General features: G+C 41.5%; 5 protein-coding genes and 1 long non-coding RNA gene across 18 annotated transcripts in view; 3 read left to right on the plus strand and 3 right to left on the minus strand.

The window, feature by feature from the left end:
* Positions 1-33,446: 33,446 nt before the first annotated feature.
* On the minus strand, positions 33,447-35,886 carry LOC113009662 (uncharacterized). The gene is made up of 2 exons (XR_003270231.1): positions 35,746-35,886; positions 33,447-34,135 (listed from the first exon to the last, which is right to left on the minus strand). It is a non-coding gene; the product is annotated as an uncharacterized LOC113009662 (long non-coding RNA).
* A 25,529-nt stretch (positions 35,887-61,415) lies between these two features.
* Positions 61,416-116,458, minus strand: mdfic (MyoD family inhibitor domain containing). Of its 4 annotated transcripts, none has more exons than XM_026147416.1 (7): positions 116,169-116,458; positions 92,114-92,340; positions 89,757-90,127; positions 89,290-89,394; positions 87,226-87,336; positions 67,896-68,276; positions 61,416-63,482 (listed from the first exon to the last, which is right to left on the minus strand). In XM_026147416.1, the coding sequence occupies exons 4-7, from the start codon at positions 89,381-89,383 to the stop codon at positions 63,232-63,234; spliced, it is 837 nt and encodes a 278-aa protein (XP_026003201.1). In that variant the 5' UTR covers positions 89,384-89,394; positions 89,757-90,127; positions 92,114-92,340; positions 116,169-116,458; the 3' UTR covers positions 61,416-63,231. The 4 variants fall into 4 exon arrangements, with proteins under 4 accessions (XP_026003201.1, XP_026003198.1, XP_026003200.1 ...); XM_026147413.1 differs by having other exon boundaries at positions 89,290-89,484; positions 116,169-116,457; XM_026147415.1 differs by having other exon boundaries at positions 89,290-89,451; positions 116,169-116,456.
* Positions 116,459-121,463: 5,005 nt separating this feature from the next.
* Positions 121,464-223,570, minus strand: foxp2 (forkhead box P2). Of its 7 annotated transcripts, none has more exons than XM_026147620.1 (20): positions 223,030-223,570; positions 219,577-219,728; positions 213,530-213,596; positions 210,640-210,706; positions 178,810-178,996; positions 160,488-160,577; positions 151,575-151,712; positions 150,253-150,342; positions 148,152-148,332; positions 146,609-146,894; positions 144,817-144,921; positions 138,827-138,914; positions 137,170-137,253; positions 132,758-132,968; positions 131,792-131,868; positions 131,534-131,635; positions 129,032-129,153; positions 128,793-128,862; positions 127,641-127,948; positions 121,464-123,018 (listed from the first exon to the last, which is right to left on the minus strand). In XM_026147620.1, the coding sequence occupies exons 5-20, from the start codon at positions 178,984-178,986 to the stop codon at positions 122,874-122,876; spliced, it is 2,274 nt and encodes a 757-aa protein (XP_026003405.1). In that variant the 5' UTR covers positions 178,987-178,996; positions 210,640-210,706; positions 213,530-213,596; positions 219,577-219,728; positions 223,030-223,570; the 3' UTR covers positions 121,464-122,873. The 7 variants fall into 7 exon arrangements, with proteins under 7 accessions (XP_026003405.1, XP_026003400.1, XP_026003401.1 ...); XM_026147615.1 differs by having other exon boundaries at positions 131,792-131,895; XM_026147616.1 differs by having other exon boundaries at positions 131,792-131,895; positions 219,577-219,740.
* On the plus strand, positions 221,771-233,399 carry ppp1r3aa (protein phosphatase 1, regulatory subunit 3Aa). The gene is made up of 5 exons (XM_026147614.1): positions 221,771-222,100; positions 226,934-227,790; positions 228,635-228,693; positions 228,789-228,886; positions 229,553-233,399. The coding sequence occupies exons 1-5, from the start codon at positions 222,083-222,085 to the stop codon at positions 232,706-232,708; spliced, it is 4,188 nt and encodes a 1,395-aa protein (XP_026003399.1). The 5' UTR covers positions 221,771-222,082; the 3' UTR covers positions 232,709-233,399.
* Positions 233,400-282,875: 49,476 nt separating this feature from the next.
* Positions 282,876-283,676, plus strand: LOC113009791 (small integral membrane protein 30). The gene has a single exon (XM_026148337.1). It carries the CDS (start codon positions 282,993-282,995, stop codon positions 283,179-283,181), a length of 189 nt encoding a protein of 62 aa, XP_026004122.1. The 5' UTR covers positions 282,876-282,992; the 3' UTR covers positions 283,182-283,676.
* Positions 283,677-285,181: 1,505 nt separating this feature from the next.
* gpr85 (G protein-coupled receptor 85) overlaps positions 285,182-288,358 on the plus strand; it is a 3,811-nt gene continuing 634 nt past the window's right edge. Inside the window, exons 1-2 of one of the 4 annotated variants that reach the window (XM_026148126.1) lie at positions 285,182-285,743; positions 286,761-288,358. The exon at positions 286,761-288,358 is cut by the window's right edge and continues 634 nt beyond it. In XM_026148126.1, the coding sequence (XP_026003911.1) occupies positions 286,928-288,061 (1,134 nt within the window). In that variant the 5' untranslated portion in view covers positions 285,182-285,743; positions 286,761-286,927 and the 3' untranslated portion in view covers positions 288,062-288,358. The remainder of the gene's footprint in view (positions 285,744-286,760) is intronic. The other 3 variants (XM_026148127.1, XM_026148125.1, XM_026148128.1) reach the window with 3 other exon arrangements.

Here is a 288,358-nt window from a genome sequence, read left to right on the forward strand (position 1 = left end):
TTTAACCATTTACCAAGCACATGACATGACAAGGCTACAGTGAATAATCTGAAAGGAAGTTCAGTCAGAGTCACTATTATCAAAAGATTGGAGCCATTTATTCCTAAAAACATGACTCTGTCTCTGTTCCTGCAGCTCCTTGTTCATAGGAGGAAAGCTAGAGAAGAAGAGAAGGAACCCTAAAAAGGCACTAGGACTGTGGGACTGTGGCTGACTTTGACATTGTTGCCTGCTTGAACTAATACAATGACTCTTCCCTCATCATAGGAGTGACTGAGTAGCATTATGTCAGATGCCACTGCAAATGCCTCGACACAGTATACTTAGTGTGACGCCTAGGGCTCCTTCACAGAGTTAGGCCTCAGTCCAAACACGCTTAGAGATCAGTCGGCAATTCCCTGAAAAAACCTTGGATTGCTGGGTAAAAAGTGTATTCCCTGACTGTTTGGCAAGTGGTTGCTGAAGGTTACTGGCTGGCACTGAGTGAAATCAGTTTTACTTTGAAGGTAAATGGTCTGTTCAGTTTATGTCCACTGGTTTCTCCATTACATGAAGATTAATTGGCGAGCGTTTGCAGATAACCGAGACAGCCGGCGTGGCAGCAGTTGCACTGTCTTGTGTCTGTATCGTCCTGTTCTATCTAGTGTTGCACTGTTTTGTCTTGTTTATTTTTGCAATTTTTTTGCACATTGGACTTTATGTAGTCCTGTGTTTGTCCGTTATATGTCATATGTAGCACCAGGGAACGCTGTCTCATTTCACTCTGTACTGTACCACTGTACACGGTTGAAATGACAATGAAGCCACTTGACTTGAAACTAGTGGCAACCACAGCAATCTAGCTAGTGACTAAATCATCCCAAATAGGCTTTTGGTGCAGGAACCCTTTTTTGCATTTGATTTCACCTATTTACAACCAGCAACCTCCAGCAACTGCTCACCGGCCAGTTTATGACCGACTGTTGCCAGATGGTTACGGTCTCTAGGCCGGTGAGACTGGAGACTTGGGATAGAAATACTCAACTCACTATTGCCTACAATGGCAAAAACAAAGAACAAACCAGTATTTGAAGACGATAACAGACAGAAGGTTGTAAGAAATATGTCATTATTTTCCTTATATTTTATGACCAACTACTTAAAGAAAGGCTGTAAAAATTATTATAGACAGCGATTTCGGTTTATTTCTCAATTGTGAAATGGCCCACTTATTTGGCTCACATACATCCACATTTAATCCAAAAAGAAGAATCAGCATATAGTAACTAAATTGATGTTATCTGTTTGTGGTGGTCCTCCCGTTCTATGTGCATATTAGTACAAATGCAGGTCCTTGTGCATGCCTAAGTGGTTTGACCAAACCAAGATGTGCGCCAACCAGGAGGGGGTGTTCTGCTGTGAACAAAAGGCTGCTGGATGGAGGATTTGGAGGGAAATCTTGACTGGAGATCCTCATAAATCACTGGCCTAGCTGCTGGATTCTGACAAGCCTGTATAGCTTTACCTGCTGCTGCTGTTCGCTCTCGTGCCCGCCTGCCTGTTCATCTCCTGTTTATGCATATCCAGTGAATATCCCACCTCTCCTCTCCTCTCTTTGAATAGCCCTCCCTCTTCTTCGCTCCCTTTCCTCCCCTCCCTCTTCTCTTCTGTTGTCCACCATCCATATTTGTGTAGCCACCTCTTTCTTCTCCTCCCATCTTTCTCACTCCCTCCGACTGCCCTCCTGTAGGCCTGGTTTTCTCAAGGCCTGGCCAAGCCCGGAGCCTCCCAAAGACCCCTCTTTTCCTTGCTTGGCTGCTTAATTGATTCTGCTGGGGCAAAAAAAAGAAGCGATATATACCTCATCACTTATTTATGCTGCCCTTTGATATGTGTGATATTTAGGAAGGGTTAATATGTATAGGGTTAATCCTTGCGGGGTGAGGTTTTTGAAATTTTCATGAAGGACTGACCAATGAGATGAAATAAAATGAAAGAAAATGAAAGTTGGAAGTTGCGGCGCAGGCATCTCTCTGTGCGATGTTGTTACATCCGCATACTGAAAACCAAATTGGGGAGTGAAACCAACTTTTGAGGAATTTATTTTTGCAATAAAATCTTAAATCCAACTTTTCACATATCGCCTGGGAGCACTTGCATATCTTATTTTATTTTCTGATGTTTTTTTATGAAGGGCCACTGAAAGTTTAGGTGAGGGGGAAGAGTGATGGTTAGGTCTCTTGTTCTGGCAATTTTTTCACCATATATTTTCATCTACATATGCCGTTTGCTTTCGGGCAGATGCGTCGGCACAATATGCGAGTAAGCACCCACGCACATGCATGTACAGTCTGTGGGTGCTGACAGAGGTAAGAGAGACCATGCTCAGAGGCTGGTGCGTGGAGGCTTGTGGGGCTGCGGTCCCAGCATATTCATAAATCAGGCCTTTCAGGGAGCTGTCAGAGGCTCCATAATGAGGGTCATTACTCAGGCAGGGTGTCAAAGCTACTATCACAGGGACCCGTCCCTGGAAATCACACTCACTCTGCTCCTTGTTAAATAAACAGTGCAGTATACAAAATGGCAAACAAGCTGAGGGTCAATCTGATGCAGTGCGAGGCCAGGCAGGCCTCCAGAGTAATTTATCCTCGGGGAATACCTCTCGGCTGGGGAGATGGATTACAGCAGGCCCTCAGAAAAGATTAATGGAAATAAAATCACAAAAAAAGGAAAAGAGGGAAAGAAATGTGAAAGATTGAAATAGAGAACAGAGGAAGATGGACAGACAGAGGGTTAAAAGTGTATTTTAATGTAGGAATCTAAATATTTTCACAACCTAATCCTACTGTGTGTGGAACTTCATTTCTACTTCATACAAAGCAGAATTCTGAGTTCAAGGCAAAATCTAATATTGTCAGAGCCTGGTTTTTTTTTTGCTGACATGAGGAAGTGGCACCTATCCTCAGTCTGAGCTCACAGTGCTGATGTAATGGCCTAGTAATAACAGTGTCTGAATCTCTGTTATCAAATATTCATCCTTATATTGCCTTGCTAATATCGAACACACAGCTTTATTAATTTGGGGTGCTGGAGGTGGTGCGGCTTGGCGGCTAATGGCAGATCAGAGAGTTAAGATAAAGGAGATGGACATCTGAATTGTCTCTTCAGTGTGGAAGCGCTATCACGTGGAACACAACTACTTGGGCGCCTCCTACAAAACCTGCTCTTTATTTTCAGTTAATTACTGTTAATTATTCACTTTTTTATTGCAGATGTCAACTTGGGCATATCTTTTTTTTTCTTTTTCACTCTGGGTAACCACTATGCAGTAATTTTCCTCATGTCAAAACACACTCATCTAAATACACCAGTAAAAGAGCAATGAGCAGTTGTTAATATTTATACCTTTAATCTTCGTTTTTAATATATTACATCATATCTCTGTGTGAGAGGGCATGGCCTTCACACACAGACGCACACTGACAGACTCGCGCGCCAGTGTGCTGTGCGAAAACATTTAACGCAAGCGGTAGCTGAACATCTTCCTTTAAAATAACCATTTACAGACTTTAAAAAAAAATCTGTGAAGAAAATGTAAATTATCAATAACGTTTCATATTCAAGTCATTCCCTTGTTCCTTGTTCTGTTGCAAGGACAGTGCAATTATCATATAGGGTCTGTTCAAGGACAAAATACTGAAGACTTCCTTCATAGTGAGGATGTGCCCTCTTCTCTGCTCTCCCCGCTAACCAAACAGCTAGAAGTGCTGCTTTTTTTTCCTCCCTCTTTCACCCACTGATTTTCAGCTCACCTACCTGAAGGCAAAAAGATTAATCTTTTACATCTGTGAGTTTTAGACAGGCACTCATGCTGTGCAAGACACTGCTAAAGCAGCCAGCCCTTACGCAATGCCAATTAATGATTTTGTCATTTTAGTGACAAAGGGGGTGGGGTAGGGGCGCTGCTGTGAGTTTGTCGTAGTACTTTTAAGGCACAACTGCCGTTGTAATTTGGGGCCATCTGTTTCAGCGGCGGGGATGAGAGGGGGGAGTAGAGAGAAGAAGAAGAGGAGGAGAAGGGAGCAAAACCTGTGAGGAAGACAGTAGGAGTGTGATGATGCGTCTGTGCAGCTAGCTACCGTAGAGTGCACGCCGGCTGCCATGTCTTGGGGACATGCGGGGAACATATGTTGTCTTGGAGCCCCAGGGCTGACATTGAAGATGAGGAAAGACGGTACTTCAAGGCAAATGTTTTCCCTGAAGTGAGGCTGCCACCGCCTATACCTCTCAGAGTGTTGACAAGTCTCCCGTGGACTACCAAACATTTAGATTTACACACAAAATGTAAAGGGCGGCTAAGGAAAAAAAGGAAAAGAAAAAAGTGCTCGCCGGCAACAGAGATTCCCCGGACTGTGAACAGAGAGGGACGTGTGGCTTCCCAAAACTGGAGCATTTCATCAGATTAGCCTGGAGGAGATGCATAATCACACATGTACTCTACATGCACCTGCGGCTTTGCTTGTAGCTGTAACTGTACTCCATGGTAGCTTAGCTGAGCTGAGCTTGTGAGGCCAAGGGAACGCTAAAGTAAGGGGATGCACCGATTGTGAAACTCTACGGTCATAAACGGTGTTTAAATATAGAATGTGGCTGACAGCTGTGCTGATACGGTCTTTTGTTTTTGTTTTTTCTTATTTAAAAAAAAATGTTTTAAGCCTTTGAGCTTTCTATCAGACGACCTTTAAACACTTAGCTGGAACAGAGTTTGATGCAACCAAGCAGATAAACATCAGCCACAGCTATCAACAAAAGTTATCTTATTAGCTGAAACACTAAAGGCAGTTAGTAGAGTCAATATCAGCTGATATATTCTTGTGTTTCTACTGAAAAATATACATTTTATTGCAGAAAACACGCTGCAATTAATGCAGATGTTTCCAATTTAATAATATGCACATCTGTCATTTAAAAGACTTCATTCTTTTCGCTGTCTCTCACTCTTTAAAGCTGCAAGTGTGCTTTATAATGACCTTACCTTAGAAAGGGTACGTAGCTTCTTATGTTTAATAAAACTGTCCATGTTTCATACACAAGTTCTTAGCGAATACGCTGATGTTAGCTTTAAAAAGTCACTACACTGTATTGTAAGTGTAGTAAAAAGCGCTCAGCTTCTTTTCCTTGCTCTTTAATGTCCTTCACCAGAGGGCTCCAGTCTGCTCTGATTGGTCAGATGGCTGTGCAAAGTTGGAGCAATTGTTACCTAACATAACCAAAGAGCCAATATATTGGTGGTAGCCCTGCAGCCATTTTGGACAGAACAGCGAACAGTCATAATACAGAAGCAGCTGGATGAGAACCAAAATTCAAAGTACCTCCCTACTGGAAACGTTAACCCTGTTTAGCCACGCTATATGCTACGACTAAGGGATTTGTCTTCTGTTGCAGGGACATTCCTATCAAAAATAAATGAAATCCAATGGGTCTTTAGTTAGAGGCGCCCCAAAATAGCTGCTAGGTGGACATTATGCAAATGTGTTACAGAGTGACAAAGATAAACCTGAGGAAAAAAAGCCCGAACTCCAAAACCAGGCAGTTTATCAGCCTGCTTGAAATGCATCTTTAGGAGATAACTTTTGTGTTGACATTAAGCATTTGCAGATCTGTAATAAAGGGGATGGGAAGCAGGAAAACACTAAAGGGAAGCATAATTTGGGCCCTTTATGGGTCAGGAAACATGGTGCAGTCTGACGTAACACTTCCTAATCCTTAACCAGATGTAAAAGAAAGACAAAGTTCAGCGCTGCCTTTTAAAAGTACTGGAGGAATATGTTTAAAGCAGTGGTGTTTGAGTTCAGTTTAATGCATCTACTATTGCTCAGTGAGTTTGACTTAAAACACTTTATACTCAAATGCAGCGCTGCACCCTGATGGCTGGCTGAGAGCGACACAATAATTGACCCAGCTTAGTATCGCTGAGGTGTTTGCACGAGAGGAGAGCGAGGGCCTTCATTAGGGCCTCGCTAGCAGAGACCCTAAGTGTCTCGCTCTTCTCTCCCTCTCAGCTACATTCAGACCTATGATGAATGGCTGTAGAGATGGACTGCTGCCGAGGGAGAGTGCCTGACGGGCCCAAGCAAAGCCTTGGATGATGAATAATGACTCTGTAGCCATTTCCCCACAGGAAGTGCTCAGACTCCGGTCCGCTCTTCTACAAAGGAAATCTGGTTGACAAGCTCTCCTTAACCAGGGACCGAACCGTATCACGGATAGGTGTAGCTGGGGGGATTGCTCTGAGAAAGTACGAAACATCACTTCCTCGAGACAGGATTCATCATCTCATCAAAGCTCGCGCAGCATGTGAACCTTTGGCTTTGCCAGTTAAAGAAGGTGCAAGTGTAAGAAAGTCCTTTCTTTCTCGAATGAGAAAGAAGAACTCGCAGCAGAGGAGTCAAACTGTCGATGAGAATTTCTAAAAAAAGGCAGTGGGCAAAAGAAAAACAAGCAAAAAGGAAAAATAAACGGAAGAGGCAGCGGAAGGAAGTGAGGAAGAGCGCGCCTGCAAATTAACTCTGACTGCTCAACAAGGAGCGTGTGTTGACAGGGGAGAGAGATGATCTGATTTACTGACACAGGCAAAGGATAGAAAGAGAGCAAGCGGAGAGGCATGCGAGACAAAACAAATTCAATCATCTTTTCCATCAAGAGGAAAACCTTAGCCTTTCCTCCACAAAAAGACCCCCCTGGCTTAAATCAATTGCAAACAAACCTGATTCTGCGACGAGACACGGGGGGAATAAACAGTAGCTTTCAATTTAATTCAGCCGCGCGCCCTGGGAGACGAAAACTTTCATCCATCACTTTCATGTGCCTCGCAAGGCAGTTGTAACTCTGAGTGCATGGTGGAACTGGTGACAGCGAGGAACGGTAAATATGTGTCAACAAGCAGCTCCGCTGACAGACTCAACGTGTTTACAGCAGTATACACTTGACAGACAGAGGCAGCGAGAGGCAATGCATGCGAGCGACGATCAAGCCTCTCTCTGCTTCCTTTGTAAAGTGCAGTCAGGAGGTGCAGGCTAGCAGGTTAAGTATTTACATGGTGCATCTTTAAAGTGTTTAGTACAGCTTATATGCACTTTTTTCAGAGTAAGAAGAGGTAACAGCTGATATTAACAGCTGCTTAAAGGAATAACTTAATATATTAGTAATTGATTAATGGCATCAAGCAATGCTCTCTTGTTCCTTTTTTCTTTGTTAAATATGCTCATGTATACAGTTATTTTGAATTGAGTTGTTCCACCTAACAGACCCTCACAAAATATTTCTATAGGGCTCCTGAGCTGAGGAGGTATCTCCTGCAGAGGCTTATCCAGAATCGCGTCTCTGTGCATTTTGTCTGTAGGTGGTCTGTGCAGCACCTGGATCTGCCTAGCCCTGCATAGCTGAAAGCTGGAGTATTAATCCGTCCTGACTGATGATGAACATTAGCATACAGCACGTAGCTGGAGGAATGCGTGCGCCCGTTGGAGAGTGAGGGAAAGGTGAACTTAAGTGTGTTTAAATGGGCTACCCGTTGCTAAAGCGCACGGGGTTGTGAATATTTGCACAACCAAGTTGTGTCTGTATGTGCCTGAAATGTGCGTGGGGGACAACCTAACCCACCAACCCCACTTTTTTTTTTTTGAATCACTTCCCTATCCACTTCCTGTCATTAAGGCACACTCATCCCTTCCTTCCTTCCTTCCTTCAAAACTATTCTCAGCAGTTTTTTGTCAATCTAGTAATAATTCAATTTAGCAGGACCGGCTGGGTTGGGACTGCCATTAGTTTGGAGGAGGTGATTTAAGATTGATGACTTGTGTCTCCTGGGAGTCTATTCCTCATCTTTTGGGAGGGTGGGAGGCCCACCGGTGGCCGGGGCTCTTCGGCTGCACCGGGCGTGGGAGTCGTTGAGCGAATTAAGGTTCAGAATTGATTTCCTCCAAATTTAAGCTGACTAATGTGACAAGTGGCAGCTGTGAGCGCCTCACCGCCGCGGCCTCGAATGTCTCCTCCGGGCTCTTCACTGTGACACTGTGCCAGTGCAGGCAATGGAAGGAAATAGCTGCACCGTTGTTCATCCTTGCAGGTGCACACACATGCAGGCACACGCACACACAGATGGCGACACACACTTTAGCAGGTTCACATGGCCACATCTCAAGATGGAGACAGACAAAGTCACGCAGACACAGCACGAAAATATGCACACATACACACATGCGCGCGCCGCCACTCCACCCTTGTGACACAGTGTTGTGCGAAGCTGCTCACCCATCAAACTCAAGTCAGTGACACAAATTACAGCCGAGGACTGGATGAGGAGAGCGTTGCTTGGCCCTGACACAGGCACACACAGAGATGCACCCACACAGCTGCAGCGCTGTCTTACACACACACACACACACACACACACGCTTTGCTACAGCAGTGACAAGGAACAGGTCAACATGATGACACTAGTGAATAATTCAAGAGAAAGCTGAGAGTGAAAGAGAGAGCGCTGTGAACAGAAAGAATTGAGAGAAATGGTTTACATATATATATATACAATAAATAAATAGTGGAGACAATGCAATGCTCCTCCAAACGCGTACCCAGACATAGTGTATTCCTTTGTAAATTATGCACGTTGTCACAGATCTGTACACCATCACGTCAATGTTTGTTTCAGTAGTTTAACAGAAAATAAAGGCACATTAATCCCCAACTCTGTTCCCCCCCGAATTAGGACAACTTTTAGGTTACAAATGTGTTTTACCTAGAAAAGCGTGAACATATTTACCAAAGGCAATTTGTTCACCTGCAACAAAGTAATGTGCTGCTGCTGTCAACACCTTTCTTGTCTCACTGCACTGAAAGCCCCCCCAATGGCAGCCTGTGTGTGGCAGGTTATAGGCGGCTTACAGGTACGGTAAGCAAACAGTGTCTTTTTTCTTTTCTTTTCTTTTCTTTTAGGAAACAAAAAAAAGGGGGGGGAAGCCTTTGACGAGTCAATGTTAGAATTGGTTTCACGCATGAATGCAGCCTTTAAGACAAAAGCACCTCAGGAGATAATTACAGTGTCAAGCATACCCTGCCAAGTGCCTGACGATTGCCCAATATTTAGCTTTAATTAAATCAAAGCAGAAATGTAATTTCTCTGGAGTGAACACAAAGTGGATTGCCAGAAACACACAACATGGCTGACGAATGCGTTTGCTTTTGTCCCCCGTCGCATTGCCTATTGCTTGTTGTGACCCCAAAGCCTCCTTGTCCTGGAGGTAAACCAACTTGCTGCTTCCTCTCGGGTGGCGAGGGGAAAAAAAGAAAAGGAAGAAAATTGCAAAAAAAAGACGGCTCATGTGTTTACATGTGTAGGAAAACAGCTGCAAATTAGCCGTAAACAATTGGAAAATGAGTCCAGGAGCGTTTCAGTGTGTTTCTGTGAGAAACAGTGTGAAGGTGGGCCACTCACTGCGATGTGCGATGTCAAATTAAATTGCTTTGTTCTACGCCTTAAATCTCTGAACATCTGCTTTGTAAAATGTACATTAACATATTTGAATGATTTGCTCCGTAACCGTTGGTTTGCTATTTGTGAATTAAGTAGTGATTTCATGCTGAGGTGAGAACAATTACACCTTAATAGTAACAATAAATCATTATATACAAAATACATGTGGGGGTCAACAATTGAGTCTCCACCCTAAAAACATGCTAACAAATCAGAAATTTATACTGAAGGAAGTTCCTGTCTACCTGCTATGATTGTGATACATCACTGAGTTTTTTAATAGCTATAAAAATCTATTTTTCCCATTAATGAGTGGATGCAAGTGTATGTGATCTCTTCTCAAAACCAGGGAATAAAAAACCCCCCAGCCTATTTCTGTTTGGACTGCAGTGCAGAGCTGCACGGATGGCAAAAGGTCAACATGAAATTAATATGGGCGTTAATATTCCTAATGCAAACTCACGGTGTCAAAGTTTTGACGGAGCTCTGCACAAAGTTTAATAAGACATCTTTGTGAGTGTGATCTGCGCTCGGCAAAGTTCAACACATGAGCGCGAGCACAGGCGCGAGCTGAGCGTGCAAACAGCGACGTGTGCACACACGCACACATTGTGAAATTTAAAAATGTGCAGTATACGTAAGTATTATGAACATTTTCGAAGCTACCGATCAGCAGAGGATGTGCTGAAGGAGAGGGGGAGGGGGTTGCTGTGGGGTCTAATTGATTGTAAAACAGTTTAAAAAGTGCCTGAAGTGCAAAAAAAAAGAGAGAGAGAGACTGAAAGGTTGTGCCGAGTGCTAAGGGATGTAATTACAGTTATGATGTGAGGAAGGATTTGACTACAAATTCCTTTAAACTGTCGAATAGTGTATGTAAACACAGCGGCACCGATGCTGAAAATATCAAAAGCAAAGAGAGTCACGCTGTGCAAAAAGTGTTACTCCATAAGGCACTAAATTTGGGGCTCGCTTGTACTGTATATAATAAGTTGTGCTAGAGTACTAGAGAAGCATTTCATTGATTACCATATGAAAAACACTTAAAAAATTAAAAAGTGAGCATATAAATATATTTCTTTGGCAGAAAAAGCAATTCATTTTTTTCCCGTTAATTCATGCTGAACTGACACAGATGCCCCGAGTATTCCCATCTGCTGAGCTCTACCTGGAGTTTATTTATGTGGGCCCTTATTTAGGAATGCACAACTGCACATGTGCCTAATTAATCTAGCCGACAATTAGATATTGTTTCAATTTGCAGCTGAGCGCAATTAACACGTGACGGTCTGCATATGCTGGCGACGAGTGCAGATTAGGCAGAGACGCGAGCGCTTATTAAAATCTCTTACCTAAGGCCACTTGTGCAGAACTCTTCCTAATGATCGCTTAAATGTTGATGGAGGAATCATTTCCTTTTTTTTGTGCTAGCGAGTGGCATCGGAGTTTGTAAACCTGGTTAAATCAATAGTAAACACTTCATTAGCATGTCCTGATGGCGCTGTTCCTGCCACAGTTTTTAATGGCATCAAAAAGAAAAAGAGGCCATGTGTTAAGAACAAACACCTTCTAATCCGAATATCATTAATGTCAGCAAAAGCTGAATTGACTTTCTCGGGGTGATGCCAGCCACCTCAAAGTTGAATGCAGAAATTTTGTTCTGAGTGTGATCGGAAACTTTTTATGGTGAAACAGTCGTATCCAGTATGACGGTTACAGACTCTAATAACATTCAGTGAGCAAAAAACCAAAAAAACACATCCTATTATTTTATCCTCACCAAGAGGATTCTTCCATCGACCTGTGACACATGTTGGAGGCCCCATTTGTGAGGCCTCAGTAAGAGAGAGAAAAAGTAAAGCAGAAGAAGACAGAAAATGGAGCTAAGCAGCGAAGCCTCACACCCACTGATCAGGCTTGGCTGGACTGTGTGTTTCTTTTTTTTTTGCCACAGCAGTTGCCCGGGTGACGCTTCACAGACCGCGTTGACCTTCCACAATTTCCAACCGTCAATCTAAATGGAAGCCCCTTATCTCATCTTCTCCCCCACTCACACCCCTTCCTTTGTAGATGTGCACATCTTTTTATTCTAAATCCAGTCATTATTGTTCCTCTCCACTGGCCAGCAGGAAAAGCCCTGCTGAAGTTGGAGAGTTAATTGAGCATGTCTCTCTCTCACTGCTGGCTCTGAGGGCTGTAGCGACTGGCTCCACTGTCTGGCTGCTTGGCTTGCCGGCTAGCCTCTTTCTGCTCGACGTATTTGCCTAGATTGCCAATGCAGGGCCTGGCTGAGGATGTCTTGTCTACCGGACTTCACTTGAGCATTCATGTCTCGGCTGCGGCAGCATCAGCTCATTACGGAGAGAGAAGTGTCAGAACCGGAGAGACCAGACGGCTAAGACTCCTCTAATGTAATCTGGACATATAACTTTTTCCTCCTTAATGATATGATAGCCTGACTTTATTTGAACTAGTGCCTTGTCAGGCCTAACAGCTTGAAGTCAGAAAAGACCACAGAGCTGGAAGACAGAACGTATCCTAAACTGCTTTCCTATGCAAGTCTTTTGTGCTTTCATGATGTAAAATTCACATCACCTAAGCACAGAATATCTTAGATCTGTTACATTGTTACCAAGGCAACAATTAAACACACACACTGAATGGACTGATATATCTCCGAAAGATTTAAAGCGTAATCTGAAATGTTTCTCGCTCCTTGGGGGAACTAAAGGTGAAGTCAGTTATCTGCCATTATTTGGTTTAAAACATTCCCAGCAGTATCCAACATCTCTGCCTATTTGATTCACTTTGAGCATGTCTCTCTCCTGGATGCATTCATCCTCCCTAAACTCCTGAGTTGGAGTGGTTCGCCTCAGGCAGAGGAAGCAATAATGTGAACCCTGGAGAGCTATTCAGAGTGAAGAGGAGAGTGGAGAGGAGCCTCCTCCACTGTTCTCCTCCAGCGGGCCGTTTGGGAGGCTAAACGGCGCCGATATCCCTTATTAAACCATCTGGCTGATGCTAATTAGATTATCAGAGATAAAGAGAAGGAGTTTTCTTTGTACATTTTAATGAGATAATGTGTCAGGCAATTGCGAGGAGAAGCGTTATTTTCCAAGTGCAAAGACTTCTCAGGTGAAAGTGTCCGAGAATGAGCAGATGCAGGTGAATGATTAATCGTGCTTATCTGGAAACATCTTGCCTACATAAGGGGAAATAAAGATTGGGAGAGTAAAAGTATACCTTCCTTTTTGTCTACCTCATTATATAAACATTAAAAAGTGCCTCCCTCGACTTCAAAGGGCCCGTTTGAAGAACACCTTCCTCGTGGTTCTTTCTGTGGCATCTGGTCCTAGGGCATGTAAGCAGATAGATTTCCAGGCTAAAGATAGTCTTGGAAGCTCTCGCTTCTAATGAGAGGGAGGAGGGAGGAGACTATTGATTAGGCGTGTCACCAGAGAAGAACATAAAAGTACACATTCAATAAGGGACTTCATACCCCGTTTGGCTAGTGTAAAGGTTAAGTGCTGAAGAATATCGCAAAGATCAATAATTGTCTGCAACTTCACGTATGGTCCACCATCGGCCTACTCCTGCTGCCGCGACTCAGCCTTCATGACAGGAAGTCATATAAGAAATGCCACAGGAGGCTTCTGGGAGTTTTTAGCATCTATTTGAAGGACATGTTTAAAATAAACAGACATTTTGCGTGGTGTAGCCCCTCCATTCCCACTCAGAGGAACTGTAATGGAGATAATATGGTTGAAAGCCATAAACACATTGTAACAGAAGAAGAAATCGGAGCTTATTAAGATTTAATAGGCTAAGTGTAACTGCTGCATATTCTCCTCTTACAATAAATAACAAACTCAATTTCCCCCTGGTAATGGAAAGAGAGAGGCTCCTTAAGCAAGACAAATGAAGGGTTTGCGGTACAGAGTAACAACATTAGCTGGCTAATTAAACAACAATGGAGGATGCCACTGACTCCTGCTATAATTATGCAATGCGGTTTAATGAAAAAGGGTAACTGCGCAGAAGAAATATCACCTTAAGAGCGCTGCCTTGCCAGCCAGGGACAGCTCCCAACAAACAATTTCCACCCATTTGTCTGCCTCTTATCAAGGCCAAGTGATGTGTATTTCTGCAACTGCATTGTCTCTTCCTAATGGTGACTCTATCCAAGTCACAGATGAATGCACAATGAAATGGGGAGAACAGCAGCATTATGTGGCCCACAGTACTGCTGAGAGGACTGCAGTGTTCACAGCAAACTGTCAGTCGGAAAGAGGGGAGAAAGGCACGTCTACAAGTTCTTGAAAGTACCGTTCAGTCATCAAGGGCAGCGTTCAGAGGGTATTGTATATGGTTGCCTTGGTTCTTCCAGTCGATTGTGTTCTTTCTTTTTGTGTTTTTCTACGTATCTGAAATGCCATATATATATATATAGGAAAATTAAACAATAACCAAAAGAAAAGCCAAGCTACTGAACCTCTTTTTCTTAAATAGCTGAAGAGATAAGAAATAAGGGGTGTTTGGTAGGGATTTGCATGCTGATCGAGCATGCAGGACTTCAACTACATTGAAGTCTGGCACATAGAGAAGAAAACAGGCTGTTTGTGGATTTCAGTTCAACTTTTAACACCATTATTCCACAGCACTCGGAATAAACAAACTTGTTGTCCTGGACCTTAGCACAGTTACCGATAGACCCCAGTTTGTTCGGGTGGGGAACAGTGTCTGGAGAATCATCTCCCTGAGCACCAGCTCTCCTCAGACCTGCGTCCCCAGCCCGTTGCTGTTCACTCTGATGACTCCTGTGCCAGGGCCACTACTGCTCACATTGTGAAGTATGCTGACAACAGTAGCGATTTTATCCTCACCAAGAGGATAAACAGTAGCGAGAAGACGATGATTGGGCCAAAAGACAAGAGGTGAACCAACTGGTGAATAACACTGAATATTGAAAAAGCTTCAAAGAGATCATCATCGACATCAGGAGAATCCAGCACAGTCACATACAAGTCCTTATTAATAACACAGCTATGAGGTGGCCAGCACCAAGTTCCTGTGGGTACAGATAATGTAGTTAACAGACACTCTGTCCTGGTCATGGCACACTGGAGCTCTTCTTAATACACATCAGCAGCATCTGCACTACTTGCACTGGTTGAGGAGAGCTCAACTATCTCTTCCCATCCTCACCACTTTCCCACTTTCTAAAGCATTATAGAGAGCTTACTGACCACATGACTGGACGTCCCCACAGAGGGTGGTGAGGATAGCCGAGAAGCTCGCACTTTTCTGCTCGCACTGCACAAAAACCCTGCCTGCCCAGAGTTCCCCTATCGATCCCATCCCCCCGTCAGGCTGTTGAACTCTCAAACCTGGACTATTCTATATGGTCGACAATAAACTTTAAAATACAGAAATCGAATCTCCAATATGTATTTATATTTATAAGTAAATACTAACTATATATTTCTTTTTACACTGGCTCTTATTTGTACTTTTCATGTATATATCATTTAGACTCCTTCATATGCAGTTTCCTCCGGTTTTCCTGCTTGAAGTCAAGTCAAGTCATCTTTATTTATATAGCACATTTAAAAGACATCAAGTGTCGGCCAAAGTGCTGAACAGAGGGATAATATAAGAATTAAATAAAAGAATATAGAATATAATAAAAGAATTAACATAGAAAGAAAACATTTAAAAAAAAGAATTGTAAGACATGTAAGAGTATATACCATATAATGTACATGCAAATATGCACATACATATATAAAACTGTACACATTCAACACACAAGCACACATATGTGAACATAACGTACAGTATATACACATACAACATCATCCAATAAGATAAGAGACCAAATAGACAGAATAAAAAGGATATCAAAGAGATCCGAAAGCCTTGGAAAATAAGTAGGTCTTGAGATTCGATTTAAAGACTTCCAAGGATGAAGAGGATTTTATGAAGGGGGGAAGACTATTCCAGAGTCTCGGGGCAGCAATGGAGAAAGCCCTGTCACCTCTAGATTTGAGCTGGGAGCGTGGAACTGATAAAACCATCTGACTGGAGGAGCGCAGAGATCGAGTGGGTAAGTGCAGGCTAAGAAGATCTAAAATGTAACCTGGAGCCAAACCATGGAGAGCTTTAAAAACAAATAGTAAAACCTTAAAATTGATTCTATGTTTAACTGGTAGCCAATGTAGAGATGCGAGTACTGGGGTAATATTCTCTCTCTTTCTAGTACCCGTCAGGAGCCTTGCGGCTACTTTTTGAACAAGTTGCAGGCGGGTCAGGCTTGAGTGACAAATGCCTAAATAAAGAGAGTTACAATAGTCAAGACGTGACGATATGAAAGCATGGATAACAGTTTCCAGGTCTTTAGATGACAGGATATTTTTGAGTTTAGAAATGCTCCCGAGTTGGAAAAAACTGCCACGAACAACTGAATTTATTTGATTGTCCAGCTTGAGAGTGGAATCAAAAATGAAACCAAGATTTTTTACATGGGGATGTACATTAGCTGATAATGGGCCCAAATTTAACACTTTAACAGTGTTGGGATGAAGAAAGGCAGGGTTTCCTCTAAGCAGTGTCCTTTCCTGCTTCCTCTCAAATTATAATTAATTGTGGTTCCCTGCTGTGAGGTTTGCATGTCTATTCCATGCGGGCCAATATTCTTACAGACACTTGAATATTCAATCAATTGATAATGTTTAGGTTCAGTGTTTCTCAGACAGAGATTCCAGTTGAAGATTCCTGCAATTGGTGACTTAAAAGTTTGAATATAAAAACAGTTACACAGCTCAAAAAGCAACGCCTGCTTTGCTGACTTAATCTGGATGGCATGAAAATAGTTTTCTTCACTGTGGGCCTTGTGTCCATTAGACATGTGAATCTATTATTATTATTGGGATGGCAGCTATACTTCTTTGGCTAAATTAATGTGCTCATGAACTCCTAACAGAAAGTTAAACACATGCTGAAAAAGAGGTGAGGTGTGAACAGAGCCCCCCTCAGAAGTCAGTTCATTGGGCAGATAATATGTCAAAACCAGTACTGTCGGGCCTCAGACACACCAACCTCCTGGTAACCACTGGTCACTAGGGACTAGCTGGTGACCGTCGCTGCAAACACTTTCTAGAGAGACTTGAAACATCTTCCAAAAGGTGAAAGTTTCACCTTGAAGGAGAACAGTCTTTGTTTCTCACTTTTTTGCTGTTTCACTACCACTCCGCAAGTAGTTGGCAAGTGTTTGCAAACAGGTTTCCGTCTTCCATGCAAACTATGGCCACAAGGACCCTTTTGGTACAGAAGTTTGACTAGTGGCTGGCAGGAAACTCCAGCAAAAAGTCACCAGCCGGGGAATGTTTTTTCCCCTAATGACCACTGGTTGCCAAAGGTTTAATTACCAGTGTTTATGCTTGTATGACTTGGGCCTTTAACAGGAAGGAAACTTTGATAATGTGGTTTTTATTCATAACAATCCTAGGACTGATGACAATGTGTCACCTAAAAGCTGAGGAAATCATGTTTTGATTTACTGTGTTTATCACTTCTCTCATATCATCGCTTAGGGACGGCACTGGTGAGGAATGGCTACCACTGCCTTCACTCTATTAAAATATAATCAGTTTGCAGAGGGACACAGGAAAGATTGAAATCACTCTATGCGAGTAATTAGATAACGAGAGAAAAACTAAATCACCGAGTGCAGACATTTAAATATGAGGTGTCTGAGAAAGTGTTGCCTCCTCAGTTGGAAATTTTCTGAGAAATTCCCACAAAGGCTGAGGACACAGTGTCAGGGAAGTTACACATTTAGGACTTTAGACATCCAAGACATTCTGTGAATATTTAGGATGCTTGCTCCAGGTCTCTACACTACATGCCCATAATGTTTGCAGATCCTTGTAAGCCTTACAGTCCCGGCTCCTGGACAATATAATATAATATAATATAAAACATTTTCTGAGCAGGATCTGATAATTTGAATGCTTATCATGTTAAATTTCATAAATGTAGACTCTTTATGGGTGCTCCTCAGACTTCAATTCACTTTATTTGTTTTAGTGTTAATGCCCAGCGTTTTGATTCTATGTCAAAACTATTCACATCGCAAATTTAAAAAAAACTTTATCAAGTTATTTGGTCTATCAAGGGTATAATGCAGCAGATATTTATGTAGGTAAATCACATGCTTAAAAAGCCAAATGAAAAGCAACTATTCAGCTCATGTCTTAAATAAGTACATCGAGTTGCATCCTGTGCATATTGACAGCTCTAAAAGCGCTTGCTAAATGAAGCTACTGCACTGCACGGTGCGCAAGCTGAGGCAGCCTGTTATGTATTCACAACAGGCTGATGCCAAGGAAGACTTGAAAAACAACTATAATGATCAATAATAGATTTTTCCCCACTGTACATATTGTATAAGTCTTAATTATTCACTCAACAAAGTGACATAAAAGTCGATTAGTGATGCTCTGCAACAAGTAATTACTCCAAGCATAAGTCTGATCTTAGGAATGATGTTTTATTGGTGTGGTGTTTAAAAAATGCATGATACAAAATATTTATCTTGATTTTTTTTTTCAAAGGCTTGGGATGCAAATCTCTGATGGTGAGCTCTAAATGGATGTGTCTTTTTAAAAAATGTATGCGCCACACAAAGCCTTTTCCCAGCATGCAATTTGAGAGGCTTTTTTCATGAATTTGTTATGAAATGTTGGTTGACAAATACGCAAACATGAATATTGAAAACATTTGCAGCATTTTACTTTATGAGTTGACACATTTAATATGCTGACTAAAAGCCTACAGTTCGAAATTACGTGCATGCCAGTGAACGCGTGTCTGCGTTAGCGTGCGTGTGCTGTACGTGTCAGGCACTTAGGATGCGCTCTGTGGAGAAGGGTTGGTTAGAAAACATTCTTGCACCTCAAGGCTTCATAAACACACTTGCATTTCAAAGATAAGATGCCGCCGTGCGTATTGTACAATTTCAAAACATGCACTGATTGCATTCATCAAAATCCCCATGTCTTATTAGAATGGAAGTGCATTAAGCTTTAATGCAGAAGCCTGAGCCGCCTAAACACAAGTGAACAGCTGAGTCTACCGCACAGAGATGCAGCGCGGACACAAAAGGCAGTCGAAGATTACCATTTAAATCATTTAATAAAACCGCACTCGTTCTGATTCTCGAAAATTACAACAAAGCAACGAAACAGATGTTGAAAGAACGTACTGATAAGCAAATTTGCAGTGATCTTTTGTATTTGTGATAGAAATGAAACGCACACAGTGCAAGCTGCAGTTTGACTATTTGACAGAGAAATCCAGAACAAAAGATGCTAACGGATACGGCGAGCTGCAGATGACATTTCATGGGGAAAAAAAATATATGAAAGAACTTTTTTCTTTTTCTTTCTTTTTTAATAGAGCACATCTACAGTAATTTAGAATTCTCACTCCCCCTCATTCTTTTGCGGGTAACACACCTCACTGCAGGGAATTCCACTTTCTTACTTTTGACTCTTTTAATATTCAGTGTTTGAAAAAGAAAAAAAAAAAAAGACCTCCACTTTGCTCTGACAATCTACCAGTTTTCTGGTAGATTGTCAGAGCAGAAAACGATAAATAGCACTACAACTAGTGTGACTGAACCTTGCTGTGCGAAGATCAGAGTCCCAAAATCGCACCTGACAATTCAAACACCTAAAGTTTAGACGCGCACACACACATTGAATGCACTCTCCCATACACGCATACTTTACGACTCCCCTGTCTCACTCTCTGGGGTGCTGCTTTATTAATGAGTTGGAAACATAAAAAGTATCCGGAGGACGGGAAGTGTCACTCATCAAAAAAGGCTGGTTTTGAACAGTCTTGGATCCTTGTTAAAGAATTATTCTCTTTCATAAGGACAAGAGACAATCAGTGATTGCCAGGTTTTTTACAGATGACCAGACCATGAATCCTCTTTCTCAGACACAGCATGAATATTGTATGTAAAGTGTGCAAAGTTGGCTTGTCTGGTGGGAGAGTGGGAGGACTGAAGGCTGTAGACATTTGGTGGTATTCATTATGACTGTTTGCAATGGGAAAGAGTGTGTGATTTATCTGTGTGCGTGTGTCTGGTTGGGTGAGGCAGAGACAACACAAGACTGTGATTAATTTCATTGATTAAATGCAATGTTTTGGGTAAATACTGATAGTAACCCACATATGAATTGAATGGATCAATGAAATTGACTTTTTTTCCTCTTCTATCTTTTGAATAAACTTTCAGCAAAGCTCAATAAAAACAGCTTTCTCAAAAATAAGCTGCCATGGCCGGTAAAAACAAACCAAGACATGACAGTGAAGAGTAAAGGCCTTACCGCACACAATCTACATCATAAAGTCAACTCCTCACCTAACAAGGATATGCAGACAAATACACATGCTATGCCTCAACTTGGAAAATAAACGAATGCCAGCTTATGCAAAGTTCCCACATATATACACAAGCTCTACGTATATCCCAAACCCACACACAGACACTACAGTACAAATCCCATGACAGACACACACACACACAGACACACACTACTCCTGTGTGATCTTACCTGTGCCTTCCTGGACTGGAACAAATAATAGGGGGGGAGTCAACTGTGGGATTTTGAAGCTCACCCTGTCAGTGACACTGTGTCAGCTCTGCATCTCCCTGTACCAAACACACACCTTTGCTCCCTCCTTACTAAAACAGCATAGGGAACAAGGCCTTTGAATAATAAATACTCGAAAGGTTCCACACAACTCCATCCACAGATGCCCATCCGGCAAACAATGTTGATGTGTAGAGCAGGAGAGCCATGGAAGGAGTCCGGGTGAATACAAGATACATGTTCAGACACAAACCAGGACTGAACTGGCTGACTTCTAGGAGGCAAGATGGGCCTGCAGAGCAGGAGAGCTAGTGGCCTGAAAACTTCAAAATCCCTGTGTACACACTGACCACTCACACTCCTCCTGAAGGTGGTACAACTGCAACATAAGCAAAAAAAAAAAAAAAAGTTAGGAATACTCTTCTTGTGAAATTCGATGGGAAATTGTAAGAAGGGAATATTCTTTACAAACGAGTGAATGCAGAAAGAGTAACCAAACCTGCACATTATTAAGGTGGTGTATATAGAGTAAGCTTAGAGCAGGGTTTCTTCTAATTTAGCCAGCTGGTAGATGCTGACTTTCAACATTTTGTCCAAATAAGACAAATATCTTTCTCACAATCAAGATTAAGATCTTAGAGAGACTGACAAAATGTCCCAAAGGTTATGAAGCATACAGTATTAACTTGACAGCAGGCAGAAGGAGGATAACAAAGTGGCCCTCGATGAACAGCACAAGGTGGCCCCATACTTCACTTTCCTTCAGAGTTATAACAGGGGAGCGTGAGGTTTGGCTGATGAACAGGGCCCATTGTAGAAGCTGATGTGTCCATCGTCAGCCGATATTTAATCCTCCAGTTCCGCAGCGTGGCCGGAACATGACAGAAAATCATTAGCCACTGTGGGCCGTTAACTGTCACATGAGTGATTGAATAAGCAGTGAGCCATGGAGTTTTGTATGGCAGTTAAACGTCTGTCCTGAAGACTCGTGGTGACGAACCATTGAGGTCAATGATGAGGCAGACAGCCACTCCCACTATCTGAGAGATGGGGTTCCTTGAAGTGTCATAACTGGGAGGAGGAGGGCCAGTGGGGGGGCAAGTACAGGTCAAGCCAGCATAGTGTACATCCATGGTGTTGTGTGATATTTGAGTAACACAGTATATGCACCCAAAACATTTTATTTAACACTTTTGAGGTAACTGAGGGGGTTTTGTTCTGCTTTATACTTATTTTTTTACTGGATAAATGTTATAAATTCCTTTGCAGATTCATAATAAATCTGCAGACAAGCTTTGATGTAGTGCTAGATAACAATTAATGGACTTCCAAGTTAAATTCACGAACTCTACAGCACATATACGGTAGTTAAATTTACCTTCATATAGTGTAAAGCATGAGGAATAAATGAACAAAACAATGAAATGAAACTCATTCTGAAGCACGTCCATGTGCATGACGAGTATATTGTGGTGCTTAGAGTTCTATATATCTAGTTGTGAGTTTTGCTTTTTTTTGTAAGGGGTAAAAGAATTAATATATTCACTGAGGTATTTTTGCCAGTATTGACACACACTGAGTGTTATCTGGTAAATGTTCCAATATTCACTTTAAAAAACAAAACAAAACAGAATATAATGCAGAAAAATGTTAGTTATTTAGAAATGGTTCAATCAAATCAGCTTAAGTAACTATGAATGTAACTGATTCTTACGATGCCTTTCAATACCAAAATTGTTTTAAATTTTATTTTATTTTTTTAAGTACAGTAGATACTGTGGACTGGAAACGTACAGAGGCTGCGATTCTTCTGAAATAGGGGGCAGCATACACATAAAATTGTTCTTGCGTTATTCGAGAGAAAGGAAAGGAAACGCCCACAACCATGGGAAAAGCTACACATGCAAGATGTCGACCAGTTTAGTTGCCACTATAGCGCCGCCTAACTTGTGGGTAACAAAGGCAATAAGAGTCAGGTATGGAAGGAGGCTACTTTGCGTTGTTATCCTGTAAAACACCTTACCGTTTTTCCATGACAGCTGGCATTGCAGTTACGAGATCAGCTATGTTCCATAGAATAAAATGTTTGCTAACATAAAATAAACGCATAACCTGACATAATGTAACTAACGTTATCCCTCGTAATAATATTAGCAGGCTTTTAGGCAAAGATCTTAACATTTCACTCTGTGTCCTGTCAGCAAAATAGAATATTAACATTTGAAATAAACCTTGTGCTACCATATCAGTGATTTACAGTCACTTTTTAATAAAATAATTCATGTTTCAGTATATGAGATAATAATCTGGTATTTGTATTTTTTTCCCGTGACATCAAATTAGATGGAATCAAGTAATTCTACTAGCATTGCTACCGACAAGTAGATTTTCGGGTATTGCGACACTCTAGCCAGTAACCCCGAAAACACTGACAGATAGTGTTTGGTAAAAATAAAAATTAAAAAAATATTCAATAGTCAAATGTTTGTATAGTAAAACTTGTTCTAAAGTTTTAAAAATCTGGTCCCCGAAAAATAACCGTTGCAGTAATAAGAAAATGTTAGCGATAACCCTGAAACTAGTAAAGACAAAACTCAGACTAAACATTTTTTAAACAAGAAAACTTTAACTGAAATAAGGCAACCTAACTAACTAATAAGAGTCTAGTATTGGTTGGACTCCAAATGACAGCTTCGAATGAACGTCATCGCCTGCATCTAACCTGCATGGATAAGGCACTACATAAGCTAGCGCTACACATAGGACATTAAACGTGGGCAACAATGTTGTCTCCATGGACTGGCTAAAAATACTGTTCCATGGAGGGTTTTTCATCTATCTTGCAGCCTTTCTCTGCACACATATCCACCATGCATCCTTTCCTCTCTTTTCTTCAGCTGAGCCTTGACATCCAGACCTAGCCGTTCCACGTAACCTATACATAAGGTTGGCTGTGTGTGTGTGTGTGTGTGTCTTGGGGGGTGATCTCCATACTATTCCCTGGTGACTACTGTCTGTGTCTTGGAAGAAGTAAGAGCCCTTGCTCCACACTCCCTCTCCTTGATGGAGTAAGGGGTGGGGAGAGGTGGGGGCGCTCTGTGGAATCACTCAGTCCAGTTTACCAGGACAGACAGCGGATGCCATTAACACGAGCTAATTCGGCCTCTCCTTTTCACCACGTTCATTAAAGTCTTTTTAATGCGTCTCTCCATTTCCTCTTTTTGCATTAAAGGAACACATGAAAGAGGACGGAAAAAAAGAAGACGCAGGAAATTGTCAAATTATAAATTAAGCTGCTGCTTCAATTATTTGCTTGGTTTGATAATAACATGTGGTTAATTTTTGAACGAGGTTAATTACAAGAGGGTTAATGATATTCTTATAAAAACGAAGAACTCATCACATTTTCCTCTCTAAATTATACTGGCATATATGAACCAAATATTTTCTTCAATTAATTCATAACTGTTAATAAATATCTTACAATTCAGGGGGCACGCGGGCTGGGGCCATGTTTTGGAATGACATATTTGAACAGTTTCTCGACACATTCTGTAACAATAATTGCGATAGCTGACTTCTCACCGGAGGTAATCTGACTCTTGCTGTCTTTGGTAGGTGGCCAATTTATTTCGTGAAGTGGGTAGATATTGCACTTGCTGCACATGGTGTTATTTGGCGTGTGTGCAAGAGAGAGAAAAAGCGAGTGAGAGAGGAACAAACAGGGGGCAGGTAGGTGCGATCGCTCATTCACACTCGAGCTGCTTGACGTAAAGCCCTACGGGGCATGATTACTAGGCCCTGGGTGATCCTTCAACTCTCCGCCTGACACTTGCTGCCTGTCCCCCCTTCCCATCCACTCTCCTTGCATCCCACCACTTTCAAACCTCTCTCCTCATTCATCTCTCTATATCGTCTGTCTTTAACCCCACATTGTAAGTTTCTTTTATGATGCCACTGTGTTTTATTTACTCCCGTAGCCCTGCGTCTGTCTTGATAATGTGTTTCTGCCAGTCTGATAAATAAAGCAGTTTGTCTTTTTACAGTGCCCAGGACGCTTACAGTTAATGTGTCTTCATCCGCCTCTGCTATTTATCAGACTTCAGACATGCATTCGCTGTGTATCTGAGTCCCCCGTGGCACATTTCAACAAGGCTATTAAATTTCATGTGTTGTGAAATAAGTGGAATCTACAAAACAAGCTTCAGGGGGAAAATGTTTCTTCTGGTTTTTAGAGCAGGATTAACACGTTTTCATTGATATTTTCGGAATTTCATGGAAGACTTTATCCAGATCGACTTATGGCAGAGGAAAGAGATGTGGCTTTCTTGCTTAAAATCATCTCGCTGTATGTGCCTTATTTCTATTAGACTATTTTAGCAATATATATATATATATATATATATATATATATATATATATATATATATATATATATATCTATATATATATATATATATTGTTTTGTTTTGTTTTTATGTTTCAACTGTGTTGCAAAAACTAAAATATATGGAACATGGGGGGGGGGGGGGGGGGGGGGGGGGGAGAGAGAGAACATGTTTTTGCCATCCATTAATCAAAATTTCAAGTTAGACATCTCAAAATTACAGCTTACTAACTGAAATTTCTGTGGTTATTATTAATGAAGTTTTGAGATTCCTAACTTTGTTTTTGTTTGTGGAAACAAACTTCCATAAAAACAGTCCCTAGATGTAACCTTACACTATGTTTCCCTTACTGTTTGACACTTTCTTCTTTGCCACCATGGGTTCAGTTCGTCCTGGCATTACCATGAGAAGTAACCAGGTAGCAACACTGTGGTCAACCAAAAATGTAGTAAAATAGGAGATATATATTAGTCCTTGCATACACAGACCTGCCACACCATAAAAAAACTGCTTAATGTCATGTGGGTTTCCCTTGTTCCACCAAAATACCCCAAACCCTTTGAGGTAGGGACATGGGACCTCCTTGAGGGTGCTTTTGTATCTGGATCTGGAACATAGAAGGAAAAATCCCTAGGTTTGCTGTGCACAAGAACTTTGGGGGCTAGATCATCACCGTGCATTTTCTATAATGGTCCCTTATCTTGCTGGGGGTGGTTGCAGCCATGTGTTAGTCTGAAAAAGTGTTTGTAACATCCATATAATGGACTGCGACACAAGACGCAAGATGATCATTTGACCTGTCAGTGGTTTTAATGTTGGGGCTGATTGGTGTTTACTACACACATCTCACTGATGTATGTTTTTGCCACCCAAACAGGTTGTAGATTACACCCATCTCTCTTGCTGTTATTGCATTACAGGAGCTGAACGGCCAGGATTTGTTTTAACATGTTTGTTTTAAATGTCGCTTTGCAAGTGACCTTTGACCCTTTACGCTTAAAGTCTCACTACTTTATCACCTATTCCTAAATAGTCACTGTGATATTTTGCCATATTTAGTGTAGACATGACCAAAGCTTCTTTTGTAAGGTAACTGTGACTTCTGGTAATCATCATCAAATGACATCATCCCTGAGTCCCGGTGAACATTTGCGCTAAATCTTAAAAACTTCCCTTAAGGTGTTACAGAGAATTATTTCTAGACGATCCCCTTTATACCTTCCATCCACAAATTCCAGAAAAACAGGTTTAGTTGAGTTTTGGTTTTTTGTTTTTGTTTTTAACAAATTAAAGATCCTTGCTTTGATTTTTTTTTTTTGCCAAACAATACAAAGCCATGCCAGTTGTCAGTTTCAAGCTAAGTGCAAACATATATATAGAAACCCATTTGGAAATTCATCATTAAACCCCCTGAGACCCTGTGTCTGGAAACAGAGGACATTACATTTTGGCTTTTCTCCACCTTATGCTTCATTCTGCTCAATGAAGTGTTTTATAGTTTGTTAAGCAATAGTGATTTTATTGTGTCATACTGTAAAATAAACCCATTGTCCCCATACAAGGACAATTAAAGGATCATTTAAAAACAGTATTTGAAATTGCTTTCTGTTCAAAGATAAAGCTTAGTTTTTATAGATTTCATACTTACAGGTCCAAGTAATCCCACATAGCTTGGAGTAATTAGACACGCATCACAGTTTCAAGTCATTGAAAATCAGGGAATTGAAACTTTGGACTTTGGAATTTCCTGCGGAAGTTTAAAAAAAAAAGCAGCCCAAGTTCTTCTATGATAATATATGAGAACAAAGAACAGAACAAATCAAAAACTTTGTAAAGTAGAAACTGTGATCAAATCTGGAAAATAAAGATCAAGACTGTTTGAGCCCTGGTGGCTGAAAGTTAGACGGTGAGTGAGCTTATATAATTGTTCGAATTTGAGCTCATAGTGTATGGGTTTAATCTGCTCTTGTTAGATGGGCTCAAGGGACTTGTGGCGACTTTTTAGGGGGCTAAAATATTACCATGATGGGCTAGCAGCATCCTTTCATGCTCTATCCAACAGAGTTCGTATAGACATGCTTGGCTTAAAACCACCTTGTTAACAAAAAGAGAATGAACAAAAAAAAAAAAAAAAAGAAAAGAAAAGAAACTGCACTCTGTAAAAATCCTGACACTTCTGCCATGTGAGTACTTGAAAATTTCAAACACTTGTCTTTTCTTTACCATAATAGATGTCAGTTTGCTCTGATGTAGCTCAAAAAGGGGGAGCAGCACGTAGGGTCTCACTCTTTCTGCATTTGAAGCTATCACTCAATAGTGGATCTGTGTTGTTCGACATCAAACAAAGGAGACATTCGCAGCATCACCTGCAGAGCGCTCCAAAGGGATGAAGCAAAATATCTTCAAATCACTTGTCCAAGACATTTCCCCCCATTAAGGCTGCCTCCGCGCAGGCTTTAAGGCGGAGACAGGCCCTTTAGATAAGCTAACCAAACCCGAGTGCTACAGCTGGGAGATCAGACACGCAGCCTGTGTTCTATTACAGAGCCCACTTACAATAGCGTGGCATTAAAAAACAAAAAAGGCTCGCCGTTTAACCGTGTTAAACGCGAATAATGATCTATTTAGCTGCGAAAAGCAAAGAGCAAACAAGAAGAAAGGCGGGATCTAAAATAGCTGCGGAACAGTGTGACTGATACAGGTAGAGGGACAGGACGCACAGCTGTAATTGCCACATTTATTTCTTTGCACGCGTAGATTGATTGACAGCCGTGCGGTTAAAGCGACTGTACAAATTCAAACCGAAAGCTAATCTTTTTTGTTTTGTCTGGCTTTTCTTGTTTTAAGGCGTAACAATTATGAAGTTCTAGTTACAGAGATATCTATTATCATTTTGTGTCAATGTTGGGAAAAAAAGTGAGCTGCTGTGTGTGCCTATTGTATCTGTATGAATGTGTATGACTCCCAACAGTGAATATGTGGTACCAGCACTTCAGTGCTAGGTGCTTTTGGGTGCGTGTGTGTGTGTGTGTGTGTGTGTGTGTGTGTGTGTGTGTGTGTGTGTGTGTGTGTGTGTGTGTGTGTGTGTGTGTGTGTTGTAATCTCAGCAGCAGATCATGTTTTCCAGGCCTCAGATGAGGCAAAGCAGCTTTGGCAGCGGGCCGTTTCATCTCAGGCACTGGGGCCCAAAACAAAGAGAAAATGATTGATTGGATGATGAATTATTTAGAGGTGGAGAGCAGAGGAACGAGCCAGCCGTGGTGGAGAGAGAGAGAGGGAGAGCGGGGTAGAGAGACCAAGGAAACGAGCAGGAGTAAGCGAGTTCAGCTCCCCTTCATCGCACCCTCTCCCCTTGTAGAAGATGGGAATTCAAGTAAAAACTTGCCCCTAATTGTACTAATGCATGTCACCGCAAATTTGCCAAAATAAAATATTGATGCGGATGCAGTGGCAGGGCTGCAAAGTCCCAAGCGCTGATTGGACAGGAGAGGTGTTTGCTCAGGGATCTATAGGACGTTTGAACCTACATGTAGCACTACACTGAAAGACAGAGAGGGCAAATAAAGAGAACAATTCTATATCTGCCTGCGTTTAAAGTAAAAACAAGTATGACTGGATACTTACTTGTACCTGTAAACAAGTCTGTATTACCTGAACTGCGGCATGAAAACAACACATATCCATAAATATAAGTGACAGGGGCTGTGCGAGCGGGTCCAGAGCCTTATGCGATGCCCAGTTGGACCACAGGGGGCACTGATGTGATATGTGAGAGGGAGAAACAGACAAGAGTGGAGAGAGAGTGTGTAAAAGACAGAAGGAAAAAAAAAAAGAAACACAGAGTGAGGCGGGAAAGGCAAAAGGGAAAGAGAGAGAGAAAGAGTGGGATGGAGAGGAAGAGAGATGCAATGAGGCAAGGCTACGGGGATGAACGCAAAGCGTCTCTCTCCCTTCATTTTTTCAATATCCCCTCCTCATGAAATTTCATTTGGATTGTAAATGTTCAGTAATTTACCATCATAAATGTGTAATGGGCCCCTGAATCCAATGACATTGTGCTGGCTAATCAACTCATTTGAAAATGAATATAGATCTATTAAAGGGAACTCAGCATTTCCCCTTTGTTAAGACTGGCATGCTGTCAAACATGGGAACACTTCCTGAAAGAGGGTTTCTAGAAAGAGAGATCCTCTTCAAGCTGTGGTGGTGCGAGGAGGGGGGGGTACACAAAAATAATCTTCTCATCAGCTGTTTTGATCTTGAATAGAGACGATAATTTGAGATTAAGTGCTTGTGCTAAATCCTGATTTGTTTTGTCATTAGGAAAAAAAACGGCGTGCAATCGACATAAGAGAAAAAGGGACTCGTTTAAAACCTCGTTCACGGAAATAAAGAGCGGGGACAGGGACTTAATGATGCTTCATTTTCAGCTGGGAAAAGATGGCAAAATTAAATTCTTGAATTTTAAACTGTTTCTTGGTCCCTCAGCATGCAGCCAACAAATTCCTCCAGACAACACACAATAACACACACACACTGTGATTACCACTTCTTATCTATGAGAGACGGGGCCCGAGGCACTACCTGCAAACACTTAATCAAAAACCAAGTTCAACTCGTGGCAGCCAGTGACTCTTAGAAATAGAGAGTGATGGGGAGAGTATGGAATGCAAATTGTAGACATTAGGAATCTATGAAGGTGTGAGTGCACGCGTGCAGGATTGACGCTCGAAGCCAGTAAATTATCCTGTGGTTAAAAACTGAAGAAGTTATAGCAGGAAGGCCAATCTGACTATTTTATATTATGGACAATCTTAGTTTTAAATGTAATCTGCTGCTTTCCTCCTCCACAGAAACTGAGCATACGAGTAAATGGATGCACTAGAAATGTTCAAGGTGCAACTTATCTGGTAAACAGAAGACAGCAGGGTGGATGAGGAGAGCTTGGTGAGAGCTCTAGCGCCACGAATGAAGCGTCAAAACATATACGAATCACCATTCTGTGAAATATCTTGACATGATCATATGATTACCCATCCTCTCATCTAAAGGGAAGAGAATTTTGACTAAGAAGGGCAACTCGTGGACCAATTGATTGCATGTCAGGGGATATTTCAATGTGTGGGTAAAAGCAGAGGTATTATGAGATATGTTGCACTTAAAAAATAGAAATGATCAGAAACTGCGAGAAGGGGAATAACATACCGTAATACTAAAGATGGCACACAGCAGAGAACAGTTTCAACTTTGTGGCAGCAGACACACGTTAGGTACCTTTGGCCTTCAGATCTGCTTTAATTCTTCATGTCACAGATTCAACAAGGTGATGGAAACATTCCTCAGAGGTTCAGGTCCATACTGGCATGATAGCATCACACATTGCTGTAGATTTGTTTAGTTCCACATCTGTGATGTGAATCTCCCTTTCCATCATATTCCAAAGGCGCTCAGTTGGACTGAGATCTGCTGACTGTAGAGTCACCAGAAAAGACAAGCGTTTGAACCAGTTTGAGATGATTGAGCTTTGGTGTGAAAGATGTGGTCATCGTGCTCTTCTGCTACTGTAAACCATGCTGTCTGTTTCAAGGTTTGTGTGTCATGTTGTGCATTCAGAGATGCTCTTCTGCATATCTTGCTTGTAAGAAGTGGTATTTGAGATACTATTGCCTTCCTGTCAGCATGAAGCCACCTGAGCATTGTGTTCTTGCATCAGAGAACTGTCACTCGGTGGATATTTTCTTTCTTTTGGGGGTGATGCAACAGTGTGGTGGTGCACTACCACCTCACAGCAAGAAGGTTCCTGGTTCAGCTTCCCCCCAGAAACCAAAGACATGCATGTGAGGTTAACTGGTGATTCTAAATTGAGAAGCTCTGGATTATTCTCTCAATAAAGCTTCAGTGTTGCAAAACCTGTAGTCATACAACTCGTGCAGTGAAAAAACATGAAAACTAAACATTATTTGAGTTATATCAGCATTTCTTTTTTTAATTAAAATGTGATTGGTGATATTTTAGTGTCTCTAAAAATGGGCAATGTTTCTACAAAGGTACTCTGTAGATGTTTTTTACAGTAAAATCTTAATTGTGACTAAAATGTCAAAGTTGGACCATATAGACAGTTTCTTAGCCCACTTCCAATGGCCTCACAGACACCCTTAACTTTAAAAATGCAAACTAATACATAAAAAAAGATTTATAAGGAAATGGATTCGATTTAAAGAATGCTTCCACTAGGAGCTACATTTATCCATTCTGACAGGGCTTTACTCTATGAATGATACATCAAGAGTAATTTTGGAGGTTCAGTATCTTGCGAGAGAGTAGTTCAGCATGTGGACTGCAGGAGCTGGGGATTGAATCACAGAACCTTTTAAGAAATGCCTCATGAACCACAGCTGCAGCACATTTAACCTTCCATTCTTACACAGTATGTGCTAACACTAGTTGTTGAAGTGCTGCAAGCGCCCCTTCCAGCATTGAACAAAAAAAATACTGTAGATATTACATCCGCTTTTACATTAATTAATACAATCCATTTTACCTTCCATTTTATTATCACTGCTCTGCACGTCGTATTCACTTTCTCCTCGATCTCCTTCTCTTAGTTTCTTTCCTCTTTCTTTCTCCTCTCCGCCTATTTCGCAGTCTTGGTTCTGATGCAGCAATCAAGGAAAGGAACTCATTTATCAGGTCTGATGGCAGCAGGGGGTGTATTGTGCACTGTTGGAAGGGACTGCGTGTTAGACTGAATGCATAGCTTTAGGCTATTGCCCTGTTGTAAGGTCATTGTAATTAAGTTTTGGCTCACAGTGGTGGACTGTGCCTTTGAGGTTCAAATGTCTTTTCCCTCCATCTCAAAAGGTCCTTTTCTGCACGATTTGATTATGCGATCATACAAAACAGTCTTATCCCACACCAAATATTAGACTCTGTCTGTGAATATTGATTTATCTGTGGACTCAGTTCAGTTGGAATGAGTTAGATTCCCCTAACTTCCTCAGTGATTACTTTGTGGAAATAGAATATTAGAGTGTCAGTGATTGCTGCAGATGGGAAAGCTCAGGGCTTGACCGAACACTTGAGATTGCTAATCTAGGATCCTAAACTTGCTCTAACTTCAATTATAGAATTGAGGAGTGAGATGGGGGAAAAAAGAGGTGCAGACCTATTGATAAATTCCTCATCTATCTATCTATATCATCTTTCTCTTGCTCCACATTTTCCTTCTGACGTTTCTTGTATTCTTTTTTTTTTCTCTCCTTGCAGGCTGAGAAGCAGAGAATAGCTGCTTTCGTCAGCCTTGCCCGTGTGTCCAGCTCGTCTTCCCAACCCAAAGTCGCACACCACATCAAGTCAAGCGCAGTCCAATAAAAGCAGTCAGCCCCTCCCTGATGGCAAACTGGTCCAGATGTGGCTGCTCTTTGCCAGGCCCCACAGTCTTCTCGTGTGTGCGTCACTGTGCTGAGTGGCCCCAGGTGTTACGGTCAGTTTTGCTCCCTTTTACACTCTGCTTTTTCCTCCCTGTGTTTTCGCTTGTTTACATGAGTAAACAAGTTTTTCCTTTCAGCAGGGAAGAACTTGGGAATGCAGAACCTCACAGGAATCTTTCTAAAGCTCCACCGTTTTGACTTGAACCTTAAGAAAGGTCTTGTAGTGGTTTCCTAACAGCTGTGACTTAAAAACATCCAAAAGCACACTGAAAGCACATGAATGAGCCACAGCAGACAGAATTAGCTGCCCCTGTTACAGCATACTAGTGAAGGATTTCTGGATTTAAAAAAAAAAAAGAAGAAGAAATCATTAAAAAATCAATAAGTCATCAATAACCTTCCTGCGGAGTTCAATAGAGATAATGACCTGTGGGACACGCTGATATTGTATCCAAAGTACAGCTCATAGCAAAAGCACAGAAGGCCAGTGGGATCCCAAAACAATTAAATACCACAGCAAAGGATTCATATAGTTTGTTCAGGCTGGATCGCATGTTCGGAAAAACCCTCATTGTTATATAATAGCAGAGGCCCGGTTGAAGGGCAACAGACTGGTAAAGCTTCCCTGTTTCTTAAACACATGCACATCAGTGCACACACACACAAAAAGGGTTTTAAATGACAGAGAAAATGAATATTTCTGAATACTAGCCTAACCAAAAACACTGTTTACCTAAAACTAACCCAAACCTTCTTTATTTCACTGTGACTTTGTAAAGTGTGCCCATAACATAAGTGATATAATTCGAGTGCACACATAAAAACACATAATCATACACTGAAGAGAATTAAATCCACGTGTAAGAAATTCTTCTGTGACAGCAACAGTCATGAGGAAGTTGGTGTCAGATGACGCAGAAGCCCTGCTCAAACACTAAAGGGAAGTAAGTATAAAAATGAGTTTTTATTGTGGTCTTTTTATATAATAAAATAAAATAAAATAAAATCAGCAAGCGTCACTAAAGTAGCCAAAAGAACAACAGTTAGATCCCTTTCTGGGTTGCAAAGTGGCCTGCAGCTGCACAGCAGCTGAGGGCAGACTAAAACAGCTAAACAGTGCTCCTTATGTGAGATCTGCCAACTGGATGCATAGAGGGAGTTATCGGCTAAGCCATCCACTGATGTGGGCTGGCACTGAGAATGGCTGATCTGCTGGGACTGCTGCTGAGCTTGACTTTGTGGCCTGCCCCCAATTAATGCCATGCTCCAAAGAGATGTTGAATCCGCACGCAAACCTTGCTTTTGGTTTTTCTGAGGCAACAATTTTCAGAAAATTTCACAAATAAAAATCCAGTTGAGTGCTATAATAACACAAACAAACTGAACCGGACTGCATCACCCAGTCAAACTATTATTGTTTTTCTTTGTGAAAAAACAGTTGAGCCAAATATCGATAGAGAATGCGCCTCAAAACTTTTTACTTTTTTTGATTTTTGCTTTGAATATCAAAGAGAAGCTTTACAGTCATTTGCGCCATGTTTGATCTTTGTGACACAAGGAACACAAGCACTCTACAATATATGAAGCTCTTATTCCACTTACGTAACATAGCAGGATTAGAGCTTCTTCTTTTTTTTTTTCTTCAGTTTGCCTTAAAATGCTCCTCACACGTCTGACAGTGGGCTGAGCTGCATTTCAACTAGCGGTGTACTGTGGCGTATCTTTGAACAACCAAACAACTCAAGTGAAGTGCCTGCAGTCCTTTAAGCACTTTATCCTCAGAGCTTCGTTGGGCAACAGACAGGCAAAAAAAAATAAGAGAAAATAAAACAAGAGAAAAAAATGCAAATGAACGCTACGACACTTCTACATACAATTGACAACCACAACAAAAAGGCAGAGTACATTAAAAATATTTCAGAAGGCCAGACTCATAACTTTTAAACAATAGGAAGAGGGGAAAAAGATGGGGGAAGAGTGAGTGTGAAAGATATGAGTTTTTTCTTTTTAGAAGCTCCTTGGTGTCGCGTTGGGGATTCCATGTGTCTCATCGTCTTGTTTAGGAGTGCATTAGCAGCCAATGACACAGCCTCCCTCCCTCCTCATCGCTCTATTTTTCTTGTTGTCGGGGAGAGTGTCCTGAGGCGATAAAAGCAACCATCAGTACTCCTCCTCCTCCTACACCTCCTTTTCATGCAGAGATACGCAAGGGCCTAATTTTCCATCAGCAAAGCATGAAATCAAGAGAGAATGCCACACAACAAGCACTCTTATGAGGGGACACTTTGCCAGTTCACCCACCCACAGAAGTGTATACACACACACACACACACACACACATCTGCACTCACATGTAACACACCGACGCAGAGTCACATCCCTTCTGCATAAATTATGAAATCAAGTGGATGCTAAGCTAAAGTGACAATCACAAGCTTGCTGATGAGAGCATAAATGTGACTTTGGGAGATTGTTTGACAAATTACATAAAATTATGTGATGCTTGTTAAGTTTTCAGACTGTGTTTTTCTTTGACATGAAGATGATGCAATATTTTCTGAGCATTTTAAGTGGGAACTGCATTCAAATGCGGGCTATAAAATGTTGCAACAGAGCCAGACATGTCCAGTGAGCCTTGTCTAGGCACTTCTGCCGCATATGTCACTGGTATGCTAATTCCAAGGACTCAATTAATGTACTGTCATATGCATTAGAATGCCACTACTCCATCATCATACACTGTTAAACTTGCAGCCGTAGCCATTCGAAGTGTGCATACTAAAATAAATATGGCTGCCACACACAGTACTGCACATATCGAGTGTCAAAAGAGTCAAACAGTCAACACCCACTGCATTCGCATTTGTATCTGCTGTGACTAAAATATATGCCTACCTATACACAAGGCTAGATACCGCTCAAACTGTTAGTGTGATGATCTGTACATATGTGATTACACGTACCGGAGGTTGTATCACTGAGTAACAGTATACAGTATTTGAAACATGTATTTAAATGGTGTTTCTACAATATGAGTCAGATCTTAGACCTTAGGTGCTCCTGTTATTTGTATTGTTTGAGGCCTCATATTACACGCACTAGGTAGAGAGCAGTCTGCAGCATGTTAATATATAAACTGGTGCAAAAATAAGTAGGTGAAATTTCCCTTTTAATAACACTTCAGTAATTTGGCACACCTGAACATGCATCTTAAAGTGCCACGATGTCCAAACATTACATTTGTGTAAACTAAAATTATGCAGATGTGTGTTATTTTCCATACAACATTAAGACTATATATAAAAGATGGAGATGGCAAGCGTTAGCTTTTTCGCTTACATCATTTTGTCTAGAGCCGTAAGTGACCATATTTACCGGAGTGTGAAGTCTTAAGTCATCATCTAAAACTAGTGAGCTTGGTTATCTCCACAGGTGCAATCCAAAGGCACAAATACTTGCTAATTAGTATCATGTAACAGGCTAGAACAATGTTAAACCCTCACCCAAAACTGAGGCACAGACATTCTGGATGGGCTGTAACACAAAACACTATAAAAAGTTCAAAAAAAGCTGCTAAAAATGCTCCAAAAAGGTATCAAAACCGCAACCAATTGGTAAAATTTGCAGCAATGAGGCCTAGCAGCCAGTGAGTGGCTACAGTGACCTGTGTCATTAATTAGTGACAGAGATCAGAGATCAAAAAAGCTGTAGACATGTTATATTCGCAGCTAAATCTGGAATAGACTCACTTTTGGACCAGCTTCAAGCAGCCATAGAGGTACTGCAGCTCTCTTCATTGGCTTCATTTTCATTGCTGCCACTCTATGTCTGTCGGTTAATCCTGCTTACCTCCGTCAAGAAGTGGGCGTGGCCACCTGGCATTCATTTGGCACATTTGCCCTCCATTACTCTCTTCTGTACCTCTCCTCGTCATTCTTTGCCAAATCGTTGTACTACTGAATCAGTGTCACTCAGGCCACTTCTGTTACCACGGTTTTACTTAGATTTTATTTCAGATCACCTATCGTCTACTTACCTATCCTCTTAATCGTAGATACCTTCTTTTGGTGTGCTTACTGCCATTCTTGACTCAGAATAGAAAACCTGTGAGCAGAGTCAACTGGTCCATAAGTCAAATCAGTATAAAAAACCTGTGTTTAAAAATATGAAAACACAGAGGGCTGAACTGTGAGTAACAGCCTTGGAATCCAAAAGAAACTTACCTGAGAGTTGAACCTGTGGAACTATAAAGCCTACCTACTGAACTGGAATGAGAAAGTGCCAGTTAAAAACACAGTTTGTGTGAATTAAATCTGTAAGAATTTTATTTGGGACCTCGTGACTAAGTGAAGCTCACAAGATCAATATTCTTGTTTGTTATACCTGCAAAGCTTTCATTAAAACTGGTCGACCGTTCATGTACGCCCACTAGGTTTATGTGACTGAGGCCTTAGGTAAAAATGTCACAGAGTGAAAGAAAATCCATGAATCTGGGCATGTTATTAATATATTAGAATGAAGATGGGCTTTTTTTGTCTCCATGGAAGACTAGAGGAGTTATCCTGGGATCTTGTAAAGAGTATAGTGGGCTCATAGAAACTCAGTATTTAGTGTGAAAAGGCCATTTTCCATTCACTACATTGTATTTAGCTTTCAGTGACTGTAAATGCATTATAAAGTACACCAAAATCACACAATTAAACCAAACTAGTTTATACAGCATGCAGCCCTTTCTCTATGTAATTTTTTTTCTTTCTAGGATCCTAATTTGGCAGACATGTAAATTAAATGTAATTTTCTGTTTTTTACAGTTTGTATACATCAACAGCAGGGACATGATGATTTTATTTGCAATATCAGCCTGTGGTCAAATAGATATCCACACAACGTGATCAGAAAATTCACACTGGCTGACTGCCAGTTATTGCAAGTTTCTATGGCCGGATGCATTAGATCACAGAAATAACCATGGCCAGCCAGTCTAATTATTCCTGGGAATAAAGGGAAGAAAAATAAGATCATAGCAGAAGAGCAGAAAAAAACCTCCAGCTCCAGTGGCGAATGAGACCCAGCGTTGCTTTATTCAGAAACCATGTCAGAGACCAACTGCTAGGCTAAACTGAATAGTACTGTATCTAAGTTTTTTATCGACTTGAAAAAAAAAAAAAAGGCAGTTAGTTATTAGGACAGTAACACTGACAAACACTACAGAGGATGGAAAGCTTTTTCTCTGCTACGCACACAAACACAGAGAGAAGAAAAAGATCTCACAGTGCTGACTGACAAAGATGCCCTGCAATATAGATGACGAGAACAAAGCTTCCCATAACAAACTCCAGTCATATTGAGACGATTTCCTTTTCAATAATGAATCGCCATCAGCATCACGCGTCAATACTGCCTCTGTGTTTTGTGTGTGCCAGCATGCGTGTGTGAGTGAAGAGAAAAGAGGGAGAGAAAAAAAAAAACATCTATCCTCAACGAGAACAAAACTTCTATATTTAATCTGCACTGAGAACAAGCAGGCATGCAAAGTCAAAAACAAAACAGGGATAGCAAGCTGAGGCTTTCTGTGGCATGCAAATCACATCCGGACCAACCAGCTGCTGTGAGCTTATCCCCCACATCTTTGTGATTGACAGGATTTTTAAAATGTGTAGATTATAAATATTTATAATTGACTTAATATTGACTGTATTCTCTCTGTTTGGTTGAACTTGTATGGAGAGAAGAAAAAAATAAGAAGGAAAAAAAAACTTTAATTTCTCAAAAAGAAAAAAAGAAAAAAAACGAGCACAATACCACAATCCAGTTCCGACTTCACATAAATAACCCTCCCTGCGAGCCCCAAAGTGTTTTTGTATGAATGTTCAGTAGCCTGCTTTCCTCGCAGAGGGTAATTAGGATTATACTGAACTTTCTGCTTTTGTTAAGTCTTCTTGAGAGTTCAAAAGTTCTCAAAGAGGTCAACATGGTCACGTTCACCTTAAAAAAAAAAAAGAGGTGACAGTTGGAAGCACGGGCCAGATCTCTGAAAATTACCCCTATAAAAGCTCTCCGAGTCAGGCTAATAATGCCTGTGGAAAGGTGCGTATTCTTGAATATTTAGAGAAGCAGGCAGAGCTCGCTTGTTGTAACTTGTAGTAACTTTATCTGCTTAAGAGATATGAATGATAAGAATGCAAACACAAGTGGCCACATTCAAGATGCGCACATCTTCTCGTGCACCTCTGGTCAGCTGCCTCGACACACCCTACAGGCCACTGGCTGGCGATGACTGCTGAATTTTGAGGTACAGCAGAGCAGCGCTCTGTGACTTTTAGTTTGAGTGGTGTCAATGTTATGTCATGTGAGACTGCCAATATCAGGGGGACAACAAAGTGAACTGTGTGGGCCTGTGTGTAATAATAAGCCAGCACACAATGCCATGCCAACACAATTTTCACCCACCATCCATTTTTCCAAAATAAAGTAAATAGACAATTGACACATTGGAAGACCTCCAGTGTGCATCAGAGGTGCAGGTACAGGGTTGACTACAGCTGAGCTAAAAGCTGCAGCGGTACTGCCTGAGAATGTTACAATGGCAATTGATTTCCACTGTGCCAGCCAGTGATGACAGAGCCCACTAGAGGACATCGGACACACAGGGCGCTAAGGCCATCCTCATGAAGTCCGTTTCTGATTGTTTGGTCAGAGACATTTACACCAGTGATCTACTGGAGGTCATTTTGTAGCTCTGGCAGTGTTCATCCTGCTCCTCCTTGTACAAAGGAGCAAATTCTGGTCCTGTTGATGAGTTAAGGGCCTTCTACTGCCCTGTTCAGCTCTCCTAGGGTAGCCGCCTGTCTCCTGGAGTCTCCTCCATGCTCTTGAGACTGTGCTGGGAGACACAGCAAATCTTCTGGCAAAGACATACTCATGGGCCCTCCTGGAGACATCCTGGAGACGTTGGACTACATGTGCAACCTCTGTAGGGTCTAGGTATCACCTCATGTGACACTGACCCAAATGGAAAACTAGTGGAAAAAACCATCAGAGAAGATGAGGAGTGACCTTAGACCTTAAACCTTAAAGTGAGAGAAAACTTTCAATCCAGAATTGATGTCTCTATTGATTACAATAACAAATAGCAAGACACTGTAGTGATTGTTATATTATTTTTTTATTTGATCATTATCAGTGAAGAGGGGACAGGAAAGATGGACAGGAAGGGTCTCATGGTTGAACCCAGGGTGCTGCCTTCTTAGTTCCTGAGCTAACCCAGAGAAGCAAGCTTTAACTTTTTGATCACATTATGTATATTGACTGGACTCTATTTTCAAGAAGCTGTAACCTGAAGCTGCACGGTAGCTAACAACAAAAGTGGCTTCATTGTGCCTTGATTCTGTAGACAAAGATAAAACTGAGAGGCACTGAAAAGGTGTCCTTGTACAGTCCAGCTCCAACACAAAAGCTATGGCTGGCTGGAAGACGAGTGGAGGAAACACTGTGCTAGCACAGAAATGGGATGGGCCTAACCTCTAAGAAATTGAAATAGCTTTTGGCCTTTGATTGAATTGCACTATGTGAGCTCACTACACTGTATAAATCCTCTCTGTTTCTTTCTGTCTAACTCTCTTTCAGCTCCACATCAAAAAGGCCATCTGCAGTATAAAAAAAAAAATGGCCAGCCAACACACCATGCGCTCCCATCTCATCCACAAGTTTCCTCTGCCCAGCATCCAGACACGGCGCTGCCCATCGTCTCATCAATTTTCCTCTTTGATTTCATCACCAAGTAAAACTAAAGTGGCATAATAAAGTTTTATTTTGTAACAGAACAAGTTTTACAACCGAAACTACCTGAAAATCAGAAAGTCCAAGTTGTGACCAGATATTAAAAGTTTCTGATTTAAAAAAAATAATAAAAAAATCATCTTGGTGCAAACAAATACACAACCTTTTATTTTACAGTCTCAATAATGAAAACTGCTTTAGATCCCACAGAGTATTAGGATTTAAAGTGAGCATGAAACACAAACCCTTCAAGCAGATTAAATTTCAAATCAAGCAGGCCATGTAAATGATGTGGTGACAGGGGGCCCAGTGCAATTAGCATGCCGGGCTAGTGTTAAAGCAATTAGGCAAAACAGACGGCAAGAGCACCGGGGCTAAGCATGGGAAGGGAGAAGGACGAATATTTCCATATTATTCTTCAGGACATGAAGAAAATGTGTGTCTGTGTGCGTGCATGGATGTGCGTGCGCATGTACAGTTTGTTTGAGGTCGTTTGGCACTCGACTTGTTTGTGGATTCTCAGAGGGAATCAGAGGTTAATGGGAGCTAGACTTTGTTTACTGACAGCCTATCCAGCCATTTTTGTGAGAGTAAAGGGAGGGGTTGGGGCTAAATAACAAATGCTGTGTTCCTTGAAACAAAAACGGAAGAAAAAAATAATAAAAGGGAAATAGAAAACACTGACTCTCGTGTTGCTTTGGGGAATCACAAAAACATTTACTGGTAAACAACCCCAGAGCGGAAACTCTGGAAACCACTTTGGGGAAAAAGCAGACACATTTGGGCAAATCTCTCAGGTGGAGCCATCAAAAGCACTGTCGGCTTGTACACAGAGACATGGCAGAAAGGACCACCTGGAGACGAGGAGCGACATTCGTTTGAGCGTAAATTACTCAAACAAGCATGCCGGGAATGGCATTTATTACTTGATGTTTCCCAGTGGGAACCGTGTTAGATGACTCTAATTCAAACAAGGAGTTATGATACACAAGACTGTACAAAAACAAACATGCAGTACAGTGCATAGGAAGTTGTGTACGGTGAAATGAGGGCCTTTTGGGATGCAAAGTAGAGGAGTGACTCATATCTGTCTCTTTCAGTGTTGGAAGAAATACGAAGATATTGATGAGTTTTGTATGAAAATTTGGTGTTTCTCATGCTTTGGTTGTAAAACAGTGGAAACAATGGTTGAAAGAGTAAACACAATTAAAGTTGGAGAAACAAATTAAGACAAAAAAGAGACATTAACACAAACAGACCTCTTAATACTGTGCTCTGATAAAATGTCTGAAAACTTTTCAGAAGGAGCAGAACGCCCTGGCGCAACAGGATTCCTGGTTAAACCTACAGTATGCAGCTAAAATAGATTACAGACTGTATAGACTGTATATGAAAGATGGACACAACCACTGTGAGGTCATCCATGAATGTGTAGGCTCCCATTTTGATGCCTCACCTTTAGATTTATGGATTACCCCTTTCTCCCTCCAAAGCCAGAATTGGAAGCATACGTACACAAGAACAGACTGGTCTATTGACAGCAAATGCTAACAAGTGTGAATAGACTGCATGGGTGCAGATACACACTGCTAATTATTGCAAAAAAACAAAAAACAAAAACAAAACAGTCCACAGACTTCTTGGATGGTCCATTAATACATTTAATCACACGTCAGTTCATATTAATTGTCAGACAATGGTATTAAAGATGTAGCAAAAGGCACCAACACCGTGACAGCATCCTGTGGGGATTTACTATGTGAGAAACTGCATTATTGACACATATTCAGATTTTGCATGTATAAGTATTTTTCCATCAGCAAATAGACCAGTTCTGTTTTTTAGTTGTTGTTATTGGTTTTAGGTGCATGGTTTTATCCCATTTTTAGCCGCACAGTTTGGCTAAATTTTAGCTGCTCGGTTTATCTGCTGAATTTGGTTATTTCATTTTACCTGTTTAATCGTTTGAGGGTTGGTTGTAGTTTTAAGTTGTGTTATCTAAGCTGCATGTCCCAACACTTAATTAATTTTAGACTAGGCTGTCTCTGGGCATTAACTAGATTCATTTTACTCAGGCGGCTGTTTTTATTGATTTTTTTGTGTGTTTTTGTTTATATTATTGCTTATTTTATTAAACATTTACAATTTGTATTTTTTAATGAAGATTTTATTTTACTATTTTATTCTTCATTTTGAACTGATAAAATCAATTTAAATGCAGTATTTGGATTGGAAGCAACGTCTACCTTTGTAGGGAATTAACGGAAAGTATTGTGAAAAAGTCTTGAACACGTCATTTCTTTATATTTTGCTAGGAAAATTGGAAATAAGTGCAGCAATTTATTGAAATGTGTGAAAATATGTATGGGAATATGTTATATAAGGCAAAAACAGATTTTGTGCAATTCTAAGGAGCTTAAAAGTCAATATTTGGTATTTTTCAGTAAATGTGTGGTATTCTTATTGCTAGTGCAGAAAGAATAAAGGTGTCGAAGAATAACTTCAACAACTTTATTCTTACTACACTGACAGTGTGTTTGGGATCATTGTCATGCTGAAAAATTAAGCTGTTGCCAGATAGAAAACATTGTATTGTGGATTAAAATTTGACAAGACTTTCATGCGTTTATAATTCCATCAGTTTTGACAAGCTCCCCTACCAAACTGACTGAAATACAGCCCTTAACCATGACAGAGCCTCAAAATGTTTAAATATGAATTTACTCCATCAGACCTGTTGCCCCTGATTTTCAGTCCAGTTCTTGTGTAATTTGACATGCCTTTTCTCCCTCTTTCCTTTCCTTACAACTGGCTTCTAGACAGCCACCCTTTCACTGAGACCACTTCTGATGAGGTTTCAGTGAACAGTAGGTAGATCAGCTAAAGGGCCAGATGCATCTCTCAGTTCCTGTATCAGGCTTTTGTTGGATTTTGGCCTATTTCTTAAGGACATGACTTTACTGATTGCTTACTTATTTGCAGCAAATTTTCAGAGCTGTCACTTCTGCTTCTGTCTACTTTCCTCAAATGTTTTAAGGACACACTGCACACCATGCCAAGGTATGACAAGCTTTTGGCTAGAACTACACTCAACAAAAATATAAACGCAACACCTTTGTTACTGCTCCCATTCCCCATGGGATGGACGTAGAGACCTAAAATTCATTCCAGATACACAATATAACCATCCCTCCCAAACAGTGGTCACAAATCAGTCCAAATGTGTGGTAGTGGGCACATCTGCTATATTGAGATAATCCATCACACCTCACAGGTGTGCCACATCAGGATGCTGATCTGACATCATGAGTAGTGCACAGGTGTACCTCAGACTGCCCACAACAAAAGGCCACCCTGGAATGTGCAGTTTTTTGCGCTATTGGGGGTCTGGGGACCCAGAACCGGTCAGTATCTGGTGTGACCACCATTTGCCTCATGCAGTGCAACACATCGTCGCATGGAGTCTATCAGATTGTCAATTGTGGCCTGTGGAATGTTGGTCCACTCCACTTCAATGGCTGTGCGAGGTTGTTGGATATTCGTGGGAACTGGTACACGCTGTCGTATATGCCGGTCAAGCACATCCCGAACATGCTCAATGGGTGACATGTCCGGTGAGTATGCTGGCCATGCAAGAACTGGGACATTCTCAGCTGCCATCTGCCCTGAACAATGTGAACCATGATTCATCCGTGAAGCGTACACCTCTCCAACGTGCCAGACGCCATCGAATGTGACCATTTGCCCACACAAGTCTGTTACGGCGACGAGCTGGAGTCAGGTCAAGACCCCGATGAGGACGACGGGCATGCAGTTGAGCGTCCCTGAGACGGTTTCTGACAGTTTGTGCAGAAATTGTTTGGTTGTGCAAACCAATTGTTCCAGCAGCTGTCTGGGTGGCTGGTCTCAGACGATCTTGGAGGTGAACCTGCTGGATGTGGAGGTCCTGGGCTGGCGTGGTTACACGAGGTCTGCGGTTGTGAGGCCGGTTGGATGTGCTGCCATATTCTCTGAAACGCTTGTGGAGACGGCTTATGGTTGAGAAATGAACATTCAATGCACGGGCGACAGATCTGGTTGACATTCCTGCTGTCAGCATGCCAATTGCACGCTCCCTCATTGCTTGTGGCATCTGTGGCATTTTGCTGTGAGACAAAACTGCACATTCCAGGGTGGCCTTTTGTTGTGGGCAGTCTGAGGTACACCTGTGCACTACTCATGATGTCTGATCAGCATCCTGATGTGGCACACCTGTGAGGTGGGATGGATTATCTCAATATAGCAGATGTGCCCACTACCACACATTTGGACTGATTTGTGACCACTGTTTGGGAGGGATGGTTATATTGTGTATCTGGAATGAATTTTAGGTCTCTACGTCCATCCCATGGGGAATGGGAGCAGTAACAAAGGTGTTGCGTTTATATTTTTGTTGAGTGTAGATTTGGGAATCTTTTTTGGAGGGGGGGATAAAATTTTATTCCTATCGACTTGTGTTTTTCAATGATTCAACTAAAGACATGCAAGCAAATTATATGTACAAATACATTCCTCTGAAAATGGTCAGGTACAAAGACTGGACTGAAAGGGAGCAAAAAACAGCCCATGTCCAAAGAAAAACTTTGAAAGACCTTCAGAAAGATTGGAGAACTATTGCCCAAGATCTCCAGAAATAAGGTACTGGGTAAAGACTTATTTGTGTGTTCCTAATAATAAAAATGTAGTACATGCAGACGAAGTCATTCAATAACTTATATTTGTTACACAGGCAGCACAAAACAGCCCAGTGAAACCAACAGCTTGAACCAATTTAAATCTTATTTCGCCATCATTGGTTTTCTGTGCACATAATGAAACAAGAGAAGGGTAAATGATGAGGTTAAAAAGGAACTGACACATTTTGTAAAACTAATATTTGCTGACTGACAGAGTTTTGCTTTGAGTCAAGTTTCTGAAAATATTCTGGCAAAAATCCTCGGGTGCGTGTTTTGCTTTCACATTTACTTGCCATTAAAGTGTATGACCTGAGAAAACAGCCTGAGAGAAAACACAAGAATTACAAGTACAGTATTTACTGTGTGTTTGTGTCATGGGTTGCTTAGATACCACATCCCTAGCGTGCGGTGAGGTGACACCTAATTACAGCACAGAGTCTGTATTAAAGGAAGGTAAATAATAGACTTTAATTCAGGAGAACGCAACAAGCACACAGCAGCTGTTTGTGTTAAAGCACAGTGCAGACAAACAAAATGATCCAATGCAAAGACAAAAGGCGTGGCTCTTGTCAATGTGATTGCTTCAGTTTACTTTTTCATATAGGGAAAATTAACATTTTATTTCTTCATGGGTTTTAAAAACATAGCGTGTAACCATAAAAGGAAGGCAATCACAACTGTTGGAAAAGCCATAACTGTAATATCCTGTTTTTGCTATCACATGATTAATGTGCTCCAAAAACAGCTAATGATATAACCCTTTCCGAGGAATTCCTTTAAAACAGCACTTATACACCCAGCTCAATTATCTGAAATTTAGCCTAAATTGAAATTCCACAGACTGTAGTAATTAGTTTCTGTTCAAGTCACTGCCATGAATGCATACTATGTAGAACAACCTATCACAATATGTACCACCATATGGTCGACATGGCCTATGGGCTCTGTGAGAATCACTTCATGGAATGAACAGATCTCAAGCAAGGTGAAGCAGTGTTTTGTTTAAGGTGTACGCTTTATAGACAGATGAGGAGACAGAAAGAAACGAAGAAGTATTTCAGAATCAGATGAAAAGAAACCAAATCACTAAGTCTTCAAACTTAAGGTCAAGCCCAATGGACAGAGGGGATAACACTATGAGGAAAAAAATGGCCCAAACCGGACAAGACATTGAAGTATATCTTGTAGCCAAGAGAAACAAGTGACATGATGTAGCCTACTACTGTATCCTAGTAACACAATGCCAGGAGGGGGAAAAAGGGAAGAAAAAAAACAATGGATGAATACATTTATTCCCAGACTTCAGCAACATTTTCCTGCAAAACAGGAAAGATGACAGTGGAGAGGGATATTCCACAGTTGTTAATCTGTTTCATAATAACTGGTTCACAGCAATTTAAGAAGCACTCAAGCTGAATCAAGGGGAATTTTAGATGTTTGCTTTGAATCACTGGTTTGTTCATCAGTTATGGTTTGTATGCAAGACAGGATGCATACCTGGTTTTGTGTTGTGTCTGCTAGATTCTTACCCTACCATCAAGATCCAGACAACTTTGTGTGAATCTTCTATTTCCCAGTTTAGGTGAGCCTGTTGAGCCTTTCAGCTCAAAGCATGGTGGCCATTCTCCTCTGATCTCTGACATCAAGAAGGCCTTTTCACCCAGATCACCGGATATTTTTTCCCCTTTTTTCGGACCATTGTCTGTAAACACTGTTGATTACTGGATGTTTCTGAAATACACGGATATGCCGATCTGGATCTAACCAACAGCCACAACACATTTAAAAATCACTTACCGTATGTTTCGGACGTGCACTTAAAATCCTTTAAGTTTCTCAAAAATTGACAGAGTGCCTTATAATCCAGTGCGCTTATGTATGAATTCTGGTTGTGCTTACTGACCTCAAACCTATTTAATGTGGTACACGGTGCTCAAAAATCGTTTGATGGATTGTTGGAGCATTGCGGCTATTGTAGTCAGGAGCCTCAAGGAGTAATCTGGGTACAAAACTCCGTCTGCTTCAGGTCCCAAAGTCAAACAAACACTGCGGCATCACTGAGAGTTAAAAACTGTCTAAATTCTTTACCTTTCTCTACCTTTGATAAAATGATCAGCGTTGCTGCTTTACCGGGTGTAACAATTAAGTTTAACATCCATGAAAACAGAATTTATTACATTTAATGGGGTTAGAAGTTAGCAGGAAGCTAGCTTGCTAGTTTCCACCTAAACATGACATACCATATTGAAAGATTTGTAAAAAAAAAAATTAAATTAAAACGTACAACGCTGCTATCACTTCCAACATAAATGAAGACAGAAAACTAAACAGCAGTAACTTTTGTAGGGTTACTGAAGTTGGACTAGCTGGTATATAATGATGTGCTACGTGATTACTAGCGACACAGCTATGTTAGCATAACATAAACACAGTGAAGCTCGATAAAAGTTAACATGAGGGTTCCCGATGGTTAGGGACAAATGCGATCGCATGGCAGGACACTGTAAATGGACCAAACTTCAGTCAGGAGAACAACTGAGATAATCCATCCACAATACGAGGTTAGTCATTAATATACTGCAGCAACATGCGAATAGAACAGCTGCAAGAGAATTCATCATTAACGAATAAATGGTACGGAAGTGGAGGAAGCAAGAAGAATGAGTTAAGTAAAGTTTGACTTATCTGACTGTTTTGTTTCACTTAATGCTCCTCATAATCCGGTGCGCCTTATGTATGAAAACAGACCCGTTCATCAACAGTGCACCTTATTGTCCGGTGCGCCTTATGGTCCAAAAAATACGGTAAATTACATTACTTCCCCCTTTTGATGCTCAGGTTGAACTTTAGCAGGTGACCACTGCACGCCTACATGCACTGACTTGCTGCCATATGACTGGCTGATCAGACATTTGCAGATAGTCAAACAGGTATACCTACTGTCAGCGAGTGTTTCTGCTGTCAAATTCTACTAAAACAATGTTCCTGTCACTGTGAACACATTCACAGCTAGATTTACCAGCTTTTCAATGCTATTTTACGGTCTACCTCTTGTAATCTTTTGCAACAATGCCTTCTTTACCGTAATGTTTTTACAGTGAACTGTGACTTTGCATCATTAAACACTGCCATATTCAACATGTTAACACCCTGAACATATATGTTGACCAAACCTGATAAATCAGTAAGATGATTTGACATCATGGTTGCCTGGTGGTAGGTACTGCTAGCTAAAAGTTGTTCCTAGACAACCAGCTATTGTAAATACATCACACATCCACGTGATTTACATTCCAATGAATGTTGGCAATTGCCAAAGGGAAAAGTACGGAATTACACTGTAAAATTAAACTGTTAAACTTTGGCATATTCAGTATGTGAGTGAACTTTCCCTCTATTTTTACAATGTACTTAATGATTATTTGAAATATAGCCAAAGAAAAAGTTTATTACTAAAAAATTATAAAGTATTAAGAAAATTGACAACAGTCAGGCTGTGTAAAACTTCTATTTTGAGGCCTTTGTTTTGCTTATTAGTACTGTACTAAGAACTGTGTTTCTGTACTTTGGTATAAACTACATCTAAGTTGTTTATGAGGTATGAAAAAACCCTTCTTAAAATTCTACTCAGTTCTCCATAACTACGAAATTGCAGGGTACCGTGCACACACACATGTTCAAGTCTGTAACAGCTCCCTCTGATTACACATTTCAAAATTTATGTCTGTTTACACATGTGACCCTTCCACAAAGTCCAAAACCATCAAATCATTACTGTGGGTAACACTGTGTATTTTATCAGCATGACTGGATATTTTGGAAGATCAGAGCCCCATTTGTGGGCAACAATATTTTGGTGGTGACTGCACTTAAGCTGTCTCCTGCTTTCAGAAGGTTTTGGAGCCTAAAAGACCAAGAAATCGAGCATTATACCTTGGGCATGGAAAAGAACATGAATGGATGGAAACAAAAAAATCAATAAAGGCTTTGGTGGGATTCATGTGATTCTTCCATCACTGTTTAATGTCAAGTTCCCTTTTTTTAAAGAAGAATTTTTGTATTTCAAAACTGAATATGGCCCCCACACCGTGGAAGCACTAGTGAGCACTCCAATCTCTGGTTTTTTTTTTTTGTTATTGTTTTTGTTTTTGCCAGCAAAGATTAAAAGATTAACCATGAAAAGTTAAAGATAAGCATGATTTGCGGAACCAAGGCAAAATTCTGAAGGATCCATCTAATCTGAGGAACAGTCAGGGAGAAGGAGTCCAGGTTTGCTTTCACCTGTCACATGAAGCCATTTCCTAATTTCTGACCTATGATGAACAAGTCTCTGGCTTAGAACAAAGGGCCCGCTAACAAAGCTTCCCACTGAGAATTGACTACGGACTTGGTTGCTATTTACATACAGATGCACAGGCAGGAATTTGCATAATGTTTTTTGTAGCTTGGTGCTCAAGGGAGCAGCATTGTAACATATTGGTGCCTAATGAACTCTGAAAAAAATTGATTTTCCACAGAGTAAATTAAGAAATGCATTATAGCTGTTAAAGCAATCTTGGGGGAAATCGGAGCCTTCCTCTGCTAAACTACGCTTGATAAGTAATAAATTACATGTTACACTTATTTGCTTTAATTCATGCTAATTTTGCCCAATTAATGTATCACTGTAGTTCTGAGGGCAGCCACTGGAGATTTAATTATTTATTGGATTTCGATGTGTGTGTGTGTACATATGTGCCTGTGTTTTATCGTTGGCATATGATGAGTGTCTGAAACATTTGTGGCTATTGTGGGGTACTTCATGCGACATTATTTGTTTTTTGCATGGTTTTTCCTATAATTATAAGCGTTTGTGTAAGAGCGCAAGCATATGTGAATGTCAGAGCTTAGATTTAAATCCAGTCTGCCGGGAGTTCCTAACAGAGGCTTGATTGTCAGTAGACTCTGAAGGCTCTCTCTGCCTTTCTCTAACACACACACACACACACACACACACACACACACACTTGAACTAGTTTTGGCTGCCTTCCCATCCTTCCTTCCTCCTTCCACCCCCCTTTGCTAGCTAGCAGGGTGACTCATTGTTTACAAGCTTTTCACTCTGGTGTCCTATCACCCTGCCCTGACACTACTTTTCCATTTAATCACAGCGATTGCTTGTGGTGGCCACCGGGCCTCAGCACTTGCACTTCCCTCCATGAGCCGTCTCCTGTGTTGACTGTTTTTGTCCATATCTGGCTGCAGCTTTTTGCCACTTATCTTTACAGATGAGTTTGTTTGTTTTTTATCCTCAGTGGCCACTAGCAGCATAATTAAAACGGGAAATAATAACATGAATCAGATTTGAATGTATGAAAATCAAAACAGAACTGAAAATGTGACCCTTTGCCCTTTTAAAGAATCAACTACCAGCCGACTTAAGGATGAATGCACATGTGTCTACACATATACTGGACGAGTCAATGGAATCAGCAGGCCACCGGTGAAACCTTCCTTTGCGAGCATTTGGCAAAATAGCTGGAAAAATTTACTGATGAATTAGACTTTTGTTTCACCAGGCTGCGCCTGAGATTAAGCCTCTGCTTCCCTCCTCATAACCTGCCCCTGAAGACGCTCCTCCCAAAACTGAAATGCAAGTAAGCAGGCAACTTAATCCAACTATGTGCAGTTACATACTTTATGCAAATTCAGGCTTTACCTATAAAAAAAAATGCTTGAAAAAGAATGACATGATGGCCTAGTTAGCTATCAGCCTGCTGTCAAACCTCATAAAAACTAAAAAGAAGTTAACGCTACTTTGTTTCTCTCCCATTCAAGTATTCCTTCTACCCCTCCACTCACTTCTGAGGCATCCACTAAGTATCTACCCCCATCAGACCAATATTAAAAAGCTTAGCTGCCAATGGTTTTTCAAGTAAATTAGAGAAAACAAAATCTCTCAGATTAGTCAATTAAGTGGCACATTAGCCCGAGACTTAATTAAAAGATAGCGGGGCATACAGTCTTTAAGGATATAGAGAGGCGACGGGAGTGTTTAAACAGCAGATTGAACAAATGGCACTTATTAAAAACTTGACTGTGAGTCACTTGACACCTCGCATATCCCCTGCACCTTGAGCTACATAAACAGAGTGTCAGCTCCCCGGGTTCCTGCTATGCAAATCTCGGGGACGAGGAGAAGAGAGGAAGCGCACTCGGTAGACAACATCCCTGCCTGAAACGTCAAGACGCCCTCCTAAAATCAGCGGCTTAGCATCTCACACTCTCTCCACGCCACACGTGAATAGTGATTATTAATGTTTTTCAAGGCGAAAGGGAATTAAACTCCCCTTGAAAAAGGAAGTTTAGGTCGCCTAAAGATGCAGTTTGTAACACAGAAAGTCAGTTGATGGGTTTGGCTCCCCCTAGAAATGCATCTGTTTGAACCCAAACCCCTTCTGAGATAATATGTGTGTGTGCCTGCTTGGTGTCAACCCCTCTTTGAAAAGCATCCTTAATTAAACCTTTTGTTCTTCCGAAATGACAAAAAAGCCGAGCGAGGCGAGCAAAAGGTAGTTACTCTGTCAGAGTGCTAAGACTGAAGGTACACTAAAACATCACAGTTCACTGCTCATGTTGCCATTTCAGCGTCACTTTCTATCTGGAACAATGCGACAGCTGACAGCTCGCACCCAAGAATTATCACGCTAAACTGAATTATTTCTGCCACGTGTTAATTTATTAACAACCTGTGCATGCTCTAATGTAGACTGCATTTGCATATACATTTTTAACCTCAATCGTCTTGAATATTCTTTCTGGTGGGAGGTGGGGGGGGGGGGACCTGGGAATATTTCAAACTGCCTTTTGTTGCTCCATATTTGAATTTTGAAGAATGAGGTGGGGAAGACAAAAAAAAAAAAAAGGGAGAAAGACACATAAATCTCAAACATGTCCGCAGGGCACATATCCTTTAAGGGCAGATATCTGCACTTCATCACCTGGCAACATATGAGATGTGGCATCGCCGATCCAAAGCCTCCTCCTCCTCCTCACTTCTTCTGTGCTTGCTCGCACTCTCTCTCCTTCTCAAAGAGTGACTTCAGCTTTCAGTTATGTTCAAAAACTCCTGGCTTGTTTAGGTGGCTCCCCATCACTATTCGTTTTAAAGAAGAGCAAACATACAGTATTAATAACAGCCAATGAAATATTCGGATTTGGGTTCAAACGCTAGATTGAAAACGTAACTAAAAACATTCTAAGACATGTCATATGAGATGCGTTGTGAACACTTTAATCTGCAAAACTGAGCCACGCTGTTATAGTTTGCTGTTTTTCAGGTATGGCATGCACACGAAATAAAGGAAACATAGCAAAAGACAGGCACAATCTAACAAAGCATCGTAATGATGACAAATATGCTTAGCTGACAATGAAAATTAAGAAAATAGGTATCAAAGACAATGTCCCATGGACAGCCTGAGAACCTCCTTTGTTCTCACCAGACATATTAAGCATGAAAAGAAAATTACATTTTTTTTTATCCAGCTGAACTACTCCAACCCACAGCACAATAAGTTTCAACACAATGTACACAAAAAGTTGTTTCTCAGTGTAGATGAGCAAACTGAAAAGATGAAGCCCAATTGCAGTTCCTCAAATGTCCACTTGAGGCTGGCTCCAAAAGTGAGGTTGCTGATGGCTTCAGTTATTTAAAACACACCCTTTTTAAAATGCTTACAGTCAAGCAGCTATGACTCAGAGGTGTATGTCAATGCAGGCAGTAAGCAGCAGCTGTCTGCTGCACTCCACCTCCGCTGAGTCAAGTCACTCAAGAGGGCCTCTCAACCATGTTTGTGGTGTTGATACATTTTGGAGCATTTTAAATGCAATTATCTGACATATATACAGTAGCCCAGAAAAGTCAAATGCAATGCAACTTAAGGAAACACCAGAAGAAAGAATATTTCTATGTGTTTTCTTAAGGGCCACTCCAGAATTAACATGGATTGGAACAGACTGACGAATTTAGATGAGTGAAATTATAGGAATTTTATTATGTTGCTTAAAGCTCCGTTTATTCTGCTGAACAGTAGGAGGGCTTCCCTTTGGAAAAAAAGTCAGTCGTATAGAAGTCTGAGGAAATTATCCTTCTTCTCACATTTAACATATCAGTGAAAACTTTAGGAATGAGTTAATGGCCTCAGTTGCTAGTTTAGCATCTTACTGAATACAGTATGATCTTAATTTTGGTAAAACATAAAGCAAGGTGTGACAAAAGTCATGGTTCAGTAGTTTACTGTCCCCTATTCCTCAGTCAGATCACTGATGAGATCATCGCCACGTCAGGCTAAAAGAATCAAATAGAAAGAAAAATTTATAGCGGTGAGCAAAATGCTTTAAACAGGACTTCACAAATTAGTGGCCAATATTATGCTTCCCACTTCCATCTATTATATACAGTTTCTGTTGAATACACATATAGTGACACCTGTAGGGACATCTGAAAATCTGATTAAATAAATAAAACACTCCTCTTTCACTTTGTTAGTTTCACCTGTTAGTGTTCATCAATCTAAATATCTAATCAGCCAAACACATGGCAGCAACTTAGTAAATTAGAGCACGACAACCTGCTGAAGACAACAAAGCATCAGAATGAGGAAAAAATGTGATTTAGGTTGGTGTGAATGTGGCATGGATGTTGGTGAGTCAGTTACTTCTTACAAAAAAAGGTATGCAGAAGTATGGAAGCCTGTTTCTGCCACTAAAAAAAAAAAAGTATCCATAACTCAAAATTTCGAGTTATCTTTCTCAAAATTTTGACTTACTTTTCTCAAAATGTTAAGTTAATAACTCGAAATTTCGAGTTATGGATACTTTTTTTTTTTAAGTGGTGGAAACGGGCTTCCATACGGAAGAGCACCTCTGAACGCACAAGTCAAACCTTGAACCAGATGAGCTACAGGAGCAGAAGGCCACATCAGATCCCATAATTATCAGCTAAGAACGGGAAACTGAGGCTACAAGTTGTAAGGGCTCAGCAAAATCAGACAGTGGAAGATTGGAAAAATCTCACCTGATTTGATGAGTCTCAACTTTCAAATGGTTGGGTCAGAATTTGGTATAATCAACACGAAGCATCCATCCTTCCTTGTATCAAGAGTTTCGGCTGATGGTGGTATGACGATGTCTTCTTGGCTCACTTTGAGCTTCTTAGTAACGTCGTTTAAACACCACAGCCTACCTGAGTAGTGTTGCTGACCATTCTTATAACTTTATGACCAAAATGTACTGATATTCTTATGGCTGCTTCAAGGAGAACAACATGCCATCACACAGTTCAGATCATCTGAGTCTGGTGATTGTAAATCGTATATTGTTTCTGAGTGCGTGTGGGGTGCCAAGCCTTTAGAGATTCAGTTAAGGGCACAAAAATCCTGCGATATGCATTCCTGGGTACTGGAATTCATTATATAGTGCAGCAGTTAAGCTGACATTGAGCACATGTTAATTTACAGCATAAGAAGTTACGTTCCACACGGGGATCCATGCAGGTGTTACCAGTGCACACCTGTAAACTTTCCCCTGCGGCGTGTAAAAAAAAAAAAAAAAAAAAATGCACCGGCGCCTGGTTACCTTTCTCTTAATGTGCAGCGCGCACTACAAATCATCACAAACAAACTGTCAGCGTGTAAACAAAGATGCAACAAGTGATGTGTTTATTTGTAGCAGATGAAACAATTAAGGACACCCGACAAGCAAACAAACATGCCGCGGCAAAACATCTGGGGTTTAAGCACCCGCCGCATTGTTGCTGTTTGTTTGGGGAGGGGGGGGCTTGCAGAGACACGACTAACAATAGAGTCACTGGGAAACAGTTTAACAGATCTGAGAAATGATTAATGTTGTTTGCTTCTTTGGGAATAGAGAAGGGAAAAAACAAAAGCTCTGACACAGCCTGAGTAAATTATACAAAAAGAAGGAAAAAAAACCTCATCTGAACATGTTTGTTTGATCTGGTTTTTCCTCCTGTTTTATAGAAAGCATCTCAGATCCAAAATGCCGGTGTGTGTGTGTGTGTGTGTGTGTGTGTGTGTGTGTGTGTGTGTGTGTGTGTGTGTGTGTGTGTACGCATGTTTGAGAGGTTTTGGCTGTCAGTCATGTTAACTCAATGTGAAGAGGCTGCTCCAAGCAGAAAGTTGAGTCCTATACATTTGCCATAAAGGCTGGTGTTATTAAGACCTTGATTTATGTTTGTTTTTCCTGCATATTAAGCTAGTGGGGTCTGGGTGGGGTGGTTTGGTTGAGCCGGGTTAAGAGAAGACAGAAACATATATTAGCTCCATAAACATCCTTATTCAGGGAGAACATTTCCCTTTATTCTCATATGTGCAATTTAAAGCATTTCTGGTGGAAAAATACACAAGGGTTTGATGTACAATAAGGACTCTATGTCATTTGGAGTTTTTATGATGAACTGTTCCAACAGGCAGTGCTGGAAAATCCACAAAAACCAAACATCATAAAAAAAAAAAAGCATCTTGATTTCTGTAAATCAGCCAAAGACCAGCTCGGGCACCTGCTTTTATCATAAACAAATCCTGCTTTGTGCGCGGTTGTAAACGCTCTCATAAACGATAATAGAACAAGCAGGCCTGCCAAACAATCTGCCAATCACTCGCCAGATCCAGATGACCGGAGGCCAAACGCGAGTCCTCGCTCATTTAAGTGATGTTAAGAACAAACAATCAAAAGTGCTGCCTGGGAAACCGCAACGGCAAATGACATATAACAATGGTGACATCTAATTTATAGCTCAAGAAGTGTGTACAAGCAAATAAACAGCCATCCCCGATCCGCACGTCCCTCTCAATTTGCCTCTCCCACGGTCTGGTGCCTTCAGACAGAGAGGTATAAAGGAAAATAGAAAAGTTGAAAGTGTTAAGCCGATGTCTTATTTACAGGTCCGTGGAAGTGGAGTTTTTTTTACCCTCTCGGAAAGCCTGCTCAGGCATCCATGAAACACAGACTGCCTTTAAAACAAGCACACAAACACAACAGACACCAAAGCCTGAAAAAGGAGGAAAAATCCCTTTTGTTTTGCATGTAACACTAAAAGATGCCACAACATCTTGAGGGGATGTGAGGAAGGGGAGAGGGGTTTTTTTCTGCAATATTGAGGAAGAAAAAAAATTATTGATGTCATTGTGGTTTTTGTTTTCCTCTCCATCCCTTCCTGTCTGAGTCTTCTGTTCTCCCAGGCAGATGTTGCTGTCGCATCTTCTCAGGGCACAGAAACTTTGAACCTCACCGTGCCCCATCCTGGTTTTTTTTTTTTTTTTTTTTGGGGGGGGGGGGGGGGGGGGTTATTTTGTTTCAAATCTCATGATCTCACTGCCACATGTGATCTTTGCATCACCACGGTGACGCCTCCAGGTAACAAGGAGATTAGAAGCAGTCAGAGGCCCGTGTATCACAGGAAAGCTTTAGCAAAAGGGGGTCTTTAAATATTTAAGGTATGAGTGCGATCACACGTTGTTGCTCCAAGACGAGACGGGAACAAAGAATACTAATCTTTCACTTGGAAATCATTCACATCGCAGTGCTGAAACTCTGCTCGCTGTCATTTCTCAGGGTTGAATTTAAGTTTTTGATAGTAAAGAAAAGTTAACTGGTGTGCAGCGTTTTCAGTTCAATGAGCATTTAAAAAAATATATTTTTCATTATTTTGTTACTTTTGCTGTTGGCAGCCACACGAAAAACAAATTTGTGTGCGGGAAGTACCAAGCAAACAAATAACATATGGCATGTGAACACAGGCGTCTTCGGCCTCTTGTCAAAGTCAATTAAAGTCCTCAGGTAATGACCCTATTTGCATTGTAAACCAGGCCCATGTGTGAGAGGGCTAATGGGGCCACTACCTGAGGAGATTAATTGAAAGTGACATTACTTGAACTCTTCTCTTTTTTTTTCCCTCCTTGCACAGCCCTCTGAAGATCGTCTCATTTTATTTTAATGTCATGCCGCAAGTATAAACAGCGAGGTCAAACTTCGACGCAAGTGCGGAGGAGGGTAAAAGGACACAGGGCAGGTACACAAGTCCGTGCTGGGAGTGGTTCTTCTTCTTTGTACACATAAATGATTTCACTGGGTCCACATGCTTTCCACATTGTTAAGTTTAGAACAAACTTAACTAAGTATTAGCTGTCAAAAAACAGTGGACACTTTGTTTTTGCTCTTTTGCTCTTAAGAAAGCTGACTGCTCTCATCATCACCATCTTCGGGAAACCAGATGATGTCGGTAATAAAAATTAACCAATGGGCTGCTGTCAGTGCTTTGAGGGGCCGGTGCGCAGCGGCTGTCCTGTAACCTGTATATCAACACATCATCTCACTGAGAAAAATGCCCCGCATTTGAGATTACCAGTCCAGCACTGGCCATAGGTCAGCACTAAATTCCTTAAAGAGACACAACAGCATTTCCCTGGAAACTGTCAGATAAACCTGATTTAAAAAGCAGCCAATGTCCTCCAGAAACCCTGAAAAAACTATTGCTCAAGAGCACTTCAAAACTTTACAAGTGAGATATAAGTTTTTAATGGCAGTAAGCTTCTAATACACCAATACTTCTAAAAGTAGTTTCCTAACAATGCTCATTAGTGCAACTATCAAGTATTTTGTCTAGATAATCCAAGCTGAATTAACCATGTAGCAGGGAATAGCTTTGTTTTGCCCTGCAGGTGGGTGTTCCTGTAATGATGTGACGTCACGTGAATGAATAGCTGTATTGATTTTAGAATCCATTACCAAAAATGCCACAATGTGACAATGCAGGTAATTTTTCTGATGTACTGAGGATGCAAAAAATTACACATGCTGACAGTTATTCTATCCGTATGATTACCTTTAATGGCACACAACACAATATTATAAATATGGTAAAATTAATCACCTCGAATGGTAACTGCCATGTAATGATGCCTATTATGCATCCTATATATTGACGAGAACATGGGGGTGGGGGGAAGCACGTGTATCCACATTTTCTGCTGTTTTCTTTCTTTTTTTAAATAATTGATGTTCCACCTAGGGGGGAAAAAAACAAGTCGAATAAAGACACCCCTTCTCATCCAGTTTAATTAGTCATATTATTCAAAATTATAAAATGGTTAATATCTTATCAGTGTTCAACTCTCAGGTCTACCTCTGATATGAAAATGAACCAAGCAAAAACACCATTAATGTTCCCATCTGTTTTTTTCCCCCCAACCTCATCATATACAGAAACAGCAAAAGCAATAATTTGTTCTCGTGGCCGAGGGCAGGAGACTTTCATTTTCTGAGTGAAAGAGTATCCCACCCAATTGAGCAGAAAAAAAGGGATGGATGGATGGATGGCTCAATACACGGCTAGACAGAGGAGGTGGCCAGAGCCTCATTCTAATTTATTTAATACTGTAAAAGAAATGACCTTGAGATCACAGAAGTGCTGAATTTCTCCCCAGACGGCAAACAGAAACAATGGAGCAGTCCTAATTGTGACATTACAATCCAGCACACAGCGAGCGATCAGAGGGGGATTGATTAGAGGAGTAGAAAGGTGGAAGACTGTCTGAAAAGGTCACTGCGCACTCTACCTGGAGTTTTTAATATTTCCAGCCTCTCACCCTCTCTGTAAACGTGGAAAAAAAGAAAAGAAAAAGTACAACTCCTGCGTGATTACAGACTTTCTGGATAGCAATATTTTCCCCAACGCATTAGTGAAATAAGATGGTAATTTCCTGGGGCCAGGGTGTATCCAGGCAGAAAATGATAAAAGGAACTAAAGACAGAATTGAAAGGGGAGTCTCTTCCTCTCTGTTCTACCAGCAGAGGGGCTGATGTGGAGGTTAATTGAGGGGTTAACAGGGGGTGGTGTTGGCTGAAGGTCAAACTGCTATTCCAGTCAGCAGGAGGTCCCTGCTCCCCGGCGACCTCGCTGAGTGTTGTTGGCCATGTTTCCATGTTAACGCTGTAATGCTGATCCCAGGCTGGCACCCTCACTAATAGAGAAAAGACCAGAGGGGAAAGACTGTGCGACACAGAGAGGGTAAAGGGCAGAGGGTAACCAATGTGGCCACCACAAAACTCACACGTTGTTTCAGCTTCTAGTCATTCCACAAGGAAAAGGAAAATGCATAATGACTGGCTGGACTAATTAAAACATTTATCTAATGGAATCTGTTGTTATTGTTGTTGGAACATATCTGACTAGCATGTAGTCAGGTCTGGATCAGGTGACCCTGAATTTTCCCTTGCTTACAATACAACCGGCCTAGGCTGCTGGGGTTTTTCCATGATGCACTGACGGTTTGTTTTTCATTTACCTTTTTTAGTCTCTAGTGGCATTTGTCCCGTCTCCCTCCCCTCACCTCACCTCCAACCGGTCACAGCAGACGGCTGCTCCTCCCCTTCCTGCTGGAGGTTCCTTCTTGTTAAAAAGGGAGTTTTTTCCCTCCCACTGTCGCCAAGGGGCTGCTCATGTGGAGTCTTCTGATTGCTGTGTATTATTTTAGGGTCTTTACTAGGGATGGGTATCATTTAGGTTTTATCCGATACCGGTGCCAAACCAGTACTTTTGAAACTGTGCCGGTGCTCAAACGGTGCTCGAACCGGTGCTTAATCAATGGAAAACACAAACTTTGTCCTAAAACCTCTCATGTTTAGCGGTTTTTTTGTAAAAAGTTAACAATGTTAGTCTTCTCTGCAGCTATAGGGCATATGGTATCGCTCTTGGCTGGAAGCAGTGCTTAAACAATGGAAAAACACAAACTTTGTCCATAAACCTCTCATGTTTAGCTGTTTTCCACTTTTTCTTTGGTCATTTTCGCCTTTTTTGCCAGGGTGAAGGGAGTATCTGCCATCAAACAAGAAGACAGCCGCATGTAGCTATGACTGTGTTTGCTAGTTCACCTTACATGCATTAATGTAATAACGTGGTTAGCCTACTCAACGTAAATTACACACGAACAACATTAAGCTACTCACGCAGAGAAGAACGGCTGCTGCTGCCATCATCATCATCATCCGTCATCATTACTGCTACACTGGCAGGGCTAGGGGCCAGGACTCTCCTCTTCGGGTTCTTGGGGGATGTTGCTAACTCCGGGTCGATAACAGGCACCAAACCCGCAGTAGATGCGCTCGGTCTTGCAGCAAGCTATCAAATACGGTGCATTTCTAGGCTTTAAAAAAATAAATAAAAATGTGTCGCCAGGTGTTTCATCAGATTCGCGGTGTTACTTCCTTTGCACAGTATCACCTTAAAGCACTTGTTGCAGGCTGCTGAGTTTGCATCTTTTACTGTGAAGTACAGCCAGACTTTTGACCGCTTCGCCTTGGGCATTTTTAATCTGTAGCTCTGCTCTAAAAGAACGTACATACCTGGGCCCAATTACTATCCTTGGAAAGGTAAAATGATTGGCTAGAATCCAAAGTGTATCACAGCTCAGGGAAAAAAAGCACCGAAATGTGCGCTGCTTTTCGGTCTGTTCAATACAATTTAACAACACAAAACTGTATACAAATAAATATAACACATTTTAATGATTAAAATACATTGTGTTTTTATTTATTTTAATCATTAAAATGTGTTATATTTGGTCACATGGAAAAAGTTATCCACTGTTCCGTTTATCAAAATTTGAAAGAATTAAACTGAAACCATTTCAAAAATGGGTTTCAGTAAATGGGAGCTCCTTAGAAAGTGTTCATTTCTAAAATGCTACAGTCTGTTCAAGTTAAATGTAGCTCTCTAAACCCTTGAAAAAGCAGATTGTGAATGTCTGTGATATGGTAAATGCTTTAAAAACAAACACAAAATTGCCAAATTATGTGAATGAATCATGCAAGTGGCCCTGATTTTAGATTCACAATTTGTCCAAGACTAGCCACACCAGTAAAATCTAAAGGTCACCTGATCTAAAAAAGAAGTCCCCGGTGTTCAGTCACAAGATCTACAGGTAACCATTGCATTGTGCTTTGAATCTACACTCAGAAAAAGACGCAAATATTAACCTCCTTGGTAAGCACACTTTTGCTTTCCAGTGATTATACAGGCAAAGACAAGGCCATGTGGAATAAAGTCCTCTGGAGGACGTTTTTGGCTGCAGTTACATTACAGTACAGGGGACAAACTTTAAACCACATTTGAAACATGCACAGTCACCACCAGCAACAATATTGTAGCTGAAATTGATTTCCCCAAGTCAGTTTGTGCGTGTCAATAGGACAAGTGTTACTTAAGACACCTGCTGCAGCAGAAACCAGAGCTGAGTTGGTTTGGTGTTCATTGTGTGGTATTTATCTGTGGACTATGTCAGTTGAGGACAGCTGGGGATTTTCCTTTGTAAAATTTCTAATAATAGTAAAAAAAAAAAAAAAAAAAAAAAAAAAAAAAGTGACACTAGCTTAACAGTTAGACATTGGTAACTTGGCTAGTTTTTTGGCAAGCTCTTCGGCTAGTTCTCCATTTAGTGTTGACACACCATTGATTCATCCCTTGAGTTGGTCTATTTTTTATGCTTGAATGATTCATAAGTCAGTGCTGAGTGGCTTAAAAAAAAAACAAACAAAAAAAACATACCTCTGAAAATGGTCAAGTCCAAGGACTGGACTGGAAAGGAGTGAAAAACCAACCAATGTCCTAAAAAACTGGAAAACTATTGCCCAGGACCACTATTTTTTTTTTTTTTTTTAATTACAAGAATGTCTGGCTCCTTGGACGCAAAATATGAGGAAATGGGTGGTGAGTCAGAACAATGTGCCAAACACGCCTTTACAAAAGACTCAAACATGTGAAATGAAGGCAGACCTGTTCGTCACATGTTGCACAACTGGAATATGATAAAGAGCTGGCGCACATAAAAGTCGTGTTTTTTAGAAAAAGAAGATCAAAACAATCATCATTTTAAGTAAAGTTTTATTTAAAAAACAAAAAACAAAAAAACTTTCATTGAAATTCAAGGTATTGGAAGACAATTAAATGAGCTGATGTATCCAGATGGAAATGGAAAGAATCAAGGAAAAAAGCACAACATAAAGCATAACAGTATTGTGCAAGACGACGACTACATACTGTATACTTTTTTTTTTTTAAATTTAAAGATAAATTCTTCACATTATCTATATAGTGTTTTCTTGACACTCCTTAGCCTGTAACAAACTCCTGCTTTGAGTTAATCATAAACATGAAAATGAGGTTTACTTTCTGCACATTATCTACTGAAGAGGTGCCCATCCAGCCTCTTTATACACATAACAGTGTGCCATTAAGACGAGCCGTACATGACAGCACATTATCTTTGATGCCATTAGGAAGGGACCATTTTTATTTTTTTGTTACCATTTAGTAAGCAGTGCTAATGAGGGCCAGCTTTAAGCATCACCACTTAAACAACATCAAAGTGGATCTCCAAGACAAGAAAATGACTCTGCTGGTGATTCACTACAAACTCATCTCGAGATACACAGAATTAAGGATGAGAAAAAAAAGAGAGAGAGAAGGAAACTGCTTTTACCCTGCTTTGGTTTACAATTTCTAAAAAAAATGACAGTTCATGATAACATTTTTTTCCCCCCAGTCTCTGGGCTTGATACCCAAAAGCGGCTTAAGTGGCAACTAGGGTCACCATTTTTAATTTCTTATCACAGACCTCATGAACAGAGTGCAGTTCAACAAGTCATACTTCCACAGTATGAATGCAAAATAGCATCAAATAAAAGGCCGGCTAAGCCTATTCATTGACAGCTAACATTAGAGGAGGACTCTCATAGAAATAAAAGCTAAACGCATTGTACATCTTATTGAAGATTATTAAGAGCTTCTTGATATAAAAAATGCAAGTAACTGCACTGTATTTCCAGTAAACCCAAGGCTTCAAACACTGCCAAATCAGGTGTGAGATGACACTTTTTAGTGAAATAATCCATCCCAACCATTAAAACACCTGGTAAAATATTGCAGACAATTACGACCCTCTGTATAAAATAATAAACGTTTCCAGCATTTACAAAATGCTTAAAATAAAAATGTAATGTCACCCTTACCTTCAGTGGCAGAAAGTAGCAGATAATGGGAAGTCCCGATTCACCTTAAACATTTCACCAGTTTCAACTGTTCTACAGTACTACAGTAGATATGTCTATATAGAAGTCTGTCTCGCCGAAATACAGTATGCAATGAAGAATGTATGAACCATCACATAAAGTTTTTACAGTGTTGTAAAGACTGCAAACCTAAGTTTCTGATAATAAAAAAAAACAAAGTATTTAAAATGAAAACAGAATAAATGTTATTTTGTAAATGCAACATGTCGGTCACCAAAATGACTAAAAAGAGGCAAGATGTGATACAATTAGACAGCATTCCTGATGTAACAATCGAATCTCTACTATACTGCTTTTAGCAACAGATGGAATACTTACAATACACTGAAGATTTAACTGACGAGTTCATATATCTGGATGGTTTAGATGGAGAAGCCCAGTGTTGAAATCCATCTTTCAAAGCATGCTGTACAAACCAGGCTAGTTTGCACATACTGAAAAGTCAGGCACACAAAAAATAGGACCTTCACGAAAACATATGCCAACCACCGTGCACACTTTCTCCTCTATCCTTTGCAGAATTCTAAAGTAGCAGCAGCAGCAGCAGCTTCCTTCTAATACTTTCATTCGGGGTCTTGCTTATCGCCCTGGTCCACACCAACACAGGCCTGTCTATGTGGGGAAGCAGATGCCGCAGCACTCCATGCAGATTTCCAGGCAATCTGAGGACTCGCAGCAAGCATCCATTATGCCACAGTCCATGTCACAAGGGCAGTTGCAGTCGTCGCCCAGATCGTCGGTGCAGCAGCAGCAGCAGCAAACCTCTGATGTGCATGCGCCGCATGAGGCCTGGGCCACCACCATGTTGCAAAGCGTCAGGAACTCACAGAAAAGGCAGGCCAAGATGCAGTGAACGCAGCAGTCTGGGTCCAAGCAGGGGTGACAAATAAATCAGTCACAAATCACACACAAAGATAAGGAAAAAACTAAAAAACTAAAATTAAAGCATAAATATTTCCAACTGTGGTGGGGAAAACTGTGTATAGAGAGTAAGTGAGTGATGCATGCTCAGCAGGCTGACAGGTGGAACACAATACGCATATGGCAAACAGAAATAAAAGAAAACATCCAAAGAAATCAATTTTCCTCTGCAGTTTTGATTAAGAGAATTGCTAAGCAATTGTGGCATTATCATGCAAACTGCTGGGCTGATCAAACAAAGATGATTAGCAAGAGTCCAAGAGTCCCTGCCTGGCAACTAGGTGAATTAATGCTTCCAATGCCAGCACCTCTGATTAACATTTAACCACCTCGCAGGAACTCTTTACATGGCCGGTGGAAACTTTCGGCTTGCTGTTCAACAGCAGCCTCAGCAGTCTTCAACTTACTAATGTGTCCATTAAGAATCATAAGTGTCATTTTGAAAGGCCAAATGAGTTACATGTTTCACTATACAGTTCACAGTGACAGTTTGTTTGTATGTAAGAGATCTAGTGAAGGTAATTTAAACTTATTGACAGAACATAATATTTGGCAGTGTCTCAAACCAAAGACTCTGTCAGAGTATCCCCAGAATGTTCAAATCTCTGATCAAACCCGTCAGTTATTGTCATTAGTTTTGAGCATATAGTCGTGTTAGAATCCCTGAAATTCTCTGAAGTGCTTGAAATGATCTGAGGAGCTCTTGTACCTGGAGCAGCTCTAAGAGGCAGTCGATGCGACTGAGCAAGCTGGGTAAAGAAGGCAGCAGGTTAAAAACAACATTGTAGCTCCGACTTGATTACTGTCTGTTTTGTTGCTATCTGATTATCTCATCCGCACATTTGAAGAACATGTTGTCAACAAGTTATACAATACAGGAGAGGTGGTCTTGTTTCCTGATCTGAAATGAACTAAAACTTGTCTTTTAATTAGAGCTGGAATTACTTTCTTCCAAAAAAGAAAAGAAGAAGAAAATCCAAAATAAAACTGTCCAGGTGAGGTTGAACACAGATCAATGATTGTTTAGCCATGCCTATATGTTATCCTTGGTCAACCTTCCCCACACTAAAACCTCTGGTCGTTGCATCCAACTCACTAAACCATACTGAACATCCTTCTGTAAGTGCACCTGGCAGACACTCCTTGCAGCTGTCTCCTTTCTGAACCAAGGCCAGCGCAGCGCCCCTGCTTTGGAGTGTTAAAAAGACATGATGTGGATGGATGCAGAAAAATAGCATTACAAACAGGGCTCATTTGCATAACTTTCATCAGCCCATCTTGAGCTGTCAGAAGGGGCTGTTACTGATTGGGTTAGAGGGAAAGCGAAAGGAGGAGAGTGTGGAGGACGGAATTGGAAGCTGAGGGCCTCTGAATGCTCATGTTTGATTAATCAAAGTAGAGGGTTTTTTTTTCTCCCCCCTAATTTTGCACTGCTAAGGGCTGCGGAGCTGACCAGAAGCGCTAGCTGACTGCGATACAAACAAGATAAAGAAGGGAACATGAAACGAGAAAGCGCGGCTGTACATGTGAGGGTGCCTGAAGTTCGAATGCATCTTATTATCCTTATCTGAGGCCATAACACTGGCAGTAATGGAAGATGCATGAGAATAAATCTTTCAGTATTAAACATGTGGGGTGGACATGCAGTAAGCTGCTACTGGCCAGAATGTGGTTTTGCTTCATAGACCTTTTTTTTTTTTTTTTTATGCTGGCATGCGCTGTAAGTGTACTGCCGTCCGAGTTCTGCAAAATGCCAGTGAGAGCAATAAACACTGCTCGGCCACAGCTTCAAAGTTCAACCTAACAAACTCTGAAGGACCCAGAGGGTATAGCCATGCCAGCATTCGGAATGTAACAGCAGACTGTGAATACGATACAAACACAGTACATAGGCATTAGGCAGTGGCCAGCCAGCTCAGCTATTCACTTGGATGTATAATTCAGCACCAGCGATTAGTCTGTATCTTATAGAAGCCAGCAAGGAGGAAGGGAAAAGTGGTGGGGGTCATATACTGTACACAAGAGAGCTGGACGCAAGGCACATCTCCATGAAAAACAGAGAGAGACAGAGAGGCAGACAGAGACAGAGTGAAACCAAGCAACAGACAGACAAGAGCAGCATACACTGACAATGTTGCTGTTTAATGTCAGTGAGCGGAGATGAAGCCCAGAGTTTGCAGGGCCAAAAAAACAGCGCCCGGCGCCTCTGAGGAAATAGTATGAGACATCTGGAAAGCTGACATCAAAAAAAGGGGAGCGGCATGACACAAAACAAGCTGGATGGGCCTCAGAGCGGCAAGCTGTGCAAAACATTCAAACTCACAAAGAGGCAAGCGAGAGGGCAAGAGAGCCGGGCAGTCAGGAGGCGGAGAGAGAGAGAAAGAGTGATCAGACAAAGCCTTGGTGGCCACGCGAATGCACAGAAGGCACACTTGGGTAAAGGAGGCAGAGGATGTGGGCCGGATAGTCAATGTCCACCACATGCACGTAAAAGCAGGTCTGTTTATTAATGCATGACTGAGGGGGGTAAAAAAGTCAAAGGTAGAGGACTACAGCTTACAAAAACACACGCAAATACTTTCAAGTTTATAGCTTAGGGAAGTTTTTAACAATGCGCTCACAACCCTGGCATGAAATCTCTAAATGAAGCGGCTGAAGCGGCTTGGAGACGTTAACCGATTACACACAGTTCACAAAAAAATAGAAACATAAACCCGATGACAAGAGTCGAGACACCCCACCTCGCTAAACAAAAGCAGCGTGCTAAATGACTCCTCAAAAGCTGTTATCACAGATTGGCTACGGTGCCAACGGCGCGTGCCAAGAAACACAGAGAGCAACAGAATCCCCAGAGCTAGTTCCTGCTAGCTTACGCCTTTTATTTCCTGTGTTCGGGGGGCTGTTTAGGAGGCTAATTTCACAGGCAAACAGATTATGTTAATCCGTGTAAACATTCAAACACAACAGCTTGGCTCTTTTCCGGGGGGAAATAAATAGTTGAGAGCGAACATATTGATTCTGAGAGCTCTCACGCCTGCAAATAAGCAACACAAAAGCCATAATGAGACTTGTTGAGCAGCTGTTTTTGTTTTTTTGTTTTTTTAACTCCCTGCCCACTCTCTTGCTTTTGTTCTTTACCAATTAAGATGTTGAAAACATGATGCGTCTAGAATATCTCTTGGCGGATGGATCGCACCTTTACCTGCACGGTGCTGTGCATGTGCGTGAGTGCCTTCATCAATCTGGGCACATATTTCACGTACAGACAAATGAAAAGGACCACTTTGCTCTTACATCTCTACCTGACCACTATGAATCTTGGTTTGTTTTTTTTTGTCTGTTTGTTTTTTGGGGGGGGGGGGGGGGGGGGGGTGAGCAAATCCTCACATAAAAACAGTAAATCTGCAAAGGCCATGTTGGATGAATAAAGCAGGAATTGCCTATCTACTTGAACAAAAATAAGCCTAAACACTGATATTCTATGAGCTACAGAAAGATAGAACACATGGAAGTCCACAAAGTACAGTAGCTGGAGAAAGGGTCGAGGGTGGGGGTGGATGGGGCCCTGTTAATGAGGGCCATGGTGCTGCTGACGGGATGTAGGGAGAGCCAAAAAGGTCCCAGAGAGGTGTGAGGGGCCGTGAGGGGCCCGGAGGAGGCTGGTTATGACTTAATGGGCACCCCGTGCTCTCCGGCCTCGTTAGACGGTCACACCTATCTCCACAATGGAAAAGGACCGGGCAGCCGCCTTCATTACTGGACTCACCTCAGCATTGCACCTGACAAAGTGACGGCTTCCCTGCATGGCAAATGGACTCTCTGGCTTGTTGTTAAAGAAAATAAAAGCCACAGGGGCGAGATGAGACGGCATTTGCTTGACGGGAGTGATAAATATGAGAGGTCATGCACCACCATCATTAAAAGGTGAGAGGAGGCAAGAATGTATTATCAATATCTTGTTAGGTATTATTTCATGAGCACCTGCGAAGAATACGCCCATTTTGTTTGATGGTGAGACTACAGATTAGGGGATACTCCATCACAAGTCTAAACCTAAACCAGGTCAGAGAGGACATTTACAGTTTCCTGGAAGTGGGCAGTACAGAAAATTCCTTTTTAATTGTTTCTGAACTCGTGATTTTATAAATTGGTATAATGATTGGTGTGCTTTTTTATTTAAGGGTGGGGGTTCTCTATAACGTTCTTCATTGAACCATGCAGCTTAAACCATTCCTGCTACATAACAAGGTAAGATAAGAGGGGAAGAAGCATACAAGCAGTAAAGTTTCAGAAATGTTAGTATTGGTTAAAAAAAGTGCAGCAGTGTGTCACTAACTTGAGTATGGAGGCGTTACCTTCAGGTAAAGGAGGTTTCTGCGACCCTGTTGAACTCCCTTTGCTGCGTCGGCTGCTGTCGCTGTTCACTGACAGGCTGGACCGCAATTTTCTCTGCATCCTCTGCGACACAGGCGTGGATGGTTGCTTTCTGGGCTGCTCTGTCATTGGAGTAGCAGTCGCTGCCCCCGAGCCAGGACGTGACCCGCCCGTGGCGTTCGTGCTGATGGTTGCACCGCAGGAACACGTCCGCGTGGCCTGTGATCCGCCGGGGTGGATTCCGTTACCGTTACTCAGCACGGGTGTGCCAGCAGTGCTATGGTGAAAGCCATTTTGATCCTTGGCAGTGTCTTCTTCAGCAGTTTCCGTGGGCACTGGCTTAGACTCAGACTGGGGTTGAGCTGGTCAGAAGAGAAAAGATATTAGTTCTACTGTTTTTAAGTAAAGAGCTGGGTGTGTGTGGATTTAGTACAATTAAAGTACTTCATGGTCAGTGTAAAGTGATGAAAGTTGTAGTACCGTATTTCCCGGACTACAAAGCGCACCTGAATATTAGCCGCACAAGCTAAAATCAGGGGAAAATCCTGTTTTGTACATACATTAGCCGCACCTGACCAAAAGCCGCAGGTGTTTCAATGTTGACTTATCATATGTAAGAGAATATGCACAAAGGGAATTGTCAGGAAAGAGATGGCTGTTTGGAGACATCACTTTTATTAATATTTTGAAAAACAAGTTATGGGTACATATTTGCACATGTAGTACATAACAGTAGCCTACAGCACACCAGAACAATAGATTCGGACTACCTTTTAGGCTGAGGTGCAGTGACACAGCTTTAACAAGAAGAAAAGTCAGTCATTCACCACCATCTTCCTGCACACTAAAACCACCAAAGTCCTCTTCTCCAGTGTCGGATACAAACAGGCTCAGGATGGCTTCGTCATCCACTCTTCTTCTCTCCTTCGTTGTCACTTTCAAAACCAAAGAAATCCTCATTGTCAGTGTCAGAGTCGAACACCCTCAGAAGGGCCGTGGCGGTGTCCTCCTCTCCATCATGCAGCAGTCCAGCCCTTCAAAATCCGTTGGTGATCGTGGATGTTTTCACACTTTTCCACGCTGTCAGAATCCACCGGTGGAGTTGGGCATAACTTGCTTTTTGGGCATAACTTGCAAGTTTATCGCCGCTCATCATCCACGCCTCCCGCTGAACGCGTAGCGCTACTTTGAAGTTTGTTTTTCGCGCTACTTCGTACGGCACTACGTTGCCTGGCGGACGGACATGTGACTAACATACCACTCTTGAACCCCGATCCTTCCGCCAGGCAACGTAGTGCCGTACAACACACAAAACAAATCGTCTTACGATATGACAAAAATCATGGACAATCCATAGAAAAGCCGCACCTGACTAAAAGCCGCAGGGTTCAAAGCTTGTGCAAAAAGTAGCGGCTTATAGCCCGACATTTACGGTATATTTGATTCATCAAACTCATCTGCAAGCTAAGGCTTTTAATATAAAACAAAAACACACTGCTTGAAATTGCAAATATACACTCTCTCTAGAGACTGAAGGAACATTTCTTAATCAGAGCAAAGCATCAAGTCAGTTGATCTGGTCAATTAAGAACAGAGGGGGTTGTCAATCAGTTTTAGCTGCTGATAGGTGCACTCGATGGGCAGCAATGGGACAACCACAAAGTTGGAATGGTTTGGAGGCCACTGACATTTTTCGCTCCTCATCTTTTCTGGTGGTTTTTTCCACTAGTTTTGCATTTGGTCAGTGTCACTGCTGGCAGAATAAGGCGATACAGAAGTTACTACCATACAGGTAGTCCACATCAATACGTGCCATGGCCAGAAAGTTGCTGTGTCTCCCAGCACAGTCTCAAAAGCATGGAGAAGATTCCAGGAGACAGGTGGTTACCCTAGGAGAGCTGAACAAGGCCGTAGAAGTCTTTTAATCCATCACCAGCTCGATGTCCTTTAGTGGACCTTGAGCTCATTGCTTGGTCCTGTGCTCACTGCCCAGCACTGTGGAGCCCAACTGGCATTTGCCATAGAATACCAGAATTGGCATTGGTGACCTATACGCGAGACACGAAAGGCTCTGGAGAAGCTGTGGAGAACATTACGGTGCCTGTAACATCTTTCAGCATGACCAGTTTGGTGGGGGTCAGTGATCATCTTGGGAGGCATATCCACGGAGGCACGGACCTCTACAGGCTAGGCAACGGCACCTGACTGACACCAGCTATAAGGAAAAATTCCTTGGAGCCACTGTCAGACTGGTGCAGTGGATCTTGAGGTCCTCCTGATGCACAACAATGCCACACCTCATGTGGTGAGGGCATGGAGGCAGTTCATGGAGGATAAAGGAATAGATACCATTGACTGGTTCCCCACGCTCACCTGACCTAAATCCAAAGAACACCTCTGAGACATCATGTTTCAGTCCATGGACTAGCATGCTGCATCATTTTTCACTTTGCTTTTGGTGTCTTTGAATTCAGCCCTCTGTGGGTTTACAATTATAATAAGCATCCTTTCATTCCCAACACATTACCCAGACCATATCGGCACAGATACCTGGCATGATTTTTTTTCCCCACTGAGATATGATGTGTTTTCAGAGTGTCCCTTTTTAAGTGTATTTTTAAGCTGAATGTAGAGGATGAAAGAAAGAAAACAAAACTACAAAATAAGAGAGATGTATTAGTTTACTTTAATAACTTGTGTTTTCCAGGTTTTTTTTTAATGCTTCTGAATTCCCTTTTACCTAACTTCATTTTTGCTGTTAGAGAACTTGCAATCTCGGCACCTTGCACTTCATATATTTTATTCGCTTATAAAGTCACCGTAGCCTGCGAGTTTCACTTCTTACAAAGCAACTACAGTAATGGAGACACGCCATTCTAAGCTAAATCACTCTCAGCAAACCATGCCACCATTCCCTAACATGATAAAAATCGATCACACGGCAAACATTTCAACTTGGAATCAAAAAGAGAGGAGCGGCGAACTTTATATGTGACAGGATCACAAAAGCCCCCGCTGCAGGCAGACGAGACAGTCGTTGGAGCCGTACCTCGGTGAGTTTAGACAGTGCGAGAGAGATTAATACAGTAAAAAGAGAAAGACAGCTTGTGATAGTGTACATATACAAAATGGCTGCTGTCTACAATAGTAATGATCTCCTCTCCTGTGAAAGCTCCGAGATGGCCTCGACGAGCCTTTCTAAGAGCACGCGTGACAGCCGCAGAAAGTCGGGAGACAGCGACCTGTCTGATAAGAGAGAAGAGGAAGGATACGAGTGAGCAAAGGCGGTGGCATTTCCCTGAGAAGAGCACCTGCACATTCAGCTCTACTGGGAGCTACTCCTACATTACCTTCGCTCCACATCAGAGCCACTTTGCATGTGCACTTGCAGCAAGATTTTGTGAATTATTCATCTCTCTCTTTTTTTTTTTTGAGTTTGTCTGTGTGAACCCTACTTATTCTTTCCCCCCCCTCAATGTAATACTTTCTTTATATACATTGAAAATATAACATCTTGACAACCAAACTTGAATTCTGCCTTATTCAGCTACTGCTTAAGGATGTTTAACATGCAGGGCTGTTTAACAGTTACACAGCTGTCCAAAAATATATCTATATATAAATAAATAAAATCAACAAGTTTCCAAAGTGGATGCAAACATAAAATTTAATGTGACTCTGGTAATTTCTTTCCATCTCTATTTTCTTTCTGTCAGCTCACCAACAAGTGCAATTACGGTTAACAAGAGTCGGAGAGAGTGTGGGAATCGGGCTTTGCGCTTTTTAACAACACATCACCCTGGGAGAGGCCGGACGTGAATGTGGATGTAAAACAAAGCAATTAAATACACACTCTGGGTTTCGCCTTCCCCTCATTCGGGCTTCTGCATGCTGCCTCGATAAACAAATATAGACTTGAGGGATCAGGATTCCATGCAATTTGAATTAGACAACTGGGTAGCGCACGATAGAATTCATTATGCAGTGATTTAAGACCAGGTTGATGGATTTTCTTCTCCAAAAAGACAAAAGCCTTGCAGCCTGCCCATGACAATGTGGGGGGAAGAGACTGAAGCCTAACAAGGAGGCTCGGAGCAGGGGCTATATTTGTTGCTGTTTTTTCCAGCTTTACCCCTGACAGCTGTAACTTGCTACATTTTTCACTCATTTTAATATATGTATCCTGTATTTTATTCCACTGTGTCTTTTTAAAAAAAAAATCTTTTCAGGAAGAAGGCTAGAAAACACAGCGAGTCAGGTCTGCAGCACATCAAGACACCAGTACTCACTTGGGTGGCCAAGATGGTGACTTCACCTTCCCACCAAGATGTTTTCCTTTAAACCAGAGTCTGTCTGTGTATTATAAGACCTGTTAGATTTCTTTAACATACATTTCCATACATAAATTGCAATTATTAATTTAGCTAATGTGTGATGCTGATGTCCCCGTTGCACCTATTACGCGCCAGTGCCTGCCCACCCCCCTCCTTTTTTTGGTATTATCGTGGGTGGATAGTGCTACGCTAACAAAGAAAGCGAAGTGTTGAATCACTCATAATCTGTGAAAACAGTATCATGTCACAGTTATCTTAATCTGCTTAAGTGACAGTCACACAGCAGTCAACCTTTTTTCTTTGGGTGCTTTTTCCCCCCCGACTTTCACAAAGCAGCTCATTAACCAACTATTTTAATCTGCAAGCATCACAAACCAGACTGCAAACATTCAAATTTGATGAATCCAAAATCACTATCTAATCTAAAAACACATCCAGAAACTTAATCAGAAACACAGCCTTACCATTCACACTGGCCTCAGTTTGTTCCTAACTGATTAACTCCTCGTATACATCAAGATTTATTGACAGCTGACAACTAGATTAATGGGGAAACCCCGGTTTGCCCACTGTATCACTGCAGATTCATAGTAATCTACCTGTCTGAGTATTGTTACGTTTTGGTGTTGTCGGTGTGTTGCTTTTGGCGTGATTGTTATGTGTTTCCTGTTTTACTTTGAAAGTCTGTGTTATCTTAGTGTTTTCAGTTTACGTTTCCCTGTCTCGTCAGGTCTAATTTGCCCCAGCTGTGTTTCCCTCCTGTGGTCCATTCCCTGATTGCCCCTTCTATGTATTTAAGCCTTGTGTTTCAGTGTGTCATGGTCGCGATCTTCCCCCCCGTTGTAAATAGTTGGGTGTTTTGTTGTCAAGAAATAGTTTGTTGTAAATAGCTGTAAATAGATTTGTCGATACTTTCGTTTTGGGATTTTGGTGGTGAGCTTTAGTGGGGGTTTTTTTTTGTGTGTTTTTCTTTCTTTATTTTTACTTTTTTCGTGTTGCACTCCGGTTGCCTAGGCCGGGGTGTAACATATGGGGGCTCGTCCGGGATTGCCTTCGCTGGGGGGTCCGGGGACCGCCCCAGCCTTTGTCGTCGCTGGAGGGTCCGTGGGACCGCTCCAGCCTTCATCCGCCTTCGCTGGAGGGTCCGAGGGACCGCTCCAGCCTTCGTCGTCTGCTGGAGGGTCAGTGGGACCGCTCCAGCCTTCATCATCTTCGTCTGCCTTCGCTCCAGCCTTCGTTTGTCTTCGCTGGAGGATCCGAGGGACCGCTCCAGCCTTCATCCGCCTTCGCTGGAGGGTCCGAGGGACCGCTCCAGCCTTCATCCGCCTTCGCTGGAGGGTCCGAGGGACCGCTCCAGCCTTCGTCGTCTGCTGGAGGGTCAGTGGGACCGCTCCAGCCTTCATCCGCCTTCGCTGGAGGGTCCGTGGGACCGCTCCAGCCTTCGTCGTCTGCTGGAGGGTCAGTGGGACCGCTCCAGCCTTCATCAGCTTCGTCTGCCTTCGCTGAGGGGAGGGTCCGTGGGACCGCCCCAGCCTTTGTCGTCACTGGAGGGTCCGTGGGACCGCTCCAGCCTTCATCCGCCTTCGCTGGAGGGTCCGTGGGACCGCTCCAGCCTTCGTCGTCTGCTGGAGGGTCAGTGGGACCGCTCCAGCCTTCATCGGCTTCGTCTGTCTGGATCAAACTTTTCACTTGGTGTTAAATGTTTGATTTTTGGGTGGGGGGAACTGTTACGTTTTGGTGTTGTCGGTGTGTTGCTTTTGGCGTGATTGTTATGTGTTTCCTGTTTTACTTTGAAAGTCTGTGTTATCTTAGTGTTTTCAGTTTACGTTTCCCTGTCTCGTCAGGTCTAATTTGCCCCAGCTGTGTTTCCCTCCTGTGGTCCATTCCCTGATTGCCCCTTCTATGTATTTAAGCCTTGTGTTTCAGTGTGTCATGGTCGCGATCTTCCCCCCCGTTGTAAATAGTTGGGTGTTTTGTTGTCAAGAAATAGTTTGTTGTAAATAGCTGTAAATAGATTTGTCGATACTTTCGTTTTGGGATTTTGGTGGTGAGCTTTAGTGGGGGTTTTTTTTTGTGTGTTTTTCTTTCTTTATTTTTACTTTTTTCGTGTTGCACTCCGGTTGCCTAGGCCGGGGTGTAACAGTATGTAGTCAGAGAACAGAGAACTCCAGTGGAGTTTGCCATGTGTCTTGTTTAAGCAAAGTAGCCACATGGACTTGCACATATAAACACACATTCACGCACAAACTGCACTGGCGGGCATAATTACCTTTTCCTTTTGAGAAAGCAAAGCTTTCAATTTGGCAAAATATAAATAGCTATTAACTCATTCACTGCCAGCCATTGGCAGTGAATGAGTTAAGAAACCACCATATAAAAAAGAAAAAAAGAAAAAAAAGAAAAGTATATTAGAGGCGATTTGGGTTTCTGACACACTGTGGAGAAATATAACATTTAGTCTGAGGGGGTTGTGCTCTTCAGTGGCAGGTTCCTGAATAGTCTTTGCACAGTTGCAGTCGTTATTTTTATCCTGATGAACGCGGTGGCCGAGATTAATGGACGCGATGGAGCAATATTCATAATCATTGATCATAATAATGGTGGTACTGTCAGAGATGGCAGTGACAGACTTGTACAGTCACATGAGACAAATGAAGAGATAATGAGGAAACGCAGAAATACACTACGTTTGAATTTGTGCTACTCTGGAATCAGAAACTTTCAGTGCGTGTGACTTACAGCAAAAGTAAACTCTAGAGCATATTATCTACTACCTCCTACACACCATTCAGCTTGGCGTGCACTGTAAACACACAATACAACACAACAGACTGAGGAAAGAGCCATCGTTTATCAAGTCAACTCCTGTGAACCCTATTGAAGTGCAAACCATCCAGTGTGCATTCAACTTCTTTCACACAATATTCAGCTTTTAGCATTTCAAGGTAATGCGATGCTGTTGTGACGTTTCTGAACCCACGCTTTGATTCCACATCCAAGGTACAAATGTAAGCTGAGTCTGCTGATAAATCCTGACAGAGCAACACAGGCTCACCGCTAATACACCGCTCCGCTAACACAGCAGGAAACAAATCCCATGAAGTTTGAAAAGAACGTACAAGTTGTGCATTTGTTACAACATTGCAGCAAAGCATCCGAAGGTGTCCTAAGAGATCCACATGCACACTTTAATAGGCTGTATGTCCAGTTCTTCCCTCCAAACAAAGTTTAAATACAAGCACACACACACACACACACACACACACACACACACACACACACACACACACACACACTTCAAATTGGACTTGTAACTGCCCTATTTCTAGCACATCAACAACTGTTGAGAGTGTACATTTGTAGTTGAATAAAACATGGTATTCCCCTACACACGCTGTCACACACATCACAGGGGAAACTAGGGGGTGAGTGGTTCTTGACTGTCTAAGCAGCATCCCAATTTGGTCCCAGCTACTAGTAGCTGACAGCCTCAAATATCTGGGGAGAATTTTTAAAAGGCCAGTGTTTGATGGATTCATGAAGAACACACAAATATAATTGCCATTTGTCACCGAGTCTTCAGTGGCTGCGCCACACAGGGACCGAGCAGCACAGTGCCTGGAGAGAGCTGGAGCTGCACCAGAGCTGTGCAAGGCTAGGGGTGGGTGGTGGTGGGAGGGGGTCGATCTGTATGTAAAACTGAGTATATAAACACCTCCATTTTTGTCACAGAAAATGGGTCCTACAGGACGCAACTAGAAATTGCACCCAGAAGACAGCATGGCTACTGGAGATCTCTCTCCCTCTCCCTCACACACACACACACACACACACACACACACCCCTAGCTACCAGGAAGGAATATGCATGTATGCATGTCAGCTGTAACAAAGCTCCATACACAAGAATTCTAAAATAGTTGAGAACATGAAAATATAACACAGAGGTCAAACAGGGCAGTATGGAGATTCTCATTTGCACATAACTACATCATGAGTCACAGGTAAGGCAGGGAGCGGATTGAACAATCACACCAGTGCTGTATTTCTAAAGCTCAGTGCTTTTTAATATTAATGCCCCCGAGACGGAGAGAAACAGGGAGGAGAGAGAGACGAAAGGTGTTTGCCCAGGCTTATTAGAATGCCCATCATAGAGATCATACAGTTATTCAAATGTCACATCATTCCCACCAAATAAACACCACAAGATGAATACAGATTGTGTATCCATCTCCTAATGGCCATTATTACACAATGGCACAAGTTTGTGAGTTAACACTTGAAGGGGCCACGCAAGCGGGCAAGGCACCTGTAATTGTAGCCTCAGACTAGAAAAAAAGGAAAAGGGAGGATGCACAGCAATTCCGCTAACACGGCTGGTGTTTTGTTTATTTTTGGGGGCTTGTATTAGAAAAACATGTATATTTTCTGCTCGACTGGTCATGTACCTGCATGATTGAAATGCTAATTTGTAAATGTGCAATGACCTAGCCAGACTCCTCCAACTCCCCCCCCCCCCCCTCGCTGCCAAAACAGCCTGAGGTATCATCTCTCCTCCTAACAAACAGCAGCGTGTGGAAGAGCCCCTGCCTTTCAATCCAAAGGGATATATTTTCTCATTAGAAATTATACATCTTCCCTGTCCATATTTATAGACGCAAAACCAGGGGAATTACGCTGCAGAGAGAGTGAGAGGGACACACACGGAGAGAGGAAAATAGTACAATGAATGTTATTACAAAAGGGCTCTGATTGAAATTTTCCTTGGGCGTCTGAAAGCCTCGTTTGCAGTTTGACCTTCTAAACTACCGGACAAGGACTTCCTTTATTGTCTAGAAGGACGAGCTGGGAGGGAACACGCACAAGTGGCTCAGGGATCATCGTTCAGGTGTCCAATTAAAAAAAACAAACAAACAAGAAAAACATGATGATGATAATCATAGTGTGAAAAGTATCAATATAAAGGCATTTATCAGGAGTGTCAAATGAGTCAACCAGCAGCCGAGAACGAGCTTTTGATCGGAATATTAGCGTCCTGCGGTGTGAGGAGGTGGCTGCCATGCAAAGTCAGCGCTCTTGTCTTTACACAAAGTGCATGGCAGCCTGACACGGGCTAACAGAAATGTCACTTGTTCCAACAGACTGCAGCGATCTCACGGCAGCGATCACACAGCAATCCTAACCCTGTCAGTTCACACACATGCGCAAAGTGTTTTGTATTTATCCAAGATAAAATGGTGATGATGACGGCTTCGCAGCTGCTGATGATGACCGTTGAAGAAAGCTAAATTACCTGCTCTGACATTGGATCCCCCTCAGCCAAAGTGACATGCTCTGAGTGTGTGTGTGGTTGCAAGCATGCCAGGGTAGTCTGCAACAGAACTCTATTAACTGTCTTGACCTGTCAAGGCTAATCATATTGCATAGCATCTCATTTAAACAGGAAACATCACATTTCTGTCTGTTTTCCTACCATAGTCCAGGACAGTCAGTCGATAACTACTCAGCAGTCAAAGACTGTCGCCCCCCCCCCCCCCCCCACCCGCCTTTTAATTCTCTGTGACAGTCATTCAAAAATTTGACTCCACCAACCTACTGAAGTGAGACTTGAAGACATCGTTTAATATTTCCACTCCTCATTTCCCACACCGCTGCTGCATCTACCCAGGAAAAAGTGGAATTAAAAAGAAAAAAAAGAAAAAAAAACCTTCGACCTTGTTCTGCTTAATTACATTTTACAGGAGTGAAGACAACTTGAAAGACAATAGCTTGATTCGATGACACGAATCCATCAATCTACTCAGTGCAAGTGTTCGCATTTCTAAAGGGAAGGAGGTGGTGATCGAGGAAGGGTGGGGCGGGGTCCGGGTCACCAATTCTTCTTTGATTTTAAAATGGAACATTTTCCCAGATTAATACGTTGACCGCCATCACTAAAACTCCCAATGAGATGCCACTTTCTGTGCGATGAATCATGCTGAAGGGAAAGTCACACACGCATTCAGCCACCAAAGCTCCAGCCACACAGGCCCCAGGTCTCCACTGTTGTGTGGAATTTGGCACGGTGCTAATTTGAGTATTACTAATACAGCGAAGAGCGAGGAGCGTTCAAAGCCTTGCAACTAGCCTGCTGTGAGAGACACTAAACGTTGCACTGTTCTCCACTTCTCCTCATTTCTGAGATGACTTTTATACGAAGCTGTTCCTGCATTAAGCTTTGCCAAATGCCTTCCATTCCCCTTCATCTGTTTCTTACCATCCACGAGGAGGGAAAGAGTTTATAAAGACAGCCAAATGCACGACTGCAGTATCTTTAAAAAGCTGCACATCTTGCACGGATTTAGACTTTACACGGCTAGCTACCACAATTTCTAGAAAGATCAATTATGACGTGACTCAGAGGAGGCCTGAGGGAGCTGCCAGGCTTCATACTCCCCAAGACAAAAAAAAAGAAAAAAAAAAGTGCTCCACCCTCTCCTCGTCGACGACTCAAAACAAAAAGAAAAAACAAAAAAACGGCGCAACAGTGAGGAAGGAACGGGAAAAGGGGGGGAGAAAAGGGAGGGAAGGAGGAGAATGGGGGTTATTTTCAGTTTCAGTTACATCGATGACTCAAATATTCCACCGCCTTTCAAAATCTCCTCACTGCAGCAGAAGTTCCACAGGAAGCTTTGCTTGTTTGAAATTCAACGGCGGGCGCGCAGACATGCACATGCGCACCCTCACACTCGGGCACATGAAGGCATGCACACATGCAAAGATGAAGCAGACACACAGGCAACAACTGCATGAGCCAAATAAATTTTGTGGAAGATCCACGAACACTAATATTGAAGTCAGAGATGAGGATCTGCCACTCCCTAAAAGCCAAAATCCAGCTGAAGTCTGACTCTGGGTCAGAAAGGGGAGAGGCAGTCTATCAAAATGCCCCCACACCTAGTTCCTTTATTTGCTCAGTATCAATCTCAGCATTAACCCTCTGCTAATGGGACAGCTGTGGGTCACCGCCTCGCATCGTCTGGATGCCAATCAAGGCCTTAAGCTGAGAGATCAGCCTTTGGGACAGAGGTGATCGTCTGCCTCTGAGTGGCTTTTAAAACACAGAGACGCCTGTATCGATTTTAGCTCTAGCCTGAAAGAGAAGTGTGGGGTGAAGGGGGTTGTGTCAGCTGTGGTTGTCTGTGCTTCTGGACGGGAGCCAGCCGCCGGGTCCCCGGTCACCCTCCACTGATCAGGGGGGCCTGACACAATGACCTCGTAGAAAGGCACTGAACCTGCAAACACGAACGGGGCAAGGAGTTGGAAGCTCGAGGGGTTCAGGGCTAGCAAGGGCAACATCAGCAGAGATCTCAGTAATAGAAAAGGGTTTTAACCTTAATGTTGGAGCCAAAACCCTGTTAGAGGCCAAGTAATCCCCCCTGTGCTATCTGATTTTTTTCTCTCCCCCTGTGTGTGTGTGTGTGAGGAGCTTCTGAAATGCATTCATGCTGTCATGTGTGGCACTGGTTAAGGAGCTGGTAAACATGGTCCAAACAGTCCAGCTACCTTGCCATATCTGTGCTAAACGGGTAAAAAAAACAAAACAATAAGGTAGACAAAACACAGAAAGCCAGGTTTATTTCCTGTGTTACAGCACTACCAAAGAACAGAGCTCCTATGCAGTTGTAGCACAATGAATTTCTTTTTCAGTAGTTACGTTTGAAATCCTTTATACTAAAACTTTCTCAAAGTTTCGATGACTAAGAGCAGGTTTAGTTAGTGAGTTTGAGGGTCACACAGGAAAAGGTGCACACATTTCTTAGTGTTTGTAAAGCATCTGTTCAGAAGATGGAGATTAATGTCAGTCTAAGCTTTGAGCATATTTATAGATTTTTAGACATTATTGTGGTGATCGTTAAATATTTGCCACCGTTTAGACATCGCTCTCAAGGTAGAGCTGGGCGATAGAACGATAACGATATGTATCGCGATATAACTTTTACTCGATAGAGAAATTAAGCTATCGCGATAGACCTCGCCGCTCTTGTCCTCTTAAAAAAAAAAAAAAAAAAAAAAAAAAAAAAAGGTCAGCCAAATTAAGTAGCGCAGAGCCGAACCAATCACAGCCGCAGCGTCACGTCGCGTGACTTGTTACGTACAGCACAAGTGCCAAGCCGCACGTGTGTTTGTTTGGGAAGCAGCCAGCGGGTAATGGAGGAAATGAGTGTGCCGACTAGAAAAATCAACCGAGCGTGACCGAAGAGAAAACAGATGACGGTTCCAATGCCGGAGAGATTGTCAAACGGAAGAGCCATAGAAGTTCCGTAGTGTGAAGGTATTTCGGCTATTTCAAGTCTGACAAAAAAAACAGAGTAGCGTGCACTGTAAATTGTGCCGAAAACAAGTCTGGAAATACAATAAACTGGTGCATGCGTCACACTGTGCGCCACGTTATTGTTTCGGTGAAATGAATTTCTACAATACTGTTTCTGTTAATTGTACTCTCTGCAGTGTTTAAATGCTTACATATACACACAGTTACTGTCCGTCCACACATACGACTCGGTTCTGCTTCTATGCCCCAGCTTTGTTTACTTTTTCCCACCGAGGCTTCTAGACTTCTGATTGGCCAACATTTCTGCACTGTTAGGAATCTAGCGCCACCTGCTGCTTTGGCATGTTCATAGCAGCGTTTTCCTTCATTTCTGCCTTTATGTGTGGACGGGATTCTTTTTTAAAACGAAAACGGAAAATCTCAGTTTTCAAAAATACCCGTGTACGTGTGGACGTAGCCTCAGTCTCTGACTGGAAGCGCTAATTCGTCATTCGGCTTTTGTCAGACTAAAGTAACTGTTAAAAGTGTTTGAAAAGCTCAGCTATACAACAAGGAGAGATTGAGAATTTCCTTTTAGTTCTCAGTTTATTTGATATTGACAAAAGTTAGTCAGTTTTGTCTGTTCTTCTGTAAAACAAACTAAGATTTATTTTTAGAATTAATATTTTGTTTCTAAGTGGAATTGGGGGGGGCAGGGATAGCTCAGTAGGTAAAGTGGTCGCCCCATGATCGGAAGGTCGGCGGTTCGAATCCACTTAACGGCTACCCTGAGGTACCCCTGAGCAAGGTACCGTCCCTACACACTGCTCCCCGGGCGCCTGCTTAGTGGGCTGCCCACTGCTTCACTGAGTGAATGGGTCAAATGCAGAGAAAAACAAGTAATTTCCCCATGGGGATCAATAAAGTATCCATTATTATTATTATTATTATTAATTGACAATTTAGTAGTCTGTTTCGTTTGTTCTATTTTGAAACTTAAACGCTTTAGCGGCTGCCTTTTGTGTAGTTTGCAATATTTGCCTTTATTTATCTGAAAAAGTCTCATGTTCCTTAAGTACATCTACCCTGTTGAACTTATTATGAGAAATAAATATTTAAATCAAAACAAGCTGCTGATTATTTCACATTTTACTTGTGAGCAACGGCACATTTAAATCTTACAAATATAGTTATTTGGCTTATATCGTGATAGATATCGTTATCGACTGAAATGAAAAAAACATATCGTGATATGAAAAAATCTCATATCGCCCAGCTCTATCTCAAGGGTTCTCAAAGAGTTTACAGTCATATCAGTATTAACCCAAAACCAACGAGGGTGGGAGTAATGTTCACATTATGCTTATTAAATAGGTATAAACTTTCTTAGGGTGTGGATATTATGCAATATTGTTAATACTGCAGGATATATTTTCTTGCAAATTTTCTTCCAGAACCCTGCAGATCCCCAAAGCCCACTTTGTGAACCACTAATCTGCTGAAGTGACCTAAAAATCGTTGTACTATTGTGTTATAGCATAAAAGTACTTTCAGGTTATTGCGTAAGAGTGCAAAGATTGGCTCAAGAGACAGAGTGGGTCGTCTACCAATCAGAAAGTCAATGGCATCCTTGGGCAACATACTAATCCTAAAGTTTTCCTAGCAATCACGCGAGTGTGCAAGTGTTACAAATCAGTTCTTTGCATTAAAATATATACATAGATAAAACACAGTTGGATTGTTTTCTACAAAGTCTAAAATGTAATGGATTTGGTTGACACGTATGTTTCTTTTAGGGCCTTTTGTGTGTTTCTATACAACAGTGTTGCTTCTTAACCCCATGACATGTTATAGACATGTGGAAAAACAAACCTCTGACCGTTACTCCAAAACCTGTGCTAGTAACAGTGTAACTTTCAGCTTCTGAAATGTGTCCTCAAAAGTAACAAATCAAAAACTATTTATATTTCTTACGAGTACACTAAAAGTGTTAAAATGACTTCAAAAAAAATTACTCTGAATTTAAAAAAATTCTACGCAGTCTCCTCAATCAAAATCCATACATGTTGTCTTGCAGCTAACGTGCACTTAAAAGACTGCGGTCCACAAATGGAGGTATGCATATCTAATCATCTGGCTCAAGTATTTTGAATATCTTCAAAAAAAATAAAAAATTAACAGCGAATAGTCTCGGGCACTTTGGGTAAAATATGCTAATTAACACACTTGAAATTTCCCATATGAAATCTATCTGCACCAAGACAATGAGAAAATAATTACAACAGAGGTAGAATTACAATGACCATTTTAATCAACCCCTACACTAGCATTTCACCCTATTTATACAGTTTTTGATTCCATGACCCACTGGTAAGTAATCACTTGAAAATTACAGTTCAGTTTATAATAGGTCTATGCTTTAGACACATTATTTCTGCAGACGGGGCTGCGAGGATTGCAATAAAGATATGGATCTTGCATAACAACAATTACAATGCAATTCCTATACCTAAAAAAAAAAAACATTCTTGAAAAAGAGAATTGACACAAGGTTAAAAAAGTCTTAAAGTACTTAAAGCACTTTGGAAGACAAATGAAACAAAGTGACACGATCTTAGAATGTTGATTCAACAATTGGCCAGCAAAAACACCTCGAGGAAGCCCTCGCCGCCCCTTTTTTCTTTAAATCTCATATTAAAAACTTTATAAGTTCATATATAACTCTGAATTGTTGAATCCTTTCTGCAAAGACAAATGAAAGTATATGACACGACCACGTTAAACAATTCCCGTTGCTTCCCTTTGTGACCTCCACTTCCAAAAGGTCAACTCGATACACAGGTAATAACCTTGAAAGTGTGCAACTAAAGAGTGAAATCACAGATTCACACAAAGGCCAGACTAATGTCTTCCTTTAGAAAAAAAAAGAAAAAAAAAGTCATGCTATTTGACCTTCTTTTCTCACTACAGAATTTCCATGAGATTAAAAAAAAACAAAAAAAAAAACAGACCTGTTCTTCACATGCTGGTAAGGTCATCTTTATCAACTGCAGAAGCATTAAAAAAAAGTATTTGACAATCTTATGAATAATGTGATGATTAAACTCCTAAAACTAGTGCTGGGTGGTAGCAATTTATTTCCATGGGCTGGAGAGGCATGGCCCTGTTTGCAAGAGATATCAGGTGCTTGAAAAACCAGAATAGTCTCTTGAGGAATGTCTGTCTCCCACACATGACTCTTCCTCCTCTCCCAGGTTTCAGAGCCACAGAGGAACTGTGTGCTGACAAAGGTCTAACAAGAGGGGCAGAATTGTACTTTTGTTGTCTAAGCCGCAATGGTTTACAATCTAAGCGGCGACTGGAATTTATCTTGTTTGCAATTGTAAATTATTACGCCTCGCACAACACGTGGCATAACAGTGTTCACTGCACTTTCCTTTAAATGCGCTCTGCTGAGAACATTTAAAAAAATACAGAAACACCACTGTGTTTACTTTCTCATTTTAAGGGGGGCCACTGATTAAATAGACCACTTGTCAAAACAATGTTATCATAACTGAAATAGGATCTTTGCTGTTATTACAACAATATAATGGGCTTCCTCTTGTTGTGATAAGTCACCATCCACAAATTGTACACAGCTTTAAAATCAGACAGCCCTGGGACACAGTCAGGACTGAGATGTAGGCGGGCAGATGATTTCTTATTGATTTCCTGTTTCTGTGGTGAAGAGAGCTCTCAATTACCCCTGCCAGCGAGCAGATTGGTTCCCTCAAAACACAACCACAGCGAGACTGCCAGTCTATGACATAAATAGGTTAAGTTAAGCAGCCCTAAATCATTTTTCCAACTATTAGATGACCACAAACAGACAAAGCTACTTAAAAACGTTCTCCAAGATTATAGTTCATTTTCTTTATTTACAAACCTGGGTATCTTACATGTCTTTTTAGCTATAGCTCAACTTCATAATGCAGTAAGCTCCACTCTTTGAAAGGCTCAATGTTACTACTGAAATTAGAAAACTCAACAATTTGTAGAAGCTTTTAGAAATCAGACAAATTAATTGGGAAGTGATTTTATCCCCTACACTGATGCCTATATATCATGTTTGATTTTATGGTTTTATTGTACTTTAAAAAAAATAAAAATAAATTATTGTACTTTCTGAAACCATGGTGGAATGGTTCATGTGGTCGCTTAAACAGTGAAAGACCCCCAGTTTGGTCCCATAAGAAGACAGATATTCCTTGGGAGATGCATCCAGCGCTTGAGTCTGCCAAATCAAGTATGCACAGCTACCAGCTCTGACAGCCCCTTATGAATAAGGGTATAGCCAAAATTAAATTTTTTTTGTGTTAATATACATTATTAGAAGAAGAAGAAGAAGAAGAAGAAGAAGAAGAAGAAGAAGAAGAAGAAGAAGACAAAGTCAGTTTAATATTTTGAGATATGTTACAGTTTTACTTGAGTTACCCCAAATGTAAAACTTTGTAAAACGGATGCAAAACTTTGTCTAACTAATCTAATGGCGCTCATTTCTGACTAGTAACAGTGATACTGAGGCGAGCTGTTGAGGATATCCTGAACTTTTCTGATGCCAAGCTGCTGCTTTTATTAGTGTTAGCCACTGTGAGACACTTCTTTGAAGTGCATCCAACTTTGTCAGAGAATGTCAGACAGTAAATAAACTCTCATAAAACATGAAAATTGAATTATCCTGTTTATCAGAAAGTATGATTTCCTTTGCTAGCTTGTTAGCATACCGTCTGTGCAGGGGCTTGCAAAGACCTGAAGTTGTTTCTGTTCTGGATGCAGTTTGCATTTTACCGTTACGCTCTCGTACTGTTGTGCAATAAAAAATAAATAAAGGTAATGTACATATCCAGGCTGTAGACTGTGCTATTATTTTTCTCCTCTGGCACACAAACTGAAATCAGCTGATTGTGGTGCAAGTGCAAATGGAACCAATAAGTGGGCTCGACGGACAAGCACACTAACAATTCCAAGGAATTGAAGTACTTGGGACCGGTTCTCTACAAGAACTAACATTCCTACTTATAATTGTCACTTTTCAATATTTTAGCAACATCTAGGTGTTTAGAATTTCCTGTTTCATTGGGAAATCTCTGGAATATTCTCAAAGTATTCTATTGCAGGACAGAGTTGAAGACAAACTATTCAAACTAGACAAACTAAGTGTTTTTATTGTATTATAAATACTATAATCAGGCTTTGATCTTTCAAATGAAAAACAGGAAAACTTCTTTACCAGCCTCTGTGTGTGTGTGTGTGTGTGTGTGTGTGTGTGTGTGTGTGTAGCAGAAAAAAAGAATCGGTGTGGATGTTAAGGGGAGCGACATCAATTACAATGCAAAACTGTTGTCACAGGGGCTTATCTGCTGAGATGAAAGCAGAGCATGCCTCCCTCTAAAAGTGCAATACTCCGCACACCTGCCAAGCTAGAGAGACCTCTTGACAGAATTTTCTTTTTTATTATTATCTCTTTTCCATGCTACTTCAGTAAACAAGCCACTGGCAAGTCATTAAGCTTAATACCAGAAAAGGCAGGAAAAGGCACCCTGGAAAAGTTAACAACCAAGAAACAAAGGAACTGTTGTCAAGAACTGTGTCAAATGAAGAAAAAAAAAAACAATCCTTATTATTGCTAGGCACTTACATGGATGGAAGCAATCAGGTGCTATTAGCCTATGTTGACACATCTCACTCTTCTTAGGAACAATGAAACACACACGAAGGCACACAAAGCTTTTAGCCCGTTTCATTTTGTGACCTGCAATCCATATTTCAATATCAATTCAAATTGCTGAACTAAAGTGCATCTTGGTTTAATTAGACTCAAGAAGTTCAATGTCAAATAATTGTTTTGTAAAACCTCACCGTGCACTGCATTTGCATAAAACAATGTGATTAACTCAGAGTTACAATACAGGCACACAAAGTTTCCCCAAAGGAAAAAAAAAATAAAAAATTAGAACCATCCAGAAAAAAAGACATCTTTTGAAAATCTAAAACACCTGCTAATGGTATGATGGATCGCAGGGAGGAACAATATACTCATGTAATCCTGGTGAACATTTCTTCAACAGAAAAGTGCCTCTAGCTGCTGGCACAAGTCTTCTTCAATAGGTGAATGATTGGTGCAGGCTAAAAAACACTGTGGCTAACATTCAATCAGAGTGTAAAGACAGCTAGTGCCAGAACCACAAACAGGATTTCCCCACTTCCAAAACACAGCGCTGAGGGTTTGGAAGGAGAAGTAAAAAATGACGAAATGAGCCAAGTCTTGGTCATTATGGCAGAATAAGAGCGCCTGCATGTTACCACGCTTACCAAGAGAGCTTGGTGCTATCTTGACATTACTTTAATTGGAAACACTGAAGCTAATATTTTAGTTGGCCAACTGACCCCTGCCTCACACACTGTGCAACTGCCATAACAACAACTATCCATATAGCGGTTGTGATGATAGAAAAAAGGACGAGATTACAGCCGCTTTAATGTTAAATAAATGGTAAACAGAACCGTTGTGACTGTTGCAGGCAGAACGTGTTTGTTATTTCCACTCTCTACAATTAAACGGTGCATTGTTGTTTATCATTAAAAATAACAGCAAGATGCCCCGCTGCCCGCCCACAGCTTTTCCCAGGTCGTTAAAACTTACTTCTTACAGGCTCGCAATAATTAGGCTTCTCCTCCATCACGTGACTCGGTCCTTCGGCGGCTGGTTTCCTGGGAGATGATGTTCTCCCTGATGATTCATTGTCACGAGCATCTAGGGTCACAAGAATTTAACGTCAAACAGAGCTGATGAAGAAAAACCCGCCACATGGAGAGTTGCGCAAACTAAGTACTGTGCTGCATGGTGACCGACAAGACGGGGTCGCTTAGTTTAATTTCATGCTATTAAGGACTCAGCTGTTCATTCCTTTAAAATAAAATAAAACAAAATAAAAAAAACAGATGTAAACTTTAAGTGTAGAGTTGGCCACGGAGGACAGAATATCAGGGACAGCTGGATGATCCAGAGGTGCGGAGGCCGCTCAGCATGTTTTTGCCAGAAAAAACAGGCCACTGGCAAACTGCACAACATTGAGGGGCGGTTCAGGTAAAGGCCTTGCCAGAGCTCTGGATCTCATTTTCTCTCCTTTTGCTCCCGGGCGTGCTCTACCTGCCAAGCTTTTTAACTGCCATAAAAGGCTGCATTCATCTAAATTGGAAAAAGTATGTTGGCAAAAAGAAGAAGAAGAAGAGAAAAAAAATCTTACAGCCTGATAGATGCGCAAATGCACGAGAGACAGCTTCACTCATCTGCCTAACCCGTTTCTTCTGGCCTCTTGACTTCAAGGCTCGCTCAGGCTTCGCTCACTGCACACTGCTGCTTTGTTCGGTAAATAAACCTTCCACAATGACTTTATTCACTGGTTTGGAGCCAGATGCCTACTCATAGGCCATAGTTTTGGGGGATTTTTTCCCCTTAAAACTGAAAGTTTTTCAGTGCCGTCGTGGAGCTCGAGCCTTCAGCTCGGTGAAGATTGATTCAACAAACCTAAAAAAAAGAATCACATTTACAGAAGCCTTGCTCCCATACTCCCATAGAACACCCTGTGTTTGTAAGCAAGTGATGGATGGGGCAGCGTAACAGATGAGTGCGGGCCAGAAACTCTGCCCAGACAGATATGGCACATATCTCAGCTCGGGGGGGCTAATGTATGGTAGCAGCGGTGACGTTAGCAGCAGTTCTGTGTGATGCATCGCAGTATTTAGTGATCACAGTTAGAAATAAATTGCTCTATTCTCTGTACATCCGCAGTCCCCGGGGAGGGGAAATCTAGTCCTAACTCCAAGTGCCTTTGAAGGTCCAGCAAAAAAAAAAAAAAAATCCATTCACAACCCAACAGCCCCAGTGATTGCTTACTTTGTCCTACTTTGCTATTTTCTGACAGTGCCATAATGATGCTTGGTATAAATAGGATGGTTAATGGTTCATTGCTTGTTTGAAGAAAAATGAAAAGGGGGTGTGGGGGGGTAAGCTTATTTTACATGTGATAATCTTAGGGGCAACTAGAAAGTTAATTAAAAACTATAATTGGCTGTGGTTGCTGTTAATAGTCACTAGGGCGTTTCTGCAGACTTTATTGGGGGGGAAAAAACAAAAAAAACCCACAAACACTATCGAGCTTAAAGCTGGAGCAGAGATACTGATGCACACCAAAAGTCACATGAATATAATGTAGAAAGCAAGTCTGTGATTGTCCAGAGCAGACTGAAAAATCCTGATATGCCAATCATCTGTAGCACACACCCACTGGCTTGTCTTTAGGATTTGCTTTTTAGCGTGAGTTTCTGACTGAGTATGACACTATATTTAGAGCTCACTTTCATTACTGGTATGCTGGCAGCTAGGATTGAAAAAAAAAAAAACCTCCATAAACATGTACACCAGAGGCTGGTATTATATAGGAGTTTTTTTTTCCTTTGGATTGGATGTTTTAAGTGGGTAAGCTTGGCTTGAATGTGGGTAAAAGGTTCATTTTAAATGTGATTGGTGGATCTGAACCAGTACAGAGCCAACATATTCTGACAAAAAGCTAATTAGATCTTACAAAAGCACCTCTCTCATCCTCCCAAACCCTCTCAAGGATAAATACACCTGACTTATGTAACTGAAATTGTACGTTTCTAAATCAATCGGTTTTCACTTTAGGTCCATCCTGTGTTTTCTTACCGTGTGTGGCTGACAGCAGGGGACTTGTCTCCTGCCCTGGGCCCTTCGCTGGCTCTGCCAGCCCATCCGGATGAAGGACAGTCTCCTTGGACATGAGACAGTCGTCTTTTGGGGGGAAACAAAACAGCAGAAGTAGTTTCTCCCTGTCCTCAGCCTTCAATGCTGTGAAAACCAACGCCTCATCATCAGCACAGGCTTGAAGACACAAATAAAAAATGTTTTAAACAAACGCGCAGGTCGCCAACTTATTCACGCAGCGAGAAAAGTGACGTCGCGCTCCAGAAAGTCTTAGTCGAAATTTCCCTTTTTGTCGTTTTTTTTTTAAACATAAACTTACTGCAAAACTTCACATGGCGTTCATTTATTCACATACACACCATTTTCTATAGGTATATATATATATATATAAACGCTTTAATTGTTCTAAGCGTTATTTACGGCAAAAGGCGACACGAAGGACAATTTACCTTTCAAACATGACAACTCCGGTGCTTCAGAAGTGATTTATTCCCATCCTCGCTTCCTCCAACTCGTTTCCCGAGACGTTAGGAAGAGAAAGGAAACTGGGTGAAGGAGTAGCTTCGAGTCCAAAAACTTTTCCGTAAGTATAGTTGGCAGTGTAACCGGGTCTCTGCTCGGTCCAGATGTTGTTGACGTGCAAAAAAACATGAATAATAATCCTCGCGACGCCCTCGACGCTCAGTGGCGGTAGTTTACTGAGGAAAGCTGCGTCTAAAACATTTTCATCATATCCGCATTCCTGCGCCACCACAGCCAGAGAAGCCACTCTTCTCTGCCTTTGCTACTCTTGGCGGCGGAGAGGAGAACAAGGCCCTCCCTGAACATGTGTCCCCAAAAATAAAGTTAGGAAAAAGTGAGTAATCACGTAAAATATATATTTTTTCAAATATATATGTTGGCATAATAAAAAATATATACAATTTTATTTAAAAAATGAACATATTTTTGCATATGTAATAGAGTCATGAGAAATTCAAGTAAAAGTCAAAACATTTTGGTTCTCACAAGATTGCTTTCATTAGTGTCTCTTCTTCCAGGATGACAGTACTCCCATCCAAAGGGAGTGAGATGTCACTGAATGGTTTAAACACTATGACAGTGGTGGCAAATTCTCAGGTCTTTGCACTCAAGCGGTGCAGATAGTGCTCTCTGAAACCATCATCTGAAAAGCAGATGAGGGAATGTATTTTGAAGGAATTGTGTTCCATTCCTGCAGCAGACTTCCAGAGACTTGGAGAATCATTGCCAAGGCAAGCTGAAGCTGTGACATGATGACCCAGTTATTGAGACACTTATTGTTGGTTTGTGTTTTATTTTCCTTATTTTTGTAAATGAATTTGGTTTGTTTGGAAATAAAAACAGAATCCAGTGATTTCCAAATTTCACAAATCTGTATCTTATTCATATCATATGTTTAAACTGAGAAAATTGATAATTTAAATAAATTAATAGGGTCATTTTGAGTTTGATGGTGGTAACATATCTCAAAAATGTTGGTAAAAAAGTAAATGCCACTAAAAACAAACAGCTGGAGGAACACTCTGCAGCCAATTAGTTTAACTGCTAACATGTTACAAACATGACTGGGTACAATGATATATTCAAAATTTGAAGTTTTTATGAAAAACATAAACAAAAAGATGAATGATTTGTTAGTTAAAGCTTGAAAGTATATACAGGTTTTAGACCAACATATGATCCTGTGACAAAGTGGTTACACTTAAACTCAGTTACCACTTGTCCCTTAACCATATTGATAATTTATCTAAATTCATCTTTTTTTGTACAGTTGGCCATAATACTAACTTTGCTTTACATACTATCCTGGGTTGGTTTGTGGTAGCACTAGTTGTGGTAGCATCCATTACATCTATGCATATGTTTTTAAAGCAAATACCACTAATCAACAAGTCATTTGAATTTTCTTCTGTTCACAGGTAAATTTCTAATAAATTATGTTTGCTTATGTTGCTTTGGTTATATTTACCATGTTTGTCAATTTGTTCAGGTCCTATATCTAAAACAGGTGTGTGGGAGGGGCTGCCCCAGTACCTCCTGTTTATATAGGGTTTTTGTTTAGAATCGTATTGTTTGGTCTAACCCATTTTTCAATAGTAGAGACTAATGAGGTTCAAGTGTGTGTAAAGTCCTGTATACAGCAAGTGAGATTTTACCTACCAGGCTTTAAAATGGTATGATGGAGATGCCAGAAATAAAGTACACTTAAAAGAAACTGATGCCGTTGCTGTCTACTTATCACCTTCCTTGCCACTTGGTCTACACTACCTCACAGCTCCCATCCAGATCACATCTTTTTCAAGGTCAGGCCTTGCATATTTCACCATGATAAGACCTTCCACCCACTCAAAACATTTGCACCGCATGAAAAGAAATTTGGGTAAAAGAAGAGTCAGGATTGTTGAAAAACTAGAAAGTATATAGGTCACCTGCACCTATGACCAATTTATAACCCCCAATTAATCTAGCCCCATTGTGGCAGGAAGCAAGAGTACCCAGAAAGGATCTATGCAGACAGGGAGAACATGAAAATTCCACACAGAAAAGCCCCAGCTGGTTAGTGGATTTGAACCATCTTGCTGTAAGGCAAGAGTACTAACTACTCCACCATTGACATTTTACTTGAAATTTGACCCTCTTGGAGCATCTGTAGCTTATAACTCAAAATGTGACCAAACCTGGCAAGGCACTGTGGTGTTTTCTGTCATCTGCCTTTTCAATTATGATGTAATGGGATGGTGTTTTTTTTCTGTACAGGTACTGGCACACAGCCTTTCTTACTTACCTTCATGTTTCCCAATTTGTTTTAGTACTTCCTGTCTATGTTTTGTGTGGCAAACATTGCAAGTCATTCCTCCCATTGCTCATTCGGTTGCCAGATTGTCCTTCAAGTCACTGTCGTCAAGCTTTCCAGTTGTTCTTGCCATTCAATATTTTATTTTATCCAAGTACCTGTATGAGATTGTGGGTTGGATCTCTGTCAGCCTCAGTATTAAACTCCCATTTGCATACCTAAAGAAAATAGACAAAATAGCTGTGGTAAATCAACCACAAAGATGGACAACATGTGTCAAAAGTTGAAAACTGTAAATATGCAACAGAATAATAATCGCAACAACCTTTTTAGCTCCAACTTTATCTTTTATCTTTCTCCATTTCAATTCAAATATAATTTTCTTCACATAAATGGGAGCAGAGTCCTGTGCTGTGTCCTCTCTATAGTCAGCAGGGTATTGTTAGTGCAGATTCTTGCTGATTGCCATCATAGCCATTGAACCCTATTGGTAACAATATAAGTGAGATTTAAGCCTTGGTAACATGAGAGTGTGGAGGTGATTGATGTGAAATATGCCCTCCCTCATTGACTGGATGAACTCCATTTTCTGCTCCTAATGCAGAAATCACTCAGGGTCCCCAGCATAATGATTTACGATGAATCTGTGTCAATGTTGAACTCGGCAAACCCCACGTAATCCATCTTGCAGATATACCTACCTACCCCGCCCCACCTTGCCAGCTCTCACCCGCCCGTCCCTTGCCTTCACGATAGGAAGGTAAGGAATGTGTGTCTCTGTCTCGCTCCCTCCCTCTCTCTATGTCTATAAGTGTTGAATCCATTACAGGCCTGATGTGTAATCACAGAGGACCTCTGTGCCCCCTTAGACTGTAATTACCTGGATACAGATACTCCCTCACTCCATCCTCTAGAGCTGCTCAAAGCCAACAACTCCATTAACCAGCATGCAGTGCTTTCAGCCTGCCTGACTGGGTGCCAAATGTAGAGATACAGTTGAAAGGGGGGAAAAAAGTTAAATTTTCATTTAAATAATATGAATTTGGCCTCGGTAGTGTGTAATTGTCACAGTTCAGCTTCTGGATAAAACACAAACAGATTAAAGCCTATACTTGAAGGGTCCCTCCTCGACGTATGGTAATCTTTTGAAGACTGTACATGCAACGTAAGTGCACCGTGAAATCAACCCCTGTTGTCAGTCTTTGTCTCTCTTACATAGTGACACTGCTGTTGCTGCTGACAAACATTATCTTGTGTGTGATCATGTGCACAGTGTCATTCCCCACTCCCTCCCTGCCTCCTTTTTTTTTTTTTTTTCAAAATAAGTCAAAGTGGAGCTGGCTGTGTAGACACAGTGGGTTGTCACAGTGTGTCAAGCGCTGGTGTCAGCATTGCATCTGTTGCAGTCACATCTCAGAAGACACAAGGAAGCATCTCTCTGTTGACTTCATCTGTTTGTTTGGCAGCTTGCCTGATTGCTAGAGTGTGTAGTGGCGAAGAGAAGCGCCGGCTCAGTCGGTGCACACGCTGCCGACAAGTCTAATCCTCCTTTGCCGAGTAAGGAGGGAGCCCAGCCCCAAACAAATACTGCAACTCCAGGCTACCATGTATTTCATCTTCCACACTGCACACCCTCTATGTGTCTTTAATATAATTACATATATAATTTATGTATAATAAATCAATTTTCTTTTTCCTTCTAAAAAAAGAAAAAAGAAATACACATTCGTTTTTTGGTTGGAGTCATCTACCAGTTAGTGTAAAATAAAAAACAAAGATCAAACAGTGAGCTTAATTATCTGCAAAAGGTAATAAAATACATTCTCCAGCATTTTAAACACGTATCTGACATGTTGTTGTATCTCATTTCTGTAATCTGTACAAAAACCAAAGATTAAAAACCTTCAGGTCAGCATGGTGGTACAATGGTCAGCATTATCACTTTACAGCTGTAGGGTCCTGGTTCAAATCCACCAATAATTGGTGATCATAAAATGGCCATAGGTGTGAATAGTTGTATGTTGGCTCTGTGACAGACTGGTGACCTGTCCAGGATGTACTCCTTGTCCTCACGAACCTGGATTAGATAAGTGGAGGAAAATGGATGGAACTCTTTAATACACTGTTATGTGATGGTGTGTATAGTTTTTTTTAATTATTTTATATTTTTGGTTTCATAAACATTGATATTTAATTTTAGACCCTTTGACTTCAGCACAAATATTTGCTGAGCATTGATCTGATTTCCAAGAATTCGTTCATACAAACAGAGTCTGGCTAGCTCTGTATGAAAGAAAAATGGCCATAGTTAATGTCATGCTTGCAACAGCTGACTGACGAATTAGAGTTTGGTATTTCGACAGATGTCATTTGCCGCCCACCGTGAAAAAGTTGACCAATCGTCATGCTAGCTAGCTTAGTTAGCTAGCCATATCCAAAATTCACCACGATGTGCTAATTTTGGCTAGCAAAAAACAGTCCTATAATAAACTGGATTATCCTTACCTGTGATTTCTGCCATGAGCCCAGTACACAGTAAGTAATAAAAAAGATCACCCCAGTACAGTAGGCATGTTATTAGTAGTAAGGTGTTTTAACATAAGATTCCAGTAGTGTTAACTGAGTTTCAAAACAAGGCTCTGCAGATTTCTGGAACCTCTTCCTAAACTTAATTTAATCCTAGAGGTTTCTAAGCTAACTAGCACCTTCCTCCATATATATACACATATATATCACTAATAAACAACCTTTTTGTTGTGATTGTTTGATTTAAACTTTTATATATGTAAAGGATTTCATTTTCCCCGAATGCTCAATGCAGCTTTGAAAATATTCATAATGGGACTGCAAAGCTTTAGCATTCCAAGTATATAGTTAGGTGATCTGTATGATTAACTGTGAGTCTCCACTCTTATCATGAGCTTGCTAATCTCATTTGTTTTTCGAGGAAACTTTTGTACAACTCTTTCAGAAACTGAGCTGACAATGAGAGATAGCTTTAGGACAGAATATCTGTAATTAGCCCTAATGAGCTTATTTCTTAGCACCCTGCAGTTGTAATAGAAATGCAAAAATTGGCCCACATTGCTCTCTGCATTGACTTTAATGGCCAGGCGAAAGAGTTGAGCTGTCATTTTGAACAGCAAGAACAGGCACCTGTACCTGAACAAATCTTCAAAGATTTTACACAGAAGTCCATGCAGAATGAGTAGAACTTAATAAGGAAAGCTCTTTGAAGCTGACCGTGACACCAGCTGAACCTTGACACCCTCACATGATTAATAGTATTATGGTAAGTCCTTTTTTCTTCTTTTTTTTCTCCAAGCAAAAGATTGTTTGAGGCTGTCTGATCAAAACATTCAACCTTTTATTGGTCCAACTGTCAAAAAAGAGAGACTTTGTATTTGGCACGGAATTAATCTGTCTGGATGGGAAATGAACACGAATGGACATAAATTGATGGACTCATTAAAGAAACTTTTCTTCATGATTAGAATGAACCCTGTTGCAGCAACTGATTAGGATTTTGATGCTAATAAACTACTTATTTTTATTTAATTACTTAAAACTCTAGGAGTGGAATAGAGACTGACTTTCTGCTTATATAGATGCACATCTGGAATCCAAGTCTGGAGTGTGAAACCACACGTAATCAGTTGCAAATGTTCACACAAAAGGACCAGAGTTCATAAATATGTACTGCTTGGATAAAGGCAGAGAATAACAGGTGATTGACGATTAAAAATGACATTAAGAACCAAGGAGCCCACTCGGCGGGTTATCACAATGGCTTGGGCCAGGCAATGCAGAATCCACATGTGCCTGCATTGCAGCTTTCGAGAGCATTCAAAATGACTTCGCCTGTTGAAGAATATGAGATCAAAGCTGACGCCCATCTGTAATTAATTGAAATTTATTGACAATCATCCAAAGCCACTGAGACAGCAGCTGTGTTTGACCCATCATTCAGGCTCATTGGCTTGTCATATGCTGATATTTTGATGATATGTGGAAACTGGAGAAAGGTGGAAACTGGTTTATTATTTAGGTTTTAATGCAGACCACTTGATATGAGGAACATAAACTCGCACACTCTACCCTCCCATGTTTTCCGGCACAATAAGCCCATCTTGTTAGTCACATTTTCATTTTAATACTTTTACACTGACAGTTCTAACATCTACTTTACATTATGTACATGCCACTAAGGTTCACAGAGATAGTTACTTATATGACCAGAGATCACTCAGATTTTGCAGAAAGTGCACACAATACTTCAACTCAATGAGAAAGTGCAGCTTAGCTTTATAGCTCAGTCATATGAGAGTGACACTGGGACAGTGCAAGCAGGAAAAATGGGTCATATTCCAGGGATTGCATAGCATTTGCTGTTGTAGACTGATTACAAGTAGTTGTGGTGTCCAACTGGTTCCCCAGAGGTTGAGTGTACGACACCCTCAATTTCCGGGTAACCACTTTCAGTGGCAAGGCAGTTACAGAGGTTGCCTTGTGGGAGAAGATCTCTACCCAGACACTGGCGGTCTGATGTTTTCAATTTTTCAAACTGCAATTTAATTTATAAATGCTTACAAATTGCCAACATGTTGCAATCACGTCAGTTTGCAGTTAAACTGCTGTCCTGAAGCAACTTTGTGATGGGGTTTTTTTTCTCAGATCTGTAAGATTCTGGCTGGACTCTGAATGTAAGTAGTTAATGTGATTTTTTTTTTTGCATATACACAGCAACCCCCATTCAATTCCAAACTGATAGCAAACTGATTCAATGTTAATGCCATTTTATCGCCCTTGAGGCAACAAAGTCACGCTGACGACAGTAGCACGAATCTCAAAGGCAATGAGAATGCAGGTTCGTTGAATATGATTTCAGTAGTTTTGGTCATGTTGAGGTTTCCATCCACTGTTTTCTATGTGACTGCAGCATTAATGAAACTCATTATGTTTCATACTTTTTTGTTTTTGTAGTTCTCACCCAAATTTACCTAAATGAATGAATCAATTACCCACACGTTAGATTTCTACTCCTGAAAGTTTTGTGTCTTCTTTGTCCTTTGCTGCCTTTGTTGCTCAATGTGGAATGATAATCAAAAAAATGTCAGACTGTTTGGATTTCTATGATCCTTTACAGAAGCTATTAGCATAAACCATAAGCCAAGCTAAAGCGACACTGGCTAAAATCACAGTGGGATCCTTATTTGTAAAGGCATGACGCCTCATAGCCTGTGTGTCCTGCTTTGAGGTTTCCAACATGATGCCAGCACATGCCCCTGAGTCCTGTTAGTAAAACCCCCCTGGGTTGAAGCAGATCAGATTTTACCCAGAGGCACGCGCAGCCACCCGCAAACACACGCATTCAAAAGAATACACAAACAAAGCACAAATATTCTCCAACATTCAGAACTCACTGACTGTCACACGCACAGACACACACACAGAGAGACACTTCCCTGAACCCTCCTTCACAGTCCACAAACATACCTATTTCTTGATTAATTCGATGCCCTGCCTAAGCTTCCTAAATTATGCTTTGACATAGGTTATAATTAAATAAGACAAATTTGGGAAGTGTATGAAATCTCTCATTTTCTGAACAGAAATGTGAGTTTTAATTTACGTCATGCCGAGAAAAGCTGCGGTCACCTGCAGAGAGCCAATTCACTGTGCATCGCTCGGTGCATGATGTCTGGCTCGGACAGAATGCGTCGTTAAAACAAAAACCCCTATGCCAATTTATGGAATAGCGGTCAAATATTTATCCAGTTGATGAGCTGGGCTGTGTGTTCCTCCCTGACAATAATTAAAGACAAACCAAAGCTAAAGGTGAGCAGCAGCCATGACATAATTTCACAACGACCCAGTCTGAATGAGAGGGTAGTGGACAGTATAAAAGCACAGATTTTTCCTTGTCTTGATGAATGCATGTGAAGCAGGATGGGACAGGGATGTATGAGGCAGCTTTGATTGTTTGATCCTGTTTGCATGAGCTGATCCATGATGGGTAAACATCCAAAACTGTAGAGTGACTGCTTATATAAACTGACCTGTGCAACAGCTGTGGCGGGAATAAGCACTGTCACTCCAGAAAACTGAAATAAATGAGCTTGCCTTGTTGATCCGAACTGTCGCCTCCCACCAAGCCACAACAAACCCTGCTCGACATGACACAGTGGAATCCTAGTCTTAATTCTCTCATCTGGAAAAAAGGAGTATATTCCCCATCTTCTACTGCACATACACAATAGACTTCAAAAGATGTGAGATTGTGCCTCTATGCCTCTATGGTTGCCTGCTACTCCCCCAGTGGAAGCTATTGAGATGTATACATGAATGGGTATGAATGGGATGTTGGGTTGTGTGTTGTGGGAAGGGCCTGTTGTGAGATCTGGGGTTTCTCAGACAGGGATCACAGCCTGAGGTGCTGCGTGTGTCCAATGAACAGTGCTCAGCACCATGGGATAACAATGAGAGCAGAGCAGTTCTGAAAATCAATAAACTGCTTGAGCTCTCCTTGGTCTCCTTCGTAGAGAAATAACAGGATGCTAGAGTCTATCTATGTCTCTTTATTTTTCTGTCTGGCTCTTTTAATACTCTCTTTCTTCAGCTTCTGCTTTATATAGACACGGTTACGGGGGGGGGGGGGGGGAGCAGAAAAAGTGGAGTCCATACAGTAAACACTGACATATTTAGTCTTTCCACGGGGAGGATATTTTTCTGTAGCCTATCTCGCGGTTAAATATGCCCTTATAAATGTCACAACTAATCCATGGACTCCCAGCATTAATGTGAAGATTGCACAGCTTGCATGGAAACAAGTCAGGATGGGAGAAAAGGGGGGATTTTGCAAATCTCCCATCAAAGTTGTCTAATTATGTTAATCAAGAATTCTCCAAATGTCAGCATCGCTGGAGAGGAAGAGATTTGGAGAGAGCGTACACTGTAAATGATGAATCAACCAATCAACCAGACCGCAACGATAGTAATGACAGTTAAAGTTAGACATACAAAAAGAGTCGGCCTTAAATAATAGGCGCACTTCAACAGTGAACACATGAATTAACGCGAAGAATCAATTTATTGCAAGATAAATATTTTCTTATGCTGAATTGGCATCGGTTTTGCTCCGTGTTTATGGGAATAAAGAGCTGAGGAATCTGCCAACAGTTTAACAAATGACATCCAAGTCCCAGATAGAAAAAAAATAATTGAACCATGTGAGAAATAAAAATTGTTTCTTTTCTTTTCACCATTTAAACTTTTCAAATATTATGTTAATATTATGTTAATATAATATTATGAATCACAGGTTATTTTCCCTAAAATGACAAAAGAGCCCTTGACCTTGAGTACCACTTGGAATTAATTTTTTTCTTTTTTCTTTTTTGTAAATTAAGTTTGTTTCTATTGTATGAAACTACATGCTCAATGGCTAGTAAGCTATCAGTTTTTATTACAACCAAGATCGTAAAGATAGAACGCTGAACTCGAGATGTGAAAGCGGAACTTCAGAAGCCAGCTTGTAATCTTAAATTGAAAAAAGCTAGCTGTTGGTTCTGTTTTTATTCTTCGAGCAAAGCTAAATATTGCATGGTTTAAACATCATAATTAATATACAGACACTAGCACTCATATTTGCTAATTTTTATTGCTAACTTGATAGATGCTATTTCGTTACCTTTGGGAAGAATAACTTCATTTCCCCCTTTCTCAGTGCTAGCTTAGCTTAGCTGCTCATTGCCCATTTATTGTCACTTCTAGCGTATTTCGGGTAAAAACCTGGGGAAAATATTTTGGTTTAACTCTTAAAACAAATGAGCATATATTCAGTATCACCAGTGTCTACTCTATTATATTACAGTTTTTAGCATATTTTGGGTAAAAGCTTAGGAATATATTTTAACTTATGTTTATCAAGAAAGCAAATCGGCGTTTTATTCATTATCAGCAGGATCTACTATATTGCGTTGTTCTCAAAATATCTATGAGCCTGGATATTTTAGCTTTAAATATGCTCACATGTCCAGTAATTTGTAAGTCGACAATTGAAAAAAAAGTGAGAAAAATGACAACACAAAGGAAGTCGTAATTTAATCATCCGCAAAATAAAATATTACAGTGCACAGTGCTTTCACACTCTATAAAGCTCCACGATCTGTGTAGCACGCATTAAAAACAATCATGCTGTTTATTGTGTTTGCTATAATTAGATCTTTATCAGCGGGAGGCTTTCTCCCCTCTGATTCTCTAATTTGATACAGTAGCGTGTGCCACAGGTTAGCCACATGGGGAGGAAACATTAATCTAATACAAGAATTCATTCAAAACTCCAGGGGATCTCCGCTAAGTGTTGCAATCTTTGGCTATTAAATTAATGCTGTTGTTTGTTTCATGATGGAATAAATAGGATATGCATGATGAATTAGTTAGTTTGCCGAAGACAGCGTCAATGAGACACAGTAATGGATGTATATGTATAATATTAGATAAGTAGCAGATTGAAATTTAAATCCAATCTCATCACTTTATTTTAGTCTTTATATAATTTTGTTGGAGTGAATCACTTTGAGCCCTGGAGCTTTTCTATGATATACAATCAGTCCAAATACACATGAATAATTTGTTAGCTATATTGCCTGGCACACTTGTAGTTCATGATTACTGACTGCATTAAATCCAGACTGTTAAAACTCCTTTTACATTCATTTAAAATCTAATGACACAAGAGTGCCTAAACAGGAATTTGTCCTTTGTTTTTCTTCTTTTGAAGAGGACCAACTCTAAGTCCTGACTGCCACCAACATGGCAGCCTTTCTTTAGACACTTATAGAGACTGATAATTCCCATAACACCGCAGACCTCAGTGGAATGGGCTTGAGCTCGACGCAAAATTATACCTCATTTGCATGTCATTAGGAAAATAGAAGCCACCTCCCCTTGTGGATTTAACCTCTTATAAATATATTTAAATATATAAATATCATGAATATATTAATTGACACGGACATCACAACATAATCACTAAAAACACACACACGCACATGTGGAAACAGTGGAGTCGCTTTTGGGCGAGACATGCGTGCAGACGGCTCTGAACACACCTGGAAACATGTTTCGATGCGCACACACACACGCACGCAAACAAAAATCATTACTGCCTCTGCACACATTTCAACCAACTTATCCCTGACCTTCTCATAAACACACGCAGAGAGATCCACACTCCACCCTCTATAAAATAGTCACACATTCTTCCTCGCCACCCACACCTCCCTGCATGTCATATAAACCTAGCCCTCTTTCTGTCTTTCTCTTCTTTTCCCCTTTTCTTCCTCGCCTTTTCTCTCTGTTTTCATGGATCAGCGGAGAGAGCAATTACATCAGCGTCGGTCTGACGGCCTGGAGATGAAGAGCTGTGTGGTTATGGGCAAACACCTGGCCATGGTTAGAGGAGCGGAGCAGGACCAGAAGTAGAAAGAGGAGGAGGAGGAGATGCAGTGTAGACAGATGTGCTGCAGGTTCTTTGGGCTATGGGGAGGCCTAGAAGCCCACTGAGTTTTGTGTGTGTGTGTGTGTGCATGTTAGGGGTTGAATTGTGATGGGAAGCACTGAAGCACAAGCGTGAGAACCCACAAGATGTGTGTGCGTGTGTCTGTTTGTAAATCGTGTGAGTGTGGTTGAGTCGAGTCAGTGAAGCCGTTAAACAACCCCCCATCACAAGCAGTTAACATTACAATCGCTCACAGCAGTCAAAACTCCGCACCACCAAAGTTTCAGGCTATCCATTCAGCATGCGTCTGCCTTTTCACTTATTGACAGAGTCACGGCCATTTGCATTACAAAAGGAAACTGTATGAAAATATTCACAAAACATGTCATCTGTGATATGGCTTCAAAATGCTTCAAACATGCCCAAAATCATTGGGAGAAAGAAAAAAAAAAAACACACTGAAATACAACAGTAAAGCAGGCAATAGAATGTAAAACACTTGCTGTGCCTCCATTTCCTCCAATCTGTTGCTGAGGGATATTTAACTTTAATGTGGAGACAAAAGGAAAGAAAGAGAGGAAAAGTGTGTGAAAGAAAGTGGCGGCATTGAAAGAAACTGAACAATAAAGGAGGGGAAAGAGTGAGTTAGTGAAGTTGCGTGAGGATCACAGGTCTGCTCTTTGACCTCAGACTAACCTCAAAGAGTCCTCAGACAGACATGTGGTAGCCATCTGGCCTGGCTAACCATGCTATTATATCTGGTGATTTATACTTAAGTGTTACTTGAATTATGCTGCTATGGCTGATTTAGCTTTAGTTTTGCTTACGGCTCAAGTTCGTTAAACTCTCACTTCCAGTGACAGTGTGTCATACATAAATGGGCATTTTGAGTTTTATACACACGTGGTTATTTCAATCAAAGCAACTGTGCTCAAGTTAAATTGTGGTTGCTACATAGAGGATGTGTTATCTGCAATGGATGTCAGAATGAGTGGCACAAAAGTCTTCCATCTTGGATTAAGTGCATTTAAAAAAAATCAAGTATAGCTGAGAGGTTCCGGTTCTTGACAACCTCTATTCTTAAATGGATGCTTAAATCAAGACTGTAGTTAGTGCAATACAATATTTTACCAAAATGCTCAAATTCAAGTGTGAACCACATAACTAAAGAATCAGATCATTTAGCAGTTTGCTAAAAAATGTTGGATAACCACATTGTTGTTAACCAGCAAACTTCCACAGCTTCTGGAAAAAATAGGCCAATGCCATTCTTTCCAACACGTTCTCACTCCCAAAGCGTAACATTTTACGCTTCCGGGTACCCAACACGAGATTGAAAATATATTACGATTGAAAAAAATGAGGAAACATGAGAACCATTTGGAATGAATCTACACTTGTAAGTTTGTTTTACTTAAATCGCTTTGGAAAAAACTATCTAACGTCATTAAAGTGCTGGTTAAGGTTAGTGCTAAGGTTAGGGCTAGAATACGTGGCTGGAATGTGTATTACCTCAGGAGAGTCATTCTACTGGATTTCATTCATAACCTGGTGCGTAGCATAAGAACGCGGAAGGTCACCTCAGGAACGCCTTGGGACTTGACAAGTCGTCACTATACTTCGCCTCGGGAGTAAGAACGGGCTAACAGACAACAGAGAGCGATTGTTTTAGTTGCAAAAATAATGCACTTGGTATATGGGAAAACAAGCTTTCAGCTCCTGTTATTCACGGCCTCATTAAACACTACCAATGAGTTTATAGACTCTAATATTAATTTTATAAATAATGGTCCCCATAGGAGTACACGAAGAAGAGTTTAAATACCTCAGGTCACCCTTTCAAATAAACGGATAAGGCTCAAGAGATGAAGAAGTGAGTGCAGTGGGTGGAGATGATTGTCAGGGGTGATTTGTGACAGAAGGAGAGAGAGCAAAAAGGATGGTTACAAGAAGAAGAACTGAATGAAGATGTTTATTGGGAGTGACCGGGATGGACCAGCGAGCAAATCCGAGGAACAGCTCAGATTGAGTGGTTTGGAGTTGAAGAGAGGTAAGGCTGTGATGGCCCAGACATGTGCAGAGGAGGGATAGCGGATATATTGAGCCCCTAAAGAGGTCAGCTGAAAGATGAAGATTACATTTAAAAAAGGAGAAGTGTTACTCCATTTCTTAGTGAGATGGACCTCTCTTTCATCATATCTGGTTTCAAAATGCCAAGATAAACATGGTGAAAATGCTCCAATGAAGGCTTCAAAATGAAATTTCACAATCCAACAGGTGACGACCCTCTGGGTATGCTCATCTTTTACATACAGTCTGTGTAAAGATACATATGCATGAACAAAGGACACTGAGAAGCCACCATAACGCCATAACGCACAACAAAAAATAGCAGTTGGAAGCAGTAGTTAGAGGAGCATATTGTTCTGTTTAGAGCTTGCTTATAAATATATTTAAATTGAGTAAGTTAGTCTTTCTTTTCTTAGAGTCTTCAGTGGCACCAAAAAAGAGAACAATGAAAGCAATCACCTTCAGACTTCCATTTGGCTTTTGGGGGGCTATGAAAATATCACAATTATAGCCTATTGTTAAAGGGTATTAGGAACTCTATCAGCAATACAACAAAGCAAAGCAGATGCATAGGCTGCTTTGACTGGAAAGAGGCAAGGATGAAACAGATGGAGCTGCAGGTCCACAGCTCTGTTAAGAGGTACAAAAAGTACTGTCATGTTGATATCACGAAGACAAGATTGTTATTTTAGTATTTCAAAATCCAATTTGTAGCCAAGCCACTTTACTGTGAGCTTCACCATGGGGAGTGATGGGAAAACTTTCTTCAAAGATAGACTCACAGATAAATTGCAAAGAATTTGTTATTGTTCTCCCCTCAGTGAAGCTCAAGATGGAGATTCACAAATTTTAAGTAATACTGAAGGTGTAATATACCTACCCACTTTTATGCTGGCTTACTTATTCATTCCACGACTCCATTTATAGGCTCTGTAACTCCAAAATTATATTTAATTTTCAAAAGAAGGGAAGGCACAGATTGTAAAATGAAAAGAAAAAAGCCTCACAGCGGAGCGTGTTCTTACTCCCAACTTATCTTATATTGATGAGATGCACTGGCTATCCTTAGGCATCATTTTGAAGCACAGGATAAATGTTGTGAAGGGCTGGTTTTGAACCCAAACCACAACCTTTCCCTAATTCTAAACAAGTGGGTCTGGCAGCTAAATATGAACAGAGTAAAAGTGAGAGTAGACAGAAACAGAAAGAAAACAGAAACTTAAAGAAAACAGGAACAGAAAGTAAATAGGATACAAACCAAAGTTCTCTTGTCAACAGTGCTGTAATTTACATCACATAACTACGGTGGCCCTGAGAGGCCAAATGGACTGCAGCTTAAGAAAACACCAGCAATAAGCTGCAAAAGCACACAAAACACAAAGGAAATAGGAAAAATGAAAACGGAAAACAAAACATGCCAGGTAAGTGTGTTTTAATCTCGTGATTTATATAATACTGATGACGGATTTTTAGCCTAATAGTCTGATGCCAACACGCTGAACAAGCTGGTTAAAAAGGCTGGTTCTGTCCTGGGTGTAGGACTGGAGAACCTGGTGAAGTTGTCTGAGAGGAGAATGCTACAAAAGCTTCTCAGTATCATGAATAACTCTTCTCACCCCATGCATGCCTCCATCAGAGCACACGCAGCAAAAGATTCATCGCCCCAAAATGCAGAACTGACCGGCACAGGAAATCCTTCCTTCCTGTGGCAATAAGACTGTACAACTCCTCCTCGCTCTGTAGATTACCTTTAGGATTAATATTAATGTAACTTTGTTTTATACTCTTTGTGCAATATTATTAGTCATCTGTTAGTTATTGATTGTATGTTTGTCTATTTCTCACAGTATATGCTGCTACACTACTTTCTTTTTAAATCTTTTTTTTGTATTCATTTTGCACAAGTATTGCACTTTACTGATAGGTATGTTATTATTTTATTTATTGTATTATATTTTTATTTTATTGTACTGTATTCTACTTTAGTGTATTGCATTCTATTTTATTCTATTCTTGTGTACTCTTTTTTTCTTCTTTTCACCTTGCTGCTGTGAGCATGCTCGTGACAAAAGAATTTCTCTCGGGATAAATAAAGTTCAAAATTAAATCTTATCTTAACACACTTACCTCTCATCTTTTCTTTCCTCACAAAACCGATAGATTCTCCACTTCTTTTAAGTGTCTCCCAGCTCAATTCTTAGCATCTTTTGGTTCCTGCAACTGGTGCGTCAGGTTATTGTCTCCCCAGAAATACTTCCCTTGTGCTTTTGGAAATCTGTTTTTTCCTATTTCTGCTTTCATTTTTCCTATTTGTGTTGTGTTTTGTGTGCTTTTGCAGCATTTTTCTTATTGCTGGTGTTTTCTTAAGTTGCAGTCCATTTGGCCTCTCAGGGCCACCGTACATAACCCCCTTCTGCCTACTTATAAGGTCTTTGTTACTCTTCCAAAGAGGAACATTTGTCTAAAACTCTGGGAATGTATCTTTTTCAGCATTCTGAAAAAATGTTCTCCCTGGGTGAAATTGGTTCAGAAGAGGGCCCTGCTCCAAAACCCTCCCTGGGTCACAAGCAGATTGCCACAACAATTTGAATGGAAGATGTTGACGTGTCTGCAAAAGTTGCAAACCATTTATAAGTTTAAAAGGGTGATGCAATTCCCTGAAATTCACTAAAGCCAGAATTTCTTTGAGTGTTAACACGTTATTCTAAGAGAGCACAAATAGTGAGTAGTAAATACAACAATAACCTTAGTGAATGTCAAAGTAATGTCGATGTAAAAGAGAATTATTGGCTGAACTAGGAACAATAAATCAAAACTGTCGTGCATTTAAAAGCACAGTGTAAGCACAAAAAAATTGTTGGTTAATTGAACTCAGAGGATGTAGATCTTTGTACTCGCAGCCAACACAGAAGCACTTGTTGCAGACAAGTATAAACCCAGAGCACGCCTCCTAGCCAATTAACAGTAAAATCAGCCCAAACAGATTTTCAATTGATAAATCTTTAATGATACCAGGGATTTTACACAAATACACACTTGACAGTGCTAATTTAAAGCAAATAGGAAGCTTGATTAAAAATTCCCCGGGCATAGTGGGGGAAGATAAATGTTTGAATAATTTATCAGATTTAATTGACACGACTGCGATGTTGTAAACAGAAATATTTTGATGTTCGTAATGCATTTTGACACGATGAGATTTTGGGAGAGATCCAAGGAAGAAGACGACAGATTCAGAAGGGGAAAGAAACTCCAGGAAGTGACAGAGGCTGAGGAAGAGGGAAATCAGCTCTCAGAACTCACCATTTACATATTATTACAGATCAAGCTGCCTCTACAAGCACTTTGGAAATTTTTATCATAACGAATGAAAAAAAAAAGTCTGGGAAAGTGGTGGGGCTATGATAGGCAGCAGAAGTGATCAGCAAACCCAATGATACACAAGCCTCGGAGGCTGCCTGAGGCTACAGCGCTTTGGTTTGACCCCAAGAATGTGACACTAAACAAGGATGTAAATACAGCGAGAATCGAGTGAGAGAAGAGGAAGAGATGGAGGCGGGGGGGTTCTTAGTCAGAGCACATATGGTGTTTGTCGCAGTACGGCACACATAAATACAAGCACACATCAAGATAGGGAGAAAGCGAGTGGAATTGTAAGTAAGCATCACAAAGATGACAGAAAAAGAAAAAAAAAAGTCAGGGGGACCGTGTCATGTTCCACTGGGGACCTAGCAGGGGTTACACGGCCAGCAGGTGCAAGGCCAGCACTTGTCCGATAAGAAACCGATCTGCATGTGCCGGCCTGCTTTCCTGTCCACCCCGGCTTCTGGTAAACATCCCAGTTATCTGCAAACAAACAGAGTTTACCTGTGACTATGAATGAATACATCAAATTTTGATGGAACCACCATGTAAGGCTCCCTGCACGCTCAGAATGCATCTCCACCATGATATGGTGTACACCTGAATACATGAATAGCCAACAAGGAGGCCCTCGCTGTTTGTAGGGGTGATGTTGACTGAATTTTTAAAGATGTTATTTTGATTTGACACGACTGCTTGGCTCGGTGGAGTTCGGAGGGGGGCGGTGGTGGATGGTGGATATATAAGACAGCCAGAGGAAGAGACAGAAAATCATCCAAGGCAGTCTGTGTCTGGGGAAGGGTGCAGGATAAACAGCACTGGGAGAAGCTCCAGAGGACAGAGACAAAAGACAATCAGCTGGTGAGGGATGGAATCATCATACCGACTGTCATAGGGACGGACAGTGCGGAAAGACTGACGGGAAGGAGACAAAGATAGAAGCTAGCAGATAAACAGATCCGGAGATGACAGGCTCACAGTGACAATCCTACACGTAAAGATCTGAAGGTACTAACACGCGAAGACAGCCAGATGCAGAGATAGACTGTAGAATTAGATGTCAGCATTACAGACAGCAAGATGAAGTCACCTAGACAGCCCGCAGGTAATGTAAGTAATTGGCACCATTTGTTTTTTTCTTTCCCTCACACCTTCAATTTATTCCCAACAACGACAGAAAGAGTCGCCACAACACGAGCTTCCCCACATTACTGCACGTAAGATGCGAAAAAAGAAGTGGCAGCGGGATGGGGGGGGGAGGCTAGGAGCAAAGCTGACATTACAACACACGAGCGTTTATGTTGCCTCAAAATGTACGGCATCAACATCAAAGGAAGCCTCACCTTTTGCAAAGAAGGCGAAGACGAAATAAGCGTAGGCCCCTCGCTTTATTAACTCCCAATCAATAAACATGCAGTCGGTGGAGAGGTAATCAGGAAACACTGGCAAATGGCCTGACAATGTATCAAAGCCGACGCTCCGAGGCAACGGCACAAACTCTAACAAGCATTTTATTACCGGTAGCTGTTACTGACATTAGTCAAAAACCAAGAGAGATAAAATAGAATAAGGAATGCAGCGTGGCTGGCTGAGAGGGCCCCTCGGCTGAGAGTGTGCACCTCCTGTGTTTGATAGCCACACGCCTCCTCTTTGATATGATAACAAATATAAATTGTTTAAAAACATCAAATAGGTAGCGAGCGGGAAGCAGTCTCGCTGTCACGGATGTCTAGGGGGCGATAATGTTGCTTGTCCACGAGGTTGAGAGTATTCTGCTGCAGGCTTTTTGTTTGAGCCACAGGACGTATTAATGGGATATTTCAGTTTTTCTGCATGTCTAATATCACTGTTTTTTTCTTCCTTTTCTTTTCACTGCGTCGTCTTCTGTGTTCCTGTGGTAAAGTAGTCACATCCTAACTGTTAGCATAAGTACAAATGAAACAGTCCATGATCCACACGTAAATGTGCATTCTGTATTCACAATCCCACTGAGATAAAGGAGCTTCCAGCAAATGTTCTAAACCGCCATGTCCATAATTGTGTTTATTTACTTTCAGCTAACGATTCAATCAAAATGAAACACTTTTTACAATTATTCTTAGTCTTATTAATATACTTTTTTGATCCAAAAGTGGATTTCTGTTTCTGTATTAACCGTAGAACACTATCGCTATAAATAGTAACGCAATCACTAATGCCGGGTGATTTTTACCCGATATAATATGACCAACAAAAAGTACTTGTCATCAAAATATATCAAAATATGACAACACATGACAAATCAGAGTGGTCTGCTTTTACTTTCAACTGTGCCATGTCTAACAGAATGAAAAAAAGTGTCATGAGGGGATGCTAAAATAATGCTGCAAAATTACACAAAAATCAGGAATTCAAGAATGAAAAAATTCCTTTAAAAAAAAATAAAAAATGACACTGGAAAGCTGGCCTTTGATCCACCCATTCCTGGGACATTTGAGATATTCCTGGTGAAGGCACAGTCTCCTTGACACGCTAACAGCTGCAGGAGAGAGAAATCATGTAACTGTATTTGCTCAGATGAAAATCACCCAGCAATAGTGTTCTAGGGTTAAAGCTATGCTCTAGGTACATTATAACAACAAACCCTTCAGAAACCCTATGACATAACCTACACCATAAGCTGATGACTGTCTTCAACAACTGTGATTGGCCTGTTTACTACCACTGTTTCCTCCTTTGCACTTCCATATACCTTTTGCAAATGAACAAGATTGACAAAGGAAATTGAAGCCACTGCAGAAATACATCTAACCTGCATTCTGCCTGAAGGTCACCAGATGGCGATAGATTTGGTTGCAAAACGACTTCTGGCTCTATAGAAGGCTAGGGGGAAAAAACGGCTTTCTGCCTTGACCACTGATTTTGCAGACACGTGATTTTTGACATATGAAAGTCATCTTGACAATATAGAGTTAAATGAAAAAGGCTCCGAGTGGTTTGCAACCATCCAGCAGCCACTGCTTACAAGAGATAAATGTGTACTACCCAACCACTTGGTAAGTGGTGGCAGGAGGCTGAGGTTAATGATAGATGTTCTGAAATCAGTTGCTAAAGCTCTACTTCCACTTAAAGCGCCCCTTATGCAGGCTTAGAAACAATAATTCCTTGGCAACTTGGCAAGAAAACGGCAACAATCAGCTGACCCCTATGAGCAAGCACTTGGTGACAGTGGGAAGGAAAAACACCCTTTTTAAAAGGAAGAAACGTCCACCACAAGCTCCTCAGGAGGGGACGGCCATCTGCCATGACCGGTTGGGTGTGATCGGACGAAGACGGGACAAAGAAACTGTGGAAGAGACCCAGAGATGCATGAACAATGCATAAAGAAATAGTGAATGAAAAAAGGTCATGAAGAAGAAACACTCAGTGACTCAAGGGAAGGGCCTAGCAGCCTGAGCCTATTGCAGTGTAACTAAGGGAGGACTCGGGGTCACCTGATCCAGGCCTAACTAAGCTTTATCAAAAGGGAATATCTCTGCCAGACAAGTTGGGATCTTCCACACATCTGCCAGCAACCAAAGCAATGGTTCTGCAGCCTCTTTGTTTCACTAAGTTAAAGCAAGCAGCCATTTGCAGAACACACATTTTTCCTCCGTGATCTGTGGTTGTATCCAAAATGACAGACAACTCTCAAGCAATATATCGTTAGCTTCATAGCATAATTGCCTAAGTCATTTGACTAAGTCAAATGACTTAGGCACTTATGCTATGAAGCTAACGATATGCGTGACACACATGAAAAACATCTATACATGTTCTTGGTAATTTTAGGGCCTCAGTCACTTACTTTGGGTCACACTGAATAAAAAATTAACTCTACTTTGTAAATCTTGGTCATACTGTATTTCAAAAAAAAAAGGGATTACATATCATATGACTAACAAGTCCTTAGTCAATAAACAAGCAGTTTCACAGTCAGACTCATCCATCCCATCACCAAGATGGTGAAGGTGAAAACACTAATGTTGAAGATTTAAAAATGGACTTCGGAAAGCAGTGGATTACATCACATGAAACAGAATGAAAGAGAATGGAAAATAAGCAAAGAGGAAAACTTAGATTCCACCAGCTAGCGTTTCAGCGATGATATTGCAGAGTAACATAGGCACACTGCTCGCAGGTGTAAAGACTGACAACAGCATCAGGCACTTCTGTGGGCTATGTTGTAGGATCTATGTAGGCTAAACAGAAAACTCTTAAGCAAGCCTGAGGTCTTTAAAAACATATCCCTCACTTGACTGTAGCCCAATAACTTTGATGGAAGTCAGTAGGTGTGTTTAAGGTACCCGTGTTTGCAAGCCTTGTTCAGGAGAAGCTGCTAAACCCAAGGGCTGCTAACCTCGCATCCAGGTGAGAAGCCAAGACTGAGACCCGCTCCTCCCGTCAGCTAATTTGTTTGCTTCGTTCGGGGGCATAGCTGATATTAAAAGGAGATCCTGAGCAGCTGGGAAAGAGGGATGCAGGGAGCTGGGGAAAACGGGAGTCAGGGAGGGAGGGATGAGTTTACAAGCCCCAGGTACGGTGAGTGGGTGAGTGAGAAGATGCAGAAGAGAAGGCAATGAGGGAGAAAGGAAAAAAAAAATCTCATCCAAATAATTTTCACCCTGTGGGCGCTAAAATGCAAATCACAGATCAAAGACGTTTGGAATGGAAACTGGCGAGATTGGGAAGGAATATCATCAAGCCGGGGTTATATATGTATGTTCAGGTTGTGAGAGAGACATGTTGGACTCAGGTAATGGAGCTGACCTGTACTTGAACACTGCCCCCCACTGCCACTATCATTTTCCTGCTTGCTTTTTCGCAAGGTTGAAGCGTGTACAGTACAGTGGAAAGTAATTCAGTTTCCCCTTACGCTACCCTTTCCCCCCCCCCTCTGTCTCCTTCAATCCATGTTTAGAAAGTCTTTTTCTCGAGCCAGTAACTGTCTAGTTTACACAGACCTTCATAAATGTTGAGGTTTGGCAACCGCAAATGGTTGTTTGCGTGTTGCCTTGTACATCAAGACACTTTTCCCACCGCTGAGTGAACAGCTTCTCCTTTCTAAGGAAAGGAATGTCAAAAGGCTGTCAGGGAACGGCAACAACAACAACCGCCGCCGGAATGTGTACCTAGCGAACGCGGCACTCTAAGTGCTCCAACTACTTCAGTGCTCCAACTACTTCAGTGCTCCAACTACTTCAGTGGTGTTTGATTTGGGGATTTTTTTGTTTTTTAAAAGACACAGGAAGCTAAACGGAATCATCCCAAAATGCATCTTGCTTAAAATGTTCACTCTAAACCTACAGTGGAAATAATAGCGCAGCATTCATCTGCCTCTATACACACTGATGTGAGAGAACATACGGTCGACGGGTGTGGGCAGAGAGACTGAGAGAGAGGATGATGGAGGTAGAGGGGGGCGTGCTATAGATAGAAACTCAGGGGAAGGATGTGACTGGGAGAAGGTGAGGGAAGTCTGTACAAGGAGTCTCCACATTAATGCCTAATTAATGTCTCTCTACCCATTAATGTCTAATTAATAATTTACATCTGTCTCATCCACCTGAAGCTGTCATAACTTTTCTTGTATCCAGAAATTAAATGTGACAATGTTACATTTGTTTTCTACTTCTGACTCTGGCAGGCATTCAGTTTTTATTTTGAACACATCTGAGTAAAAATATACCAAAAAATGTAAAAATCACTGCCTCATCCACTTGTTGATGACGCGGCATAATCCCATTAGCACGTTAGCACTCGTAAGCCTCACGTGAAGGTCGCGGCAAACTCAGTCATTTCATTAACTTCCGATATCTTTGAACATAAGCAAATAAATGTGAAGAAATGGCGTAAAGCGCAGTCTTATTTTCCAGAGCCTCAGCGTCTGTTTTCAGACACAGGGCAGGTATTCGGTTGCGGTTCCCTGGGTGCCATCTGCATCAGCACCAAAGCCTTTCACTGACGTGGATTAGCGGTTCACGGCACTTTGACTCCGACCGCCGCAGGATTCAAAACACAGCTGGATTTTTATGGTTGGTCAGCACAACCTGTGGAGGGTCACCCTGCTCCCAGTGTTCACCGAGCCCTCCTCAAATACACCGTTTCCTCTCTGCTGTAGTTGCTTTCTTTCAGGGTATTTGCTTTAAGAATGTAAATCCTTAATCCTCCCATCTTTTTCTTTTCTCATTGCTGCCTTTCCCTTCTCTCCACGTCCACCCATCTTCCGTCTTTTATCCCTGTTAACCTCTCCATCATCTCTATATTGCATTGCTGTCCGATGTTATTTTTTTCTTCCTTCCTGCGCCCGGTGTCACCTGCTTTGTAATCTGATTACTTCACAGCGGAATTAGTATGTATATTTAATGCAATTTTTTCTCCTTTTCTCCTCTCCGTCTTTTATTCTTTTTAAATCTTGATGAGTGATGCGCGGAGGAACGGAGATGGGGTGGGGTTGCTCTACTTGCATGTCTGGCGGATATGCCAGGGCCATGCTAATAAATGACAGCTGATTTATGCGTCTGTATTCTTTTATTTATAAAAAAATAGCAAGCGGGCTGATTTCTGATATTAATAATACAAGTGGATCCACTTTGATTAGGCTTCTGTGGAGAGCTGTGCATATTCAGCATTACAATTAAAGCCTCTGATGTGAAATAGGAATGACACGCTAATGAAGCGAGCTAGCGAGCCTGAACCACGACTGTCCAACAGCATTACGGCCCATCTCAGATGAAGAGTAATTATACGAGGAACACTGAAATGTCATTAAAAATCTTCAGTAAGTGATTTAACCCACCATTCCTCACTAATGCAAGATATTTCTTTTTTCTTTACCACCATCCAACCCCCACATGATCAGCTCCCTAGGTCCTTCCCTTTTTTTTTTAAGCAATCTTTTTTTTTCTCCACGAGACCCAAACTTCTGCCTCATAAGTTCCACAAACAAGAACAACAATAAAAGAAGGCCTCAAGACCCCTTAAACACAAACATATTGAGATTTGAGACGAAGACATACAGAAGCATTGTCCTAATTTAATTCCACAACTCCGCGGTGCCAGTGGTGGTAGATAATTGAAATCATTCCATTACAGATTCCATTATGAATTGGCGATTAAAGCCAGATGTGATTACCATGGATTAAAAGGATGATAGTTGTGATCCCCCCCACCACATAACCTTACCAGCTAAATGTAAGTGCTTTATTTATCACGGTTAAACATGTAAAGGTGAAAACACAACATGGAGTATGTAGCGTTGTTTTTTGTCTACCTGCCAAGTGACGAGAGATGCAAAGCAGCTGCTGGGGTGAGTCTGGTTCAATTTCTTTTTAAATTTTCCACCGTCCCCTCAAAAATAAACAGATGAATAATACTAGAGAGAGCTATAATGTGTAAAAATGATGAGGGGGGGTTGATGATGAAGGCAAAGAGTGTGTTTGAGGGGTGTGTTTCTTTCTAAGAGGATTTAGATAATCTGATTCTACCCTCTCATTCATTCTTTGATGTGCTCATTTTCACAGGCAAAAAGGAAAAAAGATTTGCCAGCAGCCTCGAAGGGTTGTGTTTGTTGTTTGTTAAAGCATAAAGCAAACAAATAATGAGCTATATCATGTCATCATATCTTATTCATTAGGACGGACTATCGAGAAGTCTCTTTGTGCGTGTGAGTGTGTGTGTTTGAGAGACGAGGGGGAGAAAGACCTGATAGGATACGTGTGTGTGTGTGTGTGTGTGTGTATGTGGCAGATAATGCCAAAGGCAAGAATTCATGAATATCAGCAGTTTCTCACCATTTTGTTGGGTTAATCCCTTGTTTCAGTTGGAGAAATAGGCATTTCTCTTGCATACATTACACCGGTGCCTGCACATCACATTCACACAAAGCAAAAAAGTGCGTTTACGTCAGGTTCCTCTGATGAAGCGATGAGTGAAGTTTTATGTATCGAGGTCATAGTTTTTTAGAGGTTTTTTGCCTATCTCAGCAGCTCCGTCCACAGAGTGGAAAGTCAGATGTGGTAAAAGGAGCAGGTGAGCTTGGAGTCAGGTTCACTTTAAAAGGTAGTGACTGGTGGAAAACACTTAGTGGACTACACATTGAAGGATTCTCATCTCATGGGGATGTTGTTTTATCTTATGTTTTTTTCTGATTTAACAGAAAAATCGCTGACTGTGAAGCTTTAAGAGAATCTTATATAAAAGTGGACAAAAACATTACAAAATCTGCCTCCCCCAACCTACTGCTCGTGACACAGATATGTGATGGCATCCGATCTCAGCACCGGCTGGGTGGCTACTAGAGCTGGGCGGGGTGGGGAAGTGTCCCCTCGCCCACCACCGAACCGAGCGTCATGCCTCCGAGCCATGCAATTATTTTTGCACTGCATCCAATATCAACTTGAGAGCAATGCAAATTATTTAAGACGCGCTTTTCAGGGCTCGCAATTATAATAATGATGATCTCAATTAGCGTTGCCATTGCCTCGGACTATTTAGCAGGCAATTTTGCAGCCTCGGGGTAAGGGTCTTCTAGGGAGCCGACACGCATCGTCAGGTCAGAAGGGGTGGAAAGAGAAAGACCGAGACGGAGACTGCACTCTTAATCAATAAACTGAGACTAGAGATATTTACCACCCAATCCCACAAGTGCACGGTTCATAAATTGACCTAATTGGTCGTTGTTAGAGAAATGAATGATGCCAGGATGCACTGTCTGATTTAAAAGGCCAAGATACAAGCTAACTTACTAGCTATTGTACTGAACTCCTGAAAGTTAGACATGGACACTGATAGCACTCTCTTATAGCACTCGCTCATTGTGGCAAGTACAGGCTAGTAGCTAGTTTGGACTAGTTTAATGATGAGAAACAGATGGAAACAGCTAGTCTGGTTCTTTCCAAAGTTTACAAAAACAAGATATAATATAGTAACAACTCATAAAAGTGCTCATAAATTACTTTTGAAGTTAGCCGCTTTCCCACTTAGTCTTTTTGCTAAGCTAAGTCTTCTGGCTGTAGCTCTATGCATATATTTAGCCTCTGTTATGGAACGATGCAGCTAAAACAACTATCAGAAGCTAACATCTTAGCTCACCTGTGGTTTCTCACATGACGTCATGGACACATTCCTTAAGCGTTGTCTACAAGATGATACATCCATTGCCAACCAGAATAAACCACACCAGGGAGGCGTGTATTCCCTGAGGTTCCTGGTGGTTTCTAGCAAATGAAGGTGCTGCGCCAAAAACCTTTTGATGATTACTTTGGTTGCTAGCAACACTTGCCTGTAGTTCCTCAGGTTTGTCTCTAAATACTCACAAACTGCTACTTCATAAAGTATAACTTTAGCAAGACGCAAACAAGAACTGGAGAAAATTCAACTGCTTGTCTCATCGCTGCAACTAATGTGTTTCAAAGGGCACAACTTTTGCTCTGAAGGTTAACCTTCTCCTTTTCTGGTTTGTGTCACAGTTTTCACAGTTTCACTAAAGCTCAGATAGTAGCAGTAGCAGCAGAGTGGCAGTGTTTGTAGACAAGGCTGTTAGTTCTAGTTAACCTACGACCACAGCAGTATGCTAGCGACCAAACCAAGGTGCACAGACTTGACTTCCAGTCTTATCGACTTCTGTTAACACTTTCATGTTGAGTTTATGGGGTCAGTCGCTCATTTCAAGTCATATTTAAAACTTTGTTTCTATCATACTTGTTTATACTACACATTTCAGAAGTGAAGATCATCTGACATATGCTCATAGGCTAATGAATTCTGATTGAGAAGTCCAGTAAATACATTAAATACAATAAATATAGAATAAGTAATGTGTTCGACCATCAAATCACTATGGGAGGCAGTATTTATTGCTACATATTAAATGTATTACTTCCTTTATATATTACCTGGTATAAAAAATGACTAATTATATTTATATAAATTTTGCAATTCTCCCTTTTGAATAAGGGATATGCAATCTGATTAGCCAGTTCCTCAGAGAATCTTGACTCGACCAAATCAAGCTTCTTTAGCCTGACCTGTTGCATCACTGGCAGGAGAGGCCAGTAACAATTATTTATTAATTATCAACAGCTGTATCACACACCCTGATAACTTAAATGTGTATTTGTTGCTACTGGCACAAAGTTTACAATGAATGGTGATCTTTCTCAATTTTGAAGGAGGCAAACTAAAAATAAAAACAATTCTTAGCCGTTGAAAGTATACTTCTTCTCCTATCCATCATTCTCCATTCACCTTTGTTCAGCTTTCTGGCTAGTAGCCAGGATTAGTTTCCCTGGCCATGACCTGGCGCACATTCACATACACATCATCACATAGCCTACCTAGGGGAACACGAAGACACAATTAGGTATAGTGAGGATTAATAACTACAATACTTAATTTGCTTGAAAATGGTCATCAAAGGTTTGGTTTTTGGACCAATTAGTTTGAGATAATTTGCTGCTTTGTGAACCTAGATATTTTCCCACCTTTAGTCCTAATGCTAAGCCGAGCTTAGCTAAGCCTTCTTGCTGTAGATCTATATTTACTGCATAGAAATTTTATGAACTTTTCCAATTGTCAACACAAAAGTAAAGAAGCACATGTCTCTAAATGTCTTAAAGCTTCCAAACATTATTTTGTATTTTGTAGATCTTTCTTTAGAAATTAGCTGCTATTTTCAGAGCCTTCTCCCACTCCCATCACACCATGCAGTATACTTGCAGCGTACTGAATAAGGAGGAACTCCCCTCCCACCACCACCACCATTCATGTGGAAAAAGCTTGCACCACCAGCTACCCTTTCTTTTATTCATCGCTCTGTAAATAACTCCACTTTATGAAAAGCAGCCACTGTGACTCACGGATACCTCTCTAACCACAAGCCATTATTATTTCATGGCCTTTGAAAGAAGGGTCTATAGCAGGCGCTCGCACACTTTAATGTCGGAGCTCCCTCTGATGTTGTGTAGTACACAGCGGCCCTTGTTGCACTCCGTATGCAATCCCTCACTTGAATTCACAAACACTTCCAAGTGCATAAACAGCATGGAAGACAAGTGCCTTGCGAGCTAGCTAATGCTCTGGAACGCCATTGCTGAGGAGATAACAGCAGCCTGCCAAGGCTGATGTCTGGGACTGTCATGGGGGGGGGGGGGGTGAAGAAAGACAAGTGCGTCTGTGTGCCTTTTTATGAAAAATGCTGTTGTTTTCTGACCTCTCATGGGACATCATGTGGTAAGGAAAAAGAACACACATCAGCGTTACGATTAAATGACCAGCGGATATGATTCAAAGAGTCCCACGATGTCCCTGAGCACCCTTTGGAACGTGTAGAAGGCTCTCGGCATACAGACGAGCTAATGGGCAACCTATTGGTCATGGTAGATTCAGTTTGAATCTCAATGAGGGTGTCAGTGTGTGGCTGCTCCATGACCGACAAGGTGTGGTAGGCCTGCTGGAGTTGATTTAGCCACATTGCCTGTCATTGCGTTAGGCCAGTCAACATCCATCAGTCGAGAGGGTAAAAAGCTTTTTTTTTGTCTTTTCAAGTGTCAAGAGGAAGCTGCTGTCTTTGAGATTATGGAAGATGTCTGGTGAAATTTCACATCTTTGTTTTCTGTACATGACACAGAGCCATGATGCTAATAAGGCAGATATTTTTTACATGGCAACAGACTTAATAATGCGGTTTGTGCCAAAACCACTTTTGCAGTATGTAGCCCAGAAATGAAGTCTAGTTGGGTGAGTTACTTCTTACAAAAGCTTTTCAAAGGTACACAGCAGTGCTTGGGTGTAGACTGGGACACGCGTACGGTACATGAAAGCAGTGGGCTTGAATCATACAAAGGCTAAACCCATTACAGGTCCAGAGGGGTGGGCAATACAGTGCCTTGCCCCGCTCCTCTAAACAAGACTCTGGGTACTGGAGGCTGGAAAAAAGGCTTGTAACACATACATTAAATTTTAATTGTTTTTCCACCCCCTTCCTTCACATCTCTGAAGTAGCAGCTCCTGAAACCTTAAAAGTGTAATGCCAGCTAGATTTTCATGGCTGTGCCTTTGTAGAATAAAAGATACAACAGTGGAGGGAAAATAATTTACTCTCTGATGCTGGAGGTAGACAGTTGCTTTTCAAATTCCAAGTTTTGGTCCTTTATTTTATTCAGCAGTGAAATGCCATGAATACAGAAAATAATGTCTGTTACAATTCTCAACCATGACCTTCTAATGTCAGAGAACTTTTAACGTATGGACACAGTACACATTAATGAAAAGTATCAAAAAAAGTCGCTGGATCGATCGATCAAAAAGGAAATGAAAACAAAAACAAACCAAAGAAAAGTTCTCACCAATTACATAAACATATGTTTGCTACAGTCCCAATTTACTGTATACATAGGGGGATCATATTCTCAATTATTAGAGAAGGATAGCAGTAGAAAGGATACATGACTCAACTGCCAGACATAATGCTTCATAAAGTATGCACAGAGGTACAAGCAATAAATACACACATTAGGTTAAGCCTTACAGCTACGCAAAGCAGATGCAGAAAAAGCAAGTTTGCTATTCTTAGCGAGCAATGAGAGAGAAACAGTAAAAATTCAGGTAAGTCAGAAAAGAAACACTGAGATTTTTTTTTCCTCTTAGAAAAAAGTCTGGTAAATTTATGGGTCCACCAACATTTTTTTTTTACATAAGTATGCACAGTTATCAAAATACAGACAAAAATCAACCCAGAAAATCCAGACAATCCTAAAATCTAGTGGAGGAGCAGATCGCAGTTCTGGAGGTCTTTCTGGTATTATGTGCAAGCAACTATTTTAGACATTTTTTTTTTTACTTAATTTATACAAAACCCATGCAAATCTACAGGTAATATGCATTCTGTGGCTGACAGGTTTTTATCCCTCCCAAAACAGTATATCTGAGGTAACGCACTCCTATGCATTGTACGTACAGTTAGGCCATCATCCCCATGGTTTTTATTATATTCTTTTTATTAGTTCTCGTTTCCAGTCCACCAAATGATTTTTTTAGACATGCATTTTAAAAAAAACACAATATTCCCTTACAGATAATCTATACATTATCATTCTACAAATGTTTTGAGGACAACCTATTACAATGCAAATCTTCCATATCTTGACGCAGGGAATGTAAACGTTGGGCTTGAGCCACGTCCTATGAGACAAGCGCAGTAAAGTGTAACGGCTCTTGTGGCATTCTCGTAACTCGTGCAATCCGTCGTAATTGTTCTGAATTGGTTGTTGTGCAGAGGTAGGAGCTTTTAGAAAGCCTTTTTGGGTAAGTGGGAGACCCCTTTTTTTTCTTTTTTTTTTGGAAAGACGCAGTGTCCTTTTTATTTGGTGTGATAAGATTATTAAGAACGTCGTCTTCAAGTCGTTTTGCTGACTCCAGCTAAGTATTGAAGGGATAAGCTTTGTTCCAGGGCCCAGTACCCTCTTGACGTGGAACTGGTACGCGTGTGTATGTGTGTGTACTTTACAAGCTGAGCGTTTGTACAGTACCGCACGTGTCTTGTGTGTTAAGCTCTTACAAGCCCTGTTCTTTGGCTTGGCACAACACTTGAAAACATACATATGCACAGTGTGTTTCCATTTTGGTCTAAACAGAGCAGACACGTTGCTCGCTGCCGCAGCAAGACACAAAGCCACGTCAGGTCATTGACAGCATACGTTTTCAGCAGCTGGAGATTTAACCAAAACAAGAAAGCTGGCAGACCACAAGCCTAAGGTCTGTGTATGCTAGTCTCTGACACATGTGTGTGTTTGTGTAGTTATACTGTGTGTAGTTTCAGGTTTTCTTTATCCCATACAAGAGGAGGCAGAATTTTGTGTAACTTTGGTTTACTGAAAACATAAATGACCATTAAAGCAACAACGCTTTTCTAGATGACACTGGCTGTGAAATGATGGGACGTAGTTTCCACAGTAACTACCTCTCTTTAAGTCACCCTAAAGCGTGATATAAAAAGCTGGCTGTCTACCCAGAGCGCCATCAGTGGCGATGCCTTTCGTACGCGTTTGGAAGCTGCACAGACCCACGCGACGAGGATTTGATGAAGTTAAAGCAAATCTCACCTAGAAAAAGGTAGATAATCCTCTTCCGCAATGGCTATTACTATTTGCTTTTCCACGGTAACCAAGCCACATCATTTCATATTCACTTGAAAATGTGACTTATTTGGCTTCACTAGATATTCTTCATGTTTGGTTAGCGATGTTTTCAGTTTCGGTTTTGACGCGGCTCGGAAGAAAGAAAAAAAAGCCACGGAATAAAGACATTATTTTGACAGTCCCACTTAGAACAATACATATTCACCAGGTTAGAAAAAATAAAAATAAATAAAGAAAAAACAACTATGTGTAATGCATAAGAAAAAGTAAAAAAAAAAAATAGAATAAAATAAAAATTCACAACAACACAATGTTTCTGCACTTCCATTGAATACACAAATGTTTTGGTCATGATCCACTTTTACAGTTAGCTGCTCTCTACCAGTTACAGCACAAAATGCCTGCAGTTCAAACATCACATCACCTCCTACCTATGGTATGTCTGGCAGAAAATCTCCAAAGTGGACTTTTTTTGTTTGTTTTGTCTTTTTTTTCTATGCGTTAGCAAATTTCACATCAAAACCAGCCTTTATTTTCCCTCCATCTTCCTCATGATCATCTTTGTATAGGGCTAAATGAAACAATCCCAGAGGTTATTCCAAGGTAGTTTGCGGAACAAAAGCTTCTCTTTGTACTAGTTTAAAGTGGCAGAAGGCGGACCAAGAGGAGTTTGGTGGCTTCTGTCTATAAGCTATTGGCCATTGCTAGTGTTGGCTTTGGTTTCTAGCTGTTGCCTGTGACTGTTTGAAGGTAGACAAAGCTTTCGAACGAGGAGGTAAAAGGAGAACAGTGAGAAGAAAATTATGCAGAAATGCATTTGTTTTGGAAATGGCGCTTTTTAACAAACTTATTTCTTCCCCAACTTAATTTAAATTTTTTTTGTTTATTCACAAACAGATAACAGACTGGAAGCCAACTTTTTTCTTATTTTTTTTTCTCCTTTGTTTTTTTTTTTTTTTGTGTTTTTGGTGTTTTTTTTATGGACAGCTGCAACAACAGTCTTGGTACCGCAGTTCCGTTTCTGGTGTGATTTGGGGAATGGCATTTACAGTTGGTGGTATCTAAAAAGAAATCGTATTTGGGAAATTAACAATGGTTTTAAAAGAAAGCTGAAAATAATATACTGGGTTTCATAATAGTAGCAACATACAGGCAGTGACACAAATTTCTGAGACTACTCCTGTGCAAATGATAACAGAGCAACAACTTGAATTGAACCAGCAATTGTCTCTAGACATTAACAACTACTGTGGGTTGGATTATTCACAAACATAAAATGTCTTCCTTTTTGGCAGTATATGAGGCCGCTAGCTTTCAACGGAACATGGTGTTCCCCATCCATGAGTCTATCATCCTTACACGGTATGTGGCCACGCCATCCCCTAATGAAACAGGTCTCAAAGAGTTCAATTTTTTTCCCAATCAGACATCTTATGCCTGCTTGTGTTTGGGGGATCCCAAAGGGCTGCAACAAAGAGTTCCTTTGGCCCAGTCTCTATCCGGATACATGCTCAATAAATAGTCCCAGTGGTGAGAGAGACAAAGAGAGTCAGCTGTGGTTGCTTGGACTGTGGAGTGGTTTCTAGTCTTGCGGGAGGTCTGTGTGAGAGAAACAGTGCGGTTCGGTGAAGGGATATGTTGACCAAAAACTGTATCCTAGTCACTCCAGATCTTCCGATAAGTTCCCTTCCTCCAGCTCCCGGTCCTCCTCCAGCTCTGGACTGTGATTGGCTGTCGTCACAAGTGACATCGGACAGTCGTCGTCGTCCATATTAAGTGGCTCCTCCTTTATGTGAATGGGTGGCCTATGACGCAAGCACATAGGCGATAAATGATAAATGTTAGATTTATTCTTTAATTCAATGACAAATCCCTGCAGCACGATCACATTTAAAGGGACAGTTCATCAGAAAATGACAAGTTTTCTCAGGCATGCAGTGCTATTTATCCATCAGGATGGTTGCGTTTGCATCTGTTGAATGTAATGAAACAAAATCACATGTTTTAGGGAAAAAGCAGATAGAGGCTTGTGGGCCATTTAGTTTCTCTACTTTTCAACGAATGCAGACACCTCTGCATCAGAATCTCCACAACTGGCCAACTGATACCAAAACAATGGATAAATAGCAATACAGGCCAGAGGAAAAATACACATGATTTTATGGTAAACTGTAAAGTATAACATTTAAAGTAAGGGAAACCTCATTTACAAGTAAATTATGAAGGGAACATAGTCAGGTGTGGAGGAGTAATTCCCGTTACTGCATGGACTGTGTTCAGCTAACAGACAAATATTCAGTGGCATCAAAAAAACAGGCGTTACATGCATTATCTAGAAAGTAACATGTTGTTTGCGAGACACTAATTCGACATGATGCCTCACGTCTACTGTAAGTAAGCGCATGAAAATTGCATGAAAAACATGGCCTCTGTAAGGCCGATAAGCTGTGATGTTCCAGACATGTTTGGCATTTAAAAGTTTACTGATGACACCAGGTTGAAATACATGAAAAAGGAAAAAAAGGGGGGGGAAAAAACAGGCCACATAATAAATAATGGAGAATTTCTCATCCCTGAGCCCCCTGGAGCAAAGGCAGAGGAGAGGCTTTTTTATCTAGTTAATAGAAAGCGCAGCCACTCGTTAATATGCAGGGGCTGTGCGTGTCGCTCCTCAAGAGGAAAAACCGGCAGCTAGGTTCTGCCATTAATCAACTTCAGCCCCGGCAGTTCGCTCGGACACCATGATACATGTTTTTAACTCTAAATGGATGAATATCTTTAGCCAGTGTCAATAAGCACTGGGCAGGAAGCAGCAATGGCGCTGCTCACAGGACGCCTTATGTTTCAGAACAACAGAGGAGTGGGCGGGGGAAAAAAAGAAGTGTCGGGCCACTAACAAGAATAATAATGCTGTCACACACAAACAAGGCATAACACGATCTGGGGCTCTAGTCAGGGAGAGGGGTTTGTGCCATGATGATAAATCTGACAAAAGCTAATTATTTTTGACACATCGGATGCATCAGAAAATCCCCCTAGACTCTGAAAGAGGAGAGCGGGGAGAGAGAGAGAGGGAGACTTATCAAGTGGTAGTATGTTAGGAAGCCTCTCTCCTGGGTTGCCTTCATCAGTGGAAGCGGGGAGGGCAGGGGGGACTTTGAATTTGAAAAGAATTTTAAAAGGTACAGATGACTTTAATATTCAGAGCCAAATACTGTAAATTAATATTCTGATGTGGTGGGATGAGAAAGGGAGGCTGATCTTAGCAGGATGCGAACAGGAGCGGATGAACCTTTCTGTTTCTGTGCCTCAGGTTTACAGAAGGTGGGAGATAAGACAACAACACCTCCACGTCCTCTTACCTGCCGATGTAACAGCTAACAGCATGGAAAGACAGATTTTTTTAAAATTAAGTTATTTATTTATGTTGCCGATGGAGAGTAAAACTGGTGTTGAAAGGTGATAAAATGATGGGCTGATTGCCAGAAAGTTACAAATTTGTTGCTGAAATATTTTATGTTCTACATGAGTGCTTGGACAAAAACACTTTCTGAGACACTAAAATGTGGCTGTATAAAGGGATGTTTAGGTCACTATGTGAGGCTGTACCCCACCTTTCACTCAGTTATAGCTGTTCATAAACGCCATGCTGTAAACATTTAATATGTCCACTGATGCTGATCAGTACTTTATATTTGTATACTAGCACCAGATACAAATCATTGTTCAGCTGGTGCCCACAGCGAGTGAAGTGATGCATCCCTAGTTTTGTCGAGCACAATAAAAAGTGTTTCATAAAGAAGAAATGGTGTTTTTTTAAACACCATTTCCCGAAAATGACAATGAGTCTGTACTTGAATGCATCACGTGGATCACCTGGCAGACTGGAATGTGTTCTCATGCACCTCATTAGATGTTTGTGTGGCTCCGACGATAACGTTCACAGGCTTTGTGACACTTTATTAAAATATGTGGATGAGCCATTTAGTACTTAATAGCTAGCTGCCATTATTGAGTCACTCAGCAGGACTTTTGCGATGTAATAAATACGCAGTGCTTCGAGTGTGTGTATGTGTGTGTGGGTTCTAGAGATGCCTGGCTCTCACATCAATTGGAGATTAGCACCTGCAATCATGCAGAGGTATGTCGGGACAAATGCGATCATTAGTGCATGGATCTAATGGTAGGCTGCGATGGGGGAGCAGGAGAAGTAGTGCGGTGAGGAAGATAGAGTATGAGAGGAGTGCAGGCAGCCTGGGGAAGGGAGGGAGGGTTGGTAGTGAAGGAGGGGCAATAAAAGTTTGCAAAATTTCAGACACCAAAGAGAGTTGGGCCTCAGTGTGATGACACGTTTATTGGCTCTCATCTCAGAATCAGTTGAGTGAACAATAACTACATCACTCAGGGCTTGTTGCGAGGAGGTTTGCAGATGTTTGGACTGGTGTTAAGGACACTACTACTTTTTAGCCTGTGGCTACACTGAACAAAGCCAAAGGTTTCAGTGGAAATATAAACAATAGACTTGGTTTCACCTAAAACCAGTCATTCATTTAGACATTTAAATTGAAAAAAGATGTGTTTACAGTCTTTAATCCTGTTATCAAGATTGGTGCAATTAAATATCTAACTCACTCAACGTGGACACGGATTACGCGGCTCCAACCTAAAACATGTTTTACGAAATGAAATAATCAATACAATAAAGTTTTTAGACAGCGTGGCACTTCTGCATAAGTATTCAGAACCAAAACTACATGACGTGCACACGCTCACACCAGTATGCACAAACCCGGGATGGCCCGGGGCAGCCTGCTTTGCAGTTAAGTAGATATCATTAACCTTCGGACATTTAGGAGAAGAAGAGGTTTGTATGGACTTGCTTGTGCTGAGGACTCCTCTCCAGAGAAAGGCCTTCAAGGTGATGTACTATTTAGTTTAGTGCTACAAGCCACTCTATTATTTAAACACATCTTTGAAAAGCCATTCATGAAAAACACATTTCTTCCATTTTGAGGTTGTTGTGGCTTTGTAAAGGCGGGCGGGGACCGAGGGAGGAAGAGAAGGATGGATGGATGCGTCTAATCTTCTAATCTAGCTACCCTTGCAAGTGTCAAGGCTAGTGCGGCCGGAGAAAAGAGAATGCAAGAAAAAGGAAGTGCTGTCCTGTTACTAAAAATTAAATGAGCCGAGGGAGTGGTAACACTGGATTCTGTCTGGAGCTGGGCAGATTTGCTCCACTTATTACCCCCTTTCAGAGAGGGGTAAACATGTCCAAACAGATTAATGTATAGATGTCTGGTACTAAGGACTAACCAAACACTCCTCTGTTCTCTCTGATACACTTAGTCACATGAAGCAGAAGTGCATCTTTTATCCATTAAAGAAGTGACTAGCTGATAGGTTTCCAACATGGTCTTTGAAGGAGAGTGGACGAGAATCATATAAGAATCATTTCTTTGTGTTTGTTTCCGTGTGTGCTTCATTTTTCCACAGCGAGTGCTTACGCAGATAGTTCTTTGTGACATCAGCAGCCCAGACATTCCTAAAAGTCACATGAAATCAATTTTTAAAATCACTCTCACTCTCTCTCACACTCGCTTTCTCTTAGCCACGTTAAATGAGGGATGAGGAAGGGAGAGATTTTTAAAGTAATTAATGCTACACTTGCTAAATATTAATAGGCACAGTCTTGCATAAAATACAGCAGCTAAACCCCTATAATGCAGACAGTGGTGTAATTAAAGACAAATGTGTAATAGAGCCTATTTATAGACTAACTGTTGGCCAAGCGTCCGCCTCACCTCAGGTATAAGCACAAAGACAATCAAATTACAGCAGAAGATAAAGGATGAGAAAAAGTCTGCTTATGATATCGTACGTACTGGAAATTGAACCCTGCCCTTGGGTCAGAGAAAACTGAAATAAATACTGATACAGAGGGTTAAATGTCAGGCAATTAAACTAACAAAGGAATTCAACATAGGCGTACAAAGGGGAGGGGTCAATGTGTGCTTGCATACTTAGATAAGCACTCTTAAAAATGTGTGAGGTGTAAATTAGTGCATACCCACCACATTTAACATTATGAAGCATGAAATAGGAACTCTGATCCATCGTGTGCATGCTGCAACATCATAGGTATGCTGTAATGGTTGTCATTTAAATCCACACAGCAGCTGTTATGGGCTGAGTAAAGGGCAGTATAAGCACCGGCAGCTTTTAATGAGATCGACTGGGGGTGAATTGTGGTTTGTGTTTCAAAAAGCTTTTAGGTTTTCTAAAAAGAATCTTTGACAATGTCTTAAGATCAGTGTTTAATCTGAGAAAAGTGCAGATGATGTGCACAAATTTGAGTTCTTAGAGGTCTAAGTAGCCCCAAGAGTTAAATTACTTGCAGGTATATTTTCTTCTATGTGCAGGAGCTTACATGTGTACTGGAGGGGAGTATCTGGGGCTGCTGTGTCCGTTGGTGTCCAGGTGGTCGACTGAACCGTTGAGGTCCTCGTGGGCTGACTGCAGCAGCATGGGGGGGCTGCCGCTCAGCGTAACTGGGGGACTAACACCCAGCAACCCCGGTGGGCTCCCTCCCAACTGGCCAGGCGGACTTCCTGCGGTCAGTCCGGACGGGTCTCCGCCGAGGAGGCCGTGGCAGGTGCCTCCCATCGGGCCTGTGGCACCACTGCCCATGAGCCCCGGGGTTCCCAGCAAAGGCAAGGAGGTCTCTGCTAGGGCAGCCTGTGGGAGGAAGAGACAAGTAGGGAATATTAGGAATTAGAACTTGAATAGACAGAGACAGGTCCAGGAACACTGAATAACTGGGTGCATAAGAGGGAGTAATCATTTACTGTCACACACTTGTTTTGGTGGTTTAGAGGCAGTATGAAGAGTGAATATTATGATTTAACACAGTAATTATTTAAAGACCGTGGCTCAGTGTTGTTCAGCTGGAAACTATTTTTCCCCATGTGACACTTTCCTGACAACTACTTCCCCTCACCTGCCATTCCTGTGCCCTTGTGTGGTGTGGCTATTAAAAAAAAAAAGTCCCCCCAAAACTTTACCTCCAAATAATAAAAACTCTTGACACTTTCGCCTGCTGAGCATTAAAGTTATATACGGTGATTAAATTTTTAAAGTTTTTGCCATGAGCACCTCGCCAGCGTACACTATGAAGGCAAATCATTTATGACAGGTTAGATAAATATTAATGCACATGCCCTTGCATTTGCACATGCCGCTATCAATCTAGGGTGGCTGCCACTGCTGAAAGAAGGGAAAAAGAAGGGAATCAAGGAGCGAGAGTTGCTCCTTGATTCAACCACAGGGTGGCCTTCTCTGTCTGATGGCAGACTGGAAGAGAGCAGAGTGAGTGGAGAGGTGCAGAAATTCACAAGCAAGGAACAAGGTGGTAATTCAAGCTAGAAAAAGAAAAAAAAAACTTGCTCCCTCATATGCAAAGTGGAAGTATGAATACGGAGTTCTATTGTGCACATTAACTGTAATCATTCAGTCACTCAGGCAGTGGTCCTGTCTGTCAATCAAGTAACACCGGCAGCCAGCTCAAGGTTTTGGTCTGTACCTGTAAGCTGGCATTTAGTGCAGTTCCATAGCCAAGACTGGAGGGCAGATTCTTGACAAGTGATGGGCTTCTGCATACAAAAAAGTAAGCAAAACAAACAACAACAAATGAGTCAATCAGTTCATAACATAATGTGTAATGTAATGCTAATAAGAGAGTGCAGAGTGTATTTAACAACGTTTCCACTGATCCTTTTAATCTTTTACTGATCTGGATCTATGAGTCAGCAGAGCACCTACCCCGTGATCTTCTGCGACCTGCGTTTCTGGTACTCCACCTCATCTACTGTCCACACTGCCCCCTTCACATTCTCCACGCGCACAAAGCACTTGTGCAGGCTGAGGTTGTGGCGGACAGCATTCTGGAGGCAGAGAGAAATAACGCACAGGTCAGAGGGATGAGGTAAAAAAAAAAAGCGAGTCATGTTCATTCATTATCCATCAAGAAAAAAAATGAAGACGAGGAAGGCTTCAAAATTGATTTTTTTTCCCTACATTTTGAAGAAATTCTTAACATTCACGCACCATTGATTTAATTAGTAAAAAATTGAGTGAGAGCGAATGCTCTTACAAGTCCTGCACACAGTACATATCAATCAGAGTAAGTAGGCTAAAAGGAGGTAATCAGCATAGCGAATGGCTTATGGTGGTGACAGAAGTGGTAATGCCGGCCTTGATAATGTGATGTCAGTAACCCTTCCTGCTCCAGAAAAGCATTGTTCTTAATGGACACATCGCTTAAAAGATGACAGTATTGGAAGGGGGAGAAAAAAAAAGTCGTCAGGAGCCCCCTGTGTTTGTGTGTGTTAGAGACAGCGTGTTCCTGCAGAAGTCAGGGCATTAAGCTGAACTGACTTCTATATGTCTAAATACTCTGGTAAAATGACACGATCATCTTTTCGATATTATTATCAAAGCTGCTGTTAAATTAAAAGAAAACAATAAGGTGTTTTCATTAATTACTAAATAAGAAATAGCTAGAGAAAGAAGCACTCTTTTATTAATATGACAATACGTCCATAATTAAAACATGCATCAGACTCTACAAATAATAACCTTGGCTTTAATATCCCTGCCTCTCATATTTATCATCTCCCTTAGCTTGGTGTGTACTGCTCAAGAAAAAGGGATTCAGAAAAAAAAGAAAGAAAAAAACCTCATAAGCAGATCTCGCATCTGACCTGAAAATCCCAGGATTTGATTGATCTTAATGCCCATGGCTCTGAATATGATAATTTTAATATTAATGAGCAAATGAGCAGTTTTATTATGCATGCTATATAGTTAGAACTAATAAGCTTCTGGGTGAGAGAAAAGAGAGAGAAAGGAAAAGTGGGGTGTGGGGTGCAGATCCCTCTTTTGAGCTTATGAGACCAAGCTGAGATATTAAACTACCTTTCATTTCTCTCCTTTCTTCTTCCCCCTTTTTAAAAAAAAAACAAATTCTCTTCATTAATCAAATGACAGGCCGATCGCTGATCATCCCCCTAATGCTTACAAAGGGAAGCGCAAGGCTGTAGATGTAAATAGATCGCACTGGCTTTTGTGCAGGGTGGGGCAGATTAGGATGTTTTTCTAAAAAAGGAGCAGGAAAGATTTGAAACCGTTCAGATGCTGGTGGCGATGGTGATGTTGGTGGCAGCGGTGTTGTTTGGTGCCAGTGAGAACATATCGTAACATCACTACGCAGCAAAACACGTAGTGCGCTGTACAAACTGGAAAAGGGCACCCATCTTACTACGTGTCCTCTTGTATTGGTGATCACACACCCATGTGCTCATTTGCATCCCAAATCCAAATTAATTCACTTTGCTAAATCTAGTGCTGCGACGCGCCTCGCATGCTGATGAGCGGCTCGTTGAGTTTTCCCTCCAGTCCTCTGTGCAGCCACAAAGGCTAAAGGGAGCTAACAAATGACATACAGGGGCCAAGGATAAATAACAAAAAAAGAAAGCAATGAAGACAGTGGTGCTTAAATTGGGCTTTCTTTATCAGCAGACAGGCACACTTCTGCTTAAAACATGTGCTGCAGGAAAAATATCTTTCACCATCTTTGTGTTGGGGAGACAGGACAATAAAGTTGTAGGGACAGATATACAAATGGGCCCTTTTGTGTGGGTAAATAAAGAGTGCTCCCTCCATGACAGGCCAGTTCTCACTTTGCCCCCCTTGCTTTAGTTCCACACTCTTAACCCCTCTCACAGGCACAATGTATGTGCTCACGTGTCCATTGAGTTCCTGTGTGCATGCATCTTTGGCCTCCGCACAGTGGAGAACTGGTTAACAGGCAAACAGCCATCTTTCTTCCTAATTAACCAATGATATGCGAGAGAAGGTGGTTTTCGGGACTAGGAGGAGGGGTGTATCTCTTAACAAAAGGTGCTGATGATGGAGTGGCTGCTGTATAATTAGTGCGTCAGAGCCCTCTCCTCTCCACGCCAAGCCTCCGCTATTAATTGCACCGAATTAGAAAACGATATCTGAGGGGAGAATAATTCTTTCGCCTGTCATTTCTAAACAGAAAAGGCAGAACGGTGGAAAAATAAATAATAAGAAGAAAAGGGCTCCATTCAAGACAGAGGTTGGAAGGAAAGGGGAGAGGAGTGCTAATCGCTCTGTGCTGAGCAAATATATGCTTTCTTAAGGTTTTGTGTTTGACTTGAGCAGGAGGAAGGAGCAGGCTTTGCTGTGATGGGAGTGAAAGTGCACGGGAGGGTGAAGAGGGGTGTTCATGAAGGTTACCTTCCAAGTTGCAGCATTGCGTCTGAAGTAAGCGAACGTGCGCGTGAACCAGCTGTAGATTTCATTAAGTGTTAACTGCATGTCAGCAGAGTCCATGATAGCCTGAAATGAGATGACATCAAATAACGGTTGACTAACGAGACCAGGTAACTGACACGCATACAACAACAGACAGAGAGGAGAGAGGCAGAGCTGCCACGATTCATGCAGCAATTAATTTTAATCTAATCAGGCAAAGTTAATTTATTTCCCACTCACCTGTCTTATGAGGGTTGCATAAGTAAATGGCGGTCTGACATCTGCGTTCTTATAAAACTCATAGTTTGGGGCAATCTCTGGAAAAATAAATACTGTGTCACCACCTGAAATAATTGGCACATTTTATTCCTTTAGGTATTGAATTTACTCAAGGTTACATCAAATTAAAATGGGGTGGGGTAAGGATTGGGGTGGAGATGGGGATGGAGGGGGGTTGACAGAGAAAGGGGGCACATCAAATCAACATTTTCCATGTCTAACAAAATGCATTTTTAATTAATCTCTCTCGTGAGAGATCTTAAACACTAATACATCCCATAAAATGAAATCCGTGTAGTTAGTTAGGCTCAAGTTGAATAATTTATGTTGCTCCACACTAAACACAGAGAGTAAATATAAACATCAAAAGACGTCCCGTTTAAAATGCAAAGCTTAACACATTGAATGTCTTAATGTAATAAATATTGTATTTTTTTTCCCACCATTATTTGAACTTAATTAACATTCATGTAATATTTATGCACAGAGGAAGTTCTTGTCTATTTACATATAGAGTGATTAAACACACGCTTGCTTTTATAAACCCACCACCAGACAGCTCACACTGGTAAGACCAACAAGCCTCTGCGGTTTGTGGGTATGCGTTTATGTCAGTTGTGTGTGTGTGTGTGTTCACTTTCATGTCTGTGTGTGTGCTAAACTGCTAGAATATGATTACGTAGTTGAAATTACTATTAATAGTCCAGAGTTCCAGGTATTGAACATAATTTTTTCATTAGATAAAAACAGAAACGTATCCTAAACTAGATAAGTGGCATTCTAGTTTATGTCAAATAACTAATATATAAAATATATAAAAATGAGAATAAGCCACTTCATGTTAAATTCAATTAGGAATTGAATTTTTCAGTAACTGGAAGTATTTTGATATCTGTGTTAGGTGCTGCGCTGAGTAGTTGGTCCTACCTGACGACAAAGGCATGGAATATTTGTCCGAGTGGCGTCTGCGCATGGCTCCCATGCTGGGGACGTTTGCTCCTCCCAGCACCGATGGCACGTGGGGCATTGCAGCCATGGGTGTGATAGGTGCTGTGGGCGTGGTCGGTGTCTGAGGTAAGTTGGGGGGTGACGCCGAGGGCAGGTTCTTGGACATGGTGACGCTGGACACCAAGTTGAGCTGCGATGGGAGGAAGACAGAATGTGATTGGTGGAGAGCGTGAAAGAGATAGAAACAACTTGGGGGAGGGGGGGAAGGGGGAAGGAGGAGGAAGGCATTATTTTGTGGTTTCTCTGACAGAGCAGAGTGTCTGCTCTCCTCCTCTCTAACACAGCTGTGTTTCCACTAACAAGGCTCGTGGAGAGGAGCCAGCCCATCTCCACTAATTACAACCACCAAATTGTATCATAAGAATTCTAATTAGAGCACGCTGTTCAAGATTATCCAACGATCAGCCTCCGTGTTATCCTGGCCCCATCTCTCTTTATCTCTCTATTTATCACACCCTCCCTCTCTCATTTCCTTCCTCCCTTTCCATTTACCCCACTGCAGCCACCCATAATTCTTATGCACTGAGGAAATGAGCATATCAAAACTCTTTTTCTACACTGTTGGAGTGCTTTCGCGAACATGGGCTGTCTGACCCTAGTCCCTAACCACAACTTTTCTTACAACAGATTTGAGATATGTCACAAAAGGGGAAGGCTAAATTATTTATTTCCTGGATAGTTTTAGTTGACGGGGTGATCGGAAAGTAGGGAGAAGATGGGTTGAAGTTCTCAGCCTTTGTGTACAGGTTGCAAACTCTACTATCTGATCGACAGGCCCAAATATGTTTTAAAAATACATTTTGGTCAAACTGTATCCAGTGATTTTGTAATTGTATTCTACCAACTACTTCTCGCTTTTTGTGTTTAATGGGACTGTTTCATACTCAACTCTGATTTGTCAATACTAGACTAACCAAAATAATGTAACCAAAAAGGTTCTAGTGCAAAAAAAATCTCTCCTGTCACTTTCAGATTCTATATATTTAAATGAAGACACTATTAGCAAATCAAAGCAACTCCGTGGACAAAGTATGCCATGCACAGGGTCAAACTGCAACTAATTATGTTGCTTTTAACTAAAACTGTCTGCATTTGTAAATCTCAACATTGGGTGGTGCATATGTCATTAAACAACTGCTACAGTAACTAATTACATTATGTTTAGTTTGAACTGATCTGCAATTTGTTAGTGAGAAGAATTCAGGAATGGCGTCTGAAACAAAAACAGTAACAGTACTGTAACAAAGTAGTCGCTACACAATAAAACTTTCTTCATGGCCAGGCTTGAGATACTATCAGTGTGCCTTGAGTGTGACAGAGGTATATGACTCAGTGTGTGCCAGTGTAGATTCCTAATGAAGAATCATAAAGCAAGTATTTTTCCCCCTACAAAAAAGCCTAGCCTGAGTTTTAGTCTAATCTAAACTGCTCTGTAGGTGGACAGTCAATCACAGAAATTCAACCCAACAACACAACTGAAAGCTAATATTCCTCCAGGAAAGATTACAAATGTAATAGATTATTTGTCCTTAATTCAGTGTGACTTTCAGTGCATGAGGAAGTATAGGAAGTGGGAGTTTGAGTTCTTTCTTTGCGTGAGCATACAAAAGACACTTAAATGAATTTACACGGACAGTGACAGCCACTCCACACACATGTGCACTTGGCGTCTTTCTCTCCTTCCCTCCTTTGACATTAGAGGCGAGGAGAGCGCTGCTTACCTCTGGCTCTGCTGCCAGCTCTGCTTGCTAATCGTCCAGCTTTTCCACCACTTTTGCATTTCCTTCCCAAATCTCATGTGAGAGGCTCTAACCGACTGGAAAATTCCTAACTGACCTTTTAGTCTCTGCTCTAATTTAGTCGGAATGGTAATGACATCGTTACATATTCAAACCAAATTGCCTTAATTGTGAATCTACAAGTGGAATGCATCCATTGCGAGAGTTTGAATTAAAAGTGACTTGAAAGATGGAAGGGAATGAGGGCGCCGAAGGCACTGAGAGATGGAGGAGCGAGGCTGAGGAGAAGGTACCGGAGGTCATTTGTGGCATGTGTTGATAAATACGATAAAATGTCAAGTTTGAGACACTCCGGTGGATGTAGTGGTTTTCACATGATAATTATATCCCCACTTAGCTATAATGAGCTGCTGTAGTGATGGGCTGGGACAAGGGATGAGTACGGGGAATGAGAAAGAAACTTTAGAGGTTATGGAAATAATGTACATATTAACCTGTTTTAATAGATCGGATCAAGTGTGTACAGCTACTCCTAATATTATCTACTTTTTTTTAAAGCGTGTACCAGGTAATGTTTTAAACATCACTTTATCTGAACACAAACCATTAATTACACCCCAAGTGCTCCCTGTTGTGTCTTTCACTGTTAAGCACTGTTTTACTATTTTTTTTGACAGACTCACACTGCACAAACACACAACTGACGCCTTCAATAAAAATAGCAATTCATTTCCTTGCCAGCTATGCCGTCATCAAAGTATGCAATGTGCAAATTTGTGTGTGATTTGAAATGTTTCATGTTGTTTTCTCCGTGCATCCTGTTACATACGTGCTTACTAGACCCTGAATTGTGAAAAACTTGATGTATTTTTTTTTAAACAGGGTATCTGATAAACACTCACGTTCTGTATGACAGAAAAAGTGCACTAAACATGCAAACTAGATTCTAAATAAATGCCCTTGTATATGAATATTGGGATGTATTGTATATTTATAATGTTAAAACATAAACATTGCAGACTCCTTGCCTTCGAGCCTTAGTGGCGTAGAGTTCCATTTTTACAAAGTGGAAGTGATTACAGCCAAACAGAAGAAGTGAGCACTTTGTTACCTTTTGAATACACAAGGTTGGGAGAAAGAGAAATGCTAACTTTGACTCGCATCCATCTACGGCATGGCCAAAAGGTAGCATTTAATGAAGTAGAATAGGGTCATATTGGAGGCAGTGAACCAGTGTCTTGTATTCATCTGGTATTAGTTAGCCACGGGCTTCACTAATGAAAAAATAGGACTCACTCTCAGCCCTGATAGGCCAGCGTGGAGTGCTCATTTTTATCAAACTGTGGGGTCGATTTTCTGTCTTGCATCTGCAGTTCTACTGGGTGCAAACTCGAGCTGCCATTGGAAACCGGCCAATCACGCTCTCTTTTGTCCCATCTATTAGCTTTTGCAACAGAAACACGCCTGTGCATGTTATTCCCTGCAACAAATCTCCATATTACCTCCCCTTAAAAAAAATGGGGAATCCTCAAAATTGAGAACTTAACTGTTCGTTTAGGAATTCTGTCTGAATTGCCCCCACCATCAAATGCAATTAGCTGCTCTTTCATGTGTGCTTTATGTAATGCAATACTTCATTAGCATCATTCATTCATATTCAGGCATGGATTATAGGCTGCAAATTCTTTATTGGACGAGATGGAACCAAGCTGCTGGAGTTTTGAAGATTAAAAAAAAAAACTACAGAGAGGGAGAGGAAGAGAGACAGAGAGAGATTGAATAATAAAAAGGGAGTTTGATTCCTGATGGAATTATGGGATAATTATGCTATCTTGTGATTATCTACATTCTATGATGAGAGGTGATGAGGAAAATTATTCTATTGAAAATAGGCACTTACTAAGCAGCAGAAACACGCTAACAATGTTTTGCTCTCAAATATTTCAAAACGTCTGAAATTGGAAGGAAATAATGTTTGCAAAAATGTATCATCTTAATATCAAATTCAAACACTGGTTAGGAGAGATGCATTTATTTTCATTCAATCTAAAAGTAAAAGGCGAGAGAAAGTAAATCCAGAATGGCATCATTTGCCTCCTTCGGTGACCCCGTTTACAATTTGGGATTTTCTTTTTTTTCTGTAACCAATTTCAGCTTCGCTGTGGGTATTTATGTCAACACCACATCATCTTCAGCACTCAGCTGTAATTTTCAGGTGTTTGTTGTTAAAATGACACGTCTTCTCCTCTCCCATTTCACTTTTGAGTGCCGCTGCAAGCCACTGAGCCAAACAGTCATCAGCAGCCAACAGGTTGTTTTGGCTATTATATCTATCACAAAGAAATGACCCTGCGTTTTAGCCAAGGACTCCACCGCTCCACCATCTAATACACTTCCAAACTCCATTGTCCTCTCGCGGCGCACAATAACCGATAAGAAGCAGATGTAACTCTGTATTACAAATCCCATTCCTCCCCCTCCCCTCCTTTCATCTTCTGTCACTCACTCGCACAACTGCTGCACGGTTAAACTGTTCATTTTCTGCGTTCATGGCCGAGCCTGTTTACAGTATCCAGAGCAATATGCACTCACTGGTTTGGGAGATGACTTGGGTTCTGAGGGCCGCATGTGCAAGTGGGTCATCATCGCCTGAAGACGCTCACGTTCTTTAGAAAGCTGTTAAGAGAAGAAGAGAGTACATTAGAGGAGGGAATACACAGAAGAATGAAAATAAACAAAGGTGAGACACGAGACTTGTCTGGTAGAGAGAAAAAGAACAGAAAAGAAAAAGAGGAGATGAATAAAAAGAAAGCACGAAAGGTAAAAGAAGTAGAAAACGAGGGGCTGGGGGAGAAGGTGCAGACAGGTCAGGCAAAACAAATAGCATTTCATCTTTTTGTCAATAGCAGAATTTAGGTCAGAGAGGCTCTGACAGTAACAAGCTGGCGAGGCCATAAATTAGGTGGTCCTGAGTGTCTGCTCAAAGTCCTGTGGACACTGTTAGGGGGATGGAGCGCAGCCAGCAGCTGCTGAGAGGTGAAGAGGTCTTCCAAACAGGGTGCCAGGCGGCCCCGCCTCCCCGGTCCAGTTAGTTGCTCCAGCCATTGCCTATCATCAATCTAATTCACAAGGAGTGACAGGGACTGGACCATGTGAAAGCCTGAACCCTCTCACGCCCTTAATACATACACACACGGATCAAACACGGAGAGAAACAGACAAGCAAGTAGGTGTGCACGCATACACAGACGCTGGGCCTCATTACTAGTGACGGCTCTCAAGAAAAAAAAAAGAGAAGGAGAGATGGTGGGAGTCAGGAATGAAAGAGAAGACAAAGAAGACAAGAGACAGGACAGGCAACACAAGTGTATCACTGTAATTGGTCACACTGTAAAGAGCAAGCTTCAGTAGCTTGGACAGAAAATGAATACATATTTGATAAACAGCTTGGATCTTTTTTTTTCTATTTTGCACAATTTATTTACTTAAAAAAAACAATTTATCAAACCAGAAAGGATGGAGAGATGCTTGTGTTTAAGCAGGCCCAGACTGGCTGAGGGGGTTAGAATTTACACTGTATACCCTCAATTATTATTTTTTTTTAGCACAAAGGAGCTGATTAATAAAACTACCTTCATTCGCTGGGGAGAACTGCTCAAGTCGTAACGAACCACCATAAAGAAACCACCTAGCAGACTGACTGTTTCAGCTGGCACTGAGTTTGTACCCAGTTTGAAATATTTGTTTCTAAAGGAAAAGCAGCGCTTGTTGGCAGTGCTGAGTAATAATGTCGCTCAATCAGCGCTCTCATTATCTAGCCAGCATGACTTCTTAATAAGGTCACGCTCCACCTACTGAAAATAGTTCCCTCCTTTTGAGCTTTCTTCAGGTGCAAAGTGCAGTTAATTAACACAGCAGAGTAGGAGAGATGCGTTTGCTATTAATTGGAAAGAAAAAGAAAGGAAGAGAAAATAAAGCATACGCTTAATTCAATTAAAACAGCCATAATGACTTTGGTTGTAAGGCCCGAGGATTCCTTTGTTTAGTGGCTTTGTTGAATTCAGCAGGTCCTGCTTGTCTGGAAGTATTAAGCAGACCACAATATGGCCTTCCTCTCACACACGCAACTTTCAGAACATAAAGTTTTGAACGGCTGATTCACGAGTTAAGTTCAGTATTGTAAAATAAAACAATATGTGAGACTTCTTCCCCCCGTTTTTTATCCTTTATTATCAGAAAGAAAACGTACCTGTATTTCTAGCTGCTGTACGACCTGCATCTGGACTCTACACTGAGCCGTGCTCCGATCGTCGAGGGCGTGCTCGCTGTTTAGGTGCCTGGCGGTGGAGGAGAAGAGATGACAAGCCAACTTTAAAATCCATACAATATTTCAAGCCCGAAGAAGGCAGCAAGCAAAATTCATTTTCACCATGATCAAAATTTCAGAGGATGATAATTACAGTATCAACTTCAGCACTGTTTTATTTAGATGATAATATTTCTATACTGGGATAATTATCTATAGGATCCCGTACAGGCCCATTGTTCCACTCTGAAATGAGGTAATTAGAAGTAACATGACGGTGTGTGGTGCCATGTTTAACATGACAATAGGCCTGCGCCAGTTTAGATGGCTAACTTCAGTGCCACCCCGAGCGCCGCTTTCTACAGAGAATAAAAGATGCTGGGCCAGCAGAATAGCTTTGTCTCCTTCGTTTACCGAAAACAATACTCACGATTTAACACCAGCAACATTTGACACACAAAAGCGGCTCTTTGCTTGAAGGTGCATTATCTAGCAGCAGACATATTAAATGTATCTGGTGTGTTCGCCTCATTAAAAGAAAAAAAGGCAGCCAGACAGCCATAACAGTCAATGAGGGTTTTTGCCTTGATTGGATTTCGTCTGTAGGACACAAAAGCTCCACCATTAGGATAGACCTTTATTCTTGGTAAAGCGCACATATGCAGACACACACACACACACACACGCACACATACACACATATACACACACACACTCAGAGGAACACCAATATGGGGCAAAACGGGGGTTTCTAAAGTGTTGTGATGCTGGGTAATGAGCCTCTATCTAAATGATCATTGGTGACAAACTCACAAAGCAAGCTTTGAGGAGACATGCTTATGAAATGCCAGAGCTGCCACTTTATCTCCAGTAATTATAGGTTAGCTTGCAGACCCTTCAATGATCATTTACAGCTCTGCCTCCAGTGCATTAGAGGGAGTACAAAATCTCTCTCGCTTTATCTAAGAACACACACGCTTGCTTACATTATCATGAGCTTGCACAAACACTGATTGGCACATATAAAAAAAAATAGATACACAAATACACAGAAATAAGCCCCCTCCCCCCACAAACCCCGTATTCCTTTATTTTCTCCCAAAAGCCTCACTTCTTGTTTATCTGCAACGTGCAAAACAAGCCAACTCACTGAGCTGGTTCCTCCCGACCTGCCAATCAAAACCTGAATAGAACATTTGTAATCACAATAGCTCTGTACCTTTCAATTAGCCTGTGCACATTTAAAACCATTCCATTCTGTCCCTGCTTATACTTTTATAACCATTTCAGGTCTAATGCTCAGAAATTTTCCATTATAAATCAAAAATGAGGCAACATTAAAAAAAAGTGGGGGGGCGCGGAGAGGGACGGATGAGGGATAGCAGCAGAAAGGGAAGGGACGAACTGGTGGATTTCCTCAGCCCTGTGCCTAATTGCTGTTTCAGAATGCGCATGCAAAAAGGGGGCATTTCATTAATCATTTAATCACGTCCCTCGCAGGATGAGGGAACTAATGTTGCAAATACCCTTTTCATTTCACTGCCCATAATGCTATCTTATGCACTTGATGTATGGCGTGTGTCATGAATTACAGCTGCTTCAAAAGCACAGAGCAGGCTGCTCGCTGTCCCTGAAGATACCGCTTTACAAAAAAAAAAAAAAAAAGACAGAGAGAAAGAGAAAGGGGGAAATCTTTATTAAGCTTGCCTCTCATCAACAAGAAGCTTGTTTATCTAATATTTTGCATGTGTTTGTGCTTGGAGGCCTTGTGGAAGTCCTCCAGACAGTTGCAGCTTGCTGCATATGCTCATCCTACTGCTGGCCAGTTAGCAAGACAATTACAGGAAGATTACTACATGCATTTATGAAATATTCAAATGGCTGTATGTCCTACTGTGCATTAATAATGCCACACAAAGACAGAAAGGAAGGGCGGGGGCAGACGCAGATGGGCAGACAGGAAGAAATAATGAAAGAACGCTGTATTTACTGAAATGTGGAAAAATAGATGACTGTGTTTCTGTCCTCTCTGAACTATGAACTTCTCTTGTCTTCTTTGATTAAACAGAAATCTCTTTATTAATCTTATGTCTCATTTTATTTCATTATTCCTGAGTTGTTAACTGACTTTGGCTTCCTCACTTGTAACCAAATTGAAGCATTCTGATGGAATTGTACATTTTGAGGGCAAATAAGAGAATTGATCTAAAATGTAGCATTCAGATAAAACTACTCACACTTTGAGATAAAGAATACGAGCCTTACTGTCCATGAGCCATTCTAGAGAAACACGGATTTCTGAGGATTACCCGTGTGATGAAAGGAATGTAAGAGCAGCGTAGAGAACAGTGTTGCAGAGTGAAATATGTAGCCAAGGTAGCGGAATCAAAGCAAATAAAGAGATAAAGGGACTGATGAACACAGACTGTGGGAGGAGTGATGCACAGCTGTTTTTAACTCTCACATAAAGACTCGTTTTTATTGGAGTCTGCAGTTTCTCTTTTCTCTAAAAGAGAGGGGAACAAAACATCTCAAAGGTTTTTCCCAGTAGCTGGGTACATGAATATGTATAAGCCATCAGTGTCCACTAAGGGCCTGATAATAAATCTGCTCAAGTCCAGAATATATGGATGATACACTTTTGCTAATTGACTGTGTGTATTATCAGGGGCTCAGCACAGAAAGTTGGCCTCCATAACTGTACACAAATTGAGAAAACCTGATATCCACCGCATGCAGATTTACACACACATTCTCTCACACTGTCTCCTTGGTGTCGGTGCCCTCCCTTTTAAAGGTCTTGTCACGGTGCAGCAGACATGTGGAGTGGTAAAAGCAAGCTTACCTATCCAAAGGGGCCGGGGGGCCTGCCTGACTGAGGTGCCTGCCTCTACAGTGTGTGTATGTGCACATTATATAGAGACAAAGACACTTGCCTGATGCCTTGTGGGTTTAATTAGTAGCGGGTTACAGACACTAGGTTAGCAGCTGAGCTCACCATTTTAACATGGAGCCTGCCTTCCTGCCAGTAATAGGAAGAGCAGAATGGTGACGGAGAGTGTAACAGTTAACTGTGTGTGAGTGAGAACAAGTATGCATTTGCAGGTATATTACTGAGGGGGGAAAAAAGCCAAAGTAGGCGGAACAAGACGAGCATGTACAGGAGACGAACACATTTGATGTGTTCAAGCTTTGTTTTTTTAAAGCGCTATAAAAATCTGCAGTAAGCTGGAGGCATTTATTGTACTGACAAATTATACAAATAAAACATCCACATTTACAGGTATTAATTGCATTTTCTGTCTCCTCTGTTTACCAAAAAGGCTCCCACCAAAATAGCCCTGGCACGCAACCTAAAAGCATGAATGTTTCTTTCTCTGTAACTAACACAAACACACCCACAAAGCAGCAACACCCACCACTCGGAGAAACATTCCCAGCAATATTATTTCATTTTGAACTTCACAGAGCTAATTCAGGGTGCCAGCCACCTTGCGGCTACCTTTTCCAGGTGAGAACACTTAAAAGCGCACTGAAGAGCTATTAAATGCTGATCTTGACAAGTTTCTTCATGGAACAAAACAATAGATGACTAAACGTGTCACCGCCGCTGAGCCGAGCTCCTACAGCGAGCTACGAGACGCCAGCTTGACTCGGGTCCCCTCTCCCCCTTCCACCCCACCTCCCTGCATACATAACCCACACCCAAGTACCAACATCTAAACTGTCATCTACATCTGACACCCACTTTATGTAACCCCGTTTAAGCTGCACTTGTGTGTGAGTGCATCTGTGTGTGTCGTCGACTGGCATCTCCGGAAACATGAAAGGACTCCCTCTGACACCTACAATCACTGCTCCGAGGCACGCCACCGAGCAGCCATCTTTGTTCTGATGACAAGTCTGCCTTCTTTGTTGGTGTCTGTTTTCATGTTCTGGCTGGGTTACAGTATAGAGCCAGCCTCTGACTTGCAGTGGTGTGTGTGTGTGTGTGTGTTTTCTGTTTTGTACCAGCCAATGTTCTGGCAAGTGTTCTTACAAAACCGTCTGCCAACCTGTGCTCTCGCTTTCAAGTATGAAATCTACCCATTTTCCCTCTATCTGTGGAGCTCTCTCAGTTTGTCTTTACAGCCATGCATCCTTTTGCATTGGCTTACCAGCTTATTCGCAGGCACATGGCTTTACACACACTGTATCTATGCCCCTCACCTAAATAACCAGCTAAGCCACCTAGACACAGTATCCTTACAGCACACAGACTTACGTGTGTTTGAGCGTGAAAGGAGCATACAGTGCCAAGAAATAGACTGATGTCTTCTATAAGTAAGTGTACTAAGGTGATAGGACAAGATATCAGAAAATCTACTAATCCGATAGAGGCTTGCCTTATCACGCACACATCTGTTCTCAAGCTGCAAGGCAAACTGTTCTACCTGGACTGCCGTACATGTATTCCAGGCTGGACAATGGATTGTACACATGCATTTGGCTTTTCATAAGCATGACTAGATGATGCTTATGGTTATGCCATGCTCACTCTAGAGCACTGGTATTGGCATTGACATGTATGCGGCACATTTTCCACAGGGGATTAGCAAACACACTTGTCAGACTATGATTCATTGAACTCCACTGCCGTCAATAATGGGGCCTTTAAGTGATTTTATGCCTTGGCAGTGTGTGAAAATGGAGTCTAATGTACTGCCTCCCTCTGTCTTTGAAAGACAGGTAAACACCATGTTTATTAGTGTCATTTCATTTTACAGATACACCTTTTAGCTTTAATTCACAAGCCGGCATTGAATTAGCAAAGCCTGACCTAAATATGACTGTTTTTTTAAAGCCTTTTGTAACTTTACAGCCACTACAGTAGAAAAATGCATAATTTGGAAAATAAGCCAGAACAATGTCCTGATTTTAAGAGTTTGTGCGAATTCACATGGACATTTACAGCCCATGAAAAACACTCACCAGATCGTTATTTCACAGTTAATTACAAATCTAATTAGAATATTCAAATTAAAGCTTTCCCCTTTCTTTTCTTCTCTGTGTGAGAGCAGGGAGCCGGGGAAAGAGTGAGAGAGAGAGAGGCAGAGGGAGACTCTCACTGAGTGGCAATGTGATAACCTGTAATCGGCAGTGCTGCAAACACCTTCTTCCTTTGATGTCCCCCCACTAACATCCTGGCAACAAAGCCGGCCAATTACAAATGAGCTAATTAACTAAATTGTTGATGGAGCATGAAGAGTCCATTCGCTCTGGCGCCTGCACCATGACAACAGTGAATGGGGGCCTTTGTTGTGGAGGTAAGTGTGCGGCCGTGCGAGTTGCCATTAGCTTTTGACGCTTTTTCACAAACCTATCAGGCCCCTCCACGCCAGGAAGGAAAATTTGTTATGGACCAGAGTTGGTTTGAATCCTGCACTACTAGAGAGAAACCCTGTCAACTAGCTGTCTATAAGGTCAAAATGGGCTCTGTGAAAAGCAGTGATGTTTTCTTTGTTAGGCCCCCACAGAAAGACCAAGCACTGTACTGAAGGCGATCGCTTTCAGAGATTGTTATTTCCATCTTCAGTCATTTTTATGTGTTATTATGGCTCTGTTCTGGGAGCTCCCCACCCTTCCTCACACGCACACATGGAAAGCAAGAGGCAGGAACAAGAAACAGCACTACCTCGAGGGATGTGGGTTGCAAAGCAACTTGCAGAGGGACAGCGACTATATTCAGGCTAAAAATGCTTAAACAGCACACCCTATTTGAGATGTGTGGCATCAGATGATTTGGGCTGGCACTAGGATCAACTGATCAGGGAGGATGGCAGCGAAAACTGACTTTTCAGCTTGCCTGAACTACTGCTACACTCAGTATATTAGTATATATATAATATATGTTATTTCCAGTATTACGTATTTGTATTAGAGCATGTCCTTACTTCAAAAACTGTCCAAAGTCTTCACAGATGTTCTCACAGCCGGGCCACTTGCACACACCGTGACCATACAGGGGGTGAGTCCCTCCACTTTCTTCGTGTAGTGAACTAGAGGCGGGCCCAAAAAAATGAGCAAACAAGAAACGGGAAATAGCAGATTAAAGACACGCTGAAAGAGGTCAGAGCACTAATTCAGCAATTCATGTGATGAATAACCAGGGCTAAATCAGACAGAGAGAAAGCAAGGGATGAATGCAATAACAGCAGCTTTATAAAAAGGAAATTTGGGAACTGGGATGTTGATGGCTAACAGCCATTCAGTTTAAATAATCACTACAGGATAACTATATTAAGATGGCAAAGACTAATGTGTGAGAAATAGGCTGGACTACCATCCCCGATGGAAATCTAGTTTTGTCTCCACTGTAGTCACCATCCCATCTTGTAAAGCCATTATGGGGAGGAGGGGTGGAGGCTTTCAAGTAAACATTAAAAATCCAGACAGCCATATAATTTTCATCAGGAGATTAATACTCTGTGTAACTTATGTTCTTTGAGGACAAGGGGAGCAGGGGTGTTCTGGCGTTTTTCAAATGGCACCCAAATAAGTTACGACCCTTCCTAGACAGCACATCCTATTAAAGATGACAGTTTAACCTTTTAGGCCAGGCGCTAGTGTGTCTGTGTGTGTGTACGAAAATGTGAATGAGAGTGTGTACAGTCTGTGTCTTAGCGTGTGTTTGTCTGTATATAGGTTACACATGTGCATGCATGTGTGTGGTCGATGGCTACATGCATTCATGCCTGTGTGTCTTAGTGCAGGCAGAGCTCACGCTGCGTTTTACAGAGGGGCTTTCCCCTCATCGATCCATGGCATGTTAGTAAGCAGTGCTCCTGACAATACTCCTTGTTCGATCATTATGAGACACCACACACCCCTCGGGACACAAGCAGATAAAGTCTTTCTTCCTTCTCTTCTTATCCATTCCTTTCCTCTCTCTTTCCCTCTGTCTTCCTTCTAAAGATATCTTTTTCAAGCCTCCTTTTAGTGGTACTGGAGAGATAGCATCTACTTTAAACCAATTACACAGCACTTCCACCTCCAGTGTGAGTCTATACCGAGCATCTACACAGACACACACACACACACACACACACACACACACACATCGCTACACCCTAAGTCCTTATTATAATATCGCCCAAGAAAAGCCTTTGAATAATGCATGGGCCAGATAGGCAGATATGTGAACAGTCAGTGTTTCGGTGCTGGATGCATTTATAAAAGACGGCATCACAAGGATAAACATCCTGGAAACGCCACTCAAGGCATCACGTATTCTGTTTACATGACAAGCAAGCATGGAAGGTAATTTTCAAAAGAGAAAAAAGAAAGAAAGCACTAAATACTTAATGTACAAGGGGGTTACCTTGTCTTCTCTGCCAGAGACGCTTGTTGTAAGTGCGCCTGGCTGCATGGCGTCGTCTCCCCGCTTTTGATATGTGTGTGCAAGCTAAGTGTGTTCAACTGAACGCATGGTCCCCCGGGAGAACAAGGCTCTTATTTTTTTTCCTTAAGACACTAATAAACTTTTGAATAAATAAACAAAACGCCCAGCTTTCCCTGAAGTAACGATGGCTTGTTGTTGAGTGCCTTGTTTTGATGTGTTCAATCGTGGCACGGCAACAAACAAGCTCGTGTGAAGAGTACGAGTGCTGTAAACTTTTCATCTTCCCTTGCTTCTTCCTCTGTGATGCATCAAAAAGGTGGCGGATGGCATTTTAGTTGGTTTACCTCTCTCGCTCCCGTTCTCTTTCCCTTTCCCTCTCTCTCCTGTGGTTGAGGGCGGGAGACTGTCCGTTGGCGATGGAATGGTGAGAGATGGGCGGCGATGCTTTGGCGGGATTGGAGGAGGAGGTAGTTGAAGAAGAGTTGTTAGTGGACAGGTCTAAACCGCCGCCGCCACCCACGCCGGTGCCAGTGCCGCTGCTGTGTTTGATGCCGTTGTCCTCCATTCCGTGACCGCCGCCTCCGGTAACGTCCTTCCACAACTGCTGGAGCTCTGCGGGGCTCAATCCAGCTAGAGACATCAAGAAGGAGATAGAGAGAGAAATAGATAAGGGAACAGAGAAAGTATACTGAATGAATAAAGTTGCTCAACTTAATACTTAATACAAAAAAAAGGAAAAGAGTCCAAGCTGTTTTATTAGCTCTCACTTGCACATTGTGGTTTTCAGTTTAGGATGCATTGCACTCTGTGTTTACAGGACAAAAGCTTAGCTCTGTATGGATTATTCAACAGCCAGAGAAATTCCATACAGCTGCATGACTGAAGGCCCTGCTCTCAGCAAGGGCAAACTCGAATATGAAATCACAGTTTCCTGTTTATTGAAGCCACGTACAGTCTTCTCTGCACAGTCAAATACTGGTTTTAAGCTGGTTATGAATCACTTGTGTAGCTCTGACGCACAACGACTCGTGTGTGTCCAATGAGTAAAACTACATAAAAAAAGACTGATTATACTGAATATGAGCAAGTTCCACCTAAAAACAACAAGCTTTGTCAACTGCTGCTTTTCAGCTTGGCACAGAATTAAGCAGTTTCCTTTTATTTCCTCCTAACATCTTCCTGCCTGTTGTCTTCGTCTGCGCCATTTTGGTGGTAAACAACAAACATAGGTGTTTACTTGGCTCGGGAGGGGAAAAAACAAAAATGGAGCCTGCTCTCTTCTCCTCGCTCTCTCTCGCTTGTCTTTTTATTCTTCTCTTTTGCCTCTCCTTTGTTCTCAGTAAAGGCAGTAAACAAAAACAACAACAACAACCTCTGAAAGAAGGAGGGGGAGTTGGGGAGTGAGGGAATAGAAACAGAGATGGAAAAACAACAAACAGAGGCAGAGCACAGCTGAGAGAGGAACAGAGGAAGACAGAGAAAGCCATAATCAGATGAGAAAAGAGTGGAAGAGAAAGGAAGAACAGAAGACTAAAAACAATCATGAGGGGAGTTAAGGACAAAGTGAATGGTAGAAGGGCATACCAATGAAGGGATGGCAGACAGACAGACATACTTAAAGATAACGTATGAGAGACACAGCAGCATACCAATTAGAAAAAGACAGACAGGACAGAAAGGCAGATGAGTAGTAGGACAGATGGGCTTGGAGACACTAGACAGCCGGAAGGAACAATAAAACAGAGCCAGACTGTGAAAAGCACTAGTAGACAAAAATACAGGAAGTATGTGACTACTGCTGCAAGTCACGTGCTTAATATCAACGCAACTACCTCCCTGCTCCCTCTTCTTCCCACCACTCCTCCTCCGCTCTCCTCCTCCTCTTACCTGGTGGTGGTAGGGTTTGTCCGGGCAGGGCGGCTTGGCCTGGAGCGGGACCAGGCAGTGTGAGCAGGCCCTGCCGCTGCATGTTGAGCAGGTGCTGCTGCTGTTGGAGCTGCTGCATCTGCAGGAGCTGCTGCTGGAAGACGAGCTGCTGGGCGGCCAGCTGCTGCTGCTGCTGCTGTTGCTATAGAGAGAGAGAGAGAGGAGGAGGAAGAGGAGAGGAGCAAGAGAGGAGTGAAGAGGAGAGGAGAGGAGGGAAAATTACAGACGAATTAACAACTGAGTGAGCGGGAGAGGACAGAGGAGACGGAGCGCTGTTTGTGCGTGAAGAGTGTGCACTCAGTCGCCTCTGCTGTGACCTTAGCTACACCTCTCTGCTTCTTCTTCTGCTTCTCTACACGCTCTCTCCCTCTCTGTCTGTGCTCACTTAGTCTTTCCTCCTGTTTTTTTTGGGCTGTACCACCTTCTTCTCCTGTCTTTGTGTATGTTCATGTCTTTGAGCACATACACACACACAAACAAAGCTATGCTGATATACCAGCTCTCAAGCCTGTCAGTGTATGTGGCTTGTGATTGTGTATGATACTAAGCCTCTGGTATAATCCCCCCCACCACCACCCCTGATAGTTAATTGTCTCGCCTTCACTGATGGTCTGTTACAGCTTATGTGACCAGAGGGAACTAGCAGAGAGAGATTTAAAGCTGCATGTGAATGCATAGACACAAACACGCACAAACACAAACACACATCCACTGCACTACACCCCCCCTTCCACTCCCTCTCAGCCCTCCTTGTTGGCTCACAGAGTTGTTTATCGCTGGGCCAGACAGGCAATTGCGTAAGCTTTGTGCAAAAAAAGAAGAAAAAAACAAAGACAAAAACAAAAACAACAACAAAATGAAAAACATCAAACTCAGCCACCGCTGCAAAACAACTGAGAAAGGGAGTGAATTTAGAGAGAGACAAAAGCAGTTGGCTCTGAGCTCTGAAACACAGCCGTACTGCAAACACCTATTAGGAAGCAAAAATCTCAGGTAATGATTGGCTGCAAGTGCACATTCACTGAGGCTTAATGGGGTATACTTTTCTGTATTTCCAGTTAGCTGTGCATATGTAATGCTTTAACCACAGAGGCCAGTTTCTGTTGTCACGTTTCTGTATGCTAGTGATGGTGTACCTAGAAAAGTATGGAGACTGAGGGACTGAGAAAGGGAGAGGGGTTGGGTGGGTTTGGGGGATAAAACCTGTGATGCGCTCACTGGAAAACAGGCTGCATAATGGAGTGGTGGTGGCGGGAGGCGGTTTGCCCCCCCCCCCCCCCAAACACCTCTCCTCTGCCTCAAGAGAAATAAGGGAGCAATTTCTATTCCATATTTGATGGCGAGCCTCCTGAAAAACTCTATTCACAAATCCAAACAGAAACAAAGCCGCGGGGAGGTCAGTTGTGACTTCCTGTAAGGGCAGCATAATGGGCTGCTTGAGGAGAGAGAGAGAGGGAGATGAAAAAGAAAGACAGAACGCGTGTGTTTATGTGATACCCATTTTTGAATCAATTTAGCCGTTCCCACAGAATTGCCTGGCCGTGGCTCTAGACCTGGACCGACGCTGTTACGCAAATGTGGCTGGGGCTGTCATGCTCCTCTACTGCTCCATGATATCCAAAGAGAACAAGACAGAGGCATGTCTGTCGACCGGCTGCCTGTCATTGTGATTTATGAGCGATGCACATTGCAACTTCAGAGGTGCTGCATGTGTTTGTGTGCCCGCAGAAACACTTCATTGACGAGGTGGCTGCAGCACCCTTTGACTTGTGTGAGCATGTGTCAATACAGACAAGACATGAAACTGTCTTTAACTGGATCTCCATACTGCATAATGCTAGCAGGAATCAGAGGAGAATAGCCAGCACTGCATGTGTATGCTGTGGGGTTATTGTAGTATTATACCTCCGGGTTAGCCCGCTTAATTACTTTATTTCTAGAACAACAAAGCTGTCTGTTTTATGGTGCTTATTACTATCTATAGAGAATCTACATGCACACATTCACCATCTTTTCCCCATGAGGCTAAATTACTATGTTATGTCCCCGGGTGTGCACCTACCTCTTTAGCCTGCTTGCCAGGGTGTTGCTGCTGCAGAAGTTGCAGATGAAGCTGTTCCTGTTGTTTCTTATAAAACTCCTGCAGGTGTTGCTGTACATAAACACACAAGCAAAAGTAGAAATCCAAAATGAGTTTATGTATTTATCAAAGCAAAGTTAAAAAAAAAAACCCTGAAATTTTCTGTTACACAAACTTGGTGAGGCTGATCTATTATATCTTTTCAGTGTCAGACTCAGATCTTTGCAGTCTTTCACAATTTATTTCCTATGGAATGTTAATAGTCCCACAGTGCTGCAGGGATAACAATCCATCATATTAACTATGTATTTAGCTGCCAGAAGGTACTGGCTTCCTTTGGAGTGGTTGAAATAAACAAAATAAACTCTCTTAGGATCAAGCTCTGTACTTTAAACTGATTCTATTAACACACATAGTCAAACCGCTATTTAAACTTTCATATCATTTTTTTTTCCATGTGGCTGTTTGGCCTAAAAAGAGAAGCCAAAGCAGGCCAGGCCACTGGAATGCTTGATCCAGTTCTATGCAAACTGCTACTGAAATATACACGCTTTAACAGACTATATGCAAGAATCAATTGAGAAATATTTTTAAATACGTAAATCAACAACAGAAGGTAGATGTTGATTTAGTGACTGATGTGTATGGCAGATGATCAAGCTTTCTATCAAATCTTATGTGAAACTAAAAATGTTGAGTCACATTTTAAGACAAATCCCTGTACTTGCACAGTAGAGCGTGAAAGCATGTGACCACATCGAGCTGGGGAACTCTTAATGAAGAAGACTCAGAATGACTGACATTCTTAATTAAACTATTGTCTTTTTCTTAATCAAATCTATGAATGACAAATGCATTTCAACTCTGCCGAGTGCGCTTTCTCAAGTTGATTCCAAATATTACATCACCATCACTTATCGTTCAGCTTCTGCTGCACAGCCCAACTATGCCCTACTCTCACAGTCCCTGATGGATGCTTGTCAGGGAATTGAACCAGCGACACACTAGAGACGGTTAATTAGAGGTGACATGCAGGAGTACGTCAATTTCCGATTCCCCTTGGTAAGCGTGTCAAGGACATGGGGCTGTGGTGAGTTGGCGTAACTGGTGGCTGGGCACACTTATGTGGAGGGGTTGTGTGTGCATTTTTGTGTATGCCTGTACAAACACCAGACTACATTTTTATGTGGATTTAAATGTGTAACTGTATGGATGTGGGCAAACCAGCCTAGGTGATGATGGGGTATGTCACAGCATGAGTGTCACAATGTTCATACGGTGCATGTAGGTTGGAGTGTGTGTACCTGCTGCAGCATTACAGCCTGCTGCTGCTGGAGCAGAGCCTGGAGCTGCTGGGGGGAAAGCACCTGCTGCTGGAGGATCTGCTGCATCTGCTGCGGCGTCATCACCTGGGGACTCATCATGGCCACTGACACTGGAACCTATACATGGACGATGATGGGGAAAAACAAAGAAAACGAAGAGCTGAATAAGTTTTCAGGCATAGTGGCATGGATCTGCTGGAAGTGTGGTAATTGGTGGTTGGAGAGGTAGGGAGAGCAGGCCTCTCATGGCCGTGATGCTTTGCAGCCTAGAGGAGATGCTGAAGGACAGATGGGTGCCGTGCCTTTGTGTTGCTCATCTTATTTTCCTTCCTTTACCCCGCTGGGAAAAGTAAAGGATTTAAATAGACATAGACCTTAATTAGCAGGACCCTTGAACTCCCCCACTTTATCAGCACCGCTATTATGAAACAGCGTGAAAAAATGCACAACTCTAAAGCTGATTGAAACTACGCTGATGAAGTGGACGCATGGCAGGAACAATCAGCATTATGTCATGGGAGTTTGGGGTGTACCTGAAGTATTCTTTTTTCATCTGTTGGAACGGTGTGAAAGCAACTCTTAAGTTCTCATAAAGGCTGCTGGTGTAGTAGGCTACGTAATTTTGAAAAATGCATGCCCTTTTTAGGTAATACTCGTTGCAGTAGAAGAACATCTCCAAAACAAAACCAAGATGCGTACGCTGCTTATGCCACTTTCTTCTGAGGAGACAGTGCGAGCCACTTCTGAGGCAGCAGAACAGTAGAGCGATGATACGTTTCTCTTCAGGCTTTGATTGCATGCACACGTTCTAACAGGGGAGAGTAGGCTTGCAGTGATATTGTGGAATTTCTGCTCCTTGTAGCTGCTTAAATATTGAATGACTTGTGTGTGTGTGTGTTTGTTTACTCCTCAGTTATGGAAAAAAGAAGCCAACATGAGTGAATGATTTAGTGTTCAGTTCGGTTCAGTAACACAACAGCTCAATGCTTTTTTACTGAATAAGAAGACTAAAGTGGCACATTTCCAACATTTGCAGATACAAATTAGTTTGTTGTTTCTTGAACAAGAATTGTGGCATCCTAGAGCTGAATGGTAAACAGGCAGGCATTTTAGACCTTAACATAATTAAAATATCAACATGTAGTAACACTTTTACTGAACTGCGACACTGCTTAGCATAGAGGTGCCATGACAGTAGCTAGCCTATATGGAGTGTCAAGGGGCCAATAAGACATCCCTGTCCTCATCGCCAGCTAATCAAGCTGGCTTGATTACTTTCCATGTGCGTCTCTCCTCCCTCCCTCTTCCTCTCTCTCTCGTTCTCTCTCTGTCAGGCCTTGACACGTCCTTGTTTAGTTCTCCTCTCCTCAACGCCTACCCCCCACCCCAGGTTTTCCCCCCTCTTTGATTAGCCGAGACATTTGCATGGTCACTACACATTTTTCATTTTAGAAGTCATTATGCATTAGTGGCTCCTGATCGCCCGCCTTGACTAATCCTGATGAACTGAAAATCACAGCTGAAGGTCAACTTCCAGCCGGCCCCGCTGCACATTCATATTCATATTCAAACAAATCCTGCCTCCATTGTTCATTAGGGTCTTAGAGAGAAGGGACTCCATCTAAGGTGGAAGAGATGGAGGAGGAGGAGGAGGAGGATGTTGTTGTGGTACATCTCTTTTCTTCTCTGGACTCCTCGATGCAAGAGTACAAGAGAAAATGCACAAGGTGCGGAACAAAAGCCGTCAAAAATTTGCAAATTAAACAGTCCACGTGTAATTATGCAAATGCTGCGCTTACACCTTCAATGCTATTAACCCTTATAGGTATATTTGCAAGGTAAGTAATTACCCCCGCAGTCACTCCTGTTTTTGTGTTGGATACCATTACAATGGAATGCGTGCAGCCGAGAAACAACACGAGAGATGCACTCATTAAGACTATTAATTGGGTGCTGGCTCAGAGATGTTTAAGTTTACAAAAAAAGCACAAAGTATGCAGATGCATATATTTTCTGCATGTTATTTCTAACTGTTTTTAGCTTAGAACTGATAAACTATAACCATTCAAAGTCAGGGATTTTAGCAGCAATGAATACAACTAAACAAAACAGAAAAAATCAATAAAAACAGAAAGCAACCAAGTTATGAGATGAGGAAGCTCTCTTTATGCTTTTATTAACTTTTTAGAGACATAATGGGTGATAATCATCTTCATTTCACAGCTCCAAACAAAACAAAAAAAATAAAATAAAGGAAGGGGAACCAAAAAGAGAGAAAAGGCAGAAGGAAGAAAGAAAGGGGAGAAAAGGCACTGGCCCACGTCTATTGTGAAGTGCAGCACAATGCTAATTCCAGCATTTAACTGCATGCTTTTCTGCTTGACGTATCAGAGGCTCCAAGATGAAAGCAGATAAGTAATTGCTCTCCTGGTTCTTATTCTTCACTGACAACCCATAAATTTAATTTTACACACACGTTCATTTACATTTTCGAGTATATGACATGATAATTGCAGGAATATAACACCTCCATTCTGCAGGATACTGCAGGAGGGCTTGATTGACATGAGCGGTGAATTGAAAGGAACAGGAGGCTGAATTGCTTCTCCTTGAAATGATTTTGCCACGAAGGGATAAAATTAATGAGCATTTAGAAGACGCTGGCAGTGGCGTAAACATCCGTGCACCGTGAATAGACTCTCTTTCCTATTGGTCTGTGCCTCTGTTTCTCTGTAATCCAAAAGGATACATTTCCAGTACTGCAGCACCCAAAAAAAAAAAGGAAAAGAGAAAAATTATTAATGGTATTTATTAAATTGTCTGAAATTAGCTGCAGCTGATGTCGCCACTGGGGACCTTAAAAAACAGAAAAGGTTAGCCTCCTGGTTTTAATAGTGCAAATTTGGATGGAGAGCAGCAAGCTAATGAGTTTTAAAAATGGCATTTGAATGTAACACCAGCTTTATAGACATTTGTAAGAAAAAAAAATGTAGTTAAAAACTGCATATTTTGAAACATTTGAGCTGCTATTTATTTCCGCCCCTCGTTTTAATAAGCATGTGGAGCTACACTGACATGAAGGTGGAGAGGGTAGAGAGTAAAACAAAAGCCATTTAAATTGGCTGATGATGAGAAAACGTTGCTGGGGCCCTCACCAGAACAAGCAGATCATTACAGCACACTTGTCACACCTGCACCCTATATCCAGCCTCTCCAACACCCTGTGAAAGGTCAAGCTCATCCACAGAGAGCTCAGGTATCTCTTCCTGAGATGGCTCGCACGGTTGTCTATCCTGACCAATGGACACTTCCAGACATTACACCCACTGTGCGGCACTTTATCTGTGAGATACGTTTTTTTACGAACAAACTCAAATGAGCTAAAGCAGAGATAAAATGTATCAGAGTTCTAGCTCGAACAATTAGTCTAGCAGAAGGGAATTCCTATTATTTGATTTTATTCCATCATACTTAGCACTAATAAGCAAGCAGGGGGGTAGGGGGTGGGGGGCAGTGAATAAATGGCAGTCAGAAACACTGAGGGGGTTGGAACATGTGGCTGTTATCAACGACATAAGTTGCTGTAGTACTGAACGGGGAACTGTGTGGAGCTTCAGACACGGCGGAGATAAAGGCAATGAGAAATGGAAGGGTCCTAGTCGGTAATTATTGTGGATCCTTGGCAGGAGAGTCACTGCTAATTAAGCCACAAGATTCATTTTACACATGAAAAAGAAAAAAAAAGATTAAGAAATCTAGAGAGAAAAGAGACAAACCTCTCTACATGTAGCCTCCCTACATTTCCTTATTTCATCTCAATCTCCTAAGCATCCCAGGGGGGGCACGGGCCACAACGCCGAGCAGACCTCCACCGTAGTTTGTGGACTTCTGACCTCTCAACTCCATTTCAGTTGACACTGCTCATTTACTAGCCAATTACTGCCAAATGTGGCTGGGCGATTATTGATAGCTGGGACTCTCCACCAGAGGACCACCAAGGCGACAGGGCGAGCTGGTGTGGCTTGCACCTGACTGAGAAGTTTGCAAGAGGCCTGATTGTGTTTCCTATGCAAAATAACACACGCATACATAAGAGTGATTACGCTCAAATGCATGACGTGTGTTCAGCTTAGGGAGATCAATACTGTAGATTGTCAGGACTGAAGCTAAGTAGATTACTGAATGTTTTCCTAAATCAATTTCCATAGCAGTTTGGCAGCAGTGCATGGGAAGTGCAATTTATCATAACATAAAGACCCATCATGTAAAAGCCTCTAATAAAAAAGCCCAAGGAGATTGGAACGGGCTTAGCACAATTTCCATATTGATTTATCTCTACAGGAAAGAAAGTCACTGATTAAGCGTCCTGAATGTAGTGTAGCTGTGCGACTTTGTGCACATTGTTTGTGTCACTATCAGTACAAATTGTCACACCTTTATCATTAAACTGGCACAATTCACTCTCGACTGATGCCTCCCTGCAGGTGCACACAGTTCAAGAGTAAATGGGAGCGACAGAAAGAGCGAGCGGGAGGGAATTATAAAAGAAAGTGCAGAGAGAGGAGAGAACTGTAATAGAAAGAAAGTGAGAGAGCACAAGTGAGAGCAGGTGGATGTGGGGTGCGTGTGTGTGTGTGTGTGTGTGTGTGTCGGGGGTGGGGGGGTTACTTTCCTCTGATGTTGCAGGTAATATGGCCTCCACTGGATCAGCCTCTTCATCAGTGACACACAGTAAATTACAAGTGCTTCAAGCAGCTCAGTGAATTATAGTTCATCACTTGGAAAGGCTTTCCCCCTCACCACCAGGGCCCGGGCGTATCAGATCTGCCGGTTAGGATCCAATTAACACCCTGGCCAGAATCATCTGATTGCATGTGTAAGGGCTGGTATAACTCGTTTATTGCACCCATGTATCTTCTGTCACAAGGTAAATTTGTTGCTGCTACATCAAAGGTCTGAGCTACTTTTTTTTTTTTTATCCCTCCCTCTCACTTTCTCTTGATCCCCCAAACTCAGCTACCTCGCCTTGGGGTAGCATTTCAACTTCTTTTGCATCACAATGATGAACCTGCTCTGTCCTCGCAATTTAGCAATCTTGTCCTGTAGGTGTTGTAAATGCAGGGGGAGGAAAAAAAAGAAGTAGGGAAGGAGGGAGATGAGGGTGGGGGGGAATCTTGTTTTCTGGTTACAAAAGCAGTAACCAAGGGTGTTTGACTTAAAATGTGCTGACGTTTTTCCCCCCTCTTTCTCTCTCAGAGTCAACAGAAGTTTTTCTCATGAATAACATAATACCCCCCCAACACTCTTTTTTCCCTTCTTCTCTGTGATAATTTTTCTCTATTTTCAGATCCAACCAGAGGGGATGCAGAGGAAAGATATATTCATAAATGTAAATGTGAAGTAGCATCCTTTAGCCACGCAGACTGGAGTTGGCTAACTTATGCTTAAGCCTGGCGTCACAGCCCTTTTCCCTGCATCTGTGTGTGTGTGCGTGTGTTCCGGATGAAAGCCAATAAGCAGATGAGTGCTGCTATTGAGATGATATTGGTTCAGTAGTGAAATGTGTGGACCTGACCTTTAAAAAGTGTGACACTTCCTAGGATGGCCCAGTGCCCGCAGCCGGTGTGACTGGCCTGGGCAGGAAGCTGCAAATTTACAGAAAACACGGCTAAACCAACATCTCTGCCGATCCATAAACCAACCATAAAACCTTAAATATTTTCATTCATAGCTGAGCTTTGCACAGATGGAGCTGAGGTTATTAGTCTTGTAGAAAAAGTAGTCACAGCTCGATGGTGTGAAAGGTGACACAGCAGCAGTTGCAACACTTGCTCAGGGCGAGCTCTCAGATTTTGCATGATTTAGAACTGGACGTTAAGTAGCAGGAGGTGGGGTCGGGGCGGGTGGATGCCATCCAACACAGTCACTTGCAAGGGTTTGGGGTCATTCTGGCTATTTTACACGTGGCTCCTGAAGCAATCATGATAGGAGTGAGGAGTTTATTTGAGATGTCTGGTGGATGGTGAGCCAAAACCTGCACCCAGCAGGTGTTACACTAACAGAGCTCTGCTCTGTTTCTTATCGATAATGATCAATAGGGCCGCTAACAAACACGTTCTGAACAAAGTCATTTCGGGCAATGTAAAACTTTAAGCAACTGTCGCTGTGCTTGTGTTTGTGCAGGCTGTGCGTAGATGCATGGTGCGAGCGAAACAACTGTCAGATTCATAGGCCTCTGTAATCCTCTCCGCCTCTCCTTGTCCGCGTTTCTTTATTTGTATTCCAAATGTCAGTGTATAAATGCCTTTCAGAGAGGGGGGGGGGGCTGGTATTGGCATAGAGAAGAGGAGAGCGAGGGGAGACAGGAGCAGAGACGAGAGGGTGTTGTGTGCCTTAGGAGAGCCGTGTAAGCAGAGGCAGGGGATTTACAGGAAGAAATAGGTGTTTATTGAGTGCTCCCGTGGGCTTACTGTGTAATAATAGACCTGTCACATTACGCAAATGTGGAAAAGCAGCTTGTGTGAGTGTGTTTTTGTGTGTGTGTGTTTTTGGGGCTGTTTTATTATTATTATTTTTTTTTTTTTCACCCGTACATGTGAATTTGTGTGCATGTGAACGCTAGAGCTGTTTGCCTCCGCATCATCAACTTCTGAGAAGCAGCGACAAGCAAGCGGATAGAATTAGTCAGGCGAGAGCCTTTAGCCGCTAATACGAGTAATTAAAACTGCAAGCCGAGGCACTTAGATGCTTGTGTACTAAATAATTTACATGCCGTGATCTATGGATCATTTCTCGCTCTTAAATACCAAAGATGGAGAACAAGAAGCAGAGGATTTATCAGTATCTCTGCCATAAGCAGGATGTCATGGTAATATTAATCCTTTTCCCACTTTCTGCTGTGCTAATCATACAAGGGGATCAATCCGCGTGATTCCTCTAGTGGAAAACATGTAGCTTGATTGCCAGTGACTCTTATCTAGCAGTGAAGCTAATAAAATATTGCGCTGCAGCACCCACTGCGGCCTCATAATCCAGGTAAATAATGCAGCTTTATTGAGTAAACTCCCTCAAGACAAGAACACAAAAAAATGTGGCATGAGACGAGAGACAATAAAAAAAGCAAAACAAAAAAAAAAAAGCATTTTAATCAAGTAAGAGTTTCTACCGCTTTATACTGATATTTGCACAAAGGAGTAATACAGTTAAAATGTCATTTGAAATGAGTGGATTCAAGCAAAAGCACATCCACCGCTGGAAAAAAGAAAAAAAAGAGAAAACAATCTGGGGCCAGAATGCACTGAGCCCTGTTTGTGCATCACTGGGTGAGCTGGCAGCAGCGCCTCTCCTGTGACAGTCTGCTGAATGGAAACTTTTTGGAACAAAGAGGTGAGGATGTTAATAAAAGCTGGATCAACAAATAGATTAGCTGGGAGCCGAGGACAGGCCGATCGGCAGGGCCCTCTGATTCATATTGATTCATATCGTCAACGAGTCAAGAATGGAGTAAGCAAATGTAAATATTCAATATTTACCATCTGCTGGTGTTATTAGAGGCAGGGGCTTGGACGTGGGCTGACGGTTACGATGCACCCACACAACTCTCTCGTTCAATATTGTTCTTCATGCTATGTACTGTACTTGGTGACTGTGCAGGCATTTGCAGATCAGATTCCCATTTGTTTCAATTTACTCAGTTTGGCATACATTTACTCAAACGGAGAAATCCAACAATAAGCTTATTCTTGATGAACCCCCTTTGCCACAGCTAAATATAGAAATATATAGTAGAATAAATAAACATGCCACTGCAAGAGAATATACTGATAATATTAATGCTTTTGATGAGCCCCAGTCAAATTATTTCAAGGAAGGGAAGACTTAGTCCTTGCCAACCTTATCTCTCAGCCAGTACGTAATTAGGCACACAGGGGTGTGACTCCAATTGAAGGTGTCGCCATTGTTAGACTCTGTGAAAATATCAACGGGTGAGGTTAACGCCAATTTCCCTGTTATTAATGAAATGCACAGAGCTCCTAATGAGGTAAACCATTGCTCCTTGATAGTACTTATTAGCCGAGTGGAGGGCATAAACTCCCACACTTCAATTTCAAACGGCTAAAAATAAATTAAATTTAAAAAAAAAAATCCTCTAATAAAAACACAGAGCAGATGTCAAGGGGCCTTACATAATTTCAAGCAGAAACGGTCTAGTTGACTGAATGAAACAAGTTGCTGGTGTGAGAAAAGTGTTAAGAGTAGGAAGACGGAGGACTGAAAGGACTGTTAATGTATATATGTGCGAGTGTGGCGTCAGCGCGAAACTGCGCACGCGTGTGTGTGTTTGTGTGTGTGCGCATCTGTGTACAAGAGTGACCTTTTTCAAAATCACTGGCATCAGATATAGACAGCTCTACAAATCAATAAGGTAAATTAGCGTTGAAAAGTGGAAATGAGAGGAAGTTAAAATTAGCTGTCTGTGTAACCCACTATCCAGGCTGACGTGGCTTTCAAATAATAACTAGCCTCTGAATTTTCTTGTGTCAACAGCATTATGGATCCAGTGTAGAAAAGCCAATTTGTCATTGTACCACATAACCTTGGGATATACTTGTGGTGTATTTGTACAGTTTCATGCATCACATACTCGAAAACAGGCAAAGGGCCTACAGATGAAACAATGCTCCTTGAGATCTGCCTCTGTTGTGTTTCTCTCGCGTCTGTGTGACGCTTCAGCTTCCCGGGGACCCGCTTGTCCAGACTTTAAGATTCCAATGACGGGCCCAAGGATTGCGTTGGCAAATCAAACACACTTTGTGCAACAGAGGAAATCTTCTTTTCGGGGGAGCATGTATTATGGATGGACTTAAGAGATTAGACAGGGAGCTGCTTTACCTGCAGTGGACGCTGCTTGTCCTGACTCTTTGGAGATTTCAGGCCACTGCCTGGCTGCTGCAAGAGTAATTGCCTCGCTGCTTGTAGAGCCTGGGAAGAAAAAAACACAAGACAAAAGACAGTGTTAAAAAAAGAGAAAGAAATAGAGAGAGAGAGAGAAAGAAAGAAAGGTGCAGAGGAAAATAAACTATTAGATTTCCTAAAGCTGACAGTAGAGATAATTCAAATTTTCGCAGATGAAAACAGTCATCTCTGAGCGAAAGGCCTGTCAAATATCACCTCTTTCATTGTGACGTGGTTAACACTATGATATGTTTTAGTAACAATTCACAGAGCTGTGAGCAAGGATAAATACAGTTTGTCTAAAGCAACCCTGAAGAAGAGGGTGGGGAAGAGGGTGAGGCGGTGGGCAGGAGAAAAAAAAAGGCAGAGTAGAATTGACCTGTCTAGTGTGTGCTCAACTGAAATACCCACTTCTCTCTGCAAATTACTACCACATTTGCATATTCATAATATCAATTTGAAGTAGAGGCAGCACCATGTGAAGTGTCCCTGGGAGCTGTAATTAAAGTTGACAAAATCAACATCAGATTACATTTAGAGTGAATTAACTAGCAGCCCAGGTTTTACACTATGCATTAAGGGTGCTTATGCGCAGCGGATGGGTGATAGATAGAAAGATGAATAGATCGGTAGAGGACGAGAGGCCTTTCCCTGCCTGATGAAATTAGTTCGCAGCTGTTTACACATGACATGAAAAATTAGAAAAATCCTATTTGTAAATTGCGAAATTTGTCATCAACACCCTTTGATGTGTTTGCCATACATCGATATGATAGGAATCAGAGAGACTGCTGGGATATGGCGTAATTTATTTCTCTAGGGTTTGATGGGATTACAGACACCCACCCCCCGCCTGCTTGTGTGCGCTGAATGCGTGCGACGAGCAAGCACCAGCTTCACAGGTAACGGCGGCAGCTGGGCTAGCAGCTTCACTCAAATTCTTCAAGAGCAGATGGATGAAAGAGCCTGGCAGAAAAGAACATTGTGCACAGCTGCTGCTACTACTGCTGCTGCTCCACACAAGCGTGTACCTTGTATTGTTCAGGCCCATGAGCATCAAGTGGGAGTGGAGAGAGGGAGGGGGGGGCACATGCACACAAAACAACAACTTCACAGGTGTTTGGCTTTTTTGATGAAAAAAGAAGGGGACGAGGAGGAGGAGAAGCAAGAAATGGGGTGGGGGGGGGGAGTAAAACTCAGATGGAGAGTGACACTTCCTCAGGAATCAGGGATGCTCATTTTATTTTCCAGCGCTTGCCAGTATCCATGACAACAGCTGCCTTGACAGGGCGTGCATATGGTGCAGCTCTGCCAGCTGGTGGGAACAATGTTTGAACTAGTACATTGAGATCCTGAGCAAACAGGAGGAGGAGGCAGGAGAGAGAGAGGAAAAAAAAAGTTGCCCCATCTTAACCCCTTTGGGAATGCAGACAACCCCCTCGATCAATTATGAAAAGACAGAACTGGAGGGGGGGGGGGATTGTAAAGGTGGAGGTGGTGCTGGTGGTGGTGTGGGGGTTCTGTCTGGCTGCTCAGGAGGAGCCAGGCTTTCTGGACTGAAGTAAACAAACACATTACACTGGCACTGGGTCCTAACTGCATTGATCTGTCTCCTTGGTAAGATGAGCCTAGTTGCCATTGCTTTGTGTGTGTGTGTATGTGTGTGTGCATGTGTGCATGTGACATCTGTAAACTGAGCCTTGGCCTTTCTTAGGAACACACACTAAAATGCACATTAACACCTGCAGCATGCAGGCACAGACAGCCACATAAAGTTTTGTTGACAAACTGGATGTGAAATCAAACACTGCTTGACTCTCTTTTTCCTGAAAGACAACACAAATTCTCTGAATGCAGCCAATCACATCGCTAATTAAAAACACAGGGCCTAATTAATCTCGCCATGATTGGTGAATCAAAGTAATTATCAGGCTTATTGAGTCCTGCACACAGTAGTTAGAGGGAAGGCTGCTTGATGAGTGCAGCTCAAGGTATCTGTCAGGGGGAAATGTTTATCTGTGTGCGAATCAATAATGACTCGCTGTGTTATACCCAAAGTCAAGAGAGCCACTCAATATATTTCACACGGTCACGAGTACAAAGACAGAGATGTTTTTAACTGCGCTTCCAATATCCACGCCGAGTAAATACCGAGGGAGGTGCAGGCGTGAGAGGTGACGCATGGGGGTGAAGCGGAGAGATCAACTACACCAGGCTTATTAGAAAAGAAGTCTGCTCAGACTGCATAAAGAGTCCCTCTCCAAACATAACACAGACCTTATCAACACCGGCCAAACTTTTCCAGAGTGGTTTGTCATGTCTCAAACTGTCTGTCACCTCTTCCGTGGAAGTGGGGTTAGCTATTTTTCAGAGAGCCTGTGATGGTGTGGAAGGCAAGGGAGGAATAAAAGTCCCGTCCCCTCACTTTCGTCGGCTCTGAGTATTCTGCCATTACAGTAAAAAGCACCAATTTGTGCCACCCACTTCCCACTCCACAGAGATGGTAAAGCTGAAGCCCATCTCAAAGCACGAAAAAGCACCAAATGCCAAGGAAAGTCATCAAAAGTTTGCTGAAGAGCTGCTGGAGCGGACAAAAACACAGACGAGTACAGACGCACCGTCTATTTAACCTGGGTTGCTATGCACAAAAAAATGACATCCCCAGTCTATTAATGCACACATTGTATAAACAGCACAATGTGACACATTCTTCAGAATGAGAGCGCTAGCCAGACAGAGAGGGAGAGAGAGCCAGGGCCTGCTATATAAATAACAAGGCACTCAGAGGCATATTTGATGTTGATATCCATCACTGAGGTTGGAAAAAAAATAAGGAGGAGGGAAAATAACACAGAGCAACCGAGACCGCGACACGGGGATCCTTATGAAAATAAGATTCAGCCCAAATGGATCTGGTGTAATTGGTTTCAGATAGTGAGGTCAGGAGAAAGGCGATACAGGCAACTATTATGCGAAATGAACAGAGAAACAAGAATGTTTACACAGGCATTCCTCTTCTACATTAATAGGCATGCAGAGATCACCGGCGAGGAAGAAAAGGAGAGAGTGAGAAGGGGCTGACAGAAGGAAGGCGAGAGAGAGAAAACTGAAAATAAAAAACCTCATCCATTCACCCCTCACCTACAACTACCCCCCCAGTCTCCTAGCTCTATACAGAACTACAGTTCTATACAGAACTGGGTAATAAGCTACAGCCATCATAGCACACCTTTGTAAGGAGCATGCAAAGATCTTAAACAAGCATGAAATACATTAGGAGGCCCTGTAATACTGGGCCAAACCATTACGAATCTCCAGATTGCTTATTGCATGTGGTGGTGGGAGAAGGGTGGGGAGTGGGAACAAAAAAAAAAAGTCATCCACTAAGAATGCCACTTTTTCAAATCCACCTGGAGACTGCACAATACGCAGCCATGACATTGGAATTGGATATATTTGAAGGGCTGTGACATTGTGTTTGGACAGTGTAGATCACTTCCTGGCTCCAGTCACATAGGGAGTTGTTGTTATTAGGGGGATATAGCCAATATTGGAATGATGACACAGGGATGAAATAAGCTAGCCTCAACAGGTACTTATTTACAGCGCCCAAGCCTTGACAGGATGTTTGCATGTTCCAGACAGTAGCTGTAAATAGTTGTTGATCAGTACGGAACAGGATTGCATCATAATAACACAGCCTTTCTGTGGTGTGCGGAACAGATGTTATGTGCGTATGCATGTGTGTGTATGTGTGTGTGTGTTGTAGGGAGTAAAAGGGCTGCTGTTCAACACTCGACTGTCGGCCAGAACAACTCCAGTCACGCTGACAGCTTTGACAACTCTCACACATACACTCTTGATGCATACGCACACACAGTACTGCACCAGCAGGCTTATCTATCTGCTTTCAGGGAACACATACACAAGAGCGAGGTGGGGGGGGGGTGGGGGTGTTTGTGGGGAGGGTGTGTGTGTGCAGAAAAAGAAAAAGTATGACTCTTTATCAAGCTAGAGGGAGTCACATGCCATGGAAAACAAGGCACAAACAGTTTAAGCTGAACAAACAAACATGGCTGATTGGACTGAGGCAGCTGGCCCGCTGGCAGGGAAGATATGCGCTGACACTCCATACCAAAATATTTACACCCTATCTCCTTATATAAGTGGATTCAGGGCAGATGGATGGATGGATATGGATTTGGAGGGGCTGGCTGGAGAGGATAGACAAATGAGAGGAGAAGGGAAACAGGATAAGATGTCCCATACAATGTTTGAATGCAAAAGTGGGGCCCGGAGTTTGTGAAAACAAGCAAAGTGCGACCAGAGAACAGCACAGGGTTTCCATGCAAGAACAGGCATAGCTTTGAGATTACAGAAACCCTTTTGAAGTTGAAGCTGAATTAAACTGAGCGCGAGTTTATTCAGGCGGGCCACAAAATCAAGCTCAGCTGCAGTCCTGGAAGCTCATCGTAATGCAGGAGCTGCTGAAGATCCCATCAGCTAATTCAAGTGCTATCCCCACATCAATTAATGGATCAGCTGATACTGTTTCCAGCATACAGTTGTTCCACATCTGCAAGCCACTTTGCAATCCACTTCCCTTTCATTTCAGCATGTCCGTTGTCACTGATGCCAGCTCTGCTCTGCTACTTACCACCTGTCTTTTCTTGCATGTTCATTTAGTGGCAAAGAGGGCCCAGAACAGACACAAAGAGGTTCTTTTGACCACAGAAGCTATGGCCGATAAATCAAAGCAAAGGCAACAAGGCAACGAAATTCCACAAGCAAGGGTGAGAACACTGTGAAACTTTCTCTACCACATTAATGCATTTGGTATCAATTTTAAGCCTGGTGTGTGTAAGATCACAGTACACAGATGCTGCTGATACCACTCGCCTTAAGTAACTCAGTCACAGGAGTTGAAAGGCTCTCTTCATAAAAGGTCAGGATTGATGACAGTGCCTCGGTGCATCAACCATAGCTCCAGATTCTGTTCTCTTATCACCTCCACAAAAAGCCCAAACAGAGCAAAACACACAGCTGGTTTTAGTCAACTCCGCCTGGTTGAGTGGTTGGATAGAAACTAAAAAATGATGACTTCTTTTGACTGCAGATAGCAGCATGCAGAGTTAATGGAGGTGTTTGGATCTGCAAGCTGCATTTTTAAAAAGTTATAGAAACCTATGGGTGAAATCTTAGAAAGAAAGAGTAGAGAAAAGGGGAAGAATGGAGAAAGTATGAATTTGGAAAGTATGTAGGAGTAATGAGCATTTTAATGTATGAGCCAATAAATCAACAGTCTGAAGTGAAAAAGGGACCGGGAGAGAGAAAGGGAGGGAGAGGTCCATGGAGAATCTGCTTGGGCCTCAGGACAGAGGTAAAGCTATCCAGCAGAACAATGGGCTTCTGTGTCCCACTCTGCTACCTCTATCTCAATATTTTCAGCAACTTCAGCTTCCTCTGTCTATATACAGCGATATTTAGCCGAAAATAGAAATTAGATCGGTTTGTTGTGTTACTTATGTCTAAAACTTATATTGACTGCTTGTACTGTTCATTTCCTTATCGCCTATTTGCTGCACTTTGAATTCAAGTCAAACTCCTTTCTCTCTCGCCTCCCTCCGCCTGCTCATATCACATTGTTCATTTCTTCTTCTCATCTTTTCTTTCTCCGCCCTCTCTCACCTCTTGTTTATTGATTCTCTAGATTAAGAATTCTTAGGATAGAGGATTGTAACACACAAGCATCAAATTATTTTTGGGTGTGCTTATTTGCCTTTCCCTTGCATCTATTTGGCCTGTGTCTGTAGACAATTATGCCTACCCAGCCCCAGACTCAGGTGCTAATAATGAAGGACAAATAGAATCGTATGTGTAAACTTCTCCCACTGATGAAAATTTATATTAACTTTCTACCACAGTAAACAGAGCTGCATAGCTACACCGTCCCGGGAGGATTGACGAGATGAATTTGCTCGCTCCTACCCCAGGAAGAAGGCTCGCACTGGAGCGACGAGCGCGAACGGTAGGAGGGGCGCGGGGGTGTCTAAAGCTCCATTGTGTAACCTCACGCTTATTTTTCCACCAACAAAGACAAAACGCGGGTCTGTTTTGCCCATCACAGATAAAGTGTGCGTGTTTATGGCTGAAAGTTGAAGAGTGCATATGCACCGATGTGTCTGCTGAGACACTCTGAGGCCCGTGCCAGCAATAACAAGAGAGCACAGCCTGCTGTCGCTCACTGCAACCACTAACAGTCGCTAACATCCTACCTCCTGCTGGTGTCACTGTAGATATTCTGTGCAAGTACAATGGTGTATCTGTTCTAGCAAAGGACGGCAGTAGTTTTTCTACTTTCAGGCTATAGATCTTTTTTTTTTTTTACCTGAACCACAAAAGTAATCACAATAAGCATAGCTGCTCCTCGACTTTATAATTTCTTACTTTTTCCAAATCATATAGAGATAATAACTGCTTCTATCCATTGTCTCAGTGCACCTCTTCCATGCTTCATCACCATTGAAACACAATTTACCCACACAATGTACCTGCTTTCCTTGTGCTGTTTCTCAGCCGGTGGCTTGTCTTTAGTGTGACCTGTGCTGTACAACTCCATTTAGATAAGATGACAGCAGGACCATTCAGCAAAGGTCTTTATCTACTGCTGTTCCAAGGGAAGTCCTTTAGAGCCTGACAACAGCAAACCTCCACAATACACTATCACAAAGAGCAAGAAAAATAGAGACGGACACAGAGAGGAGAAACTGGGAACGTATTTGTGTGAGTTGAGCAAGACAGAGGTGTGTGTGTTTGAAAATGACACAATTTGTGTGAGGTCAAATCTTCTCTTTGCAAAAGCAAGCCTGGAATTAGCTATAGCTTTTATTCTCTGTTTCTCCCACCGCATTAACATTGCAAAACACCATGTTCATATGCTGCCATAGAAAGGTCAGGAACAAATTAGAGCTCACAGCCAATCAATAAAAAGTTGTTCCGAGTGACCCTTTTTATTTTGTGAAGAAACATTTCAATTGGTCTCTTCCAGGATGGCAATGTCTCTATACAAGGGATCACTTAGAGGTTTGGGAAGAATGAAAATAATATGAATCATATGCTATTGGCTTTGTGGTCATTACATCTCAGCACCACCACCATCAAAAACATCAAATGAGGTGAATATCATTTGGAAGAATGGAGTTCCAGAGGCTTGGTGAATCTATGCCAAGTTGCTTTGAAGCTGTTCTGGCTTTAAGATGCTTTTTCCTTTAATTTGTCACCCGTCTCTACATGGAATAGCTCTTTTTGCGCCTGATTTCATTCTCAGGTGATTATGGCTCGTCTACTGTTCACAGTTCCCGGCAAGTAGAGTTCACACAGCTGGATGAATAACTGATATGTAATGTGGCATTCAGGCCAGCCATAGTTCATTTGGAAAAGGTGCTGAGCTGGGTGAAAAAAACTGGAACTATGGGAAAAAGACCCCAATTGCTTAGACCCAGTTTCTTAAAAGTAGTATGCTGATTATCCAGAACATGTTGTATATACATTATATTAAAAATAGAAGTATTCACCTTTTGCTTACTGCAGCTATTAAGGAAGCAAAAGCACACTCTTTTATATAAATAAATAAACAACCAGAGGTGATTAGTAAATAATCAGCACCCTGCAAAATGCAGACACCAGAAAGGATCAGCGTGTTGACACAAATGTGTGAGTCTGTGCACTGTACATAAGATGCATGTGCACAAACAAAGTCCAGGAGCATAAGAGTAAATAAAAGGTTAGGTAAACCCCAGCACACCTCAGCTGGAGCATCCCTGGTAGGTAAACTGCATTTAAGTGCATTCCTCTCCCATTATACCACTGATAAAAATACCAAGTCAAAGCTCACACAAAACAATCATTAGGGAAAACAGGAAAGCTACTGAGTAGCAGTGCCCTACACCCTTCATGCCAAGGAAAACTCATTTAAATTGGGGTGATATCATTTAGAATCCTCAGTATTTGTTTGTGAGTGTGCATAAGCAACTCAAGCCTTAAGTGCATCTGTATAAGACCCCCGTCTTGGGGGCTCTGTTGTTGCAGGTCAATAGTATAAGTGTCTGTCTGTCTCATCCTGGAGAGCTCAGGTTAAGTGTCGAGTCTAAGTGTTGCTCTCTCCTGGCGTCATCGAAAGAGAGCACCCTGACCTTAGTGAATGAACTCATCTCACCCACACATACGGCAAATTTTCCAGCCAATTCAAGCAATTATTTTGCGTATAGATAGCAATCACAAAACAGCATATAAATTACTTTGCGTGTGTGGCCTTAGATAATCCGTTGCAATGATTTTTACGTACGTCTTTTTTGCCCAACCGAATTCAATCCAATTTTCCTTCCACTAAAGCAAAGGAGCACAGACTTTTAATAGCCATTTGTACACGTTTATGTGACTACTTGGTCTTGCCATTAGCCCCCTGTCTCCTCATCCAGGCTTGCTCTCCATTGAGGGCAATGTATCTTTCAGTGAATGCCTCACTTCCCCGAAAGATCAGCTCAATAAATAGCCGCTGCATCTGCCTATGGAAGGGCAATGGATCACCTTCACTCCCCCTGTTCTTTCTCTCAATCTCTTTTCTTATGTAACACCTATCTTGTCCTGCACTCCTTCTCCTCCTCTCTTTCTTTCCTCCGATCTGCATTGTACCTCGGCGGTTGCCTTGTGAATATTCCAATTACAGCAATGTGTGTTTGACCTTTAAGTGAGCAGCAGAAGATATAGTTATCTGCCTTCCACTCAGACACCCAGCGTCTATCAATCAGTAATCCACCCTCCAGCCCCCACCACCCTCACTAGAACAGGCTACTAGACTCAGCTGGGTCTGGAGAAATGTGTGTGTGTGCACCCATGTGTGTGTGTGTGAAAACTGAGAAAGAGATGGAGAGAGGGAGCTATCATGGGCACAAACTGTGACAGGGGTGAGGTAGACAAAGAGGCTTGGAAAGCTTTACTGATAAAAAAAAAATGTTAAAAAAAATGCACAAGGTTTGTGCTTGAGTACATAAATGTATACCACACAAACAGACTCACACAAGAAAGAAAGAAAGAGATGTTAAACACTTTTTTTCTTTAATCTGCCAACAGCCTGACTGGGCCTTACTTCCATAAACAAAGACTTTTCCAGCATCCTATATCACGCTTCTAAGAACAAGCAAGCGTGAGCAGAATCATACTTCTTTAGTTTCATTCTTGTGCCCACCCTTTTTCCAAAAGGCTAATCTACATCTTTCATTGAATCAAGAATGGAAATTCACAAGAAATGCTTCTTTTTCAATTTCATGCTGAAGTAGCTCAAGTTAGTGGATGTAATTTCTCCTAACAAGAAAATTTATCACTCTGTCGCACTCTTAGTCTGGTGACTATGTGAGAACAGGGCCTCCGTTTTGCTTTTCTTTTTTTCCCCCTCTCTGGGCTTTGATAAATGTGCCAAAAGCATGATCATTCCCTTCATAGCACTCCATACAAGGACAGAACAATTACAGTGGGTATTAAATAAATAAAACCTATGGCTAAAATTTGTATGAAAGATAAATGACATAATTTAAGACTTTGATAAAAACCTTACAAAATTAAGTAAGGGCTAAGCCAATGGGCGAATGGGGGTTGTTCTATACAAATGATAGAGACCTCAACTTCTGAGTCTAAATTATGCGATACTCTGTGAAAAAAAAAAAAGAAAGTTCCAGTTATTTTCTGAGGAATTTTCTCCTCACACATTTAAAACCTGTGCCAACAAAGAAGTATTTCCTTGCTGTGACAGAAATTCTGGCGAGGACTAACGATGCAAGAAAAACTCCTACAAATCCATTTGAAGTTTTTGTGCAAATTAGGATTATCGGGTTCACGCTGAATTGGATGATGAAGTCCAAACAGGTGAAAAGGAATGCACAAAGAATAGTATCGCAGAAACAATACCACGCATGGCCAAGCCACCAGGCTAATGTATATTTATCATGTAAACTTCTGATAAATGCATATGCAGAAACAATCAAATCTCTGGCTTTCCATTGGAAGATTTCGCACTACAGACTCAAGCGTGAAACCAATATCAGCTTAGTGTCTACTCAAGCTTGAAGTGCTGCGCCTAGCCCACAAAGCATGTTCTGCATATGCTCATGGGCGTCATTTTTATTAGGGTGGAACAAGCAGCTTTCCACTGCTATCACTGATCAATTCGTGTGAGTTAAGTCCCCAGTGTGGGTAAATAAGCAGTGGTTAGTTCTTGATGAGGAATGGCAGGCTGTCTGAGCATGAACACAGGCTGGAGAAAGGTGGGCCTGTCTATCTCTACTGAAATGGATTCCCAGCGTGACTTCTATTATTAACCTCTGTACATCTTATTCTCTGTTTTTACCCCAAAATTATGCATTTTAAGTAGCGTCTTCTGACTGACTTTATAATTGTTACATTTGTCTTAATGTAGAAATACAGCAAGCCTGGCATTATTATTAATAAGTTGTAAATGATACAGATAGCACTCCACCTTGACTGCAAAAGTGAGGACCTGACCTTGGCTGAAAAACTTTCAAAAGCCACCAGCTTCAGCTCTAAAGCCTGCAGTGAAGAGAGCCAAAGCCAGCGCTAAGTGACATGTCAGTTTGCCTGTTTGGAGCTTTCAAATTCCCCACGGCCTGAGCTTATTTACTACATTTGTATGAAAAGCTGTGAAGAGGAGAGGGCTGAGAGCCCAGCTGGCTCTCTTACATATGTATACAGTGTTTGGAGGCAATGTGTAAAGACCATCTCCCCCTCCCCTTGTAGAGTGTAGTGTTACAACTACAAACAACTTGGGAGAAGGATAGAGCCATTTATATATTCAAAAATGGGTCAGGGATGGAGGTAATCGGAGCAGCAGGGAGTGTTAACAAGTGCAACAACAAAAAGAAAAAGGAGAAAAAACTGATGATACCTGGAATCTGCACAGATTGGGGCGCTTTAGAGAACGAGAGCACCGGTGACATTAAAGATGTTGCTTCTTCTTCCTAGTCATCTTCTTAACCAGATTTGAAGTCATTTTAATATTAGTTAGAGGAAGGGAGGGGGTGATACACAACAAACCATCGGGCATGCGTTTCAGAGTCTGATTTGTTACTATTCATGACTAAAGCAGAGAGGAACTGTAATACTAGACATGCTTGTTAAATTCACAACACTCCAAAGCTGCCTTCTAGCAAATCCTGTCTTTTGGTTGTCAGCTTAAGACACCCCAGCATATGCATATGTAGGATTTTTAAGCTCTGTTAAATGGATAGCGGTGTCGTGGCCTATCAAATGACTATAAGCCACTTGCCTTTTTTTGGGGGGGGGGGGGGGACCATTTCCAGAAAATGCAGTCAGCAATGCGATACGTCGTATGCATCGGAAAGCACCCCCCTGACACACATGCACACACACACATGCACGTGTTTTCTTCATCCTCCTCTTAACTCCACATTAGAAGAAAACAGAGGCATTTAAATGTATGTATTCAGGCTGTGTGTGTGACACTAACACTCCACCCCACCATATTAATGACTGGTACGCAGTTTAAGCCGACGACAGGGGAGTGGCAATAAACAATGACAGAATGCTCGTTTTCGATTGTGAGGCCACGAAAGATGATACACTATTCAACACCGAGCCAGTTTGCAAATAAATTATTGTGAAGGGTATTGAGCTGAAAGAATTGCTCAGTCCCCTCAGAGTATGCCACAGTGTGTGTGTGTGTGTGTGTACGTGTGGCTGTTTATGTGTTTGTGTCTGCGTGAGTGGACTTATAGATCCAGTGCCATTTATTTCCCTGAGTTGGACCAGGGCAGTTAGGGAGGCGTAAAAGGAAATGAGTTGTGAAGTGGCCATTGATCCTGGCCTGCACGAGGTTAGCTAGAGACTGGAGGACTATTGGCCACAGTGTGTGCTGCTGAATGACTGCCTCTTATTTACACGGAGGAGGTTAACGCTGGCTTAGTCATTTATCACTGAGCTACTGCACTATATAAGAAAAAAAGAAAAGAGAAAAAAGTGTGTCAGGTCAAACATAAGGCCTAACCTAAGCTGAATGAACTAGATTCCATTTAATGTATTCCTATATAATTGCATGGTAATGTCTTTTCTTTCTTTTTATATTTCAGTTAGTCAAAAGAATATCATTATTTACGACTGTAGTAATTTGGATTAAGAGAACTGGGTTTATTCAGGGCAATCTGCATACATGCAAACCATAAAGTGCACAGAATGCAGCATGGAAGAAGGAATTATTGTGGAAGTCGGTTGTAAAGTGGGTTGCATCAACTTAACTTAATTGTGGGATCTGTCAGTTGGATGACTTGAAAGGTATCATCTGAGCCATCATTTGATTCGAACCAGCGCTGAAATCAGTTGATCTGACATGAATGCTGCAGAGCTCAAACTAACTCTTTTCTTGATTCTTTTTTTTTTAGCAGAAAATAAACAGTTACACTAAAGTCAACTTTTAGTGGTGAACCATATAAACGCAAGCCTGCACGTGCACACACAGAGCAGGATCTGTTTTCTTCTTCTTGTGCCACCTTTAACCCGTATACTCATCTGACCTTACTGCAACTGCTTGAGGATAAGATGCCCGTAAGTGTTTATTTCCAGCAGATTTCCACTATCTCTCTTCATCCTCGCCTCTCAATTCCTCCATCGCTTGCTTTCCCTGCTCTCTTACTGTCCCTTTCTCCTCGTCTCTCTTTCAAGCTTTGCAGCTTGACATTTCGCCATGCTCTCAAGGGACACCCGCACGAAATGGAGTTACTGGGAGAGCGCCACTGTAAATTCCAGAAGGCCACATGTAATGTGTCTTAAACATAGATGGACAGGCCAGGTTTCTGCGAGCTGAAGAATAAGAAGGAGGGGGGGAAAAGGCAGAGAACGGGAGACAGAGGGAGAGTTGGAGGAAGAGGTGGTGTCTAGATAGATAATAGAATAATACTGTGTTTTGTCTGGGGAAGCGTGAGCAAACAGCAGCTATGCTGTCATTCACATCCTATATCTTTAGTGTCATCGCAAAGGGGGAAACTACAGGCCTATATGTCACAGGCCTGTATGTACTATTCTGTGGGGACTGTCTGCTGATAGCCAGGCTTGAAATAAAAAGAAGGATGACTTTCATTGTAAATAAGTCAGACACAAGGATTGCCAGAGAAGAACTGCCTTTTCGCTGAAAGGGGAAATAATTTTACAAAGACATATAGTACATGCTGCTTTCCTAATGCTTCTCCTGCCTTTACAGAAAAACCTTATCTTCACACAGACGATGATGGTTAACAAAAGGCTCCTTTATGAAATCGTTCATATTTCAGTGGAGGTCTTTCTCCTGTCCTGAGAGGTGATTGATGCATCAGGCCAGGGCCAGTGTCTTATTTACACAGTTGAGTGGGGCAATCTCAGGCCTGAAAGATAAACCTAATGAGCTTCTTTGTGTAAGGGTGCAAATGAGAGACACCATCCTCCCCTCCCTCCTTCCCTATTCCATCCAAAGGGACAGTCTGGGTGATTAGGCCTTTAAATTATGCTCAAGGGCAAAGCCCAGATTTGCATCTTAGGTATGTGCGTGTTTGTCTGTGTGTGTGTGTGTGTGTGTGTGTGTGTGTGTGTCTCTCTTGCTTCTCAAATACAGTACAAGGAGACAGACAGAGAGGCAGGTGAAGGGCATAGAGAGAAAGATGCTCGAGGCTTGTTTATGGGAAGGGATGGTAGGGGAAGACTGTGTGTCAGTACCCAGTTTATACTAAACAACAAACTTGAGTTGTTATAAGAGGAAGATGAGCTCATATGTCTGTCAAATAAGAGCGTGCACACCTACACACACACACACACACACACACACACACTGTCATTTTGTCCTTTGTCTGTGGGGTAACTTTCTCCCTAATGACTTTCATTTTGGGGAGAATTTAATTTGCCCCTAAACCCTAAATACTACCCATCACTTGCTGTCAGATTTCTCATCCCTTCCATTTCCTCCAGCTAAACAGCTAGGAAGGCAGGTTAATTGCTGTCACTCTCAAGTTGGACCACTGCCTAGCTCTTGTGTAGCGACAGGGGTAGCCTAGAAGTAAGATGGCACCTTGGCGCACTTATTGTAATTTATGTCAAAATGCTGCACTCATTTAAATGGGGTTGGATAGTTTGCATTTTGCTGCATCATGTGCCTCAGGAAAACGGTAAAACGCATACCTAACCAGTTTACCAACATGTAGAACTCTGCCTCTGTCAGCCGTAAGTGGCACCTTTTGCACAAAATAAATATTTGGCCAGCAAGCATGCAAGCAGAAAGCACATTGCATGCAAAAAAGAAAATATAATTAATTTAAAAAAAATCACAGGAGCAGGTTTATGAAAATACAAAAAATATGAAGCCAGCATTTTCTAATTATACTGGATTTTAATGAGTGAAGTCTTTAGACTAGTAGCAGATCGCAGTGGTTGTTCATACAGCTGTCTTTGGTTACAGTGGCTGACCCAACCATAATACATTAGCCTTCCGTGCCTCCATCTTGCTCTGAATATCAATATATTTCCTACTGTAGGAACTCAGCCCATTTAAAGGAGGGCAGCAGTTCTGAGCATTGGCTCATCAATCCCACTGATAACCCTGGCAGGATTAAGTCTACAGAACACTGTAATCAACTAACAGGCTCATTATAGGGCATTATGTTACAGACCCAAAGATCGATGCATGACTTCCATGTACATACTTGGCAGCATATACTATTAAAACATAAAGCTAACTCCGGTCAATGACAAATAGATTGCTACTATGAGCTCAGCACATTTTTTTTTTGCTCTACAAGAGAGCTTTTATAGTGATCATTTTGCATAGCAATTAGAGCTGTGTAACATTCATCATTTGCTCTGATACATATCTGCAGCTGGCAAATTGCAATCAGATACAGTGGGTATCTAATCTGTGATCTCAAATCAAATTAGGTCTATTTAGACAACCTTGGGAACGGGGTGATGAAACCCTGACAGAAATTAAGGACTGGAAATTTAATTGTGACAATGGTTATTATTCAGATAGCTGGATAACGAAATGTGTGGCTTTTACACTGAACACAATGACCTGCATAAAAACGAAAGACATTCAAATTTGTAAAAGATATTCACTTTATCTTAAATGAAATAATAGTGGATTATTATTAAAGGAAAATCTCAACTTTTGAAATCTGGATGTGGAAAAACTGTGTGCATTACTTCATCTTGATCTTACAGACTTTGGCCGAATCTAAGGTGTCGAGACCTGAAGATGCTGCTTTTCTAATTATAGCTGCAGGTGGTATTTTGGAGCTGCTAGGTAATGGCAGAACCCATAGGGACAGTGGAGAATTCATCAGTGCTTATTATTAATCATCCCCCCAGCAGCGTGATGAGAGGCTGCAGCTTCTATACCCACTGGACCACTCAATGTCATTCCAAATGTGGGTGGAAAATTACATTCAACTGCATTCCTTCAAAATGGACTCGGAGCAAACGTGGATAGAAATTTTTTTAAGCTGCATTGAAGTGTAAAAAAAGTGCAAGCATATATGGATGCATGTGTATATGGCCACACAGGGTCCATGCTGCATATACGCCTGTCAATATCACATCCGTCACACAAAAGCAGCAGTGCTCAGTGCTAACAGATGTATATATAAAATATATTTTTTTTTAAATCTAACCTCATCCTTTTGTTGAACTGTGCTTGCAGTGTGAGCACACCACAGGAAGTGTGTGAAGTTAACAGCACAGGGCCCCTGTTTTAAAAAGCCTCCAGAGACCTGTTAGCCGGACTGCTCATTTCAATGTGTCTCTCTCTGGGTTGGGAGAAGGCTCGGGCTGGCCTCTTTACGAGGCGCATACTGTCATACCCCCCCACCCAACCCCAACCGCACACCATCACAGCTCTCAGCCGTATGTCCATCTCACAGACTTAACTAGACACCTTATGCTTACATTGCTTTTTTTCCACCTCTCAGTGCTGTGGCCTTTTTAAAATTTTTAACGGCACTTTTTTTCATTTTCACTGACAGACACACTTTTATCCATTCTTTTCAATTACATTTTGAGTACACAGTCTAATATCTCTAAATCTACTGCTCAGATTGCAATTTTAATAAAATAAAACATATAACATGAAATGTAAAGCAATTCAAAGTTTTCTCAGGGATCACCTTTATCTTAGGATTTCTCTCCTGATGGGAATGGTCTCTTCCATAATGACTGTGCTCTGTTTCAAAGGACACTAGGACTCACTGTGTGGTTTGAGTATGAATCTGATGTGAATCACATGCTACGGCCTTCAAACCCACTCGATCTCAACCCGATTAAACACCTCTGAGAGATGACATGTCAGACAGTGCTCTTCACCACCATCATCAAAACACAGAAAAGGGAATATCTTTTTAAAAGAACGGTGTTCCATCACTCCAGTAGAGTTTCAGAAACTTGAAGAATCTGCGTCAAGGTGCCTTAGAGGTGTTCTGGTCACACATGGGCGCTCAACACCTTACTAGGGCACTGTGGTGGTTTTTCCATTAATTTGTCAAGAAAAAGAAGAGAGAATTACCGAAATCTACCCAACATCTTCAAATGCACGAGTGATGCCTGAGAGAAAGAGAGGTCTGACCCCAATCATACGTGTGTGTGTAGGAAGAGTGGCAGAGTGGTGATAAAGCAGGAGGATGAGGCCACAGTGCTATAATGCAGCTGAAGCCACCAGCAGGGGTGAATAGGGTTGTGGAGAATGGGTGTTTGGATGGTATGGGGCTTATGGGGAACAGAAGAGGTGATGGTGGACTTGGGGGGGGGGGGGGGGGGGGGGCGTGCTCCAGGACAAGCTTCATTTTGCTACACTGAATAGCCCGTATACACACATGCAGAAACTCATCGACACGTATTGTTCCGCCCTCGCCAAATTGACCACAGGGCTTCAGTTGCCACCAAAAGAAAGAAGAAAAGAAAAATTCACATAAATACAAATACACACTCGCATGAAAATTTCACCATTAGCCCAAAGGACAGCACGCATCATTACAAAACCCGCGGTGTTGTCCTCCATCTACCCCAAAGCATGGCCCTCTGACCTAATCTCCCACTGCTCTTTTGGCAAACTGTCAAAGCCATCATTCACCGTGAAAAGACACGAGAGACACTTGACTCCTTTACTCTGCTGGCGACTGACTTTCACAACTCCTGCCCCCCAACCGCTCCACCACCCTCCCCCCGCACCCTGCAGTTAATTCACCCTCAACTTGCTGTGACTGAGATGAATAGCAGCGGTACAATGAAACATGTGTTGGCAGGGAGGGAAAAAAAAGCAGGCATCAAATATTCGTGATCAGCGGTGCCTCTAAGAAGCGCCATTTAATAAAATCGATACAATAAATAACTAAACTATGGAAAAACTATAAAAAGTACATCTAAAGTATTTGCTAGTTGAAGGGAAGTGAAGATCGGAGACTGCAAGCTATAAATCAAAAGCGTCCCGGTCAAAGGTTTCTCTCCTGCTGGTGGGTCTGTGGTTAGAATGTCTGCATCTGTGTGAGAGCCTCCAACTAGTGGCGAGTTAGGAGGCCCTCTGGTGGATACAGCGCAGCCATGACATACACACCCATGCATATGCGCGCAGATACACACTCTCCCTGTCCAAACTGGTCCGTTTGATGCTCCAACACGCTCTCTCTTTCTCTGTCCTCTCTCCCTCTGTCATGCACTTTTTCTCTGTCTCACACACACGCACTACATTTCTCACATGGCCTCACAGGGCAGCAACAACCCCCAATATATTCCCAAATTCAAATGCTAGTGGAAAAAAACTAAGCAAAACATGAAATAAAAAAATAACAGCTAAATTTCTAAACTAAAACAGTAGCAGCAAAACACTCTGAGCATCATCTGGAGGCAGCAGCTTCAAGCAGAGCACGCTGTCAGCACAACAAACTGCCGAGAACATTTACCAACAACCTAAACAGCCTCTTATATAAACAATGTGTTTTCCACATGCCTAAAAAACAACAATGCCACACACACACACACACACACATACACAAAACAACATAATTCATTGTGCCTCCTGCCTATGTAGAACACCCCAGCGCTGCCTGAGAAGAGAGCACAGCAGAGCGGAGAGGTAGAGCGAGGGGGAAACGGAGTGTGTGAGGGAGAGAGAGCGGCAGAGAGAGAGAGAGAGAGTAAGAGAGACGAGACGGGGAGAAACACAACTTACCTGCTGTTGTTGCAGATGCAGCAGCTCGACTGTGCTTACTTCGCTGCTTGTGTCACCAGCGCTTGATCTCCCATCTCTACTGCCAGCCTCTAATTGGCTGCTGCTTAGGGTGCTCATTCCATTTTGACTCATTGAACTGTTGCTTATTGTCTCTGTGGCCGACTCCTGCATCATCATGATTTAAAACCTAGAAGTGATTAAGAGGCACCGGTTAGGGCTCTTCTTGTTACAATTCCCCCCTTTTTTTCCCTCCTATTTTTTTTTTTTTTTTACGCTTCCATTATCAAGCCCTCAGTCCCCCTCTGCAAATTAAAGCATTTAAAGAAGAGGGAGGGGGGGAAAGGAGAAAGGGGGGATGCAGGAGGAGCAATTATGCATTCATTGTGTAAATGAAGCAATACAAAGAGATGCATGTCCTGGTGCTTTCTGAAATGGGAAGAATATCTAAATGTGGTTTTAAAGCCACTAAAATTTGGCTGTAAATCAGAGCACCTGCATTGCTTTATTAGTATTTGCATTATTAAAAACACATAATACACTGGTAGGAATTAAAGGCAAAATATATATATATAAATAAATAAAATATGGGATTCTTAAATAACATGTGCTTAATTCTTAATATCTCCATTGCACTTTGAGGACGGCCAGGCACCACGGACAGAAAATACAGAAGCGAGGGCACTCTTAAAATATTTGCCGTCTGGAAGCTGTCCGATTTTTCGTGTGTTTCGCATCTGAATGAAGTTGCCTAATGACGCAAGGCTAATCATGCAAAATTAAAATTTGGTGGCGGGGAAGAGGAGGAGGAGGTGGAGGAGGCGGCACCAAATCACATGGTGCAGGGCTGGTGATGAACACCATAATGGGTTTGTCATCCTTGCTGTGGCTAAAGAAAATCTGCCTCGCAGGCTTCCATAGAGAAAGAACGCTCATAATTCATTTTATTGGCTTGAATCATGTTTTTCTCCACTCTCTTCTTTAATCAAACCTTATACATTCATTTATTTTACCACATTTAAAAAATAAATATCCCTGGTGTGGATGAGAGGCAATCAAAGTTTCTGCTGGCAGATTTACAAGTCAAAACCACATTTTAAAAAGTGTAAATAAATATAGGAAATTGAATTAATTCTGTCAGCATCTATTAGATATGGAAAAACTTGGGTAAAAATTGAGAAGAAGAAAAAAGGGATGAAGAAAGGATTCTATCATGAATATCACTAATGATTGTGCTAAAAACAGCATAAATTATGCATATTACCTCCTCTCTTTCCAGTAATAAATGTTTTATCATTATCCTCTGCATTTAATGCTCTGTACCTTCGCTGGGGCAGAGAAGAGCAGCGCCAACATCAGTTCTCACAATAAATAAAAGACAACTTAGGCACTCCGCAATCACAAATTGTGTGCAGGAGAAAGAAATTCTGAAATGCTGAAAATTAAAATGGGGAAAAAAATAATGTGAGACAATTAATTTTTAAAAATATACCCCTTTTTAATAAAAAAAATAATATAGTGACTCTCTTATGGAGGAACCTTGCTTTAAAAAGCTGTCAATATTTCCAGTCCTATTACTACTTTTTACATTTTAAAACAAATATTTTTACAGCTTCTTTTTCTCCACCACCACCACCACGACTGAATCCATATATATGCAACCAGAGAGGGACAAACAATGATAATGATTGTGTGTGAATGCGCTTTTTTTGTGTGCATTTGTGCCCAGCCCACATGGGTACCGTGTGTATTCTTTGGCCTGTAAATACCATTTTAATAGAAGTGTGTACACGTCCCTTCACTGTGTTTGTGTGTGTGTGTGTGCATGTGTGAGTGTTTGACGAGGGGCAGATACAGGACAGGCCTTAAAGGATGTCCACAGCCAGGATAAACAGGATCTAGGCAGGGAGAACAAACAGGGCTGAGCTATTACACAGAGCAGGGCGACAGCTGCCCGGGACACAAGTAAATAGGGAAGAGGCCAGGACAAGGCGTGCTTGTGAACAAACAGGCCCCTGTTTAACACCGCAGCGCTCACTACTGATGGAGAGAGACGCAGTAAAAGAAGGCAGAGATAGACAGAAAGGGTGGGGGATGACGAAGAAAGGCAGAGGAGAAGAATGAAAGTGAAGGAGTGCGAGAGGAAGAGAGGGTGTGGGATGGAGAGAGGGAGGAAGGTGGTGATGTTTTCAGGGGGGAGGTAGAGAGAGAGAGAGAGAGAGAGACTGGCACAATGTGACATCCAATCCGGTGATGAATCTCAGCATAAGAAACTCAAGGCTGCAGCCGAGATCAGCCGGCTAATAAGTATTCAAATTAGGCATAAATTTTACATGCCCAATGTTTAAAATATTCAGAGAAAGACTGTCTGATTGCCTTTACTATGATTTTATGAACATTCTAATGGAGCTTGGATCTCTCTTTTTTTTTTTTCCTGCTTTCTTTCTTGGACCGGCGACGGATGTTCGGAAAACCTGAAGATATAAGAGACGAGGAAATGAGGATTTTTAATAACATCTGAATGCAACGCAAACTATGGTGGAAATCCAAGGAAAATTGCTACTTTGATATTAACAAATCAATGTGATTTTACTCTTTTTTTAAAAGAAAAATCTGAGCTCACATCAGATTACTATTTATAAAAAGTTAAAGTCAAATAAAGAAAAAAGGGTTAAAAAAAACTGTTAGAAAAATCTGAATCTGAATACATAAATAATAAGATGGCCAGCTTAATCTCAACGCTATAATCTTCCTCACCTCCTCCAAAATAAAATCTGCAACATAATGATAATGCAGATATATGCAAAGTATATTCGCAGAGATCAGATGGTGCTTTAACCTTAATGACAGCAGTGAGATAAATTAATTAGCCATCTAAAGGCGGCATTCAAATCTGCCAATTAGAATGTCAATTAGAAACACAGCCAGGCTGCAATGACGAGCGGGCAACCAAGCTGTGGATCTGACTGTGGGGGTGATGGAACTGTCACAGATAGACACACACACACACATACACGCGTGTGTGCGCACAAACACATGCACAATACTCGAGAGTGACAATGCTCTGCACCTGGGGGCGTGACTGTATGAAGCATGCATGTAAGACTGCGTCTGTATATGTGCATGAGCCCACCACGGTGCCCTCTCCCTGAGGGGTACCAGCCCTGACCCCAGCTCAGCCTGTCCTGAACCAACTGGGTTGGAAGGAACCACGCCACCTCCAGCTACAATATCCGCCAAGGCCGTCGTTCCAATGTGGCTGCTTTATTGCTGCATGAGTGAGGCTTGCCGGCTGCCGGCTTGCCTGCACGTGTGTTTGACATCCATAAATTGGTGTCCTGCATTTCAACACACCCGCTATTTGATGCCATTTCCTCAAGCCATAATCTTCCAATGAGGGAGAACCTAGACCACTTATTATCATGATCGGAAGCAAAGAGGAAGCCTGTTATTACCTGGTAATATGCTGGTAATTCTGCAGACGTATAGCTTTGGGAAGGAAGATGACAGTGATACTCGGCGTTTGGGTTATAAGAGATGAAGATAGCTTTGAGCACTCTAAATTTACTGTCGCTGAAGGCACCAACATTTCTATTAGGATAGAGGTTCAACAGAAAGAAAAGACACTTCATTTTGCAAAGCTTCAGAGCAACTCCAGCTTTTGTCTCATTTCGTGTGCAACTCTACAATCACTCGATTGCTTGCTTCCTCTTCAGTTATAGCAAATATTTACTGTTGAATCTTGCATCGTCAGGAATCTGAGAAAGTGTCCTGACGGGGCGTTTGGCCCAGAAATCTGGAGAAATTCTCCGATTTCTTTGGAGAAGTGACACAACAAAGGTGTAAGGAAAATTGAGCCTTTCATTGCCTTAGTCGCACACACACACACTCCCAGTTCTGCACATACACGACAAAACACACACCTATCATTAAAGGGGAAAGAAGCAGCCCTCCATCTTTGTTTGCGAGCTCTAAAAGCCCTTAATGTAGCCTCATTACCTGGCCTGTCTCCCGCTCTATCATGTGCAGTAAACACACACTATGACACTGGCAATCCATCTAGTGGGAATACACAGCTGTCTCCAATGCTCCAACACAGTCTGGGGAACACTGAGGAATTTTTGTTCAGAGTCCCTGGGCTATCCATTCTCAGCATGAGGATGTTCTCCACTGTGTCTATCTAAAACACAGATCCATTTTCACATTCTACATGCATGAGTTGCAAAAAATATTTTCATTAGGATGACACAAAAGAAAGGGCGGAGGAAAAAAAAGTGACCGGTAAATCTGTGATCCCAGACGTCCGTTCATTATCGGTTCACATTTCAGGTGGTTGGATGGAATTCTTTTGGTGTGTGAGTTCAGAATGAAAAAAAATATATATCTAATAATAATAGAAATTACATTTCACAGTCTGCTGACTCCTCACAGCTCTCTGATCAAGTCTAGATATGGTTACCATTTAAAATAATCACAGATTCTGTGCTTGAGTGAAATTAATTCATCATTGCCATAAGTTACTATGCATACAAAATAAAGAAGTAACTAGGCAAGGGCAAGAGCTCACATATTCAATACTTCAGATTGCTTAATAAATCAAAATGCCACGTATGTGCTTGACTGAAAAAAACAATGCTAAAAAAATCACTGAATTTTAAATAATGACTGGCAAAAAGTTTAATAACTTAATCTACAAATTTTATGCCTTCAAACAATCTTTGATTGTGATCATATATCTGTTTGTACCTCAGTGTGAATTGTTGTTTTTTTTCCCTGCCAGTGAGCTGTCACAGCACGAGGGGGGACATCACAAGCAATTCATTACAACCTACAGCTTCTTGTAGCGAGTTTGGAGTTTGAGATGGAAAAACGACCACTTGGAAAGCTACATTCGACACAACCCAGTCCTCCGGATTAAGTAAGGAGAGCCAGGCTGCCGTGCCTTAGAATTAAAAGCTTCCCTTTTGGCACTAAAAGGCCACCATAAAAGAGCATTAATGACTACTTCTTATAAACCTGTGTATGGTAATGGTTTCTGCTCTCAGATAGAGGAATTTCAAAAGTGCTTCACTGGTGAATAAAGATTGCTTTGGAAAAAAAAAGGGGTGTGGGGGTGGTAGCTGAAGAAATCATATTTACAAAATCAGGAGTGGGGCCAAATGAAAAGAGATGAATATGAATAATGGACTTTGCTTTTTTCCGGATTAACATTATTCAAAGCAACGGAATCAAATGTGGTTATCTCCTGTCCAATGAGCCCCTACACTGAGAAAAACCTCAGTCATATTTCAATTCTTCATTTGAGCTGACAATAAATTGTAGTTCTGTGATAGGAGACATTCAGTCAAGAATGTTCAGAACTTAATTCTCTTCTATTTACAATAAAGAGATGAGAAAGAATAAGATAAAAGACAGACTATTTGCCACAGTATGTAAGTGTCCCTGAATGGATGTGTGAGAGTGTGTCAGAGTGGAGAACAGAAAGTGGAAAGAAAGAAAGAAAGAAAGGGGGTGAATAAAATGACAAAGAGGACCATAGGAAAGAGTGTAAAGTGCATGTTCAATTGTACAATCTGCACAATGTCTCTTTAGATTCAAATGCAAGAGGCACTCAGGAATAGTGGGAATGATACTGCGTTAATACAAATTAGTGTTATGTGAATGCAACCAGCTCTGAAATATAATAATAGCAAAATATTCATTGTACACCAGCTATCCAGTTACTAATATAAATGGATATGAAAGGCAAGCATTGGTATTAATAAAATAAAATCCACTAGTATCTCATTAAAAATCAAGAAAAAAAATTATAAACAAAATATTTTACTATTAATAGATTTATGTGGTATAGTAATAAATGCACACGTCTTTGAAATATTAGTGCAGCACGGCTTGTCCCCTGATGGAAAAAGAGGAGGAGAGAGACTAGTCCTCTCCTGCATTTAGGCTCGACCCATATCATTTACATGTTACCTATCAGGCACCTCGTTCTGTTGAAGCTGTAGACAGCCCTGCCGCTGTGGGCGAGCGAGACAGTGACGAAAGCCCGATCAGTCGGCTCTCATTTGCATATTTGCCAATTTCATTAATTAACTCAGCCCACCTAATCAGGGCTAATTGACCTATAAAGAGGGGAGGCCTCATTGTCTCGTGCAATAATCTTTATCACGAGGAGAGGAGGTGCGCGGCGAATACAAGGCACTCCAGACCTAACTGTATTTATAGACATCGTATCTGGAAGTGTTTCACTCAGAAAATACTGTAAGTGATCAAAACTGAGCTGCTTTGACACATTGCAAGGACTGGATAAGAAAAAAAAGAAGTAAATGGACAAAATTCTTCACGTTGCTCTGGTGTTCTTGCTGAGAAAAATCAGAGGAGCTAATGACAGTTGGATGGGTCTGACTCTCCGCTCCTCTCCACAGATCCAGCGGACAGGCGCAGGGGAGCCAGCCGCGTCTGACACAGCTACAGAGACATAGCTCATTGTGACGTTTCCAGTTATTTCTGGTTGATTAGGGCCATTATGTCTCGAGCTCTGATTTATGTTGTCATTCCCTCTCAGCAGTCCTGCATCGATAGATCTTAATGAATTGGTAAATAAGGGTGAAGATTGCAGTTGACAACACCGCAACATTCCTCATTCATACCAGACAAGATTTATGTAACCAATTAGAAGCATAAAAAGGTGGGTTTGGTAAGGAGGGGGGGAAAAAAATCATCTCTTCTGAGGAAAATTACTAAAGTCTAGCCAACGACAAAACAGATAATGAGATGTCCTTAACTTTGGCTTAGTTGGACTTTCTGCACAGAAAGGTTGGGGACTCGGAAGAAAAAGAAGAAACGATCCCGCTCCTCTTAGGATGAAAAAAAAGAAAAAATATATATATACAGAGACCGCTGAGTGTGTGTATGCATAGACTGCTTGACTGCACCTCTGCTTTAAAATAAAACATACCTGAGTGTCCAAATCACATCACAATAATGTCCAATCTAAAAAAATCCTGATGGAATCAACAGATTAAAAATTAAGCCAGAGCACCAACAAAGAACCACTTTGATGTGGAAATGTTAAATTCAAGAAGCCACCCCCCCCCCCCCCGCCTTCACCCCCCCCCCCCCCCCCCCAACAGCCAAAACAGAGACACTGAAAATGAAAAGTAAGGCATCCATGCAGGTGTGCGCACGCAAATCAACTGTTACCTTAATGTTTAATACAATCAGCAGGGAAATTTTCATCCGCATTTTGTAAACGCCTCGTATTTCGATCGCTTAATCTCCCCAGATTGTAGTCATAGAAATCTGTTAGCAGGCAAATAAAAGGCCACTTTGTCATTAAAAAAAATAATAAAATAAAAAATAATAATCAGATAAAAGTGCTGATCATCAATAGCCGGTGACAGGCCAGGAAGACCCAAAGGGCAGCAGTGAACAGAGGTGGAAAATTAAAGCGGAGTGATACGGGAGCCGGCTCCTTTCAGCCTCTCTCCCTTCAAGCACATGCAAATGAGGCCGTGCTGCTTAACTGCATCATTTATGTGGATAATAGCGGCATCATCATTACGGGAACTCAAATTAAATTACATCACAATTAGCATAACAAAGTGATTGGTTAAACTTTCAAAACAAATAACGCAGCTCTGCTAATGAACAGTGTTAATTGGTGAGTGTGCATTCTAAATAAAACATGTAGGTAAACATGTGTTTTAGTCTAACAATTTTAAATTTCACTTCCCCACTTTTTATTTCTTTTTTGGGGAGGAATAGAAGAAAACAGAAAAAGAAGACTTAAAACTGAATACTGCCAGGGGGATTTGTAAGCTGAAATATAAAATGTGTAGCATTTAATTTTATTGCGCTAAAGAACCTATTATATGCCAGACTCTAGAGAACAATGTAAATTATCTGCCTTCAAAATGGAGTTTGGCCAATTCTCCATGTGAACTAATCACATAGCTCATTATGCATTAGGGTATTAAATTATGAAGAGGAGTCCCTTTCACATTCCTGCACAAAGCCCTATAAAATGTTAATAATATGCCCACAATAGCCCAATACCATGCCTTGCTCACCCTCATCAATATTTAAGTAAACAAATGATCCCACTCGCCTTTGATAAAGATAATTAGTGCTTCACCAATTATCAGTCTTGTGACCTCTCTCCTCTTCAAACTAAACGTCTGCTCCAAAGAGTTTGGGATTTTTTCCCCCTCCACACGCAAAGAGATGGGAGAAAAACAAATAAGTCAAACTTCAAGTAACAGCTTTGCCCTCTCAGAACACATATCTGCAGCTGATTAATATTTGATTGTTATTAGCTTATGAAAGGTTATTGAGTGGCTGTGCCCTTTTATTCGGCTTAATCATAGTGGTGCATCACTGTCCTCTTGATTTTAATGATCAATGATTAGCTTAGCAAGCGAGTAGCAACATCTGAAAAACACACATACTCACACACACACACTATCCAAATAGTACAAGAGCAGAAAATACCACAGCAAGTTCATGCACACACACACACACACACACACACACACACACACACACACACACACGAATTCATTCAAACACACACACACACACACACACACACACAAAGCCAAAACCAGCACACACGTGCTCACTTGTACGCATGCACATAGACACACACACACACACAGCCATACACACTGAGCCATTCATCAACACTAATTAAGCAGCAGATTAACAGAGCCCGCAGACCAAGGCTGAACGGTTACACAGTGGGACGACCAACGGGGAAGGCAGGAGACACAGCCCGGCAATAAAATACAACCATTAAACACAGCCAAGAGCCTGAAGTCGACTATGGGTGACAGAGGATTGATGGCTGGATGAATGATGGATGGGTTGATGGATAAATAGATGGATGGACAGTCTGCCTGACTTTTTTCTTCTTCTTTTTTTTACCTGAAGGTGAGAAGTGCCAGAGAGCTTGACCGAGGAACAGAGTACTTGGCTCTGCCACCGCCGAGGGTGTCTAGCTGCAACGGCCCCAAGTCGACTGGTGTCACCGTGTGAAGAGGCAACACTATCTGTGTCATCACTTTAGCCGTGTTTATGGGGGATGGCATCATAAACAAGCCACCCCCCACCACCAACCCCCCCTACACTTCTCGCCACCCGCCACACAGCCCCCGCCCCAGTTCCCCCCTTCTCCTTTCCTCTCCTCTCGCTCTCTTGCCACCTCACCACCACTGTACCATTCATGCATACTTAAATCACACTCGCCCCATTAAAAAAAAAAAGAAAAAAAGAGGGGGAAAAAAAGAGAAAGCCCAGACGCCTCTCCTGACAATTATTCTATCATTTCCAGTTGTCACCGGGGCAATTACCGATCGGGGGGCCCTTGTGCAGGTCGGACATGCAGGCCCGAAAGAGGAGGCTTGAGTTGGGGGAGAGAAGGAAAAGAATGGGAGAGGGACAGCGGAGGGCGTGTGTATGCGTGTGTGCGCGCATGTGTGTGTGTGGAAGGAGGGAGGTGGGGGTGTGGGTGAGGGGGTGTAGTGTACAAAATGGAAATTTATGACAGAGAGACGGTGGCTTCTTTCTCTCTCCGCACTGGATATAATTAGACCATCATTTTTTTAAGTCTGAAGATAATGAAATTTTGCAATTACAGGAAAACACCACTTAATCATTTCATTCACCGGTTTAGTGGAAATGAGCAATACCGCAATTACTAGGTAAAGCTCTGCTTTTGATGCATTTTTAGAAAATAAATCTGAGATAAGTTTTTTTATTTATCTCAGCTACTTCCAAAAAGTAGCAATAAAGCATGTGCATCCGTGTGCAAATGTCTAAGTGTGTGTGTGTGTGTGTGCAGGTACTCTGCGTGTGGGTGGGTCCTGTGTATGACTGAGAGAGTGTGTGTATGTGAGAGTGTGTGGGGATCTTCACACGGGGACTGCTGTGACTCGTCACAGGATGTTCGCCGGCTCTCCCCTTGCATCTCGCCTGCATGCTTACCAGGGAGGCTCGCGCTGCTCTCGCTCTAATCGCACATCTGCTTCTCTGAGCACACGCTCTCTGTCTCTCTCTTTCTCTCTCCCTCGTGCAAGTGCACACACACTATCGCTCTTGCGCACAACCTGCCGGACCTGCTCTCTCCTTTGCTCTGTGTAGTCGGCATTGCTGAGACAAGAGGGGGACAGAAGTACGAGAAGAGAGAGGTGCACTCGCCGCAAAGGTATGTGTGTCTGGCTTTATACTAGTGCTTTTCCTTTCAGCTCCGATTGTGTGCATGTCAAAGTGTGTGTGTGTGTGTGTGGATTCAAAGAGTCTGAATGGGATTAGTGAAGGGCTCAGCGGCAGTCGGTAGCCTCCATACCGTGCACGGGGCACTTAAAAACAATTAAGCCATATCACAGCCGTGTATTTCCAAGTTACACGACATCACGAAGCACTGCTACGTTAACACAAAACTAAGTCCTACATAGTCCAAAAGAGGCAGATAAAATGACCTACCTTTTAAACAATGACTGAGAAATCCACTCTCCCTGGTAAGAAGCATTTGAAGAAGTATTCTCAGAAACCTGAGAGCATTACGGTGCATCAAAAATGAAGAGAAGGGGAAAATGCCAGTAGCGGAAAACAGACGGCAGGAAAGTGGAGGCAAAAAAGGAAGAAAAAAAAGTAGAGTAACTAGCTGACGCTTACTGTCAAAGACATCACCAGAGAAGTATTTACAGCGGTATTTACAGTAGTGCGAGGGGAGAGCACCTCTGCCTGGTCACGTCTGAGAGACAGTTGCCGTTTCAGTGCTGCCTAATTAAAACAAGTCAGGCAGCCCCGCTGGATTGTTTTGACGCCTGAGGACCAATAGTACACAAAAACCAGTGGCTTGATCGGCGGGGTAGGGGGGCTGGTCGTGGGGAGCAGAGAGGAGGGGGCGGAGGGTGGCGAGAGTTGGCAAAGAAATGGGGGGGGGGGGGGGGGGGGGGGGTACTGGAGGAATCTGAGAGGGGAGGGAGACGACAAAAGGTTGAAAACTGGCGAGACCGCCACATGCCGAATGCTTGCTTACTATTTTTCTAAGATGATCATTAAAACTGTTATAAATACCTTAACAAAAGGTATTTTTAAATGTAAATGATTGGCCAAACAAAACAGTTATGGGAAGGGAAGGAAGAAATATAAAAAGATATACAGAGAGAAAAAAGAAAAAAAATTAACACACAAGCTGACAAACATTTCACAGCTTTTCTCCCTCAGCCAGAATGTTTAAAGGCTTGGTTTACTACTTGATAAAAGGAGAAAATGTGCTTGTACAAATGTTACATTCACATATTTGAAGCCTAATGAATTAGGTCAGTATCTATTACTAGAAGTGCAAAAGCTGCCAATCCCTATCGCCGGCTAAAGACGCTGACAAAAGCTGAAACGAGCTGAACGAGTCTCGGCTGGGATCAGATGTGCTGCGTGTGATGTATTGACGTGTTTCCCCCATTGTAAACAACGCACAACAGGCAATGAGACGGAACATTTAGGGCTAATGGTGTTTGCCAATCTTTTTGTCAATTTCTTTCCTCCTCTTTCTCTCCCCTTTTTCTCCCTCCCTCTCCCTTGCATGCCACAGATGTTTTTCTTAGTCGCTCCAACAGACAGGAATCTACTGGCAAGAAGAAAGGCTCGGTCTTCCCCAGGAGAGAGGAGTACAAAGCCCCCAGTCTGCACACAACAGATGCCGAAAGCTAGTCCATCTGCCACCAGCTTGCAGTGCCACATGGGCCAGAGAGATTTAATACAAGAGAGGACTTTTATTTATTCCTTTGCCTATGTAAGTTTGTGCCACATAATCAAACACAAATACACATCTAAATCTGGCACAGATGCAACTTTAAAATTAAATTCACACTAACGGACACACACATGTGCGAGCATACAGGCAGCCGCAAGAGGTTATAGGGAGTGCAAGAATCTTCTGTTTTAAAGAGCGGCACCCGGGGCAACTATGACAGATTTATTTAGGTAAAGATGTAGCCCCCAACGCGGGGTAAAGACCACTTGAACTCACAGCTCAGAGCGGCGCACTGGTATAATTTAACAGCCTCTGAATAGCACATTATCTCCCCGGCTCTGTTGGAGCATATTTTAGCTGTATGATATCATTATTAAGAGACAAACACAGACCAAAAAAAAAAAAGGTAGCATTTTCATTAGTGTCAACTGTCTGAGCTCTGAGCCAGGAAAGGTAAACACCAAACAATCATGACAGGCTGAAAGAGACCGTGGGAGCTGAAGCAGGCGAGAGAAAGAGAGATGACAAGAGTGGAAAAGCAAGCAAGAGAGAAAAAAAAAAAGAGACAGCGACGGAGAGAGTCAAAAGGGGCTAACATTAAACAACTGCTGTTAATTGCTCTAAGCATCCACATTATGCCAGTAATTTCTCCCATTTCTCTTTCAGCGCTAAGGGCTTCAGGCTAGAAAGCTCCTTCAGCCCCTTTAATAAACTACTCAGAGTGCCCCACTGGAAAAGACAAACACGAGGCCCCTGGCCTTAGAAACATTTGCCTCACTAGGGGGAATGCTATGCCTGTTTCTACACTTCTGTGACAATTCTGTGCCTTCTCCCTTCAGGTATTTGTTCCCCACGTCTCTTCTTCCAGTGCTTTCTGCTGCCAAGGTCAACAGAGACAAACAGGCCCACCAGCGTCTTGATGTGGTGGCAGCAGAACAGTGAGAGGGGAAAGAGGGAGAAAATGGGGGAGATGGATAGATAGACATGTGTGGTGGGTACAGTGGGGAGGGGCGATGGTGGCAGCAGCTGGTTACCAACCTCGGCAAAAGCAGCAGCAGTGGAGGAGCAGTGCATCTGAAACGCACTCAAACTCCACACTGATGATAGCAATAAATGCTTCCCATCTCCCAGCACTGCTATAATTTCCATAGTTTATAGGCACACAAACACACCACTACTATTTTAATTAAAGCTACACTGGCACTGGGGACAAAGTCAAGTGTGCCTTGAAAAGCACATGCACTGCTGTAAGGTCAGCTACTAGGAGCCAATCTTCAGCTATAATTTTATTAACAGGTATTAGCCTAAATGTATTGAATTTACAAAATAATGCACTAATTTTTAAATTAAAAAAAAATAGGACAAAAGGCAAGCACAAAGATTTCTCAGAGATTACAAGTGTAATATAGGTATATTTCTCTCAAACCTTTCAGTAAGTCTATTTATGTTGTCTTACTTCCCAGAAATTTAGCGCCACCTGGAACAATTGGTAGAGCACCCGTCATTATTCATCACCTAGCACGCTAGCAAGGGCAGCCTTACCACTGCAGGAATCGTTGGCTTAAAAATAAATAACTTTTGAGTTCTACACCACTATGGAGAGGAAAAGCTTTGCATTTAAAAAAGCTTTGCATTTAAAAAATAAAGGTTTTCATATGTCAGTCCTCTGACATATGAAAACCTCTTTTTTTATAGAGAGGTAAAAAGATTTGCTTGTCTTAATACTTTGGTTTACTCAAAGCACATTCTTCCAACTTGACACTGAAAGTGCTCAGCCAAGATTGAACTTGCAGGAGACTGTAAAGGCTTTTATAAACACATTTTACTGTCACAGAGGAAATAAATTAAGCAGGGATGGTGATGAGCCCTTAAATTGCATTTATGACTTTATGGTTAACTCAAGTTTCTATTTATATTATACATATGTTACACTTGTATTGAAAAAAAAATGAATATGTTATTTTTATATACACGTGTAATATGAGGTCAATAATCCTGACTTTTCAATATAAGGTTTAAAATGTCCTCTTTTAATTTTCCCATTTTTAGAAATAAATTCATGTCACACACACACACACAAGGTCCTTTCATAAGTTGTCACATAAATGTTCCACAAGCATAATTCCTGTTCCACTAAGTCCTGCCTACAAAGAATGAAATGAATAAGCCAAATAAGGCATAATGAGGGGGTAGGGCTCTTACTAGTCCTGGTCAATGCTGATCACATGATATGTTGCTTATGGCCACAGAGCAAAGACCATTACAGACCGGTGATTATATAAGTGGTTGGAAGGCAGCACCATTTTAATATACTGTACTTAAGCACCGGGGTATCCATGGCAACTTGCCCTGCACCGTGCATTCAGAAAATCCCTCATGAAATGCCTATTAAGTGGATGATAATGACAGTGTCCAAATATATTTGCATATGTGTTTGAAAGCCAAAAAAGAAAAAGAAAAAAGAAACACAAGAGAAGTCAATGGGGGTGGAGGGGTCCCCGAATGTTGCAATCATAGTAATAATCATAATAAATATGTTGACTTTTGTTTGTTTGCTGCTATTGTAAGAAATACAACATTTTTAAATCAGTGATTAATGAAAGGCTTTGCTTCCAGTAAGACCAGTACTGCCACAGTTGATTATTATTGGTAATGTGTGTGAATTAAGGCCTCTTCGCCTTCCTCTGGGATTCTCCACATGTGACTTCCATTTGCAACTCTGGCCGAGTGCCCAACAGGACATCCCTGAGAGAGTGTTTGCTTGACTCAATATCAACAGCCCGAGTAAGCAGCTGGAGGGGACACTCTGGCCAAACCCAGCCATCGCTTCTATTGAAAATAAACTAGGCTGTGCATTCACTGGGCCCAAAAATATCAACACGCGCTGCAAGGAGCCACGTATAGCACTCTGCACTGTTCCGCTGGTGCCTCTCAAAGGCTTAATGATACCTGCACCTCCCCTCCAGCTGCTTCTGCCGACGCCGTAGCTACACACAGACGGCAGGTGGGCGGGAATTAAAGTATACATTACAGCAGAAAAATAAAAAGAGATCGAAATGACAGAAGTCAGACAGTTCAAGCTAACTGGGCCTCTTGAAGCGAAGGAGCTGGTAGACTAGCGACAGACACTCCAGGTTAAATTGGCCCTCCAGTGCCTCCTCTTATTTTCCCCCACCACCGCAGCTGCCTCCGATGCCCACCCCCAATTCTAAAAAAAAGAAAGAAAGAAAAATAGCTTTTCTTCAAAAACATATTTGAATTAAACGAGTTGCTGAAATCAAAGGCTCAGCTGAGATGGATAAATTTAAACAAGCAAGTGCAGCTCACAGCAGTTTACCTGTTATACAGCAGATTGGAAGGAGATGAAAGAATAGAGCATGGAAGACAACTTCTCTTTTTTCACAGCAGTAGATATGATCATATAGTAAAAGGCAGCTACGGTTTAATTAGATTCCTACTAGGAGAAAAGTACATGCTACTGAGTTGTTGTGGTTTTTTTGTTTTTTTTATCTTCTTGGCCACTGAGATGTCATCAAGCTAAAGCAACGGCCAAAAAGAAAAAAAGGCGAGGGGGGGATTCAATAGTCGTCTCATGCATTCAGATTTCCTGTTAGGGGATGAATCTGAAACCCATTTATGACAGTGATCTGTAGTGTCTGAGGATCCCACAGCTCCAGCTCTGCCAAAGAGATTATCATTCCCAGAACCACGGCTACACAGTTGAATGGCAAAGAGACAAGCTTCACTGGCAGTCAAAAGAGCACAACACCTGTATATGCTATGCAACAACCCGCTATCTAACATCCAAGGAATCCCATCAATGCACTCACAAGTAGCAATAAAAAATGCTTTCATGCCGGATGAAAAATTAGATGCTGACCATGAATTAGATAACAGGGAAACTTTTGGGAATAATCCCCAGAAGCTGTTGTGACGTGGAGCTTTTAAGTGGACTTTACAGACCTCCGATTACCTCAGCCTTCTGGGTTCACTGCTGACATAGTGGCTATCCATTCATGACTAAAACACCATTCGACTTGATACCAATTACACCTTTAAAAAAAAAGACCTGATCAAATTAATTCAGGAAAATGGCATTCTAGCAAAGAATAATAAACTCATTATATGGAAAACTTAAAACTCTCATATTCTCCACACCACGGCTAATTCAAACCTAATTTTTACTAGCCACTAATTTGAGGGTGAAGGGGTTGGGGGGGAGTAGGAATTACATCTGGAGGTAATTCAATGTGTGGAACTGAGCCCAGTGGAGGCTATAATACCCCCCCACTCGCCCACACGCACAAAAAAAAAATACAAAAAAAGACAGACAAGACATAGAGAAGGAACTATTTAGGTGAGTGGGACTTCCGGAGCACTGAAACGACACTTCTCACAAAAATGTTTTCATTATGCTGTCACCAGACACAGGCTGGAGAGGATATAGGTGCTGCAGGCACAGACAGAGAGACAGACCGAAACACTGATAAATGAGGAAGAGGGGGAGAGTTTTTTAGGAATTGTGTGTATAAGGTGCAGGCTCCTCCAGACAGCTGCACTGGCTCAGGATTTAGCCAAGTATGTGGAGTTGAGGGAAGGTTGCGGGTTAATTTTGACTCCACCGTTGGGTGTTGTGCCCGCTGTAAAGGCTCAGAGTTTATGAGGAAGTCTCCCTCTCAAGTGACCAGCTACATCTGGGCTGCCTAAGTGGGCTGCCTAATAAATGGCACACTTTTTCAATGATCTGCAATTTCAAAGCACTGAGTAAAGGGTATCCAGCTGTATCAATTTCACTGTATGGATGCAAACTTAGCAGCTATTTGCAGGGAAGTATTTGTGCGGAGACTAGAAGTGGTAATGTTTGAAAGCTTATTCGTGATGACGCTGAAAGCAGTCACACCGCTAGAAACTGCGGGAAAGAAAAATCTAAAGTTTGGCTCCCAACAATCCCTGCAGGAGAACATTAACATGTGATAGAGAAACTCGCCTCAGTCCCTTCCACACCAGAACCCCCTGCTCTTCACTTAAATCCTTTGCCATCCCTTCAACGCTAAATGTGTTTTCCAAATGAAAATAAACGGAGTCTGACTGGTTTGAGGCAGTCATACTCGGGAATATGAGATCAAATAAAGGCTTCTGTGGAGGCTGAAAGGAGAAATGAAATGGCTTCTGAGGGGGAGATGTACCGAGTAATAAAATTACTCCTTTATATCTTCCTAAACAGCACATGTTCCCCCTGGAGTGGGTGAGGGCTTCACTTCGGTCAAAGACAAGTATGCAAGTGGCAATTTTTCCTTCAGGAAGATTCCCTGATACACTTCTGGAGACTTGGCACACTGCAATTTTCTTGAAAACGAGAAACTATTTCAGCAACAAGTTAAGCGGAACTTTGGAAGTTTCACTTTGATGATGTGCTGGTACACGCTGTCATTGAAAGGTATGTTCCATTAAATTGGAACAGCAAGATGATTCATAAGCCTATTGCTTTTCAATGTGTTCAAACTAGGCTGAAATGTTCGACTGTATTTTATACTAACACATACAGTTGACTTAGAGCTGACCATGATGTACCACAAACACAGCAAATCATTTTTGGGATGAAAAATTTTTCTGCTTTGAAATTGGTTAGCTATTCCAATTATACAAGCACCACTCCATTTGGCATTGGGGGGAAAATTTACAACAAAAGTATGAGTCTAACTACTTAAAATCATGCAATTGATTTGTATTATTAAAAAGCTGGTCACAATAATATTCAGATGGACTTTTTCCACTACAGCAGAAGGGCTGTATTAGAGGAAATTTGCAATCGGAGAGAATACATTATAATTCATTATACAGTAGCTATTAAACCTTCAGTAAAAATGCTTTAGTACAAGGATTGAGCCACTTATCAGACCTACTCACTACCTTTAAAAGCTGTCCATGTTCAGTGCTCTGAGTGGCAAAAACGCAATCGCTGATGACTTTGAAAATAGGACGAGATGTACAATTTATCAAAACAGAAACGGATGGCAGGGATTTCAAAGAATCAAAAGGTTGTAACTGTTTGTTCAAAAATCACAAGAGAAAGGAAGACTGCAATTTATGGAATTAGAAAAAAGAAATTCAGAAAACCATTTTTAGAAGTTATCAATAGAGTGGCTTGGGTTATGCCAGCTGAAAAAAAGAGACTTTTAAAAAAGAATAAGTGTCAATAAGAAGTGTATTGTTCACAAAATGTTTTTCACGTTTTGTGAGGCGTTCACAAGAGGCGTGAAAACGTTTCATCTAAAAATCTCTGCATCTTTCGAGCAACATATATAATGTGGACTTCTAATGAGATTAATTCAAGAAAGTTAAGCATCAGTTTGGCATTAATTACGTTAACTACTTCTTTATAAACAGTGACAACTAGAAAACCTGTATTGGTTACAAACATATACAAGCAGACTGCAGACTGATTAGAGATCTCATGACACCAGGCACCAAAAATAGTGAGTGCATGCATGAGTGGCTTATAAGCCTTGTCAACTTATCACTGTGGATGACTCTTAATTTACACAAAGGTGCCCAATTATACTTGGAGGCAACATTCTCAACACTGTGCGAACTTGGGAGACAATAACTTTCTCTCTTTGTTGTCATTTGCCCCTGTCGAAGCCTGTTGTCATCTATTCAAGAAGACAAATGGCAAATGGGATGTTTCTGACAGCTTAAAAGTACCCATCAGCTGCCCTTTAGACATCTCCCTGCACATCCATCTCCTGAACCTCCCCAAACAAACAGCAGGCTCCACTTCAAATACATAGCAGGACTATTAGGTAATCTTCTCTTCTTTGTTCACTCTCCCTGAGACTTGGTGACTTACCTCAATCTCTCCCTCTTCCAACTCCTGCCTTCAAGCTGACAGAACTAGAGGAGTGCACCGCAGCGAATGACTTGAAATTATCTTGTGTTTTCAAAGACATTTTATTTATCGGTATGATGATGATGAAGGTATGGTTTTAAAGTGCGAGGGGGGAAGAGAAGAGGATGGCCGGAGCACAAGGGCTCTTTGTTTTAGGAGAGGACAAATCTGAGGTTTCCTCTTGGATTTTCAATATCCTGCAAGGTACCAAACAGTTACAGTAGTCTAGTGTCTGAGCTTTTCTTTTTTTTCTTTTTTGAGAAGGGAGGGGGTATAGAGGCTTGCTACGTGTGTCTGTGAATTGTTGCATGCTTCTTAGTAAAACGCCGTGTGGCTTCCAACAAAGCCTGGGAAATCAATCAATCTGCAAAGAAATACTCCATATGCCAGATGTGGCACTTGGAAAAAATAAGACTTAAAAAGACTTGGACCCACAAAGGGTTCCAAACAGTATAAAATCATGTTGAAATCAAATATTTGCTACAGATGAATCGAGCTGTCAAAGTGCTACCTATTCCACTTTGAATTTCTGCTTGTTATTTTAGGTGGCTTCACGAAGGCATAGCATGTCAGAGCTTTAAGTGTGTAAACATCTTTCTCTGAAATATATCGCCACTATTTACTTTACAAGTTGCCAAGGAGAATGAAAGACAAATGTTTCATTAGCAGGTGACTTTTTTTTCCTTTGGGTTTCTTTTACAAGTCTTCAGTAGTTCCGCTTCTTGACACATATACATACATACACTGAGCATAATTATAAATGCAAGGCTTGCTATAGGGAGCTGAACTTTTCACACCTTTCAAAGCCACAAAATTGGATGGTTTTGTGGTTGTGCAGCTGCCGCTTCGCACTAATGCAAGGCGGTGTCATATGAAAAATATTCCTCTCCCCAAACCACAGGGCTGGTCATTAATGAAACACAGGCCGCGCAGTGAGGTCATACAGAGTCTAGATTTCAGCAGCCACACTTAAAAACCGCTCAGAGAGAATAGAGAAACATGAACACAAATCAGATTCCAGCTCCAAGGACGGGGAAAATAAATAAATAGAGAAAGGCACTGGCCCCTCTCACATTTTCCCCCAGCGCTCTGCAAACAACCGTCAACTGCAGCTCAGAAACAGCTCACAATGAGAGCAGACTAAACAATCTGGTCCCGGCCAAGGAAAATGCTAAGCAACTCTGCACACAGGATGTCTCACCCTAATTGCCAACTATCAAATCTCACAATGGAATCTATCCATTTGGCAAAATCTTTACAGCAAACTTGGCAATATGTCTTTGCTTTTAAAAGTGTCAACTTTTTTGATGAAAAGGCTGGACACATAAAGATGGGGAAATACTGCTGTCAAGAATTTCATTTCCATCTTGGATTCGACGGGGGTTTGTAGAGCTTACAGGAAAACTACCAATAACGTGTGCTGAGAGGGAGAAAAACCTTTTATTGGACAAAGGTGCTAGGGGTCTTGTTAACGAGTGATTAAAATCCTCAGCATTAAGATAAACAGACTAAATAGGTCCCCAAAGACGTGCAGACTCATGAAGGAGAGGGAGCGAGGGCAAGCCCGAGTCAGCAAGAGGGACGGACAAACTGTGTGCTGGAGCTGGGCATGCATGGGAGTGTAACTGGATCCTTGGGACTGGTAAGAAGCAGTGTTACCAGGAGGGACAGGGCTCTAAACAGGAAACTAATGGGACAGTCTCCACCATCCGCCATGTGGCATTGTATTTTCCAGCCAGTCGTAGCCACGCTCACAGAAACCCCATGACTTCAAACAGCCAAAATAGCAGCACATTCATGAAACAGAACAGAACTACTGGGAATTAAAGAAGGCAGGAAAAAAGAAAACACACACACACACACACACACACACACACACACACACACACACACACACACACACACACACACACACACACAAAGGTAGCAGACCTCAACAGCAGATGGTAAAATTAACATTTCAACAGTTCCTTCCTTTCATGTAGGTCTCGGCAGAACTTTTTCTTAAAAAAAAAAAAAAAAATGAAATCCAAAAGTAAGAGGGGCTTGGGTTTTTGGTAAGATATAGTGGTGTAGAAGGCATCTGGAAAAGGTGAAGAGGAATATTGGCTTATTGCTCCTGATGGTCCACCTCTATGAAAAATTAAATAGGTCTGTTTTGCAGGTTTCCCCTCTCTAGAGTGCCCTAAGCTGTGTTATGGAAACATCATCTTGGTAATTTATACGCCAAAGAACACCTGGTGATGAAAGAAAATAAACTATTCCTCCCTTTCTTTCTCCATTTAAAACCTAACACTTGGACTTTGCGTTCTCTTCCTTTGATGTTTCCTTTTTCCATCTTTTTAATGTCCATCCATTTGGCTTTTTTTTTTTGCAAGAAGTTGGCATCTATTGTAGAGTTAAGTCGTTCACAAAATGCTTGTCAGATTTCATTTTGAAGTCTTGATAGAAACTTCAAAAGGTGCTGTAAAGATGTTATCGTGGAGAGACGGAAAGACTGAGGCATCTCTAATAAAGACCCAAACAATGGACAGCCTCTCTCATTTCCAACCCTGTCCAATGGAGCGTCTCAGTAGTACCCATTAATTTGGACACAGTTCTGGCTAAATTACATGTGTTCCACCTCTGTGACATTTTAAATGCAATTAAAAGCTGGTTATGGAAGTGTGCACGGACTTCCCTGTGATGAAGGGAAATCACTGACGTGATTAACATGCAAACGAGCTCATGCTGGCAGACTAGATTGGGGTTTGAAAACCTCAATTACTTTTGTGTGATTATCTATTTACCAGTACACAGATTTCCATTTCTCATCTCCAGCCGAGTTCCCCGTGCACGAGCCTCAATTATACGTTGCACACCTTTATTTATGATGTGCACGATGCTGAAATACAAGCTGTAGTTATTTTTTACTGTGATATATTGCTTCTTTACAGGCTGCTTGTGAAGCAGGACCACCAGATCAAGACTTCTTAATGTTGAGCAATTTGCTTTGTGAGCACTTAATATGATCTTGATCCCCCAGCGCCCCACACACCTCTAATCCATCCATCCAACTCCTATTTAAACTCAGCTTAAGTCTCACTCTGTGAGAGACAACAGGAAAACTAATGGACAAATGGTGGCCAGAGTGGAGCGCTCTTAACTACAGTTTTAGGCTTGAATACTTTTTATTTTTTTCAACTCATAACTACAATGTAAGAAATATCCCTGTTAAATAATGGTATGAACTGGCAACTACTTTTTACAGTGTAATACCACAATTTATACCAACAAATATACAATTTACAATCTAGCACTGACAGATATTTGGTTGCATGCATATATTATATAACATTCTTTATATATTATTGTAAAATTATTTAAATATTGTAATAAACACATCATTCATAACCCTAAAAATCCTCAGTTTGCTTGACCTTATTCATGAACCCTACATTCAGTGTCTTGTCACTCTTGAACAATGAGAAGAAATTCATTACACAATACAATTCTAGGAGTTTCATCTAAAATATTAGCAACAGTAAGTCTAAACATTAAAAAGAAAAATGAAAAACACGAGTTAATATTGTGTCGACTTAAAAATGTACATTCCCAAAGGTGAACCATCTCCTGGGAATATTTAAAACTTATTAGCTAATTTATTTTCTAAGGATTTGACAAATGACATGACAGAATTTGACACATGATTTTGCACTGAGTGTACTGACACCAAAGTCTGACTGACTGAAAAAAAGCACTTTTCAAAACACTTTGAGTGGTCAGTAAGACCAGAAAAGCACTGCATAACTACAAGTACATCACATGAAAAAAACATAAAAATACAAAAAATATTGTATTGGCTTCTAAGTAGCTTTCTAATAATATGTTTTGCCCCTCAAAGGTCTTGGCATTTACAGCAATAAATTGCACAAGAAGAGCTGTACATTACCATACAAGATTCCCACATTTTTCTAATCAGCAATTTCATACAGTAAATGAAAGCCTTAAAAAGTGTCTATTAGTAAATGGTGAGGTCTAATATGCAGTCTAGCGGTATGTGGTGATTAATTGAGTACAAGGACAAAACTATATCAAGGAAAGAAATTAACTTGAGGAATGTCTTATAGTGTGCATCATCTTGCTTGGAATGAGTAGAAGAATTTATAGCAACACAACTGGAGTGCATGTGGATTCATTTAAACAGCGAAGCAAAAACAACAAGAAGTAGTTTAATAAAGTATTTTAGTAACTGGATCAATGCGTACTTAGATTCAAACCATTTTATCTGTGGGATATTTTTCTTTTTAAATAATATAGTGCACATTTTATTTTATTATTTTTTTTATTGCCAATGTTCTGACAGTTTCTCAGTGCCCAGGGACAGAAGGAAAGAGGAAGACACGTATCTGTGGCATAGCCAGACTTTTCACATTGTGCCCAGCATACATAAAACATTCCCTGTTGCTTGAGCTGGAGCAAAAAGGAAAACAGTGCCATCAAGTGAAATATTTGAGGATTCCTCAAACACCTTTGCAGACAGATCTATCATGTCATCAAAGAGAAACCAGAAGAAGAAGCTGATATTCTTTGATAAACTTTAATTAAATTGATTTATTTATCCAGGATAAGAGATTGCTTCTCTTGTCAAAATGATAGCTTGTCACTGTTAATCATATTGAACACGTTTTAACTTTATACTTAAAAAAAGTATAATTCAAATGTATTTGGATTCCTCTGCATGCTTTTAAGAATAAATAATCCACAAATGTGTACTCTGAATGAGAATGTTCAGCACCTCCCACTCAACTAGTGAGACGATAAGACAAGGATTAAACATGGTGCTTTGCTGACTTCATGTTCAGAATCCTGTTCGAGGTACGTCAGGAACAAAGGGAATCATTATTACTATTTGAACTCAGTTGCCAGGACTTGACTACACCATTGGTATAAGGTTGCTAGAGTAGGGAGGGAAAAAGAAGCAGTGGATACAGCATACTGAGTGAAACTGGTGGTGATGGCTAGAATCATGAGTGAGAGAAAATAAAAGAGAAAGGGAGAGGGAGAGCTTAGATAATAGCAGATAATGGACAATTAACTCAGGCTAGTAGTGCTTGCTGCAGTGAATAGCAGCTTCTGGTGCAGCAAGTCCCCGATCACCACTCAGCCATATTCACACTGGGAATACAGGCAATATCAAGCTGCAGGCTACTGGGCCTCAGAGGTGTACACGCTGCATTAGCAATCTCCACAATGCCTTCAAACAAAGCACGATACCAACAAAGTGTCCCAAAGTGCAAACGCAAGCACTCTGCTGATGGGAAGTCTGCGGTGCCATAACCTTATTCATTGTTTCTTGTCCTTTCACCACCAAATAAACCCAGGAGCTGTAAATCCATTTAAAAAAAGTGACATACCATTCCTGTCTGCCGACATTGAAATTAGCATAATTAAACCTACATAAAAGCTAATTGCATAAATAAATGAGTCAATGTCACCACTGTGCATCACAGGAACAATGCTTGTGTTCATATCAGGAGCCTCAGAAGTGTTTTAACTTCCCAATCAGCCCCCTACTCCCTTCAAACTCCATCTAAATCTATTGATCTGTGAAACACGGGGACTCAGGGGAGGCAATTCACTTAATATCATACATCTAATGATGAGATGAATAACGATTATACCATTTGGTAATTAAACGTCTTACAAACCATTTAACTGACTGTGCGTCTGCAGGGGTCGCTGGAGGTCATAACGATTGTTTTTCATTCCTTGCTCGGCACGAAAGCAGGAGACACGCAGGAGGCAGAGCTGGGGGTTGGTGGTGGTAGAAAACAGTGCATGACACAATGGTGAAAACACACTAATGATTGTTAGCAGCTATGGCACTAATCTCTAAAGCTGTCAAGACTCTGAAAGGCAAATAGTGCGGCAGGGCAAAGGAAACGAGAAAAATAAAAACAATAAAAAGGTTTGGCTTTTCATTCTTTGAAGTTTTATATTTAGAAATCTCATTACCGCCCTTGTTTTTTTACACAACAAAAGACATATTTACCAAATGTGCTGCCAATCCTTAAATAAGGGTGATGTAGAAAAGAAAAAAAAGTCCCTTTATGAATAGTCACCTTCCATTTTTGCAAGAAAATAGAAGGTGTCTGTACATAAAGGCGTGTTTAACACATGCTCTGAGCCAATTTACTGTCAACATCCACAACCCTAATCCCTACTTACAGGCAATAATTACCCAACGGTGCTGTATCAGTGTGTTGTCAAGCCTGCACTAAGCTTATTTTTTTTTCAAATATACTGTATACACTAAGTACAAGGATGACAAGAGGGTCAAGTAAAAGAAAAGTTCTAAAATGATTTTAAAGGTTGCAAAACCCGCACACACACACACACACACACACACACACACACACACACACACACACACACACAAAAAAGTCTAATCACTTTGTAGAGCCAGCCTCTCCTTTATCCTTAGTGGGCTCACAGCGTGTTTCTGTAGCTGGCTCAAGCACATTCACACAGCATTTAGTGATAGAGGGATGTGTCTCGTGCTCCTGGCTCCTTATTGAATGATAGCTAGTAAACATTGTCATTCCAAAGAGAGACAGGATTAAAGCCTGCTTTGCCCATTGAGGGGAACAGTATGCGAAAAGAGAAAGGGAACAATAGCCAAATGGAGGACGGTATCACAAGGGTCCAATGTCTGCTGTGATGAATATGTGGGAGATTATAACCCATTCCATCATTTCCATAATGTAAAATTCTTTCTTTTTCACCCGCCAACTATTCACTAAATAAATGAGAAAACTATCACCCGCACAGCAATATTTGACAAAAGGCAGAAGGGAGGGAGACCGAGTTTTGAATGACCCCCGTGCCTTTGACAATATAGGCGCTGTCCGGACACATTCGGAAGCAGCGGAGTGAGTAAAACCTGGTAGAGTATTTATCATTGGGCACAATGCAAATGTATTACCATGTCACCAATACCACTTTACAGCACAGAATGGAACTATACTGAATACAGGAGAGTTTTAAATAATAGCAGGTGAAAATATGAATGGAGGGCTCTATTGATGTGTGGCTTTAATACCTCACAAGTATTCTAAACTGAGGGATCATTCAGTGGACATTGGTTTAAAACCCTGCAGCCACAAAGAGTCAGCCCTCACATTTAACCAATATGCTAACTAGCCTAGCTATTAAGTCTGTCCAACAAAAATAATTTGAATTGGACTGACTGAAGTCAGAAGGGTCTTTCAAAAGGGTGAGAAAAAAAAACTTCTGGAAAGAAAAGTATAATTACAAAGTTCAGACTAGAGAGAGTGCTAATAAATGAAGATGAAAAGCTTTTAGCCAAGCAGCAACCTCCAGGCCTAAAGAAAGAAGCCAGAACCTGCAGTTCCTCAAAAAGCCATTTGAGGCTGGCTCCAAAGGTGGAGGAATGAATACTTACTGCCACATGAAAATCTCCCACATTAATGGTTTAAAGTTATGCATTTTAATTGTTTTGGCTGATTTCACTGGAATATGCTATCTATGATTTTTGACAAAGGCAGCTGCAGCTGGTAACTGTCTCTTAGCATAGCCTTATTAGTTTGACTCACTTGATCATGTTTGCGGTTTGGGGCCTTTTGGAGCACTTAGCTGACAAATAATACGTGTTGCTTTGTGGTACCACCCATACAACAAATCTGTGCTACAGTGGTTGAAATTATTGTTATAGTTATTTTTTTATTTTGCTGTGCATTAAATAACAACATCTGTATCTATGTATGGCCTTCATCGTTTTAACCAAAACCAAACCTACTAGCATTATCTGCCAAGTTAACCTTAAATGTTCTTGTGTAATATGACGACTTCTACCCTCCAAAAATAATCTGGCACTGGTAAAAAACTAAAATCAAAGCTTCATAACTGGACTTTACAAACTCATTGGATGACATAATGGTGGTTACAGCCATCCTTTATCCTTAGTCCAAGGTTTCTGGCTATGGGTACGCTGTGAAATATGTGAAAACTACCTGGTTAAGCATGACTTACTTACCTGCTAGGAAATTCAGTAAGTAAAGAATAAAATGTTTTTTCATTAGATCTTAAAATAGATACTAACAATAGACTCTATAGCTATATGCTTGCTATATAATCGACCACTTGACTGCAGATCCTTGAGTCTAACTGTTATTTTTCTAGAGAGCTTCTCAAAAAACATTAAACTTGTGAAATTCCTGAGCCATAGAAAATATCTCCGCGCCCTAGCTCTGCTCACGCCTCAGCCTCGCTGACATCTCTTCAGCCATTTGCTTGATGTGTGAGTGTGTGCGTCTTTGTGTAAGTGAAAGAGAGAAAGCCTCTGCCAGTCTACATGCATGTGAATGTGTGTGTGTCATCTGTGAGATCTCAGCAGTCTATTCCAGAGATTTCTCCCATGGTACCCCAGTTTATTTACTTTATCTACAATATAATGCTTCAGTGAACATTAGCAACTTTGAGACACAAGTTTCAATCAGTCATCCAGCGGCGGTGCAAGCAAGCTCGTGTGTGTGTTCATCCAGGTGCAGAGAAAAGATGAACACCACCGCCTCTTTGGCTTCAAACTCAAAGGAGTGACAAAAGAGGTCCCAAAATAATTCAAAATCAAAACGGACAGCGGGAAAGGAGAGAGAAGGAAACAAAAGAATAGTAGAAAAGCAAAAACAGGGAAGAAAGCCAGAAAAATAAACTGTACAGGACAGTAGGGAGAAGAGTTCGGGAAAGGAGGTAGGGGTGGATTTTAAAAAATGACTGAGAGAGAAGTTAAACAAAAATGATACTATGTTGAGAAACGGGAAGAGGAAGAAGGACAGACAAAGGGAATGATAAAAAGAGACAAAATAAAAGAGAAGGCATGGCAGAGAGGAAGAGAAAAAGAAAAGGAGGGGAGACAAGATGTTCTCCCTGGGTAATGTGGAGGGGGTCTTGTCCAATAAACACAGGTGAGCAGCTCGACAGGCCAGGACCACCAAGCTGACTGACAGCTGAGAGCTCTCACTGACCGCCAGCTTTATGTTACATGACACGAGGTGTGCAACTCATCAGACAAAGAGAAACTGCCTGCACCTCTCAGAGTGTGGTAGGGAGAGGGTGGAAAGCACACACGTACACCCACATGCGCTTTTGCACGGCTGTTTAAAGCGGCATCCACGTACCGTGGCTGCAAAGTTGCAAACACAAAAATACCCACTCTCTCATATGGCCAGACAGGAGGAAAGCCCTGCCATTTTCCTTCACAGGTGAGCAGAAGAAGGAAACACCCCGGTGCTCCAGTTACTTAGCGGGAGAAAGTGAGAAGTTGTAGGGTGGGGGGTAGGATGTATGCTGTGTGCCGACTGAATCTTTTCCACATGACGGGCCTCGGGCTGTTTTTGTCAACTGCACTCTTGAGCAGCAAGGAGTCAGGTAGTGTGACCACATGATTGCCCAAGAGGCACTGCGGTGAGAGGGGGAGAAATTGGGGGGTGTGGGGGGGTGGAGAGAGTGGAAGGCAAGAGGAAAGCAGAGAGAGAGGGAGAGAGATGGAGGGAGGGAGAAGGATCGGGGCCGGAGACAGGACCGATGCAACACGCATGATGAGGTGTAATCACAAACCCCATTCAGAGTGCAGTGGAGTTTGTCAACATACACACATTCACATTCCACTGTCTGTCAGCTCCATGACCCAAATCGAGCATGCTGTGTGAGTGTGTTTTTCCACACACATGAATACTTTTTGCCCATTTCGCCTCCAACCAGGTAGTAGCGGTTGCACTGTCTAGGCTTGTGGTTTGTGGTGAGGAAGTCAGATTCCAAGCTCTTGTAGGATTTCGCTGCCGCCTGTATCCCTTTTCAAGCTGCGATCAAATGATCATTACGAACAAAGGACTTGGCTTGTTGCCTCTGGAGTAAAAGCTTTTTCAGTGGCTGTGACCGTGTGGTTTGATTTGAAACTTTTACTTTGAGAGAAAGTAAAGGGGGGGGGGGGAGAGAGAGAGAGAGAGAGAGAGAGAGAGAGAGAGAGAGAGAGAGAGAGAGAAAGTCTTATCATAGAGAGGAATCCTACCATTAATTAAAAACAGCAAAACTGAGTCACTCAAATAAAAAAAAACAACTAAATGTAGTTATGACAGACTTAAGTTCACAAAGCTAATGTGCAAAAAGTTAATTGTAATCACATTTAAAATAATGTTTGATTTTTAGTGTCTCCCAAGAATTCAGGAACAACTTCTTGGCAACTCAGTTATTTCCATGTACTGCACCTTAGCATGCAGACCCTTACATAAACAGAACTCATCAGCAGGTTAAAACACTGTAGGATTTAGTTTATGTCACGATGGCAATATCCCTATAAAACACTGCGCTGGGAAGGGCTAACATAAACTTTAGACTATTTGTGCAGGCTGAAAAATGAGGCTGCGTGACAGCTTGGTGATAACACACGAGTTCAATCTGTCAAGACAATCAGCATTCAGACCTTGGGAGAAGAATGCGCGAGTGTGTGCGACCGATTCACTGGACACGATCACCTGCGAGCGAAGCCCACTCATAATTCGTCCCACCTGAAATAAGGAGTTCAACCTAAAGTCAGGCCTCTCTGATGTCATGCCTGCCTCAGGTTGGGTTTCACAATAATCTCAGGCTCTTGGAGAGATGCCATCAGGCCCTGCTTCCACGCCCCAAGATTTTCTTGAATTAAATTGCAAGGAAAGAATAACACTTGAAACAGCAGATCTTTGCTCCCTTTTCTTCAGAAATTAAGCTATTGCATGCGGTATTTCCAACGAGTATTATCTAATATGACGCACACACATATACAGAACTACTGCAAGGGCCCCAAAGTATGCTGAGGCAGGCCACCTTTGCTGAGGGAAATTAACTTTCTTTTTCCTGCATTAAAATTTCTTAAATTACATATTCTAGATTCAGATTCATCCGTTCATATTCGAATGAAGATTTGGCAATTTATAATCAACTGGATAACAGATAGCATGAAAGAAAAAGAGGGGAATACCGCAGAGGATCAATAGAGCCATCTTCTTCTGAGGTAATGATGGTAATACTCATTCTGAGCCTCCTTGCAAACTTCATTCTCATAGCAACTGTGCACTCAGGACAAACATTCGCCGTGCAATTTCTTTTCTTTACTCATCACCCGACATCCTCCATCTCCACATCCTCTCTTGCTTTTTTACTCTGACCCTCAGTTATTTCTTTTTTAGATAGATGTGAGTGAGATAAATACCCGATAGTTGCTAGGAAAAAAGTATAGTGTGGAAAAAGAGATTAATCTAAAGTGTTTATACTGAGAACAGGACCTGGACTGAATTCTATCTTCTTCTTAAACTGGGTTTTATATGGAGCATTCACACCAGTTAAAAAGAAGAGGAAAAAATTGCTGGAAATATAAATGTCAGGTATGCAAAAATAATTCCTTCATGGAAGTAATGTAAGAACAGGACATCTCCTAATCAGAGAGCTCAGCAAAGGGCAAGATGTCACTGGCTTTTCTTCCAATTTGCTCACAGTATGACACAATCAGACCCTACCCCAAACTTCATTAAATCGAAAAATGGAAACTGGGGAACTTCCAAAAAACTTTCAGCTTCTCCCCCTCCCTCTTTCCTAAGTGTGAAGACAAAACAGTGGACCATAGAGAGAAGGGCGCATGAAGAACGGCAGCAGATCCTTGGGAGTGAGTGCAAAAGTGAGGAAAAGGGGGAAAGAAGGGAAACTAAACCTTTGATGAGTAAGACTTTTTTTGTTAAGCGATGGAGCTTAACTTTAAAATATTCTGGGTGGCAGTGAATGGGGGATTGACCAATGGCCCTGATCTCAGCCACACACGGGGGCACTGGGGTTAATGGTGGATAAAGATTAGAAAAAAAAGAAGGGTTGCTTTGCCTGATCTCCATCCACCCCCACACACCGACCCTGCAGTTTTCACCTTCTCCACCAATCCCAAATCAGCTAGACAATGGAGGCTGCCAATGGGGAATGATCCAAGTCCCTTTGATTTCTGCCTCTACCCCCTCGACTGTTCTGAGTGCCCAGGGTAAAGACCCGTGGAGGTTCCCCTGTTTGCCCACTCACAGGGACGACAGTTAGCGGGCTCAGAGAAACCATCTGAGGATTGAAAATGGTATGACAAGAGGTCTCTGATCTATGACAAGAAATCAATTTGAAACTGGAAATGTGCGCAGAGAGCTGTTCAGACTGAGCTATAGCTTCTTTAAAGTAGCCAAAGATATGCTTAATTGCTGTAGATTTTTATATGTGTCTACGGTGGAAGTGCAGCTTGCAGTGTTGAGGCAATTACACATTTTTGCAATGATTAGAGGGACATTTTTAGGCTAGCAGATATGCAGTAAGAGTTCATCTTTGAAGATTTAACTGAATACTGGACAAATTAAGAAGTAATGTTTAAATCTCTTTTAGGTGGAAAAAGAAATCTTGACTCTGTTTCACTCAGGAATGAAAGCAATGGGAAGGTGGAAGTGGTCTCGCACCCAAGATGCTGAGTGTCTTTGCTTATGTGCACACACTTTAATCACATTTTAACCTCAAAGACTGTACTCCAAGATGGTGTTTTAAGAAAAATTTATTTTTTTCCTGTTAGGTTATGGATTGAATAGATTTTAAAAATAGATTCAAAGCAAACAGACACAAACTTCTAGCTTCAAACAATAAATCAACCACAGAAAAAAAAGTTTTTTACTTCTTTTGGAAATGAACCAGATTGGCTCCAAAATGTAATAGCTCCACCTCAACAAGTTTATGCATTGTCTTGCAAAAAAGACAAACATTCCTCCATCTTTGGCCTTGACAGAATAATTGTGGCATTTAATTAACTGCAATAAATAAATGGCTATTGCATTATGTAAAATGGCAGATTATCATGTGCAACCTTTAAACAACACTTGTGCTTTTTCTTTTTAATAAGGTCACAATAACACCCTCCAGACCATATGACCAATATATCCATAAGAAAACGATACACTGATATGTACACTTTTCTCATACCCCGCTCTGCTGATTTGTCATTTCAGCACCCAGGACTGTTTCTCTAAAGCCAAACCCCATCAGCAGTCGTGACTGATGTGCCTCATTACAGTGGACACATTAATCTGAAAGAAAACACAACACCAGGCATGCAAGGACAATGAAAACTGCTTTCACTTACCACTTTGCACTTTACAGTGTTTGTCGTCTGCTTTTTTCTACGGGTGCACTGTATACATATTTCATCCCTAAAAAGAAAAATAAGAAACATGTCGGACCATAAATATGAGAAGCACACCGAAAAAAACAACAAAAAAGCGCATTTGTCTGGACATGCATTGAGCAGATACTTTGTAACTGACTCAAATAGCTAGAAATAGCTGGATTTGGAATCTGAGGCTACGGGTTGATCTGTGGACTCCATTTAATTTAATGCAACAGTTTCCAATGTTTTTAAGTTCTGTTTGGCTGCTTGCATTGTGATTTTATTGTAAACAAACATTGTTCTATCAATGATAGAAAAACTGTCGGCTTTACTCTCATAAGCTCTGCTTAGCAGAGCTCAGCACACAATGTGACAGAGACGGTGAAACAGAGAGCAGAGGAAGAAAGGAGGTAAAATGCAGTAAAGACACGGACTAGGCTGGAATAAAACATGCAAATAAACTAGATTTACATCATAAATAAATGTTTTGGGGCTTTTTAATAGTCATATATTTTTGTTCCTTGTTTGTTACTCTTCATTCCAATTCACAAAATTCAATTTCATAATTTATTTACAGTGGGGCAAAAAAGTATTTAGTCAGCCACCGATTGTGCAAGTTCCCCCACTTAAAATGATGACAGAGGTCAGTAATTTGCACCAGAGGTACACTTCAACTGTGAGAGACAGAATGTGAAAAAAAAAAATCCATGAATCCACATGGTAGGATTTGTAAAGAATTTATTCGTAAATCAGGGTGGAAAATAAGTATTTGGTCAATAACAAAAATACAACTCAATACTTTGTAACATAACCTTTGTTGGCAATAACAGAGGTCAAACGTTTACTATAGGTCTTTACCAGGTTTGCACACACAGTAGCTGGTATTTTGGCCCATTCCTCCATGCAGATCTTCTCGAGAGCAGTGATGTTTTGGGGCTGTCGCCGAGCAACACGGACTTTCAACTCCCGCCACAGATTTTCTATGGGGTTGAGGTCTGGAGACTGGCTAGGCCACTCCAGGACTTTCAAATGCTTCTTACGGAGCCACTCCTTTGTTGCCCGGGCGGTGTGTTTTGGATCATTGTCATGTTGGAAGACCCAGCCTCGTTTCATCTTCAAAGTTCTCACTGATGGAAGGAGGTTTTGGCTCAAAATCTCACGATACATGGCCCCATTCATTCTGTCCTTAACACGGATCAGTCGTCCTGTCCCCTTGGCAGAAAAACAGCCCCATAGCATGATGTTTCCACCCCCATGCTACACAGTAGGTATGGTGTTCTTTGGATGCAACTCAGTATTCTTCTTCCTCCAAACACGACGAGTTGAGTTTATACCAAAAAGTTCTACTTTGGTTTCATCTGACCACATGACATTCTCCCAATCCTCTGCTGTATCAGCCATGTGCTCTCTGGCAAACTTCAGACGGGCCTGGACATGCACTGGCTTCAGCAGCGGAACACGTCTGGCACTGCGGGATTTGATTCCCTGCCGTTGTAGTGTGTTACTGATGGTGACCTTTGTTACTTTGGTCCCAGCTCTCTGCAGGTCATTCACCAGGTCCCCCCGTGTGGTTCTGGGATCTTTGCTCACCGTTCTCATGATCATTTTGACCCCACGGGATGAGATCTTGCGTGGAGCCCCAGATCGAAGGAGATTATCAGTGGTCTTGTATGTCTTCCATTTTCTGATGATTGCTCCCACAGTTGATTTTTTCACACCAAGCTGCTTGCCTATTGTAGATTCACTCTTCCCAGTCTGGTGCAGGTCTACAATACTTTTCCTGGTGTCCTTCGAAAGCTCTTTGGTCTTGGCCATGGTGGAGTTTGGAGTCTGACTGTTTGAGGCTGTGGACAGGTGTCTTTTATATAGTTGATGAGTTCAAACAGGTGCCATTCATACAGGTAACGAGTGGGGGACAGAAAAGCATCTTACAGAAGACGTTACAGGTCTGTGAGAGCCAGAGATTTTCCATGTTTGAGGTGACCAAATACTTATTTTCCACCCTGATTTACGAATAAATTCTTTACAAATCCTACCATGTGGATTCATGGATTTTTTTTTCACATTCTGTCTCTCACAGTTGAAGTGTACCTCTGGTGCAAATTACTGACCTCTGTCATCATTTTAAGTGGGGGCACTTGCACAATCAGTGGCTGACTAAATACTTTTTTGCCCCACTTTATTTCATTATTTGTATGGAAAAAGTCTGACTGGTGGAGTCCCACTTTTGCCACCTGCTGTGTTCACCAATATAGAGAGATACATGTGGAATATACCGAATTTAGGAACAATGTAACCCCTCTTCAATTCTAGTTCTGCTACAAATCTCAATCAAGACATCAATTGCATAAAAAAGAAAAAGAAAAAGTAAAAAAAAAAAAAAAAAAAGAAAAAGAAAAAAGAAATCCAAGCTTGCTCACATTTGTCAGCTATAGTGCATATCATAACTTCTAAGTAAGAGTAGATTGAAAATCCTTGGGGTGTGAAAACCAAACAGGCACAACTGAAAGGTTGCCCAGTGAAGGGGGAATTCTATCAAGGTAGACAAGATGAAGATTTGTTACATTTGAGGAGGAATGGGGCCCCACTGACCTCTTCCAGCCACTACAATCACCCTAACACGGGCAGGTTAACAATACCGTAACACTATCAAGCACAGACTAAAAACAAAGACACAGTCATTGCATGCAAACACACAACTGTTTTACATAAGAGTTTTACTCTGAAAGATTAATTGGCCTTAGGAATGCACTGTGTACTTTTAATTTTAACACAGAGCTTTGAAAATACATGCTGCTCTAAATCCCTCCCAAGGTCCAGGATTCTTTGACCGATGGACATGAAGGGACTATGTTCAAATACTTACCCTCAGGGAGAGAACTTGCTGTTGTTGTCCGTCACAGGTGGGGTAGCAGTCCAGCAATGTCAGCTCTCTGAGATTAGAGAAAACAAAAGCACACTGTTAGTCCAAAACTACTTTATGACACACTGATTTTTTTTCCCCCTAGGAACATTCATTGCTGGAACTAACAAGTGTGGGCTAGATGGCTTATTGCATAACTATTTTCTGTAAGGTTTGTAGGTGAAGGCAGTAAACTTTGTGACAACAAAGTGCACCTGGATTTTTGCTGTGAAGCCTGAGAGCATATGTGTGTGGGTATATATCTGTGTGTAAATGCATGCACCAACAGGCAATGTACGATACAGTACACTCCCCTGCCCCCAAACTGCTCAATCTCTGTAAAGTTAAAAGGCGCAGTGCCTGGAAGGCTCTAGCTCTCAACGCCAAGTAAATCACACCGTTAACCTGACACGATTGATTTCTCATATACTTCCATTCAGCTGTCTGAATCTAAGTACACATGCTATGGTATCCATATAATTTAGAGCCCATTAGCATTGATGATTTTTGTGTTAATCACACAAGTACATTGAAAGAAGAATACAATGCCACATCTGCAGCTACTGATTGATCTGGACACTTTTATTGCACATGCATTACATTTAGAGAACTAGGGGCTAACAACAAGTCCCCAGGAGCATCAGAGAGGCCACTTTCTGCTGCTGGGGGCATGAAGGGCAAAAAATGGCCTGGATGTTCCTCCCTGGGATGTTTTTTTATTCCTCTCCCTTTTATTCTCCCAGAATTCCAATGACCCCTACAGGCAACCAGCGACTGCTGAATCCTAAGGAATGTGCTCTCTGAACTGTGCAAAAGGCCCGGAGCTCACAGAGCACAGCTGAAAACAAAAACATGCCAACTGGTATAATTTCTCACTGTTTTGAGTTTGTGGAAAAAACGTTGCACATATTGCTGCACAATATTTGCAAAGAATGGGGTAAGAAGGTTTAAGACTGGGGGGTGAGCACCAACCAGTGGACTGGATATTGGGAAAACCGACATGAAAAGTTTCAGAATAACAATTGTTTTAATGTGTATTTAAGTAGAGTGAAACATCTACTTGGATGGGATTACTACATCTGAAAAAGCACATTTTAGATATAATATGGATAAGCTACTTTCAGCTGCTTCCTTATTCACAAAGAGTTGCCACAGCAGGTATCTCCACATGTTTGATTTGGCCGATTTTTTAAACCTGATGCCCTTCCTTTCACAACCCCAAAAGGACTTGCGGCTCCTGGGATCAAACCGAGGATTCGTTCCCTGTTATCGAATGTGTAAACCACTACACTAAGGAGCCACTTTAGATATAATATAGATATAAAATATAATTTTTAGATAATGCCCCCCACTTCTCTTAAATCATTTGCTCCTGGGTAGACTTCCATCATCACAGCACCCTGTGGCCATGCAGATGTTATATTTTATTCAGTGGAAAAGCATTTGGAATGCTATTAGTCTGCATGACCTCCAATTCGTGGGGATTTACAAATAACACACATGTCTTTATGCCAAGTCTAAAACCATTGGTAAATTCTATCAACTTATAAATATGGCAAAAGCATTCAACTATTCATGAAGGTCTAATAATGCTATAGGCTGATATTTACATAAAGTGCTTGTGCGCTAAGTCAAGATAAACTATTTAAGACCTGGACCACAAATACCTCCACACATCAGAAAAAGGAGGGTCCTGCGATGAAAGAGGACATTATGCTAACAAGTCAGATTACTATACACAATAACTTTATCTTAAAAGTAAATACCATCCTTGGTGTTGGAAAGAGAGGGGGGGCGTTATGGAAAGTCACTGGCAATATTTCTGTGGGGACCAAATGCTCCTTATCAGTGTTAGTCGAGCAATTCAGGCCTGCCTGAAGAAAGATGAGTCTTCAAACTCATTCTATTCATGGTCAGACGTGTAATTACCCTCAGCTCACAGTCTAGACGTAACCGCTTTCACAGTATTTAAGACCCCCTATGCAACGCACGGACGCCGGCTCCTACCACCAAGCCCTGCACGTTAAATCTGTGGGCAGATAAATTAGCGAAGAATGCAATAAAATAGACACAATGAGAGGAACTTTATCCTCCCCGCTGCTAAATGAGATTTCTTTGAAATGCAGATCAGTGGCTCTAGATTAGTGAATTTTAGCTGCTGTCAACATCATAACAAAATACAAATGCGATTGTTCGCTGCTGCCTTATCTCCTTGCTTCCATCTGCTGGCTGGTTATTTACTCCCCCCTGATTTACTATGCAGATCTAAATAAGTCGCATCAAAAGGAGGGCTTACTGCACAATGGCTTCTTAAGCTTCTACATCAAGGTATTTGAAAAACCGGTAGTCACATGAAAAGGCTGCCCATCAAAGGCACATCTCTAATGAACTCTCCCATATCAGAGGGGGCTTGTGGGGCCTGGCTTTAATGCCTTCTGTGAGAGAGGAGCAGAACTACAAATCAGACCCACCAAGCCATGGCAGAGAAAGGAGGAGGACAGAGAGTGGGAGAAAAGAAAGGAGGAGAAGGAAGGGGAAGACAGCAGTTATCAGATGAGATTAACTCAGCAAAGGCACTAGTCCTGGGTCTTTCCATCCATCTAACTCTTAAGTGTACGCTGATGAAGGCACTTGTAAAAAAGTTCAAGAGAGCACGCTACACTGAATTCAGTGACAACACACCAAGGTTAACTACTTAAAATACAAATTTGTATTTTAAAATAATTTGGAATCTGAAATGTTGATAGATACATTCAGTGTGAGTGTAACTGTAATGCCTTAAAGGTTTTTTGAACAACTGTAATGAAAGGAAGTCTGAATATTCTAAACAACTGTTTAAAATGACCCATCAATCCAGTGATCAAAGGAAGACATAAACTGTCAAACACAGGAAAGGAAAACATACTGTGTTTTCCCCACTTCTCATCCTCTGCAAGTCTGCAAACAGCTTTGGTAATCTCAAACAGAGCTTTTGCATTACGCTCCTGCAATAACCTTTAATTTCATGGTGTATGTGTTGCATTCAGCACACAGGCAGGATTACAACTGACAATCTTCAGACTTATATGGGAAAAATAAACTGCATGAAGAGATCATGATCTTGAGCCCCCCCATCCCACCCCACGCTCTCAAACACACCGCCACCCTGCTTTGTATCCCTATGCCTGGTTGAAGGGGAGACCCCCACCAACAAGCATGCAGTTTTACCAGTGAACAATTAGCCCCGGAGCACGAGCAGGCCCTGCACTGGCACATGTGGTTAAGAGACGAGCGCTGCGGGAGAGCGCCAGATGATGAAGGGATGAGGTTGGGAAGGGGGAGTAGAGGAGAGGATATTGAGGGGGGGTACCCCCACCCCATCCCGGGTGAAGGAGGCGAGTGGCGCGTGCCAGCCACACGTGTGCCAATTTTTGCCTTCCTTCATCATTCACTTTCGGATCCTCTTTACAGAGAAGATATACATATAAAATAGAGAGTGGAACTTTCCCCCCTCCTTACATCCAGTCCAACTTTGTCCCCAAATTTTAGGAGCCCACCCTGAAATTGAGCTGTGATGTAAAGGAACCCAATGGTTAAGTCGCTTGTGCTACAGAAACCAAACTCGTCTTCCCTCCCCTCACCCTGCCTCAAGCGTCTTTCTACAGTGCAGCGTGCCAACTGGGCCCAGTGCCAGTCGCATTTGCAACCACAAGGGACCCCCGTCTTTTCGCCTTGCCTAATGAAATGACAAAACAACAGATTTGCATATGCAGAAACAGGTGTTGTAACAGGTTTGACTCCTCTTGACCCGAGCCGTGTTAAAGAGAGAAAATGCTAGAGAAAAAAAGTTTATGGCCAACAGCTGCCTGGAGGTATTTAGGCTCTGATGGGCACTCAAGTCTGCACCATCTGCCCTGCTCCTTGCCAGGAGTGACAATCTAAATTAAAAACCACTCATCAAAAATCGTAAAAATAAACCATTGTTTTGTTGGGTCCATATGTTGTGGCTATTTTACTTCATTCTCAGAGAGTTGCATTTGAGGCTGAGCTTCATGGCCTATAGCTGTGATCCAGGGAAAATCCAAAGAGCCACACAGTAGCCTGTAATTACCCTCCCACCGATCTGTTGCCTTCAAACCAAAGCCCTGCGTCATCCTCCACAATATCCAAGTCCATCCTCTCCACATTACAGAGGAGAAAACCTAGAAGAGCCTGTGTGGTGAAAACATGGCCATTGTTTAGAGTAGGATTAGGGATTGCCATCCAGGAGCACGAGCCGGGTGTTCAGATGGTGAAAGAAGAGAAAAGCACTACGCTGTACTTGCTCAGAACTTGATAACTGCTATTATGTTTTATGCAGATTTACATTCGCATTGCCAGAAATAAAAACTGTGGTGGAGAGTACATGGTGGCGAAACAATCCAAAGTTAAAGCGATGCATTTCTGGAAATGTCAAACGTCTCCCTTCCACGTTTTGACCAAATTATGTCCTGATTCAAAGGGGCCTGACTGGGAACATTCTCTTTGTCCTTTTGCTGAAAGACACGGCTAGTGTACAACACCAAAGCTATGCCCAGCATGCTCAACACCACCGCAACCCAACCCCCCACTACCATTTTTCTCCCCCCTGTTTTTATTTAGACGGGTGAGACAGAAGGAACAAACCTGAGACAGTCGTGACCCTGCACGAGTGCTGTAACTTGTTCTAGAGCTATGCCAGCAGAAGGCAGCACCATATGCCCTCAGCCCCGAGCTGGATGCTCTTTCTGCAGCCTAATGTGCCTGTCAAAAATTGTTACTGTCATGACCCCCCCTCTCTTTCATGTTTTTCCCCCTACACACACAACATGTTTGAAATAAACATTTTTTCCCTTTTTCTCTGTGTCTCTTAGGGTAAAGAGGAAAGGTTGTTTCCTCTGTGAGGCACAGTGTGTTTTTGTTTCTAAAAAGGATAAAACCCATCAATACAAACCATTCTATAAAGCCCAGTCTTTACAACTGTACACTCATTAACTAATACTATATTTATTTATTTATTTAAGGTAAAAACCAACTTAGGCATTATGAAACCTAACCTCTTTTTCTTTTTTCTTACATTTCTATTGTGAAATTAATTAAAATAATCATTATTCTATTAACATATCATATATAAAGACCTTCTAAACCTCAGTGGACCTCAGTCCTCACTGTTTACAAGTGACAAGCTGATGGCTGAATGCAGTCTGAGTAACAGTGACCTTGCCTTTTACCATGAGTGACCTTCTGTCTTTAATTCAGGGCAAGACCCCCAAAACCAACACTTTTTTTTTTTCACATGAGGACATCGTCCATCTGACCGTGACTTGAATAAAAGCTGTCATGCCCTCACACCACACTGGCCACACAGTAAACATGCAACTGCTAACTCAAAAAGAAAGAAAGAAAAACTGAGGATATAAAAACATGTAAGGTCTGTGGCTGCTATCAAATGGACCCATGGTTGTATGTGGCCACAACCAACATCGCCCGTTGTGGGCTCCACATTTTGAATCCTGCATTTCCATCTTTTTTTAGAACCAGAAGTGAACACATCTGGATGAGTGGGTGGAAGCTTGGTTGTCAAGGTGCATCCATAGACTGCGTGGATGCATCATACAGACACAGATGTATACTATTTAATGGAAAAACAACATACAAATAAAATGTTAGAACATCACTCAGCAAACTTAAAAGAGACTTCCTGGAAAGTCTGAAAGTACAATTAACAACACAGCAATCCATATCATTTGTCAGCTAACTGCATTAAAAAGGCTCCAAAAGGCTGCATGGTTGGAAGGTACTGTTAGTGACTTGAATCAGCAAACAGCTAGCATTTATCCACCTCTGTCAGCACCCACCTTTGAGTGGTAGGACTAGAAAAGTGAAATACCGTTCCAATTACCTGTCGCTCATAGCAGTTTAAATAACATTTAAATGGATAAATTCTAACAAAAACCTAATCTTCCCAAAAAGCTGGAAATAAGCTAAAGAGAATGAATAAAATGCTTTTGTACCAGGCTGTAGAGTTCAGCGATTTAATGCTGGAGTCTGTGGAGATTGACTCGCTTTTGGAGACAGCCTCAAGTGGCTATTACAGGAACTGCAGTTTCTGGCAATCCGTGCTGGCTTCCATCTTTCACCCCTGAAGGTTGCAGCTTGGTGTCAGCTGAAAGGAAGACTACAATATATGAGGTCACGGTCAAGAGTAGAACAGCCAAGAGGAGAAATTTAAACTTTATGAAAAGCATGACTTATTTTTCATAACTGTAAGAAAGATTGTGTACACAAAGCTAATGTTTTATAACTTTGCATGAATGCTTCTTTGCATTTAGAGTCAGACACACTGTGATACACGCCAGCAAAAAACTACACATCTCAGCTTGTGGAGTGTGGTCATCTGTTTGTGAGTTTTACAACCCTTGGAGGGATACATGATGACGTAAGATGTAGTAATATTTGCAAAAACAATCTTTACAGGACATTTTGATACGTGACTGTTTTGATTAAAGTCAATTTACAGCATAGCCACATAATCTTTTTAACTTGGGAAAGCAAGCATAAAAATCAAATGGTCAGTGAGTATGTTACCAACTTTTCCCTATTAACTCACCCTTGTGTGAGGAGCCTGCAATCTCTCTATAATCCACATCCCCTGACCCCACCCTACACAGCTTTCTCCAGCCAAAGAGTCACAGCGTTCCTCGTCGACAACGGTGTCTAGCTGGGCTTAAGAAGTGACCCAGAGCGTAACTAAAAAAGTCTGAGCTGTCTCAAGACTCTTAGTAACTGGGACACACAAAACATCATTACTGAAATGTGGATAATTACAGTCCAAAAGAGTGGCCTCCTAAGCATGTAATGCACTCTTTTATCTTAAGAAGTCAATCTCTCCAAAGCTGACAGCTTGCAGCATATGATCCTGGTAAACAAATACTTTTGCGCGGCACAAAAGTGCCATTAAAGGCCAAAACTGTCAACACAAATTCCATTCTTAACTTGGAGGGGGAGGGAACCAAAGTGCAGCGGGGAGGGGGGGACGGACGTGATCACTTCTGGTTGCTTTAACTTGCACGGAGGTACGGAGGTTGTCATAGAAACATTTCTATGAAGGGATATAACCTGAACACATGCCATTTAATCACCTTTAAGTTTATGTAACAGGGGCTGAGTGAAAACACACTGGATGGGCTCACTGACGAGGTTAGATAAGTGATGCTGCTAGTGCGCCACTCCCTCAAATTTCTTAACCATGCATGCCCCCCCCCCCCCCGAAAAAAAAGAAAAAAGAAAAGAAAAGCACCAACACCTCAAGGGTTGAGTGAACAGTCTGCTTCATTACAGTGGTACTGGGGGATGGGTGATGGTGCGATTCAAACACTAATCCAAAAATGAGTGTTTCATTATCTAAAGAGCCAAAAACAACACTGATGTGATCTGTGTATAAAAGCCACTTTCTTCTAATCAAACCCCCCCACCCCCTTTTTTTATTTTGCACAGTGCACAATAAAAAACTGTGGAAACTGTGCAAGTTTCCACAGGAGTATTAGAATAAAAAAAAATAATAAACACAAAGGATTTTTCTACTTGAGTTCAGCTAGAAGCAACAATTCTCATATCTGAGACAAAATCATGCATCAACCAGCGTTCATTGAGCTGAAAGCCGAATCTTAATTTTGATAAATGATTGAAACATATGACAGGGTATACACATTAATCCTGTGGAGGACATTCATTTTCCTATTACCATAATGTAGAGCACGACCACCCAATGATGAATGCTGCAATCAAAAAATGGACGCAGAGTGGGGAGAGCCGGGGTAATAAGTGCGCTGCTCCCAACAACGGTCAGTCTTGAAGGGAGACTAATGGCAGGTCTCTCTGCATCTCTCCCACTGCCTTAAGTGGGTAAGGGAAGGAGAAGAATGCATCCTGTTTTACAAAATCCAGTGGCCTCACTTACCAAATGCAAGGACACCTAAACAACAAGTAAACAAGAGTCTGTTTTAAACACACTTTGAGAAATAATTACAGGGGCATTTCAACAAAGGTTGATTGTGCGCTGTCGCTGACATATTTCACAAGGGGCATTTATTGCCGCCTGGCCTTTGAAGAGTGAGAGCTGCTGAGTGAGGGGGGGAACTGGCCCACACCTGCATAACTGAGGAGGGAACACCTGTGCACCCTGCGGCTTGAACAAGTAAGGTCGATCCAGCTAATCTAGGGGTGAAAGCTGATCAGAGGACAGGCCTGAAGAGTTCTGCAGCTCCCAGTGCCTTGTTAGCCTTTCTTTACCAAAAGAGAGGGGAAAAAAAAGTTACATCTATTGATTTTTGGGCCACACTTGATTGCAAGACAGGAGGGACAGGGAGTGTGAAATAGAGGAGGCCAGCAGAAGATTTTTTTAGGAGCTTGTAATGTTTAGAGAAATTAGTCTGAATTGGAGGTTTATCATGATGAAAAGCAATACACTACCAACACCCCTGTCTGTTTCTGGACAACGAAAAAAGATGGAATATAAAAATGGAGCATGCAACTACGGTAAGCTGATTAATCGTAGATATTGATAACGCAGACAGCAGTCATGCAGGTAAAGGATCATTAAATCTAAATGCACCTTTTGAGCTTAAGAAGCTGTGACAGTGGTATTTAAAGAAAAATATAACTGAGCACTAGTGGAACATGGTTTTAAAACCACCAGTCATATGTGATATCATTATATGGCTAGAACACTAAAGGATTGCACTGAAAAAGAATTAAACTGACTTCATATCTTACACACATAAGCTGCAATAAGATGCAAATCAAATCACAGTTTCCTTCTTTTTTTACTAATTACTACAACGTAGTAGGTAGCTGCATAAAAAATAAATTCAGCTGGAAAATAAAATAGCTTCCAATTAAATTCATGTAGATACTTGTCCTTTATGTAGTTTTTTGTTTATTTTTCTCTAGTGAAGACTATATATATATATATATATATATATATATATATATATATATATATATATATATATACAAAAAAAAGAAACAAAAGAATTGAGCTGGTTTCGGAGCAAACTTTTTAAATTAATTTTTAAATATTTAATTTATCACATAACGGTGAATAAAAATCGGTAAATAGCCTAATTCTGTTAGACATGTGGAATAAATGTGTTAGAAAATTAACAACTTGTTTTATATCGTCGCACTTAAAAAAAAAAATCAGCGTTCAGCTTTCAGAGCAGGCAAAGACTGGACAGTGCTCTCAAAAGGTCCTAACAGTTTTTTTAAGCGAATACCGAGCTAAGGGAAATCTGTCAAAGCAGCTCGCTAACTCCGAGCGCAACGTGTAAATAATAACCCAACAAAAAGCAAAAACTTGACAACCAGCGGTTCACTTCCTAATTCAAATGCAGTGGACAGAGAGGTTTAGAAAAAATAGTCAAAGGTTTTCGGAGACTAATACGCTCCTGCGCAGGAAAACTTACCACGAGAAACGGCAGGTATATTTCCCTAAAGTCAAAGTGGACACGCCAGGTGAGAAACCGTCGTCCTCTACACTTGCAGCCGTCTTCGCACGTGACTGTCCAAGTTCACCATAACGCAGAGAAAATGAACAACAAGCTGCAGAGTAAATAAAAAAAAGCTCAAATATTCCTCCGCTGGGCACCGCTGTCGGAGACAGACACACACACACACACTCTCTCCTGCGGTCTCCCGTCAACGCCGCTGTTATTACTAATGCAACAGAGAGAAAAGCAATATACTGAGTCCTGTTTGAATGACGCGCAATGCGAGGAAGAAGAAGCGGCTTGTTTTTTTTTTTCTTTCTTTCTTTCGTTACGATTCAAACACACATCAGGCAGCAACCCGGCAAGCAAGTAGTATATTTGGGACTAGAACCCCCCCAGGGGAGGCACTTGCTTGTTCGCGGAGGTGTGTTTGTTATTTTTGGGCGTACTGCGACCCCGTGTGACGTCAGGGCCACCTGCTCTGTAAACAAAAAAAAAGTATTTTTAAAAGTTTGCTCCCCCCCCTTTTTTCACTCTTCGCTAACGTTTAACTATTAAGTATTTTAGCGGGGAGAGCTGCTGCCCGTGTGAGGAAGCGTTCACCATAGTTAGATATTATTGTTGGGGATTGAACCGGTAACCTTCCACTAATGGGACGATCCCGCCAACCAAAAAGCAACATTTCTTGTTTTTGATAAACTTGACTTTATATGCTAAAACTCGCAAAGAAGTAGTGCGAAACCATCCGCTATTAAACTGAAGAAAAGAATCAATATATGCCTTTAATGTTCCTGCAATATTTCATCAAGAGGATCTGCTTTTATGTAGCAGCTTCCTCCGGCATACATCAATCGTGACTGTTTCCCTTTTGAATCTTTTTAAGGTCATTTTGTGTGTTTTCTCCTCTCAAATTTTGCGTAATTAACCGACTTTCATAAAACTGCACGACAGGATTTTTTTTAAACAAATAATAATGCAAATGAAAGCATCGATGGAAACAAATATACCTTAAAATCTTCAGCAGCTTTCGAGCCAGAGTTTAAACTGCACCTCTCTCATCAGCGGTGACATTTTTAAAGCTGGCGTTTTTACGTGCACGTCATTAAATTGTAGGTTTGCAGATAGAAATATTCGCGGTTGTCTACAAGTGTTTACACTGAGAGGATGATTGGAAACCAGTGCGTGAAAAACATAATATCCTAAACGCCATCATCATTATGAGTGTTATTAAAATTGTGCTTTAGTGTAAACACGTTTAAGGTTAAACTCTGTATACAGAAAATCACTGTTGAATAAATACTTTACAAAAGAAAAACATACGACAACATGTACAGATTCTTGACTGGAGGATTTTATTATTACTTATTCTGTCATACCTTTACAACGTAATTTAGTGTATTTATTCATCTAATAGTAGATCCGAAGCCAGTCAAACACTGAGCACAACCCTGAGCAGTAGTTAAAATGATTTGCTTTCTTCTATCTCGTCTTTCCTCTTCTTTCTTTCTTTTTTTCTTTCTATCCCCCCCTCCCCCTTTTTTCTTCAAACGCTACGATGTTCATAGCTTAGAAATAAATATTCAGAATAATATCAAGTGGGAAAGGAAAAGGAGTAAGAGCTAAGTGTTTTGCTTAAGAAGGGCGATTAGTGCATTTAAAGATTATATATCTGGTGTTATTTATGTTACAAATAATTGAGAGAAACACGGTTGTAGGTGATGTGTACATGTTGCTGTGTAGTGTGGCCATGTGAATTTAATATACAAAAAAAGATCTATTGTTATTACCATTATTATTGTTATTACTGACTAAATACGTAAATATTTTTTAAAAATACATTATTTTTTAGTTATTATTATTCTTATCAGCATTATCCTGAAAGCTGTTTCCTGTTGGCGTGTATGCACGGAATACCCATATTATATTCTGAAATCATCTGAAAAAATACAGTATTAGACACTTATCTGTCTGATGTAATATAAACTGGGATTGTTCCAGTAATTGTGTGGTATACGCACACAGTCTTTTCTACCGTTTTGTGCTTTTGTTTGTGTTAAAAATCTTTATTGCAACTAAATATTCCGTGAAACGTGAATTAGAGGAAGCAGCATCTGCAAAATGATGAGGACATGAAGGGAAAAGCAGTCTCGTGGAATTGTGACGGTGGTATGCCGCCACCTACTGGTCATTCTTTAAAACAGAAAACAACTTTCTGATGAAGGTAACTGGCACAGGAAGTCTTAGGTACACAGAAGAAATATTAATATTACCTTTTCCTTCTGTAATGATCTTGTTTGTGGACAAGGCTAACTGTACGCCTGGAACTCATTATCACACTAAGGGAGACTACAGTGGAAATGCAAATGAATTTTAACTTGTGCTGACATGAATTTTACTATGATCACATAGTGCCATCTACTGATAAAACTTAGTCACACAATTCGTCTTGCATTTAGACATTTTTTTTTAGCATTCCTGCTACTGACTGTATGCATTTAATGTTATGTATTTTATATGATTGCACTTAGCTGTAGCAAATTAACACTTGTCACATGTCTGCCTTTTCATACGCTGCAAATGATGCAACTTAATCACTAAAACTGCAGTTGAAAAGTCCAAGGAGAGCATTTTTGCCTTTAGTATGAAGAACAAAGGGTCCTTTGGGGGAAAAGAAAACCCACTCACACACTTGTAAAAGATTATACAACAAGCACCAATGTCTATTTACAAGATATACAAGATCTGGGGGTATACTTATCCAGCATATCAAGGATTAGTTGAATTAAACTTCCTATCTGAGATCACTTTGTGCAAAATCATGTCAGTATGCACACGCACACAGCCAAAGAAAGAGTCCAATCTCATAATAATGTTCTGTTTTGTTGTCCAAGATGCAGTGAAAATTAAGTCTGCTTTAATGTCGATGATACAAGAGAGTCCCTGGCCTTCCAAGAACAGCAACAGAACTAATACTAATTTGATACATTATTGATGACAGTGTGGACATGCTTTCATTTCCTTGTCCACGTGGAGGTGACTAGTCAGCTGCAGCTCCCCTGCAGTGGGTAGGATGATACTTTTCTTTCTAGGGGACATTTCAGCAGGAGACACACTTGGTAACACAAGGAATTTAGGTGTGGCAATTCAGTTTCAGTTTCAGACCAACTTACTGTAGCTTCCTATGGTACTTCAGTTGATCAGTGTCAGTAAATACTTTGAAGCGGCAGCACTAATAGTTACTTTGTCTGGAAAATGCATTTTACATTTTATTGCTTTTAACACTGGTGAGATTCCTGAACAAAAACTAAAGCATCTCAGAGCTGTTCTCATATGTGCGCCTTATGCTAACAATCAGTCCTTAGGTTGATCGATCACTCTCCATTTGTGCTGTTTCAAAGGATGACTTTTCATCAGACTTTAGTCTGTTGAGCTTTAGATTTATACCCAGAGGCCTGATCACCATTAAGTAAAACTAGACAACTGCTTTTACAGTGTAGCCAAGAATGCAGAGATACTGTATCAGGTGTGGATTGTCGAAAAGCAGGTAGAAATTTTGCTATGTGAAACTTTTAAGACTTTGTTGCTGCAAAGCAAGTAAATGTAAAATAAAATAAAAAACTTCAAAGTAGCTTCAAGTATGTCCTTTTTCTGCACTAATTTTCCATTGTAGAGCTCTGTAAATGCTTTGCTTTCATGTAGTTATGATGTTACTAACAAACATATTATGAGAGCGTAACCGCGAGGATAACAGGCCAGCCTTGGTCTAGTTATATGTGTCCTATTAATAGGCCTGGCTCAGGCTCACGAGCTTCGCTGTAACCGAACTCCATCTGTCAAGTCACGTCCTCTCCCTGCTCTCCCCTCTACACTATCACTGTAGCCGGGCGAGGGTCACTCTGGTCTGTGCCACCCTCCTAGTGGACAGACGGCAGGACAGGCAGACAGCTCAAGACCATCGCGTATTATGGAGACTCTGTGCGTTCAACCCTCGCGACAGGACGGGCTGATGATGGAGGAGGAACAAGGGAAAAGTGGAAAACAGGATGAGGGGGGAATGAAGGCCTCTTCTCTCACAGGCTCCACCACAGATGAGGAGACAGATGACGACTCGGAACCAGAACCCCCACCAGTTATTCGCAGGAAGGTGTCTTTCGCAGATGCATTTGGCCTCAACCTGGTCTCTGTCAAGGAGTTTGACAGTGCTGAAGCGGCAGAACTAGAAGTCAGTCGGGCTGCTGAGCAGGAGGCACTTCATTCATTAGAGGAGCTCTATATGTGCTGTCTGTTTACAGTCCCGTCATCCCCGGAGGAGCTGGAACAGAGGCTGCAGGCACAGATGGTCGAGCTGGAGAGCATTGAACTCCTCCCAGGGACCACCACCCTTCGAGGCATCGTCAGGGTGGTCAACCTCTGCTACAGTAAGTCTGTTTTTGCCCGGATCACTTTCGACCGCTGGAACAGCTGCTTTGACCTCCCGGCAGACTATGTGCCCGGGTCCAGTGATAGAAAAACAGACAGGTTTGCCTTCAAGTATACTTTGGTGCCTCCGTTTGAGAGAGAAGGGACTAGATTGGAGTTCTGTCTCTGTTATGAATCATCAGCGGGCACATTCTGGGCTAACAACAAAGGACTTAACTACGTGATGTTCTGCCACCAAAAGGGACAGATAAAGGAGCACGGGCCTCACATGCAAGAGGAGAGCTACAAGAGCAAGAGGAGCTGTCTCAAAGCTAACAGGTGTGAAAGTCGGAGTTTTTTTAAACATGCCTTTCTGCAGGAGGAAGTCACTTGTATGTCAACCAAAGCCTTCTGTGAAACTTTTTTGTGCACTATAGCGAGAACGGCCCTGTAGCTACAATTACTGTGGAAGGAAGTTTGAAATTCGGCACAGTGCAAGTGCACTTACACTGTGCTGCTCTTCTCATTAAGAGAAGTCATTGAAAGCAATATGCTCCACTAACTGGGCCATTGTGTGTTTACAGTGAGGTGTTATGTAACCATCCAGTGGCCTGTAGAACACACATTGCCCATTTATGGCCAGATGTATGCGCCGGTTTCCATGACGTCTCCACTGTAGCAAGATATGCTCATTTTATCCTCTTTGACCCCATCTGCAAAATTCTTTTTTTATGCCTGAAGAATTATAGCTCCCCTTTATGTGCATGCTCTGGCTTTGAGCTGCTGCAGCACAAGGGCCAGATAATGCAGCAGACAAACATATTTCAAAGGCCTCTGGCGCAGATACACACTGTCTGGACGTGCATAATAGGCATTTTGTATACTGTGTAGCATAATTATACAGCACGGCCAGTTGTTGTTTAAGGCGTGTCTTTAATAAAAGATTGAAACCTGTTTTCTATTATACCATTTGACTTGAACCCCAGTGCTCGAGGTGTTTATGGGGACTTTAAGCTTCGCGAAATTATGAAACACAACATCTGGAGGACAGAGAGCAACAATACCCCTTTTACTACAAAAAGATCTGATGAATACTATACATAATGGATTGTTAAATTAATTATCTGGTACTGTCTGGAAAACATCTTATGTCACGCTAGCCATATCTTATTTTGAACAACAGGAATGGAAACACAGTGGAGAAGACCCGGGATAATGCTAACACAGCAACAGTTGCTACAGGTGTGTACTTAGTGTTTATATATGCATGCATGTGTGCATATATGTTTTAATGTGCAACAAAACTTTCACCCTTGCCTTTTTTTGGTCTTCTGCAGAACTAGAAGCAACACAGAGAGCAGAAAAGGCCCACAGGCAGACACTGGACAGCAAAGATGTCCAGTTATTACTTCACAGTGATGACCACAGAAATGTGGTGAGGCTCTTTTTATATTATTTTACCCTACCCCAAATGATAATGAAAAACATTTATTGATAATGAAGTAACGTGCTAGGCCAGAGGCTGCAGTTTGAGGTTCAGCAGTTCCCACCATGCTTTTAAGAGAGGTTGAAAAACAGAGAAAAAGGAGTGGCAGTGTGGGTCATAGGGATTTACAGAGATAACGCCAGAAGGGGTAATGTTTGGGGTGTCTTCAGTGTTTTAGGAAATTAGAAAACACCAGCATCGCCAAAAAGTAAACTCCCCTAGCCATAAAATGTATGTTGTGTCATCATAAAAACGCAGTTCTAGTTTGTCTCCAAGGTACAAATGATAGCTGAGGAAGTGGTGCATGTTATACTGCACATTGAGTCCCAGAAGGGTACATGAAGTTAGCTAACCTGATACTTGGGAACACATCTGAAATCCTTCACATTCAGTCCATTAATAATACATGGAGCATGCTTGTAAACATGTGGGAAAATTGATGAGTCAAACAAGAATAGGTCTGAAGTTGCTAGATTATTGAAATGCATTGCATCTTGGATATATAAAAATACTCAAAGGAAAGGCACATTTTTAATCACCAGCCAAATATCAGGGTTTCGCCAGCACAGTGACTTAACAAAGCTCACTGCTTTGACTTTTGGCCTTTTTTGACAGGTGGAGAGCGTAAAAAGCAGACGCAAAGCAGCACGTTTGGCACGTGTGCAGGACTACCTCTCCCAAAGAACTCATCAAGAATCCAAGAATCTTGCATGTGACTCAGCCAGTGGCCAGAAAGACTCTCAGTCTATGCCGGCTCCCTGGGGTGACTCTGCCAGCATGCTCTATAAATACCAAAAGGCGCAACCGAACGAGTGCCCGCAAGTCCTCACCTACCATCAGATTCCTCTCCTTACACTGGACTGGAGCAATGACAAACCCCAGCAGTGGGAGACGGCTGACGCGGATGACATCTGGAGCGGAAGAGCTAAAACGATCTTGTCAAAAGAAGAAAACGCACCTTCTGCTGATGACATGTGGGAGACCTTTCTTCCTGGGACAGATGATACTGACAATAAAAAAGCCTCTGTGTGTGATGCGTGGCAGGCCTTTCTTAATGGGCCCGACCATTCTAACGTTCCAGAGTCAGAATGGCTGCAGACAGCAGCATCAGTGTCTCCTTCAAACGACAAAGGGCTCCAACCCCAATATTCAGCATTTCGAGAATTTCAACTGGGTGCCGATATTCCTGCCGCCGCACAGGCACACTGCTTAGATGCACGTCAGCCTCTGTCAGACACATGGGGAGAACTGCTTACTAATGTTGCCTTGAACACCGAAGACCACCAGCCAGCAGAGGCATGTGTCACCAGCCCAAGAGATGACAACGCAGCAACACAAGACGCATCCCAAAGGTCAGAGACGAGCTCTGTAACAGACACTCCACAGAAACTTTGCCTCGAGGGGGCACCGCGGTCCGAGGACTCTATTGACAGTTCAACCGAGTGTCACAAGCATGTGGTCCGGGAGCCAGAAAGAGAAGGAATAATAGGAGGAGCAAAAGAAGTAGAAGAGGAGCCCATCACATCACACATGGCTGACTTAATAACAAGCTCAGGGGAGTCGGAGACAACAGACATGACAGCAATGCCAGGGTTTCAGAATGCCAGTGCTGTTGATAGTATCTCACAGGGAGCAAGGCTGGATGAGGGTCTTTCTTCCACCGGGGAAGGAGAGGTTACAGGTACTACACACAATGGTGTAGATGACATGCTGGCATTTAGGGAGACAATCCGACAAGGGACAAAGGATGGGGCGAGGTATGTTTCTTCCACATCCAGAAAAGGAGTGGAGGAGGAAGACATCATGATGAACTATACGGAAAATAAAGCATCTACAGAGGAGGAGATATTTAGGCCACACAGAACAGAAGAGAGTGAAACCTCCCCAAGGTATGCAGATGAAATGCAGTGTGAGCAATTTGGGCCAAACAGAAATGGCGGAAATCAGCAGCAGAGTGATAGAAATGAAACAGGACCTCAACATCTACACGATGGTGGATTTGATTCAAAGCAGGAAAACAAAATCGTGGCAGCTGAATTGAATGAAGGCGTTCCATTGAACACCAAATGCGTGACAGCACTCGAAGAGACAGAGCAGGAAACTTACTTTTCAACAACAGGTGAGGAAACAAAGGGACTAATAAGTACAGCAGAGGAAAGGTTCCAGGCGTTAGATGATCAAGCATGGCAACATAATGATACAGCTTTAGATGTGAGTGCATCAATAATTTTGGATGTGCACGACAAACAGTCACAGTCAGACCAAAGAGGCAAGGAGCCAAAAGTTGAGATGAAGCAGGAATCACAAATGGAACAAAGTGGAGTGAAATTGAAAGAAGGTGAGCACGGATTAAACTTCAACAAGACAGAGGTGGGAAAAAGCTTTAGTTGCAACGGAATAATAGCAAATCCATCAGAGCAGACGAGACCAACAGAGAAATCAAATGAAGTCAACCAGGCTTTCCAAAGTGGCTGCAATACATTCAGACCTCCAGCAAATAAATGCAACCCAAAGGGACTGGAAGTGGTTGAAGTGGGATGGACCGATTCACAGGAAGACACGGAGGGTCAAAATGAGAACATATGCGGTGAAACGAGCCAAGAGGAAATCGAAGTAAAAGAGAATGTTGCAAAGAAAGACACTTCAGCGGAACACCAATCTGAGACGTTACAAAGACTAGAAGGAGATACGAGTCAGGAAGACAGAGATGAGATGATGAGCATTCGGGAGCTGAAAATGGAAGCAGGGAGGGAGTTAATGGGTAATGTGGAGGGCCCTCAGGGGGAGAGGAAGAATGCACCGGCAGAATTGAAAGAAGAAGAAGAGTTGTCAGCAGAAGTTGAGAGCTCTCTGCGTGTTGAATATAAAAAGCTGTCACATGGAACAAAAGAACCTATTATGGGAGAAAATACTGCATCACTTGAGGTGATAGAGGTGGGATTGGAGGAGATCTTCATAGAAAGATTTGTAGAAGATTTGGTCAGGGGGATTTGGGAAGAGGTCTTTGGCAGAGAAGTGCAGGCATCAAATAGACACACTGATATTGTTGATGGAATGGGGTGCATGCTGAGAGATACTACACAAGGCTGCCATGTTCTTTTTGAAAAAGACCTCAATGACACTTTTGATTCAGGGGTATTTTCCTTGACGGAATTACCAACAGATCCAAACTCAAGTTTCTGTCAAGGGCTGGAGCAAGCTGTACCCACTAAAGGCCATGAACGCTCTGTGGTAGAAGGAAGTAAGTTACTTGACATAGCAGAACAAGCTCACGTTGTCTCTGAATCACATGCAGATTTGATTTTGAGTGCTAATCCCAGTCACAATCTCACCACCACCTCAGATGCGCATAGTCTGCAATCATTGCCTGAAACAACTCCAGCTCTGGCAGAAGCTCCGATGGATCTGGAAAGCCACACTCGCATAAAAGAAAGATCGGCTGCTCATTGTGAGACAGGCAGACAAATAGAAGGCTGTGTAGTTGCCCATGGAGAGATTTTTAATAAATCAGCCCACCCATCTCACAAACATCCATCATCTTCCTCAGAGAAATTAAAAGAGGCCGATGGTCTTGTGTGGTGCAGTATATTATATATCCTCAGTCACGTCACCAGACTTCTAATCTATGCCCTCTTAATTAGTGGATTCTTTGTCATTGTTTTCCTCTATGATTTCCCATCAGTCTTAGCTCTCTACATATTTTCATTATCATGGTGGTTTTATAAGTGGAAGAGACAACACGTGATGACAGACAAGGAGATGGTGGGATAGCCTAAGATTTAAGAAAAAGCAAGAGTGGTGAAGAGTGCTACATCAGCACACTACTGTAAACTGTAATGTCCACTACCATGTACAGTGCTATTAGTGTGTGTGTGAGTGTGTGTGCGTGTTTGTACACTTGGCTGATTTTCCCATCTATTAAGTTACTTAATAGACTGATTCTGAAACTTTTTGGGGTTGACGAACCATTAAACCTGAACACAATATACTACGTACCTGTCTTTGGACTCGCGTGCATTTTTTGGTTAATTTAAATACAGTCTAATGGTAAAAAAAATGGTTTAAGTTACAATAAGACTCACTAAACAAACAGAATTTGGTGCAGAAATATGTTTTTGTTGTTGCATGTTTTGTAACGCTATAAATCTGTCTTGCAACTCCAAGTAGTCGATCTAATTTGAGTTCCCATTAGGGCGTCATTCTGTGGTTTAAAAAAAAGACAGAATAAAGGAATACAATAAACTTCAAACTGAACTGAACGTTGTTAAAATCATAGGAATTTTCACCTTTTGTTGAATGTTTTAGTCCACAGAAATGTTTAAGTGTATGACGTGTGTATGTTTGCTGTGTTTTATGGGCCCAATACCACTTTATTATGTAACAAATGGAACAAATTTCCTTGATTTTCTTCAATAAAAGAAATTCATGTGACAAAAAAAATACAACAAAGAAACCCCCATTGTTTTTTAAATTGACACAGCAAGATTTCTTTTGCCCTGGACATTTTCATATTTCACAACTGATGAACTTTGCATGATGCATGTTTTATGACACTACAGCTTTGTGGTTTGTTCACTACCGGTGTTGGTCAAGTTACTTGAAAAAAGTAATCAGTAACTAATTACTGATTACTTACCCCAAAAAAAGTAATCACGTTACTTTACTGATTACTTATTTTCAAAAGTAATTAATTACTTAGCTACTTTTTAAAAACAGGATTTACAACCTGAATAGGTAATAAAGCAATAGATCTTTCAGCCCAATTCTGCGTTTTCTGCATAATCCATCATACAAAATGTAATCAAATGGAAACGTCTCTCTTTAAAACTTGTTTTATACGTTTTAATCTTTTAACTTTATGCATCAAGCAAAAATTTTATTATATGCAACATGCACATAAAATATTTTTTTTTGTTTGTGTTTACACTCACTCTTTCAAATAGATGCAAGTAAAACACAGCAGAAAATAAATAAAATCAAAGACTAGCTGTCCTGTTGCTCTATTTTCACCTGTAAAGCAGGAGTGAGGTAGGCGGAGGTTTGCCCTGGTGCAGGTGTGCCGCAGTGGTCAGTTGAAGAATCTCTGTGAATTTCCCATTACGTCGTAGCGCACTCGGTGCTTGCTTGGAAGTTTAGGGGGGTTTTTTGTTGTAAAAAGAAGTTTTCTTCCCACGCAGTGAACAGCGGACACTAATGTTTTTGTCACTTTTTACGGAATCAAACTCAAAGTAAGGTCAGTACTTCCACGCTTTAAACGCTGCACGCTCATACTCTCTCCCGCACTCGATATATTATCCATTGTTGATCTGCACACAGCTATTGCCATGAATGTTGCACTCGCTTACGTCATTGTCATGAGATTCTCGCAAAAAAACCCCCACGGTTTTAGTAACGCAGTAACGCAGCGAAAGTAACGATAATCTAATTACCGTTTTTGCAATAGTAATCCCTTACTTTAATCGTTACTTGAAAAAAGTAATCGAATTAAAGTAACGCGTTACTGCCCATCTCTGTTCACTACTTCCTAGACTTTGATTGTACAAGGTTGTTATACTTACTGTAATTATTCATTGAGACAATGAACTAAAGTAAGTCTTTAGAGTACTCAGATTATATTTTTATTGTACTATGTTTTGCAATTCAAGTAATTTGTTAGTTGCACAGCCCTAGGGACCAGTCAGTGACCCTCTGGAAAACTCCGGTCGCTATGGAAAAGTGTGTACTCTGTGAAAGGTTGGCAAGTGGGTGCTGGGAGTTGGTTGCTGTGGTCAGGTGAAATCAGTTTTTAAAAAAGTTACTGCTATGGACAGAGAGGTTTTTGTTTCCCTTATTTAACTTAGCAACAGCGATCAACTTCCACTATCATCTTTCCAACCAATTGGTGAATATATATATTTTTTCCTAGTAACCACATGTTCCCAGGGGGTTTCTGACCTGCCTCTAGTCCTGCGAGACTGATTCCTAAGCAGGAATGTGAGCTATTTTTAAAATGTGAGCACATTTGTCATTTGCTTTGGTTGTGACACAAGATGAAAAATGGAAAATATCCAAAGCAAATGCAGTGTTTCTGTCTTGCTTGTGTCAGTGTCCATCTTAAGGTAATTGAGGAAAGAAGCTAACGAGCTCAGCTTCATATTTTAAAGTAGCAAGTAGCTAAGCAAACCTTAGCTGGCTAGGCCAGCTAACTTAAAAGCGAGCTCCACAGAAGCTAGCTTTTAGCTAAGCTGTTACCCAGGAGAAGCTTGCTGCTGGTAATGTTGTGGAAGAGATGATCCTGTCATTAATTTACTTAAAACAGCGTCACAATGATATAGTCAGAGGTAAACTGACAGCAGGCTACACAGATACTGGACAGTATAACCAACATGCAAAAGCTAAGTGCAAAGAAACATTTGGTTTTTTAACCTAAAGTTAGCAGGTTTTTTGTTATTGGATTTACATGTTGGTATAAAGATTACTGCGTCTTTTTGGAGACTGCAGGTTTAGGGATATTCATTTGGAATAATGACAGTATCTCAAAGAAATTAAAGAAAAATAATATCAAACATTCAAATAAGTCCTGTTGTTTCATTTTCCCCCCCCAGAATAATCACATTTTAATGATCAGATTAGTTCACTCTAAACCTTTGTACATGCTGACATGGATTTTTAAATTATGCTGCTTGGACAAAATGCAATGAATACAATAACTCCATCTGCTAATACACAAATGAACAGATTGTCAAGGTAGGTGGTGATGGAGAGAGGACCCAAAGGCAGGAAATGGAGGCAGACTGAATGAAGGAATAAAAAGGGCCTTCATTGGCTGATACAAACACAACATAAAGCCCAAAAGTGAACCAAGAAGGAATAAGAAATACTGGAACACAAAGAGTATAAAGATGACTATATCTACAAACATGGCTGATTGGTGAATCAACAACAGAAGGAACAGAACAGAAGGAAGGAAAAAAAAGAGTAATGTCTCTGCACAACTGTAATCCCATATTCCATTTGTGCCTATGGCTTGTGCGGAGGACAAAAAAAAATATCACTGTATACATGTTCCAACCCTACAGAAGGGTTAGGAAGATTGTTTTGATGATTACATGATCCCAAAGAAAAATGAATTCATGCATATTTCAGGCATGTATCTTGCAACACAATGTATTTCATAGCTAACATTTATTTTGGCACCATATTGACTATGGTGCTTGGGTGCCTGTGAGGCTCTTGTGTGACTCAATATTTTATCTGTTAGTGTACCACAAGCAGAGAGTTTCTCACTGTGTGACAATGTGTGCAATAAAGTGGCAGCTTGAGTGACACTGCACTCCAGTAGAAGTCACTTGATCCTGTCTGGGGTATGTTGACCTTTTGTAAGCTGGCTCCAATCCTATGCTGGCACCTTTAGAAAACTGGCCCAAAGCCAGTGTTTTCAGAGCAGAGGACTACTTTTTCTGTAAGGCCCTGTACCGATGAGACGCAGTGCAAATTTGGCACAAAGACTGTGGTGTGCACTGACAAAAAGTAGCAGTGACGGGAAGAATCTGAGAAACAAGGACAGAATCTTGATTATCTGGGGTTACCCAGAGGTGTAAGGCTGCTTGTTATTTTCCTGACTAGCTCGTATGCCAACGTGTAAGGATTATAAATTAATCAGTGCTGCACCAGGCGGAGGGATAAGGCTGCACATTTACAGATCTAGATAGCAGTGAGAGGTGCAGAAGCTGTTAGAAACCACAACAAATTGTATTTCCTTTTCAGCCCGCTCCCCTTCAAGATTTACAGAAAAATCTGCAACAAATGACAACAGAGTTTTAGTACTTATGGCATATTTAGCATTGAGATAGCTTAACCTTCACACACTACATAAATTACACATATTTCTTTTTCTTGTTTGAAATGAAGGAATGTTTAAAAGGAACCAAATGATTTGAACTAGGTTCACATCAGGCTGCTGGGTGTCACAGATGTAGCACTGATAACTGACTCTCTGGAACACACCCAGCACCTTGTGATACAAGACTAAAATGAGAGCCTGTCATCAGATGTTAATGCTCTCGTCACTCCTCCTCTCACATTGCAGTGTGGATTGTGTGTTAGCATTTGTAACTATGGGTATGTGGTTATATGGGGATATGGTGGCTATCCTGTGAGAGATACCCTCTATCCTATATAAGCCACCAAATACTTAAAAAAGGCATCAACTGTTTACTTGTACTGTTGAATTGTGTTACCTTAGTGAGACCATGTTGTCTGTGTATTGACAAAGAGAAACTGATGAAGGAAATGGTATATAAGCCTTTAAAATGTGTCCGTGTCCTGTATTGTTGTACAGAATGTCAGTACTTCTGCTAAGGCTGATTAATCAGTTCATCTCGTAGTATAGTCTTACACATAAATGTCCACCAGCAGCTTTCAATAAAAAAAATAAATGCAAATTTGTGCAAAAAAAAAAAAAAGTCATGCAATGACACATTTCTTCCAGCAGATGTAAGTGTGGCTCCATTTTTTAAAGAATCCACTATAATTGAGGATTGGAAACCAAAATTATGGTTAAAGGTTTTAGTAGTACACACACACACACACACACACACACACACACACACACACACACACACACACACACACATATATTTTTTTTAGATTTGTGCAGTCACTTTATTTGAAATGTGTGACAAAATCTATAAAAATCGTCAACTGAGCACGATGAATAGAGGCAGTCGATTCAGTGACAAATGCAACAGTCCTGTGGCAAAAAAAATCAGTGCACACTGAAGTGCACTGGCTGGGACAAGAGGGTGCATGAGGACAGGATATGTGAGTGGAAGAGAGCGCAAAATGCGGCGGGGCCGTGTTGCGCGGCCTAAGGGGACCAGAGGCACTCTGCTGACAGATTGGAGACCTGACAGACTGCATAGTCCACACTCTTCCCGGTCGTGGAACCGCTTTCTATTCAACCCTCTCTGCTCCGCCTTCCTCTGCAGTTGGCTTCCTGGGCTTTGCTCCCTCAACCAGCATCATCGGTCTGCGACCCTATACCAACCAACTCCGTCTCAGCTCTTTCTCCCCCCCCCCTCCACCCCGCATCTAGGCCTTCCTCCTCCGCCATGCTTAGTGACTCGACATTCCCAGATGTCCGCTGGCTCTTGCATCACTGAGACAACAAGGCTTTCTGCTGTTGCCACTTGGCATTTGAAAAGTTGTACATGGGTGAGTGGGACACTATCACCCACTGTGTGGGTGTAATGTACAGGGTTCTTCTAAGAACAAAGCAATGACGTACTATCATAAGAGTGCATATTTTATGTGCTTCATGCCAGACTGTAGATAGGATGTAAAACTGATAGATGGCAGTTAATACACTTGTGCTTCTTCCACATTTCATAAATGTGGTGAATGACTCAAATAAAGTTGTATTCCAAAATGCGCATTCCACTTTAGAGTACTCACCACACAGTGTATCTTATACTTAGTACTCATTACACAGCTCCTACATCCTCTGCTTTCATTTGCAGCATTACCGTGATGACAAAGTTGTTTGTCATCTTTAGCGTTGAGATTTTTTTCATCGGTACAACGAGGAGGTGTGAGAAACAAATGAGGAAGATGAGCAGAAGAGGAGGAGGAGGAGGTGGAGATATATCACTCATACGGTATGCTGTATTAATGTGAGACTATTTGATTTAGGCAAAAACTGTGCAACAGCAAGAGGAGGATGACAAGGAAGAGAAGATAATGTGATATCAAACCCCATGTAACACTTCTCATAACAAGATTTCAAAGTCTATCCCGCTGGGGGGAGATAACGGTTGATAGTGAGTACTTCATGAGATCCTGGATAGTAGGAGTGGAAAACAAATAATCTTGTTAAACAGGTTGCATTTACCCTAAAAAAACTAAAATAACACAATTTACTTTAAAATTGCACAAAGCATATGCACAATGATTTCATAGGTTGGGGATTTGTTTTTAGCACAGAGTGAATCACAATAAGCTGTTTTCTGTGCTGTCCTGTGACTCAGCCAGCTAATACAAGGAGACATGCCATTTTTGAGAGAGTCTCCCCTCTGCATCCCTGTATGAACCCAAAAGAAAAGCCACAGTGGTTCTTTGTTCTTTGCGAGCGAGCAAGCAATCAAGCAAGCAAGCATCTAAGCCTTTGTTTGGCAATAATTTCCAAGGTTAGAAACCCACTTTGCTTTTCTCCATAGCAAAGAGATATAAAGGAAAATGCAGTGGGAAATTCAAAACATTCATCTAGTACAGGGGTCGGCAACCCTGGGCACGCATGCCACAGTTGGCACGCGAAGGGTTAACTGATGTCACGACCATAGCTGGACTGGCCATAGATGGTGATTTTTCGTTTTTATGGGCCGATGATTTTATTTATTTTATTTTTTTTGGTAACGGTATAAACAATGAAAGGTGGTGAATTGGCCAGATGCTGGCAGATGTGTAAAAAAAAACTCAGTTGTTTGGTGGTGGCTATAGCGGAGCTGCCACAAGAGGCCAGGTGGATGAGGGAAAGGGGAGGCAGGAGGAGGAGAGACCCGAGGCGGCCGCCGGTCCGAGTGTCAGGTGAACTGAACTTCAGGTAAGAAGTTATGACCTGCAGTCTATCTGGGTCAGATATAAACCAAGTTTAGGGGTAGTTTATTTTTGTTGGGCTGAGTTTTTACAGTCAGTTACAATAACTCATACTGCGTAGTAGCTAGCATGACGGAGTTTCTATACAGCTGGGTGGATGCTATGATTTTACTGATATTGAACTTTATTTTATTCATAAGGTTAGTTAGTAGAGTTGCCAACCGTGCCGTAAAAAACGGAATCGTACAGAGAAAATATTACGCGTTTCGTATTGAGCCGAGAAGGAATACAGTTTGTCCCGTAATTCGGCTAGGATGAAAAAAGACACAAAGCTGGAGTTAATCTGCGTCTTTACGCTGTCAGCTGCCTCTTCTTCTCTTATTCAATCATGAAACTGATCAATGATCAGCTGATCGGTATTTCTGACGCAAGGGGCGTTTGTTTATCGCCCACTTTGCGCCAGAAAGAGGAAACCAGCGGATGTCGCACTAAACAACAGCAGCACGTTTAAGCTTGATCAGCTGTTGTTAGAATTTATTTAATATTACCTTCTAGTATCAACTGATGTTTGCTGGCACCACAGCTGTAAAGGCTGCTGGTCATGATGTCGGTTTGGATATCTGGTGAGAGGGAAACATGCAGATGAAACCAGGAGATGTCCTTACTGAATCATCAGAGCTGAACAGGTGATGGAGAAACAGGTTTACCTTTTAGGTGACATGAATGAGTTGAAGGGAAGTTATGAACTGTTTCTGAGAGACAAATAACACCAGGATACTTTTCTATGTAGCTGACAGCTGGTAACTGTGCAGGGGCGGGTCTAGCAAAGTTTTGCCAGGGGGCCAGGTAGGGCATTAACAGGGAAAGGGGGACACAAAGAAATACTTTTCTTTCTTATTCTCATTTAAAATGTTTAATAAATAATTATCTGATTCTTACAACCAAAGTTTTTATCTGATGTACAACGTATAGAAATCATACATATACCAACAAGACAGTGTACATCACTGTCACAACAGCGTTTGTTTTCATTCAAAGGCTTTATGGCTTTTCCTTTAATACCTGGTGGGCCGGTCTCTAGTCAAAATGCCCAGGCCAATTTTTTGTCCTAGTCCAGCCCCGGGCACGACACGCAGTGAATTAATCTGAGAAGGTGCATTAAAAAATAAATGGCGGTGCACATCGCAAATTAGCTTGCATAGACACACTAGTTGTCAGTTTTTTCAGGCGATGTTGAAATTTCCACATTCTGACACTTCAAATGGTTCAGGAGCTGTCCACTCAGCACAGCAACTGTTAATATAGAGCGTTATTAAATTTATTGCTAATGCAATTATATGGCACATTGACTTCTGAGGAAATTTTAGATGGCACTCGTCATCAAAAAGGTTGCCTACCCCTGATCTAGTACATGCAGATACAGCCACGATCCCTTACTGCTTCTATATTTGTTTATTATTCCTGCATGCACCTGTTACTCGTGACTCACATCGTAGTCTTTTCTTGATATCAGAGTACTACATCTAAAAGACAACTGCATATGGCCAGTCCTTGACTTAACATAGGATGAGCACATGGTTACTAATTTAAGTGATTATTTCCCAGAAAGTCAAATCAAATCACTTTTATTGTCACATCACATGTGCAGGTACATTGGTACAGCACATGTGAGTGAAATTCTTGTGTGCGAGCTTCACAAGCAACAGAGTTGTGCAAAATACAATAATGTAAACAAGCAAAATACAAGAATGGCTACATCTGAAACTAATAAATATATGTACAATATATAATAGTATATGCATTTCTGGATGTGTATACTAAATATTTTTCTACGTGTGTGTGTGTGTGTGTGTGTGTACACATATTTTACAAATTAAATAGAGTAAACAATAAATAAAATATATAAAATAAAATATACAGAGTGAGACATGTGCAAAACAGTGGCGTTACTGTACAGTATGGAGTGCATAATGTTAAAGTTCCAGTAGTGAAGCTGAGGTGTCTATGAAGTGTTCAGCAGTCTGATGGCCTGATGGAAAAAGCTGTCTCTCAGTCTGCTGGTACGGGACCGGATGCTGCAGAACCTCCTTCCTGATGGAAGTAGTCTGAACAGTTTATGGCTGGGGTGACTGGAGTCCTTGATGATCATATCAGTGTAACAATAAAATCAGCCTATTGGTTGTGGCAACTTGGGGGTTATATTCAATCAATCAATCAGTCAATCAATCAATCAATCATTCAAGGCTTTATTCGCCACATGCAGGTTACAGTGGAATGGGACCCCCCACCCCTCCGACCTTACACACACAACACAGACATCACATGGGGATACAGGTCGGAGATCGGTAGCGTTACAGAAAAACACTGAAATATACACTACAATGGGAAAGTACAAGAGGAAAAAAAAAGACCTCTACTCATGCTGGGCTCCTATGGGAGGACAGCATGAGAACAGGAAACAAAGAAACTCCTCTGCACAAAAAGCACATAAATGTCCACAGCACAACATTATGGAACACGTGACAAGCCATATTGGTATATTGAGTTTGCAAAGTTTGCAAAGTACAGTAATTCAGAGTTGATGTATGGTTGTTTCCTTTGGGTTTCTTCTTAGGCTGGCCAAAATGCCACCTAGGATGTAAAACCATTGCATGTCTAAGTAGTAGAACATCTTCCTTTATTCCCAATTTAAAAAACAAAAAAACAAAAACAGCCCATAAAGCATAAAACTAGTTCTTGTCATTTAAAAAAAAATTTCAACAAATGTAAGACTTACAAAAAAAAATCCCACAGTGAACAACAACTTGAATGTTCATCCCAGCATTCCCTTTTTCCTGACACTTGATTGATGAGCAGCACCCTGTCAATCCAGTTCCTGCTAAAGACGCCTTTTCCCCAGCTGATGGCTGAGGATGATTAGAGAACAAGCCACCAATGGGAACCCCAGTAGCAGCCCTCCAGGTGTCTTAGGCCTTGCCTTCTTCCTTCGATTTTGACTTGTGGGGTGAATCTTTGTAACCCATACAAAATAAGTGGTCAACACTGTTGCCAGCATTCATGCTTGCGAGTAGTGCATTATGTGTTAATTATCGTGTGGTTATCTCACAGTGTTTTGTATGTGGTGGAAGCCACAATAACAACATAGATATGCTAGTAATTTTTCCCCCCTCCTGCGCCCCTACTTGTTGTTGAGTGGTTGTTATTTTGTGTTCACTTTGGGCTTCAAAGAACTAAAAGGCCTTGATAAAGCCCTCATTATACACTGTTGTTGGACACAGATGGCTGACAACATGACAGCAGGAGAGTCATTCCTGTGACACCTCTTTGAAATCCACCACTTGAGGCACATGTGCAGTTAGGGTTGCCAACTCCCTGAAAAATAAATAAGGGACACCTCGTGGCCAGGGCCGGGCGACCCAGTTGTCTTCACCCTTCCCAGTGTGGTGAATTTTCTAGCTCTTTTTTTGTGTGTGAAATTATTTTTTTAACCATTTGACTTGAAGTTGATTTAAGTAGATGCATATTCTTTGTGATATGAACACATGTGAAACAAATGATCATTTAGCCATTTATTTTTTAGCTCAAAATGACAACATTAACACAATAAAACAGGTCTCTTTCTTGAACAGAAGCCTGTCATGCTTAACTTTTGAGAATATAAGTAAATCTTTCTTTAAAAGAACTCTGTCCTGCTTAACTTAAAATTATATAAATTAATAGAAAGCAATAGAACGAAAAATATTCTTGTAACAGTGCACATTTAGTGCATTTAGTACAATTGGCTTCAGTTGAGGTATTATTTCAGCTTTTCTAATGCTAATCAGCTGCTCCTGTTTGTAAACCCGCTTGTTCCCATGATTACGCATCTTAACTCATCATCATTATTCATCTATGTATTACTTTTATGTATTAGTGATCTATTTGTTGTAATCATCTATTCTTGCAGTTGTTTATTACACAAAATAAGTTATATTATCACACTTCTGGCCACATAGCGCTGATTTTCACTGCACATGCCCATATTAACTTTTTCCAGCCAGGTGTTTTCCTTTTCCCATTCTTCCCTTTCTCTGAGCGAACAAACATTGCTGCTCTAATGCTGGGCTCACACTGTGCGGTTTTAGGCCCATTTTGAGACGATTTTTGAGTCGTGCGACTGATTTGGTGATCGGCCCGATTTTGGCCTTCATCATGCATCGTGTAGTATACGTGGGGTAACGAGAAGCGATTAACACCTCACGACCAGCTCCCGATCATCAATCGCTCGTGACGCGTCACCGCAGCCGCTCACACTGCTCACTCGCAAACACGTAAACGTCGGTGAAAAAGACGGCGCAGCACGGCTGTGCAGCGTGTGATCTGGACACAAGCAATGGAGGCACAACTTGTAGAACTTTGGAAAGCTCATCCGAGCCTTTTCGATGTGGCATCACAAAATTATCACGACCACAACAACCGTGAAAACAGTTGGATTTACATTGCTGCTCAATCACAGCTGCCTGATCAATGTTTTTCATTAGCAATTTAGCAAAGTTGATGGTGGTGGTGTGTCTGTGTGAGTGAAAGACAGAGAGGGAGAGAGCGACAGATTTTCTGTTATAACCTTCATTTTATGGAGGCACAGTGTGAGCACTCAGGTCGCATCAGAGCATCGGGCGGTATAGTGTGAGACCTGCATCGTGACCTACCAACTTCTAACCCCTGCGAGTCAATCGTGCAGTTTGAAAATCGCACAGTGTCTGTCCAGCTTTAGGTGTACTGTCGTCCGAGACTTGCACCGCAGTGTCGGCGTTTGTTTCCCTGTTGGTCATGCTTCTTGTTGTGGTCATCTGTTGTCTTCCGGTATTTTCTCCGCAAGCGACCTTTCCTCGACCAATGAGATGAGCGGTAATCTGAATTGTCATACTCGAATTGTCATAAGTGTGCTGTCAGCTCATTGGTCACAAAGCAGGAGAGGGGCTGGGAATTATGTTTTCAAACAAAGTGTTAATTCCATAAACATTTATAGACTACTTTTGATTCTCACTGTATTACGGAACAAAGTGCGTCCCTTATTAGCTCAATACGGGACGTGTACTTTTGTTTCGAAATACAGGACGATTCCGTATTTTAAGGGACGGTTGGCAACCCTATGTGCAGTTGATATGAAAAACTATACAGAATATGAAATAAATAACTTTAAAGAATCTGAGATATACAGCTATACAGAAATGGGAACTATGCAAGTTGTAAACAGTTGTAGGATTAAAGATTATCGAATGTACAGAATGATTATTTACACAGAGCTATACAGTAGTGCAGTTAAGATAAGTGAGGGTGTAGATAGTTTCTACAGAGGCTATATAAAGTGCTAGTGGTTGTGAGTGGTGGTTCAGTCCATGTTATTATTGTGTGTTTGATGGTACAGTTGTCCATTGTGGGTGTGTGTATGTTCAGTCCATGAGTTTAACGTGGGTCAGATGTCAGGAGGCAGAGTTCAGGAGTCTGACAGCTGTGGGGAAGAAGCTGTTCCGGTACCTGGTGGTCTTAGTCCGGAGGCTCCTGTAGCGCCTCCCAGAGGGCAGGAGGGTGAAGAGTCCATGTGATGGGTGACTAGGGTCTTTGATGATTTTCCCAGCCCTTTTCAGACACCGCTTCCTGTAGATGTCTTTTATGGCAGGAAGTGGTGCTCCAGCGATGCGCTGGGCAGTTAGCTGTAGCATCTCAAGCTGCCTGTGCCCATGTCCACAAAAGAATGTAAGAGTGAGTCTTTAAGCAGTGTTAGGGAAGCTACAGTATACAAAATTAGTAGTAAATTACAAAATATTTGGTACTTTGTAAAAAAGTAATGAAAAGTTGTGCAGTGTTGTAACAATGAAGCTGTTGTAGGGTAGAAATGGCTCATCGCTGCTTTTGTTACCTGCTGAAAATGAAGCTTTGGCATCACTATCACAAGCTCTGTGTTAAATGATGCTTGCAAAGAGTTGGTGTTATGTTATAGGTGGATAGCTGTTTCTGGCGTGGGGACAGCTTGCAGTTTATTCTTCTCTACTCCAAGACACAATAAATAAATTCCGCTTCCTGTAATCTTAGTTGTAGCATGAATAAGCCATAAATTTACCGTACTTCCTTTTAACTGACAAAACACCAAGAGTTAAAGTGTGCCCAATACAGCATTGACAGGAAATTTGTGTATCTTGAGCTATTAATTCCTTCTGGTGAGAGAAAATTACATCATGGGCCAAATCGAAGTGTGAATTTGTATTTCCAAACAACATTTTAAAAATATTTCATTTAAAAGTTGAGAAGAACGCATTTTCAGGAAGGCGTATAGGCTATCCACTGAAATTAATTAAAACTTACACTGAGATATGGACATATAAGGGTAAAAAAAGAAGCTTTGATTAAGGCCGGGAAGGTCAGGGCATGTGACAGTCAGAAGACAGATAACGGACCTCTCTGAAAGCCCCCAGTAAATCTGTCTGCATGCCATTTAGAGTGCTGGCCTGACCTAAATGTCAGAGCAACATTTAACCATATAACTCTGTCTCTCATCCTCTCATTCTCCCCGTGATTTTGGTTGCATAAGAGAGTTAAATCACTTGCACTCATCTTACACCGAGATCTGTTTGTTTCCTAAAACCTTCGAAAGCAAAGGAGAACCCAACAAACAAAATGGCCACAAACCAACAGACATTCTCATGTGTGCTGATAAAGCTCGTGAAAGGATTTTCAAGCCTCAAGACTGGTAAAGTTGTGAAGCCTTTTTAAAACACCCAGCACATTTGAGCTCATATTTCACTGTAAACAAGCAATTTGTTTGTAGTTTAAATAGAAAAAAAAAAAGATTTTTATGCACAATGTCTGGTGTAATACCATTATCCTTCCTGTGACATGTCACAGAGACATAAAAGTAACATTATCCACTGATTTTATTGCTTGCTCTCTGGAGCAGAATAGCATTGTGAGGCTAAGAGTTTAGGACAGAAGGGACACAGTTTTCCGTGATTCATTCAGCGAGTCCAAACCCAAGGTAAACTGTGTCATGTTTTGTGTGTGTGTGTGTGTGTGTGTGTGTGTGTGTGTGTGTGTGTGTGTGTGTGTGTGTGCGTGCCTGTGTGTGGAGATCTCTTTATGGTGCATGACTAAGTCTTCACATTCACATGTGTCTGTGTTTAGAACAATGGCTTTGCACGAGTGGGTGTGTGGGGTATGGGTGTGTGACATGCTACAAAATTAGAATGCATGTATTTCTAACATTCACATGAACGTGTGCTTGTATATAGCCATGTGTGGGCAGTTGGGACTACACAGTGAGCGCACCATATTGAGAAACAACATATTGTTGGCAGCCAGGCTCGCATGAATTGGTTTCATCACAGAGCTTTCCTTTCTCACTCTACTGTATATGTTTCTCCTTTGGAGGAAAAAGGTCACACATTAAGCATAATCAGTCTTTCAATTTTCATTGCATTTTAATCTTTTTGCCTCATTGCCAGCTTTTCCTTGTTTTGTCTTTCTGAATCTAGTCTTTTTTGTTGGTGAATTTTGCTCAGCGATTCTACCCAGCAGCTATGTAGCTATTTTCTTTTAGAGCAAATAGTCCTCTTTAATGGTAATGAGTAGGGCTAGCTCAAGCCAAACCAAATGTTTTCATTTGGTTTGGCAGTAGCAATTAAATTATTCTACTCTTTCTATAATATCAGTCCAGTACTTATATTTTGTGTCCAAGGAGCCAGCGGTCTTGAACAATTGTTCTCCAGGTTTTCTAAAGGTTTTCAAAACATTTTATTTGGACATTTTTCATTCATTTCATTAATTTTATTTTTCATTCCTGTTCAGTCCAGTCCTTGTACCTTAACACTAAACACATAACTTGCAATGAATAAGTTGTCCTAATGTAGTTATCTTAAGTAAGCTTTAATTCGTTTTTTTAAGCAACGAGTTTGCATAGCTTTTTTTAGATTCTGGGAACTAATTTGATTTTACAGTGTACCTGTAAGCATAAAAAGTCTCCTAACTCAAGACATAAACCAGTGTTTGTCTAACAGTTTCACAGGCAAAAAAAATAGTACTTTTGCATGAAGAAGGAGGCTCCCAGAGAGCTATTGGTAGAAAACATGGGGTGGGAAAAACATGGAAATAGGAATAATAAAAGTGTTCGTACCAAATATTGACTTTCAAGTTTGTTAGAATTGTCCAAACTCTGTTTTTGTCTGACACACTATATTTCCATGTGTGTCTGCACATGTTTCAATCATGTTTCAATCATTGCACCTATTTCCCATTCTTGTAACAGCTTATACAACAGGGTCTCGAACTCCAGGCCTCGAGGGCCAGTGTCCTGCAGGTTTTAGATCTCACCCTGGGTCAACACACCTGAATCAAATGATTAGTTCATTACCAGGCCTCTGGAGAACTTCAAGACATGTTGAGGAGGTAATTTAGTCATTTAAATCAGCTGTGTTGGATCAAGGACACATCTAAAACCTGCAGAACACCGGCCCTTGAGGCCTGAATTTCGAGATCACTGTTATACAATACAGAATTGGATGTGGCTCAAGAATTTTGAGTATTACTTTAAGAGGACAATCTTAAGTCATTTATGTTAGCTGTCATATTTACTCAAACTAGAAAGAAAGGGACAGTTAATGAGGAACTGCAAGCCCTGTGCAAACATGAAGTAAACAATACAAAGCTTTTAAAAAGCAAGGAAAGTACAAAGAATGAGAAAGCAAGTGGAGTGACAAAATGGAGCGCCCAAAATCACACTAAAAATATGGGTCAGGTGAGGGGTTGGGGTGTGATGGATCAAAGGAAAGATGGATTCTAAAGGATGTTAAGAAAATAGGATAAAGCAGATAGAGGGATGAGAGTTGTGCCATTGCCGCTGTGTATGAGGTGACCCTGAGGCCAATTGATTTTTACAACTCTGTTATTGTAAATCATCAGCGTAACTGGGTGTCTGTTAGTTTCTTTGTGTGTATTTTTGTGTGTGACAGTATGTTTAGTGCATTTGAGTGTGTGTTACCTAAATCACCTGACGGTGTGACACGGTGTTAAAAGTCACTGCAAGTTGCTGTTTAATGGTTTTGATAGCAATGGATGGACACATCTTTCTGTAGTTCCTTCATACGTCTATACAGACAAATACTGTGTATGCGAGCATTTTAATGGTGACACAGCTCTTTTCAAAGTATTGGGTGTAAAAAAAACAAAACAAAAAAACCTGTAAGAAATGCTTCTTTCTTTGTTTAACAAAAATCTCTTTTCTCTATCACGGCGTCTCAACATGGATAGTTTCATTAATACACTTACACATATTCTACTTTCTACATGGAAATGTGATAGACTGGGGTTATTATAGATATTAATATTCTTATAGTTATGTGTAGTGAATTTTAATTAACCATATTATAGCTGTAGCTCTTTCTCTACATAACTTACTACCCCTCCCTGAGCCGGGTTCTGCCCGAGGTTTCTTCCTGTTAAAAAGGAGTTTTCCCTTCCCACTGTCACCAAATGTTTGCTCAGAGTGGGATGTTTGATTGCTGGGGTTTTCTCTCTATTACTATAAGGTCTTGACAATATAAAGTACCTCAAGGCAACTGCTGTTTTGATGTGGTACTATATAAATACAACTGATCTGTGTTGAACTGAATTAAAACTAAACCCCCAAACTAATTATGTTGCTGTTGATTTGCAACATTATCCTTATGTAACTTTTTAAGAATCTAGTTTACATCACTTCTCTCCGATTCCTGCCCATCTTGCTGTGTGTTTGCTGTTTGCTGCCTTTCTGTCAAGCGCAGTAATTTGAACATTGCTTCCCACCCTGCATCTCTCTCTCTCACACACACACGCACGCACGGATCTTGCAGTATGCCCAATCTGTGCCCGGGCTCCCCTGGGTCTGATTAATGCTCTCTCTACAAGTCTCCCGATTGGAGATCACTCGCACAGCACACGCTCATGTTCACGTTATTCTGCTTTGGTTGATACTGATACACTGCCACATATTGAGTGTTGCATAGACACCACTAACAATGTATTTTGCACTTGAGGCAATAGTAGGCATATTTTTCATAAGTTATATGTTATTCCATCAACAAGTGTCAGAGAGGGATTGCACCTTACTTTCACACCATATAAAAATATGATGTTCTATAACAGAGAATACGATTTTTGTTGTTGTATTCTTCAAATAAAGAAAAAAAAAAGACAGGAAAAAACAGTCCCTCTGTCACTACTTTTAATAGAGTTTATCAGAGTTCACACTTAAGTTTGTTTTCAAATTGCAAAATTGATTTAGTCTACAGGCCCTGCGACAGACTGGCGACCTGTCCAGGGTGTACCCCGCCTCTCGCCCTATGACAGCTGGGATAGGCTCCAGCGCCCCCCGCGACCCTGAAAAGGATAAGCGGAAGCGAATGGATGGATGGATGGATTTAGTCTACAACTGGACAACTAACAATGGTCCAGTAGCACAAAGTGAGGTACAATTATCACATCCAGAAACAATCCTGGTCTTGGTATAATCAGTGCAGTGTTTTTTTATATGCACTTTGGCTCAATGTTGAATTTGTTTTCACATCCCTTTGCTTCGAAGCAAATATTTACTTCTGTGGCATTTTAAATGATCTCAGATTATTGCAACATCAGCCCTAGGGCAGGTACAGGAAATCTCTCCTTCAGAAGACCCACGTGTGCATGCTGCATAAAGAGAGAGACTAAGTGTTCATTGCACACTATATCACAGTACTGGACAAAATAAATGGCTCAGGTTAAGTGGTTTGGAGACAAAGTAATACAGGCAAGGCTAACATGTGCAGTGGGGGGATAGTGGATATATTTGACAAAGGATGTTGATGGAGCTGTCTGGCAGGCGATAAAGAGAAAGACCCCAGAGAAGGTACGTGGATGTAATGAAGGGAGACATCAAGAGAGTTGGTGTAACAGAAGAAGCTGCTAGGGACAGGGTGAGATGGAGCCAGATGATCCACTGTAGTGACTCTTAAAGAAAGCAGCTGAAGGATGAAGCAGGATGGAATAAGTATCCCAGGCATATATAGGCATTTCAACATTCTTTCTGCTGTCCAGGGACTATAGGTGGCAATTAGCTAGTAGCCTGATCTGGTACGACACATCTTTTTTCACATGAAGTAAATGTTTTTGTGAATGCAATCAAAAGTCTGCAGTAATAGAAATTGTCAAGCAGATTTCGACCATGATAACAGTGTAATTTACTGTTCTCTCCTGAGATATAGCCAAATGCTGATGCCTTCTTTCTTTGTTTTTGTGTTCCACTAGTGTTGAGAGTTTCACAGCCACAGACACTCACAGAAATTTTCATTACATATATAGCAAATATAGCATGTAGACCGAGCATTATAGGGTTGCTTTTAATTACTGCAGAGGAAAGCACCATTATGGAGGCTCATACTAGGGCTCTAGTACACTTTGTTGCTATGTTATATGTTGTTAACTTTTCACTGACACCACCAAAAGGTTCAGGTTGTTCAGCCAGAGCATTTAACAACATATTTTTCTGCTTTTGTCAGGTGTAACTTCCCCCCAGATCATCCCAGATAGTTCGTTTTGCTGCAATGAACAGGTGTGTGTTAGCGGGCAGTGTGGTTGGTGTGTGTGATATCAGGTCACACACACGCCACCATGAACACGATGACAACAACCTGACTCTTTCTGCTGAATTTCACTTCTTTTTGGCAAAAATGGAGAATTTGAATTGTGGATGACCTGATAGCATCTCCTGAATTTTTCACTTCATGAAATATTCAATTTCACAGTTATAATCTGGCGTATTTATCTATAGCCTCTAGAGCAGGCATTTTTTTTCCTAATGCAACCCTATGGTTACCATAGTAACACATGCTCCAAAGCACTATGTCTAACCTGTGTAAAAGCCTTGTTTTTAGCAAATTACACCAAGGTTTAGCAAAGAACAGAAATAATTGTAATTTCTCTGGAAGCCTGTATTTATTCTAATGACTGATCATCATATAAAGTACATTGAATCCCCTCCTCACTTACTGAAATCAAATCACAAAGAAGTAGCTGTTGTTCTTATCCTTGAGCTGAATGAACTCATGTGCAGATGTAAGTCTATTTCTGCATTTTACTCTTTTAAACATGTACAGGGGTCCTCCTTCCGGCTTCTCTAGAACTCCCTCTTTTCTTCCCTCTATCTGCTAACAAGGAAAGATTTAGAGGAGACAGCCCTGTTATGGTTCACTAGCAGCAAGGCTTGTGAAATGTGAGTGGATGGGTGTATGTGTGGTTTACTGTAAGTAGGGCTGTGTAACTATAATAAAAGAAGGAGAAAAGGGGGAGAGAAAGCTGGAAGGAAATGGCATAAGTGTGTGTTTGTGTAGGTGTAGAGGGTAGAGACACAGTGTGAGAGAGGGAGAAAGTGAGGGTGCCTGAGTCCAGTTTTCTTCATTCCTCTTTACAGCAATTGATTTTAGTCTGAGTGACAGGCGAAAGGAAACAGCGCCTCACCCTGCTGCTGTCAGCTTATGTGAATAACTGCCTCTCCTCTCTCACCCCTCCCTGACATGCCTTCCTTTCTTTCCCACCACTACACACTAGGTCCTCCACACCACCACAAACACTGCAAACACATAACGGAGCCCCAGCTACACTTCGGCTAGCCGTCACCTTTCATGAACTTTTACTGCTCTCACATCAGGCACCAGGTTCAGTAAGTGATAAATTTATTGAGAAGGCAGGCTTTCTCTCCAACCTGAAAAGGGCCATGCATTAAAAATCTGCGTCTGAACGCAGACAAAGTTATGAAGGTGAATGGGAAGTCGTGCAGCCTGCCTGTCAAATTTCAGAAAAGCACAAAACATATCATAATCGTTCACTGTCGGCGGGTGCCTGTGTAGCTCACCGGTGAGCATAGCGAGAGGGGTCCAAGAATGAAAGCCGCTTACAGTGGGACTGCTGTGTTGCCATGGCGACTGTCTTTGCATTCAATCGTTAGAAGGGAGATGCTTGGATTTCACTCACTTCCCTGTCTTTTTTATTTCTTCAAGTCCTACTTTATTTTCTTTCTTCCCAAGGGCTTTGTTGCTTTCTGTTTCACTGTCTGTGATACATTCACACTTTCAGGCACACATACAGATTGACAGAAACAGAGTAATTAATAGAGGTCTCGTCCTTTTCCCTCCAACTTTCACCATTCAGTTTTTCTCTTGGGGCTGAAGAGAGTTTAGCACTACAAAACAGTAAGGTACAGCCTTCCTGCATAAGGAATGACAAGTTAAATCTCATATCCATGCAACAAAACCAACGAAGTCTTAGATTCTCTTCCATTTAAAGTAACACCCTCTTCCTGATCGGTATGACCAGTATGACAGGTCATTTGAATTATTCTGTCATCAGAGATGGCTTTGATGCAAAATAAGGTGGTCAGCTAAAATTAGCTGGGTTATATTACAGGACCAAAATGGACCTTAGGGAACTCTGCATGCTTGATCACTTGGAATGTCTGTATTAGATATGCGAATAGTGTTAGAAGTGATTAACACAACTATGTCTTGAATGCTCTAATGCTCTAAATGAAGCCATTTGCCATGGAAACATCAGCTGTACAGGTTCATGCATGATGTCTATTTCCATGAAAATATTTTGTATTCAACAGGCACCCCCTTAACTGTTATGGCTAAATGCTCATGTAACAGTACACTTTCTGTTAAAATGCAATGGTACAAGTTTTTTTTGTTTAACAATGTAGTATTTTTTTGTTTTTGCATATAGATATATTTGCACCTTTCTACTCAAACTGAGCTTTTTTACTTCAAGCCTTATTAACCCATTTTTTCAGAGGGCTTTGTATGCCATTCACACACACTCCCATAGAGTCAACAAGGGATTCAGTATCTTGCCCAAGGACACAAGTAACCAGGGATTCCACAACCCTTTTGACTCTACCTCCTGAACCTTCACAGCTACCCTATAAGCAACTAAAGGACAGGCTGATTGATCTCTGTGTCCCTGTGTCAGGTCTTTGCTGACTTCTTTTCCCCTTTAAGTACATGACCCTCGAATGAAAAATTAGGGTCTGCACTCTAAGCCCATATCAAATGAATTATTACAGCCTAATTATTTTTTGATACACATCTAAAATAATAGATGTGTTAAGTTTGCCAATTTGCAGAAAACACTGCAGTTCCTCGAATGCCTTGAAAGGCTACTAATTATATATAGATGGGTGATGACACAAGACTGGTATTTAAAATTACTGAAACATTTTTATGCTGTTTTTATGCTGTAAGTTATTTGACAAACAGTATCTTTCTGTGTAGTTGATTGTCCTTGCAATAAATGTGTAAACACAGTCCTTGTATTTCACTTGTATTTTGTTTAGCACTAATAGGCAGGTATCTGTGTCTGTAGATGCACCGCTACGGTGTATGGATGTATCTTAGCTTAGCACAACACCCTCTCCTCTAATTATGCCATGCCTTGGTTCTAAATTCCCAAGACCCCCAAATGGTCAGGACTGCAAGGTTGGCGTGTCACCAAACCACTGGTACATGTTAATGTTCAACTTTTATATGCAGACTAAGCTCCCTCAGCAGCATCTGTGACACTGGAGGACAATGATATGTGATATAAGTGTGGCTGTGACACTAAATGAACACTCATTTACCTCTACAATGGGCCTACAAACCTAGATTGGCAAGTGAGGGAGTGAAAAAAAAGAAATGCATCTGTATGACTTCTGTTCTCAAATCTGTCTTTTGCCCTCCCTTCCTTGTTCGCTCTTTCACTCTGCCCTCGTTTTGAAAACTGGGGGGATGGGGATTCCATCTAAACAGGCAAGCCTGTGCATCGCTTGTGGGAGACAGCTTGACTGAGAGAGTGAAAAGAGAGAGAGCGAGAGAGATGGAGAGAAAGGAGAGAGAGAGAATGTGAGAGGTGTCTTCCATGCGACCAGACGATGCAATTCTTTGCAGGAACATGATGAGCGCTCCACCAATGGCAGCTCACGCACAGCCCGACGCATGGAGGGTTTCCACGGCTACCCCCAGTCTTCCTTGCTATCGCCCTTCCTCTCTGTCTCTTGCCTTCTATTCCCCCTCTCCTCTGCTTCGGAATAAATGTCAAATGCTTAATAAACACAGCGGCATCTGCAGCTGTTCCATATGACCACCGCAGTGGGTCAACTTGTCAAGTTTCACTCATGCATGCACATATGCACAGACGTGTTCAAAAGGGCATATTGCCCTGCTTTCTTCACACACGAGTGTGCTGCTTCCCTTCAGGGCTTCAACATTTCAAAGCTATCAAACATGTAACAACTGCCATTAACAGCCATTGATGGGATTATGCAATATGGTTTTCAGTTGGGGTTTTTTTCAGCTTTTTCATTCATTCGTTTACAAAGTGGAGTAAGTAGGAAAGTGGTGGTGGTGGTGGTGGTGGGGAGTCCTTTAAATGTCATTCTACTCAGTTACGCGGTGCCATGCACACTAGCCCGACACACAGTTGCCACCCCCTCACTCTCCAGCTGCATCCATTCTGCATGCCAAACCCCATGAATCATCTGAGATTAAATGCTCACTCTGTTTATATAAAACCAGCCACATGCTTCTGTCCACTACACAATGTGTACACTGAATCAAAGCTTGAGATGCCCCTTGCCTTAAATGCGTGATCCAACTTTCTCACTACCTGTTTAATTATTGTGCTTGATGAAATGAAAGCGATTCCAATTCAGAACTCTTGCTACAGAACGCCGTGCATGTAATTATCGCTGCATTTTAGATGTCAGAGGCGCTGCATGGGATCGCATCTCCTGAGCCGAGGTATCTTTGAGCAACTTATGTGGTCCTGTTTAAAATGTAATGGCCCGAGGCAGCCCTTCATTTTGATGTGCATGAATTTAAGCATAGACGAGTGCATGCACAGCTTTGGCACAGCTTGCGCTTGCGTGCATGAGGGCTAGCATATGTTTTGGTTTTTGCTGCGGCAAATGAAATTCGGAATTTGCGCCTGCATTTGTATGTTTGATGTGAGCACAGGCAGGCGGCCTGCTCGGCTGCTGTGAGAAGTGGCATGCTCAGATCATTAATCAGACTCGATGGCACAGTGGGTAGCAGTCAAGCCACAGGAGACTGCTAATGCATGCAAATGTATACTCGTTTTCAGGGCAGGTTGAGCCAAGGACAGAACCTAGGCAGCAACAGAGATGGAGAAATCCTGTAGTAGAGAGAGTGAGACGAACATATCACAGCAGGGCCTTTTTGTTTGTGGTGTAATCTGCTACAGCTGAAGAATATGTCACTAAGTCAGGGTAAAACAGAAAAATCATGCAGGAAGACTGAAAAAGTAGCTTACATTCAGAATAGGATGAATATAATCCTTTATGTTATTTGACATGTGATATGGTATCACAGTAAGATTCAAGTGGCAAGATTTCACACCAGTAGCTATATTACCTACACACAAGTCCGACTTCCTGATATGAAGCTCCTTAAGCACGACACCATTTATTGTGGCAAATGTAGGAGCAAGAGCTGATTTGCTGCCAGCTGAGGACATAGCTCTGTATTGCACACCTTATTATTCTGCACAGTGCTTGAGCCTCATTATGGCCAGGATTGTACCTTGGTGGAGATAACCTTACGTGACTTTTTTGAGGTGAACCTTTTGCAAAGAAGCTTAGGAATGTGAATGGAGCGATATCATTGCCGGCGGGCATCGCATCATCGAAAGTAGCACAGGCTCAGTTTTTTCCCCATCGCTAGGTTGCACTTTGAGGTAATTCTTTGTGTTTTTCACTCATTTTGTAAAGCCTGTAAATTCTGTATACCAGCAGATCATTTTTCAGTCCAAAAGGTGACCATAACACCATCTGAACTGATGTCTTGCTTTAAAGGAGTAACTATCCATGTAACTGGTTATATGCATTATATGCCAGTAAATAACACAATCTATATTTAAAGTACATAAGTACAGTAACTGTGGACATTATGTAGACTGTATGTAAAGGATGGACATTTATAGTGGGTGCAAAAAGCAAGGCTAAGTGTCTACAATCTGCAGGCTTTCTTGTGGACTGACCCCTCAAAAAGAAGTCTGATAGCATGAAATTCTGTTGGAAAATGAGCCTTTATATAGTGGCTGAGATATACAACACACTGTAAAAACACTAGCAAATAGAAAAATGCTGCAAAACCACAAAAAAAGTAGAACAAAACACAATGGGACCAGAGAAAAACGCCACAGAAATAAAACTAACAAACAAAAAAATTTATTAAAAAATCCCCCTCACAAGACACAATGGAAGTCTCACCAAAAATACTTAAAAACAATAAAGAGATTTAACAAGCTAATAGTAAACGGCTAATAGAAAACTTCTATCTACAGCATTTCATGAATCATGTGTTTAAAAAAAACATTAATTGCATATTTTTTCCCTCACAACAAGATGACTGCTCCACTTCTTTTAAGCATGTCTCGGTGCAGCCCTTTGCATGGTTTGGTTTCTGCCATTTAATCACCCCTTTCATCACATTTTGGTCTCCCTAAACACTTCTGTGAGGTTTGGATGTTTTGTTCTTCTGCTTTTGTTTTTTGTTTTATTTCCATTGTGCTTTATTCAGCTTCAATTGTGTTTTGTGTGCTTTTGCAGCACTTTTTTGCTGCTGTTTTTTTCAAGTTTCAGTGTATTTGACCTCTCAGGGCCACCATACCTTCAGTTCCTTTTCACCATGACCTCTGGAAACACTGCCCTGATGAATTTATGTAGGATAGAGAGGTATGCCCACCTTCCCATCCGCCCTGCCACTTTTACTTTTTACAGTAATAATGGCAACATGCGCCCTGAATGTTGGCAATACTTCTCTTTGAATTTAGTCATACCCTGTGTAGTGCTTTTGGTGGCATACTGTATGCATGCTTGTTCAAAAATAATCAATCTGCCAGCTGGAAAAAAAAAGAAAAAACCAAACTGTGAACACTTTGTTTTTCAACCAAGCCTAGGCCTTCTAACAGACACTGGCTCTTGATCACACAGAGACAAGCAGGAGATCCACGCTGTGTTTGCAGCTGCCAAAACTCCTTCAGCTCCAATATGTATGGACACACGGTGCTGAAACTGGAAGAAAGCTGATGCTTTACCCCTGCTGTTTAGAGCAGGGGTGAAACAAACAGTTGACTGGCAGTGTTACAAGATGGCTGGGCGAGGGATCATACACTCTGTGGACAAAAGGCCACTCCTTTTAATCTCCAAATGTATGTGTTTTCAGTGTCATAACCACAGGTGTTTAGACACAATGGGTTGGGCTAAAGAACTTGAGACCGTAAACATTAACGAAATGGTTATAGAAAAAAAGAGTAAATAAGCAGCATGGTCTTTTTCTCATAGACTTCTATCCATCCAGACTTTTAGATAGAATCTGTGGTGCTGAGTTTATTGTATTATGGGGTTATAATCCTTTTTCACTAATATGAGAAAAAACTATCTCAGCATTTTCTTTCCCTTTCCATATCTCAGTGTCTGTCAAATATTACATGCTTCAGTGTCCCAGGAAAACATTGTTCTGCTGAAGCCACTGCTCCTCAATCAAGGTTTCACCTTTTTCTCTCTCCTGGATAAATGGAAGGATGGAAGGAGGGATGAAAAGATCGAATGAATGAACAATTGTTCTGCTCTTGCAAACAGGCCATTCAGGGAAATTCCTCAGGGGCCAGAGCCTTTTCAAGGTTGCGTCCTACACCACTAGCTACCTCTGTGTATTTCTAAGTGTGTGTGTGTGCATGCCTGCATGCATGTAGTCCTCTGGGTCTCAATAAGGTTCAGTCAGGCTGATATCTCTCTCCACGCAGAGAAAAAAAAAAAGTGCAAACAGCGAATGTCTATATGAGTGCGTGAGGCTGTGCTGACTCGACCAAGTGCCAGAAGTTCCCACAAGTCTCCCAGTTCAGATGGAGGGTCAGCAACTGATGGCTGTGGGCATTCGCTGTTCAAAATGCCTGGCCATGCAAGCACGGCTCAGACATAAAATGCATGACAGCCTTATTGTTCTAACAAAAATGGATGGGTCTTGGAAGGGAAATGCCACTCTGTGAATGCGTTGTGATTTTTTTTAAATAACACAAACACTTGCCATCAAACGCCTGTAGGCATTCAGGCTGTGTAATGGCTTAGATGATGTGATAAGCCTGTGTTGCCTGAATAATTTACCAAAGCCTGATAGTGTTAAATAAGGTGTACTGTCAATTCTAATCATAGTATTCCGATTGTAAATCGTAGCGACTCTGTACTGTGTGACTGAAAAGTCACAGTAGACAAACAACAGCACCCTTCTCAGGGGCAGCTGTGCAGACATAAAACTGTAAAAGCGGCACCACAGCAGCTTTGCCACAGCCCTTAATTTAAGAGGAGGGCACCGCAATAGACTTTGTGTCCACAAGCTGCTCTATTGTGCTCTGCATTGTTAAAATATATTATTCCCCTCCTTGTTTGCATTGTTTGTTATGTGAGCAAGACGTGTATGGAAATTGTACTGAGGGATTTCAGAGGTTTGCAAATTGCATCTCCAATCAATTCCAGGACTCTGCAGAAAAATGAATCTATGGAAGCCTTCTGTGCAAAATCATGTTTTTATAGACCTGCGCAAAAGCGCTTACAAGTAAAATAGATAAAACAAAGTAAGAGCTGTTATTTCTTTGCATTGTAAATATTTCTTTCAGGCAGACATGGAAACACCATACAAATAAAAGCCTGGCAGAGGCAGACAAAAATTAATTAACTGAAGAATGGGGGGGTTGTTTGGATTCATTTTTATGTTTAGAAAATGTGCCCTGCTGTTTTGGTGATGTTGTTGGGGTTATATAATTAAATCCCTCCTTGTGTTCCTGGTACCACCTTTGGGAAGCTTAAGTAGCCTTGCTGGACACATAAACAAAAAAGCAGAGTAGCGAGCGCAGGGTGCAAACGCATGCAGAAAGCAGGGTGACATCGACACACTGGCTAACTGGTTGTGATTTATAAATGTGACCTAAGTGATTTTACTATTATACTAGTCTCTTTTACTCAATGTCACTACAGATGTGGGTATTAAGCCATGAGTACTTTTAAAACACAGGTAACGCTCTTGAAGCTCAAATTGAACCTATTATATAACTTTCCAGTTATATTTTCATTTTTAGACTTTAGTAAATTAGCTTTGCATGCTTCACAGTTTAACGTAATCCCCTCAGTTCATCTATGGTCTAAAAATAATCACTTAGACTAGATAAATTCTTTTAGTTTTTATATATAAATACCTGTCAGCTGATGAGACAGAAAATAAGGAAAAGCATAATACATCCACTACTCAGTACCTCCAGTGTGTACGTTAGCATTTAGCACTTAGCCATTGGCACTGCATCTGATGGTTCAAAAAGCGAATGGCTTTTGTGTGGAGACCGTGTCACTTCTATTAGAGCTCCATGCTGACGTCTTCCACATGAGATTCAAAGCAGTATCCTTACAGTTGCTATGCTACAGCTGGACATTTCCTGTTCATGGCAGGGTGAAAAGCCAGGGTTGAAAAATGTGAAGTTTGTGGGGGATCATGTTTATTTACTGGGGCAGCAGCTTCTTTTGTTTGGGATCTAGAAAATAAGTTCTTTGTGTGGAGTTTACAGTATGTTCAAAGAATACATTACAAGGCAGCACGGTGGCACGGTGGTTAGCACCGTTGCCGCACAGCAAGAAGGTCAAGAAGCAAGAAGAGTTCAATTCCAACATCAGGCCGGGGTCTTTCTGTGTGGAGTTTGCATGTTCTCCCCGTGTTTGCGTGGGTTCCCTCCGGGTACTCCGGCTTCCTCCCACTGTCCAAAGACATGCAGCTTGTGGGGACAGGTTAATTGGAAAATCCAAATTGTCACTAGGTGTGAATGAATGTGAGTGCGAATGGTTGTCTGTCCCTGTGTGTTGGCCCTGTGACAGACTGGTGACCTGTCCAGGGTGTACCCCGCCTCTCGCCCTATGACAGCTGGGATAGACTCCAGCGCCCCCCGTGACCCTGAAAAAAGATAAGCAGAAGCGAATGGATGGATGGATGGATAGTATATCGTCCAGTTTTCCAGACAGATGTCTTTCCTTTTACACAGATTACACAGATACAGCACGGTGCAAAAGTCTTGAGTCTTGTACACAACCTGGAATTTCACAGGGGAGCCAGTGAAGGTCCTGGAGAACAGGGCTGATGTGCTGGTAAGAGGGGGTTCTGGTAATAATGCGGGCAACAGAGTTTTGAACCAGTTGAAGCTTATGGAGGGATTTTTGGGGGAGACCATGCAAGAGAAAATTACAATTTCAATACGGTAGGTAACAAGACTATGGACAAGAATGGACATAGACTGGGTGGAAAGAGAAGGACGTAAGCTGTTAATGTTGCGTAGATGGAAATAGGCAGAACGGGTGAGATTATTGATGTCAGATTTAAAGGACAGTGAACTATTGAGAATGATACCAAGGCTTTTAACCTGAGGTGCAGGGAAAACTGTGACGTTATCAATAGTAAGTGAGAAATGATTTCCCTTCAGTAGGTTTGAGGATTTCAGTTTTATCCTCATTAAGCTTAAGGAAATTAGAGCTGAACCAGGGTTTTAATAAGTCTCGGGGATCATCAAGATTTTTCTTGGCAAAAGGGAGACAAGCCTTTGGGTTATTTTTGGTCACCAGTGGTTTTCTCCAAGAACTCTCCCATGGATGCCATTTTTGCCCAGTCTCTTTCTTATTGTTGAATCATGAACTCTGACCTTAACTGTGACATACAAAGCCTGAAATTCTTTAATGTTGTTCTGGGGTCATGAATGAGTCGTCAATGTCCTCTTGGAGTAATTTTTGTGGGGCAGTTACTTCTGGGAAGGTTCACCACTGTTACATCTTTTCTCCATTTATATATAATGTCATTGACCATGGTTCATTGGAGTCACAAAGCCTTGGAAATGGCTTTGTAACCCTATCCAGACTGATAGATGTCAGTGACTTTGTTTCTCAGCTGTTTCTTTAGCTCGTGCCACGATGTGTTGGTTTTTGAAATCTTTTAGCCTGGCTCACTTTATCAGACAGAGTCGCTTTAAGTGATTCAACGGGTGTGCCAGTAATCAGACCTGAGTGTTTAGTGGAACTGAATTCACTTTTCCAAAAAATGTGGTTAATCCCCCTCTTGTTAATTCATGATTTAACTTTTTTTTTCACATGACCGGATAGGTTTGGATAACTTTTCACTTTTAATCAATGAAATCATCATTTAAAAACTGTAATGTATTTTCTCGGGTTATCTTTGTCTAATATTAAAATGTGTTTAATGATCTGAAACATTTAAGTGTGACAAATATGCAAAACACTAGGAAATTGGAAAGGTTGCAAACATGTTTTCACACCACTATATAGTAATAAATACATGATTTGGTTGATTAGACTAGAATTAGAACATGTTCTGGGTTTTTCCAGGGGTAGCTCGGGTAAGCTGTTACAGGCAGGGATCACACTCACTATTTACTGATGCACATCCAGTTATTTTGGTCTGAAAAACAAATCAGTCAATGTCCAAAGAAAAACTTTGAAAGACCTTCAGAAAACCTGGAACCTGGCTCCTTGGAAACAAAATATGAAAAGATGTGGTCTGAATCAATACTTTTGCACATTACTGTAGATGGAAAAGATACCTCACAACATGTGACTGAACATTATGCTGTTACGAATCTTGATTGGCAGCAACATGGTTAAATTATTATCATTCTCACATTTTAATCGGCTTCTAATGTGGTCTAATATAACCTGAAAACTGCATTTCCCTCTGAGTAGAATTACAAGTTATCATTGATTTATTGCTGGTCTGTTTCTAAAGTTTGCTTTTCCCAGAGTGCTCATTAGCTATGAGGGCACAGGTAGTACGTTGTTATGGCACAGTAATACGTGGTATGATATATAAAAAACCTCAAGTAAAAAAAAACAAAACAACTGTACGCCATTCATTCAATTTCTATTGTGAGAATTTCAGCTTGGAAAATTATGCTAGACAGATTTTAGCACTCGCTTGCTAAACCGCATACCTGTAAGCAAACAAAAAGCATGCACACACACAATGACATGCAACATCTACACCTCCCACTGTTCACTAGCACTACATCAAGGAAATATAAATGTTTTTATGAGCCAAAATCCCCAAATCCCAGTGTTAATTAATGTAATCTGGAAAAGAAAAAAAAAGACTTTCATTTGCCAATAAAAGACAAGCAGCTCCACAAAGTGTTGTTTCTTTAAATGTTGTCTACTAAGAGCTGATTAAATTAACTGCAAGTTTAAAGGAAAGATCCAATCTTGATAATAATTGTTACATTTTTTCCCCTTTTTCGTTGAGGACAGGAGACAAAAGAAAACACTTTCTGAAAAAGATGAAATACACTCAGATGATGTTCTGACTGCAAGATGGAATGGGATGATTCATTCCTCTGTAAAACTACACTCCTACTGGACAAACTCAAGAGCATGACTGCCTGTGAGACAATGCTCCAAGCACAGAGATGAATGTGTTTGTGTGTTTCCTGGTGAAAGGAGACTTGGTTCCTTTTTTGCAAACTAGCTGGCTTACCTTTTATGAGTCAGTCTCACTGACTTTATGTTGCTCCAGATTTTTATTATAGTGTGTGAACATTTCTAGAGGGATACTGTGGAACTGTGTCTCCTAAAGAAATACACTCAAACATTACTAAGTCAATTAACTGATTTAATGAAGTGCTACCCTTTCAAGTCGCAGTAGAGTATGTACTACTTGGATGCTAGGTGTATTAAATAGCAGAACTCCAAGACCACAGTCCCTGGAACTACATCTGAAAGTCATCTTGAATGTGGAAGAACTTCAGTTTGGTAATTTTTTTTTTGAAGTTTTTGTTAAAATCATGGACAATTTTGGTTTTGTTCATCAACAATACTCTTCCTCAAGTGACCCAATGTTTTTTACTATCAAACTTCTTATCTAATTCAGGGGTGCAAAAAGTCAATCATAGGGTGAGCAGCACACCCAGCAGTTTATCAGTCAGATGCAAGTCTAACATACAGAGACAGACAGTCATTAACCTCAATGATCAATTTAGAATCACCAATTAATATAATCCTATGAATGTCTTTGGACTGTTGGAGTAACCGGAGAAAACTCAACCATCATCTGAGGAAGTTGGGACCATAGTCACCAAGAACACCCGTGATAACACGCTACTCCAAAATAGATTGAAATCTTGCAGCATCTGCAAGGTCCCTCTCCTTAATAAGGCATGTATATAGGCCCATTTTAAGTTTTCTAGTGAACATCTAAATGAATCAGAGAACACTTGGGAGAAAGTCAGATCAAACGCAAATTAAATCTCTATGGCATAAGCTCAACCTGCAGTATTTGGAGGAAGAAAAATGCTGAGCATGACCCAAAGAACAGTATCTTCACAGTTAAGCACAGAGGTGGAAACATTATGCTTTGGGGCTGTTTTTCTGCCAGGTCAATGGACAGGACTGTAAAATCTTGGACGAGAACCTCCTTTCCTCAGTCAGAACACTGCAGATTTGTCCTGGATGGGTCTCCTAGACTATCTCCAAAAGTTGATTCTGCCCACTGAAGGAACAATGGGCTAGGAGGTCAGTTCCTTAATCTTAATTATGCAAATTCTCATTACCATTGATCAACAACCACTGACCAAAGCCCACTGACCAAAGACCACTGATCAATAGCCATGAGTACCATTCACAGAGAGTTGGGGAATGGCTGCAATCACAGCATTGTAAGATGGCGAAAGATGTACCCTTTGGCCCCCTCCTTGATTCAGAGATAGCCTTTCCCTTTTCATGTAAATGGCCTCCTTGACTCCGCACTCAAACCAGCGTTCCTCCCTGTCCAAGATGTGTACATCCTCATCCTTGAAAGAGTGTCCACTGGCCTGTAGGTGTAAATAGACTGCAGAGTCCTGGCCTGACGAGGTAGTTCTTCTGTGTTGTGCCATCCACTTCACCAAAGGTTGTTTGGTTTCCTCGATGTATAAGTCCTGGCAATCCTCCTGGCACTTGACAACGTACACTATGTTACTCTGTTTGTGTCGGGGGACCCGATCCTTGGGATGGACCAATTTTTGGTGCAGTGTGTTTTGGGGTTTAAAAGCCACAGAGACCCAGTGTATAGAAAAAATGCGTCTCAACTGCTCCGATAGTCCTGACACATACAGGATGGGTGAAACTGGGGAGACCATGGCACACCCATGTTTCTGCCTGTAGAACTGACCCTTGTATGTGAAGTAGGTGGAATGAAGACACAGTTCCAAAAGCAAACACACTTGGCCGATGCTGAGAGTGGTCCTGTTGCTGAGGTTGGGGTCATCCTGTAATCTCTTACGGACTACCTCCAACGCTTCCGTGACTGGGATGCAAGTGAAGAGAGATGTAACGTCGTACGAGACCGTGGTTTCATCTGCCTCCATAATGACATCTCTCACCTTCTCAACAAAATCCAGGGTGTTCTTCATGTGGTGTTCAGAGCTGCCTACCAGCAGGTTGAGGATCGAAGCCAGAAACTTGGAGCTGTTATAGGTGACCAAGTTGATCATACAGACAATCGGTCTTAAAGGTGCACCCTGTTTATGTATCTTCGGTAAACCATACAGACTTGGTGTAGACTCCCCTGGGTATAGCCTGTGGTATGAGGTCTGGTCAATAGCCTTGTCTTGTTCAGACAGTCTATCACCCTCTTCCTGTGTCTTGTTTCAGGGGCTCATAAGTATTTTCATCACTGAGTAGTGACATAATTTTCTCATGATAGTCTTTCTGGTTTAGCAATACTGTGCACCTATCCTTGTCTGCCGGAAGGATGATAATATTGTTGTCATTACTAAGTGATGTGAGTGCCTTCCGCCACTACGTCCAGATGAACAGAATCAACTTTTGGAGATTTACTTACCTGGATGATTGAGCATGCATCAAGACAAAACTCAGACTATCAACGCAACAAATGAGTGGCTAAAGAAGAAGCACAAAAAGAGGCAGTTTCCAGATCTTAGTCCTAAGAAAATCTAGAGAAGAAAGCTGAAGCTTCAAGTTGCCAAGCAGAAGTCAAGAAACCTGAAGGATTTAGAGCATTCATGTGAAAAGAAGTTGGCCAAAATCCCTCCTGAGATGTGTGCAAACCTGGTGACCAACTGTCTTACTGCTCTACTTGCCACAAAGTACCAAGTCATGTTTTTTGGGATCAAATACTTATTTCACTTCACTTATTTCAATGACATGCAAATCACTTCATAACTTTTATCTAATGCATTTTTATCTGGATTTTTAGTTTATTATGTCTCTCTCCATTGAAATGAAACTACCACAAAAATTAGAGACTGTTCATTCATTTTCCCCCTGGACCTGTCAGAGGGCCCGGTGGCGCCAGTGTCGGCAGCCTCGCCTCTGTCAGTGCGCCCCAGGGTGGCTGTGGCTACAATGTAGCTTGCCATGGTAAATGGCCTGTATTTGTATAGCGCTTTACTAGTTCATGCATGTGAGATGCAGATGCTATGGAAAATAGATTCATTTACATTTTAAACTTGCAGATTTCATATTAAATGTATGTAAAAGTACATACTTAAAATTCCCACCTTGGTTTACTAAAAATCAGAAACTGAAAGGGAAATTTCTCAGTAGCAACAGTCAGTACTTTGTTGTTTTTTCTTGTTTTTTCTTGTTCACTTCCTTTTATGCTCATGTCTGATCATCCACTTCATTCTTTTACATGTCAGGACAAAAATGCTTCTTACCCCAACGACAGAAACTGATACAAATTTGAAGTTTTTTTTGACTTGTAAATGCAATTCTAGCTGCCTGCAAACAAACACCATGGGCACATGATACAGTCAGTACTTTGTAAAAACCCCTGCGACAGCAATTACAGCTTCACAGGCTTTTGGCCAGTGTGTATCTGGGATGTGGAAAATCCATGTGGGTTGACTAATAAATGGACCTGCTGAGGACAGTGTCCCCTTCGGTGGTTTCTGTGGCAGAAAGCCTTGTTCAAAGCCACAGTGGCAATGTCATTCGCCACACACAGCTTTACTCACTTCTGTGCAAACATTTAAACCTTTTTCAGTTAATCACATCAGCTAGTCATTTTAGAAATCCTAGAATTTATTAAAAGAATGATTACTACCTTTTGATTACTACATTACCTTCAGTAATAACAAAAATATGTAATATGATGTATAATCTGTGCACAAATGTCTTTTGTGAATAATGTAAACCATCATATATTATTAAGAAAATACTTTGTAAAGCTGGCAAAATTCAATAGATCGTCTATTCTTTTTTGTTTTTTGCTTTAATTCTGTTGGTCACATGCTAGTATTCTCATGCTGAGCATGACATTCAGGACTAGGGACAACTGACTCATCTGTTATACATTCTGAGCAGAAGAGATAAGAAAAAAGAGCAGCACCTTAAGGGATCGATAAACTGCACACCAGTATTAGCCATGCATCATTATAAAAATTGATCTTAAAAGTACAGGCCATCAAGTAAAGGTTCGGTGTCCTACTAGAGGACACAGATAAACAAATGAACCTTTGACTTTGTGGTTATTGTCTCTGAACACTTTCAGAATTTTCAGTGGTCATTTTAGAGTCCCTCTCTGATCCTCTGTAGAGCATTACTTGACCTGGCTGTTGGGAGAAAGGACAGACGTAAGCTTAAAATACCTCCCAGGCTTGACACAGCACTGCGCCAGCTGCACTCTGTAATTACCAGCAGTGCAATCAGCAGACTCGTTAATTTCCCCTGACTGACAGACGCTGACGGCTCAATTGCAGAAAATGCACTGGTACAACTTCATAAGAAAATGGAACTGACGTGCTGCAGGACTCTTCAAGCTTCAAGGCTGCACTCAGAAAAGTGCATTTTATGATTATGATAATGACATATGACATTGAAGACATACTGTTATAGGCAAGGTTCTGTTACATCTGGCAGCAAACCTCTTCATTAAAAACAAAGGATTAAAAAGGGAAACTGAATTCCTCTTCGTCTCCTTTTAAAATAGCAGATGTGCTGCTACATGCACCCTTGCTAAGGACTCATCTTATGTAACATATTTAGGAAACCATGTGAAGTACTGCAGAGAGAGAGAGAGAGAGAGAGAGAGTGCTAACACATGGAATAGCTTTCTGGTTCTGCAGAAGTATTGATTTGAGCGTAAAAGAATGTGAAGCGGTCCAAAATAGACATTCCACCAGCAAAGTAATTGGGGTGAGGGAGCCAGAAGAATTGGCCCAGATAAATATGTCACTTAATGGGTTGTTTATGGCTGCAATTTGACATGATCCACGAGAGAACAGGCAAGAAGAGGGTCTAGTTTATCCTACAGAGTGACACTGGCGCAATCACTAAAACAGACAGTAACAATAAACATTCAAAAAATAGAATATTTAATCTGCAAACATGTATGCCGGCCTATTTCCAACATTAATTCATCCTTAGACATGTTGGAATTTTAGTGCAGTATCTATTAAATTATTTCTCTATTCCCCCGATTATAATTTAATCATATTCCTGCTGTGCGGTCCAGCCTAATCGTTTATTTTCCCCATCTCCATTCTAACATTATTCCAGACTGCCCTTCTGATTTCTTGCAAGCAGCTATTTGTGTCCCACCAAGATGAAATCCATATGGAAGAGGAACAGAAAAAAATGTAGATAATAATTTGTTTTAGATATATTGTATGAATCATAATGCTTATACCTGCTGAGCTAATCATGTTTACAGGATTATGTAAAGTAAATATATTTCTAAATGAGAAAAAAAGAGGGTCACATGTGTAATGTCTTATGAGGTATAAAATTCATACAGAAGGTAAACAGGGCAGCATGGTGGCATGGTGGTTAGCACCTCACAGCAAGAAGGTCCTGAGTTCAATTCCACCATCAGGCTGGGGTCTTTCTGTGTGGAGTTTGCATGTTATATGAATATGATTCCCACTAAGCCTCTTGTTTTTAATAAACATAAAATATATCAACAGTCAACATAATGGTAGTAGTATAAAGATCCTGACTGCTTTGCCGCTTCAGGACCTGGATAGCTTGCAGAAATTGATGGAAACATGATTGTCGGGTGCCTTAAAGCTCTTTCACAGTTGAGTCATGCAACAGAACAATGATTCGAAACACACCAGCAAGTCCATCTCTGCATGGCTTGAGAAACACAAAATAAAGGTTTTGGAGTGGCCTGGTCAAGGTCCAGATCCAAATCTGATCTTCTGATCTCATACCTTTCATGCTTGTTCATGCTCAAAAACCCTCCAATGTGTCTGAATGAAAACAATCCTGCAAAGATGGGTGGGCCAGAATTCCTCCAGCGTGATGTGAAAGACTCATAAGCAGTTATCGTATACAATTGCTCTCAGTTCTAGTTGCCAAGCAAGGCACAACCAGTTATTAGGTGTACGGGTCAATTACTTTTCAGAATTGGGCCAGACAAGTTTGTTAAGCTTTTTTCATTAATAAATAAATCCATCATTTAAAAGTGAATTTTCTATTTCTCGGGTTGTCCTTGTGTAATATATTTGTGTGACATTCTATCTTTCCCTTTGTCCTATTTCAAGATGTATTTTCTTGTTCCATATGGCTTGTTATCTAGATTCCTATTCTGTTTTTGTTCTTTATGTGGACCTTGTGCCATTTGTTTTGTTTTCAGGTTTAAGACCTTTGATTAGACCTTAGATTATTATTTGAGCATTAGAGATGGATTCAGTTCAGTGATTTGGGAAGAACCGAGTAGAACTGCTAGTCCTCCACATCAAAAAGAGCCAGCAGAGGTGGTTCACGCATCTTCTAGGAACCTCATGGATGACATGTTTGTGGCATATCCTACCAGGACGAGGCTCTGGGGTAGACCCAGTACACCCTGGGGAGATTAGGTCTCTTGGCCTGAGGTCTGGGCTGTGACCTGGCCCCAGACAAATAGTGGAAAATTGATGGATTGATGGATGGATGGATTGATGGGTGAACATTTCAATCACTTCACCTATGTCCCATTTCCCTAGCAAGATATAAATACATGCACAGTTTTGCACAGTACTGTAAAATGTTGGTCAAAATTCTTTTGTGTTATTTAAGTAAATTAATCATTTCATAAACTCCTCAGCCAAATTGGATCAACAATATTACTGAATGCCTTAACAATGACAGAATCATTCATTTATTTTTAATGCTAAATGTTTGTTAGAGCTGCTTGCTGAATCAAGTAAAGTAAGGCACTCCAATCAATGTGACTTCCTTTCACTTTCATATCTCATTGAAGAAACGTAACTTTTTTTTTCGTATGCACGATCACACCTTCTATCTCCAACAATTTTCATGGACTTTTTTGGAGGCAATCAACAGTCAGTCACAAGAAATGAGTGTAAACTTGCTAATTAGCAAGGAAATACCACTCGCTTACTCTGCATTGTGTGAAAAATCGTACTAATAATGATGATATACTTTTTCTGTCTTTGTCTTCTTGCCTGTGAGTTGCCTCTTTTTTTCTGTAACAAGTCGTGTTTATTAAAGTAGACCAAGTTTTTTGCTTTAAGGAGTCATTATGGAGTAAATGTTTGCACAATTAAATGGCTGGAAAATAACGACACCATTGCTGCTTTTTGATGGGTTTCCTTAAAGCCTCACTTTCACAGCACAATTCTGACTGCTACAGGCTACAAAAGAATGAAGGCTTGAAACACAAAAGGAAGAAGATAGCATTTTTCCCCCCAGCAGGCATCAGTAGCTTTCCCCAGGCAGCTTAAATGGAATCGAGGCAATGTTGCAAAGTGCACCAAGCAAAAAGAAAGAGAGTCCAATGTTAGACAAGGGTAAGAAGTCAAAGGGTTCAAACAGATGCAGTTGGTAATTTAAAGTCAGCAAATCAGCAAAGCTATTCCTAGAGCAGAAATACAATCTTGTAGTCTAATCTTCAGACTACAAGAAGTCTGAAGATAAAGGTCTGAAGATAAAGGTGGGCAAACAGCAAGCCTGACGTTATTGAGAAGTTATTGAGATATTAATGCAAAAATCATCTGCTACCAATTCTAAAGGTCTTTCAAAATATAACATAGCACCAGTTCACAAAGATAACAAAGTCAAGCTTAACTGCATGGAACATCAGCTAACTCTGCCCACAGTAGCGGTCAGCATAGTTAAAGTACTTCTACACAACTAATTAGTAAATGAGAATGACCGGTGAGCTGTCCAGGGTGTAACCCGCCTTCTGCCCTATTACAGCTGGATAGGTTCCAGACACCTACAACCCTCACCCGAACAAGCTGCTAACAAAGTGGATCTGTCCACTGTGCATATACAAGCCTTGGGATGATGCTGGTATTTCTTTTATGCATTTATTGACTTATCCATGTCACTTGTGTTGTAATTGATGCCTGCTCTGGTTTCTTGCTGCTGCACTTCCCACTATTTGGTGGTGTATGTACTGTTAAGAAGAAGGCAAAGAACTATAGATAACCATCTTTTTATGACTATTTTGGTCCTAATGTAGTTGATGATGTTGTGCAGTGAAAATATTTTTGGCCAGCTGCAGTTACTTCTTCAGGGTATCACAAGTTCGCCAGCCAAAAGATAGATACTCCAGGGAGTTATCTGGTTGCAGTGTGAGCTGAGCTGTTTGCCAGTTCAAGTTCCATATTTGTACATATTGAGCATGATTTTGGTCTTTTCATTCAGACCTTGGCAAGAAAGCAAATGATTGTACTGTACAAAATACTGAACTATTGATTTAGTAACTTAGTCATGTAAAATAAATAGATAAAATGTGATACACCTCAGACAATACAGGTCTCAGTTAAATTACACACACAGTTAGAAAAAGACTGAATAAGTGTGACTTGTGTGGAAGGGTTGCCAGGAAAACGCCTATAGTTAAAGGCAGTCTTATTCTTTAGGAAGGTAGCTTGATGGATAATGTATATGTGTGATGCATGCCCAATGCTGGAACTGCCCCCTCTGCTCTGCGTGTGTGCTAGCAGTAGTTAGCAGTATGTATTCTATGTCCTCTGTGAGAGCACACCGATAGAAGTAGCTACACTGTGTTTGCCTCCTCGATAAAGGAATGTGCATCACTTTACTCTGCCAATTTGGATCAGAAGAGAAAAGTAGTTATCAGCTATACGAGACAGGCTACAGTAAAGACATTAAGCATTTACCAGAGGTCTCTTTACTATGTCTAGTCGCCACAAATCTGTTCATTTTGAAAAAGAACATGACAGCATGGGTTAGGTTTACTTAGCATAATCTAAACAAAACAGAAAACCTCAGCTAAAGCTCGATTCAAACTACAAGAAGACAATAACCCTAAGCATATCTAAAGCACAAAAAAGAAAAAGATTTAAGGAATTGCAATGGCCCAAAGTCCAGACCTCAACCCTGCTGAAATGCTGTGGCGGGAAAACCAGCAAACCTCAATGAACTGTAGCCCCACCGTAAAGGAGAGCATGCCATATTATATTTGAAAGACTGACAAAGTCATCCAGAAAATGATTACTTTTAGTTATTTCTGTTAAAGGTGATTCTACAAGCTACCGAGTCGTGTGGTGTAATTACTTTTTCCCGGGACCGCATAAAGTCCTCTAAAAACCTTTCATTTTGACATCACTGTGCATGTATCCAAAATGTTGTTGTTCTGAACAGCCATGTCAGTGACCAGTGTTGTATGATGATTCTCAACCTCTCGATCTTTAAACTGTTCCTTCTGTGTATGTGTGTGAATACTATGACAAACATTTACATGGAAATGAACACAGCAAATGATGAACCAGCCACAGGATTGCATTCATCACTGCAAGCTGCAGAGGTGACATTTAGACTATGACAGGAAATGTGATGAGTTATCAATCTTGCATACATATACACACACGCTCACACGTGCTATGAATAACTGTGATGTACCCAGCTGTCAGCCATATTTGACACAGGCAACACATTGGTGTGCATCCCAAGGAAAACTGGTTCACCTTGAATAAATCAGCGCGGCACTGTTCTTCATCTATTCCACACGCATCTACTTTGTTCCAGAGATGGTCATCAGTAACACAGATACTAATAAAATGAATAGTTCTCAGAACCACTAGCCTTTAAATCTAATACAAAAAATAAGAAAGCACATTACATAAGATTGATCGCCAGATACGTGAAAAATGCAAACAGCACTGTCTGCTAGTTTTATCATTTTGTAAATTACAGTGAGGTTTCTTATTTTCAGATGTTGAGTAATAAATAACAATGATTACTAGCCAGCAATATTTTCTGTGTATATTGTATTTTTCAGCTGTAACATCTCTTACTATTAGGCTTAAGACATACATCCCTGCCCTCTGCTATAGCCTTCTGAGACCAGTTCCGATTCTGCTCATTTCCTTAAGAAACTGTGGGAAAAATACTGAGAAACAACCACTGTTATGAAAACCATTGAATAGGCCAAGTCTTTTGATGATCTACGGTAATATGTAATTGCTTACTTGTGCTTACTTTGATTGTATTTTAAAAACATGCCATGCTAAAATAATCTAAACACTAGACCAGGAACTAAGTGAAATTTCAACTGTGGTATAAAGAGATGGTACATTTTGAAGTCAGAATAAAAGAAATCTACTGGGAGGAGACCTTGGGGCAGACTGTCATGATTTACTGAGTTTAATGGACTCAAACCGGACCGAGAGGTGAGCAAAGGTTAAGGATGTTTATTGCAAACAAGTTGAGATAAAAAAAAAATAAACTTTTCTTGGTGATACTACTCAGAATGTATGTGAGAGTGTGTGGGTGTGCAGTGGAGAGTGAGCAGGCAGGTAAGTATCTGTGGGAATCAGTCTCTGTCCTTTAGAAGGAAATCCAAAAACAGAATCCAAAATTCAAAGCACATGTCCTGTCCAGGTGGGCAGGTCCAAACGTAGCTCTATCATCTGGCAGTGAATGAGTGGAATAATCAGTCCATAAATTCACACAGCACTTGACAAGAAGCAAGGAAACAGGTGTGCAGCTGAAGGCCCAGCCCAAGGCTGATCAGGGGAACAACCTCCAGGGATTCATCTGGCTGAGAAAAATAAAAGAGAGCCAGAGTCAGAAAAAGGGTTAGGAAAAAGGAAGAAAGAAAAGTGTAGCAGGGCAGATAGTACCAGGACCATGATACTGACCTGTGACATGCTGAAGAGATGTCTTTCAACTGGCTTGGGGACACTTCAGCATCCCCTGGAAGAGCTGGAGGAGCTGTCTGGGTAGAGAGAGGACTGGGCGTTTGTATTTAGACAGCAATTTAGGGCCAGATGTATGTGCAATCCCCAGATAGCACTCATAGATGTGATTAGTTTTAAAACTGAGTTACAAAGGTTGCGCTGGTCATGTTCATGTCTGTTTCGTCACGCCACTTGGTTCAGTTTCCATGCATCTGCACAGCATTCTGTTCACAGTGATCATAGTTATTCCTTTCAGTAAGGTTAGTGTTTTTCCAGTTTAGGTTTTTGGTTAGTTGCAGTCTCTGTCCCTGTTATGTTTTGTCTACTCCCTTCTGCATCAGCCCAAATAAAGGCTCGCTTTCAGTTTAAGTTCACTCCCGTCTCCTCGCCTGTGTTTGCGCCTGGGTCCACCACGCACACTCGCCACACGGTCTCCCCCGCTGGCCGTGACAGACCTAGAGCTAAGTGTTATTGAAGCAGTCTGGCATCACCTTCACAAATGACAAAATGCAGTAACTTTGAAAGAGCTTTGAAATGTTTTTCTAGAAACCTGGAGACCTACTCTTAAGTTTATTTAGAAATTATAAATTACATTAAAACTTAAAGAAGAGAGTTCAAATTTTATTGATGAATCAGCCACAGCAGTCACTCACCATTTCTTTCCTATATACCTGTGGTGCTGTGAAAAATATTTGCTCCCTTCCTCATTTCTTTCTTTTTTTTTTTTTTTTTCAGATTTGTCATACATGTTTCAGATCATCAAACAAATACCGGTATATTAGTAGAAAAAGATAACCTGACTCAATAAAAAAAATGCAAAACAGCAGCCCCAGACCATCACACTGCCACCACTATGTTTGATTCGTGGTATGATCTTCCTTTTATGAAATGATCTGACAAAAAAAATGGAGGCAATTACTTTTTCACACAGAGCCAGGCAAATTTAAAAACTGCACTTTGCAGTTATTTGGGATATCTTTGTTTAATATTGGTCCGACTGTGACACATTTACATATATGAGAAGAGGCAGATTGCTTTTAAAAGCATTTTAAGTTACTTTTCCCTGGTTGAGGGCATTGCTTTGTTCCCTTCTTCATTCAGAGCTCGTTTGGCACCTAATACTTTACTTTCATTCGCTTAACAGTGACAGATTCAAGTTAAATATGATCCAAATACAACAGAATTTCTTACAACATTTTTCTTTTTGAGTTTTTAATGTGCTTTTGGCAGTTCTCCAATATCACTCGAGAAGGAAAATAACTGCGTATTACGTGATAGCATTACTCTAAAGATGTCTTAATATTCACTGAGATGAATTATCTCCAGCTAGTTTGGAGTAACTGCTAAAACAAAGCAACAATGCTAGGATGAATTGATTATCCTTTCAAGCATTATACAACTGTCAGCGTAACACTGAGATGCGTGATTGCCAAACATCCACCCTCAGACTCCCTCTCAGCCTCCAATATGAATAGATAATTACACTGCGTCATTCTTCTTTTTGCAGGTCTGCGATGTGTTTCAGCTCATCCCACGTCCCTAGCAGTGCATGAGTCATTTTGGTTCAACACTATGTTATGCAGAACCAAGCTGCCCTTTCTTTCTTTTTTGGGTGTTGATTCAAGCCCTCTTACACATTTCAACATGTCGAACACTACCACAAAAGACACAGGAAAATCCATTTGTCATGTCCCTCACAGTACAATTCATTATGGATGATGCACTGAACCACTTCAGAAGCTTTGAAGGGTCAGCTTTTCAGTGTTTTCTGAGAAAACCCATTTCAGAACATAATTAATCATCAGGGTGAGATGTTTTTGTGCTGTTTGGTAAAGGTGGAACTCCGTCTTCATTGTTGTGGAAAGTAATTGAGAATGGATGACGCTTTGCTAAACCCAAGGACTCTAAAAGCTGTCCTTTTCAGCACAGCGGACAAAGTAAAAACACAAGACATAACTGAGGTGATCAGTTAAACTGGAACATGACAAAGAGGAAATACTGGCAGAGCGAAAATTCTTGATTAAATAATGTTGAAAGAAAACATAAATATGCAACATTACAGATTTATTACAGATGTTAATGAAAGGCCGTATAAAGATTTAAAATATGTCATATGTGACCATTTGACCTCTCCTTCGAGATTAATAGATTGATTTTAAGATATAAAGAATTTAAAACTATGTTTCTTACTGCCATTGGCAACATATAATCATATGGAATGATACAATGAATATTTGGATTTTAAATATCACATTACTTTTGACCTCTTTTTCAAATAAGGTCAAACTTTCATAAAATGTCTTTTATCATCTTTTAACTATGATTAGAATTCAACTGCCTTCGCTTGTATTGGCAACATTTAGGAAATGATGCTGGTGTATATAAGGATTATAATATCTATTATTCGTTACCTTCTCATACATATTATCGACTTTCTACTGTTTTTTTTTTAAAGGGCACACTGCACACCATGCTGGAATATCAATTCAGTTCAATTCAATTTCATTTATATAGCACCAAATCACAACAACAGTCACCTCAAGGCGCTTTATATTGCACAGTAGATCGTACAATAATACATACAGAGAAAAACCCAACAATCATATGACCCCCTATGAGCAAGCACTTTGGCGACAGTGGGAAGGAAAAACTCCCTTTTAACAGGAAGAAACCTCTGGCAGAACCAGGCTCAGGGAGGGGCGGGGCCATCTGCTGCGACCGATTGGGGTGAGAGAAGGAAAACAGGATGAAAAACATGCTGTGGAAGAGAGACAGAGATTAATAACAGGTATGATTCAATGCTAGACTATTAACACATAGTGAGTGAGAAAGGTGACTGGAAAGGAAAAACTCAATGCATCATGGGAATCCCCCGGCAGCCTACGTCTATTGCAGCATAACTAAGGGAGGATTCAGGGTCACCTGGTCCAGCCCTAACTATATGCTTTAGCAAAAAGGAAAGTTTTAAGCCTAATCTTGAAAGTAGAGATAGTGTCTGTCTGGAAGCTGGTTCCACAGAAGAGGGGCCTGAAAACTGAAGGCTCTCCCTCCCATTCTACTTTTAAATACTCTAAGAATATGCATGAGTTTTTTTTAGCTAATAGCTCCTTGGAAATCACCTTGTAGGTGCAAAAATATAATTTTATGTCTTTTGAACTGTGCTAGCTTTGGCATTTTTAGTAGATTTGACTAAAGAAATTGGAATAAACTGTGCTTTTGTGAAAGGTTGCTAATAACAAAGTCTGTAAAGATACACACAAGCTTAGCTTGTAAAAGCAGCACTGAGCGAGAGCTGCTTATATATCAATTTTTGAAAAATTCAAACAAAATTCTAGAGGGACTAATTTCTAATATTTGTAACCTGTGTTAACTAGCTTTTCTCTCCTAAGAATAAACTCATGGTCAAGCAGGCATAAACTGCTTGTTGTGATTATTATCGTGATTATTCCCACAACATTAAATATTGCTGTTTTGTCAGAGATAATTGAACTGCTGCTGTGCTGGGCTCACCTAAAACCATGGCCTTGTTTTCTTTCCTAAAAGAGAACACTTGATCCAGTTTCCACTAATGCATCTAGAGTCCCGTGTCCTGCTGTCCTACAAACCTTCAGTTTTGCCATCAGTTGATTTCTGACACTTTCCTGTCTTTTTTTTTTTCTTGCACCTGGAGTTTTTATTATGTGAAATAGACGCGCGACCACATTTTAAACAAGTGAACAATAGCTGCAAGTTCATCTCCTTTAAAAACCTCTGAGTTGTTCAAATCCATCATATTTTTGAGGGTTGTCGTTTCTAAATCCTTGAACTTTCAGATAGTTTACAAGTTTCAATGAAAATAAGACAATAAAGCCTGAACACTATAAACTACAGTGAGCCTGATTTCTTGTGTTATAGCAGACATGTCCTCAGAGCTAGAATGTCTCGCCATAACCAAAACAGACAAAGGGGTTATAAATAAGTAGCCTAAATGTTATAAATATAAAATATCAAAGTGTATTAGAAAATAAAAAGTAATCAATCAATTAATGAATTGATAAAAATCAATTCTCTTCAGCTTTTTAAGCAGCACAAGCTGTTGTGACAATCATCACTTTAAGGCTACATCCAGACGTACACTGGAATTTTTGAAAACTGAGTTTTCCAGTTTTTGTTAAAAAAAAAAATCCTGTCCACATGTCAAGTTTTGAAAAAATATCTCTGTCCACATGTAAATGCAAAAAACAAAGTCAAATGCTGTCAAGAACATGCCACATCCTAACCGTGTAGAAATGTTGGCCAATCAGAAGTCTAGAAGCCTGTTTACTAGGGGTGCAACGATATTCGTATTGATATTGAACCGTTCGATACAGTGCTTTCGGTTCGGTATGCATATGTATCGAACAATACAACATTTGTAATTTATTTTATCAACTTTCCTTCTGACGATGCTGTCTGTGTTGAGCGCTCAGTGAATCTGTGTTCGACTACTCCGCCTAGGCTGCACTGTCGAGCGCAGATCCACTGAGCGCTCAACACAGACAGCATAGTCAGAAGGAAGAGCGCAGGGCAAGCTAGCAAGACAGAAGTTGCAACATGGACCTCCCCCACCCTCATTCAGATCTGGCGTTTGGAATTATTTTGGTTTTCATGTGACGTATGACCCTGAAGGTAAGCGAGTCATGGACTAAAGTAAAACAGTATGTTGGATGTGCCATGCAATGCTCAATTACATGGGTGGGAACTAGTGTGTTAGCACAGTTAGCTCGTTAACGTGTTGGCCGTCTAGCCCCATGCACGGGGCGATCGGCGGTAGCTCGTTAACGGAGATTTGCCGTGTTGTGGCGTTAAGGTCATTTCAACGAGATTAACCTGAAAGCACTAGTGGGAACACAACGAATATGACTGCACATTTACGCCGACATCATCCTAGTGCAAAGACAAGTGGAAGCAGACAAAAAAAAGCAAGCATGCTACTAACTTTAGCCGAGTCATTTAGACAGCTGTTAGCACATGATTCTCCTTATGCTGCTGAGAATATAGCCCAGAAGAAGCGGATAGTATAGCTTTTATTTTGGAAAGAGACATTTCTCTGTAATAAACTCTCTTTTCCAAAGATGAGTGATTCCTCAATCAGATACAGGGCTTGCAATATCGCTAGCCCGACGTCCTGGGGCTAGCGATTTTTTTCAGACGGGCTACTCTGCCCGTCGGGCTATTGTAGGAAGGAAAAATATATGTCAATGCTTTTGCATTCTTTCAGAAATGTAGCTGGGTAATTATGTCATTGGCATCGGTGAGCCACTGTCAATATGTGACATATTGAAATCGCGTTTGAATTTGCGCTTGTTTTTTTGCTTTCACTTTGCAATCTTGCGAACTGTGTATAGAGAGCGACAGCACTGATCTGTGAGTGATGATAATTTGTGCACCAATTCCTCTGACATCGTCTTATTAATCGTTAACTTACTATGCAAACATGACAAGTGAAATCTCCCGCAGCTTAAACATGTGAGAGGTTGATCGCGCAGAGAATCGCTGAGCTTATGTGAGTGCGTGTGTAAAAGCAGCAGGATTTATATTTCAGTTCTGCTGAGCCAAATAAGACAGGTCAGGGTGAAGAAGTGACAGCCAAAGAAAAGCTTACCACAAAACGGAGAAGTTATGACAAATCAGACTATAAGGCAAAAAGAAAGTGCAGCTTTATGGTTTCATGGACAAAATAATTTCTGTGGCTTCAATATGACGAGCTAAATAACCAGGGCTGCACATAAGTGGTCCGCAGGTGCGCATTTGCTGTCAAAATAAAAAACGCGCACAAGGGTTAGGGTTAAATTTAAAAACTGTACTTTTGAGTTAAAATATATATTTATAATTTTAATAAATGACAAATTAAAAAGGCATGAACATTTTTTTTGTATCGAAAAAATATCGAACCGTGACACCAAAGTATCGAACCGAACCGAACCGTGAATTTTGTGTATCATTGCACCCCTACTGTTTACTTCATCATTTTCAAATGTTAATAATAAAAGACCGTATTTTGGATTTTGAAAGCATAAACAGGGTTTTGTACACTCACAAAACCTGAAGTACTTCTCAAAAGTTTTTTGTGTTTTTTGGGAAAGGCAACTAATTTTGTGTTACTTTTCAAGTGCCTTCATCATTTCAAGTGTTAATAACTAAAGACAGTATTTTGGATTTTGTCTCACTGGCTCCCTTGGCCAGAGTTTATTCAATTAAAAAAAATTAAAATTTTGCATTAGTGTAAATGATTCATAATCATAAGTCATAGCGCTGTGAGATATGGCTGGTGTAGACTCACAATCTAGGATTGGACAAAATGCATACAGCATGCATAAATTTAATTTGAAAAAATTACATTTATTCAAAACCGATGTCGACATTTGCATCGGGATTTGGGTTGTTAGTGTCTGCGCTGAATGTAGAAGTCACATCCAAAGTTCAGTCGGACGCCTCTTTCTTTCTAAATGGAGGGACAGTAACTGTGTGTGTATACATGAGTGTGTAAAAACTGCAGATAGTAAGATTAACAGCACAAATATTTTGTCTATGTCCGCCATTGTAGAAATTCCCCTCATGCAAACAGTAACATCAGCACAGCATGACCTCAAAACAGGCACACACCTTTGACATTGCGTGACTAAATCTCCTTTACCTCGTCCACACGTAAATGCAAAAACTGAGTTTTTGAAAATCTCAGTTTATTAGTGATCAAAAAAGCCGTGTTCTGTGTGGACGAAAGGCCCAAACACATAGAAAAAGCTGCGTTTTCAAAAATATCCGTGTACATGTGGACGTAGTCTAAGACCAATACTAGCAATAGTAAGACCAAGAATAACAAGAAGTTCAATAACTAAAGTTGCAGGATTAAAATGTGTTGCAATCAGCACCACGAAAGCTGACCAGCACTGCATTGCCCAGCCTATGTTGATACAAGACACAAAATCAACAGCATTGTTATAAAAGTTTTTTCTGACTGTATTCAAAATTTATACATTCTATAGTTATTACATGCAAAGTTCCGAGATCAGTGAAGAAGGATTTACAACAGAGATGTATAACTTCTGGAAATCATGTTCATCATCAGTGGAGTGTGGTATGGAGGTGATTAGCTTGTAGCACAGCAGCTTTTAGCCCATCCACATTTTTGGGTTGAGTGTTTCTTCCTCTTTACAGCAGCTTATAGATTTCCAGTGGGATTAACATCAGACAAGTTGGCTGGCCAATCAATAAGATAAGATGATGAGGTGGTAGTGTTGGTAATGTGGGAAGGAAGCCCAGCTGGAAACGGAAATTAACATCTCCATAAAGCGCGTGAGCCAATAGCAGTACGAAGTGCTCTGCAATCTCCTGGTAGAAAGCTGAAGTCTGGACTTGATAAACCACAGTGGACAAACCGCCACCAACACCAGCAGATGACAAGGTGACCTAAATCAGCATAGACTGCAGGAACTTCACACTGGACCTCAAAACCCTTGGATTCTGTGTCTCTCCTCTCTTCCTCCAGATTTTCAAATTGCAGTGTTTACTTTTATGTCATTTACTTTCTGATGTCGTCGCTGGTTCGGGGTGGTTTGATTAGGAATGCGACAGCTGTAACCCCTTTCCCATAGATGCATGTCTTCCCTACTTTGTGAAGCTCCCCCAAGTTTTTGAATCAACTTTTCTCAAGGCTGCGCCAAATCCCTGATGCGTGTGCACCTTTTCCTGCCACACTTTTCCCTTCCAGTCACATTTTGATTAATATGCTTAGGTACAGCACTCTGCACAAGGCCAAACTTTTCAGCAATCACATCCTGTGGCTTACACAGGGTGTGATTGCTGAAAGGTTTGGCTATCGTGATCTGGACAACTGTCAAGTCAACAGATTATAAATGATTGTGACTGTGTGCACTGAACTAGATCGAGACATCTATCTTATCCATGCTTTTTAACTATTACAATATTTAAGTAAGTGAAACTTCATTTGTATAGCACCTTTCAAGATATTGATCACAAAGTGCTGTACAAAAGAAAACAAAAAAAGACTTTAAGGGCCTCCTGTTTCTGACCAGTGCGTTGCAATGCAAACCATACAAGGGAGATTTTGTTGTAGCTCGTTAGTTGAACACTCATTTCTGGATATTTTGTAACCCTCCTATCGATCAATTATCAGTGGAATCCAGGGGAAAGAACTGCGTCTACTCAACATAGATCATATGTGTTAGAGGAATGAGCAAACGAACAGCAGATTCAGATGTGAATCTGTAACTTTTAATTGCCGTGTGGTCTGCTGAAGGCAGCGGCAGAGATCAGACAGGACTCACAAAGTTTGTATGCGTGTGTGCGAAACAGACTGCCAAACAGACAGCAGGAGCAGGTGAGAGAGCGTGCAATGTGAAAGCAAGAAGAGTGCACCGAGGGGAACTTGTGCCCATTCATCTCTTCACTCAGATACCAGCAGGTACAGAGGTATGGCAGCCTTACAAGGTCAATATTTTACTTTGGCTCCTGTGCGCTAATTAAATTACAGGCAGAGTGCCTCGGGAGAGCACACACAGACGGTTATGGACCCTGTAACCCCCCACCCCCCTCCAACGGTTCTTACAAGCCAAACAATTTGTAGCATGAGCTGAGATGCTGGCTTGTTTAGTCACCGCAACACGGCCGATATGAAGCAATTTCACATGTTCAGGGAGATCGGGGGAGTAGTGAGGCAAATCAAGCAGCCAGGCTGGACTTGGAGATAAGTGTGGAATATTTTTTGAAGCCCAGAGTGAAAAAGTGAAAACGGATGAGGAAAGTTTAAATTCTCTGTATGTGATTCCAGTGGGATTGTTTTGTTTTTCCCATGATCAGCATGCATGGATATCCAATGTGCTTGTGTCTTGTCTTCAAGAAGAATAACAAGCCTCAGATTGATCTAAGGTACTTTGTTTCTGACAACCTGTTAGCCTAATCATCACTAATAAGGAGAACAATGTCGCAAATTCACTAATTACAGCATAACTATGAGAGTTTTAGAATTCGGGATCTGTTTGCCTCTCTGACAGAGAGAGGAAGAAAGAAAAAACGAGTTTTGGAATCATGTTTTTGTGCAAATGCATGAATCTCCGCGGGTATGAGGGAGTGGGGAGGGAACATCAGCCTAAGTTTAAGCAGTTCTGCAATTGGCTGAGCGCACCAGGAAGTCCGGCCGCTCCGAATCTGTCATCTGACTTTGACGCAGGCACTCCCGCTTCCGGAAAGTAAACTGCAACCGCGGAAAAAGCGAAACATGGCTCCCAAACTTGAACTTCCAAGCGCCGCGTTGATGGTCGGGCTGTTGTTTTTCTCCCTGATCCCCCCGGCAGAGGCTTACGATGCCGGGGACGGTCTGGCCCTGCTGCTGTGCACCATCCTCACGGTGGTGGGTTTCTGTGCCTGCCTCGGCTGGTACGCGCGGAGGCGGAACGGACAGCTGTGACGCTGACGAGACGGGATTCTCCAGCTGCTACCTGCTACCAACCACCACATTATAATACCAATTTTGCGTGATCACTCGTGGACTTTTGTGGCACAGGCTTTGTGTCTTAAAGACTGATAAGAAACGTGCCTTACTGGGATTAATGCGGCAAGTTCAACGAGGACCACGCGGAGTTGAAGAAGGTGGAGCGTAACATCCAGGAAGCAAACAGGAACTGTTGCTCGTTGCACTGCTGACATGATTATTATTAATGAGCAAAAACACTGTTGCCTTCCCTATGAACAGACTTCTGCAGCTGTAGCAGGCTCCCTAAGATGCCCACACTATGTACATTTTCGCGCATATTTTCCATCTGTCGAGGCGATTTCCTGACGCGTTGCGCTTATAGTGACTGTCACTGTTGGAAGCGCAGTGTCACATGATTGGAGTGTGTTTTGCAGTTTTGTCACTGTTGCTAATTAAACATGTAGAATAAACGCGACACTTAACAACTTATGTTCGTGTGTGGAGACGGTGCTTCATTGCATTCAGGTTGAACAGATCCTCCACTAAATGAACCGGTTAGCAGATCGGAGAGTAAACATTGCAATCTGTCGTCTGCAGCCTGTATTACTGCTCTGGCGTGCCTGTCACTCCATGCTGTAACATATATTTGAAGTGTGTTGAAAGTTTAGTGCAGGGATGTTAAATACAAGGCCCAGGGGAGCAGAGTTGGCCCAGCAAAGGCTTCAATCTTCATAGATTTTGGACTTATATTTGTATTTTTAGAAGTTTTACAGCTTTTCCTACTTGTAGAAAACTCACAAATGACCTTCCATGTGACACCAAGTAATTAAATGTACTATAGAAATTTTAGTGGGTCAACAGTAACAATGGAAGTCCAAAGAGTCATGCTGACAGATTTCTTTATCATGAAGAAAAACTGTGGCATGCTGTTGAAAACTGCCCCTTAATTTTCATATATGAAGATATGTACACTATAAATAAAATGAGGCTGATTGTTTATGTAGTATGTCACACCATCAGTCCATTTTCTACCCAGGACCTTCTTGTTGTGACAATGCTAACCACCATGACACCTCTTATAATAATATATAGCATTATGTGTGTATATATATTAAATTCATTTTGGAATAAACTAGTGATGTAAACTAGCTTTACCACCGTATACAGCCAACAGTTTAAATTATTAGGTTATTAAATTAGTTTATTATGCAGTGAAATGGGACCTTATAAAAATGAATGCCCTTTAGCAAATGTCATTAATTTATTTTAAAGGCAAGAAGTAAACTTTGCCTGTAGCTTAATGTAAATATGTCCATGTAGTAATGGTGGATAAGTTACCACACGTGTGATGTGTGGTTTAAAGGAAATGTGACTGCTCCATAAAGGGTTAAAAACTCCCCCCACTCCACAGATATCCCTATTGTACAGAGTTTGTATCAGTTACCAATAGCAACATGCTTCCTTTATGTTATGGTAATTATTCATTCATGATTCCAACACCAAGGATTTTTGTATGTTTGAAGCATGCAAGTATGTAAGTCTCCAGCTGTGCACAATATTCAGTTGTAAGACTTCTCATGGCATCACATGTCCCCATACATGGTTGAGAAATCAAATATCCTATGAATTTATCATGCTCCCTCAGTGAGGATGACGACCACTGCAAAGCTGCACTGTGTCTGCAAACAGGATCAAGCAATGCTGTGGTCTGAATCCAGAAAAGGGTCAAATTGGGTTGAAATTAAAATAATAAGAATTAAAAACAAAAAAGAAAAAAAAACCCTGGTGCATTTTATTATTTTTTTACGTAAAAAACACGTTTTATTCTAAAGAAGCTGATGTGAATTAATCCTTAAAAAAAGAATCTAGTTTAGTAGACACTTGACGATCCGTTACTCTGCGCGTTACCAGGGGAACCCGCCTGGCGGGGGAGGGGAGAGGAGAGGAGGGGGGGTAGCTGTGGCTGTAACGCGTTACCGGCCAGCAGCAGCAGCAGGCACCGCTGAGCAGATGTTACCGTGAGAGAGAGACGCTGTTAACTGCCGCCGCCGCTGCTGCAACAAGAGACAAGACGCGTCTTGGATCACAAATAGGGGATGCAGGGCGCATGCGCAGTGGGTTCCGTTTACTGTAGGATATTCACGGTGGAGGCAGAAAAAAAGGGGGCAGGCAACAAAGCAGGCTTTTTAAAACGGCGAAAAGCACGATTTGTGCAATGTAAATAGCGATCAGGAGGGACACGAAATTGGATTGTCAACAGGTAGGATTTTGGTTGAGCTTATGGTCGACTGTCTCTCTCGTTCTCTCATCTTTTTTTTCTCTTTTGGCCTTGTCTTGTGTGGTGGATGCGATTCCAGCCAAACCATAGCGGAGACTTGGAAATTATTCTAGTATAATGGACATGCGGATCCGCTACACCGTTGTGCTTCATCCGGCCGACTGGGACGCAAAGGCGATTATTTAATTCTGCTCCGTGTTTAACTAAATTCTATCGGATTCAAACGCGCATTTAAAAAGAGAGAGACCACTCGACTCACGGAGGACACATTTAAATGCGTAAGTAGACACAAGCGTACTTATTAACGAAATGGAGCATATGTTATGCAATTTTTCCCCCACCAAATATATATATACATATGGAATTGAGCTCGCCATAATATTTTTTTTTTTACCAACGGGCTTTGTTAGTGCCATTTTACCCATCCTTTTTTCAACCCAGCCCTACTGATTATCGCATCCGCGCATTGCAAAAAGAATTACGCCGATGTGGCTCACAGAGCGGGTGTTACGCGTTATGTTCGCTTAACTCTTTGTAATTAGTAACATAAAGGATGATCTGGGGGAAAAAATGGAGGCTGGCTCCATAGAAGCCCTAATGAGAACACCGCTTATTAACGTTAGACCCGTTAATCCAGTTAACCTTTAGTCAGACAAGAAAGAAAAAAAAGGGAGGGGGGGGGCGCTTTATCGCGTACTGTATGCACCCTTTACCAGTCGATTTACCACAACGCATAAAGGGTTGGGGTGAGTTTATTCGAGGCATCCACCGATCCAGGGAGCCTTCCTCTCTTCTGTAGGGTGTGATCAAGAAGAGCTTATTTTTGGACTGCATTTGTCTTAATGTTTCACAGTGCGCTGAAAATGTAAAAAAAGAAAAAAAAAAAATCCAAGCCTAGATCTGTTTGCGTGTGTGTGTGTGTTTGCCACTCGTTTATTTCCGACAGACGACAGAAAAAAAGAAGAAAACTCAGTCGTTTGTTAATGAAGCCTCAACTGTGCTTTCTTGGCTTTGTGCTGCTTTTGTTCAGGAAGCGACGTGAAAGAATATTCTGTTAGTCTAACGCATTGATGCTTTAGTCGGATCGAGCTCGCTTACTGTCTGTGTGATTCTCAGTAGACAAAGTATTCAGGCTGAGGCAGAGTTCTGCACTGAGCCACTCAAAATGCTAAAAAGTAAATCATTAAATAATCGTCAGGGCAAAGGAAAATTATGTTCATGGGAGTATAAATGGTACAGGTGTAATTTAACTCTTGTATGGGACTGAATGTTGATGGGATGAACGTATTTTTCAGGGATTTTTTTTTTTAGGTGTGATGAGACAAAGGAACAAAGGATGCCTTAGAGGAGAGGTTGCCTATACGCCTGGAAACCTCTTCAAAGCACACCGCCAAATGGATCTAACGCCTCCCCCTGCCACCTCTAGATCATGATACTTGGCTGAAGCTATTCCGCTATCTTTATGATCCCTCCTCCATCTATGGCGAACTATAGCCATGCAGGGGACCACAACATCTTGCAGAATGTCTCTCCTCTCACCACGTTCCTCAAACTGACCTCTCTGGGTTTTATCATTGGAGTCGGTGTGGTCGGAAACCTCCTGATCTCCATCCTGCTGGTCAAAGACAAGAGCCTGCACCGAGCGCCCTACTATTTCCTGTTGGACCTGTGCGCCTCTGACATCCTGCGCTCCGCCATCTGCTTCCCTTTTGTCTTCACCTCAGTCAAGAATGGGTCTGCCTGGACCTACGGCACGTTGACCTGCAAAGTGATCGCCTTCCTGGGTGTGCTCTCCTGTTTCCACACGGCTTTCATGCTGTTCTGTGTCAGTGTCACCCGTTACCTGGCCATCGCGCACCACCGTTTCTACACCAAGAGGCTGACTTTCTGGACGTGTTTGGCTGTCATCTGCATGGTGTGGACGTTGTCTGTGGCTATGGCGTTCCCTCCGGTGCTAGATGTAGGGACGTACTCTTTTATCCGGGAGGAGGACCAGTGCACATTCCAGCACCGTTCCTTCAGGGCAAATGATTCGCTGGGCTTCATGCTTCTGCTGGCGCTCATCCTCCTGGCCACACAACTGGTTTACCTCAAGCTCATCTTTTTCGTCCACGACCGTCGAAAGATGAAGCCCGTCCAGTTCGTGCCTGCCGTCAGCCAGAACTGGACCTTCCACGGCCCAGGTGCCAGCGGGCAAGCGGCAGCTAATTGGCTGGCTGGATTTGGAAGAGGCCCCACCCCACCTACTTTGCTGGGCATCCGGCAGAACAGCAATGCAGCGGGCCGCAGGCGTCTACTGGTATTGGATGAATTCAAAACCGAGAAGAGGATTAGTAGGATGTTCTACATCATGACGTTTTTCTTCCTGGCACTGTGGGGGCCCTACCTGGTTGCCTGCTACTGGCGGGTGTTTGCAAGGGGCCCCGTTGTCCCTGGAGGCTACCTGACAGCAGCCGTGTGGATGAGCTTTGCCCAGGCTGGGGTCAATCCTTTCATCTGCATCTTCTCTAACAGAGAGCTTCGGCGTTGCTTCAGCACCACACTCCTCTACTGCAGAAAATCCAGGTTACCAAGGGAACCCTACTGTGTTATATGAGGGTTTTTTTCTCATCTATGTCTCTATTGCCCTGATTGATCTTGATCTGGGTTTGCTCCCATTGTACAGCGTACTCTCTCTTTCTATCTCCCTTCTCTTCATCCTCCAGTTTCCTCCTGTTCCTCCTTCTCCTGGCCCTTCTTTACAGAGGTTGAAGGTGGACTGCCAATCACGTGGCTGTGCTGGGGCGATTGAATCTAAATCGTATCACACACGGAGGCTGAAGGGAATGGGAATAACGCAGGGGGAATGGATCACCTCCTGTGTTTATGTTCTAGTAAACAGACATTGTGGAAG

Source organism: Astatotilapia calliptera, chromosome 17 (assembly GCF_900246225.1).
Source record: "Astatotilapia calliptera chromosome 17, fAstCal1.2, whole genome shotgun sequence".
NCBI lineage: Eukaryota > Metazoa > Chordata > Actinopteri > Cichliformes > Cichlidae > Astatotilapia > Astatotilapia calliptera.

Coding starts and splice junctions, on each gene's coding strand:
- mdfic (XM_026147416.1), bottom strand. CDS start 89,383: ATGTCCAAGGAGACTGTCCTTCATCCGGATGGGCTGGCAGAGCCAGCG. Junction 87,337..89,289: donor CCTGCTGTCAGCCACACACG/GTAAGAAAACAC, acceptor TTGTGACCCTAG/ATGCTCGTGACAATGAATCA. Junction 63,483..67,895: donor GAAACCTCCTTTACCTGAAG/GTAACGCCTCCA, acceptor GCTTGGACCCAG/ACTGCTGCGTTCACTGCATC.
- ppp1r3aa (XM_026147614.1), top strand. Junction 228,694..228,788: donor CACAGCAACAGTTGCTACAG/GTGTGTACTTAG, acceptor GGTCTTCTGCAG/AACTAGAAGCAACACAGAGA. Junction 228,887..229,552: donor GTGATGACCACAGAAATGTG/GTGAGGCTCTTT, acceptor CTTTTTTGACAG/GTGGAGAGCGTAAAAAGCAG.
- LOC113009791 (XM_026148337.1), top strand. CDS start 282,993: ATGGCTCCCAAACTTGAACTTCCAAGCGCCGCGTTGATGGTCGGGCTG.
- foxp2 (XM_026147617.1), bottom strand. CDS start 178,986: ATGATGATGCAGGAGTCGGCCACAGAGACAATAAGCAACAGTTCAATG. Junction 144,922..146,608: donor AGAGAACGGGAGCGAGAGAG/GTAAACCAACTA, acceptor GCCCGCCTCTAG/TTCACTACACGAAGAAAGTG. Junction 131,896..132,757: donor TTCCATGCCTTTGTCGTCAG/GTAGGACCAACT, acceptor CAATTATTTCAG/GTGGTGACACAGTATTTATT.